We start from the raw sequence: 236,391 nt of genomic DNA, 5'->3' as shown, positions 1-236,391 counted from the left end.
TCACACAGTTAATATGTGGCTAAGCTAGAATTTGAATCAAGAGCACCCAATGCCTCTGCTTTTTAAATTGCCATCTTGGTTGGCCCTACTATACCATCTTGCCTCTCAAAGCCAGGCTTCACTTTAAGGATACCAGATAGTTGTTTCCTGTTGGTTGAAAGGACAGGGATTGTTTGCAACATGTATCTTTTCAGTTCAAAATAAAATTAATTCACAGATTCCTTCAAATACGAAAGGACTTTGAATGAAATCCATCTTTCTATAGCATGAAGGGTTTCTTTCTATAGCGATGATTTCATTCTCTAGCCAGAGATTTTTTTACATGCAGTGCTGGTTTGCAGCTTTTCCACTTCAAATGTGGTCTTTGTGCAGATATTTGGGAGATGAAACATGTTTTGGGAAATTTTCCATGGTCTCTTAATGGACACACCAGGCCTAATTTGAGGCCTGCTGAAGAGATGAGCAAGAGCAGGCAGAGCTGCTTTTAGCACTGTTTGTAGTGGGACTTACACTTATTTGTTTTCAAAAATAGAGGCCTGAATAGATAGGATGGTGAAGACCATGAATATTCATTCACCACATAACTGGGCACCAGGTGGGGAAGAGAAATAGAGAGCAGAGAAAGAAGAAGCACGGAACTGTAGGATCAGCCAAGATGGCAAACTAGTTAGGGCTGCTGGCTCCCTCCCCAAATATCAACCCTGCAGAAGCTATAGAAACAGAGAGGACACATGCATTTCACGAATTAGCATTTAATGAAAAAAAGGAAAAAAATAAACAAAAATGGGAAACTCTAGGCTTCTTGAACCAGTGTGTATTTTGAGGAAGGGAGGAGGGGGCCTAGAGAACAGCTAGAGGCCACAGGCAATAAAGAATAGGATGGAGGAAAGAGCGTTATTGTGTTCTGCTCTTCACCTTCTCCACTGCTCTTGGACATCCACTGCAGCAACGGGCCTTCTTGCTGGTCCCAGGGTCCACAGGACACTCTCAGGGCAGCACAGAAGCCCTAAGGAGTAAGGAGCTCATGAAAACAAATAAGTATGCACTAAGCGGCCACCTGGGCATTCATTCCTCCCCTTCTTTCTTCTCCAATTCCATAAGACTGGTGGGTTATAACCAGGGAGTTGGCCTCATCCCAATGCTTTTACTCCGCAAGTTTATAAGCGGCCAAGTTTAACGTTTCTTGGTATAGTAGCAGCATAGGGAGAGATCTAGGGTCCTCCTATGGGGACTATGTCTTTACCCTGGGACTCACTCTCTCCATTCCCCATAAATTCACCAGGATCTGCAGAGCCAAGGCTTGGTCTTTGGCCTTTCCACAGTAGACGTTAGAGACCAATTACTCCAGGAACAGGAGCTCATATGCCAAGATAATTAGACATATCAGGAATACAACTATTCCAAAAGAGAGCTGACAAACTAAATAAAGTATACAATCCACCAGAGTGATTGGGAAATACTGATGAGGATTTCCAAATAAGCTTGAAAATATATAGTGAAGGGCATAAATAAAGACATTAGCAATATAGAAAGGAGCAAGAAATGATACAAAAGAACCCAGTGGGAATACAGGTTATGAAAAATGCAATAGTTGAAATAAATAACTCCATATGCAATAATTGAAAGGAATAATAGTTAATTAGTAAGATGGTCACAGCTTAAAAATAAATTATGAGTTAGAAAATCTGATTAGAAATCTCTCCTGGAAAAAGCAGGAAAGAATAAAGAGATAGAAAACAGAAACGAAAAACTAAGAGATACAGACGTGGAAGTGCCAGTATCTGGACAATAGAAGTCTCAGAAGGAGACAAAAAAATGTAAGTGGAGAAGGGGAAATATTTGAAGAAAGACTTTTAAAATTCTCCAGAATTAAAGAAATATAAAAGACCTCAAAAAAAAAAACTCAAATATTGACAAATAAATACTCCAAATTAAAATCCTTGTTAATATTGATAAGATTGGGGCAAGATCAGCATGACAACAGGGCAGGCTACAGCATTTCTCTTTGAGGGGAGAAGATAGAGATTAGGATAATTAAGAAAGCAATATGGGTAAATAAACATGAGTATGGGTCTTAAGATGTGTGAACTAAGTCTTAATACAAGATTAATTATAATAAAGTGGTCATGGTTACCAATTAAAAACAGAGACTCTCATATTGGGCTAAAAAATTAAAGCCCCACCACGTACAGGCAACAAGAGACACACCAAAGAAAAAAGGAAAGTGAAAGATTGAAAAGGATGGGAAAAGCTATGCTAGGGAAATACGAACCAAAAGAAATGTGAGGTCCTCTCTTAGTATCTGCTCAATAGAATTTAAGACAAAAAAATCATAAACAACAGAAATGAAATGATGTACTAGTAAAAGGAATAGTTGAATATTAAGATTATAATCATAATAAACTCATATACACCTTAAAATACAGCTTCAAAATACATCAAGCAATACTGAGAGAGCTTCAGGAAAAAATAGATGATTTATCAATTGTAGTTGAAGATTTTAACACACTTGTATCAGAATCTGAGAGGACATGCAAATAAAATATTAGAAGAGTTGTAAAATATCTGGAAAACACAACTACCAAACTCAAGCTATTAAAAATATTTCAAAGTCTATGCTCAACAGCCGCGTTCTTTTTGAGTACACACAGAATGTTGACAAAAACCACCATATTTAAGACCATAAGGGAAACCTCCATTAATTCCAAAGGATTAATACCATTCAGAAGATTTCTGACCATAATGCAGCAAAATTAGACATTAATAACAAAATTGTAGCTTAAACAATCCGATCTTGGAAACAATAAACATTTCTACATAATCCTTACTTGTAAAAGGATATTAAAAATTATAGAATGGTGACTGTCTTATATCAGTGTTATTTGTTTTTAACTGTTAATACTACTTAGAAAAAGAAAGTGCCACATCTTTAAATTTATGGGACATACCTAAAACTGGTCCTTGAAGGACACTTAAACGTTAGATATAGTCATCAAAGAAGAAACAAGAAGGCAAGCAACAGAGTAAAAGTTAAAAAACACAAGAAGGGAAAATGCTATGTGAGAACTTACCTTGATGCAACGTATCTTCCAAGTATACTATCAGGTAAGCTATCTCAGAGGTCATGGCCCAGAAGGGCTCATAGACCAAATTCAGATGTCGAATCATACAGTTTATTTAATCAATTGAAAACACTCAGTGAGAAGCTTGGGGAAGGGGATGGAGTAGGTTAGGGCACTTAGGACACAGTACTAGCAGGGTGGACTAACCACACTACCTGAATCCTTAGGTACAGTGTTCACAGATCCTCTCTGGGCTATATATTCCTTGCTGAAGATGTGGATGTGAGGACCAGAGTTGAGGTTTGAGCAATGGGACACAGAAGATGGAAGATGCCTAGAGCCAATATATGGTACTTGCTCTATTAGAGAGACGCAGGGCTAAGTACTTGTGGCTACAATTGTAGCTTGCCAATGCTCATAATTAAAAGCTATGGCTTTTATCTGCATTTCTTGGACAGAGGACACAGGAGCTAGAATAGATGTCACCATGGGTGGCATATTTAAGATCCCATGACTATTGAGTGTCTTAGAAGCCTCATGTATATGTAGAGTATCTTGACTATTAGGGGTTCTTACGCCTTGGTATCTTAGTGTATCATAAATACTTGGTCTCTCATGGTTCCTCCATATCTTATAGTCTATGTTAAACACACATATGCTCTATTCAATTTATTCTATGTCTAATATATCTCACAGGTTACTAACCTACTTATTATTTATACCTCTCATTTACTTTTCTTGTCTTCTATAGCAGAATTGAATATTTTAAGTAACTCATCAAACACATATTGCAGAGGGACGTGAGTTTCAGAGCAGAAGTCAATGAAATAAAGAACAAAAAAAAAAGAGAAGACCAACAAAACCAAATATTTAGTTCTTTGAAAAATATTATTAAAGAGAAAGGCCTCTAGTGAGACTGATCCAGGAAAAGAGACAAGATGCTTTATCTTTAAAATATATAATAAAATTGTGAATAATTAAGACACCACAGAGATTATAAAAACAATAAGATCATTATGATGTCCGTATGTAAATGTTCAATTGTACACCCATACACAAATAAATTTGAAAACTTAAATGAAACAACTAAATTTCTAGAAAAATGTATATAAATGGACAAATTGGACACAAAACATAGAGAACTTGAATAAACTAATTAGTTAAAAACCACACTCTTAAATGGTTTCATAAATAAGTTCTATCACATTTATTGAGGAATAGTTCATTCCTATGTTAAAATATTTTCCAGATATACAAAATTTTCCAGAATACGTTAACGAAGGTGGTACCACAAATCAGAGGAAAACAATGAGTTATTTAATAGATGGTGTTGGAAAAACTGGCTCACAATATGGATAAAAATAAAATTGGATCTCTTACTAATACCACATAAAAAGATAGATTCCAGGGAGAGTAGGATCTAATTATAAAAGATAAATATATGCATTTACAAAAAGAATATGTAAGCAAATAGCTTGAGGTCAGAGAAAGATTTGTTAAACAAATAGCATAAAGCAAAAGGCAAAAAAAAAAAAGATGAATTTGTTTACATTACAATAAAGATATCTGGTCAACAGGAATAGTGTCCCTTGTTAAATAGAGATCTTTAATGGACAAATGATAGAAAGGAAGATAAAACTGACAGTGAATTAATATCTGAAACACGAAAAGAACTCTAGCAAATCAACAAGAAAAACATTGGCATGGGATATGCACGAGCAGGTTAACTTTCCAAAAAGTCAAAAAGCCTATGAAGATATACACAAATTATTAGTTTGCAGAGAAGTACTTACGAGAACAACAATGCCACAATTAGACATGAGACACCACCAGGGTCTGTACCTCATCTTGTGAGAGAGGAGAACCTGCAAAGTGGACATTAGGTTTGTCTGATTCAAAAGTTTCTCAGATGATACGTGTTTTAGGAGCAAGCAAGTATCCCTATTTGCGGAAAAACAACCCTCCTCCAGTTTATTGGAAGACTAGAAAAAATAGAAGAAAATAATTCTGAAAGGTCAGAAAGGAAGCAAAAGCAAATTTGGAACTTAATGACTAGAAAAACACATGTAGGAAAAATAACTCTTGATCTGATTTTGTGTGACAGCTATGTGGTCAAGGAGGGTGAAACTGAAGCATTTAGTCAACAACAATGAAACAATCCAAAACCCATCAATCTAAAAGTCAATTAATAAGAAGAAATAACCTGCCTACCCCTGCAGTTAGTATATGCCTTGAAATAATTAAATCAAAGAAGGCACTTCACACATTTTAAAAGTCTCTCTCTGTTCTAGGACAGTGAGCATGTTGATGTACTGATAAACCAATCGCTACCTCTCCATCCACTCCACCATCTAAGAGAATCTGTCTCCTATGTTCAGACCAGATGACCTCACTGTCTTTGCCACAGCACGTTGGACCATGGCAGACACCTAATCTAAGCTGAGCTAATCGAAATCTCTTTCTCTCAGGAATTTTAACTAAAAGACGTAGAAACTATTTATTATATGGTGATGGATTTTGGAGATATGAGTCCATAAAGATTTTGATTTGGCAGCCATTTTTAGCCATATATACACTGATAAATAAGAAAGAGAATCAGTACAAAATAGACACACTAAGAATAGAGACAAGGGACCATGATGAAAGAGAGAGAGAGAGAGAAATGGAAAAAATAGCTGCCTGAGTACTTTCTGTCTCTCAGGAGACCTGGCTGTATTTCCAACAATTGGATTCTATAATATGGGCATGTAGTCTTACAAATAATCCCTCTTTTCCTTGAAACAGTTTCAGTAGATTTCTGTTCTAATATCATAATATGCCCTAAGATAATTGGCTTCTTAGAGCATATGTCTAAGCCCTGAAGAAAAGCTTGCCAAGGCTCATTAAATGCACCAGACATGTTCTTTTTACTCCCATAAGAATGAATAGTAATATCATAAAAAATGTTTCCTGTCAGAGAGATTTAGGTAAGAATCCGAGGGTCATGGAAGAACAGATGGTTTTCATCTCCTCTTTCAAATGAAGGTAGTAGTTTTGTCAGAGAAGGAAGATAGAATGAGAAGAGTTCAATCTGAGCATATAAGTGAAAAATAGAATTTGGTTTTCTGAATCTTATTACAACAGTACACTGAGTCCCTGCCGAGGGCCTGCCTGCCCTTCCTAAAGGCTGAGAGGACTTTATTGGGCAGAAAACCTACTGGTAAAAATCAAGAAATCTTTGAACTGTAAAATGAGGAAGAGAGGGATAACAGTGCCCAAATACAGCTCCAAAACCTTCCCTGGAGGACCCAGCGTGACAGATAAAGTAGAACAAGAGGAGAAGAATAGGGTATGTTTCATGGAAAATTATGTGGGAAGAAAGTCATAAATAATTCTTACATCCTATAACGATTATATTACAATGCGAAGTGTAGGAGTATCAAAGTGAATCAGAAATATTAACACAAATAAAGAAGTGTCGTCATATGGATGTTACAGAAAGTTGGTGAAACTACAGCAATAGAAAGATGTGATCCTTATATTTTACAAAACAACAACAACAACTCAACTATTGAAGGAGTGGAAGGCAAGAATAGTATATTGAGAATGTATGGAAAAAGTATTGATCTGTCTATAAAACCAAGAGTGGATCTGAAGAGGAAAGTGAAATGAGCATCTAAAAAAATCAGCAGGTTATCCTTGAAGTTCTCTGAGCAAGACACAGTGTATTATGAAGAAATATGCACAGCTGGAATCCTATTTCTATTAGTGGTTGATTAGGTAATTCAGATTAATTCTCTCTCAGAAAACAACTAAAAACCTTGATAAAATATTAAAATCATCTTTTTAAAAACATAAAAGTGAAAATAAGAAAGAAACAAAGCACAAAATCAAAAGCGAAGGGAAAATAATAACCCAGAAAGATAAGTGCTCTCAGAAGCCACTCGCACACTGAGGGCATTTGCCAATGTGAACCTTAATTGTGACAAAAAAAGAAGACAGACAACTAACAAACAAAAAAAAAATCCTTCCCCACAATGAGCTGGCATCCCCAAAAGGCTACCCCGTCAAGATTCAGGATGAGGGTGAATTAAAGTGAAATAACTCTAATGGAATTATATCCCATTCCACTCTTCAGGAAAACAAGGGAATTTCAACTCCTGAACTTATTTTAAGTACTCCAGAAATACTTGTGCTCCCTACTTGTGCTAAAGCACATGTATCTGCCAAAAGCAAACTCAAATGCTTGATTTAAAAAAAAAAAGTGTAAGATTTGTTAATAGTCAAAAAAATTCAAGTATGCTGTAAAGCACACAGTCAAAGGTGACTAGGTACACAGGAACTAGGATTCATGAGGAGAACTGGAAAAGAATAGACTTGCAAAGACATCAGCTATTGAAATTGCTGTATGGAGACTATAAAACAACTTTGCTGACTATGTTTAGACACACAAAAAAGGTTGAAGATATCTGCAAAGGATAAAAAATTACAAAAAGTGTATTAACATAGTAAAAAATCAAATATAATTTCTATACTGAAAAATATAATAATATTTGAGAGACAATAGATGATTGTAATGAAAAATTAGGCAGAGATATAGAGGATTCATGGACTGGAAGAAGAGTGAGAAGAAAACATCCAGAGTTCACAAATGGATAGACAGAAGAAATAGGTAGAAGAGAAGCTAAAGGATGTGAGAAGGTCTAACATATATTTAACCAGAGCTCCAAACAAAATGGAGAAAGAGAATGGGTTGCAAGTAATATTTGAAGAGATAATGGCTTAGAATTTTCCATAACACTTGGAACACATCAATCTACAGACACAAGAAGCCCAACAAAAACCAAGAAGAGTAACTAACAAGAGATTCACAGACTAAGACTACAGACTAAGCCCACAGAAATCCAAAAGTAGGAACTCTTAAAAAGCAACCAATTCTGAAAAACAGACAAACTTCTAATGATGGAATTAGACAGTTGATTCTCAACATTCATAATGGAAACTAGAAGATAGTAGAATGATAGAATCAATAAGATAAAATGAATATCAACCTAGATTGTGCACTAACTGAAAGTATCTTTTTTTTTTTTTTTTTTTGTGAGGAGATCAGCCCTGAGCTAACATCTGCCAATCCTCCTCTTTTTTTTTTTTTGCTGAGGAAGACGGCCCTGGGCTAACATCTGTGCCTATCTTCCTCCACTTTATATGGGACGCCGCCACAGCATGGCTTACCAAGCAGTGCGTCGGTGCGCGCCCGGGATCCGAACCAGCAAACCCCGGGCCGCCGCAGCGGAGCGCGCGCACTTAACCGCTTGCGCCACCGGGCCGGCCCCTGAAAGTATCTTTTAAGAATGAAGGCAAAATAGAGGAAAGGCACAACCAGAACGGCAGAGTAAGGACTTCCAAAAATCTGCTCCTCCGTAAAAGCAATAAGAACACTGGCAAAAGTTGTCAAAAATCAACATTTTCAGAACTCTGAAAATTAACCAAAAGCAGAATTAGTCCAGGAAAGTCATTAAACAGCTCTCAGCTATGGCTCGGGGAAGAAAAAAGTTGGAGCATACCTCCAATGTTGTAGCTTTGGGGCGGGGCGCTGCCTGAGAGACTTATTTCTGTCTCACCCACTAGGAGCACTGATGAGACCCTAAATACCCTATAAGCCTGGGGGCTGCTGAGAACAAAAAAAAAGCTGAGAGGCTTGCAGAAGCTCCAGAGAACCTGCAGTACTGCAGACACCCAAAGGAATAAGAGATTACAAGCTTCTGAAAAAAGAAATGCAAATCCCTCTAATTGAGAATTTATGCACAAAAATCCAGAAAAGGTGCATCAACAGAAATGGTTTGAGAGGCCCCCAGAATCTCTAGCCAGACCAACTGGTGAAGGTCTTTCCTTGTACAAAGCCAATTCGTAAAGACTGGGAGAGGTGGCTGTTTTTTCAAATACATGGATGTCAACACAACATTACAAGGCACAGGAAGAAGCAGGGAAAAATGGCTCAATCAAAGGAAAAAAATAAATCTTATTTATTTCCATACCCTACTTTCGCTAACAGGTGGAACATCCAGACAGAAGATCAATAAGGAAACAGAAGAATTTAACAACACTATAGACCAAATAGACCTCATAGACATATACAGAACATTCCAACCAACAGCAGCAGCATACACATTCTTCTCACGTGCACACAGAACATTCTTCAGGATAGATCCCATGTTAGGTCACAAAACAAGTCTTAACAAATTTAAGAAGATTGAAATCATATCAAGTATCTTTTCCAACCACAATGGAATGAAACTAGAAATCAATAGCAGAAAGAAAACTGGAAAATCCACAAATATGTGGAAACTAAACAACACACTCTTATACAACCAATGGAATAAAGAATAAATCAAAAGAAAATTTTAAAAGTATCTTGAAACAATTAAAATGAAACACATACTAAAACTATTGGGATGCAGAAAAGTAGTACTAAGAGGCAAATTGATAGTGGTAAACACCTACATGAAGAAAGAAAAAATATGTCAAACAAAAAACTTAAATTTATATCTCAGGGAACTATAAAAAGAAGAGCAAAGTCCAAAGTTAGCAGAAGGAAGGAAATAAAGATTAAAGTAGAAACAAGTGAAATAGAGAATAGAAAATAGAAAAAAATCAACGAAACTTAGAGATGTTTTTGAGGAGGTCAACAAAATTGACAAACCTTTGGATATACCAAGAAAAAAAGACAGAAGACTAAAATAAATAAAATCAGAAATGAAAGAGTAGACATTACAACTGATGCCACAGAAATAAAAAGGATCATAAGAGACTAGAACAATTAAATGCCAACAAACTGAGTAACCTAGAAGAAATGGATAAATTCCTAGAGACATACAACCTACCAAGAACAAACATTTAAAGAAGGATTAACACCAATCCTTCTCAAATTCTTTCAAAAAATTGAAGAGGAGGGAACATTCCAAACTCATTTTATGAGGCTGACATTACCCTGAAACCAAAGGCAGACAAAGAGATTATAAGGAAAGAAAACTATAGGCCAATATATCTGATGAACAGAGATGAAAAATCCTCAATAAAATACTGGCAAACTGAATTCAACAGCACAACAGCACATCGTCTGGGATGCAAGGATCGTTCAACATATTGAAATCAATCAATGTGACATGGCACATTAACAGAAAGAAGGATAAAAAAATTACACAATCGTCACAATAGAAGCAGAAAAAGCATCAAAATTCAATACCTTTTATAATAAAAATACTCAAAAAACTAGGAATAGAAAGAATGTATCTCGACATAATAAAAGCCATATATGACAAGCCGACAGCTACCATTATACTCAATGGTAAAAGACTGCAAGCTTTTCCTCTGAGATCAGGAACAAGGCAAGGGCGCCCGCTCTCACCATTTCTATTCAACATAGAATTGGAAGTCCTAGCTGGAGCAATTAAACAAGAAATGGAAATTAAAGGCATCCAAATCAGGAGGAAGAAGTCAAGTTATCTCTGTTCACACGACATGATGTACAAAACCCTAAATATTCTACACACACACTGTTAGAACTAATAAATGAATTCAGCAAAGTTGCAGGATACAACATCAATATACAAAAATCAGTTGCACTTCTATACACTAATAACAAAGTATCAGAAAGAAAAAATTAAGAAAATAATCACATTTGTTACAATTACACCAAAAAGACTAAAATATCTAAGAATAGATTTAAACAATTCTAACAGTTTTTTGGTGGAGTCTTCAGGGATTTCTATATATAACCTTATGTCATCTGTAAATAGTGACAGTTTTAATTCTTTCTTTGCAATGTGGATTCCCTTTATTTCTTCTTCTTGCCTAATTGCTCTGGCTGAGACTTTCAATACTATGTTGAATGAAGTAATAGCAAGAGTGGGCATCTTTGTCTTGCTCCTGATCTTGGAAGAAAAGCTTTCAGCTTTTCACTGTTGAGTATGATGCAAGCTGTGGGCTTGTCATATATGGCCTATATATGTTGAGGTACATTCCCTCTATACTCACTTTGTTGAGAGTTTTTATCATAAATGGATGTTGTAGTTTGTCAAATGCTTTTTCTGCATTTATTGAGATGATCATGTGACTTTTATCCTTCATTTTGTTAACATGGTGTATCATACTGGTGGATTTGTGGATGGTGAACCATCTCTGCATTCCTGGAATAAATCCCACTTAATCATGGTACATGATCCTTTTAGCATATTGTTGAATTTGATTTGCTAATATTTTGTTGAGGATTTTTGCATCTATGTTCATCAGAGATATTGGCCTGTAACTTACTTTTCTTATGTTGCCCTTGTCTGGTTTTTGTATCAGGGTAGTGCTGGCTTCATAAAATGAGTTTGGAAGTGCTCCTTTCTCTTCAATTTTTTAGGAGAGTTTGAAAAGGATTGGTATTAATTCTTCTTTAAATGTTTGGTAGAATTCACCAGTGAAGCCATATGGTGCTGGGTTTTGTTTGTTGGGAAGATTTTGATTACTGATTCAATCTCCTTACTAGTAATTGGTCTGTTCAGATTTTCAATTTCTTCATGATTCAGTCTTGGTAGGTTGTATGTGTCTAAGAATTTGTCCATTTCCTCTAGGTTGTCCAATGTGTTGGTGCATTGTTCATAGTAGTCTCTTACGATCCTTTATATTTCTGTGGTATCAGTTGTAATGTCTCCTCTTTCATTTCTGATTTTGTTTATAGTTAAGTGGCACATAGTGAGGTTTTAGTCAATGATGGACTGGATATACAGTGGTTCCATAAAACTATAATGGAGCTGAAAAACTCCTATCACCAAGTGACGTCATGTGACATTGTAGCACAATGCATTACTCACATTTGTGGTGACACCTGTGTAAACAAACCTACTGTGCTGCCAGTTATGTAAAAGAATAGCACATACAATTATGTACTGTACATAATACTTGATAATGATAATAAACAACAATGTTACTGGTTTATGTATTTCAATACTATACTTTTTATTGTTATTTTAGAGTGTACTCTTTCTACTCATAAAAAAAGTTTACTATAAAACAGTACGCTGTGTTATGCTGGCAGCAGCCTCATACATCTTGTATTTACCGTGTCTCTTGATTGCCTCACTTTCTCTTGTGCTTGATTTAATCTCATGTTGTTTTGTTCATCATGGCCCCCATGCATACAGAATCCACTGATAATGTTGTCAGTAAGAGGCCATGTCAAATGATTGACCTGGAAATGAAATTAAAAGTGATTAAGGACTACAAAGACAGAAAATCAGTGATGGCTATTGCTCGCCAGTCAGGCATGTCCTATTCCACCATAGCTCTGATCTTGAAGAACAAGAACAAAGTGACAGAGTTGTTAAATGATCTGCTTCATTGAAGGCAATGAGATTAACAAAAACTTGAGAGGGGCCTATATCAGACGTGGAGAAACTTCCAATGACCAGGATTGAAGACCAGACACAGAATTGTATCCTTCTCAGCACCATGATGATCACATCCAAAGCAAAAATTTTGTTCGCAATGTTGAAAGAAAAGGCTGGACCCGACTACGATGTTGAATTTACTGCTAGCTTTGGGTAGTTTCAAAGATTCAAGAATCGTTATTCATTTCATAATGTAAAAGTGAGTGGTGAGTCTGTGAGTGTTGATGTGAAGGCAGCTGAAGAATTTTTGGAAACTCTAAATAAGCTGACTGTGGAGGAAAATTACTTGCCAGAGGAAATAGTCAATATGGATGAAACCTCTCAATTCTAGAAGCAGATGCCTAAAAGGATTTTCATTCATAAGGAGGCCAAGTCAATGCCAGGTTTCAAGGTTTTTAAGGACAGGACAACAGTCTTGCTTAGGGGCAATGTTGCAGGCTAGAAATTGAAACCCTTTGTGATCTGGCATGATAAGCACCCCAGGGCTTTCAAGCATATCAATAAGCACACACTGCTAGTGTACTACAGGAGCAATAAGAAGTCATGGATGACCCAGTTCCTCTTCCAGGATGCCTTCCTGAATTGCTATGCCAGTGAAATGGAGAATTACTGTTTGGAGAATAACATACCTTTCAAAATTTTCTTATTGTTGATAATTCTCCCAGATATCATCCTTTTATTGGTGATCTTCATCCCAATATCAAAGTAGTGTTTCTCCCTCCACACACCAGCTCTTTGATCCAGCCAATGGATCAGAGAGTTACAGCAGCTTTTAAAACCTACTACATTTAAAATCTATTACCTGAGAAGGACCTTTGCCCAGACTATTGTTGCAACTGAGGAAGACACTGAGAAGACATTGATGCAATTCTGGAAGGATTACAACATCTATGACTGCATCAAGAACTTTGCTTGGGCTTGTGGTGATGTCACCAAGGAGTGTATGACTGACATCTGGAAGAAAACACTCAAGAGGTTCATGACCAAAGGATTTGCCAAGGATAAGGAAGTTGCAAAAGTCAACAAGGCTGTGGTTGAGATGGCAAACAACTTTAACCTGGGTGTGAATGAGGATGACATTGAGGAGCTCCTAGAGATGGTGCCTGAGGAATTGACTAATGAGAAGTTGTTGGAATTGGAACAGAACACATAGTTGAAGAAGAGGCAAGAGAAAAGGAAACTGCAGGAGTAGAAAAAGAAGGAAAACCTCCAAGAAAATTCACAGTGAAGGGTTTAACAGAAGCTTTGCAGACCTCAAAAAGCTCCTTAAAAAGTTTGAAAACATAGACCCCAACACTAAAAGGTTTTCATTAATAGAGAGAAATGTTTATGCTGCATTATCTGTTTACAAACAAATAAATCTATGATGAAAAAAACAAACCCAGTAAGCTACCATGGACATATATCTGAAAAGAGTGACATCTTCTCAAAAAAAAGCCTCAGGCAGGTCCTTCAGGAGGTGTTCCAGAAGATGACATTGATATCATAAGAGATGACAGCTCCATGTGTGTTATTGCCCCTGAAGACCTTCCAGTGAAACAAGACGTGGAGGTGGAAGACGGTGATATTGATGCTCCTGACCCTGTGTAGGCCTAGGCTAATGTGTGTGCTTGTGTCTCAGTTTTTAACAAAAAAAAGTTTAAAAATTAAAAAATTTAAAAATAGAAAAAACATTATAGAATAAGGATATAAAGAAAATATTTTTATACAGCTGTACAATGTGTCTTAAGCTAAATGTTATTACAAAAGAGTCAAAAGTTTAAAAAAAATTTTAAAGTTTATAAAGTAAAATAGTGCAGAGCATCATGGTGGAGTGATCTCTTCCCTTAGACTCTCACCACCAAGATAAAATTAAAAGGACATTCATATACCAACAGAGGACATTCACACAACACAAAAGATGTCCGAGAGACCCACACAGCCATACATCTGAAGGTGGAGGTGCTGGACCCCCTGGAGGAAGTGGAAGGAGGTAAGGGGATCTCCTCTCCCTCTCCCAATGGCAGTGCCCCAAGGTGTGGGACCACGTGTGGCTCTGAGAGGAGAGGGGGGAGAGGTAGCACTCTGCTGGAACACCTTCACTCTCCAAGGTCCCTCACAGCCTGTGGGAAAGCCCCACACAGAGGTGACTAAGCTATTGATAGAGTATCTTCATCAAGCCAGCGCCCCTGGAGAGCAGATAGTGAGGGTAGAGCGAGAACACCCCTGGGATTATGCAGGTGAAAGAAAGCAATCCTCCCCCTGCCCAGTGCTCCAGCTCAGCTGGTTGGCCAGAGCACCCGTTCATACGATAGAAAAGCAGCAGCTGTGTGCAAGCAAGCCAGGGTCATGGCAGGTTCAGAATATACAGCTCTTGACCCCCACCAAGCGGCAGCAGGTGGAACCTGTGACCAGATCCTATCACTGTGCAGAGGAACTAATCCATGCCATCAAACAGCATGAAAAAATATATTAATACTCCAGACGAGAAGGAAAATGACAAGCACCCAGAAATCAATCCCGAAGGCACAGAAATTTATAATCTAAATGACAAAGAATTCAAAATAGGTATAATAAAAAAACTCAATGAGTTATAACAAAATACAGATAGATAGTTCAATGAAATCAGGAGCTTCTTCACAAAAGAGATTGAAACTATAAACAAAAACCAATCAGAAATGTTGGAGATGAAAAAGAAAATGGATGAGATAAAGAAAAATCTGGACTCCCTGAATAACAGAGCTGACATTATGGAGGAATCAGCAGTCTGGAAGACAGAAATATAGAAATGCTTCAGATGGAGGAGGAGAGAGAAATAAGACTAAAAAGAAATGAAGCAATTCTCTGAGAAATATCAGACTCAATTAGGGAATGCAACGTAAAGATTATAGGTATTCCAGAGTGAGAAGAGAAGGAGAATGGAACAGAAAGTTTGCTCAAAGAAATAATAGCTGAGAACTTCCCAAACCTGGGGAAGGAGCTAGAAATACAAGTGAAAGAAACTAATAGAATTCCTAACTACATCAATGTGAAAAGATCTTCTCCAAGGCATACAGTAGTAAAGCTGACAAAATTCAATGACAAAGAAAAAATATTATGGCAGCAAGGCAGAAGAAAATAACTTAAAAAGGAACCCGTATCAGGCTTGCAGTGGATTTCTCAGCAGAACCCTTACAGGCTAGGAGAGAGTGGAATGATATAGTCAAAATTCTGAAAGACAAAAACTTTCAGCCAAGAATACTCTATCCAGCAAAAATATCCTTCAGATATGATGGAGAAATAAAAACTTTCCCAGATAAACAAAAGCTAAGGGAGTTCATTGCCACAAGTACCCCCCACCCCCCACCCCAGCCCACAAGAAATGCTCAAAAAGGCCATCATACTTTAAAAAAAAAAGAAAGAGGTTAAAAAGCCTTGAGCAAGGAGATAAATAGGTAGACAAAATCAGAAAATTGAAGCTCTCTATCAGAAGAGTTTAGCAAACACTTAATTATAACATTAAAGATAAAGGGAAGGAAAACATCAAAAATAAATATAATCTCATCATTTTAACCACAAACTCACAACACAAAATGGAATAAGTTGTGACAATAATAACTTAGAAGGAGAAGAGGAAAGGGATGGAACTGGCTTAGTCTAAGGAAATAACAGTCTTTCAGAAAATGGACTATTTCATCTATGAGATTTTTTTATACAAACCTCATAGTAACCACTAACAAATAATCAGAACAGAGACACAAATGATAAATCAAGAGAAAACTAAGAAAACCATCAAAGAGAACTACCAAACTGAATTGGTAGTCTGAAATACACAGGACGAGAAACAAGGGAAATTCAGGAGAACCAGAAAATGAGCAATAAAATGGCAGCATTAAGCCTTCAGTTATCAATAATCACTCTAAATGTAAATGGATTGAATTCTCCAATCAAAAGACACCAAGTGGTGGGATGGATTAAAAAAACAAGACCCAGGGCCGGTCCAGTGGTGTAGCAATTAAGTTCGTGCATTCCACTTTGGTGGCCTGGGGTTCACCGGTTCGGATCCTGGGCGCGGACCTATTCACCACTCATCAAGTCATGCTGAGGCAGCATCACACACAGAAGAGCTACAACTCTACAACTATGATATACAACTACGTACTGGAGTTTTGGGGAGAAAAAAAGAAAAAAAGGAAGATTGGCAATAGATGTTAGCACAAGGCCAATCTTCCTCAAAAAAAAAAAAAAACAAGACCCAACAATCCCAACAATTCGCTGCCTCCAGGAAACACATCTCAGCTCTAAAGACAAACAAAGGCTTAGAGTGAAGGGAGAGAAGATGATACTCCTAGCTAAGGGCAAACAAAAGAAAGCAGGTGTTGCCATACTTATATCAGACAAAGTAGACTTCAAGACAAAACAGGTAATGGGAGACAAAGAGGGGCAGTATGTAATGATAAAAAGGACACTCCACCAAGAAGACATATCACTTATAAATATATATGCACCCAACACAGGATCACCAAAGTACATAAAGCAACTATTAACAAACCTAAAAGGAGACATTAAGGACAACACAATAATAGTACGGGACCTTAACACCCCACATACATCAATGGATAGATCATCCAGACAGAAAGTCAACAAGGAAATAGTAGATCTAAAGGAAAAACTAGACCAGATGGACTTAATAGATGCATATATAGAACACTCCATCCAAAAACAGCAGAACACACATTCTTCTCAAGTGCACATGGAATATTCTCAAGGATAGACCATATGTTGGGAAACAAAGGAAGCCTCAATAAATTTAATAAGATTGAAATCATATCAAGCACCTTTTCTAACCATAATGCTATGACACTAGAAATCAACTACAAGAGAAAAGCTGGGAAAGCGACAAAGATGTGGAGGCTAAACAACGTGCTACTGAACAACAAACGGATCATTGAAGAAATTAAATCAGAAATCAAAAAATATCTGGAGACAAATGAGTATGAAAATACACCATACCAACTCATATAGGATGCAGCAAAAGTAGTCCTAAGAGGGAAACTCATAGCAATACAGCCCACATTAACAAACAAGAAAAATCTCAAATAAGCAACCTAAAACTACACCTAACAGAATTGGAAAAAGAAGAACAAAGCCCAAAGTCAGCAGAAGGAGGGAAATAATAAAAATTAGAGCAGAAAAAAATGAAATTGAAACCAAAGAAAAACAGTAGAAACGATCAGTGAAACAAAGAGCTGATTCTTTTAGAAAATAAACAAAATTAACAAACCCTTCATTAAACTCACAAAGAAAAAAGAGAGAAGGCTCAAATAAATAAAATTAGAAATGAAAGAGGAGAAATTACAACAGATACCACAGAAATACAAGGGATTATAAGAAATGAAAAACTGTGTGCCAACAAATTTGACAATGTAGAAGAAATGGGTAATTCTTAGACTCATACAACCTCCCAAAACTGAACCAAGAAGAAATAGAGAACCTGAATAGACCAATCACAAGTAAAGAGATTGAAACAGTAATCAAAAACCTCCCAAAAAATAAAAGTCCAGGGCCAGATGGCTTCTCTGGAGAATTCTGCCAAACATTCAACGAAGATTTAATATCTATCCTTCTCAAACTATTCCAAAAAATTGAGGAAGATGGAACACTTCCTAATACATTTCACAGGGCCAACATCACCCTGATACCAAAGCCAGACAAGGAAAACACAAAGAAGGAAAATTACAGGGCAATATAGCTGATGAACATAGATGCAAAAATCCTCAACAAAATATTGGCAAACCGAATACAGCAATACATTAAAAAGGTCATACACTATGATCAAGTGGGATTTATACCAGGGACACAAGGATGGTTCAACATCCACAAATGAATCAATGTGATACACCACATTAACAAAATGGGGTATAAAAACCAGATAACCATCTCAATAGATGCAGAGAAAGCATTTGACAGATCCAATATCCATTTATGATTAAAAAAAACTCTCAATAAAATGGGTATAGAAGGAAAGTAGCTCAACATAATAAAGGCCATATATGACAAACCCACAGCCAACGTCATACTCAATGGGGAAAAACTGAAAGCCATCCCTCTGAGAATAGGAATAAGACAAGGTTACCTACTCTCACCACTCTTATTCAACATAGTAATAATGAACTAACAGAAAGAGAACTCAAGAATACAATCCCATTTATAATCACAACAAAAAGAATAAAATATCTAGGAATAAATTTAACCAAGGAGATGAAAGACCTATACAATGAAAACTATAAGACATTATTGAAAGAAATTGATGATGAGATAAAGAAATGGAAAGATAGTCCATGCACATGGATTGGAAGAATAAATATGTTAAAATGTCCATACTACCTAAAGCAATCTACAAATTCAATGCAATCTCAATCAGAATCCCAATGACATTCTTCATGGAAATACAATGAAGAATCATAAAATTCATATGGGGCAACAAAAGACCCTGAATAGCAAAAGCAATACTGAGAAAAAAAGAACAAAGCTGGAGCATCACAATCCCTGACTTCAAAATATACTACAAAGCTATAGTAATCAAAACAGCATGGTATGGTACAAAAACAGACACATAGATCAACGGAACAGAATTGAAAGCCCAGAAATAAAACCACACATCTATGGACAACTAATCTTCAACAAAGGAGCTAAGAACATACAATGGAGAAAGGAAAGTCTCTTCGATAAATAGATTTGGGAAAACTGGACAGCCACGTGCAAAAGAATGAAAGTAGACCATTATGTTTTGCTATACAAAAAAATTAACTCAAAGCGATCAAAGACTTGAAAGTAAGACCTGAAACCAGAAAACTGTTAAAAGAAAATATAGGCAGTACACTCTTTGACATCAGTCTTAGAAGGATCTTCTTGAATACCATATCTACTTGTACAGGGGAAACAAACAAAAAAAATAAACAAGTGGTACTCCATCAGACTAAAGTGCTTCTGCAAGGCAAAGGAAACCAGGAACAAAACAAAAAGACAACTCATTAACTGGGAGAAAATATTAGCAAATCATAAATCCGACAAGGGGATAATCTCCAAAATATATAAAGAACTCACACAACTGAACAACAAAAAAAAACAAACAACCCAATCAAAAAATGGGCAGAGGAAATGAACAGACATTTTTCCAAAGAAGATATACAGAAGGCCAATAGGCACAAGAAAAGATGTTCAACATCACTAATCATCAGGGAACTGTAAGTCAAAACTACACTAAGATATTACCTTACACCTGTTAGAATGGCTATAATCACCAAGACAAAGAATAACAAATGTTGGAGAGGATGTGGAGAAAAGGGAACCCTCATACACTGCTGGTGGGAATGCAAAGTGGTGCAGCCACTATGGAAAACAGCATGGAGATTTCTCAAAAAATTAAAAATAGAAATACCCTCTGACCCAGCTATCCCACTACTGGGTATTTATCCAAAGAACTTGAAATCAACTATTCAAAGAGACTTATCCACCCCTACATTCACTGCAGCATTATTCACATGCAGCCAAGAAGTGGAAGCAACCCAAGTGCCCATTTACTGATGATTGGATAAAGAAAATGTGGTGTGTGTGTGTATATATATATATATGTGTGTGTGTGTGTGTGTGTGTGTGTGTATGTGTGTGTGTGTATGTGTGTGTATATATATATATATACACACAATGGAATACTACTCAACCATTAAAAAGACAAAATTGTCCCATTTGCAACAACACAGATGGACCTTGAGGGTATTATGTTAAGCAAAATAAGCCAGATAGAGAAAGACAAACACCGTATGATTTCACTCATATGTGGAAAATAAACTAAGACACAGACAAAGAGAACAGTTTAGTTTTACCAGAGGGAAAGGGGGTTAGGGGCTGTGCACAAGAGGTGAAGGGGCAAATAGCAACGTACAACTGAAATTTCACGATGTTGTAGACTATTATGTTCTCAATAAAAAAAAGTTACAGTAAGCTAAGGTTCATTTATTATTGAAGAAAGAAAAATATTTTTTTATAAATTTAGTGTAGCCTAAGTATACAGTGTTTATAAAGTCTACAGTAGTGTACAGTAATGTCCTAGGCCTTCACATTTACTCATCAGTCACTCACTGACTCACCCAGAGAAACTTCCGGTCCTGCAAGCTCCATTCATGATAAGTGCCCTATAGTGGTATACCATTTTTTATCTATTATATTGTATTTCATTTTATCTTTTATACCATATACATATAGCATATACTATACCTTTTCTATGTTTAGATACACAAATATCATCACGTTACAACTGCCTACAGTATTCAGTACAGTAACATTCTGTACAGGTTTGTAGCCTAGGAGCAATAGGCTATACCACACAGCCTAGGTGTGTAGTAGACTATATCATCTAGGCTTGTGTAAGTACACTCTGATATTTGCACAATGATGAAATCTCCTAACGATGCATTTCTCAGAACACATCCCCATTGTTAAGTGACATATAACAGTATTTGAGTCCTCTCTCTTTTTTTCTTAGTGAGTCTAGCTAAAGATTTGTCAATTTTGTTTATCTTTTCAAAAAACCAACTCTTAGTTTTATTGATCTTTTCTACTGTCTTTTTATTCTCTATTTCACTTATTTCTGCTCTGATCTTTATTTCCTTCCTTCTACTAACTTTGGGCTTCATTTGTTCTTCTTTTTCTAGTTCCATGAGGTGTAAAGTTAGGTTGTTTATTTGAAATCTTTCTTGTTTCTTGATGTAGGCATTTATCACTATGATCCTCATTTTTAGAACTGCTTTTGCTGCATCCTATAAGTTTTGGTATGTTGTATTTCCATTTTCATTTGTCTTAAGGTATTTTTTTAATTTCTCTTTTGATTTCGTCTTTGACCCATTGGTTGTTCAGTAGGATGCTTTTAATCTTCACATATTGTGAATTTTCCAGTTTTCTTGTAATTGATTTCTAGTTTCATTGTGTTCAGAACAGATGCTTGATATGATTTCAATCTTCTAAAATTTATTAAGACTTGGTTTGTGGCCAAACATATGATATATCCTGAAGAACACTCCATGTTCACTTGAGGAGAATGTGTGTTCTGTTGCTTTTGGATGGAATGTTCTGTGTATGTCTGTTAAGTCCAGCTGATCTAACATGTCTTTTAAGTCCAGTGCTTCCTTATTGATTTTCTGTCTGAATGATCTATCCTTTGGTGTAAGTGGGGTATTAAAGTCCCCTACTATTATTCTATTTGTCTCTGTCTATTTCACTCTTGAAGTGTGTTAATATTTGCTTTACATATTTAGGTGTTCTTATTGATAAGTTTCTATTGTTCACTTTATCTCAGATATTTACAAGCATCAAAAGATGCTGTTGGTGACAAAAGTATTGAGCTGTCTTTAAAATTCAAAGAGACTGCAGGAGAAAAACCCATCCTCATTCCCATTTTATCCACATCACATTTCCATTCAGCCCCTAATTTCTTATCTCATGTCTCTCTATGACACTTTCAAACAACAGTATTTTGCCATTGTAACTGAAGCCATTGGAGGTTGTTTCACAGGAAAAGTTTCTTCCTTAGAAAAATGAATACAGTCCACATTTTGAAATTTTTGAGATGAAGCCATTCCTTGTGAGGATATATTATTTGTTAAAATAAGATTGATCTTCCTGCTGGGAGGGAATTTGATTATCAGAATACTGGGCCTATTTTTTGCTGGAAAACCCTCATACCAAATAAGATATAACACCTGTCAACAAAACATATTATCACAGAACTTTCTTTTAACAGATCAGCACAGATTGCTCTAACAAATTGCTCTAATATTGGCTTCAATGTGTCTTTTGTAGCAATTCCTTAAACAGGTATGAGCTTTTAGATGGCACACAGAAAGCTTCTAAAGAGATATTTTGATTTGACCATCCAGCAACCATGCTCCTATGTGGCCTTGCAATTGACAGAGACCAATTCTGAGTTTTGGTGTTTAGATAGGAGAACAAAAGTTAAAGTGAGTTTTCGTTTCTGGATATGGTAACAATTACCAAATCATTATATCCATTTCTTTTCTCTGTCACGGGTACATTGGAAGATTTACCAGCTCCCTTGCAGAAAGTTGGGACCAGGTGTTAATTCTGGCCAATGCTTCAGAGTGGAAAATGATGTGTGTCACTTTCACTTCAAGAGAGTTAAACGACAGTGTGCCTTCTCCATTGCTCTCTTCCTCTGCTGCAACAACACTAGAAGTCACATGTTGAGATGGCAGCAACATAAGATGGTGGAACCTCTGACAACCTGGCTTCCCTGTAGCAGAACCCCAACCCAGTCCATGCCATCCCTGTAGCACGTGCAAGAAATAAATTTTGTTGAGTTAAATCCAGATTTTGAAGTTAATTACCTACCAGGATTTATAACTGAGTTTTTTGAAGCAGTTTACCCCAGACTGGATAAGTAACACAAGGGCCATGGTCTGATAGAAGGTCTCTGCTCCCGACTAGTTATCTGACCTATCAAGCCACCTCACCTCTCTGAACATCACTTTCTGAATCTGTAAAATGAGGATCTTGGACTACATTCCATTCAACAAATGTTTATTGAATGTTTGATATTTGTAAGATGCCAGGCACTGTGCTAGGGGCTAGACATTGGGTTATCATAAAGATTCCTTCAAGGTCTCTAATTCTACACCAATTCTACACCAGAAAATCTCAATCAGCTGGCCTTTATCATCACCCACAACCTGCTGAATATGAATGAGGACCAGCACCAAGTCCACTTTTATTTAGACCACTATTATTAGAGGGTGGTCTACATTATATAGTCCATTATTATTTAGATGATAATAATAAAGCTTGTATGTGAATGAACCGACCTCTGTAGGGAGAAATCACAGCATTTTCATTCTTTTTCGTCATTTCCTTTAAACTCATTCTGTAAAATGGTTCTTCTGCACTGCTGGATGATGTTTTGGGAAGGCACTTCTTCATTCAGAGGAATAATCTCATTTCAGGAATTAAAATGTTCAGGACAGTGTAATAGTCTCATTAACTGCAAACTTCTTTCAACTTAAAATGTCTTTACTCTCTAGGTCCCTCAGTTCTGGATTCTGGCAGAGTCAATTGCAGCATGGGCAGGGCAGAAGTTGTTGATCAGTATTTCTCCCCACCACCACACTCCAGGGCTGGGCCCAGGGAGGGCAGGATTAGGAGGGAGAAGAGAGTTTTACATGGTAGGCATGTCTGTGATCTGTCTTTATTCCCTCTAGATGTGTAGGACCTACAATTTTCTGGCTATTTCTAGTGCAGTTTCCTCAGAAGTCCTCCCCTCTGATGGAGGCTCCCTTTATGTGTGCCTCCATATGCGGGGGGGAGGGTGAGATGCTACTCTCTTACCAGCTGATATTCTCTCAGCCTGTGGACATTCTCCCACCATCCACTCCCTCTGGTAGGGTCACCTCTTCACTCCAGGCTGGTTCCCTTCCATCTAGGACCACATTTGGTCCCTGGAGATCATGCATCTCTACCCCACTAGAGGTGCCCCCTCTCTATGCTGGCATTAGGCAGGGCAGCTTCAACCAGTTTCACAATGATAGGCCTCTTGGTGAAGGTCAGACACCAATCTTTCTCTTTTCTTTATCTTCTTTAAGCATATCAAGTTTTATTCTCTGAGTGGTTCTCCTTTCAGCATTTCTAATTTGGTTTTAATAGGGAGGAAACAACTACCTTCATTCTGCCATTGATGGGGAAGGGGGTAAGTTGGGCATCTTGAATATTTACAACTCTCCTAAGAAATCTCTTCTTCCAAGGCCACTTTACTGCAACTCTTTTATACTCTCAAGATGCATTATAGGACAATGTTGGGAAACTAATTTACAACTCTTGGGACCTCCAATGTGGGCTAATCTCTTGCTTTAGGATATTCTATAGGGATATTGGACAACTATCATATTGTTCTTGGCCATTGTAGCCTCAGTCAAAACTGAGGCATTGTGCTATTTTGACATTCTATTTATAATAATAACTAACATATATGTACATGAATTTCACAAACTTCTTATTTGGAGACAGGCTGGTATAAAGAAAAGAACACAACTTCTAGTATTGTATAGAAATTGGTTCAAATTTGATCTCTGCCACTTAGTAACTGTGTAGTCATATTCCTCATCTATTAAATATAGATATCTAATTTCACAGCATCTTGAGAATTAAACTACATAATAAGTAAATATAATTACTGACTCATTGCAGGGAGTCAACAAATCCACTTCCTTATTCCCTTTCAGGCTTCTGTGAGATAGACATTGTGATCACCAATTTCCTAATGACATTAAATCAGGAACTAAATGACAGAGGCCATTCTCAAACACAGGCCTTCTCACTCCAGGGGTCACTCTTTTTACCACATCACCTTGCCTTTATGTGAGAAAGCTTGAGATTGTGATAGAAGTTTCACATAAACATCCTTCTCCATTGGCTACTCTTAATCTGTAAAACTTAGCAGAGATGGTGCAAGACAGATTCCTAAATTGCTCAGATATTTCCTTGGTGGTTTAGATATGCATCATGCATCCTGAATGAGCCCATCTGTGTTCAGAATTTTGACTAGTTAGAAAATTCACAATAATTTGAAAATCAGTTAAGATTCAATTCACAGCTCTGGGGATGGCTGTTGATGACTATATTTATAGAGACTGGTACACAGAGAGCATGATTGAGTGTTTGTAATTAAAATGTATAAATTATTTTTGCGCTCAGGATGTTCAGTCTTCACATTTGTAGGAGTCTTCATCCAACAAAGTAAATAAGACATTGGTCTCATAGGCTTATTTATTTACACCACGCATGTATCCATAGGTTTGCAGATTAAAAAAAAAAACAAAACAGATTGGGATTGTGGCAGACATTGCAAGTTCTCCCTTTAGGAAAGGACTGGCTGCCCAGATGTGTAGTTAGCTGGCCAGTGCCAGCTGTTAACTTCAGGTCCCCTTCATCTTTTGAGCTGAGCACCCCCTCTTTCAGAGCGGCCCCAGCCAATGACTAAGTGATATTAAATTTCTTTAAAGTGAAGTCTAGAAGCTAAAACATGCAAGAGTAGAACTCAAGGCTCAAAATCCTATAGATTTTTACCATTTTTCCAATCTTTACAGTTGCCTCACCCACACGTACTTCAACAGCAATTTTATAATTCATTCATCATTATTGTTCCAAAGCATTTAACTTAATTTTCTTAAACACAACTTTCTCTTCTCATCTCTTTTCACACTCTTATTTAGCCTTATTTGGTACTTAGTTAAATTACGGAATTACAAAAGCAAGAGCAACTGATATCAAATGATTTGGGAGCAGACATTTGTTAAGCAGGTGTACTTGTCATAGTGCTTCTTAAACTTGAACGTGTTTACGAATCACCTGAGGATAGTCAAAACGCAGAATCCTATTCAGCAGCTCTGGGTTTGAGACCCAAAAATCCACATTTCTAACAAGATTGATGATGCTGGGTGATTACCCAGGTGATGCCAATGCTGTTGGTTCTCGACTACACCTTCTTGAATAGCTTTTGGGCCTCAGCATTCAGCATGCCATGGGCATCCACAAGAATGCTTGACAGAGGGAAGGAAGAACATGGCTTCATGTGGAAAATCAGGAGAGTTTCTTTTATAATGATAAATGAGGTTTTACTTTGGTCACATGCTATGCTAAGTGCTTTACATGCATGATTTCATTTTATCCCCTGAAACACCATATCAAAGAAGATATTATTCCCGTTTTATGCATCACAAAAGTAAGGCTCTGTCAGCTAACTTGCTCAATGCCACACAACCCGTAGGTGGCAGGAGACAATCTGACTAGGAGAAAACAGCTATTCTTATTTCCAGTTGAGACTTTGAAAATCAACTAAATGGAAGAAAACATAACCTGGAGAGAAGACTAGCGCACCGCTCACTTTCTTTAGATTACAGTTCAAAGAATTTTTGCAAAAGGAAAGGTAAAGCGAAAGAGAGAATGAATAGTATTCAAATTCTGAGACTTCTGAACAGATTCTGGGGGAGGTAAGCCCATGTCATACTTCATTTACCAAAGCCAAAATTCATATCTTTATTGATAGAAACAGTTTTCATGCTTGAAATTGTCTTATTTATTAATTTATAGTGTTTGTAGATTTTTGAGTGCTCATGAATCGAACATACACATCACATTAGCACTAAAAGGGTGTAGTGTCAAAAATTACAAATATAAGTATGAAATCAAACCCAAATTGAGTTTTACTGAATCCTAAATATTTACGAAGTTGCTGAATAACCCAGTCATTTGAAAATCTGGAAGAGATTTCCTTCTCTATTAGTAAGGACTTAAGAGAGAGTCACATTTATATTTTATCCTATTCTTCGAATCACTATCTTATCACCTACAAGAGGAAAAAGCAACATAAACCAGGATCACAAGCCAAGAAAGTAGAATCCAGATGTTTTTAAATTATTCTTCCTGAACAATAGTACAACTAAAAGCAATTTTCAATTCCACAGAAATTTTCTACTTTAGCTACATGAATTACTGGTTGACAGAATTTTAAAGAATAGATTTAACTTCATAATGCACTCTAACAGAAAAACATTTTGCAGATGGTAATTTCAGTCTGTTAGGTATCTGTGGCAAGGCTTCCTCAGCTTGGAAAATATCTCAGTGCACACTAGCAGTTAAAGAATGGCACTGCACCACGCAGCCTCATATTTGTCGGAGAAATTGAGGGACCTGCACGCTTGATTCAGAATCTACAAAAGCCGACCAACACTCTCACTCTCTTTCTTCAAAAAACTGAGTCGCTTGGAGAAAACAGACAGGAAAAATGGAATTGAGTATCTATTATTTTTAAAAATACAGTTTACAAATAACATTTTCATGTTCTTGAAAATGAAGGTTTCTTTAAGCAAAAAACAATGACAGGTAAACCCCACGTGAAATGGAGCCTGAAAGGATCATGGAATTGGAATCCAAATACTGGTGTTCTCATCCTAGCTCTACGACATACTATGTCTTGGCTTCCACATCTGAAATGAAGCTCTTTCTGGCTCTATAGTTCTATGACTATGTGAAGAATTTCCTTAGCAATGATAAAACTTCAAAAAATATAAATACAGTGATTGCATTGCACCTAAGCTTGAAGAGGTTAGGTTATGAGTCAAAGAAGAAATATCCACAATTATCCAAAAGAGCTATTAAAATACTCTTTTTTTTCTAGTACATATCTGTGTGAGGCTAGATTTTCTTCGTATACTTCAACCAAAAACAATATATTTCAACAGATTGAATGCAGAAGCAGATATAAGAATCCAGTTGTCTTCAAGACAGTCGCTAAAGAGACATGCAAAAATGTAAAATAATGCCACTCTTCTCACTAAATGTTTTGTCTTCGAAAAATTTGTTTGGAAAATATAGTTATTTTATAATGTGTTATTATGTAATGGGTTCATTTTAAATAGATATTTAATAAATAAATACAGCAATTTTTTCCATTTTAGAGTATACCATACTGAAATGATAGTTATCAAAAGTTAACAGGTTACTTCTGGTTGATGGACTGGACTATTCGGGGATTTATATTTCCTTCTTTAAATGCTTCTATTTTTTCCTGAACTTTCATAGTAAGCACATATTACTCTTACATTCATAAAATGCCATTTCAAATTTGAAAAAAAGTGAACCACAGTTCTTTCAATAGTATATATTACACAGCATCCATGAAAAATTTCCTCCCTATTCAGTCTTAGCAATAAAGCACATATTCTATGAATAGTCATTTGTGCCACCATGGAAATATGCTGCATTTTTCATGTGCTTGACTGATATTTCCTTTAATAAAAACAGATTAAAAGCAGAACACTTTCTTCATTTAGAAGCAGCTTGACATCATGAAAAGAGAATAGTTTCTTCCATCTCTATGTACTCACCCAAGAATCCCAACCCTTCGACTTCCCAGCTGTGACTTTGGGCAAGTTAGCCAATGTTTTTGATGATGGGGTAGGGCTACTGTATGAGGTACTGGCTAACCGTCTCTCAGTGCCAACACTCTTCTGCATTTGCTCTGGGATGATGAGTCTCTGGAAATTCCACATCCCAGATTCCCTTGCCTGCTGGATTCTAGTTACGATTTGTCAGTGGAAGTCACTGGTTGGTGACTGGAAGGTTTCTAGATTCTCTCAGCATCCTTCCCCACCCCCAACCCCATCCCCCACTGCGGATGACCCTCCAGCTCCAGCTCCAGCTTCCAGCTTCTCCCAGCCCTAGCTATTCTAAGCCCCTTCAGCACATCAGCCATCTGCTCTGCATCAGTGATCCAAGCACTAGGCAGTGTGCGCCCCAGAGGCATCAGCACCAGCCACACTGCACACCTCCTGCCACGTGCTCCACTCGAAGATCCAAGCACCAGTGGCTTGTGCCCTCATCTCAGAGGTCCAAGTGCCAGCTCTCGAGGGGAGGGGGAGGGATCTCTCCTTTGGGCCCCTGGGTTCTAATAACTTAACTCTGCCTTTCTTTTCCCCAACCTGCATGTATACTAATCCACCTATATAGATAAGGAATACGCTTCCTCACTCATCCTTCCAGTGGAAAATCACTCAAATTCATGCCTCAGCAAACCACACATTTTTGATCTTTTGGGTTGCCTGTGAGTGGTCCAAATGGTATGTTTTAAAGTCTACCATGTCAAGGGTCTACTGTATTTCTAAAAATCGTTCATAAGAGATCAGACAATAAACATGACTGAATCTGCAAGAATGTTCCAAAGACTGCAATTTCCTGCATCGTTTGTAAAGACAATTTACCCCAAGAAGTTCCACTTTCTAAGTGGATAAGTTCCCAGTTAATCAGAGAACTGATTTCCCCCAAATAAAGTGTCACTCCCCCCCCAAACCAGTAACTTTTGACTCCTCACACTTTTATCCCGTTTTTATCTTGGAGGGAGGGAGCAAAGAAACTATAGTAAGACAAACCATGTTACTTAAAAAGACTTCTACTTTAATATTCCCTAGAGAGTTCCTTGAAGATTTTTCAATCAGTGGTAAATCCCTCTAAGATAATGATCAAAGTACTAAGTTTTTTGTCCATATAGTCAACTTTCATCTGGGACATAACATTGTCACTAAAGCGATATATACCAGACAGATACAATTTCTCCCTCTAGGTAAGGAAAAGAAGGCAATATATTTTGAACATTTCCTAACAGATCCAGTAATCAATAAGTAAAATAAATTGCATCAAGCCCAAAGTCTGTTATTAGTTGGTATATACTTCTGATGAATGAAGTTATTTTCTGAAATCTCTTAAATTCCAAGGAGTATAAAAGGGGGATAACTGGGTCTCTATCGTCCTCTGTGTTGCATATTTCTCTGGACCAATTTATAGAAAACTGAGTGTATTAGTGTCTTTCTCCACTTTGATCGCTTTAAATTAGAGACAGTACCTGAGTGAAGTAGAAGTGAACTTTCCCAGCTCCCATGTTGACTGCATGTGCTACGGCAGGTTCCCATGTGGAGCTCCTTTGCCATACAGAAGGTTCAGCATCACCGTGTCACACGCTCATTTGAATGTATGATGGACTGATTCATCTGTTTTCTCTTTCTCTTTTTTCACTTTCAGAAGTTGCTGGGAGGAGTTGTTTGGAGTGAGGGAGAGGAGGATGATCTGAAAGATTCTAGGTCTATCTGGAAAGAATTTTAGGTACATGAATTCTGCAGTTTATTGGCCCTCCTGTCTTTACTACAGAGTTGTATCATGATGCATCCTGAGGGGTCCTGGCTGGCCCTAAAGGAAACGCAGCCCTCTAAGGGCATGTAGGATGAAGCGCTATTGCTGGGACCACACACCGGGGTTTAATTGTAGGAGCTGATTTATTTCCTAAACCAGGGGAGGGCTGAAAGGGAAATATGACACCATCTTGTCTTGTACCAGGTAGTTATTTAGTCTCTACAAGGAGATAGTTTTAGAAAGCAGAAAATCAAATGACTATTTTCACCAGAGACTTTGTGAGACTCAGAACACAAGAAGAAATGCTCCAGGCCAGGTCCAAAGTGAAGCTCAAAGCAGGAAGATGATGAACAACCTCACACAGAGCACAGCATGGCCCAGGGACAGTGAGGATTGAAGGGGCACAGCACTGTTTTGTACCTTAGAGTTTTGTCATTTTAGCAATTGAAGGTGGGGATACTTTGGGATGTTTCAGAAGACAACATCCAGAAGGATCCCCCATGAGGACATGAACAAACACAGGGATGTCCACAAGGCCAGGCTGATGATGAGAAGACAAGGTCGGATTGCTCAGTGGTAAGAGAGAAGCATTACCCTGCAGAGGGTGTGGGTCACTCCTGGGGGACAACTGTGCTGGGAACTGGTGCTTTACAGTTACACACATGAAGGCTATCAGTGAGACTGGGAAATTAATGCTAACTGTCTTCATATACCCACAAAATGATAGAAAATGGATATTTTCCAATTACACACACTTACCATATATTTGACTTCACATTAAATGCATTTGAAGTAAAGTTACCACGTTTGATTTGCAAAACATTTTTCAAACTGAGACCATTGTTCTTGAGGTATCTAGTTAAAATGTCTTCAATTTAGTCTTCTTATCCTTGTGGTTATCCAGTGCCACCAAACTAAGACTCTAGGTCAAAACCATTCTCCTTTGCAGTGACTAAAACATAACACCTTAAAGATTTCCTGTTCAAACCATTACTCTGACTTCTTTACTGTCACACTTCAGTTCTGGATATTTCTGAAATTAAAAATAAAAATGTTTCCTATATCACAAGAACCACATTTGAATAGGAACTTACATAAAGTTCAGCATAAATAGTCTCTATTTCTACAATTATTAAAAGAAATCAGCAAATGTAGGAAGAAAGATCTCTAAGGAAAATTTTAGGTCTCCTTTGGGCACTTTATACTTTGATGGATTCCCCATTTGCTCGCATTGGTACTGGGCTGCTCTACTGGGTTTAGCTGTGTGCATTTTGATAGCAAAATCTGAAAATGTGTCACTGTTGCGTGAACGTGGTATGCTGCCAAGCAGCTGGACCATTATAATGGAAACTCTTTGGGCTTGTGGGATGCAGTCACCTTTTTAAATTCACCTTTAAGATCATATCTTACTTATTTCTCAGCAAAAAGTTATCCTTAGATTTCCCACTGCTTTCAAAGAAAAGCCCGACAAGTAAAATTTTAGCAGTTTTAATTAATTAAGGAAAGCAAATAAGGTTATTGGGTAGTTGGTTCTATTTGGATTTCAGCTGTCCATAGGAAATGGTTAAGTGTTTCGGCAAAGGTACAAAACTCAGCAGAATTTGACAGCCCAACAATAGAAGCCAACTCTTTCTCCATGGAACAGATATTACTGACTCACAGACTAGAAAAGGTGAAGGGGAAATTGTTCACGACAGTGGATTGAGGGCGGATCTCTGCTAGGAGCTAGCAAAGAAAGCACTCAAACTCTCCCATAAGTTCTTGAAGTGCTCAGGTTTCCCTCTTCTTAGGACATAACCCTACCACCCTCCAGAATGACCATCGTTATCTTCTTTATTTCTGTCTCGCTGGGCTTAGCGTTCCACTGACCTCACTCTCCCCGTTGCGTGTGCAGAACTTCTTCAGCATTCAGAAAAGTAGGCATCAGAGCAGTGGGAACATGGCTCTGGGAGAATGTGAGGGTAATGCTGTAGTAAAGTAAGAAACTCAAGCCCAAGAACAGGCCATTTAAATGCAATCCTGTATTAAAAAGACTCTAGGTGAAAAAACGTGTCCTGTGGTCTGTAAGGAAATTCTTCAAACCTCAGGGACAGAAGGACATCTCTGTCCCAAAGAGGAGGACACCTAAGCCACCTCAGTCAGAGAAGAACTAAATCCTTTATTAGAAGACCGTCGGAGAAGGCAAGTGCATGTCCACCCCAAAGACACCCCCAAGGGTGTCTTATCTAGCTCTCAGCTAGATAAGAGCTACCCCAGGCCTCAGTAAGCCCTACCCCAGGTCAGGAAGCAGGGCATGCAGGGGCATTCAGAAGGCATTGAAGCGAAAGAAGCAAAACACTGGATACATGGAAAAGCTGAAGAAGGGAAAAGGAGGAGTATGATACGTTTCTTGTCCTATTACATTCTCCCTTCTCTCTTTACCACATAAACCTTCCCTGCCACTTAGCTCAGAAGGATACACATTACATGGAATTGATTTGGGCCCAAGGGCTGAGACCTATTTTGCCATTTCTATCATAAATCAAGCAGAGATCTAAAAATGGCTGCCTTGGGGAACAGTGGGCTGCTGTGGTTGAACTGCAGGATCAATAAAAGAGACTCAAATGCAATGCAAAGACTTCCACATCATTTAAGGGGAGCAGTGGCATAATGGATGGACAGTGGCAAACATTTGAAACATACACTCAACTTAGAATGAGTATTGTACTAATTCAAGCAAGAGATACTAAGAACCTGGAATCAGCCAATGCTCGTGCTCATGAAAAGGAAATGGCAGGTATGAGAAGAACTCTGTGGGCAGAACAAACTAGAACTTGTATTTCACAGGACGTGGAAGATGAAGGAAAATGAGGAGCTGAAATGGCCTCAAGATTTCCAGCCAGGTGACTAGAAGGATGTTTATGGCATTAACTAAGAGAGAGGATTTCGAGAAAGGAAGAGGTTTGGAGAAAGCATGTAGGTGAAGAAGATCTTGGGTTGGATTCATAATATGTTTCAAATATAAATGAAAGTGTGAATAAACATGATCCAAGTTGGTCAAGAACTTTAAAGACTGACATTTTAATGTTTTTCTTGCTGTAATTTATATAGTCTTACTAAAACCCAGTCATAATTGGGAAATTGGTGACTAAATATATATTAAACCTGCTCTCCTCAAGACACTGTTTCCTCTGAAGGAGATAACAACCAACCAATTATGACTATGAATCAAGACATCTGGAATCAAGACAGACTATATATTCATTCTTCTCTAATAGCTTCTAATTGTAAGAGTCTATTATATTATATTTATATTATAATTATAAGGGAGAATATGAAATTCCCTGTGTTATTAAATGAACTTGTAATGATAAACCATTAGAATAAGCCTGTTCACCGTTTTCACAAGAACAACCAAAAAAGTCCCCCTTTTTGTTCCTAAAATTAGGGTAGACACAGTTGGTGAAAGAGGAATATTACTTATATTACATTCATGTTTAGACTTCCTTTACAAACTTAGCTGATGTATCCAACATATATACGTTTTTACAATATAGTGTAATTTTTTAAAGTATAATCCAAAGTATTATATTGATTTGAGATCATAGTCCATTTCAGACTTCTGCAGCAAGCAAAATTGTTCTGCTTTCTGATAAAGTAGGCAAATATTTTCCTAACACATTGTTCCTCTTTTTAAGCTCTATATTCAAATTCCCATGAAATGTCTATGGATATTTCCTCCCTGTAAAACCAGTTGTGCTATATTTACATTTCAATTGTATAATAAGGCATACTCATTTAATCTTTCATGCAAGATTTCTGCTCTCTAACTTATAGTTTTTCTGCTCCTTCCAAGTGATAATCATTTTTTTTGTAGGTTTAAATGAGAAAGACACAATCCACCCAAAACCAAAAGAGAGAAAGATAGAAGACTTGTAAAAGGCCTTTTTACTTCTTAACCTAGGTCTACCACTCATTCAGTCATGCAACAAATATTTATTGAGTACCTCCATGTACAACTACCATGATGGACACTTGGGATTACAAAGTTGACCAAGATAGGTCTTTTCTTAAAGTTCAGTAAGGGAGATAGACAAGTAAACCAGTAACTACAGTACTGCATGGTAACAGCAATGACTCAGGTGCTATGGAAGCACAAATGATGGGGTACAACTATACCAGAATGGAGGAGTCAGAGAAAGCTTGAGAAAGTTAAGTCTCAAGTGAGTCTTGAAGAATAAATGGGGTCCCTGCCTTTTTAACTACTATGCTTAAACAAAATATACCAATGCCAAGATGTTGTGATTGAGAGGGCCTCCAGGGTCCTTGCTCATAAACATAATCCCTGCCAATAGGAATCCCTACAATACGCCACATTGTTTGAAAATTCCCACCTTGTAAGTCATTTTATATTAAGACTGTACACAAGGAAGACTATTGTCAAATGCAAATTCCTTAACTAGAAAGGTTAACACAATAGTAAACAATCATTCATGTATTTACACATTTAGTTTAACAATTTCTGAGCCACGGGCTAGACCAAGAAATGGGATTCTAAACAGAGAAATTTGGCACAAAGAGCAAGAAGAGCCGAGATCCTGTAAGAATTCTGTGAAGGGCAGGGCCCAGTGGGCTATCACCACAGAGGGTCACCAGACACTAGTTTCTTGGCAAGTTCGTGGCTGCATGTAGAAGAGGAGAAGAGTTGCCTTCAAGAGAAGGAGGAGGAAAAGAGGCCCTAACTCATAATTTCATTTCAGTTAACTCAAGTCTTCCACCTCTCAGGGAGGGAGTGGAAAACTCTCTTGTTATTTTAGACCTCCCCAAATTGTAAGGAAGCCAACTCAGTGAGAAGAACCAAGAGACAAAGCTTGGGCTTCAATTTTTGTTTCCAATGGAGAAGGCACCGATAAAGAGCCACTGAACTGTGAAAAAGAATTTTGAAGTCAGAATCATGTTTAATCACATTAACAAACACAAATCAAATGTACAGAGTTGACTGCAAGCTGGCTGAGAAGACAGAAAATTGAAACTTACTTAGCCCACATACGTTGGAAATCAAGCAGCAGGTCTTGCCTATAACCAAGACATTGTGGAGAATCTGGTATTTGTAAAAAACATGCTGTGAACTTCTACCTCCGGGAAAATGGAGTACATGTAAATTTTCCATGGTGGCTCTAATACCATGGTAAGCAAACCAAAATCTAAGCCTGTAAATGCCTCAAAATTACGAAATAAAAATGCTAAGGACAACTAATCACAACAGCCCACTAGGCTTTAAGCTATAGCCAATTGAATAATTTCCTTTCTTTGCTTCTGCACTTTCTCTATGTATGTCTTTCCCCAGCTCCTTTGGGGAGTGCTCCTAATGACTTCCAGTTTTGGCTGCTGCCAGATTTGAATTGATTTCTCCTCACATAAACTCTTAAAATGTTTAATATGCCTCAGTTTACCTTTTAACAATCCTTAACTTGTGGTCGCGAGTTCATTTATCCAGTTTTAATTGTCTAGTCTTGTCCTTTCGCAATCCCAGTGAGTTCCCATTCTGAGATTGTTAATGAAGCTGGCTCTACTACATGTTTCCTTCATTCTGCTGCTTCTTCCTCTGACCTTGATTATCCACTCAGTGTCTGCTCAAACAGCTTGTCCAGTCTTTCCAGGCAGGCTATCAGCCTTTCGAGTATCCACCTCTGTGGATTAGATTTTCAAGGCCTTTGGTCATGTCTGCTACTTATCTCTGAACTCCTTCCATTTTGCCTACATTTCTCAGGTAATGAGATGGTCAGAACTAAACATAATGCTCACTGAAGTAGGATGGAAGGAACATACTGCCTCCCAAAATTATGATGGAATTCTTTGGGCTATGCTTTTAATAATTTTTTTAAATTCATCTCCCATTTAAGATTTGAATATAGTCTTCTGTCTATTAATAACTTCAGCTGCATCTGTGTTCTCTGGGTTTATCCTTCGTGTTCAAGTTATTTTGAAAGTATTTCTCTGGATAGATTGGCTTCAGTTTTTAGAGAGCACCATATTCTTTGTAGCACTTCAATATTCTTAATTTTTCAACTTTTAATTTTAAAAAAGTATTTTTCAATCTGAACATGACCAAAGTTTTGCATAAGCAAAAATTAAAAAGTACTTTAAAGTAAAATCTTTTAGGAATATCCTACTGGAAATCATCTTGTTTAGAGAGTGCCAAACTAAATCTATTTACATAACAAATTCCTATAGATTGCTTTTTAAAAACAGGATTAAAAGGCATTATAATTAACCTTTTGCCTTGACGCAGCATCAAAATAACAAAGTGCTTTGCAATTTACATAGTCTTCAATTTCTTTGTCACGGGAAAGTTGCTCTTGAGTGTATCAGATCTAAGAGTGATTATTCTATTCCTGACAATTTGAATTATAGAAGTTCATATAATTTTAGAAGCTTTAGGCAATGTGAAGGAGTCAATAAAAATAATTTTTCAAAAAATATTTGAATTCAAAAGGGATATGTTCTTAGTTATTTCCTTAAGAATAAGAAAACACTCTATGTGCAGTAGTAAAAAAAAAAAGAAAAAAATGCCCCACTGATTCTATCAAAAAAAAAAACCCTAGACAAACAAGCAAATAAACAAACACCTTCTTATCCATCCAGGCAGCAGGGGAAGACAGGATAACATCAGTCCACCCAAGAGCAAATGTTTTGCCAAAAATAAGGAAACACACAGTCATTAAGAAAGGTCTTGTAACCACAAAAAAAAAATATCAAAAACAAGAAGCTGTGATGTGACAAGGAAAAATTGTAATTGCTGGGTCTTAAAACATTTGTAAACTGTGTCTTTTGGATAGTGAACATGATATTTATCAAGAGCCAATGAGGACAAAGAAATTAATCATAAAGGAGAGATTATATCAGACAAATGTTTGTCTAAATATACCCAGCAGGGAATGTTTCTCCTCTTTTTTAAAAAAATAAATCACAGGTCAGTCCTTGCCAAAGAGCAACATTGATTCATTTCACTTAACTGAAGCATTGACTCATTTTTCACCTAAAAGATTTCAGAATGTTCTATGTTCACTACCAAATGGTAGATCAAGTATAATAAAAATGGATTAACACCAACCATTCTCCTAGGAAAGACCTGAGTATAAAGTAATGTAACTCTTGTGCCTTTGACACAAAAAACATATATTGTAATTAGTTTATTCTTCCCATGGATGGCGTAAATAGCATGATCTGATTTTAAGTGGCTTATTGGCACTCTTTCTAAGGAAGTTTGAAAGTATTTCTGGGAAAACATCAATCAATAATATTCCATGTTGATAGATTACAATCTGTTTAAATTTGGTTTTCCACCTTTTGGTGACTCATTTTGACTTGATACTGTAACAGAGAAAGAACTATTCCTCTACCCTCTAGGTCCTTCTGGCTGGTCTAAGAATTAAATTGACATGAGACAGAATAACAGGAGAAAATCAAAGTTTAATAACATGTATACACAGGAGAGACCCTGCAAAACTGAGTAACTCGCTAAAATGGCAGAAGCTACTACCTTAAATATCATTTTCAGCTAAGGACAAAGGAGGATGTTGGCGGTAGTGGGGGAAGAGGTCTTCTATCTTAAATTCTTTTAGCCGTTAGGAGAAGGTCAAAGTTTCTTTCAGAGTCTTCCGTTCTTAAAAATAATCAAGCCAAAGTGACACATTTTGGGGTGGCCAATTCTGATCCCCCATAAGACCTAACCAGCATAAGAAATTCCTAAATTTGTATATGAAGTGCTTTGGGGCTTCCCTCTCAAGTAACCTAATACTCCATTAATGTAAGGTCAACTTCAGACATTGTTATTAACCAGGGACCTTAGTTGTAAGTGACAGAAAGCCAACTCAAATCAGTATAAGGGAGAAAAAAGGAATGCATTGGCTCATATAGCTGAAAAAGCCAAGGTTGAACTGGGTTTAGGCATAGCAAGATCCACAAGTTCAAGATAGCATCTAGACTCAGTCTCCCTTTCTCCTGAGTTTCACTCCCTCTGTGTTAGCTTTGTTCACTGGCATGCCCTTTCCAATTTATAATCCCTGGCTTTTCCAGCTTCCCTTTCCCCCTAGTTCCAATTAAAACCCAGAAAATAATCTCTTTAGCCATGCCTGGATCATGTTTTTATGCTTGCAACCAGCCGGGGATGTGAGTAAGGGTCTGTGTGACCCCATCTACAAGGACTGAGAATGAGGAAGGGTGGTTCCTAAAAGGAAAATCAAAGTGCTGTTACCAGAAAAAGGGGAGAAGGATGCTGGGCAGGCCAAATCATCTGTAGGTTTCAAAAGCAGTCAGGACCGGTTGGCTACACGTAACAACTCCAACTCTAACTTAGACAATGAAAGGAGATTTTTTGTTTACAAAATCAAGCCACTGGCAGGGCAGGAGAGCAGCTGGGCTTCAGGGACTTGGACACCTCCAGTATTCTCTGTCTCTCCATCTCTGTGCTTCTCTTTGAGCGCAGGTCTCCTTTTCTCAGATTGGACTCCTCTACACTGGAAACATGATGACCTACTATCTCTTCTCCCAGCTTCACCCAAGAAAGGGTACTGAGCTTGCACCCTCTGAACTCAGGCTTAAAAATCCTAGGAAAGCTCTCTGATTGGTTCAGCTTAAATTAGGTGCCAAACTTAGACCAATCACTGTGGCCAAGGAGGCAACAACTTCAGATAAAACAATGAAAGCTCCCTCATGGGTGAAGTAGTGGAAAGAATGGTTCCCAGAAGATGAGAGATACAATTCCCAAAAGAAGAGAGAAAGAACGCAGGGCAAACTGAACAGTAGATGTCCAGATTTGCATCATGGCACACAATAAGCTTCTATTCTGTCATGGTCCCTATAAATATACCTTCCATATCTCTGAAAGCAGACACAGGAAATAGATAAACATAGATAGATAAATAAAAATAGAAAAATACAGTCACTGTAGTAACTGTATTCTAATAAATTCTTACAGGTTCTCCAGGCCCTCTCCTCTGTCATTTGCCTGCAAAGAGTGCTATCTCCCAATACAAAGCCGCCTTGTAAAAAAAGAAAGTTGCATAAGAGGGTACAAGCATCAGTTTGATTCTGGTACCAATAAAGGCACCTGGAATAGTCTGAAAGTAGACTTGGTATCTATGTAACATAACCTATTTTCCTTTTTTCTTTGGCTGCCAAAAAAATGGCACAAATTCTTATGTATTATTTCAGTAATTCTCTGGTAAGTGAAATTGTACTGCTCTTTTCCGTCCTTATACGATATCTGATTTATTTTTTATATGCATGCATATTTTACTAATAGACTGCTTCAAATTACTTTTGGAACCACGATAGGGCATATTTTAGAACAAAATACAATATTAAGATACTTTAGATATTTATAAATGTCAATTTGGAAAATCTCTTTCTGGACCCTACATCTTATTCCTTATAGGCCCAGTCATTCCAATTATAGCACAAGTTAGAAGACCTTTCAGGAGTTTCTCTATATCAAAGAAGGTTGAGAAACAAATCTACGGTTCAGTAGAAGCTATTTGACCTCGAGAATATGTATGTGTAAAATTTTGATACAAAAAACTCTACAACCAAACTCTCTGTCAAACAAAAGGAAGGAAGAACAAAAGAGCCATTTCTTACCTAATGAGAACCTTAAATTTACATTGCTATTCCATAAACTGCAAAGTAAACTGGTGAGGTGGTGGGTATCAGAGCTACTGCCATTAGTACCCCTGGTTTTCACTTGTGAAAACCAAAGTGTAGAGAGGCCCAGTGATTCATCCAAGGCCACAAACCCTGGTTTTGAACCACGGCCTGTCCGACTCCAGAGCTCCTGCCACTACAAGGCTCAGCCTTCCTCTAACAGGCTTCCAAGGGCTGCTGCAGCTCTCTGGGGAGACTGTGCTCCTTGTCTCAGATTTGTCTTTACTTTAATGAAGAGATTCGGGTAAATCATGACTTCCCAAGGCTAAAAATCCCTGCCAAGTAAACACGTGCTCATTGCAACAGTAAAATCTTCAAAATTTTGGTTCTAAGGCCACAAAACAGGAATCTTTCAACTAAGCCTCTCTCTACTATTTAATAAAATCTGGAAGACAAAAAAGGACTAGAGAGTCACATTTCAACGTGTGAAGTCACCTACCAAAGTGCTTTTCAAAGACTGTTCTCCCAAGATACTCCTTGAACAAAATAGTTCCCTGGTATTATTTTCCTAGGGCTGCTATAACAAATTACCACAAACTGGGGTGACTGCTATGGCCTGAACGTTTGTGTCTCCCCAAAATTCACATGTTGGAATCCTAATGCCCCATGTGATGGTGTAGGAGGTGGGGCCTTTGGGAGGTGATTAGGTGATGGGTGAAGCCCTCATGAACGGGATTATAAATGAGACCCTACAGAGCTCTCTCACCCCCCACCCTCCCACCATGTGAGGATACAAGGAGAAGTATGCAACCTGGAAAAGGGTCCTCACCCAACCATGCTGGCACCCCGATCTCCAACTTTCAGCCTCCAGAACTGTGAGAAGTAAATTTCTGTTGTCTATTAGCTACCCAGTCGGTAGCATTTTGTTATAGCAGCCCAAATGGACTAAAACAGTGACTTAAAACAACAGAAATGTATTCTCTCACAGTTCTGGAGGCCAGAAGTCTAAAATCAAAGTGTTGACAGGATTGGTTTCTTCTGAGGGCTCTGAGTGAGAATCTGTTCCATGGCTCTCCTAGCTTCTGGTGACAGCTGGCAATCCTTGGTGTTCCTTGGCTTCTAGATACATCACTCTAAACTCTGCCTTTTTCTTCATATGGCCTTCTTCTCTCTGTGTGTCTCTTTCTGCTCTTCTTATAAAGACACCACTCATATTGGATTAAGGGCCCATCCTACCCCAGTATGACCTCATCTTAACAATTTACATCTACAATGACCCCATTTCCAAATAAAGTTACGTTCTGAGGTACTAGGGTTGAGGACTTCAACGTATATTTTTGAGAGGACACAATTCAACCCATAACACTGGTCAAATAAGGTGGAGTAATATTGAATATTATATAACCCTCTTTGTAAATCTATATTAGCATATTAAGGATTTTGAAGTAAAGGAATCTGTTTAGTTTTCTTCTAACCTTTCCAAAGTATGTGTGCCCACACTTTATTTTATTCACGTCATATCTAATATCATCCTGAGACTCAGTGTTCCAAGACACACACCATGGGAAATGCTGACTGGGAAACCCTACAGCATCTCCACATGCCAGCAATACTCTCCTACTTCCTAGTTGTCAGTGAGGGCCTCTGCAGCTGGTGTGCTCAGTTAGTTGGACAATGATGACAACAAGCTTAAGGATACAGCAAGACTCTTTCCATGATGCTGCATTACCAGCCCCTGCGCCTCTCCCCATTGACTCACTTAGCAATATGGTGGGTTGGTCCCCAAAAATAAGTGGGTGAGAAGTTGTGCTTAGGTAAACATAAAGCCCACTGCACTGCTTAGGGAAAAAAATGACTGGAAGAACATATCCTATGGCTTTTAGCTAGGAAGCATTATAATATGAAATTTATTTTAATTAGAAAATTCTTTGTATGTGCATGTGTGTGAGCTCATCAAGGGCTAGAGTTATACCTTACTCATGTTCGTGTATTCTAACTGCCTAGCACAGGGCCTGAAATTCATTAAATCATTCAACATTATTTTCGAATGTCCACTCTAATTCATTCAAATTTATTTGCTGCATACTAAGCACTAGGGGTTCAGCAACGAACAAGAGAGACAGAGTCCCTGCTCTCAAAAACCTTGTGTTCAAGTGGAGTAGAACAAATGAAAGTCAAGAATAACAATAAATAAAACTTTTCCAACAGTGACAAATGGCATTAGAGAGCAAAGCTGGACCATGTTTTCTGGAAACAACATCAGGACAATGGTCTACAAGGAATATTTTTTCAGATGTTCACATTTGTTATTATTTAAAAAAACTTACAAGTAGTATGAAAATCAAATCCCATATTGCTGTACATTTTAAATAACCTTTGTAAAAATAATGAAAGAGCATGACCTTGAGCACAACCTGCTCTAGAGAATCCAAGAGGTGGAGCTAGTGTAATAACAGCCTATGGTGGCCTTGGCATAGGTCAGCCTGGAAGACACAGGAATCAACCGCAAACCCCTGCAAAGATTCGCTGCAAGGTCTCCCTTGCTTAGTTTATCATGATAAGGGGCAATTTGCTTTGAAGACTGGAATGTAATCAATCTCTTGCTGAAGATATTATTCTGTGCTAAACATTTTGTGGCTTTCTGGAACTCCTTCTATTTGCATATAATCACCTTGAACAATACTATTGCGTGAAAAAATGGTCAAACGATGCAGGGGAAATAGGCATACCCCACTTAGCAGTGAATGATCTTTAACTCAGATGGGTGCCTCACCTAATGGGGGTAAACTGAACATCAACTGAAATGGAAACTAAGGTGGGGGAAGAAAGCCTCACGCTGGCCTGCCCTGAGAGTTAGTATCATGGAACTTCTCTGTATGCGCTCTTCTGAACACTTGAGTTTTCATGGCAAGAGAGGTACTCACTTCACAATCTGAGAGACACAAAGGAAATCTCAAATAGTCTTTCTGAAAAAGGACATGATATCCTAACTTTAAGTTTTGAATGAACTTCAAAGGATCTACTTTCAGGAACTGCTGTGGTTTCTCTTTTTCCCTCCAATTTCCTTGTTGAGCCCTTTCTCCTCCTCCTCATTCAAGACACTCCTAACCACTAATCTACAAGGGGCCCTCTTAGGATGTTTAGTAAAGGAGAACAGAGCATTCTTCTCCCCAAACTTGCAAACCTGTTTTTGAACACGTCCCACGTCTGCTGTGGCCCAACTGGATCTGGTTTATTTGTCAACCCAGGAGCTTCAAATAATGCTTAAGATCATATTTTTTTTTCACTTATAACCTGATTATTAAAACAATTGCTCATTGCCCCAAACAAATGAATGGTGTTATCAGTTTAAACAGACACACACACATTACTTTACCCGCTCTGGTGTTAGAATAAAGTGCTGTTTTTCAGGTCCACTCATATGATGTTTTTGGTTTTATTCTGAATGGGAACCCTTTCTACAGCTAACACAGGAGGAGAGGCTCTAGTCAAAGCAAGGACTTTCTGAAATCACCAGTCTTTTCCTGATACTGCTTATTTCATATGCTAAAGTTGTTGAGCTCAGTAAGAAAAACGAAACCAGAGAAACTAGCCAATACTCATATTTCTGTAGGGCCCAAGAGGACATATTAAAAAGAGGGAAAACTTACTATATTAGTCAAGGTTCTCCAGAGAAATAGAACCAATAGGAGATATATACATATATATAAAGAGAGTTATTACAAGGAATTGGCTCATGTGATTATGGAAGCTGAAAAGTCTCAAGATCTACAGGGTGGGTCAGCAGGCTAGAGACCCAGGTGGGCTGATGGTGCAGGTCCAGTCCAAACGGCTGCATGCTTGAGAGCCAGGAAGAGCAGAAGTTTCAATCTGAGTCCAAAGACAGGAAAAAGCCAGTGTCCCAGTTTGAAGGCAGTGAGGCGGAAGGAATTCTCTCTTACTTGAGGGAGGGTCAGCATTTTTGTTCTATTTAGGCCTTCAACTGATTGCATGAGGCCCATTGACATTAGGGAGGACAATCGGCTTTACTCAGTCCATTGATTCAAATGTTAATCTAACCCAGAAACACTCTCACAAAAACATCCAGAATAATGTTTGACCAAATATCTGGGCACTCCATGGCCCAGTCAAGTTGACACATAAAATTAACCATTACCCTTATGAATATCACTATACTTGAAGCCATACACCAAATTAATTGTTTGATGGAGGTTATAGAGCCAGAGGCTTGCCTTTCCCATCCAAAGATTAATGCTACTTCACTTAGGACATTTTCAGAGGGTAAACAGTACTAATTAGAAATACCAGAAGTTCTATATTACGGTTTTTTTGTACAATCCAGAATATACCTCATGAAATTTTGGGCAACTGAGACTTATTGAGATCATTTGAAGCTGAGCATTCTTTTTATATTGTCTCTGACATTAAGAAATTTGTGACTTTCTTTCATGAAAGATCAAACAGCCTAGATATCCCCTGACCAGCTTTAGAATAAGTAAAATCTCAAATACCCAGAAGCTTTGATTAGACAGCATTTTCCAATATTTTGTGAGAAACAAAACACAGTTGGAGAAACACAAATCACAAGATTTAGTCAAAACGCTAACCCCTCAAGAGAGGACAGATATAGTTGATCTTTTCTACCTATATTGACATGTTTGAACAATGAGAATTAATTCTGAGAGTGATGACTCTGAGTTACTACAAAGTCTTTGATCATCGTCGAAAAAACAAACAACAACAAAAAACCCTCAATTATCTACCAATGAGTGGGCATTTACTGGACTGAGATATTTAGAAAGATTTTGCCAATAAACATTGAGCCCAAAAGGTCTGGAGATGCAGTTTAAGTTTTAGAGTCAGACAAGCCTCAATGGTATCAAATATGATAATGTATGGGAGTAGAACAAGTTATTTAAAAGGTTCTTTGTGTTTTGTTTGTACTCAAAAGACAAATGCTCACTGGGCTTTTGTTTGGTTTCAAGGCTCATGCAGGGGAATAAAGCTGAATTTCCAAAAGAGGAAAGGTTTCTAAGGGCAGACGAAGACAGAAATGTGCAGGACTCCAGATGGACATATGAAGGCAAGGTGCTTGTGGAGGATGGCTATAGAGCCCTAAGATGCTGTGGAGGTCTCTGGGTCTGAGTCTTTGATTTGTAGAGAAAAATAATGAGTAGGTTGCCTCTGAGGTAAACCCGAGAATGAGGGCCTAAGAACACAGGGAGGACCAGACTGTGTAGCAGCATCTGCAGTGGCAAAGGTCAATTAGCCCTCACCTGTTTTCCAGGAGCCATGGAAGTCCCCATAATTCTTAGATGGCCTCAGTAGGGAGGAAGGCCCCTAAAAACATAATTGAAATTGAACTTCTTAATATCTTGGCAAGTGGAAACATAAATATATTTAATTTTTTTTAACAGCTTTATGGAGCTAGTGGTTAAGTGGTTAAGATTTGGTGCTCTCACCACTGCAGCCCAGGCTTGTTTCCCAGTCAAGGAACCACCAGCAACCATTTGCCAGTTGTCCTACTGTGGCAGCTGCGTGTTGCTGTGATGCTGAAAGCTATGCCACCAGTATTTCACTTACCACTAGGGTCATCCAGGGTGGGCAGGTTTCACTGGAGTTTCCAAAACAAGACAGACAAGACGGACCTGGTCATCCACTTCCAAAAACACTGGCCATGAAAACACTACAAATAGCAGCAGAGCATTGTCTGATATAGCACCGGAAGGTGAGAGAATGGTGCAAAAATACTGAGAGGGGTTTCGCTCTGCTGTACACAGGGTTGCTTAGGAGTCGGAATCAACTCAATGGCACTAATAACAAATTGAGGCAAAATTCACATACAAAATTCACATAGCAATTCCTTGATAGTTAATGAGGTTAAGTATCTTTCCATGTGCTTATTGGCAATCAATATATTTTTTTGGTGAAGAACATGTTCACATACTTTGTTCACTTTTTAATTGGGTTTTTGTTTCCTAATTATTGAGTTTTGAGGGTTTTTTATATATTCTAGATACAATTCCTTAATCAGATATATGATTTGTAAATGTCTTCTCTCAGTCTGTGGCTTGTCTTTTTTTCTCTTAACAATGTCTTTCAAAGAGTAGAAGTTCTTAATTTTTATGCAGTTCAATTTACAAATTTCTTTTACAGATCATGCTTTTGGCATTGAATTTAGGAAATTTTTGCCTGATCCAAAGTCACAAAGAATTTTTCCTGTTTATTTTTGAAGTTTTATGATTTTAGGTTTTATATTTAGATATAAGATCCATATGAGCTCCATATATAATTTTTACATATGATGCAAGCTATGGATCAATTCTTTTTGTTTTGTTTTCCATATGGATATCCAATGGTTCTAGCACCATTTATGGAAAACATTAGCTTTCTACAATAAATTGCCTTTGTGCTTTGTTGAAAATCAATATATAACCACATATATGTGGGGCTATTTCTGGAATTTCCATTACGTTCCATCGGTCTATATTTCTATCTTGACAGCACTACCAAATCATCTTGATTACTGTAGCTTTATAATAACTCTTGAAGTCAAAGTGAATAAGACTGTTGAGAGCTGACATCCCTGCTTTGCTCCCAATCTCAGGGAGAAAGAATTCTGCCAGTCACTATTAACTATAATGTTACTTGAAGTGTTTTTGCGTTGTGTTCTTTCTCTGAGAGTTTTTATCATGAATGGATGATGAATTTTTTCAAATGCTTTTTCTGCATTATCCTTTCTCCACTGAATTGACTCCAATGGAATCAAACTGGAATTAATAGCAGAAACATAATAGGAAAATCTCCAAACACTTGGAAGCTAAGCAACACACTTCTAAATAATCTCTAGGTCAAAGAGAAAGTCTCGAGGAAAATCAAAAGATACACTGAACTGAATGAAAATACATCATATCAAAAGTTGCGGGAAGAAGCTAAATCAGTGCTGAGAGTGCAACTCATAGCACTAAATGCTTACATTAGAAAAGAGGAAAAGTCTCAAGTCAATAATCTAAGTGCCCAACAAAAAAGATCAAAGGAACCCAGAGCTAGCAGAAAGAAGAGACAGAGTCATGTGTCATTTAACGACAAGGATACAACACATTCTGAGAAATGCATCATTAGGCGATTTCATCATTGTGCGAACATCATAGAGCATACTTACACACACCTAGATAGTATAGCCTACTACATATCTAGGCTATATGGTACTAATCTTATGAGACCACCATCATATATGTGGTCCATCATTGACTGAAATATCACTATGCAGCATATGACTGTAATAAACTAAGAGCAGAAATCAATGAAATCGAAAACAGAACAACAATAGAGAAAGTCAGTGAAATAAAGAGCTGGTTCTTTGCAAAGATCAATAAGATAGACAAATCTCTAGCAAGACTTAAAAGTGAAAAAAGAGAAAAGACACAAATTATCAATATCAGGAATGAAACAGCAGGTATCACTACAGACTCTGCAAATGCCAAAGGGCTAAGAAGAGACTATTACAAAGAATTCTATACAAATAAATATGACAGCTTACATGAAATGAAGCAAATGCTCAAAAAACGCAAACTACCACAACTCACTCAACATGAAACAGATCATTTGAATAGCCCTACATCTATTAAGGCAATTGCATTTGTAATTTAACATCTCCCAAAAAAGAAATCTCCAAGCCCAGATTGTTTCACTGAAGAGTTAACACCAATTCTAAACAATCTTTTTCCAGAAAATAGAAGAGGAGGAAAAACTTCCCAATTCATTTCCTGATATCAAAACTTCACAAAGTTAAAAGAAGAAAACCACAGACCAATATTCCTCATTAATATAGACAAAAATCCTCAAAAATATTAACAAATAGAATTCAGTGATATATAAAACAGTAATATACACCATGACCAAGTGGGATTTATTGCAGGGATGCAAGCCTGGTTCAATATTTCAAAAAGTAATCAATGTAATCCACACATCAATAGGCTAAAGAAAAAACGACATGTGGATTACATTTCCCTCACTGGCCAGAGGCACAACTACATTACAAACCTGGACAGGCTCTAGGAGCGTCAACACAAAGCCATTTTAAGGCTGGTTTTGGTCTGCTTTGAAGTCCTAAGATATAAACGGTGACACTATCGAGGCTCGTGCTATCTACTTGCCCTATTGTAGGTTAAAATTATCATCTCATACAATGACTAAGTCCATTTTTCAATTTACTAACATCGAAACCAAGGCAAAGGGAAAATAGAAATACCAACACTCAGTTAAGAGTTGATAATAATAATACCAACTCATTAGCTGATAAAGCTTGCTTTCAAAATAAATCCAAAAGCACTATTTTTATCAAATTGCTCAATGACAGTGGTAGAGCAAATGTGGTGAGTCTTCCTAATCTGTCTCTGAACTGGTGCACTGTAGAGTGTCAAGAACCTTGCCCTAGGTGGAATCTTCCACATTCCCGTGCCAGTGGAAAATATGGAGACTGCCTAAAACAAACAGAAGGCTTAACGCTAAGTGTTTATTATGTGACTCAGAAAAATATAACACATCTTAGAGACCTCATAGCGGTTTACTCATTTTCTGTAAAGATACATTATTTTTAGAGGATTCTAAGAAATTGAAGCAAAACCAGCTAAACTCATTATCCATCTGCAGGACTGTGGAACATGCAGCATCCCATTAGTCTTCAACTGCAAAGCCTGAGTGTGAGAGGTTGAGGTGACCAAGAGTGGGAATTAAGCAGGGAGTAGGCCACTTGCCCAAGGAAGGTGAAGTATTCAAATCCAGTTCTAGGTGCTGTTTATACATACATCAGTCACCACATCCCAGTTCATGCATCATAAACTCTTTCCCTCCCTCAGGGACTCTCCAATTTGGCTTCCACTTCCTCCAACGAGACTAAACTCCTGAAGCGGACCTCAAATCTGAAGACATCTTCTATAAGGCTTATTCTGCTAAAGGCACCTGAGGAATTCCTGCTTTGCCTTGCTGATGGCTTCATCGTTCAGGAAGTAGTGGAAGGAACAAGGGCCAGTGTGCATGCACTGCACAGCTGAAGGAGGCACTATCCCACCACAGTCTGTGTGACTGTTGCCCCCTGCATTTGTGTAGTGCACGACACACAGCCCTGGAGGAAGCCTTTTAAAACTCCATTCAAATAGGGAACAGCTGGTTAATAAGGTGAAGATGATGAGAATGTTGGAAGAATAGAACCAAATTCCTAGAATTCATAGTAGCATCGTCAAAAATGGTCCCTAGACCATAATGATAACTAATATATATTGTCTTGTGTCAGGCACTTTACTAAGAATTATACGTATTTTATCTCATTTAATCCTCCATTATGACATATTATTCTATTATTCTAATTTTACAGAAAAGGAAACAGAGGCACAAGTAAGTTAAGTAACTTGCCCAAGTTCACCTAGCATGTTAGACCCTGGAGCTGAGTCACTTAACCACTATGCTATCTACTGTCTCCCCCAAGAGACAGCAGATTTCAGAAAATGGTCAGGAAAAGATATCACAGTCCTGTGTCCAGAGACTGAAAGGGAATTTAGCTCTAGAAGAACATTAAAGAAAGAAAGAGAAAACTTAACCAAAGAGGTGAAAGATCTGTACACCAAAAACTATAAAACATTGCTGAAAGAAATTGAAGACGACACAAAGAAATGGAAAGATATTCCATGCTCTTGGATTGGAAGAATTAACATAGTTAAGATGTCCATACTTCCTGAAGAAATCTATAGATTCAATGCAATCCCTATCAAAGTTCCAACAACATTTTTCACAGAAATAGAACAAAGAATCCTCAAATTTACATGGAACAACAAAAGACCCCGAATAGCTAAAGGAATCCTGAGAAAAAAGAGCAAAGCTGGAAGTATCACACTCCCTGATTTCAAAATATACTACAAAGCTATAGTAACCAAAATAGCATGGTACTGGTAAAAACAGACACACAGATCAATGGAATAGAATCAAAAGCCCAGAAATAAACCCACCATCTATGGACAGCTAATCTTCGACAAAGGAGCCAAGAACATACAATGGAGAAAAGAAAGTCTCTTTAACAAATGGTGTTGGGAAAACTGGACAGCCACGTGCAAAAAAATGAAAGTAGACCCTTACCTTACACCCTACACAAAAATTAACTCCAAATGGATTAAAGGGGCGGGCCACGTGGCTTAGCGGTTAAGTGCCCGCGCTCCGCTGCTGGCAGCCCAGGTTCGGATTCTGGGCGCGCAGCAACGCATCGCTTCTCCGGTCATGCTGAGGCCGTGTCCCACATACATCAACTAGAAGGATGTGCAGCTATGACATACAACTATCTACTGGGGCTTTGGGGGAAAAAAATAAATAAATAAAATTATTTAAAAAAAAAAACATTTCTTTAAAAAAAAATGGATTAAAGACTTGAATGTAAGACTTGAATCTATGAAACCTCTAGAAGAAAACACAGGCAGTACGGTCTTCGACATCGGTCTTAGCAACATATTTTCAAGCACCATGTCTGACCAGGCAAGAGAAACAATAGAAAAAATAAACAAATGGGACTACATCAAACTAAAAAGCTTCTGCACAGCAAAGGAAACCATCAACAAAACGAAAAAAAAACCTAACAATTGGGAGAAGATATTTGCAAACCATACATCTGATAAGGGCTTAATCTCCAAAATATATAAAGAACTGATGCATCTCAACAACAAAAAAACTACCAACCAAATTAAAAAATGGGCAAAAGACCTGAACAGACATTTCTCCAAAGAAGATATACAGATGGCCAACAGACACATGAAAAGATGTTCAAAATCATTAACTATCAGGGAAATGCAAATCAAAACTACAATGAGATATCACCTCACGCCCGTCAGAATGGCTATAATTAACAAGACAGGAAACAATATGCATGCGAGAGGATGTGGAGAGAAGGGAACTCTCATACACTGCTGGTGGGAGTGCAAACTGGTGCAGCCACTATGGAAAATAGTATGGATATTCCTCAAAAAATTAAGGATAGAATTACCTTATGATCCAACTATTCCACTGCTGGGTATTTACCCAAAGAACTTGAAAACACCAATGCGTAAAGATACATGCACCCCTGTGTTCATTGCAGCGTTATTCACAACAGCCAAGACTTGGAAGCAACCTAAGTGCCCATCAAGGGATGAATGGATAAAGAAGTTGTGGTATATACTATGGAATACTACTTAGTCATAAGAAATGATGAAATCCAGCCATTTGTGACAACATGGATGGACACTGAGGGTATTATGCAAAGTGAAATAAGTCAGAGGGAGAAGGTCAAATACCGTATGATCTCACTCATTTAGTAGTAGATAATAACAACAACAAACAAACACATAGAGACAGAGATTGGATTGGTGGTTACCAGAGGGGAAGTGGGGAGGGAGGAGGGCGAAAGGAATAATTCGGTACATATGTGTGGTGATGGGTTGTAATTAGTATTTGGGTGGTGAACATGATGTAATCTATGCAGAAATAGAAGTATAATGATGTACACCTGAAATTTACACAATGTTATAAACCAATGTTACTGCAACAAAAAATAAATAAATAAAAAAGAAAGAGAGACAGGGCCAGCCCAGTAGTGTAGTGGTTAAGTTCGTGGGCTCCGCTTTGGTGGCCTGGGGTTCACAGGTTCGATGCCAGTCAGGACCTACACACTTCTTGTCAAGCCATGCTGTGGCAGGTGTCCCACATATCAAGTAGAGGAAGATGCACACGGACGTTAGCCTAGGGCCAATCTTCCTCAGCAAAAAGAAGAGGATTGGTGACAGATGTTAGCTCAGGGTTAATCTTCCTCACCAAAAAAAAAAAAGAGAGAGAGAGAAATTCTGACTATGGAGTTCCAACCAATCATCCTGAGAAAGGAGAAAGAGTTATCTGAAGTTGACAGTGTGCCCAAGGAATATTCTGCACGTCTCACTGTAAAAAGTACAAAGAGGTGTGTGCCCAGCCAGAGCCAAATACAAAAGGGTGACAAGGGACCTTTCTGGAGGTTAAAGCATAGTATGACCTGAGATAAAAGAGGCCTCAAGACAACTCTAAGGGATTTTATATATGTATTCCATCTCCAGGAAGAAGGAGGAAAACTCATCACTGCTTGAGGTAGATGGAGCAATATTAATTAGGTTTAAAAAAAAAAGAATGTTCATTACAATTAGAAAGGGAAGAACAAACAGGATTAAGATGAATGAAAGTCAGAGATAGATAATACTCGGGTAAGTAGACAAACACCTAGAAACTTTACATGAGTTCAAGTCTTCCTCTTGTGGTTATACGGGAACTAGAAATGAGAACTAGCAGAAATTTCTGCATAATTATATGAACAGAGGGGAGGTGTCTGAAGTCTGGAATCAGGTGAATAATATTCTAATATATTGAGAGGGATTAGGCTTCCCACACAACCATCTGGTGAGCTTACCATGGAAAACTTGGCAGAATTCAAAAGTAAAATATTAAAAAATAGTTTGTGAGCACTTACAAAAGTAAAAGGTCATCATCAAAAGCCAGCATGGATTCAAGCAAGGACAAGAATACCAAAATACGTCCACTTTCCATTTTGAGAGTGTTGATAGTACTTTATTCCCAGCAAAGAATTTCACAAATTTCACGTTATCTTTGTTGCCAAACTGGAAAAACACGGGGAAAGTGATAAAAAGTGGTGCATTCACGGCTCTAACACACCTGTTCACAGAGTTCTGATTACTGGAGTTGCCTTGTGCCGGGCCTGAGAGCTCTGTCCCTGGTTCTGTCCCACTCACAACTGTATTCACTTGACTGAGGACCTACCAGAAAGACTCCCTTATCACTTGGGCAGCAAAGTAGGACATGCTTCATATTCCGAGTGACAGAACTCGGAACCAAAAAATTCTAGACACGCTACAAGGCCAAAAATAACAAAATAATATTTAGACAAAAATTATGTAAGATCTTAAATTGACTTTTAAAACAATCCCCTGTACATATGCTGAAGAGGATAGATTTTAACAGCACTGAATAAATTTAAGAGCTTTAGTTGACTACAACCTCAAAATGAGTTAGCATTCTGCATATGATCTGGTTATCATCAGTCAATGCAGCTGCAGGTACCATTAATGGAAGGGAGAGAAACACGTTTCTTTTTTCTTCCTGATCAGAGGGCAGAGCACAGGACAACGATTGTAAGTCCCATGGAGTGCAGTCTCAGATCCAGGAAGATCTCTGATGATCAGAGCTTGTCAGGAAGTGAGTTTCCGGTCGCTGGAAATTCTCAGAAGTAGCTAGGATTGACCTGGTGGGAATGCTGTAAAAGATATCCTGCCTTGTGGATACCCAGAGATTAGTGATGTCCATAACTTTCCTAGTGGAAGGTTGCAGTAGGTGACCTCTAAGCTTCCTACTACCTTCAAAACTGTTAGATTTTACTCTGGAAGCTTCTCAGCACCTTGTCCTGTTGTCCTCTGGGACTACGTATTATGAGATTCCCTCCTGCCAGGCCCATATGATGCCTCCCACACAGATTCACTGAATCCTGGATGAATAGGACGTTCCTGGACTTTGGGTTCATAAAACACTCCTGACACTACCTGCCCACTCATCACTCCCTCACCTCCATGTAGATCCACTGTGGACTCCTCAAATCATGGTGAAGAGATAATTGCTTGTCTTTTTTTCTGCATGCTCAATTGTTACCTGTTTTTACTAAAATATTTTTTACCCTCTAACTCTATCTTGCCAGATGGGCAATTCTAAGTGTGATGCTGTCATCACTAAATCTTCCTATTTCAACCGCTACAACTGTGTCATTTATACATTGTCCCTGAAGCTTAGGGAATAGCAACTCAACACCAACTGCTCAATACTTGCCCACCCCAACCCCTGGCACAAAGTCTTCTATGCCACCATCATTTTTATTAAATCTTGATCTCTTCCAAAAATTCCTCTTCATATTCTCCTGAAGATGAAATCTAAGATGGAAAGAGCAAAAGAAGAGTCAAAGAAAAAAAGAAGAGGAGTTTGACCTTTAACAAGAAAAATCCAATATCTATGTTGGCTTAAAATAAAAAAAGAAACCAATGAGATGCCTTAACTTAACAACAGCCAAGTTCCTATTATTATGGTTAAAAACCAGCCAAACAACACTTCAAATTGCCAATATGTTGAACACTCCTCTAATATGCTCGAAGTGATCAATGGAACTTCACTCATGAAGATCATCTTCGCTCTTCTCTACAAGATGCTTAGGACAGCATTTAAACCAGCTTCCAACAAGTGAGCTTTTAACGATGAAGACAAAGTACTTACTGAGAAAAGCACATCAGGCACTGCCAAATCTCAGTCCCCAGGTGTGCACTAATTATAATCTCAAGTAGAATTTTATTATAGACACACTTAAATCTCAGGGACAAAATTGCAGCTAGTTTGCTTGCAACAAGCTTTGTCTCAAATATTAACGACTCAGAAGAGGTAACCAATGGACCTCAGCCTAAATAAATTTTAAAATAACTATTCCATTATCTGAAGAAACAGATACCAGGCAGTACATTTGTTTGTTTAGTCAATAAAGTTGGGGGTGCAGGGAGATGTGTGTTTGTGAACATATAAGCCTGGAGAGGAAAATATCAGGTAGTTGTATCTACAAATTTACAAACTACAAAGAAATCTACTAAAAGAATTCAGAGTACTATCCTGACACTCCTAAGATATTGATAAATGGCAGGGTTATATCTCCATTAATGCTTCTGCTGGTTTTCTGTGTATTTCCTTTCTTTGCTTCTCACTAGCATCCAGGTGCCATTTTTCCTCCTTCAACCCTCAAAGAAGCTGAACTAATGAGTCTAAGAAACTGCTGACCTAACTATGAACAAAAACATGCCCGTATGCAGAACCACTTCTGTTCCTCAAAATTTAATAAGATTGGGGCTACAGAAAGGGGCTGCAGTGAGGTGACTGGGATGAGAGAGGAAGGTCGCAAGAGAGCAAAGCAGAAAAGGGGGAAAGGCCATTCTGCCATGTGGGCAAGAGGGCAGAGAAGGGACTCACGCTGAGAAGCCCCAATTGTGGACATTTCTGTTAGCTGTGGGCCACCCACCACTCACCAGCCCCAGACTTAAGCCTCCTATTTAGAGATTGGGAGGACTGGATATCTTGTTATTGAGAGGAGGAAACAGAGAAAACCTTCCCCAACTCTGAGGTGGAACTGAACATAACACTTGGAATTTCCTTAGAAGCTGATGTGGCAGCAGAAACACTACCACTGTCACATGAATCACACCTGGATTTCTTGACTTAAGAGTCAGAAGACGGTCCCCCTTGGGTGGTTTACCAACAGAATGCATGAAGGGAAAGACTCTTGAGCATTCACCTGTCATAACGGCATACACACTGATTCTCACTTCCCCAAAACGGGGCCCATCCCTCACCCACAATAGGCTCTGCTATTAAATCTGAAGGCACTAAAAATGAGAGGCCCATTGAAAACCACCATGCATTCTGCAGGTGCCAACCCCTTGGGAAGGAGGCAAATGTACAGCCAAGGAATTGATTCTGGATGCAATTCAGGCAGACCAGCATTCTGAAGAAACGTGATGAGGTCCATCTGTGGCCAATACGTGGATCACACGGCTGCCAGAAGCAGTGATGGGAAGAGCTTGGGATTCAAGTTCTGGTTCTACACTTTGCAGTGTGACTTTGGGAAAACTGCTTCAGCCTCCTGGGTCCCAGTCACTGTCTCCACGAAAACAAGATTAATAATAATAACCACCATTTATTAAACTCTTACTATATGCTAGGCACTGTTCCAAGAACTTTTTTCACATTTCCTTTTATTCCTACAATGGCCGTATGAAGTAGGTACTATTATTATTCCCATCTTAGAGAAACAGAAATGCTTTTTAAAACTATGGCACAGAAGGGTAACTAGAGACTAGGCATATCTCAAAATGCCTGTCACTCGTTATTGAATAACATCTGCTGCTTTAGTCATTTGTGTCTCCTGCTTGGCCACACAAGACATCCAAGTTTGCCGCATCTCCTCAGCCTTCTCTGTGTCCCTCTCCCCCTCCAACCATACTGGCCTTTCTGATCCTCAAGCACACTCTTCCCTCAGTCTCTTCACCTAACTCCTAGTCATCCTCAGTCTCCACTTGAACATCTCTTCCTCTGTGGAGTCTTATTGACTCCCACTCCAGAACTTTCCTTTGGAATACTCCCCAGAATGAAATGGGTTTGTCTTATATCTGTTTATCCTGCTAGATTTAAGCTCCCTGAAGGCAGGCGCTATCTATCCAATCCACTAGAGCCCAGCCAGTGCCTGACACAAGACAGACACTGGTACAACCTTGCAGCTCACTCAGGTTGCCTGGACAACGAGCAGGAGGGGCTAGCTGGGGGAAGGGCTGCATCAGAACTCATCTTCCCGAAGGAGATGGCTTCTTCCTGACAGCCAGAGGAACTACAACGTCCACAGGCCTCAGGTCACTGGGCGGCGAGTTGCTCTCATATTTGCTATTAAAAAAAACCTTCCCCCAGTACAGCCTCTCTACTCTCCTAGTCCTGTCTCCCTCTTATGGTGACAATGGCAAAAGGGTGGGGGACAATGCCTTCTCCTTTTTGCTGTCCCAGGCTTGTAAGTTTCTCCAAGGAAGCCTATTCCTTAGTCCATCCCGGTGATATGGAAGTTGTCCTGAGCCCAATTGCAAGGCAGGTGGCAACTCTGAAGGGACTGAACCAAATGACCACTACTCATTAATATTCATGGACCAAGTATGATTCTTCTGCCCCCTCAAGAAAGCTTTGGTTATATACTTTGGTTTGGTCATCTACATTGATGACTCCCACATTTACACCTACAGTCTTCATCTCTTCTCCAGACTCGTGTGTGCAGCTGCCTCTTCCACACCTCCAATGGTGTATCTCAAGGTGTCTCAAATTCACCTGTCCAAAACTGTTCTCTTGATCATCTTCACAAACCTAGTTCTCTCAAAGACTTCCATTTCCTCAAACAAAAGTATTAGAATCATCTTTAATTCTTCTTTTCTCAAACATCACAATAATCAATCAACAAATCCTATTATCTCTACCTTTGAAGTATGCCCAGAATCTGACCACCTCTCACCATACCCACTACCACTACTGCAATCTGAGCCACCATCACGCCTCTCTTGGTTTCCTGTAGTAGCTTCTTACTTCATCTCCTTGCTTCAGTCTTTGTCCCCGTACAGCCTTTTCTCAAATACACGGGTAGAGTGACTTTGCTAAAACGTAAGTCAGAAATCAGGTGTCCGCTCTGTTAACAATCCTCCAAAAGCTTCCCATCTGAAAGTAAAATCCAAAGCCTTTCCATGGTTCACAGGCCTTCACTCTGTGTGACCCCTCCTGCCCCATCGTTTCTGCTCTTATTCTCTCCCACTTACTGTGCCAGCCATGCTGGCCTCCCTACTGTTCTCAGAGCAGCAGCCTTCACCCCACAGACTTTGCACTCACTATTCCCTCAATCTACAATACTCTACCTAGATAATTGCATGGCTAGCCTCCTCACTTCCTTCCAAGTGAGGCCTTCTGCAATCATGCTTGTTAAAATTGTATTTCCACCATGACTACCACCACTCCCTATCGCTTTTTCTCCATAGTACCTACTCCTAAGAAGGATAAGTTTCATGGAAAGGTTTGCAACTTAGTTGGGTTTTTAAAGCTGGAAATGTGATTAGGAAGTAGGGATTACAGAAGTAAGATAAGGTAGATGCCAGGTAGTCAGCAAAAATTGTCTTCCAATGGTTCCCTGAGGGTATAACTACACTCTAGTGTAGACTCCAGAAGTGACCTCCGTTGAAATGGAAACTCGGACTAAAATGTCCCCTCTGTCTAAGGCAAAGATTGGTATGCTATTTGAGGCAGTTGGACAAAAATGCCCACAGTATGGAAATGTCTTTTCTTTACAACATAAATCCTTTTGGTTACTGATAGGCAGAATCAAGAGATCAGAGACTGGAAAGAAACAGAATAAAATACAGGTTATTGATCAAGGAAATCCCTTTTCTGAATTGAAAGGCTCAGCTCTGCATGAAAAACTACTTATAGAGCAAATTTGGAAATCCTCAGCAGGGCAAAAAGTAGGCTCAGTCTTGAGATCAAGAAGTGATTGTTAAGGTAACTTACAAAAATGGTTCTTCATCAAAAACAAAACACAAAACAAAAAATGTTCTAAATAAATCATCTCTTTAAAGTACCAAAATCTCGGAAGGAAACTAGTATCTTTCCCTCTGTTCCAAGTTCCTGCCCCCTCTCCCAACATCCCTACCAAGTAAAGCAGAGGATTTAGCTGTAGTTTTGTTTTCAAATTGAAAAAAGTGATGCAGGTATACTTAGCAATATTCACAAAAGGATGTGCTGATCAAGAAAAGTATTATCAGAGCTAATGAACTACTTTCCTCTGCTCATTTCGAACAAGTTAAGAATTCTCATGTATAAAATCTGACAGCTTTGTCTTTTGGGAGCTGTGCAGCTTAAACTTTTTGGTGGCCTTTAAAAATCTGTGGATAAGAATTGAGCAAATATTTTTCATAATAAAAAAATTTGTGAAAAGCTGCATTGGTCTTAACATTTACACAGATTACACCAGAGTATTAATAATTCTCTTGTCATTAACCATTGTCAAGAATTAAATATCATTTTGTTAACCACTAAGTCTGTTTTAAAATTACTATAAAGAATAAATATAAAACATAAATATTTTCCCCCTGGACTACTTCTTTTTGCTCTGAGCTCAACTTATATTTCATCTTTAGGTCCAATTTTTCATTACAAAAGAAAACTATGCTTTCGAAGTGAATTGAATTACAAGGCTTTCTTATGACTACATTTCAGTGAGTGGGTAAAGAAAAAGCTATTTAATCTAACTTAAACTTTCACTTTAGCACTTAGCTAAAGAGAAATTTTCAAAGGAAATTCTGCTTACAGATATGATTAAATACCACATGGTCCCAGTTTCAAGAGAAATTCTTTTTTCATTTTGTAAGTCGAGCAAATGAGCTTATTAGTCAAAGTGAACTTATAAGACCTCTATAGGTTTTATAAACTGAAGCAAACTAGTTCACTTGAATTGCTATGTATCTCCCTAGCATCTTTTAAATTTTTTTATTTATTTATTTTTTTCCCCCAAAGCCCCAGTAGATAGTTGTATGTCATAGTTGCACAGCCTTCTAGTTGCTGCATGCGGGACGCGGCCTCAGCATGGCTGGAGAAGCAGTGCATCGGTGCATGCCCGGGATCCGAACCCAGGCCGCCAGCAGCAGAGCGCGCGCACTTAACTGCGAAGCCATGGGGCCGGCCCCCTAGCATCTTTTAAATGCAAGACAATGTATTTGTAGAAAGAATCATTCTTTCTTAGGGGATAATTTACAACGCTCTCATACCAACAACTTAAAATCTTGAATTCTACAGGGCACTTTCATATAAAATGTCAAAGTTAAGGAAAACTTAGACACAAAAAGAAATTTTATAACAAAGTTTTTGGAATATGTATAATTCCATTTACATTCTCAAAATTTTCAACTCTATTTATCTTAAAATTAGTTTCACAAAAATGTTATATGGTTATAATTCAATACCACTGCATAATGTATTTGAGAAATGTCTGGTAACTCTTGTTACTAGGTAATTTCATGATTCAAATCTCCCGTTACTATTTTGATGTCAATAAGCACTTATTAAGCTACCTTTTAATGCAAAACAAACAAACAAAACCCTTTTTCAAAAAGCATCAAACAGACTTACCATTTTAATTTTGAAGATGGAAAAAGCAAAGTCTGAGTAAGTTAAAAGGTCTATTTGACTGCGTGGCTGAGTCTCTAACAAGATAAGTAATTTTCTTGTTGTCAATTCCTATCACCTGGAAAACACTCTACCAGGCAGATAATTGCTGTTCATACCATCTAGAGCAAACTAAAGTAGAAATTAAAGGAAGCCAACTACAAAATCCATGTAAAAAAGAAGAAATAAGCAGCTCAATCAACCGAGAAATAAAGGAGATTGATTACCTCTTTATGCGTCCAGCTGAATACGGCATTTAAATACGAGGACCAAGCTTATCTCATGGTTGTTTTCTTCAAGTGGCTGCATAGAAATAAAGCTACCAGCAGAAACTACCTAAGTACACAGTCTAGTTCCACAAGTAGATCATAATGGCACCAAACTCATACCTTTTTTACAAGAGGAAGGATTTACTGTCAATACTAAACAGACAGTAAATGAACTGCAAAGTGCGAGGCGAAAACAAAAAACTCATCACACAGACACCCACACTCACACCCCCCAACAGACATATTCTACAAGTGTTTCACATTATACTGCGCCAGTTATGGATATCTGCAGGGAGAGATGGACACTGAATGGCAATCATCTCCTTATCACCTCCATGGTTGATCACATGTCACCCTTTGCCCTCTACTTCAGCACCTCAGCTCCCAGAAGACTCCCAGGACTCAAGGCCCATTTCTTATAAGATGCTTCAGGATTCTGTGAGCTGTTGATGTTACAGGTCATGTCCCGTAATCTTGGACCAACACCACACAAGCTTAGATGTCTTCTAGTTTCCAGTTAGAAAGAACATGCAAAAAATTCCTTATCAGACAGTTGGCAGGAGTATGTGGGAAATTGATTTTTATGTCATATATGTAGGTAGAAGTTCCCTGGCTTCAAAGCAAAGTTTAGAGGAACAGTACACAGCTACTAAAGACTAACTGAGTTCCAAAGTTTATCATTGGCTAACCTCACATTATTTTACATCTGTGATACAAAGCAGATATTTAAGAAAGGTGAACATATGACCCTAAACTTATGCTTGACTAACAAAGACAGATTTTTCCCTGAGTCAGCTACGCCAGGTTTTGCTGCCCTAAGACAAGTTGAATTCAAAGACAGCAAAGCATATATGAAAAAAATGTCCCATATTTAAAAAAAAAAAAAAAGAAAATCCCAGTCACCATTCTGCGTGCTACTCAGGCAATGAAAAGGTATACCCAATGAAATTTCACCATTGGTTTCAGGATATAAGATCATTAAAATTAGAACATGCTAAAAAAATTCCATTATAGTTTCATGAAATCTGCCTGCTGTGGAAAAATATCAAAATGCAGTTTCACAGAGGCTGATCATGTTAGAGTATAATATTTATTAAATTTCATCATTTATGATCACTGTGTTATAACCAACTTAACCCTGACATAAACTTTGACATTTAAAAACACAGAGAATATACTGATTTTTCAACTGTTTTGCTTACATGTACTTTTCAATTCTCATGCAGTGCTCATAATTAAGAGATACTGTACATTAACCCTCTCATATTATACTCATTAAGAACCAAGTTCAGAGGGTAGAAAAATGCCAACATAAATTCATTTTCCATAAAATGCCCATGGATGCATTGTCACTGTTCCTTCTAATTATATACTTATGGTACATTCTTCTGTAACAGGTATAACTGTAGTCACATAACAATAGTTATGACGAGGCAATAATATCAATTCAGGAAAGGAATACAACGAAAGAGACTAAAAGTTGAAGAGAAGAGATCAGAGCATATAAAAGTCATTTGAGAACACCACACAGACTTCAGTGTTTTCCACTCTCCAGTTGGAAAGAACATGCACAAAGTTTTCCTAGCAGACAGTTGTCAGGAGCGCATGAAAAATTGGCTTTCACGTCACAGATGCTGAGAGAAGATCAATGCCACTGAGGAAAAAGAATTGTGCTCATTATCTTTTGGGTCTGTCTATATCATCGATAGCTGCTAGAAGTTTCTGTCTTGCTTTCTTATTGATGTGGGATCCCAGGCAAACATTTACCAGATTGATCAGCTGCTTCGTTGAATATTCCTGTTCAAAAAAAAGAAGATCCAAATTTAGTACTAAAAGACATGTATTTGATCAATGCAATGAAAGAACAGGCCGATATTAAGGTCTCAGTGGATAGTTACTGAGCACTACTAACCAGTCAAAAGCAGTGGAAACTACAGATGAGACATGAAAGACAAATTGCCTACTGAGCTGTAATAACAGGGAATAAGGATACCATAGTATACATTTGAAACAGGAAGCACTAGAATTTTTTTAATCTAGCAGATAATCTGACATGCCTACACTTTTTGTTACTTTTAAGATCACACATTTTATGCTCATTTCTGTGATAGTCTTTGTTATTAAGTTATCAAAATACACCAACACTTCAATTTTTAAAATGCTACTGAATAAGTATTTCTGGCACTCTCTATTTTGCAAACATTTTAGGTAAAATAAAAAAAATCTCCAACCACAAAACAACTCTTCTGAGATATAATAAATGAATAAGGTAACAAAGATCAGAAAGTTAGTAGTTTTTAAACCCTCATATTGTAATTGGTAGCTAGTAAGTAAAATTAAGACTATAAGTATTTTTTGCTGTACAAATCTATTTGGTTCCTGAATTTCAGATAACAAGTTGCCAGGATGAGAATGAACAGGGACTCATCAGAAAGCTTTACATATTGATTTGGTTCTGGAGGTTGAACAGCAAGAGTTCAGGTAGGGAGGGGGAGTTGTGTACTATTATCTAATAAGAAAAGAATATGTCTTCACTGGAGGTAACCACTGAAGATAGTGCAATTTCAAAATATGAGAAAGAGTTCGTTTTAAAAACTCAGCAAGCTGCTCAGTTCGTGTGTCTGGCCTCTGAGAGCACCTGCAAGCACCTGGTAAATTCTCTCAGGTAATCAGTCAACACCTAGCGAGTACCATCGTCATCAAGCACCAGACTAGACATCACGAGGAGCTCCCTGAGGACAGCACAGTCCCTGCTGCTGGGAAAATGTCACTGAATTACAAATACTACTTAAAGCTCTTTCAAAATACTCAGCTAAAAATTTTAGTCCACTATATTAAAAGAGGAAACCCTAAAATGGGCATTGTTCTTGCATCAAATCATGGATATCTAAGAGCTGTGCTTGCTCCCCTCAGCTACTTGTACTCTATTCCCACACCCCTTCCTCACTCCCAACCCCGAAGTGTTTGCAGCTTCCTTTACTAAATGGATTCCAGTAACATTCAGCAGTCCATCTGCACCTGTCTTAGCCTTTTGGTTCCCAAATGGCAGAGCTCAGTGGGACTAAAAGTGGTGACATTTGTCTCAGTTCTGGTGTATTGATCAAAATCTTTGACAATAACATGTACATTTCTACTTCACTCCCAAAGATCTGAAACTGACCTACAGTGTGCACATTTACACAAAACTCAGGCTAATGTCCATGCTAATATTCATTCCATTTTTCTAGAGTGCTGAAACCAGAAAGAATGAACCTGATAAAGTAAATACAAATAATTCCTTATTTGCTTAGTCAAATGAAATAAAAATTTACTTAGCTTTTACTCATGGTGTTTATAGCACAAATAAATGTGAACACTAGAGTTAGTGAAGGAATAAGATTTGGTGATAATTTTAACACTTCCTATATTTTCATTAAATCCGTCTTCACATACTGCCTATCTAGACAAATGATAAAGCAATCATACAGAAAAGCTCCGGTATTGAGCATGTTCTAGTGATATATGTTGATCTGAACTGTGTCAAAAATTCAGCATCCTAAATAACACTTAATAAATAGTATTTTTCTCTACTTATCTATATATCCATACAAAAGAAATATAATCTCACCTATATTTAAGGTAAAATCTAATGGAAGATGGAAGTTAAATTTAGCCACTTAAATATTTTCAATCATCACTACTACATGTCAGTGTTCAAGATGTCACCAATTCATTGTTGAGGGCCACAAGAAGATTTAAGTTATATCATAAACTTTAGCTTGTGAATCATTTCAATGTTGCTGTATTCAATTTGTCTTGATGTTCACCAACTTCAGCCTTTTCCTACAACACAGCTACAGGATAAACATGGCTAAAGCTGAGACTCTGGCTCTCTTTCTAACTAATTACTGTTATAGTTCAAAGGTCTCAAAAGGATTTGATTAGGCAAAGGGCATTGCACAGACACAGTGTGAATATGGTAAAGCACTGCCCTGAGTAGTTCATGCTAAAAAAGCAAATGTTTCTTTATATCTCATGCTCAAGACTTTGAATTATATAATACACCAGATAAGAAAAGCACAAAGGAAAAGGAATAAAAACTGAATTAACAGGTTTCCAGCTCTCACCCTGTGCTCTTTGATCCAGCGTTCCATGTCATTCTCTGTTAGGTAGTAGGCTTTAATATAGGTTTCCACAAATTCTTTATCAGGAATGGGTCTAATATCTGTTAGTTTTTCAAGTTTCATTAAAAACTGTTGAAAATCCAATTGCATCAAGGCACGACCCTCATTACTACACTTCTTGACGTTGGCATATCTAAGATACACAATAATAAAAAAATATAAATGATGAGATGGTTAGAAAAAGAAACCTTTAGGTACTTAAACTTTTCTTTAACCCGTATTTGGACAGATTCTCAGAAATGAGAGGGTTACAGGGAAAAGAGCACATGAGCCTTGAGGCAGAAGATTGGGTTGTGCTCAGGCCGTGTCACTCAGCAGTCATTTTACCTCTCTGGATCTAGTTTCCTCACTTGCAAAGCAAAGAGATCTAATAAATTCTAAGGTTCTTTGCCATTCTACAAACCACAGTTCTCCATACTCAATTAACATAATCATCTGTAAGAAAGTTAAACTGGTATTCCAGTTAATCGGCTGCCAAGAATTATTTAAAAACTAAGCCATGAATACTCCAAAGTAATACTAGTTTCATAAAAGTGTTCGATATTGTAACTACTCAATGCAAAGGAAACAAATGAAATAATTCTCCTATGAACATTCAGCGAACCTAAGGAAACATGTGAGCATATAAGCATAGAAGTATATACATATTTTTCATAATAAAACATTTTATAGACTTATTCTGACACCCTACACTACTGAAAAACTATGTGTTCTAAGGTGGACTAGGAATAAGAATGAATATACTAACACTAACAGTACAACATTTTATTACTCATAAGTCAGTGTCTCATTCCCTCAATCACACAAAATGTGGAGAATCCAATCCTAGGGAATGAGGTACTTCCCCTAAGGAAATTTGTGAGAAAACTGAAGTTTATATTATTTGAAGTGACAAAACTTTTTTTTAACAAAAAGTATTTTATACAGAAATATAACATTTATTATTCACTTTTCTATTTTATTAAACAAATTTATTAAAAATACTTTTCAGTCCAGATTTTTGACACAGAGCCACTTTGTAACTTATAGCACTGTTGGTTTCAATATAGAGTGCCAAGACTGTTGTCAGCTTGTCACCGTCACCTTTCCACTTCCTAATATAGTACATTCTTTTTTATAGCAAATAAGATCTGAAGAGAAATCAGATAAATGGTAGTGTGAAAATTCAATTGATGTGTAATTCTAGATGACTGTGAATGGTCTTTGAGATAGTAGTTTGCTTTCCAGGGATATTTTAAATGTATCACTGACTCTCATTTGTGTTCTAGATGTTATGGGCAGAATAAGCATGGTCTCTGAGTAAGTGGGAAAATTACTATTGATAGACCTGTAAACTCAACATATGAAAGATGTAAACAGTTTATAATGACATCATAATGATTTAATAAAAGTGATATAGTGGTTATGAGGTTGATTTTGCCATCAGAAAATCAGGAGATCACATGACTTCTTGCATTTGAAAACTGTGAACTTGGACAAGTTATTTAACCTCTTTAAGCCTTAATTTTCTGAAGCTAGATTTTCTCATTGATAAAACACAGAATAATAGTACTATCAAAGAAAGTTTATGTAAGGATTTGGTGATATAATGCTGTGAAGTGCTTGGTTCAGTAAATGACACATAGTACTCAATAAATGTTATGTATAATCATCATCATAATAATTACATTATTAGGTAATGATAATTATTATTAGTTTAACTTCCAGATAACCATTAGATGCTGCATTCCTCACTCTGCTATTAGCTGGTTCTAGGTCACCAGCAAGAAAAGAAAGCACAGACAGAGACGGCACAGTGGGGTTTAAGGTTTTCTCTATATTGCAAAGTCAAACCTGAATGATTATGCTATTTATCACTATCTCTACCTATTCTCTCCATCCATTAGTGATAATACATAATGTCATTCATATATTATGATGTATCATTGAAGAATCAGATCACGCTTTCATGAAAAACTTACCCTTCCACAATAGTTCTATTAGCCAGTCGTATACAATGTTCCCAAAGTATATTAGACACGGGCAAGGGTATCCGAACTCTCTTAGAAACCTCATTTAACCTCCTGTTAAACTGTTCAAATTCCTAAGACGACAAAAATCATGGCCATATGTGAATATAATTATAATGCCACACTGCTTTCCCATCTTAATGGCAAAAAAGATTTAGAAAGACTCAGCATCGAGCCAAGTAAAACAAAAAGAGATAATGCCAAAGATAATTTGGACTTAGTGTGAAGTTTTTTGTTTTTTGTTAAGTATATCAAATTGAATAAATTATGTTTTAATACAGAGTACACTACATTTCATCTCAAAGGAACTAAGTGTCATTAACTGATGAAACAATGCTAACAATGTTCAAATGTTTTTACATCTCAAATTTTTCTATGACTATCAGTATGTATAAAAGAGCTTAATCATCTAATACGTCTTTAAAAATGTCTTCAAGAAGCCCAGTTTAAATAAAATGTGATAATAAGCTTTCAACTCATAGTAAACTATTTCTAATTTGTGGCTATACTCCTCAAACAGAAATCCAATAAATTATTCTGCTTCCTAAACAGTCTTGAAAAGTAAATAAATTATTATGTATGATTCAAAAGTCATGAGCTGCAAATTTATAGTAGAAAGAAAAAATAAAACATAAAATATTTTGTATTACAGAAAAACTGAACATTTTTTATTACTTATTAGTAACTTTTATGATACCACTCTACTAAAACTAAATGTAACCAAGGTAGATAATTCCAACAATTACACATAAACAGCATATGGTTCACCCTTCAATAAATGTATTTCTGGTTTCTTTGAACTATGATCATTAAAATATGTTCATTTACAAAAGGAAAGGCTGTTGATCCTTCCTTGACAAAATGACATTTTTTTCTTTAGTTTCCTCAATAGACAAGCTGTACAATGCTTAACAAGTCAAGACTGACATGTGTTCAAATTTTCTAATAAAACACAGGAGGAAAAAAATCTAATCTGATCATCACCAGTCAAGCTACCATATAATGATTATTGTGCTATCCTTTTCTTTTCTGCTACTCCCTAAATCACTGTTTTTTGATGATTTATTTCTGACAGTTAACTGCTTTTAATTACTTATGAAAAAGAAGTGAATCTTCAATCCACTAAGTTTACTTTTAAAAATCAAAGTTAAAGAAATAATTGCTCTTCATCGTTTTCATCTCATGAATCTAGCAGAGCAGTAGTATTCACTACTGTATTTACACTTCACTACAGTAACTCTGCTTTGGATTTCAAGAGTCATGATTCAATACATTCTATTAATATTTTAAAGATAATGTTATATGCTTACTGTATAAAATGTCATTCTACTCATTGCTAAATTCAATGTTGAGAACGCTTGCTGTTAAATAAATAATAAAACCATTTCATGTTCCCTGTGATTCTTCTGGGGCAGTAAATGCAGACTGTCTTTACCTAAAGGTTTGGACTTGGAAAAGTAATAGACAGAACAAAACTTATAAAAGTTTCTTTATGAAAGAAGGTCTTAAGCTGCTAAAAACTGGGTTCAGATTAATAATCTGAATAACACCAGCTCTCTCTTATAATACTAATGTTTCCTGGAATTTAGAATAACTGAGGCAAGCAGCTTCCTTCTAGTATGTATATTCACTGAGTGCAGAAGTCTCTCTTTTCCTGCATCCCTATGAGTACCACAGTTGGCATGTCATAAAAAACAGAATCAACTTTTCAAAAACAGACTTGTTCAAACAAGAGGAGTGTGATTATTTATAAATTACATTTATCCTTACATTCCAAATTAAAATTCCCAATTGAAATATCCTGGGTACTCTAGAAATCAAAGTTTCTCCAAGGTGGCAATTATAGAGCATGCTTATTGTCACTCACCCCGTAGATCTCAGGCTAACTCCTAGACACTGCTAACTAGTCTTGACACCCTTAGTTCCTTGATGGGAACAGTCTCACAGTCTTCAACCAGCCCTCCAGAAGGCTACCATATGTTGCTGGGAGCTGGCATGCTAGATGAATTCTGCTGCTATCTCTGTTTTGATCTTTGGCTTTGTTTACTGATTGTCAAGCGTCCCAGGCTATTATTTATTGCCTTGGACTAAGCAGGTAAGAATGTTTCTGTAAGTGAGATAACAGTCAGAAGCTTAAGAAGGGCCAGTTTTCTTTTCACTGACAAATATGAAAACCAAAATTTTTCTAAAAGCTGTTTTCATTTTCTCAGATGCTCTTTGCTCACCTCAGATATCCACATGGCTCATTTCCTCACTTCCTTCAGGCCCCCCCTCAATTCTCACTTTATCAGAGTCCTTCTTTGACCACAAGTAAATAAATGGTATTCTTCCCCCACCCACACCCTGCCACTCTCTATCCCTCTTTGGTTTGTTATCTATTTTTTCACAAGACTATTCATCACCTGACATTATATCTTAATTTATCTCTTTACTGCTGTCCCCACAATGGCACATACATTCCTTGAGGGCACATAAGTTCTTAATTCACAACTATATTGCCAGCACCTAGATCAGTGTGTGGCACATGTAGGGTGATCTATAAATATTTCTTGATGCATAAATGAAAAAAATGACTACAGTTCTTTCCAGAACACTTATAAATTGTAAGTCATTAAATGTAAAGGTGTTTACATGACATATTGCAAAAGTAATGTGATTTCTGGAAAAAAACACTTAGAATAATCAGGGGCATGGTCTCTTACTAATGAATATATACAACTATAGAAATATCTTCTAATTAAATAGAAATACCTTCTTGTCACTACGGTCATGGCTATTGAGTTTTCATACTATGAAAGTCAGCCAAGACATGCCAATCAAACTCTAACTCTAAACGGGAAATTAGCGAGCAAAAACAAAAAATCTACAAAGTATTCTTGGGTCTAAAAGAACACAAAATTTTGAAGGTAAGCCTATTCCAATTCAGGGACGAATTGGATTATAATGGACGAATCACTGGACAAATTAATAAATCACAATGCTAGAAATGTGGTAATAACTATAATCTCACATACAGCTCTACTTTAGAGCTATTGCAATTATAGGAATACTTCTCTTAGTAGAATCATCTTTGACAAAGATGCTTCCCAGAGTACTTGCCTTTAACAATGCATCTACATATATGTTGTGCTGTGACATAATTTCTTTTACATCCCATTTCACATTAGCCATTAGGAGCAGCATCTGTTCATAATCAATGGCTTTACCAGCTACAATCCAGTAAATTGGCTTGCGTAGTTCACTGGCAGTTGAGACTGTCTGAAATAAATTTTACAGAAATGAAAACAAATATTTTCTAAAAGTATCAAATTTATAAAGAATATTTTGTTTCTATTTCCAGTATACATCATATCTAAAAATGAAACATTTGGAGACTTAAATTATGAAAATAGTTTAACTCACGGGCAAAGGTCTTACTCAAAACATAATTTTGAAACATTCAATAAATTTGAGACCATTGATGCTACAACTATAAAAGAACTACCTATTTTCATGGAGCAAATATTTCTCAAATTCTTTCACTTCTCTCCATGTCCACTCCCACTACCCTACCTCAAGATTCCATCATCTCTCAACTGTATTTCTGGAACAGCCTTCAAGCTGGTCTCCCTGCCTCTAGGCTAGCCGTCTAAAGTCCATTCTTCATACTGCCCCCAAAATACTTTTTCTAAAACACACCTGACCATGCTACTCATCTGTTTCAAATTTTCCAGTAGCTTCTCAGTACCCTCAAAGTAAAGTCCAATTCCTGGCTGAGAGTGTCGTGCATCACATGGCTCCTGCTTATCCCTCCAGTCATCTTTCTCATCACTAGCCCTCTTCCCTGCTCTGACAATCTGAGTTTTCCTCAGCTGCTCACATGCACCATGCTCTTTCTCACTTGTTGGTCTTCATATAAGCCATTCCCTTAGTTTGGAATATACTCCCAACTCACCCGGCTGGTCCAGTTTAAACATCACTTCCTCCAGACAGCCTTTCTAGACAACCTTCTCCCAACCACACCCCCTTTCCTCCTCCAGTCAAGGTTAACTACCCTGCCACTGTTTCTTTCCCTTATCATACTTTATTGTATGGCTCTCTCTCTCATTAGACTAAAAGTTATATGAGGTGCTCAATAATTATTTATTTAACACAGGAATTCATGAGTGAATAAACGAATATTCTAATCCAGCTCTCCTGGGATTTGGTGATCAACTACTAGTAAAAAAAAAAACCCTAAATAACATATGACAGTCTTATCCGGCTCACAGTTGAAATGATATACAGATCCATCTCTGACCTGAGAATAAAACTGCTGAAGGAAGGGCTTTTTGACTGCAGGCATCACAGCATCCAGATGTGGCTGAAGGAACTCGAACTGTTCAGCCAAGAATACCCTAAAGGGAATAAATAACCCACTGTGTAAACAAAGTGTAGGATTTAGATTCTGCCAATATTTTTGTATAAGTAATCTTTAAGATCTCTAAGCAAAACTTTAACAACTAAAATGATTGTCCACTTTAGTGAACTGCCTTGTACTACTACTTGACACGCTCATTTACAATCTACACAAAAATTAATGCTGAGCTGATGACTGGATGTGAGCTGAGGCAGAAGGAGAGTGACTTCAAAGGAGCTAATGTGGATACCACAAGGTGTAGAGTTATGCTGCTTTGCATGTAAGAGATGAGCACAGATAACACAAAAGATTGAAGAAAAAAGACAATGGCATTTTTTGAAAGGTTATCTTTTAAAGACCCCATTTAACTATACACAACAGATCTTTGCATTCACAGATTTAACATCTGACACTTTTCAGAAGTAACACAAACATTCCTAACATGCAACAAACTGTAACTTGGATGAGACGTACACGTGAACTTCAGGTCAGGAGGCTGGCGTGCAGGAGTGGGAGTCACTCGGCTGGAAGACGGCGGGCAGCCGCACTGTTTTTCTCTTTTTGTTATGTACACAAAACTCTTAAGTTATATTAGACTTCATCTTATGGAAGAAGTTATATGCTTTAATTGTATTAAAAATTGGATTTATAGAGGTCAGGAAGCATTCTTGCTGATGTCGAGGGTCGACTAAATTTAACACTAAACTGACAACGTAACTACAGTTTCTCTAGAATCACAATTGGATAGGAAAATATAAAAGTACACTGTAACATGCTTTTTTAAAGTTTTCCTTAAAGCAAGGATCATGTTGCTAAAGACTGAAACTTAAAAGATTTCCTCCTTCCACTTATATAACCGAAAACCAACCATACAGTTTTAAAAATCAATTGGTAATCTATTTTAGGATATACTTCTCAGGAATACATGTAATATTTAGAAGTAGGAGACGTATACAGCTAGAAGTCTGACTAAGTTAAACAATGTTTACTTTTATAACCCTTCTTAAATATTTAATGGCAAAGTAACTATTTTTAACAACTTACAAGGATTCTGTGGCTACCACTCTTTCCGCCAACCCATACAATGTATCCCCAGATGTCAAAACCACTAGGTGACTGAGGTGTGGGCTTGGAACCTTCTCCTTTCTCTCTTCTGCTGCTGTGAGTGTGGCAGTAGGATCAGCTGAAACTTCCTGAAAATACAACACACATACACACACAGCCTGAAATAGCAAATCTAGTAGCAACAGACCACGTGATTTTACAAAACTAGAACTAGAATTAAAATACTCTTAGGCACACATTAATTACATTTAGTTTCAGTTCTTTTTTTTCCCCTCCTTTTATATTTTTTAACCACTGGAACTTTCCTTTTCATACTAAGTGAAAATGATCCAACTCTATATGCTATTATCTGTGCATGACCCAAGTTGGCTAACACAAGGAATCTTTATGAATTGACACGTGTTGCATAGAGACAATAGTGAGATGCCCTTCAAGAACGTGTAAATGATGGAAAAGAGATTGTCCCTCAAGGACCAAGTTGGTAAAACCCCAAATCATGGTGTAATTAACCATTTTACACCCAAACCTTAATCAAAGTAACTCTGGTATAATCTCAAGAAGGCAGGACTAGAACGTAGTTATAAACTGAAACAAAACCAGCTGAGTTGTATTTGTCTGGGAACAGATTATTAATGAGAAGGAAGATGGTTCATGGGAATAAAAGAAAAGGATGCAAAGAGCAGGGTGTGTTGAGCTTTAAAAGATCCTCAAAGAGGGGCTGGCCCCGTGGCGTAGCGGTTAAGTGCGCGTGTTCTGCTGCTGCCGGCCTGGGTTTGGATCCTGGGCACGCACCGAGGCACCGCTTGTCAGGCCATGCTGTGGCAGCGTCCCATATAAAGTGGAGGAAGATAGGCACAGATGTTAGCCCAGGGCCAGTCTTCCTCAGCAAAAAGAGGAGGATTGGCATGGATGTTAGCTCAGGGCTGATTTTCCTCACAAAAAAAAAAAAAAGATCCTCAAAGAAAATTATAGCACACAAATTAGATACAAACAAACCTAAAAGTGTACAAAGTGTAAATGTAGTTTAGTTTTGAAATCAATGACACAGTCACAAATCTCCAACATTTTCCATATGAATAAAAGAGACATCCAATGTATAGGATTCTGGGAGTATAACTTAGGTTTATAAACTTAGTAAAATGGAAATAAAACATCATAAAAACTTTCAAGTTAGAAAATGGTTTTCTTCTTTAGTTCTTTTTTTTTTTTTTTTGTGAGGAGATCAGCCCTGAGCTAACATCCGCCAATCCTCCTCTTTTTTTTGCTGAGGAAGACAGCCCTGGGCTAACATCGGTGCCCATCTTCCTCCACTTTATATGGGACGCCGCCACAGCATGGCTTACTAAGCAGTGCGTCGGTGCGCGCGCACCCAACCGCTTGCGCCACCGGGCCGGCCCCTTTAGTTCTTTTTTATATCCTATCTTCTACTAAAGAGACTGTCTCTCTTCAATCTCTAATTAGTCAATTAGCATTTAAAGGTTATTTGGGGAACAACTGTGCTTTCTCTAGGAGAATCAGGATAAGGGAACTATGCAAGTTAATCAATGTCACAGCTCCATTATTAAAAAGGAGAATAATCACCCCACTCCTGCCCCCCCAAAAAAACAATCACAAAATTATATACTGTTTGGCACCAATCAGTTGCCTGTGCTATTTAATTTAATCACCACCTACCAGACTGTCCGAGTGAGGAAGCTTGGAATCCTTCATGACTCCCCTTCTTCCTCACCTCCATCATGCCTAAACAGGCACCTTCCTCACATCACTACTACATCAAGACCAAGAACCCACAGCATTCTTGACTGGACCATTGTAAAAGTCCCCTAACAGAGACCTCTCCCTCTAGCTCCCCCTGTTTCTACTCTACTTTCCATACAGTTCACTGGCTTATTTCCAATAATATTCAAGTGATCTTTCTAAAATGGAGACGCGATCACACCACTTCCTAGTTTAAAATGTCTCAATTGACTATCCATTCCTTACAGGAAAAAGCCTAAACTTGTTACCATGATACTACTCCTTTACAGCTGACACCAGCTACCTTGCCAGCCTCATTTCGAGGTAATCTATGCCCCTCAGGTCCAGCCACACGAGACTACTTGCTCTGCTGTCCTACTGACACTCCTGTCTTACTAGCTCTCTTGCCCTTGTCTGCCTAGCTCTCTTCTCTTCATTTTTTAAGTCTGAGCTCATATTTACCTCCTTTCTATAACTTTCTCAGTCTTTCAAAAAGAATTAGTACCTTACTTGTGTTAACGTTATCTATGCATGTACTTATGTCTGTATGTGGCACAAAGTGCACTTTATCAGTTGTTGCTTCCTGACTCCTCTACCTCATTGTGAGTTCTTGGAGGTTAGGGACCAATTTCACCATCTTTGTATCTCAAGACCTTGGCATGCCTCCTGGCACTAGCAGGCCATCAATCAGTTTAATTGATGGAGATGATGATAACAACGATGATGGTAAGAGTTTTTACTTCCTCTCATTCTCTTTCAAGCCCATTCCAATCAGGCTTTTGTCTGCCCTACTCCAAAGAAACAGTTATCCAGGTCTCCAATGGCCCCCTTATGGCCAAATTCAATAGTCAATTCTGAATACTCATTTTATTTAACAGATCTGTAGCATCCTACATGGCTGATCCTGGAAAACTTTCTCCACTTAGTTCCCAGAACGCCATACTCTCCTGGTCTTTCTCCTTTGCCACTGGCCACTTCTCAGACTCCTTTGCTAGTCTGTCCTCCTCTCCCTGACCTTTAAACACTGGAGCGCCCTAGAGTTTGGTCCTCACACTTACTTACATTCTACTCCCTAGATGATTTCATCCAGTCCCAATTTTAAATGCCATCCACATGCCAACAGCTCAGAATTTACATACTAGCCCTGACCTCTCTCTCACCTTTAGTGCATTTAACATTTCTGAAACTGAACTCTTGATGTCCTCCTCAAATGTGTCCCTCCTAAAAGTCTCATCCATCTCCAGTAAGGGCACCTCCATTCTCTAGACGTTAGATGTCATCCTTGGCTCCTCCCAGTGTCATACCACACTTACAATCCATCAACAAATCTTGATGTGTCTACCTTCCAAACAGATCCAGAATCTAACTATGTCTCACTACTTCTTCCACTAATATTTCGGTACAAGCCACCTCATCCCTCTCCTTAACTGCTACACACTGGAGCCAAAATAATTCTCTTTTAAATAATTAAGTCAGATCATGTCAATTCTTCTGCTTAAAGCTCCTCAATGGCTTCCTGTCTTCATTAGAGTAAAATCCAAAGGCCCTACATGATCTAGGCTCTGGCTACCTTTCTGGTCTCATCTATCACTGACCCTCTCTTGCTTACTTCATTCCAATTATACTGGCCTCTTTGCCGTTTCTAAATAGGTCAAGCATGGTCCCATCTCAGGGCCTTTGCACTCCTTATTCCCTCAACCTGAAACACTTTTCCCCAAAATAACCTCTCTCTACTAGAAAATAAGCTGCATCTGGGTAGAGAGTTTTCTCTGGTTCTCCTCTCCCTACCAAAATTGTATCCCAAACTCTCAGAACAGTGCCTGTCAACATATATAAAGTGTTCAATAAACAGGTACTAAATAAATGTTTGCTGAATAAATGAATTCTCATCCAGGTGACTCACTCCCCTATATTTCCTTCAAGGATCTGCTTCAATGTTACCTTCTCAGAGGAGGTAAACAATATCACCTAAACAATATCACGCTCTTTTCCTCCTCTTTGTATCCTTCTTTCCTAGTTCTTGGTAACTCTCAACACAATCCGACATTAAATTAGATATTCATTTATTCCTCATCTGCCTCCTCCACTAGAGGGACCATCACTCTTCCACAAAGGACATAGGAACTCAAGATATATTTGTTGAACGAACTAATAATAAAAATACCTATCCAACTGCTGTGTATCCCCTGAGTCTTGTACCCTCATCACAGAGCTCCTCGCCTTCTGTCTACTTCCAACGCCTCCTATAGCACTCCGTATTTTCTTCTTAGTTCAGAGGTGTGAATATCCATCTCAGAACAAGTCAAAGAATAGTGAGAAGCCCGAAACCTCAAAACAAGAAAAACTAATAAAAGAATTCAGGGGTGAGATAACTCACCTGGGCAAGATGGCTACGCTAGCCAAAGTGGCCCCAATGGGATAGAAAAAGAATAACAGAAAATAATTCCAGAGAGGTAGATTTGGCTGCATGAAAACAAAGCACATTCTATCAGGCAGAAGGGTAGGGAGGAAGAGTTGCTTTGGGTGGTTATGAGTTTTCTATGGAAGGAGAGGTTCAATGAGAAGCTGACAGCTACTCGGTATGTATGAACACTGTACAGGTTAAATGAGCACAGATAAGCTTCCTTCTATGATTTTATGATTAGAAACCTGGAGTATTATACTCCACAAGAAGAACAAAATCTCCTTCTAAGCATCAAACATGCCCTCTTTTAAAATACTTTGCAATTAAACTAACAAAACCTGGCATGAATTTTCTGCCAATATTGTACAATTTCAAACTCAAAATAGCTCCAAAATAACCAGGAATACCACACATTTATAATACCAGAGTCACTTTCAAATTTCATTCTTTTATGATTAGATATCACCATATATACAAAATATTTATAAAACTAAAAGTTTTTTTGAATTTAGATACTAACTGGTTAATTTAGGGCAGAAGAGGGAGGTGGTGCTAGAAGGTGATGGAAGGCAAGGAGAGGGTGTATCTGTAGCCGGAGGAAAATGCGGTTAATCTCTGGGTATGACAGGAGAGGCCCAAAGCACTTCCCAACAACCTCCTTACCTACCTCCAGTTCAAATATGCTGAGTTTCCCCTTTGCTCACAGAGCTCTCTTACAAAAACATTCTTACAGAGATCACTGGAATTGTTGCCCCCACTTCAAAAGTTTTCATTTGGATGCCTTCCTTTCTCCCCAGTTAACACTGGTATTTTAGGCATAAAAATTATGGTAATTATCTGCTTAACGACTAAAGTTCTGTGTTTACATTTAGGGAAATATGCTTGAAGAGAGCAGGAGAGTCACAAAAATGTCAAGCTGATATAAATAAGTAGTATGTGCTTATTGTGCACTTAAACGGCAAAGCTCCTACACTGGATCAGTGTTTCAGCTTACACCAGTTCAATAAGGAAAGGATACAGAACTCTGAAGACTTTGAGAAATGGAACCTAATCAATCTTTATTCTCACAGTCAAAGTCACATTTTTTTTAGCCTTTTCTGCCACTAATTTACTACTACAAAGAGAAGTCATATTTATAGACTTTTCTGGACCAATTTAAAATACATTTTTATTATCAAAGATTGAAAGTTGGCCAAAGGTCTTAAAGCAAACAATTTAGCATCACCAAGTGGATAACTAAAAACTCATATTTCTGGTGCCATTATCACCCACACCAGCTTCCTCTTCTACTCTTCCCTTATCAGACTCCTTTTCTTAGACTTTTATTTGAGGTGTCAAACAAATTTTCTTAGTTTACAATGAATTTATATGATAAATGATTTCAGGTGGCATATTTAAGACCATGATGATTCCATTTTGCCTTTTAGAGCTTAAAGAGAAGCAAAACTTAGAAGATACATATGGAGAAAATAAAATTACCAAAAAAGTACTTATTAAAATTTTAACTAACAGGAGAAATATAAAGAAAAATACTATTTCCATCGAGTGGTTCCATATTGATAGACTATAAATTATTTTAATAGTCAAAGAACATATTGAAGAGCAAGAAACCAATTAATGTTCTCTGTCAATGTAGATGTAAATTAATGAAGTGAAGAAAATTAATACACCAGCTTATAAAAACCTGAGATCAAGGTCTAGTAAACGACAAATACATTTTTTAAAATAATAAACCAATACTTATCAGGATGAGTAACAATTTAACATGTAAAACACTGGATGGAAACTAATGAAAAATTTCAGAAAAACTTCTAGCATTTGCTGTAGAGTCCTATCCTCCAGAGTAGTAGGGACCCTGGAGGGCCCCTGTCAAAGGTCAGCCCTCCTTACAAACTGAAGGAGAAAGGACCGCTCGCACGGTCTTCTGATCCAAGGGGTAGTCTTTGATTTAAGAGATGATAAAGACAAGGACTTAAAGAAAAGATATTTTTAAAAGACAAGGTACCAAAATAAAAAATAGGCATATCTATCTATTTATTTATTGGCGGGGGATATAGTCGGTTTTTAAAAACACTTTTCTAAGTCTGACTACTACACCAGTTTACAGAGAACTGGTCACACAGATGCTACAGATTCATTGTTATCAGGGTGGCAGCTTGTCTCAAAGAGCAGCTAGTTTGGTCCCATTGTTTACTGAGTCATGCTATTTCATTATACACTGTATGGCAAAATCTGAAGCATTAAATCCAGCCTTAGGGGTCAAATCTGGAACAGTGGTTTGACAATCATAAGCTAGTAACTAGGAGAGATGACAGAAAAAGGTCAGAGTGAATGACTCTAGTCGTAAATTTCAGCCCATCCATCTTGAGCTGTTCAGCCAGAAGCAAGAAAAACTGCAGCAGTGGACTAAGATCTGGAAAACAAGATCTGATGGTCAAGGTTACACTAAGTATCAAACAAGGAAAAGCAAAGTCGAAACACAGGTAACTGCCAATGGGGCTGAAAGCCAATGGATTTTAAAAAACAAAGAACAACAACAAAAAAAGAGACGGCTCGGTCAAACAAGGAGCTTTGACTCTGAAAATGAAGATTAGGACTAAATGGATAGCAAAGCCAAGAAAACAAGCCAGGTTAAGCCAAGAGACATGATTGGAGTTTATTCATTTACTCTACAGACATTTACTGAAGAATGGCTATGTGCCAAGTGCTATGAATATATATATACATGCTGGGCAAAAAGATCTCCAAATAGTAAGGGAGATGGATGAGATGGATACAGATTATTCCCTATGCTGACCTGAGATAGCAGCACACGCCTCTCTCACTTTATTCACATCTCTGCTCAAAGAGTTGTCCTGTCACTCTGTCCACATCACTGTCCTCTCACTCTGCTTCATTGTCTTCTTAGCACATATAAGTACCTGACATTATTATGTACTTGTATTATGTATTATGTATTTGTTTATCTCTCTGCACCAATAAAATACAAGTCCCAAAAAGAGAGGAATTACCTGCTTTGTGCACTGATGCATTTTCAGCACTACAACCAAGCCAGCATATTAATAATTATTTCAATAAGTATCTCTTAAAAGAATGAATGATTGCATTGCTTTATAAAAACTTCAGTAACAGCAGAATGCACATAATATAGAGTTTATGGAAAAAAAGAGGAAAATTATTGCTTGTTTGAGTAGCTGAAGGAATAAAGGAAAATTTGGAGAATCCTGGGGTTAATGTAGATACAGAGAAGCATACTGAACAACAAAAATCTTTGGCGACAGTGATCAACCACAAGAAAAAAATTTTCTTATTTTAAATGCTATGTTAGCTTAAACACTATAGAAGGTCAGCCTTGTTTTGCTAACTAACCTATCTTCTTAAAACGTGCATTTCATTGTATGATACAGTCAAGAATCCAGACTCCCTCCTGCATGGCCAACTGAACCTAAACTTGAATTTCAAGGCCATTTATAAAAGTGGTCCTAAAAACTCTCTGTAACAACACAACTCTTCAGCATAACCAGTGCCCCAACACAAAGATCTGCCAAACTTTGGGCCAGCCTTGCTCCCACCTTAAGGCCCTTGCTCAGCCTTGAACTTTAATCTGAATGCCATTCTTTCTTCTTTTTCCCACTAATCTCATGCCTTTTCTTCAAAGGCTAGTACAAGTCTCACTTCCTCCTTTAGTCATTCTCTGCCATCAATATTGCACAAAAACTTTTCCTCTCTTTGAACTTGTACTGGATGTATAGCCAATATTATATTCTTTCACGTATACTAGTTTTCTCTCTACAATTAGACTAAAAGAAACGTCCATTTTACTTCCCACAAGCACTTAGTGTAATACTAAGGACTCAGGCACTCAATACGCATATAGACATACATTTATATGTAGTTGATTAGTTGGCTAATTTCTGTTTTATATAAATCAAAAGAACTGATTCAACTGATTCTTACCAGATCAATAAGGCTTTCTTGTATTCTGTTTAGAGTTGTTCTTAGTCTACTACTACTAAGGCCTAGTCCTGTTGATTCCAACTGAAAAGAAAAAAGAAAGGCATGTTAAATCACTCTGGAGATAATCTTGCAAATAAATGTTATAACTTCAGACTAACCAAAGTTAAGTATCTGATGAATTTTCATTCAGATACTTAGCCTTCAGAGGGTTTCTAAACTGCATTTAAAACTTCCAAAACATCAAGCAAAGACGTCAAACCTCAGCACTTAAGGCAACAAGAGAACTATTTACACGTGTGCATTTACAGGTCACGCCAACATCTTTCAATCTAATGCATTTATCAGGAGAGAGTTTACCAGAATTTCTTATCCACAAGTTATTATTTTTAGTTATAAAACGTAAGATTTTAGATACTTAAAGATAGTACACTGTGTTATAGTCATGTAGAAGCATAATAATGTAGTGTTGCTAATATATTTTTCTGACACAAATTAGAGATAGCCTAAATCCTCATTCAAAAATTAATGAAAATTTTGTTTGGTTCAGTAAACATTTCACAGTATAGAATTGTCTTCAGTACAACACAGCCAAAGCATTTATAAAAATCTTCACACAAGAACATAAATAAGAAGGGAGACTTGACTGTTAAGACATGAAAAGGCAGTTAGTTGGCTCCATGAGTGATGATTCGATTGATGAATATAAATTTAATTTAGAGGTCATCATAGATACATATAGACATCTGAAAAAATGTTAAAATATCCTGTATGAGCCAATAAATGTAAAACTTCAGAGATAGTGTCAAGATGGTGGCATAGGCAGACTCTCAACTCACCTCCTCCCATGAAGACAGTGAATTTACAACTACTCTTGGAACAGTTACCCCTAAGAGAGAATTGAAAATTAGATAAAAAGAACCCCCACAAAAAGGGACAGTGCTGACTCAGATGGAAGAGGCAGAAATTCCTTTCTGGAGAGAAAAAAAAGCTACCTTCTAACGATGACGCTTCACAGCCAGCTGGGAGCAACCTTAAGGTACGCAGCCTTCCCTGGAGAAGTGGGAGATCAGAGTGGGGGAGCGTTACCACAATAAGCAGCTTTTGGACTCAGAACAACCAAGACAAGTGTCATAATACCTGGCTTTGCTGGCTATTAACTACAACAGGGAATACCCCCAGAAAAGCCTTTGGACATAAGGGGAAAGAAGCCAACTCTTAAAGGGCCCACACACAAATTCACCTGTTTCAGAAAGCAACCTAAAATGACCAGGAAGAAAGGTGCACAGTCCTTTGGTGAAAAGAGACTCACCTGACAGGCTCTGGGTGCATCCTGGTGAGAAATGAGACCTCTCCAGGGATTGAGACATTGGCAGCAGCCATTATTGTGACCTAGCACAGGCATACTGACACAGACGCTGGCTGACACCACTGGAGTTCTCCCTGGGGCCTGCTAGTCCAGGGGTCTGCCCCATCCACTAGAGCACAGATTTAATCCAGCTCAGCCAGGGCAGGCAACCCACACTGGGACTGGTCCCACCCAACAGAAAGTCCTCAGGCAACCTGTGGGCCTGCAAAGACAGGGTGCCTGGAACCTCTGCAACCAGGTGAGTGAGTCCACCTCTGTGGGGCAGGGCATGCGCAAGGGGCGGGCATGCGCAAGGGGCAGGCCTGCACTGGTGGAGTGTGTGGGGCCTCTGCAGTGGGGCGACTAAGTCCACTTCAGTGGGTCAGGGCACACGCATGGGGCAGGACTGTGTTGACGGGGTATGTGGCCCAGTGGGCAGTGGGGCCTGTCAGCTGCAGCAGACTTCTGCTTGTCAAACAGCCAGATAGTCACCCTCACCTTCCAAAACCTGAAACAACTGTGTGGTCCCATGCCTGGGGCCAGCCCCACTCAGCTGCAACCCTGAGAGAGCTGATAAGAGCTTGCAGGCCAGCCACACTAGGGACCTATCCACTTCACAGAAAAACTGCAACAGGAATGTGCTATTAGACCTTGTAGCCAACTGTGCTGGGGGTCGCCACACCTGATAAAGTGACTGAAAGGACTACAGCAGCCACACACAGCTGAGCATTACAACCAGCCACCCAGGGGGACAGCCTAGCCTCCCCAGGCACCAGCAGTAAGAGCAACCCTGCCATGACAGAAGGACACATACAGTCCACACAGGGGGCACTCCTGGAACATTTGGAACTGGTGTTGAGAGGGAAACAAATCATACATCTGATAAGGGGGTAATCTCCAAAATATATAAAATATAAAGAACTCATACATCTCCACAACAAAAAAAACTAACAACCCAATTAAAAAATGGGCTAAAGACCTGAAAGACATTTCTCCAAAGAAGATATATAGATGGCCAACAGGCACATGAAAAGATGTTCAACATCATTAACTATCAGAGAAATGTAAATCAAAACTACAATGAGATATCACCTCACGCCCCCCCGTCAGAATGGCTATAATTAACGAGACAGGAAACAACAAGTGTTGGAGAGGATGTGGAGAGAAAGGAACTCTCATACACTGCTGGTGGGAGTGCAAACTGTGCAGCTGCTATAGAAAACAGTATGGAGATTCCTCAAAAAATTAAGAATAGAACTACCATACGATCCAGCTGTTCCACTGCTAGGTATTTATCCAAAGAACATGAAAACACCAATGCATAAAGATATATGCACTCCTGTGTTCACTGATGCACTATTTACAATAGCCAAGATTTGGAAACAACCTGAGTGCCCATCAAGGGACGAATGGATAAAGAAGATGAGGTATATATACACAATGGAATACTACTCAGCCATATGAAATGATGAAATTCAGCCATTTATGACAACATAGATGGACGTTGAGGGTATTAGGCTAAGCGAAATAAGTCAGAGGGAGAAGGTCAAATACCATATGATCTCACTCATAAGTAGAAGATAAAAACAACAACGAACAAACACATAGAGACAGAGATTGGATTGGTGGTTACCAGAGGGGAAGGGGGGAGGGAGGAGGGCAAAAGGGATGATTAGGTACACTGTGTGGCGATGGATTGTAATTAGTCTTTGGGTGGTGAACGTGATGTACTCTACGCAGAAATAGAAGCATAATGATGGGAGCCGGGCCTGTGGTATAGTGGTTAAGTGCATGTGCTCCGCTGCTGGTGGCCCGGGATTCGGATCCTGGGCGTGCACTGAGGCAGTGCTTGTCAAGTCATGCTGTGGTGGCATCTCATATAAAGTGGAGGAAGATGGGCACAGATGTTAGCCCAGAGCCAGTCTTCCTCAGGGGAAAAAAAAAAAAAAGAGGAGGATTGGCATGGATATTAGCTCAGGGCTGATCTTTCTCACACACACAAAAAAAGAAGTATAATGATGTACACCTGAAACTTATACAATGTTATAAACCAATGTTACTCCAATAAAAAAATAAAAAATAAAATACCTTCATAAATAAAATTAAAAAAATAAAAAAATAAATTCCTTCAGTTTTGCAGAATCAAAAATAGTACAGTCTGAATTATAAGTTGTTCTATTTGAAGATGTGCATATTTTCAATATTCACCTGGTACCTAAAAGCTAGTATTACTAAGCATAATCTAATAATTGGAAAAGTCTTTCTTAAAAGGTGCAACTAAGAGGCAGGGTAAATGCTACATTTACTCATACACACTCACTCATATGCACACTTTGCTTTGGTTCATATAACACAAACTGTCTCTAATACCATGTATGGGTAGACAGCGGGTTAAGGATAGCACCCCTTATAACTGACAGCTAATTGTTTAAATATAATAAAATAGCTTTTCCTGAGTCTTACAGGATTGAAAATGCTTTTAATATAAGAGACAATGTGTTCTTTAAAACATAAATTTTAAATAAAATATGCAGCACATTTTACAATAAGCACCTATCTATACTTTGCTAAATTTCTCAGGTTCTAGTGAACCCCATTTTAAACAAATCTGTGCCAGTATATAAGTAGCTAAAAAGTCATGTCCAAAAGCATTTAGTTCCCAAAAGTTTCTGAAGGACCTTCTATTAATATATCTTATCAATAACATGGTCCAGAACTGTTCTACCCAATATGATAGTCACCAGCCATGTGTGACTATTTATATTTAAAGATTAATTTTAGTTACCACTAAAAATTCAGTTCCTCAGTCACACTAGTCACATTCCAAGTGCTCAATAGCCACATGTGGCTAGTGGCCACCATACTGGGCAGTGCAAATACGGAACATTTCCATTACTGCAAAATTTCTCTTGGACAGCACTGGTCTAGCAGCATTGCCCAGAAGACAGAGTAAGGTTCATCTAGAAGACTGAAAGATTCTGACAATTAGCTAAAACTCTAGAATGTCTTTCTTCTTTAATATTTATTTATTGAGTTTCCAAATTCAGAATGATGAATTAGTACATATTTTATAGTACCACAAATTCTGCAGCAACACTTAGTCTCTGATTAGCTTAGCCTTCTTTCTAAGGAACATTTTGCAGAATTAAGAACACGGGAAATTCAGATCCCATATTAAAGGATCATGTCTTTCATATACTTGTAATCACAGCAAGGATATGAACATTTATATGATGAATATAATTATCCATTAAAATTCACATTTTTTAAAAAATATATAGTATATAAAAAGTTAGTATTATGATATATTCACAGGACCCAGCAGTATGCTTTTACACAGAAAACTGTCAAATATCTAGGTGACCCACATAATAATTCACAAATACAGGATCAGTTACCCGCCTAATATTGTGTTGCTCTCCTTAGCAGTAGAAAAAGATAAATTCAATAAGAGCTTTGGAAACACAAAAAGGAGGTGCAGGAAACATTAATTCTGTGGCAGGCAGATGGTTTAGTTCAAAGATTTTCTATTATTTTAATAAATATTTGCCATTATTTTCTGAATAGTAGTGCCTGCTAAGGTTGTTAGCCAATATTTAAAATGTCTCATTTACTGTGTAGTAATTAACACATTGGGCCAGATTTAAACAAGGCAACCTGCACATTTTTCATTGCCAAAATATGTCAAGGTTAGAAACAGATGACGTACTGTTTCTGCCAATAATTTGAATAAGGTACAATATGTTTACCACAACAAAGCTTATAATTAATATATAAATAAGGCAATTAGGTAGAGAGAAAGCTGATATCAATAATTTTGTTGGATTTCTGATGGATAATTTTCAAAATAATGTTTTTTGTGTATTTTATACAGAGAGAATAAACATTACATTAAAAAAAAATTTTTTTAAAGAAACACTTTCCCCTCAATGGTTGACTTACTGAATCATTCCGACCAAAAAAGGTATATATTGCATACAAGTAATAATCAAATAGCTGAGACATGAAATGGATAACATCAAAGGCAATTGGCTTAAGAATGTTCATCATCTGCATATATTTACCTGAAAGGAAAAAAAATAAAAAATTAAGTAGAACAAAATTAAAATCTGTTAGTCTCTTATTACAGAGACAATAAAAATATCAAAATATTTTTAAAAAATGAAATATTACATTCCTTAGTCACACCAGCCACATTTCAAGTGCTCAACAGTCACTGTGGCTAGTGGCTCCTGTATTTGACAGCACAGACACAAAACAGTTATATCACCTTGGAAAGTACTATTGGACAGCACTGATATAAATAATACCTACAAAGATGTTTTTATATCATTATATTTTACTGTTTGTCAAATATTCACAGAACTCCTATATGCTTCTAGAAATGACACTGTACACACAACACAGTTCCTCATTCTTGGAGATTCTATTAAAAATAATTTCTTCAAAAATGTTTAGGTGTAATAAAACAAAAAGTGTACTTGAGAAAAAGTAGGGTGTTTTTAATAAGCTTATACACATATAGCAAAAATAAAAAAGCGAGAAGAAAAAGGACACACAGAAGGCACTTCCCATTGCCCTGAATCCCAGCCCTGAGAAATCTTGTGTCAGAGGCAAAGAACATTTCTTCATCACATCACTCAAGAGCTCAACACTCTCCAAGTGCCAAGAAAATATCCTTCTCATTCCTTCCTTTGGGAGATGACAACAGTCCATTCTCTTTCCTTTAAACATATGATACAGTTACAGAAAAAAACTTAAAACCAAAATTTCTGCACTTATAAACTTGTTAATGTATTTGAAGGGTGCACGGGAGATGGGCTGAATCAAATAAGAAATAATAAGTCCCTAATTGTGTTTCTTTTTTATGAGAAATAATAGCGAAAAAAGTATATCTATAAAAAAATGTTTTTCTGCAGAAGATGTTAAAACAGGCCATTCGCTTAATTTCCACATGAGCAAATAATTCAGGTGCTGGCTCTATTTAACATAACTGCTATAAATTTTAAATTGGTACTATTGAAGACCCCGTGACTCAAGAGAAAACGCATTAACTGCAGGAGAAAAAAATGACAAATTTACTCTAATGGAAATGTCTACTGTCTACTTTGGAAACCATTTCTTTATTATCTAAGAACTCAGTACATCTGTCTTAATTTAAATGAGAGATGATTCTAAATAGTCAGATGGTCAGGAATGGAAACACACACACACATATCAGAAAACTAAAACCATTCGACTCAGATTCTATTCTTACTCCTATTTACAAGTCTTTTGTTTCAAAATCATGTTGTCTAATTATTTCACGCAATCAGACTTTTTTTTTAAAAAATCACAATTGAAAAATATTTGAAAAATATGCTCCTAGAACATTCTAGACCACTATGCAGATATTTCATCAACTACAGTTATTTAAACTGCAACTATTTACATACAAAATGTGACACTGTGAAGAAAAAAACTGAAAAATATATATGTTACATTACTTTAACCTGTAAAAGAAAAAAGAGAAATGAATATGTAGAATAAGGTAGAATGCAAATATCTGGATTGACACTCATTCAGAACACAAAGCTCCTCCCCATTCCTAATAATAAGATTAACCATTGTTCATATAATTAATCTTAAGGAAAAATATAAAAATGAATTATTAATAGGTAAAAGCTATTTTAAATGTGCATTCAGAAGGATAGAAAAACTAGATGTTTCCCCACCACTCTGAAAAAATCATTTTAAACATAATTATATTCATTCATTCAATACACTCGACAAACACTTTTTGAAGGCTTACTATGTACTTGGCCTTGTGTTAAGACAAAGAATTACCGAGTCCCTGCTCTCACACTTTAAATGATTAAGGCAGCCATCAATAAGGCTGCCGGTGTATTAAAGTGTCTAAGAGGGAGAACTCTGTCTTTCCAGTTCAAGAGGACAGAGTAGGCCTTTAGAGGAGGCTTATGTATTTCCTCAGACTTACTGAATTAAAAGAGAATTTTACAACATTATTAAGCCTGTACCTACGAAGAGAAGAGGGTGAGGAGGTAAAGGCAGGTAGGTATGATCACCAGAAAATGAGAAATCTGAAAAAATTTCTAGACCAGGAGTTGGCAAACCTTTCCTGTAAAGGACCAAAGAGTAGAAAGTTCAGGCTTTGCACTCCACGCAGTCTCTGTGGCAACTACTCAACTCTGCCTTTGTAGCACAAAAGCAGCCATTGACAATGTGTAAACAAAGGAGCGTGGCTGTATTCCAATAAAACTTTATTTACAGAAACAGGTAGCCCGATTATTTGGCCTGCAGGCTATAATTTCTTAACGGCTGTACTAGATGACAGTAAATGGGAGCAGGTTGACGGAAAAATGCAAAGTCAATAAATCATAAGAGGACCACAAAGGAGGTGGAAGCTATTCTGTAGATGGTGACTGCCTAGAATCAGCAGGTACAGCAAGAGAGAAGGAGCGAGAAATGGGGCTGAAAAATAATGGATTCATTGAAGGTCCACATATGGGACAAATTGTACCAATCCACGTGCCCCCTCTATCACTATCCCTTGCCAGCAGTTAGAGTACTGGCTACTAGAATGTTCCCAAAGAAAAAAACAAAAGAAAATAAAAACCCTTAGGACTCCTCCCTAAAAAAAAGGAAACAAAGACCAGGCCAGTGGCATAGTGGTTAAGTTCACACGCTCTGATTTGGTGCCCCGGGGTTCGCAGGTTTGGATCCCAGATGCAGACCTACACATCACTCAAGCCATGCTGTGGCAGACGACCCACATATAAAGTAGAGGAAGATGGGCACAGATGTTAGCTCAGGGCCAATCTTCTTCAGCAAAAAAAAAAAAAAAGTAAACAAACTGAACAAAAAAAATTGAGCAAACAAAAAAAACAATAAATAAGAAAAGCTAACGCTTCTAGTGTGGATGTCAGCACTATAGATTAAAATCTACCTCATTCTGGGAATCTGGGGGTCAGTACCCATAAAGTAAAGGCTGCCAGTAAATCCACTCAGCCCTGCACTACTCTATACAAAGTTCCCAGTCAGGATTCCTATTGAGGAGAAAGAGCTAGCTTGAACACAGTTCTAATTAAGCAGCAGGGGACACCTACAACAGCTACATAAGCTTTCTATTTTAGATATGAATAGATAACAAAAAATCACCAGGCCCATAAGGAAAACTGAGACAGTGAAAGTAAAAGAAAAGCAGATCCAGAGGAAACAGAATAATTCAAGCTAATGAAGAGAAATATAATAATTACATAAAACCCTACAACAGGAGAAGATGGGGAAAAAAACAGAGAATATGGAAGGGCTTGTAAGATTAAAAATACGATTTTTAAAATAAAAAATTAAATATAAGAAATGAGAAAAAGGAAGTCTTCCAGAAGGTACTGCAAAAAGACAAGAATATGGAAAACATAGAGAAAATATGAAAGACATAAAGGGCCAATCTAAGAAACTAAGCATTTGAGTAATGGGAAATCAAAGAAAAAGAGAACAGAGAAAATGGGGAGTTGGAAATCATCAAAGAAATAGTAGCATCAGTCACAGCTGCACATGAACCTTCAGACTGAAAGGGTCATGAATTACCCAACAACTGTAATGAAAAAGAACTCACACCTAGACACATCAATAGAGTTTTGAAACATGAAGGAAAAATATACTAAAAGCTTTCAGAGACAGAGAAAAGAAATTCACCTACAATAAAATGAATAGAACATTAGAGGTTTCCACCTTCCAAGGGAAAATAATTTTTAATCTACAATTCCATGCACAGCTAAATTGTCGTTCAGTGAAAGGGGAGAATAAAGACCTATCCAGACTGACAAGAATTCAAAACATTTATCTCCCATCACCCTTTTCTGGGAAATTACAACTAGAAGAAAGACAGACAGAAACAGACCAAGAAACTGCCTCCATGCTGGTGGCAGGGAACAGTGGGGAGGGAGACTGTTGCTTTTCATCACAAGCTCTTCTTTACTATTTAATGTGTTACTGTAAGATGTTACTACCTTGGTAAAAATATAAAAGCATAGCTCTGAAGTTAGCCTGCCTAGTTTAAAACATGTGGTCCAGATGCACTCTGCCCTCCCCTTCTCCCCTTCTCGAGTTCCCTACACGGGGCAAAGTGAGAGGAGTGGACACAGCATGCTTTGTGAACATTGAGGAAGGTGATCTAATATATAGCCCAGATGACCAAAAAGAGGTGTCTCTTCCCGAATTATCAACTGTGAGAAGTTCCTATTCCTGCATCCAGCTTATACTATATAACCTATATTACACACTCTCTCTGAACTTTGCCCGGGAATAAGAATTAATGTTCCTCCACAGCAATTAGGCAAGAAAAAGAAATACAAAGCATCCAAATTGGAAAGAAAGAAGTAAAACTGTCACTATTTGCAGATAACATGATATTATATACAGAAAATCCTAAAGATTCCACCAAAAAACCATTAGAACTAATAAATTAATTCAGTAAAGTTGCTGGATACAAAATTAATATACAGAAATCGGTTTGTTTCTATACACTAATAACGAGCTAACAGAAAGAGAAATTAAGAAAACAATTCCATTTACCAGTGCATCAAAAAGAATACAAGACCTAGGAATAAATTTAACCCAGGAGGTGAAAGATCTGTACTCTGAAAACCATAAAACATTGATGGGAAAAACTGAAGACAACAGAAATAAAAGGAAAGATATACCATGCTTATGGATTGGAAGAATTAACACTTTTAAAATGTCCATACTACTCAAAGCAATCTATGGATTCAATGCAATCCCCATCAAAATACCAATGGTGTTTTTCACAGAACTAGAATAAACAACTTAAAATTTGTGTGGAACCAAAAAAGACCCTGAAAAGCCAAAGCAATCTTGAGAAAGAAGAACAAAGCTGAAGGTGTCACGATCTCTGATTTAAAACCATACTACAAAGCTATAGTAATCAAAACAGTATGGCACGGGCACAAAAACAGACACATAGCTCCATGGAATAAAATAGAGAGCCCAGAAATAAACCCACACATATATGGTCAATTAGTCTATCATGAAGGAGGCAAGACAAGAATATACAATGCAGAAAGAACAGTCTCTTCAATAAATGGTGCTGGGAAAACTGGATAGCTACATGCAAAAGAATGAAACTGGACCACTAACACCATACACAAAAATAAATTCAAAATGGATATAAGAATTGAACGTAAGACCTAAAACTATAAAAATCCTAGAAGAGGGGGCCGGCCCAATGGCGTAGTGGTTAAGTTTACACGCTCCGCCTCAGCAGCCTGGGATTCACAGGTTCGGATCCCGGGCATGGACCAACGCACCACTTATCAAGCCATGCTGTAGAGGCATCCCATATACAAAACAGAGGAAGAAGGGCACAGATGTTAGCTCAGGGCCAATCTTCCTCAGGAAAAAATAAAATCCTAGAAGAAAACATAGGCAGTATGCTCTTTGATATCGGTTTTAGCAATATTTTTTGGGCCAGTGTCCTCAGGCAAAGTTAACAAAAGCAAAAATAAATAAACAGGATTATATCAAACTACAAATAAAAAGGTTTTGCACAGCTAAGGAAATCATCAACAAAATGAAAAAGCAACCTACAGAATGGGAGAAGACATTTGCAAATCATACATCCAATAAGGGGTTAATATCCAAAATACATAAAGAACTTACACAACTTAATATCAAAAAAAACACCCAATTAAAAAATGGACAGAAGGGGCCGGCCCGGTGGCGCAAGCGGTTAAGTGCGCGCGCTCCGCTGCGGCGGCCCGGGGTTCGCTGGTTCGGATCCCGGGCGCGCACCGACGCACTGCTTGGTAAGCCATGCTGTGGCGGCGTCCCATATAAAGTGGAGGAAGATGGGCACAGATGTTAGCCCAGGGCCGTCTTCCTCAGCAAAAAAAAAAGAGGAGGATTGGCGGATGTTAGCTCAGGGCTGATCTCCTCACAAAAAAAAAAAAAAAAAAAAATGGACAGAAGACTTGGATAGACATTTTTCCAAAGAGGCCCTACAGATAGCCAACAGGCAACATGAAAAGATACTCAACATCATTATTAATCATCAGAGAAATGCAAATCAAAAACACAATGAGATACCACCTCACACTTCTCAGAACGGCTATTACCAAAAAGACAAAAAATAACAAGTGTTGGCAAAGATGTGGAGAAAAGGGAACCCTCATACACTGTTGGTGGGAACGTAAACTAGTGCAGCCGCTATGGAAAACAGTATGGAGGTTCCTCAGAAAATTAAAAATAGAACTACTATACAATCCAGCAATTCCACTTCTGGGTATTTATTCAAAGAAAACAAAAACACTAATTCAGTGAGACAGATGTATCCCTTTGTTCACTGCAGCATTATTTACAATAGCCAAGACATGGAAGCAACCTAAGTGTCCACCAATAGATGAATGGATAAAGAAGAGGCGGTATACATATACAACGGAATATTACTCAGCCATAAAAAAGAATGAAATCTTGCCATTTGCGGCAACATGGAGGGACCTAGAGAGGATTATGCTAAGTGAAATAAGTCAGACAGAGAAAGACAAATACCATATGATTTAATTTATACGTGGAATCTAAAAAACAAAACAAATGAACAAACAAAATAGAAACAGACTCATAAAACAGAGAAAACAAACTGGTGGTTATCAGAGCAGGGAGTAGTTGGGGGTGGGTGAAATAGGTGAAGAGGATTAAGAGGTACAAACTTCCAGTTATAAAATTAATAATTCATGGGGATGTAATGTACAGCATAGGGAATACAGTCAATAATAATATCATAACTTTGTATGGTGACAGATGGTAACTACACTTATTGTGGTGATCATTTCATAATGTAATATAAATATCAAAACACTATGATGTACACTTGAAACTAATAGGATATTGTATGTCAATTATACTTTAATTTAGAAAAAAGAACTGATGTCCCTGATTTCCTCCACTGGCTGTGAAGCATGAAAGTTAAGAGCTTACGGGCAATCAGAAAACCGGGGTTCCAGCACTTACCAGCTATGTGATATAAGGCAATTTATTTATCTCTGGGTTTCAATTATTTGGTGTGTAAAAAGGGTACTGTGAAGCATTCATGAGAAAATGCACGTGAACTGTTTACACAGCATATAATAAGGGAGCAAGAAATCTTAGCTATTGCTATTACTTTAAAATAATTATAGTTAGGATGACTGCAGTGAGGGAGAAGTACAGGGTGTTATGTAAAAGGAACCTAACCTAATCTGGAGTTGAGGAAAAGCTTCACAGCAGAAGCACTGCTGAAACTCTCTCAACCTAAATCTAGACCATGAGTCCTGCACACTCGTGGAGAAGAGACACACAGAGTGACTGGCAAAGAAACCAACCAAGTAGCAGCAGGACAAGGACTACAACCAAGAGGAAGAACAGTGGGCCTGCCTTACCCAGCTCATCAGCAGGAGACACAGAGGGAGGAGTGTGACTACCACGAGAAAGGTGGCCTAGGGGAATTCAGTGAGCCACAACTCGCAGAGGAGGGAATACAAGGGTAAAGAGAAGGTGCTGGAAGTGTGTATGGGGGGGACTTCTTCCATTGTGGATTATGACAACAGAGAAGGAAAAAGTGTTTCTCCAATATTCAAAAATTTCCCTGTTATTTAAATGGGCAATTCAAATGGTAGTTTGTTTTTATTTTTATTTTTTTGAGGTCACATTGGTTTATAACATTATGTAAATTTCAGGTGTACATCATTATATTTCAGCTTCTGTATAGACTGTATTGTGTTCACCACCAAAGTCTAGTTTCCATCCGTCACAATACATACGTGCCCCCTTACCCCTTTTGCCCTCTTCCCACCCTCTTCCTCTCTGGTAACCACCAATCTGTTCTCTGTATCTATGTGTTTATCTGTTTTAAACACACACAGTGTACATTTCAGTTACAACAACATAGAAAGGAACAAATGGTTCTCAATGTTTGGCCCCTGGATCAGCAGCATAAACATCACCTAGAAACATGTTCGAGTTGCACATTCTCAGGTTACATCCCAGATCTACTGAATTAGGTACTCTGGTGGTGTAGTCCAACAATCTGTGTTTGAACAAGCCTGGTGTGATTCTGATGCACGCTAAAATTTAAGAATCATTGGCTTAGATCACCATAAAAGACCAATAAAGCATGAACTTGTTCCTTCTTGAGAGGCTTTTATCCCTTGGTTTTCAAGATCTCCTCTTCACCTCCTAATTTTTCTCCTGCCTCTCTACCATTCATTCATCATCTCCTTCTCTGGCTTCTCTTGCTGTCCTCTCTCCAATGTATCCACATGTCCCCCCAATGTATCCAATGGATGTGGACACATTTGGATTCTCTATGAACCCAAAAGGTTAAGGGCCTCTGTTAAGACCAACCCATCTACTACCAGGGGTTTAACTACATTCTATACGAAAAACTCCAAGTATGTATCCTGACCATGTTTATTCTCCTGATCTCCAAATCCATTTATCCAAATGTCTATAGACTACTTCCATTTAAATGTGTCACAGGTACATCCACATGTCCAAAACCAAACCTATCATCAGCTCCCCAAACTTGGTCTTCCTCTCATCTTTCCTATTTCAGTTGTGGCATTATAACTGGTCATTCACACAAATCTAAAATTTAAGAAGTATCTCTCATAACTAATTCACCAATCTTGTCCGTTATTTCCAAAATCTCTCAAATATGCCTTCACTTCTCTATTACAATGGCCAGTTTTAAGCAGACCCAAGTCCTCATCGTCTCTAGCCTGGGAGACTTCAACAGCCTCTCATCTAGCCTTTGACCTCCTCCAGCTTCCCCTTTACCCCAAGTCTATCCATCATTCACACTGTAGCCAGAGTAATCTTTTTTTTGTGTGTGTGAGGAAGATCAGTCCTGAGCTAACATCCATGCCAGTCCTCCTCTTTTTTGTTTGCTGAGGAAGACCAGCCCTCAGCTAACATCTATCACCAATCCTCCCCCTTTTTTCCCCCAATGCCCCAGTAGATAGTTGTATGTCATAGCTGCACATCCCTCCAGTTGCTGTATGTGGGACGCTGCCTCAGCATGGCTGGATAAGCGGTGCATTGGTGCGCGCCCGGGATCCGAACCCGGGCTGCCAGTAGCGGAGCGCGCACTTAACCGCTAAGCCACGGGGCCGGCCCTCACAGAGTAATCTTTCTTAAAAAACAAATCTGCTTGTGTCTCTCCCATTTAAAACCCTTGACAAGTTCATGTCCAAGCTCCACAGGACATTACAGTCATGTGCCGCATAACAACATTTTGGTCAACGACGGACCGCGTATAGGATGGTGGTCCCATAAGATTAATACCATATAACTTAGGTGTGTAGTAGGCTATACCATCTAGATTTGTGTAAGTGCACTCTACAGTGTTCACACAACAACGAAATAGCCTAACATCACATTTCTCAGAACATATCCCCGTTGTTAAGCAATGTGTGACTGCATATAAGGCCCTTTGAAATCCAGTTCTTGCCCCCTTTTCTTGCCACATCTCCCCTGCTTCTACTTCCCATTACCCTTTTCATATACAGCAAACTAAACTGCTGTGTTCTCTGAATATACCATGTCTTGCGCATGTTGTTCTTTGCACTCTGGTTAGAATGCCTTTACCAACTTCTTCATCTATGAGAATCTATTCATCTTTCAAAGTCAGTTAGGGTGTCAGCCCTCTGGTGAGTCAGCCCTTTTATTTGCCACCCAAAAAAGAAAGTTAATCATTCTTTCTTTCTGCCTCTTTTCTGTTTTTTGTACTTACAACACTACAATATAAGTTTTTTTCTTTTGTATGTTATTTCCCATGTTGTGTTCCTTAACTACATAGACTATGTCCTCTGCAGGACTATATTTCCAACAGATAGCGGAATGCCTGGAACAAAGTAGTAGCTCAAAAAAAAATCTGTTGGATTGAAAATGAATGAATACAATACACATGGCAGAAAAAGACTAATTTCCTTAATGTAGAAATTAAAACATATAATCTCCTTATTAGAAAAAAAACGGGCAATGAATAAGGAGTTCACAAATAAGTAGAAATATCTTTTTATATTTAAAGATGCTTAAACTCACTATTAAGTACATTTTGAATGAGATGCCATTTTTATTTTATTTTTTTATATTTTATTTTTTTTTGAGGAAGATCAGCCTTGAGCTAACATCGGATGCCAATCCTGCTCTTTTTTGCTGAGGAAGATTGGCCCTGGGCTGACATCCATGCCCATCTTCCTCTACTTTATATGGGATGCCGCCACAGCATGGCTTGACGAGCGGTATGCGCCCAGGATCCAAACCCGTGATCCCTCAGGCTGCCAAGGCGGAGTGTGTGCACTTAACCACTATGCCACCGGGCTGGCCCCTGAGATGCCATTTTTAACCCATCAGATGGCAGCATCTGAAGTTGGATGATACAGTGTTGCTGAGAGACAGGGAGAAGAGATGCTCTCATACATTGTTAGGTAAATTAACAGAACCTCTTTAGTAACTTCTTTAGTAACTTCTTTGGTAAATTGAGAATGTCCATCAAAACTGAAAATGTATACACACTCTGATCCAGCATGAGGAAATATTTGTAGGAATTTGTTCTACAGCTGTATTTGTATATGGACAAAGATATTTCTTCAAGGATATTTGCTGTGGCATTGTTTGCAGCATCAAATGACTTCAAACAACCTAAATGTTAAAAAATAGAGGACTTATAAAATAAATTGTGGTACCCCTATCTAATAGGATCATTAAAAAGAATGAGATCTAAACACACTAAGATATGTAATACTTTGATATTTTACGTGTAACTTTAAGATAGTTGAAGTCAAAAAATCCAGAAGAATAACAGCATATATAGTGTGATCCAATTTTTGAAACAAACAAAAACAACAAAAAACAGAAGAGATTCACACATTAAATATACTTGTAAAAGCACATTAATATTTCTAAAAGAAAAGAGGAGAAACAGTAGTTTTCTCTGAGGAAGGAGACTTGGAGGTCAGGGGCTCTGCTTATACCCTGGGGTATTTTAATTTTTAACCACTTTCTTGCATTACTTTTTCAATTTAAAACACTCCATGATAATAATATTAATGTCCCACCTAAAAGAACGTACCAGTGAAGGAGTGGATCTCTTCCCTCCTATTTCTGTGTTTTCTCCACCATATGCACTGCATCTCAGACACATGATGCCTAAATATCCCTTATGCGCACACTTCCTAGTTTCACGTTAAATCCTGATGCATGTGCTGGTATGTATTTTTTCCAGCTGCTTAAGTAATAATTTTGTTGTAAGGTCTGCAGTTTTTACAAGCATGGGTTTTGGCAACCTATCTTCTGTGCCTCAGACCTATCATACCTGCTCAAAGGAGAGCTGCCTCCAGGACAGAGAAACTTGAATACCAAGGCTACTTCAGTGATGAGACACATTCCCTAAAATTTCTCTGCCTCTGTCTACAAGAAATTGTCAGGCTGACAGGATTTTCTCTTTATACAAGCGAGCGTTCCCATTAGTGCTCTGCATTCGTGAAAGGCTCCCTGAGCCTTTCTAACAGATTTAGGTACCACTTGGGGCCGGGAAGCCCCATTAACATTTCTTTTGTTTAATCTCTCCTAATTATCTGCCAAATAAATACTACTTGAAAAGGACATTTTGAACATGCCTTTAATGTTCTAAAATCTATCTCCCAACTACTGAATAATTAGTTCCTTCATCTTCCCAGGCACCAAAAATTAATCTTATTTACATGACTGTACTTCTGGCTTTTTAAGAAGAGGCATTACCTTTGCCAGTTTATAATCTTCAAGCACCTCTATGCAATAACAACAGGGGATGGAATATTACATTTAAGAGTGGGAGACCCCTTAGTGAGTGGTTCCTTTAAAATTCTATTTTATGAATATTTACAAACTGAAGATGAAGACATCGTAGGGAGAGAGAAAGTGGTAGGCATGAAAATCTACTGGGGGGAGTAATGGCAGCACCTAATCCCACCCCAAACGAAGAAAGTTAAATTACCATACTAGGCATTGTTCCTAATTGCAACTCTAGTAAAGATCTGGTGGGGAAGAAGGCTGAAATTACAACGGTCAGATTCTCTTCACTGAGTAAGGTTTTATGCAGGACTGCTCTGCGTTATAGGGCTGATATACCAAAGGCCCGCAAGAATGTAGTTTTTCTCAGTTTCTATAAATCCACTGTTAGAAAACAATGTCTACTATGTCGATCAGTAATCCTTATATGATTTTGTTGTTACTGTCTTCTGAACTTGGCACCAGTAGCACATTTCTATCATTATATCCCTTTCTTAGATAATGAGAGTAGCAGAATGAATTGTTTCTTCATTTCCTTATACCTACCAAGAAGTGAAAACTTGTACTTGTTATTTGCATTTAACTGAATGAAACATGATTTAACTGAATGAAAATATACCCTCTCCTCAATTTTATTTTAGCCTTATATTTTATTTGATTCTACTGAATACACGTCTTTTAGAGGGAAAAACAACATGATGACCTCTAGTCCTTTTTGAACTAGGTAAGGTTAAAAATAGACACCACCACCTAAATGTGGTTAATTGTATTGTTTTCCCCAATTATGCACCCACATTTCTTGCAAGAGGATTATGCATCCTTGTCCACTGCCCTGGACTTGTAGTGCCTTCCTGGAGCAGAGGTATACTCTCCCATGGTCAAGCCTGACTTGCTTTGGCCAGTGACATATCAGAGGAAGTCAGGGTGCCACATCAGAGCAGAAGCTTTAGGAGTAATAACATGGTTTGGCTCTTACTCTTCTCCCAATGTTCCAGGTTGGTGCTATTCTTTCCACCTGCATCTCAGAATGAAAACACACACGGAGCATAACTAAGATGATCAGGAGCCAATACGCATCACAGTAAACCTTTGTGGCTGAAAGCCACTGATATGTTAGTGTGGTCTGTTACCTCAACATAACCAGGCAAAAGCTGACTTCATTAAACTACATCTCAAGCAGAGTATTCAGCCACCAAACACCACAGTGAGTTCAGAAGGCTGAGGAGGGTGACAAGGATTTTAGAGTATATATCAGTGAGGACCACATAAGGGAACTGAGCTTGAAGAATGGATTGGGGGGAGGAGTATAAGGAAAGGAAGGACAGTATAACTACCACAACATATCTGAAAAGCGACCACATGGAAGAATAGGAGAAAAAAGTACATACTTAACTCTATTTGCTTTCAAGGGCAGAACTAAGACCAACAGATAGAATTACAGAGAGAGAGAGATTTTGGTTTACCATAAGGAAGAGATTCCTACCAATTAAATCAGTCTAATAGTAGAATGAGTAGTCTTGCAAAATAATATGCTTCCAGTGACATGAGACATGAAACAAAGGCTAGATGGCCACCAAGTATTAGAAAGAAATCCTTATTTGATGGGAATTTATATCAGATGACCTCTCAAAACCTTCCAATTCTGATTCTATAAATTCTAGAGAATAATTAAGGTTGCTATGTTCAGCTAGCTCTCTTGGATAAAGAAGCAAAGCTCATTTCCCTGGCCATAATCAGACACAGGATAGCTTTTTAGAATCTGTCATTTTTCTCTGTGTCATGAAAATATATACCTTTTCTTTTCCTCTCAATTCATTATTGCTTTTCCACTATTTTCCCTAGAGTAGGACTTCTAAAAAACATTTTGTCCACTTTATCTTATTCATTAACGAAATTTACAAATTATCTTCACAAATACAGAACATTTTATTGGAGCTACTAGTAATCAAATTAGGCAATAGGAAATTATCATCTCCATAAACAGAATATAGAGATTTTTATAGAAAACCACTAAAATTCCTGACTGGTATAGATGACAATTAATGTGAGAAGATAGCTCTATAACTTATTTGTCAAATATATAGACCTATTTGTGAGATATAAAGGCTGGGAAAGCACATAAAATGCTGAAATACTGACATTAAGAAATTCACATCATCTCCAAATCTAAATATTTCAATGGCATTTCTTCATGTTGTTTGCCTTCTAAAAAATCATCAATAAAGGTCTTATCTGTAATAACACCACCACTTCCTACAGTGTGAACATTTAGCTTGTAGACCTCTTGTGTCTGAAGGTGCCGGAGAATCACTATTCACTCTGCCTATCTGACAGGAAGATTGTGAAGATCAATGAAACAATTAAGCATAAAATATTGTGTAAATGTAAAACTGGTACTCTCACCATCCTACACATACCTCTAACTCACACAGAGAATTTTTCACTACATTTCAATTAATTGGAATATTTAGAAAAAGTGGAAGACACAAATACTAAGTAGCTAATTGAAAAAGAAAAACTGACATTAATATTAGTATTATACTATTTGGAACAATCAAGATGAGAAAGCATTGACATATGACAATCTTAAACCTTCACTGTGGGAGGCACTGGAGTATACAATGAAAACCCCAAATACAAACCATTTGGTAACAAAAGCAGACTAACTTAACTGGTATAATAATGTTTTTTTAAAAAGGTGCAGCTACTTACCAACAAGTCTTATTACATTCAATGTTGTATTTGTTAAGATGGGTGCATTCACTTTATTTAGACTGTAATCTGATTTCTTCCTGCTTTTTAGAGTTTCTCGAGAAACGCTTAATATGGAAAAACAAAACAAAGTTGCAATTAGGGTTGTTAAGTAGTAAATCAATAAGTTACTCGGCTTAGGATCTATTCTTCATTCACTAATTAGTTACTGAAAATCTTACTATGTATCAGGTGGGGATATAGAGATTATCCTCCTGTCCTTACAAAGCTTAAAGTTCAGAAGAGAAGAGAAATTAGTAAGAAATAAAGTACTATAATGTATTTCTTTGATTCTAAGACATTAATTATCAATCATTAAAATACGTGTGTCACTTTAAAAAAACAGATGTTCTAGGGAAATTATACATCAAATGTACCAACAATCCTGACTTAAGACTTACAAATATGAAAAAATATCCTCCTTAGAATCTGAATTAAGTCTAAGGTATGATGGTAGAGTCTGGTGTTGAGGGGCGGGTGCTAGATTCAAAGGAAAAGTAGAAGTTATACGGTAAGTGCAGGGAAGAAAGGGGACAACATGTGATAAGGTCAGAGGTAAGAGGGAACAGTGTGTGCTCAGAGAAGTACAAGGAGTTCCAGTGCTAGCACTGAGAATGAGTGGGTAGAGGGAAAAGTGACAGGAAAGAAGGTAAATCAAGGCCAGATCATCGAAAGCGATCAAAGCTAAGGAGTATGAATCTTATCTTGAATGCAGTGGTGAACCATTAAAAATTTTAACCAGGAAAATGACATGATCAAATTTGTATATAAGAAAAAATCTAAATCTGTATCCAAGAACGGATTAGAAAAGAGCAAGACTGGAGACAGGAAGCCAAGGTAAGGGAGCTGATTTAATAATCTGGCACAGAGATGATTTTTGCATGAACTAGGATGGGAGCAGGGAAATACAAGGAATTTTGATAAATTCAAGAGACACTTAGAAGTTGGAATTGATAGTAACTATTAACTGATTGGCTGCAGTTAGTAATTCACATTATTCATACTTCTTAGGGGCAATTTAAGACAGTTTAGGAGGCTGCATAACCCTACCAAAAATGCAAGTATATACACATATACTGGCAGACACTATCTTACCTGTTCATTGCAATTTAATTAGAGCTTTCCTTTTAGCCAAAATATACCCAAAACATCTAATGAAGAAGTCTAACAAAATAGTTCTACTCAATTCGCAATGAATCATAGATGTAAATATTTAAATCTGATACATATGTGAAAACTACTGAAAACAAATTTTCCCAATTAAAATATCCAAAATTACATGAGTTGCTCACTTTTTAGGAGAGAGATTATATTAATCAGGGTTATAAATCAATCAAATATTAACTAGGTACTTTGGGGGTAAAGGGTAGGGAAGAGTATACTTAAATCTATCATTAAAAATTAGGTATATCTGTGGGGCCGGCCCCATGGCGTAGTAGTTAAGTCCGGCGTGCTCCACTTCGGCGGCCCAGGTTTGTGGGCCAGGTTCAGACCCCAGGCGCCAACCTACACCACTCGTCAAGCCATGCTGTGGCAGCAACCCACATACAAAATAGAGGAAGACTTGCAACAGATGTTAGCTCAGAGTGAATCTTCCTCACCCAAAAATAAATAAATAAAGTACATTTGTGGTCATTAAATGTCTGATAGTCATGAAATTAACACACACATTGAATGAGGCCCATTTAACTGAGAGAAGATGACAAAAAATTCTTATATTTCATAGTCTTTGCAGAGGACAGTTTATCATAAAACAAAACTCAAGTATGAAAAAAGGAACCTTAATGGAAGGCTCAGATAGTGCACATAAATGACATTGGGAAGATAGGCAGAGACTTTCTTTCCTACTAGATTGAGACAGGAACTCCTCATACAAAACAAATGACTACTCTCCTCCTTGAGGTTTTCCGATCTATGTGAAACATAAATTGCCTCCAAAGGCAGCACTGATTTTATAAATCAAAAGTTAGTTTTTCTGCAAAAATCACTGATCTCTAAATTAAGAGCTTTTTTTTTTTATAATTTTATTTATTTATTTTTCTCCCCCAAAGCCCCAGTAGATAGTTGTATGTTGTAGTTGCACATCCTTCTAGTTGCTGTATGTGGGACGCGGCCTCAGCATGGCCAGAGAAGCAGTGCATCGGTGCGCGCCCGGGATCCGAACCTGGGCCGGGAGTGTGCGCACTTAACCGCTAAGCCACGGGGCTGGCCCTAAATTAAGAGCTCTTTGATTGTGCCCAATATGAAAAAAAAAAGACATTTTTACTCTTTCTGGAATCATTTTTAAAAATATATTAACTTCTGTCACATGCTGTTCTAACCAACAGAAAAATTTAATCTTGATTTCTGTTTCTTCTTAACCTTTAAAGGAAATCCTATACGTTAAGTGCGCAACATAAAATGCAAAATATCATACAATCTAAGAACAATTACCTTTTCACAGGAGCGTCACCTGTCTGCTCATCGACATAATCTCGTTTCAGTTCCTCGGGAACATCACTGTCACTGTCATACTCCTGATAGGCACTTTTTTCTTGTTCATCAGATTCATACTGAAGAGAACACAGTATATTAAACAATCAGTATGAAGAGCCAACCTTTCACGGAGTCTTTCAACACAATACAAGTATCCAATTTTATAAGAAGTAGCTTATAGAAGAAAGTTCTTAATAGCTTCAATTTTGCCATCAAGAATGGTATTATCCTTCCGTTTTCTTCTTTGCCCATCCTACCTTAACCAGCTCAAAAGAAAAAGAGTAAAATACAAACATTATATCTACAAAAGCTTATAAATGTCCAAAAAAAATAAAATGTCCATATAAAGAAAATAAAAACAAACACACACCCTGCTAGGCCTTAAGAGAGGAGAATAGTGTATATTTGATTTAAAAAAAGAGTCTCTTCCTCCAAGTGGTTTCATCACACTTATTTCTAATTTGCTAATTCATTACAAAGAGATTGAATATAGAATTCCGGCTCTCTGGAAGTGTTAATTCAGCTTAATAAACACACACAACACATACTAATGTTCTATTCTAATTCATTACAATGAGATTTAATTCCAAGGACAGCTTAGAAAATTAGGCTTAGCACATAGGGACTACTTAGAGCAAGGATAAAAATGGTGGATTTACTCTTGAGAAAAAGGGGGCCTTCTTAACATTTTCATCATCTTCATGGCACCGTGGCCCAGTGTCAGCATGTGAGAGGACAATGGAGTCCACACACAGCAAAGGAAACTGGCAGTATCATCATCATCAACATCACCATCATTTATTAATATTTTAAATTAACCTGATTAAATAATGGCTAACACTTACTGACTTTTAACCAAGTACTGGGCTAAGTGCTTTCATGAATTATCTCACCGAATCTTCAAAACAATTTTATGAGTAAGTTTTATCCCCATACGCTAGTTGAAGAGACCAATATAATGACAACATGGAAAGAAATTAGTTCCCTAATTCAACAAGCATTTTTTGAGAATCTAAAGCATTATGACAGGCCATATTAAGATGTGGACCCTGACTCTCATGAACTTACGCTGTACCTGGAAAGATTAGCTCACATGTTAATAACTGCAAATGAGAATTATAGGCATTCTCCCTCACTTGTACACAGTGTGATCCTGATGACATTCAGAAAGGTGTTCCACACAAACTAGGGTTTCCTGGTTATAACAACAGAGCTTTATGATTCCACAGTACAAAGGATCCTCATCTTCTAGGATTCTGCATTTGCAAATTTCCCTACTCACTAAAATTTATTTGTAACCCTATTATCAATACTTCATGACACTTTCATGGTCACTCATGGATACGTGTGGTGTGGCAAAACTTTTGAGTCACCCAACATGCAGGTTCCCAGCTGAGGGCAGACAAGGTGACGCTCTACCTTCTTGTTTCAGCTCTCTTACTGAAAACAAGTGTCCTTTTCACAGCCTATTTAGTGCCACATGTTTTAAATTTTTGTGCTTTTTGCTGGTGGTTTCACTGTTTAGAACAGCCCCTTGTATAGTACTCAAGTGCTGTCTAGTGTTCCTAAACTCAAGACAACTGTAACGTGCCTTATGGCAAAAATACACGTTAGATAAGCTTCATTCAGGCATGAGTACAGTGTTGTCACCTGTGAGTTCAATGTTAATGAATCAACACTATACTCTATTAATTTAGGTATCTTTAAGCAAAAATACATAAAACAAGGTTATGTATTGATCAGTTGATGAAAATGTTGTGACCAGAGGCTCACAGGAACCTAATCCCATATTTTGTCTAGGAACAATGGTTCTGTTATTTGCCAACTCAGTGTTCATGGTGACTTTATAGAATACAACCAACACAAATAATGAGAATCGAATGCTACGTGAGATTTAAATTAATGAATCACCAGTACAGAGGGATATATTACTTAAAATATTGGAATGTTTTTTTTTTTTTTGTGAGGGAGATCAGCCCTGAGCTAACATCAGCGCTAATTCTCCTCTTTTTGCTGAGGAAGACCGGCTCTGAGCTAACATCTATTGCCAATCCTCCTCCTTTTTTTTCCTTCCCCAAAGTCCCCAGTAGATAGTTGTATGTCATAGTTGCACATCCCTCTAGTTGCTGTATGTGGGACGCGGCCTCAGCATGGCCGGAGAAGCAGTGCGTCGGTGCGCACCCAGGATCCAAACCCAGGCCGCCAGTAGCAGAGCGCGCACACTTAACCGCTAAGCCACCGGGCCAGCCATGGAATGACTTTTAATTCCCTTCAGTTTAGTCCACTTTATAGAGGCAAAATGTCACAGAGAATCACTAAATTATAATTTTAAATATGGTTTACTATAAAATAATTCCTACTTCATGATAAAACATGATAATGGTATATTTTCATGGCAATATTTTTTAAATTATATCCTCACTAGACAAAAAAGAAAATGCCAAAACTAAAATACAGAGACAAATTCAACAGATTTTTATCAAATCTGAACAGTTTTCAACTTCAGCTTCATCAAATATAAAATAAAAATGATTCTGCATCCCTCTGGAAATTATGAGGATCAGAAGGACCCATCCAAGTTAAATGTTGTGAAAACACCCTATAGGTAACTGTGGAGTAAGCATTCCCTCATTGTAAATATGGGGAAACCAAGGATCATAAAGTTAAAATAATTTGGCAAGGGCCACACAGGTAATAAATAATAAAGGTGATATTCATTCACCTGCTTTCAAATCCTTTCCATTAACTCATACAACCTCTAATTTATATTGTTTTTTGAGCTGCTCAAAGTGTTGTTAAAATATCATACTTCTAAATCCTAACAACATCCTGCCAGGTAACTAAGCAAGACATTACCCTCTCTCCGATAAAGGGACATGGAACAAAATGACTCACTTAGTTGCCTAAGAGTTGAGTTGAGAGAAAAGGGCAGATGATCTATTCCCTCATCCATCTGTCTATCCAAGAAATCATATAAATATGCAGTGAAGAAACTATACTCCCACTCAATTAGTAATCTGGTAAGAACATAAAGTAATCTAATAAGAACACAAAGTAATCATAAATCAAAATTTATCGTTCAAAAGGACAATGTCAACAGAGCATACTGTAAAGCCATTATCTGCACAAGTAGTATTGCAGGTATGTAAGCATATAGGTAGGAAGGCAGGTGGTGAACAGATAAATAAATCTAGCCAATTACCTTGCTCAGTGGGTAGAACACTTTTCACTAAGAAAATCTCACTCATGTTCCACAATATGTTTTAAAAACACCACATACCCCATTAGAAGCCAGGACATCTTCTGTTTCTTCATCTTTGTGGTTGGCCTGAATTTCAAATGGATTCCCACCACTACAGTACTGCTCAAACAAGGCCACTGTTTCTGAGGAAGTTGACGCCGGCTGCTTACTAGGTGAAACTGATGGGGAACGAGACTGTTCCATGAATTTAAATTCCTAGACATTAAAAAAAGGAGCCAGATGCCTTTTAGCAACAACAATAAAATTCAAGTGCATAAACATATCCTAGCACTGTAAACGTAGAGTTAGTGAAAAATAAATTAATCCTGATTCTTCAGGTTATTTACTTTAAAATCTTTCAAGTTGTCTGAAAGCACAAACTTGGAAATACATGTTCAAAGGTTTTCCTAAAGACAACTCAGTTGCTGATATCAATAAAACAGTGTTGTCTACATCAAGCTACTTTTGGCTTACTTTATGGAAATGCACAACAAATTTTTGAAAATAACTTTAATTTGAATGATAATTCTTAAAATTTTAACATAGCAACACAAGTCCTAGTAGGATATGGTTTTAATCAATAAAGTAATTTATAAAAACTAATTGTTGTTAGGTCAAACACCTTTCATACTTATATGCTTGCACCATTTAAGATAGTCTATATGAATACATCAAAAACAAGGCATGAAGGATATATCTTTGTTATATTAATGTCTAAAAACTTTCATTTATTTTTCTCCATATACGAAGAATCAGACAACACAAACACACATGCTGAGGTCAGATGATACGTCTTCTAGTCCTAGCTTGCCAGTAATCCATTATATTCCACTAACTTCCCATAAAATGTAGGGAATGTCACCTGGCTTCTCTGTGCCTCAATTTCCTTATCTGTAAAGCGAGAGAGTCAATCTAGAATGAAAGAATCATAAATGCTAAAGCTAAAGAGCTGTAGCATCCAGTCCAAATCATGCATTTCCCAGAGGAGGAGACTGAAGCAGTCCAGAGGGATTCAGTGCCAAGTTCAAGATCATGCTGCTAATCAGAGGAAGAGATGGGATAACCTCTAAAGTTCCTTTGAATTACAAAACTCTTGATTTGATGATTTTTCACAAAAAAAGTAGTACATATTTTTCTTGTATCTTTTAATCTTTTTAATATTAATCCCCAATTTAAAATTTTTCATATTCAATTATAATCTTAAAAATTACATTGGTTTGTTAAGTTTCAAATGATGTGTTTATTTTCTTTTTAAATTGCAACTAAACATTAAATCAGATCCATCATAGTGCTTAAAAATCATGCCATTATTTTTATAATACTAAACAAGAGGTGACTATAAATGAGACAAATTTTTTTAAAAACCAAATCTACAGGAATACATGTGTCAAGTGAACACTATCTCAATTATGAATAGTTTTCAAGGTAACTACTTACTTTGGTTGTTGTGGTTAGAACACTTAACATGAGGTCTATCCTTTAAAATTTTTTTTAAGTGCACGATACAGTACTGTTAAGTATAGGCAAAATCTTATATGGTAGATCTCTAGAACTTACTCATCTTCAATAACTGAAACTTCAAGGTAACTACTTTAAAGGAGATAATGCTCACTTGGATGGAAATGTTCCAGCATACTTGTAAAAACAAAGTTGCGCTATAATTACACCAAGTATATGTACACACACACGTGCGCATACATACAATTTGATGGTTAGATACAAATTCAATAAAATTATTTAATTAGGGATTCTAAAATCAATGTTAGAATTTTAAATAATGTTAAGGAATCATCTTAATTTAAGAATTCTAAAATAATGATAAATTAATGTTAATTTTGCTGTCTTTAAGGCATTTATTAATCAACATGTTTCAGTGTATTTAATATTTCCACACTAGAAAAGCAATATGAAAGAACTGGATAAGAAGTAAGCTATTACACAGTATGAGCATAAAGACTATTCCTATAAAAAACTTTTTAATCACGTATTCCTTACATCTATCCAGAATAAGAAAAATGCTTCTAGAAAGCCATTCCTTCCAAAGGCAAAAACTAAACACACTGGACCTTCTAAACAGGGATCTAAGTTTATACATTGTATTTTGACATTTGGTATTTGTAGGACACGATCTATCACACAAGGAATATTTACCTTCAATGTGTTTCAAACAAAGGAAAAAGCAAATCAATTAAAGATACTTTCACAGATTACATATTCTATAAGGATTCAAGAAATCAATTAATTAATAAAAGTTAGTTAAGAGTATTTTTTGTAAGTGCCTCTTTTATTTCTGAGGTATTTTCTCATTACAGGCAAATTTTTGAGTTGCAGCATAAATTAAGAACCTATTAGTCCCTTTAAGAACTGACAAATATTCTGAAAATACAAGCATTTTCATTCAAGACCATTAAAATATAACTGATTAATTTTCTGCAAAATTTAAATAAAGTGCTTCTGAAATCAAAAGAAAAAAATTATTTTAATTGTGACTCTTTCTAGGCAAAAGAGATTTCCTGATATGTATAAATTGAATACATAAAAAAGAGAGAGATTTTGACATCCATAAAAGGATCACTCTTGTAAAAGAGGCTTGCTATTAATCATTCTTAAGGAAGGAAGGAAAGGCACTATTCCTTAATTTAATTATTTTTTAAATGTTTTCATTTATCTGTTTTTTTTTAAGATGACTAAACAAAAGACAGATTTATTTGTTCTTAAGAAACACTTACATGAAGTTGCAAGATGCTGAAATTTGACTTAACAGGACAAAGTTCCCAGGTCTCATTCTCTAGAAACATTCTCAGTTCATCAAGTCGTGTTCTTAAAGAAAGAAAATGAACACTCCAAAAGTAAGAAGAAAAATACACTGAACACAAGAATTAAGAAAATAAAATACAATACAAACAATTACAAGATTATCATCATCATTGCATTATTCTGAAAGTATACTAACATAAAATCGACTATAATAGCTAAGATCGACTATAACAGAACAGGAATACATATTGAAATGTTGTTGATGGTAACCACTAGAAGAATATATTTTTTAAAAGCTAACTGAGAAAAATAATGGTATAATAATTAAAAATATACATTATCACTCCAAAAGAAAGGAAGAGAAAAAATAAATGAGAAAAGAATAGATAACACTTAATAGAAATCAAACAGCAATATGGTAAGTTTAAACCCCACTATGCCAATAAAAACATTAAATGGAAACGGAAAAAACAGTTCAATCAAAATATGAAAATCATCAGACTGGATTTAAAAACAATAACAAAACAAAACAAGACCAAACTATATGCTGTTTACAAGAGATGCATTTAAATATAAGGCCATAATTAGACTGACAGTAAAAATTACACACAAACGTGATTTCTTATAATCACGAACTAGGCTGGAATTTTTTTTTTTTTTTTTTGTGAGGAAGATCAGCCCTGAGCTAACATCCACTGCCAATCCTCCTCTTTTTGCTTAGGAAGACTGGCCCTGAGTCAACATCCGTGCCCATCCTTCTCTACTTTATGTGGGACGCCGCCACAGAATGGCCTGACAAGAGGGGTGCAGGCCCGGGATCCGAACCCATGCCGCCAGCAGCAGAGCGCGCACATTTAACCACTACACCACGGGGCCAGCCCCTAGGCTGGAATTTTTTAATCAAAATTTCTTCTTCACCTATTAAGATGATCATTATGGTATTTTTCATACATTCTCTTAATTGGTAAATTAAATTTACTAATTTGAACTGTTTAGCCAACCTTGTTTTCTTGCAATAAACCATACCTGTTCATGATGTACGTATTATCCTTTTTTAGACATCACTGGATGGATTTTGCCAATACTCATTTAGGATTTTTGCATCTATGTTCTTATGAGACACTAGCCTATAATTTTTCTTTTTTGTAACGTCCTTGTTATGTTTTGGTATCAGTACTACGCTGGCCTCATAAAATAAGTTATGAAGCATTCCCTCTTTCTCTACTCTCTGAAAGAGCTGGTGTTGCTATTTTCTCCTTAAATGTTCAGTAGAATTTACTAGTGAGGAGAGCAAGCCTGGAGATTCTCTTTATGGAAACATTTTGAAGTACAGATTCAATTTCTTTAAAAGACACAGAACTATTCAGATTTTCTATATTTTGTCAGCTTATTAAGTTCGGTTTTACAAGAAATTTGTTCATTTTATCTAAATTGTCAATTTTATTAGCATAAAGTTGTTCTACCATTTTACTATATTTTTAGTATCTGTAGGACCTACAGATACCTTCTTTTTAACTGCTGATATTGATAGTTTGTGTTTTCTTTCTTTTTCTTGCTCAATCTTGCTATTAGTTTTGTAGATTTCTCTCTACTGTACATTTGCTATTTCATTGATTTCTGCTCTTATAATTTTCTTCCCTCCATTTCTTTTGGTTTAATTTGCTGTCATTTTTGTAACTTTCCAGTTTAGTGCACTGATTTTCAAACTCTTCTTTTCCAAAAGATGCATTTAAAGCTAGAAATTCTCCCCTCTGCTTTAGCTGTACCCCACAATTTTGATGCTATAGTTTTATTATTTTTTATTTAAAAATATTTTCTTATTTCCAATATGATTTCTTCTTTGACCACTGGAAGTACATTGTCTAATTTCCAAAAACTGGTAGATTTTTCTAGTTATCTCTCCATTATTTATTTCTAATTTAATTCCACTGTGGTCACAGAATATACTTTCTATGATTTCAATCCTTTGACATTTTTTAAGAACTTGTTTTAATGGCCCAGCAGATGATTAACTTTGATAAACTTCCAAGTGCTCTTAAAAAAATTATGTATTCTGCAGTTGTCAAGTGTTGAGTCATACACACACACACATATATACATATATCTCAGTGAGGCAAATTTTATTAAATATAATGGTCAAATATATATCCTTACTGATTTTTTTTGTCAGCTTACATTATCGATTACTAAAAGTGGTATACAAAACTTTCCGACTATAATTATGAAATCATCTATTTCTCCTTTTAGTCTGAATATTTTTGCTTTACATATTTCGAAGTTATGTTAGTAGAGGTATACAAATTTAGGACTGTTAGTCTTCCTAATGAATAATCTCTTATCATTATGAAGTATCTTCTTTATTTTTAGTAATACTTCTTGCCTTAAACTCTAGCTTGTCTCTTACAAATTTCTTTAACCTGATATACAGTATCTAAAACAACCTACCACAAATATCACACTTAATGACAAAGCATTCAACAATCACCACTGCTATTCAATATTTTACCAGAGGTCACAACCAGCACAAAAATTAGAAAGGAATACATAAAACCATCATTATTCACAAATGACATAATTATATATATAGAAAATTCAAAAGAATCTCCAAACTACTAGATTTAATACAATGCTAATTTAACCACAAGATCACAGGAATCTAAGGTCAATATAGTAAATCAATTCATATATGTGCATGTGTGTGTGCGCGCACGTGCGCAACCACTGGAAATTTAAAATAAAAAGCAATACAATTCAGAATAGCATAAAAAAATCAGTATTTACATAATGTTCAAAAACAGGCATGACTAATCAATGGTGATAAAAGTCAGAATGTGGTAATCTGAGGAGGGTAATGACTGAGAAAAGACACAGGGATCCTTCTGGGATTTTGGAAAAATTCTAGATCTTAATCCGGGTGGTTTATGTGGTGTACATATATGTAAAAATTCATGGAGTTGTACACTAAGATATGTGTACTTTTATGTATGTCACTTCAATAAGTTTTTTTCAAAAGAAAAAATATTAATAATCCTCTCACTTCCCTCCCTAAATTGTCTGCAATAACGGGCAGGCCCATCTTACAGATAAGGCCACATGGGGCCCTAGGAAATGTCAACCCACTGTGAAGGGTCACAGGTCACAACTAGCAGACAGCAGAGACAGAGAACCTGATTTCCAAACCTTGTTCTTCTCACTGCAACATAGTTGGAAAGAATAGTAAAAGGCAAAAATCTACTTATTTCTTGGCTGTGAATGACAATACTAGCCAAATTGATTCATTTAGAGCCACAGAAAATTTCCTTTGCATATCTTTCCCCAAGAACATTTTACACAAATCGAAAGATTTGCATTTTACTTCCTTTCTTCTGTTTTACTATACTAATATACAAAAAAGATAGCAGTTATGACGAAAAAGCAATGAGTATGTAAAGTACAAACTGTAATCAGATGCTGAATAACATAATTGACCCAATCATAAAATTATATGGAAAGCAATCCCGATTATTACTCTTTAAGCACTCTGGGTACCACCTATGTCTTTAAGAAACAAGATACAAAGAACCTTCTTTGGTACAAAAGAATAGATACAATTAAAATAAAATTAAAGAGATGTCAAAGGCCAAATACAGTGAAGATAATAACCTATCTGTAAGGTATCTCAAATATGTTGACCTACAAGTTAAAGGAAAAATATCAGTGAATAAGAACTGAGTGAAAGCCAGATCTTTTACTGAACCTCATAAAAGACTTGAAGCAATAAAAGATAGGTTCTAAAAACAAACTATAAAGTCACAGAGTTTAAAGATGGTAGAGTTTGCAGTATAAGCCTTTCACATTTTTAAAAGAGGAATTTGATGCTCAGAGAAGTAAAAAATTTGGTTAAAATCACACAGGTAGTGAAGCCAGTGAGCAGCACAACAGAGGTAGGAACTCAAGGCCACTGATAACACCACGCTGCCCCAAACTCTTTACCAGCAGGAAGAAAACTGTAAATTAATAACAGTACAAACTAAGAGGAGTTTAATATTGGTCTACCCACTATTAGTGTGCATGTGTGTATGTATGTATGTATATATATACCATATACCATATACATATGGTAGAGATTATAGTCTAAAATATACACAACGAAGACATTGTTTCTTTTGTTCTCATTTTAACTCCAAAATTTAAGCCCCCTTATAGTTTAGAGATAAAAAGTATTTTCATTTTTATATATAACCTAATTTTCAGTAAAATACTTTACATATTAAAAATAAATTAAATAAATTTATTGGTACCATTATCACCAAGTCCGAAAAAAATTGTTTCCTAAAAACATTTCTCCATATTTCCTCAAAGAATATAGCAAAACGGGCTACAGCAATATCTCCTATCCCAGACACATGCTCCTCTACAACATGACCTTACCACTCCATCAAAAGATAAAGTCTCATTTCCCTCCTCTTGAATCTAGGCCAGCCTTATGACATGCTTGTATTCAACGGAATGTAGTGAAAGGATTGTATGACTTCTGAGCCTATATCAGATAAGCCATGCAGCCTCTGCTGGTTCTCTTGGAAAGCTAGTTCTATGGGAAGCCAGCTGCCATATAAGAAAAGTCCAACTACCCTAAGAGCCTCTCCATACTGGAGAGGCCACATGCAGGCACTCTGGCTAACGAACCCAGCTGTGTACATTCTCCTAGCCACTTCCACTAAGATGCAAGTAAAGGCAACTGGGACGCTCTAGACTAACCTCTCCACCAGCTGAGTATTGCTTAGTAACCTCAGACAACGCTATGAGGAGCAGACAAATCACTCAGTTGATCCCTGCCTAAATTCCTGACTCACAGAATACGTGAAAATGATAAAATGGTGGTTAACCTCATAAGTTTCACGATAGTTTGTTACACAACAATAGTAGTTAAAACATATGCTTCGACACTTGTAAACTGAAGCTATTATATGTGTTAGCTTTTTTCCTTAAGAAAAAAATCTCTTTCTGGGGCCAGCCCAGTGGCATAGTGGTTAAGTTTGCATGCTCCGCTTCAGTGGCCTAGGGTTCACTGGTTTGCATCCCAGGTACGGACCTACACGCTGCTCATCAAGCCATGCTGTGGCGGCATCCCACAGATAAAACAGAGGAAGACTGGCGCAGATGTTAGCTCAGGGCCAATCTCCCAGACACACACACAAAAAAACATCTCTTTCTGAAATCTACTATAAAACAACTAAAACTATTGATAACTTATTTACCACTTGCTCTGAAGCCTCAACCAAAACAGCTTATTTGACAGAGATTATACTGGGGTGAGGAGGGAGGTTGTGGAATATTGTGGAATAAGTAAGTCAATTCTAGAGGATATCAGACTCAATATTCAAAAAAGAAGAGATGATTAAATCATTTGGTCTACACAGAAAACAAAGATAAGTATATGGATGATAAACTTGATCCTAGAAACACACATTTTAAAGATACTTAAAGAACAAACCTTTATGACTCAAGCAAGGGGAAAGTTCTTCTCCCTAAAAGGACAGGTGACCCCTCCCCTCTTCTAACATCAGTCAATCCACCTTTAGGATCCCTGACAACATTTTATAAGCTCTGATTATTAACGTAGAGTCATGCGTCACTTAATGATAGGGATAACGTTCTGAGAAACAAGTTGTTAGGCAATTTCGTCATTATGCGAACATCATAGAGTGTAATTACACAAACCTAGATGGTACAGCCTACTACATATCTAGGCTATATAGTACTAATCTTATGGGACCACCGTTGTTTATGCAGTCTGTTGTTGGTCAAAACATCATTATGCGGCACATGACTGTAATTAAAAATAAAATGTGCTTGTTAAATAGACTGTTTTGGCAATTATACATTGCTACATAATTTCTATGTCATTACTGTTTAGATTATTTGTGCTTTTGGGAATTCTGCAACATCTGGCAGAAGAACAATAGCTTTGGGTGTATACAAACTTAGAACTTGAACATAAAGAAATTTAGGGGAATAAAACTTATATAATTGAAAGATAAGAATTCATATTGATAGAGACTGTGTTACCTCACATGCTCATACAATTTTTCCCTGGAAAAAGACAATGGCATACATACTTTAATACAGCTACCACAAGCAACATGAGTACAGTTTATAAACAGATGTTCCACTAAAGAGTAAAATGCTTCTATTTTCACCTTTTTATTATGCCTGTATCTTCAAACCAATAGCCTAAATAGACTCCAAGTCAGAATAACTTGGTTCAAGAATTTCTTCATTGTCAAGAGCTCTATTTGACAGCAGACAACCATGAAACAAACTGTAGGCATATTTAAACACTTTTATTAACAAAATTAAAACACACGATCTATATTTCACTATGTTTCATACTGTTTTTCGTATTTACATGGTAGGGTTTCGTGAGATAGTAAATTGTAATTTAGCAGATTTAGATTTATCACTGGCCAATGTAATGACTTTTGTCAGTTCAATACATGTACATTGGCATCATTTCTAAACCGTCTGTCAAGTTTATCTTGCTTTACAAAGAAACAGATGTACTTCAGAACACGTTGATGGTTGGCACCAACTTTACCAAGTGACTTTCATTATAATTTTCCAAATGGCAGCTGTTGGTGAGTTAAAGTATATTAGCCAGACTGGTTTAAACACTGGGGAAAGAGAAGAATACTAAAAAAATTTAAACCTTTACTTTTTAACCTATTCCAATTTTTACAATATACAATACAGCAAGAAAAAAGGGCAAGATCTGCAGGCAACACTTAGAGAGACCTTTTAGTCTAGCCACCTTATTTTACAGTTGATAGAACCATAGCCCAGAGGGGTTAAATGATTTGTTCAATGTCAGAGAGCTGGCAAGCAGCAAAAAATGGGACAAAAACCCAAGTCTACTATCTCCCAGTCCAGCTCTCCTTCTAACAATACAACACAGCCTCTTCAATGGGAAACATATTCCATAAATGTTTGTAAGAGAAGTCCATTAAAATGTTGAGTGTTTTGGAAACATTTAATAATTCTTTTCTACATTCTCTAATTTCACCACGGTGTCCTTTTGTGAGGAATCTCCATCATGGTCAAAGTTTAGAAATGCCCATGCCTGACTGCCACAGACGACAGACACATGTTAACAATAAGTAAAGGAGAATGCAGAATGGAGACCATTAAATAAATCAGCGTTTTTGCATTGCACACATCTTGCAAATCACTAGAACACCAAGAGGTCTCCCATTCATCTTGTTGGATATAAACAATCTTTGGAAAATGGGCCTCTGGCACGTCTTTCTGACAGTGTAAGGGAGGCTTCTGGTTCCTTTTCATAGTTCCTTATCCTTTCCCATTTGTGATTAAAAGGCCCCTCTCCCTTTGTAAGCAATGTGTATAGGCCAGGCCTTCTGTCTTAGCAGGACTTAAGTTTCAATAGAAAAGGAAGTCATAAATAAAGACAGTGTTAGGGTTTCATGTGACATTTTCCTAAGGTTTAAGCAATTAAAACTTTTTTAAAAATTTTTTTAAACATTCTCTTCATTCAATTATAAAACTCAAAGGCTCTGCTTGGGTACAGGATCAATTTAAATCTTTCAAAACAAATATTTAATAGTTTACAATTAAGACAGAAAACTTGTGCTTAAATATATTTAATAACTCATTAATCAATGGTTTGATGTCCAGTAATCTCTCTTGTGACACAGCACATATCACTGTGACCAGGTGTTGACTCCAAACAAGGAGAGAAAGCAGAATTTCAAATCCTGACTCTCCCTGGCATCAAATAAGAACAACAAAATCCAAACTTAATTTTTAAAAGTAAAATTCAAACTAAAAAGTAAGATATAACCCATTTCAAATGATCAAACGTATATAAGGGATATAGCACAGGGTCCAGCTTATATCAAGAAAGGTCTAATAAATGTTAGTTCCCTCAACTTAATGCTGCTTAAAGCATATAATCACATGGCTATATGAACATCTCTTCCACCTTCTTCCATTGCCAAAACCATTACTAGTCACCCTTTCTAAAGTTAGTAGTGATTATTTTGCAAAGCAATGTAGTACCTAATCTTGGCTTTATAGCTAGATGCCAAATACCATGCCCTCTTCTCTAGCAGACTTTTAATTCCTAAAAGGCAGATGCTTTCAAGCACCCTTCACTGAGTGCTGCCTCTACTGACTTAACTTCCTTACTAGCTCATACCATATATGCAGGCATTGAATAGTGGCCCAATTCTTTTGGTGAACCCTGATGTAATAATCATCTTTCACTCATAAAGAAATCAGTTCAATATTTAATTTAATATTTTGAGCCCCTTAAGACACAGAATATATTAAAATTTACAATAAATACTTAATGAGAATATTTGATGATATTTTTGGTAAAAAATCCTTCACCATCCTAAAAAGAGCTATAAAGATATTCTTTCAAATTCAAAAATAATTATTTTAAATCAGTTAATACTATAAGGTTAAGCATTAGAAATAAGTCTATTATTTTATTAGAGTTCTTACCTATGGTAGTTTTTAAAATAATTGACACTTTGCTTTCTAATAGACTCTTGCAAAACTTCAGATTTGCTACCACAAAATTCTTCTCCAACTTGCATCAACCTAATTGGATAAAAAGATTTATATAAATTTCAGCAATATCTTTATTATAGAAAAAGAGAAGTCCAAGTCACCTCTTCAAAGATAAAACAAAAATTTGGATGTTTGAAGATTCTAAAGATCAAAAATCCATTATGGTTTACAAACATATGAAGGGCAGAAATATTTAAACACACTAACATACAAACCCATCAGAAATTAGATTATGAATGTTCAATTATCTTCAAATCCATGAAGAAGTTATACATGGTAACTCACTGATTCATGATTTCTTTCATTATAATGGTTGAATGAATCAAAGTAAAGAATAAGACAAGCTCTCAAACACTACCTGCTGATTATATCCAAAACAAAGATGAAATCATCATATTTGAATATAGACAAATCAGTTCCAAGCAAGTAGGTTTTTACTTTTAGCTGAACATCCTGTAAAACAACAACAAAAAATATTTTAAGTAAACACAAAATATAGAAAATAAGTTCTCAGACCTATTTATTCTATAGTTACACATTAAAATGAGACAGGAATATATACCTTCTTAACTTGATAAAGAATATCTATGTAGGCCAATAGCCAACATCCTTAGGGTGACATCATAGAGAAAATTCCATGAACATCAGATACAAAAATAGTAATGGACATATCATCACTATTAATACACACACACACACACACACACACAAGATAAGTGCAAGATAAGAATTGTATCCTCATACTGGATATGAAGATAAAAATCATCATTATTTATGCTTGGCTTGGTAGGCTAGAAACTCCAAAATAATTCAAAAATAATTAGAATTAACAAGGTAACTATGTGAAGTGATTATGTATAATATATAAAAATTAATAGTTTTCATGTATACCTGCTGTAGCACCTTAAAATGGAGAGATTCCATTTAAAATAAATGTTAAAAATACAATATACTTAGGAATAATTTTAATAAGAAATATCAGACCTATAAGAAAATACAAACGACTCTAATGGGATACAAAATGAATTTCAATACATTGAGTCAAGGTACTAGATGGGTGAGTAAATAGTATAAAGATATCAATTTTTCCAAATTAATGTAGAGGTTCAATAAAATTCTAACCAAAATCACACAAAAAAAACTTTTCTTCTGAACAATTATTCTAAAATTCACCAGAAATAATAAATAAGTAATGCACCTCTTTTTAAAAAATAAAGCTTTGAAAAGATGGAATAAAAGTTATGAGTCATGTTGGAGGACTTCTCCTACCTGTATTACACATATTAAAAACTATTAAAAAAATGCTAACAATATACAATCAATGAGAAAGGATAAGTAACAGAAAAATAGTGCTAACATACATACGAGAGCTTAATAAACAGCAGTAAAAATTACTGTTTTCTGATTATTTACTTTTTGTCAAGCATTATGTTAAGAACTTTACATATTATCTTTAATCCTAAAACAACTCTGTTGAACAGGCATTTATTATCTCCCTAACAGAAGAAAAACTGAAAAGAGATCAAGTAATTGCATAAGTTCACATGCCCAGTGAATGACAAAGCTCAGACTTGAATCCAGGTCTATCTGCCTTCAAAGTCTCCTCTTTTCCCCGTATCTTGCTACAAGGAGGCGTCACACATAAAGAGGGAAGAAAAAAATTTATCCGGAAAGTAGTGAAGGGAAAAATGACTAGATTTGGGGGGAAAAAATCCTCTCTTTACATCATATATCAAAAGAAATACAAAACAAATTAAATAAACCTGTTTTTGTATGTTTTCAAGCGATTAAAAACCAATTCAATAAGGCAAAAATATTTTCTGAGTACCTATTAAGTGTTCGAGGCAGTACACTAGGTATTAGGGACATAGCAATTAATATAGAGTTAGATAAATATTTACAATTACTACATGAATATTGATCTGAGCTTTACATAGGAAAGAACATTTTAAGAATAAGTGGAACATAAGTCACAAAAGTCAATAGTTTGACCTCATAAAAATGTTAACCATCGGCATATAGAAAATACAAAATAAGTGAAAATAGACAAACAATATGCAAAGGATTGCTCATTATCATATAAAGCATTTAGAACCTCTGAGCATAAAACATGAGCAATTAATTCACAAATCAATAATTAATAGATTTTTAAATATTCTACTTCTCTAACAATTAAAGAAGTATGAATTAAAACACTAATAAAAATATGAACAGATTCAATTGCCTTATTAAAAGATAAAGTCTCCCTCGGAAAAAAAATTTTTTCTTACATTTATAGGAAATATAACTAAAATATGACACAAAAACATTTAAAATAATGGGATGCTCAAAGATTTATCAGGAAGGGTCAGCCTGGTGGCATAGCAGTTGAGTTCACACGCTCCGCTTCAGCAGCCTGGGGCTCATGGGTTTGGATCCCAGCACAGACCTACACACCACTCATCAAGCCATGCTGTGCTGGCCTCCCATATACCAAATAGAGGAAGACTGGTACAGATGTTAGCTCAGAGACAATCTTCCTTACAAAAAAAAAAAAAGATTTATCAGGAAAATACAAACAAACTAAATACAGCAATGGTAATAATAAAGCAAACTAGAATTCATGGCAAAATGCCTCAAGACAAAGAGCTATTTTTTAAAAATTAATGAAGGGAATTACAAACAAAGAAGCTAAGTAAAATGGTTATTAGCAGTGCATCAATAAACATAGCATCCAAGTACAGAAAGCAAAAGCTGTTACAAACAAAAGAAAAACCTGACAAAACTACAATCGTCTGGAAGATTAAACCTCTTCCCTCAGAACTGCACAGACCAAGAAAACAAAAGACAAATAAGGATATAGATTAGAATAATACAATTAATAATAAGCTTGTTTTAATATAGATATAGAACCTAATTCCCAACACAAAAAAAGAAAATACATGGTCATTTTTCAAATGCCCAAGGAAGAATTTTAAAAGTGGGTGGGCATACTAGGATGTAAAAAAAGTCTCAAATTCACAATAAGTAGAAATACTGCAACCGTAATTCTCTACAATAAAAAGAAATTAATATAAGCATTTTTTAAATGTATTTTCTCACATATCAAATATTTAAAGAGGAAAATCTTGGAAGACCAAGACTGTCATATGGTTGGATGTGTAAGCTCCATGAAGTCAAGGACCATGGGTTCCCCACCGTGTTCTCAAATCCACGAACAGTGTCTGCCACACAGTATGATTGATACAGCCTTTTTCCTTTAAGATTCTGGTTGAGTCAAAATACATGGAAAATTTGCCACAATATTCTAAAAACTTTTCATCTCAATAATCAAGGTGATTATGATTTTAGTTTTATGTCAGAGAGGTTAAATATCTTCTTATGCTTTTCAATCATCATTTATCACTATCTCTACAACTAACAAATTTATGATAAATGTCTATAAATTGTCACATGCTCACTTGTGCTTCGGAATTTGGGATTTCAGATGTTGGAAATGTATTATGGTACGGATAGCATACATTATATAACACTCCCAGTGGGGTCTAGGGCAGTATCCCAAAATAAAACACATTAATATTCCTGCAACATATGAATGTTCACTTTAGGATAAATAATTAATATAACAAGCCTAATGACAACACTGGTCAGGTTCTGCTACCAAATGAATTCAATTCATGTCAGGTTTTAGCAGCTAAATGTGTTACCAAAAACCATTTGTTTTTTTAGAGCTCTTGCTTTTTTCAGTTTAGGAGCCTGGTAATTTCAATTTAACAAACACTCAATGAGTTCCTAAAGTATGCACAGTCCTGTTTTAGAACTGGTTGAGAACTGATATTGGGGGTACAAAAGAGACTTGGAAGTGGTGAAGATGAAGATATTCTAAGGCTTGAAACCTAAAACAAAATAATCTATACTCAAAAGCATGATGACTTTCATTAAACTGGCCAAATGCTTAAAGGAGAATAGTTTTACCACACCTTATATTTAATAGATTTTCTTATATCAGGAATGACAGCAGGTTGCCAGACTGAATGGAAACTAGCTATATAAAACGCTGGTCAAAATTTCAAAAGACATTGAATTACCAGAAATTCTACCATGGATTCTACAATTTCAACTAAGTACAATTAGAGTCTATTAGGAGACTAAATCAGAAACAACTCATATCCAATCAACAAGTATGAGATTTCCCTTTACATTATACATAATATTCAGAAAAAAGTCAGCCCAAACTCACAATTAATGGAAAACTAAAAATTAGTTTAATATGGTCATATCAGAAAATATAGAAGCCAAACCTCTTATAACTATCACATAAATATATTTTAAATATTAAAGTATAAATCCAAATAGCATATTAAATATAAAATTATCAAAAGTTAGAAGACCACTAAATTATAACTGCTAAGTCATTCTTGAGGAAATTTGCAGTTATGTTTTCATTATATATATTCCTAAACAATTTTTTTCAAAAGAAATTCTGAAAAAGATTGTCAAATTAAAAATCAGCCTCATTAGAAAAATCAAAAATACATTTTAAAAGACCAAAAATGGTCAAAGGGTCTATAGTCTTCTAAGCTTGGAAGAAGTCCCAAAAAAGCAAAAAAGAGTTATCTTAAAAGAAATTACACTTGTATGTAGAAAGTAACAAATTTTAACAAATTAGCAAATTTAATTATCTGATAACAATTGAGCTATTAAACCGCAAAAGAAAAGAAGATACATTCAGGGCCGGCCCCATGGCTTAGGAGTTAAGTGCGTGCGCTCCACTACTGGTGGCCCGGGTTCGGATCCGCGCACGGATCCGGGCGCGCACCGATGCACCGCTTTTCCGGCCATGCTGAGGCCGCGTCCCACATACACCAACTAGAAGGACGTGCAACTATGACATACAACTATCTGCTGGGGCTTAGGGGAAAAAAATGGAGGAAGATTGGCAATAGATGTTAGCTCAGAGCCAGTCTTCCTCAGCAAAGAGAAGGATTAGCATGGATGTTAGCTCAGGGCTGATCTTCCTCAAAAAAAAAAAAAAAAAAGAAGATACATTCAGTCAATCAACACGTAAGCTTCCTTCAAGGCACAAAAATCATTGGCTTAGAAAAAATTCTTCATTCTATACTAGATTCCAACCTAAGTATGTCATCTATTTAGTTATCCTCTTCCTAAAATTAATAGAAAAAGAAAAGAAGATACAAATAAATGAAATAAAAATAAAGAGCATCTCAATAAGAAAACAATTTCTTTAGAAAAGCATAAATTTGCTAGGACACTAAAAGCAAAAATGTAATCAAGGAATATATGAGTATTTCCACTGGAGATTTTCAAATTAAGAGATTTCTTCTACTGCCACTTGTAGACAAATATAACTGTCAACTAAATTATATAAATTAAATGATAGACTTATTCCAAAGAAAAACTAACATATGATTAAATCTTCAAGGAATACAAATAAATACAGAAAATTTAAATATAATTTCTAAAACAACTTTGACATGGTTTCTATTCTTTTGTAAAAAAATAATTTTAAAAAACCAAACCTGCCATATTCGTGTAAGTCCATGTTCTAATTTCTTTTTTATGTAGCCACGATCAAAATTAGTTTCTTCGGTACTAATCATATTATTCCCTTCTGAAAATGAAAAATGGTATACGTTTTTAGATTTGCTGCTTCAGAATGTTTTTGCTTTCCAAAAAATTACATTTGGACTTGCATATATTGTAAACCCATGTAAAATATAGAAAATATGTTCAATATTTATACAACCAAAACAATGTCAAAAAATAGGTATTAGGATTAAACCCATTTGATAAGATATATAAACTCAGACCTGAAATGTTAAGGACTTTACACCTAAGACCACTCAGCTCATGTGTGACTGGAGCTGGAATTCCAACTTGGGTAGTGTGATCCCAGAGACCCAGTGCTCAATGACCTATATACTGCCTGCCTACTGCCAGGGCATTACAAGACCAATTAACCAATTATCAATTAATATGCATGTTAATAAAAGTACAGATGGCAGAACTGCTCATGCAGTGAAGTAATGATGCATATATTATATTTTTAAAGATCCAGAACAGTTGTATCTATTCCAGATAAATAATTTAACAACGTCCAGGTCAACAGGTAAGATCAATGACCTGCCTCAAAACAAGTCTCCCACAAAAGCAACTGAATACACACATACATTTATATTTAAAAGAGTATGCCTTTGTGCGAATAAACTATGTGGAACAGCTAAGGATATTATCTCATCTTAGGCTGGCAGGGTGTCCACTGGTAACCAGCAAAAGGCCCTTGCATAGGCCAGGCCCCAGATATATGCCTAACGTACCTCTGACCACTCCTACAACATAAGCCTTATTATCTCTCTGGTCTGGCTATTAGGGACCCAGCAGCTCAGGGCAGTGCACCTGAATTATAGCTTTGGAATTTTGTTCTGGAATGATGAAGTATTAGGATACCAGTAGTATTACTTTAGAGCCACAGGAGATGAACTCTAGAGACCCTTTCAACTTTATGAAGTTCTGTGAAGAATAAGTTTCAAATTACTGATTCCTACAATTTTATTCCTTAATGTGAAGATGAAAGGAATAATTTCAGGTGAACAAATGACTTTTTAGAGTCCTAGATATTATCAGCTGATTGCTAGACTAATCAGAGTCCAGAATATTCTTAAAATATACAGATTAGGGTCAAGGGATTTTAGCAAAGAGGACTAAGTATATAAGGCTCAAAGCAAGTTTTAAGTATGACTCTATACCCCAATGAAAATATATACATGTAAATATATGTACGTACACATATAACACATGTAAACTATTAGCCTGAAACAAAAAGCAAGCTTCACCACGATGAACAGGTATTTATAAATATATAGTATATAAATTTATAGCTCAGTTTTTAAAATCAAATCAAAGTAATTTCTTACCAGAAGCAGAAGTAGTGTCCTCGTTGTCATGCTTCTCGTGCCATTCCATAGTCCTGTAATAGCTGAGCATAACTTCCCACAGAGCTTTGCACAGATCAGCAAGGCATGGAATATAGCTGTCTGGTGTAACATGCTGAAGAAAATGGGAAGAGCCAATTTTCAAATTATCATGTTTACTTTAACACTTAAAGTTAACCAAAATAAAATGTTATGTTATTAATCAAATTCATTCAAGAATTAGAGATAATTAAGAAAATTTCTTCCACTGATGTATCTAAAGAGAAAGTTCAATGGCAAGAAAATTTTGTTCAAGTAATTCCCATTTCAATATGGCTTTTTAGTATTCATCAGGAATATCGGTCCATATACTACGAATCAAATGATACTACGAATCCATATACTACTAAATTGGCAAGTGTTCTCATAAACAGCAGTGCAAACTTCCCCAAAAGATGTGCTTCTTAGCATGCAAACGCAGCTTTGTATTCATCCTTGGACCTAAGTCACACGAGCGAAAAGGAGGTCATATTTAGAATTCAATCATTTCATTTGCGTAAATTAAGTACCTTTGACAATCTCTAAATTCTTTAAATCACATGGAATTACACAACCCATATTTGACAATAATACTTGAAAACAATGTTTTACATAACACGGCTATGAAACAATATGTGGTACCAAATCTCCTCCCTAAAGGAAATGCATGGATTTTTCCCCCTCTATCTTTTGTAAAAACTATCATTTTGTCATTCTCCCCTTTTTTTCTGCAGGTAGAGTGACGGCTCCATTCTATTTTACAGGCTTTCTATCTGTCATAACGGAGCAATGGCTCCATCATTTGACATTTCCCAGCATTTCTTCAGCCTGTAATCAATCCACCACAACTGATCATGCTGATAAAACACTGAAAGGCTACTATGACTCTGGTGTAAGCCCTCCAAGCTAAACAGCTGGTAGAAATAAGAAATATACAGCAAGTATAGCTATGGTGTGATTGATGCTCAGGATATCATAGTTGGTAGTAATCCTCTCTCCCTCAAAAAGTTTTTTTTCTCCATGATAATCTCTCCCTTCTCTACACTCCTCATTTACTAAACATTTATCAAGCAATTAATAAAAACACTAACTTGTATTTTTATTTATTTATTTTTGTGTGTGTGTGTGAGGAGGACCAGCCCTGAGGTAACATCCAATGCCAATCCGCCTCTTTTTTTTTTTCGCTGAGGAAGACTGGCCCTGGGCTAACACCTGTGCCCATCTTCCTCTACTTTATACGGGATGCCGCCACAGCATGGTTTACCAAGCAGTGCATCGGTGCGCGCCCGAGATCCAAACCGGAGAACCCTGGGCCGCTGCAGCAGAGCGCGTGCACTTAACCCCTTGCGCCACCGGGCCAGCCCCTAACTTGTATTTTTATTTATTACACTTTTGTAATTAACTCAGTACACTTTTGTGTAAGCATGTCAAATCTCTGAAAGTCAACTAGGAAGTAGTAAAATAAAGGAGTTGTTAAGCTCTGGAATCAGATTGCCCAAGTGGGGTTTATGCCAAGAATGGTAGGATGGTTAAATCTTATCAAATCTATTAATATAATCAGCCATATTAATAGGTCTAAGGAGACAAACTAAATGATTATCCCCACAGATGCTGAAAAAAAACCCTTTGACAAAATTCAACAGCTATTCCTAATATAACTCATGAGAAAATAAAATGGATGGATATTTCCTCAAGATGACGAAACTTTAAGGCATACCCACTGTGGCCAGGAACAAGACAAGGATGCCCACTATCTCCACTATTATTTAACAATGTTCTGGAGGTACTCGCCAATGCAATTAGACTAGAGAAAACAATAAGAAGCAAAAGAATAGAAAAAGAAGAAAAAAACCTACTTCTATCTGCAAATGACATAATAATATACCTAGAATATAATTCCTAGAGAATCAATGATAAAACTAACTCAAAACAATAAAAGAATTGAGCAAGGTCGCAGGTTATGAAGGTAACATGCAAAGAATAATAGTATTCATATACATAAATAACAATCATTTAGAAGATATACTGAATGAGAAACCTCCATTTATAATAACAACAAAAAGAGTAAATTTTTAGGAATAAACTTAACAAAAAATGATCCAAAACTCTAAGAAGAAAACTGAAAGACACAAAAGTAGACTTGAACAAATGGAAAGATACGCCTTATTCTCAGGATGTCTCAATATCATCAAGATGTCAGTTCTCCCTAAGTTAATTTATGAATTTACTGAGATAGCAATAAAAAAGTCCAGAAATAGATCACACCTCAGATAAAAATATGGTGAATGATAAAGATGGCAGCTCAGATCACTTAGGTGAAGATAGTCTTTTTCATAAATTGTGCGGGGACAACTAGATAGTCAGTTGGAAAAAGACAAAATTAGACCCACTCCTCACACCATACACAAGCATAAACTCCAAATGGATAAGAGATCTAAACGTAAAAAATAAAGGTATACTAGCACTAGAAGAAAACATGACTTAATTCATTTCTCACCTTGATATAGGGAAAGGCTTTCTAATTATGACTCAAAATTCGAAGTAATAAAAGTAAAATTTGATCAATTTTACTACATAAAAATAAAAAAAAGAATTTGCATGGCAAAAAAACACACAACACCATAAGCAAAGTCAAAAGACAAATGACAAACTTGAAAAAATATTCAAACATACGTCACAATAAAGAGTTTAAATCCTATATTTATTAAGAACTCTTAAAAGTTTGGGGGAAAAAGACCAAAAAATCCTATAGAAAGAGAGGAAGAAAACATAAACACACTTCACAAATAAAGATATAAAAATGGCCTCTGAACATATGAAAACACATCCAATTTCACTCATAATAGGGCAAATGTAAATTAAAACTACAATAAGATACAAATTCTCACCCATCAGATCAGTGAAAATTTAAAGCTGACCATTAACAAAGATTCTTTCCTTGACCAAACTCGAGCCAGGCTCCTCTGAGCCCTCTTCTTCACTAGGCCTCAATCTTGGCCTATAAAGACTTGAACAAAACACTAATGTAGTTTCTAACAGCTCAAGGCCACATCCCTGGGATGACCCTATCTTGCCTTAGAGTGCCTGCCTGAGAAAACTCAAGGCTGCCAAGAGAATTTACTGTTTGTTCCAGCCAAGGCCTGAAGGTAGGGCACCTGTCTGTCGGCCTCTGAGGGAGAAGGTGGGAGGAGCCTAACATCAGTAAGCTCCAGTTAGCAAACCCAGATGGGTTTCACGTGGACCAATCTCCACCCCTCTTCCTGCTTTTTGTAATTTTTCACTTCCCTGAATCTACTGAGAACCTGCTCCTCCCCCTCCTTATTCCCTTATTCTCCCTTTAAAATGGCCCATCACCTCTGTACAAATAGACGTTGAGTTCAGCTCAGGCTGGATTCTTTTCCCTAATGCAACAGTATATTACTGATTAAAATCTGTCCGTAACACTTTAATTAGTGTCCAGCTTTGTTTATCTCTTATACCATATATATACTCTGTTGGCAAGACTGTGGAAAAAACAGGCACTCTCATACATTGCTAGTGAGAACGCAAAATGATACAACCCTGTGGAGGGGAATTTGGCATTGTTTAACAAAACTACATGTATATTTTCCCTTTGAGCCAGCAATCCGACTTCTAGGAATTTATCCTGAAGATATATCTCAAACAATGTGAAAATACATATGCACAAGGTTATTCACTGAAGGATTATTTGTAATTGTGAAATACTGGAATCTATCTAAATGTCCAAACACAGGAGATTGGTTGAACAAATCATTGTTCATACACACAACAGAGCAGTATGCAACTGTGAAAAATAATAAGCAGACATATGCATTTTGTAAATTTTTAAATTAAAAAAAATTTTCCCTTTCATATGATATATCTATGAGAAAAATTTTCTGTTTTAAATTATATATATGTCATAAGAAATAGAAAAAAATAATGAATATATCTGCTTATCATCAAAAAATAAAGACAGGGAAGATAAACAAGAAAACACTAAAGTTAGTTATCTATAAGAGGTGAGTGGGGGATGAAATGGAAGGAATGCAGGAGGGAGATAAACTTCTCTGGGTGTACCAAATTGGCTTTAGGTACCTATTTATAGAAGAATTAGAATGGCTATCCAGATTTACACATGTCTTGCAGAGATCAATATAAAATATTTTTGCATGGTTATGCCATGATTTAAGGTAATTTTTTAGGTTTACTTTTGTAATTACTACCTCTACAATGAACTAGCCTTGATTTTTTTCCTTGGTTTATTTTTACCACATCATTACACCTGACAGATCTCTTATACCACACACATGTAACGAAAACCGATAGTGATGTGCAAGGTCAGGAAAAAGCTAAAAGTAGAGGGCAAAGAAAAGCAAAAATCACAGAAACGTTCTAGGCTGCAACTCAGCAGTCATTCACTGAAGAAAGGTACTCTTCTACAAGTCAATTTTTTTAATTTTCATAAACTCAACTTTGCATAAATTTATATTTACATTACGCAAATAAATTTAACCTAATTATGGCCCAACATTCTTTCTGATAGATAAAACAGACTGTTAATCATATTTTTTCCCAAAGAAAAATTATGAATATACAAATAATTGTGTATAGTCCACCAATTAATTTTTATTATACTTGTCACAGTTTAACAAACCAGAAAATTGAAACTTAGAACTACTTCCTTCTATTCTCCACCCAACCACTGTCTAGCCAAATTATTCGCCTATTTATTTGAGGAAAAGGAGGTTCTTTACTATGATACCTCTTGATAATTGGCCAAAATTTAATAAGTTTGGATAAGATATAAACACAGGGATGTATATGTGAAACTTTTTTCAAAAAAAGTTGAAATTATTTAGTGAAGTTATAGCAAGCTTTTTCTCACCAAACTGATTCAAGTTTGTAAATAATTCACAGATCTAGCTAAATCACCGCACATTCCTAAAAGTCTCCCAAAAGAATCCAAATTTCATTATCTTTAAATATGTTCATATGTGCAAACGTAAGACTATGATATACGGAGCACCAGATAACAAGATGGGTTTTGCCTAAATTTATATTCTAAAATAGAAACAAATGTAGAGATTCATTGTACTAAATACATATACTGTAAATAGTTTAATAAAAAAAGGCAAGGTGGGATAGATAAAAAATACTGTTTTCAATACATTTAAGCCCAGTTGTGTTAATCTCCGTACTTGAAGACTACACTGGCAATAGGTTAAAAGAATCATTTCATTTTAAAACTGGACTCCAGAAACCACTTTCCACTATACCATGCAACCAACTGGTGTCAACTCTCATAACAACAAATGTTTCTCACGCTTTTAACAAAGAGTATTACTAAAATCATTTGCAACTAGTGTTCTCTCATTAACTTATAAAAATCACCTCCAAATTTCAAATAGAGAATCTTATTAGATAGACATGGATGAACCCCGAATATAACAAAAGACATTCAAAGAAACCAACAAATAAAGCAAATAACTGCGTAAGTAACCAAAAAATAAAAGGCAGGCCAAGAAGAGAATCTGAGTTTCTGAATTAATGGCACATGTAACCTCCCCTCAGACACCAATTCTTCTTCACACGGCAGAGCATAATAGAAAGAGGCCTAGATGAGGAATTAGAAGCTGTGTGTCCCAGCAGCACCAGTTTCACAACTTACCAGTCACACGTCCTTAGACAGTAAACCACTCCGGATTTCAGTTTCACCTTTCATAAAACAGTGTTAGAGATTCCTGCCTACCTCATCATTGGTTTAATCCATTCACTGATTACTAAATACTTAACACTGCAACTCAGTTCAAGTCCCAATTAAGGGGGGCTTCATTTCCTGTAAGACCAGGAATACCAAGGCAGAGAAGCATCATATTGTAATTCCAGTTCTATGCTCTTATCACATACCAATAATAGCAATGAAAATCTTGAATTAATCAATTTAGAAAATACTCACACAGTGAGACACCCCAAAGAACTAAATAACGTCTTCAAGTTTTCTGTTAAAGACTATATGCGAAATACAAATTTAATTATCAACTACTTCTCTGCATTCTAGAGCTATTTTCCACTGCCATTCTTTGACTGAAAGCTAGTAGCATCAATTTATTCAGCGAAAGTTGTGAGGTGAGGGAAGAAGAGAAAAAAAGCATAGTATTTTAGAAATGTCTAAAAAAAATGCAGGAAAGGAATATTTTAAGTAAACTAAAATATTTTTTAAAAATCCACCACCTCTGTAGAGATAACATACATGTATAGTAACTCTGGTGATTCTTAAAGGTAACAAATATCCTAGGGAGAAGAATTTAGAGAAGATTCACAAATCCGGATGTTATAATACAAAAAGCTCAACACAGCATTTCCACTTGCTTCACAATTCAAACATCAAAATAGGGTCCTTAACCAAACCTCGATTAACACTTTCACAAAATCCACAGATCTGATTTCCCATCTCATCACTACCAGCTAAGAGTAACACTTGGTACCTTCCATTTCTACTATTAACCATCTCAACCAACCTACCTGGTCAAAATAAAAATGATGAAATTAGCTTATTGAAACCAGCAACATCTAAGCCTTAATTATAAACAATAAGTTTAATAAGAATCTAGAGGCCATTTTCAAAGAACAGTGTAAATCCAGAAATGAATATAAGCAGCCTTTCCAAATTTGAAGCACACAATGAAAAAAGTCATCTTTTCAAAGTTGCTTAAGTGCAAAGTTAAGTAGTAAGGAAGCTGACAGATTTAGTCTTTTAATTCTTATTAATTTACTTCTATATCCATCAGAAATTTCTATTACCAAATACCTACAAAAATTTCAGGAAGATGATTTTTATATTAAAACATCAAAATACAAATTCTTAGGAGTATCCTTAAAGCATTATTTTGTTCTTGTTTCACTTTGATTTAGCCCTGTAATCACATCCTGACAAACATCAAAGGAACAGATGTTTTGGTTCCTCACAGAGATCCAAACTTCCAGCGCTGCCATCCCCCTCGCCCCAACCACATACACACACTGACAGACGGATTTCAAAAAATAACAAATGGTTATCAGTATCTTTAGATAAATGCTGTCAGCACTGTGAGCTCACATCACTAGAAGCTCAGGGGAGGACCACTGTTATATTCTGGAAATATGCTGCAGGTCAAAACAGCACCAAGCCCAGGAAACTAAAAACATCTCTGGGGAGACTGAACTTTGGACCTAAATAAGTGGCTGGGCCAAGCAATTACAAGATCTCTCCAACCTCTAATTATTTCTGTAAGGGCCAAGCTGTACAAAATATGAATATCTTAAGTACTTACTAACCACTGGAAACCAGAGAGGTGCACGGTATAGCAGACTGGATAGCACACGTTTGGGCTTGGGGCCCAACTTATCACTTACTTGGTCACAACTCCAGCATATCACTTCAGGTATCTAAACCACAAGGGATAAAGCAAATAACCTAGAGTCTCCCTGAAGCTTTAAAAACTATGACTCTCCATAGATAAAAATGTGCATATGCTATAGCAAAACTTACCTTGTACCAAAATGGATTCATTATTTAAAAATATATCATGTGAAAAAAATCATTTTCATCTCCTAGGCATTTTATCCTTAATACTAAATATGTATGCACACACAAAGACATACGTAATATGTAAGATATAAACGATGCCAACTTGGAACTAAGTAACTAGCACCCTCTAAATTGTGAAATAGACAAAAGGGTCTCCTTTAATACCATTCTCAAGTTTTTCTAATTGCTATTAAATGGCCTTAATCAAATAGCTTAATACTATAAAACAAGCAAAACATGTGTAATCAGAATATATAATTTATCTTTGAAAGTTTCAAGTGATAAAATGCTGTGAACCCCTATGCTGAGATTATCACCAAAAAAGGGCAGTATTTAAATGTAAAAGCACTACCACATTAAGAACAGGGTCTCTTGGCAGGTTTCAAGAATGGCTTTCTACCAGTAACTTATTTTTTGTTTCTCCTGGCAGCTGTGTGTCACACTCTAAAAATAGGTTGACTGTTTAACATTTACCCCCAATCCCCACACACACAAAAAATCACCCAGCAGTTTAAATTACAGTGATAGTTTTAAGGGTTCTTAGACATGGCAGCAAAGAGGACTCCCCACTCCTGAGCCGGTTTAAGTAACTAAAAAACCCCTCCGCTGCCAGCCAAGAGAGAGAAGGCTGGTTACCCAGATAACTACAGCCCAAAGCAGGCACTCCACAGGCACTCATTAGTCCAGGATACATTAGAAACAACCAAATCACCATATTGAACTCCAGTTAAACCAAGCCGGGCAACTTACTGTTCCTTTCACCTGCCCTATGCTCTCTTCCTCTCATGCCATTGTTCATGATGTTTCCCTATATCCCTGGACCCAGCCATATACATTGTGCCTGTTGAAATCCAAGACCCAACTCAAAAGTTGCAGCCTCCTCTTAACAAGATCGAGTTTTGTCTTCCTTAGATCCCTTAAAGAACTGTGTTGACCTCACTGATACTTTATGTTGTTTAAACATTTCTTACTCTACCTCTGATCATAATTAATGTGACCTTACTAGGTTATAAACTCTTGAAAGTCATATTTATCCTTGCTGAGCTGAACTTCAAGTAATCAAGCTGATTACTTGATTAACAAAAGCTGACTAGTGACAAGGGAATGGGTTTACACTTAGCAAGTCCGAGTGCTAAGGAAATGGAGTCTTGTGTCTTCTACCAGCATCCACGAAACAGTAACAGGCTAGCTTGTTAGTTTACAAGTAAAATAAAATTTCAGACCCTTCACAGTTCTTGACAATCCAAGAGTAAAGGGCAGGGAAAATGGAAGAGATGGATAAACTTTTCTTACCTATCTTCTGATCATTAAGTTTTGAATTTTAAAAATTACCAAAACCTCTTTATCTTAAATATTTAGAAATCAATATACAATTCATATATACGAAAATTAACTGGGTGCTACATATATGTGCTAAGAATAAATCTGACAGCTAAATTCTTAAATATGCTAAAACAGACCTCATAAAGCACTCAAGTAAATAATATTATTCCTCCAGCAGAAAAGGTTTCTCTCTCTGACAAAATGTTTAAATTTGTAGCTTCCAGTAAGAAAGGAAAGGTCCCTATCCAACCAAATCAACCAAATTAACCTCAACAATCAATGAAATGTCCCAGTTTAATTTCTTTCACATCCTAAATATGCCTGAGTGATAAACAACATAAATTATTCTTGATATGCTACCTTCTGGTATCCAACAATCAAGCTATTAAATACAAATCAGCATTAATATGTACAGGAAAAGGGATAAAAGCAGACACTGCTGATGAGGACTGTAAATTGAAACACACTTTCTACAGGGCAATTTCGGAAATATGAACCAAAAGGCTTAAAAATGCAAAGCCTTTGACAATGGAATTTCATTTCTCATCATTTATCCTAAAGAAATAATTAAAGACGTGTGCAAAGATTTAGCTTTAAGAATATCTACTACAGTGTTGTCCATAATGACAAAAGCTGGAAATAACAAGTATCTAAGAGTACAAAACTGGTTAATTAATCCACAGGATCTCTTACAGTGAAATACTGTTAAGCCATTAAAAGTTTTATGGGTAGCATATTTACTGAAATAGAAAACTGTTTATAACATAGCAAATGGAAAAAAATGTTATAAAACTGTGTGTACAGCATAACCCTACTTTTAAAGGTTATTTGCTTATACACACATTAAAAGAACCAGCTTTGCATGCAGAAAATATTAATTTTTATTTTCTTCTTTTTGCTTATCTGTATTTTCCTACAATTAATGTTTTAGTTGTATAATTTAAAATATGAGTATTTTTAAGAGTAAATAGCATAATAACAATTGCTTAATTTGAGCAACTACTTATATAATCTATATTCTAAGTTTATAAAGATAGTAAGTGATGTAATAACATATAAGTAACAGACTAATTTAAGAAGTCAGAGACAGAAAAAGGATAAAGAGGCAGTTAATTCCATAGAGAACCCAAAAAGATGGTTACTACACATGAACATTAAATTTAGCTCTGAACTTCCTGGCAGCTTATCATCTATGGTAAAGACAGTCTGTATATTCTCACACTATTTGATAAGAGAAAATACATTAATTCTTCACAACAGAAAGCACCCTGAGAATTTAGCAACAGAAACATGTTTTTGACTCAAAAAAGGAATTTGTCTTTCGGTTTTTATATGAACATCAAAATAAACTATATCTTCAACAGAGATCTTACTAAAGATATTTATTGACACTCAAAAAAACTGACATTGAACTACAATTTAATATCAAGAGATATTATTTATAAGAATGAAAATTTAAAAGCCTAGAAGAATGGAACATTAGCCTTTAGTTTGTCTGTCTAGGATGTATGCTTACAAAGCACCTGTTACAGTTCATGGCACGGAGAAGATGCTCAGTGTTGGTTTTCTCTCCTCCTTAACTTGACGAAATTTGAAAAGTCAAGATCACACCAATTAGAGACAAAAGGGCAATCCAACTCACTCAACAAACATCTACTAAACATCTCTGATGTGTCAACTTCTGAGAAAACAAATATTGAAATGATTTAAAAAAGTTTTTTCTAAAAGAAACACTACACTTTTTCCCAAAGTATTACTACATTATCAAGTTCATTTCAAAAACAGAACTCAAAACTCATTAAGATCATTTGGAAATGAACAACTGCAAAAAATGGTTGGGAAAACTTCAGCCAGCTTAGCCAGCTCTATTATCATAAAATTAATCAATAACATCCTAATTAACATCTTGAAATAAGCTCCCCAGGGAAACCCATCAGCCTGCCAAAGAAATGTTGTAAAAAAAGATTTTCTTTTTAAACTGATGCATACTTCACAAACTTTCAAATAACCTACAAAGAGTTTCTACAAGGTCACTAAATAAAAAGCTTCCACTTGGTGTCTTTAAATCTCTCTACAAACTGGTGTAAACATGCAGGGTACATCAAAATGTAAATGCAATCGCAAACAAGTTTAATTTTTTAAGTAAATAAAGCAACCACTACGCCCCTTTACATTGGTCCTTTCCAGAAACGAATGACGTTTAATTCTTTTTTTTTTTTAATTTTATTTCTTTCTTTCTTTTCCCCCAAAGCTCCAGCAGACAGCTGCATGCCGCAGCTGCAAATCCCTCTAGTTGCTGTACGTGGGACGTGGTCTCAGCATGGCCGGAGAAGCAGTGCGCTGGTGCGCGCCCGGGATCCAAACCCGGGCCGCCAGCAGGGGAGCGCGCACACTTAACTGCTAAGCCACGGGGCCGGCCCTGAGGTTTAATTCTTATTTGAAAATTTTGCTGCTAAGTATGTCATTTATTTGCACTTCAAAATAATGTACACTTTTTTTGTGTGTGTGTGTGTGAGGAAGATCAGCCCTGAGATAACATCTGCCAATCCTCCTCTTTTTGCTGAGGAAATCTGGCCCTGGGCTAACACCCACGCCCAGCTTCCCCCACTTTATATGGGATGCCACCACAGCATGGCTTGACAAGCGGTGCATTGGTGCGCACCCAGGATCTGAACCTGGGGCCACCACAGCAGCGCGCATGCACTTAACCGCTACGCCACCGGGCCTGCCCTGTACACATTTTTGAAAAGAACCTAAATTACTGATCTAAAAACTGTAAGCCAATACATTCAAGAAAAACAAGGAAACCAGACTGAAAGATAAACTATAAAAATAAAAACTGGAGGCTGGCCCGGTGGTATAGTGGTTAAGTTCAGTTCACTCTGCTTTGGTGGCCCACGTCTGCGGGTTTGGATCCTGGGCGTGGACCTACACCACTCATCAAGCCATGCTGTGGAGGCGTCCCACATACAAAATAGAGGAAGATACGCAGAGATGTTAGCTCAGGGCCAATCTTCCTCAGCAAAATAAAAAAAAAAACTGTGCTTCTAATCAAATCATTTAGAAAACATAGTTTAGTAAAGAAAGAAAAATAAGTACATTCAATTGCAAAATGATTTCAAAAAGCTGAAAGCCAACTAAACTTTTAAACTTAGAGCAATGGTGACAGGACACAAATGGCAAAAATTTCACAACAGGACAGGATGCTGCTGGCCTTAAGAACTTTGAAGTTCTCTGTTTACCAGAGTAAATAAGAACAGAACGCTAATTTTGCCACAGATTTCTTTGTAAAGGGATATAAAAAAATTAGTTCAATTTCATTCTATCCCATTCAGTAACAGACTGATATCTGCAAGTGGTTTAAAAAAATACTATGAGTAAGCGTAAGCAGATGATTCTCTCTTTTCATTTCCAATCTCTTTCCATTTAAAGGAAACATACTTATGGGGCCAGCACGGTGGCGCAGCGGTTACACGTTCTGGCAGCCCAGGGTTAGCTGGTTCGGATCCTGGGCGCAGACCTACTCACCACTCATCAAGCCATGCTGAGACGGTGTCCCACACAGAAGAGCTACAACTCTACAACTATGATACACAACTATGTACTGGGGCTTTGGGGAGAAAACAGAAAAAGAGGAAGACTGGCAACAGATGTTAGCACAGGGCCAATCTTCCTCAAAAAAAAAAAAAAAAGGAAACACAGTTGTGCCCTGTTTATAAGAACTTTATCCCTCTCTCAATTCTGATCAGTGTACCATTTCATTTATTTCATTTTTTAATTTTGTATTTAAACTTTATCTAAGATTAAGGAATTCCTTCAAAATATTGCTACTGTACAGAGAAAACCAACAGCCCAAGTCCCTGGCTCTTTCTTCTCACTTTCAAAATCTGCCATCAACATCCTCGATATACCTCCTGAGGGCTCTGTTGCCTCTTTCTTACCTGACACTCCATTGTTACACAAGCTCTCGCACTAGTGCTTCCTCCATAATTATTATCAGTTACTCTTTTTTTTTTTTTCTGAGTAAGATTGGCCCTGAGCTAACATCTATTGCCAATCTTCTCTTTTTGCTTAAGGAAGATTGTTGCTGAGCTAACATCTGTGCCAATCTTCCTCTATTTTGTACATGGGACGCCGCCAGAGCATGGCTTGATGAGCAGTGTGTAGGTCCATGCCAAGGATCCGAACCCACAAACCCCAGGCCTCCAAAGTGGAGCACACAAACTTAACCACTATGCCACCAGGTCAGCCCTATCATTTACTTTTAATCAGGGCTAAAATGATTCCTAATTGCCACATACTGAAAAATTAAGAACCTTACATTCTAACACAAGGCTCCTTCAAAAATTATCTCCTTTGCCTGAGTTGTGCCATTCCAGAAACTTGATATTCCTTCCTCACCAGAACACATCTAAATTTCCTTTCATCAGCTTATTTATTAAACTTCTAAAGGTTCCCTCCATTTTTCCTCTCCTGAGCTAACCACCTTCATTTATAGAAATCAGTTACTAAAAGTTCACATCTTTTCATCAAACTAACTAAACAAATAAATCTGATGAGAAATAATTTCTTCCTAATCTTACCTGGTTTAAACATGTCAAATATGACTCAATATTATAAAAGTTAGTTAGGTTTCAAAGAGACGTCCAGATCCCTACCTACCTGGAGCAGCACTGACTTAAATACTTCTAAGAGGTCTAGGGTAATTTCTGAACTTCCTTAATTTTTTTTTGTGTGTGTGTGAGGAAGATTGGCCCTAAGCTAATATCTGTTGCCAATCTTCCTCTTTTTGCTTGAGGAAGGTTGTCCCAGAGCTAACATCTGTGCCAGTCTGCTAACATCTGTGTAGGTCCGCACCCGAATCCAAATCCACGAACCCCAGGCCACTGAAGGGGAGTGCGTGAACTTAACCACTATGCCACCAGGCTGGTCCCTTAACTTCCTTAATTTTTTATCAAGAATAGTGCCAAAGAAAATGAGCCACCTTAAAATGCATCACATTCTTCACCTCATTATTCTGCTCCTCTAAGTTTGTTCTTTCAACACAAAGAAGCTACATACCTAATTCTGTTAAATCCTTTCCTCAAAAGAAACTCCTCCATGAAGCCATCATTAGCATTTGCTCCAGTTTTCTCCACTTCAAACCAAAATGTTTTAGCACAGCTTGAATACAAACCAGAACTGTACAACTGTGTTAGATGAATAACAATATATGTGCCTGCTGTGCTGTGGGGCCGGGAGGTATTTGGGGATATTTTCTATGGCTAAGCTCTAGTATACCAATGAATCACTTGTTTCCTTAATTTAATTATATATACCTCACCTACTATCACACATATACAGATAATTTTATAAAGAAGTACCAGATGTTTCTTGGGAGTAATTTTAATAAGCATTTACTCAAGATGAAATCAAGAAGGTAAGCCCTTTGTTATCTAATAATTGAAATATACATAGCTACTTCACAAATAATGCTATGGTAAAACCTTAAGCATAAATTTTTGTTTACAAAAATTTATAAGCTAAATACAACTTTCAGCTTTGTATTACGTAACTGCACAGAGGACTTCCTCAAGAAGCATAAGCACAAACATGTCTGACTTTTAAAAGCATATGAAAGTGTAATGGTCAAAATACACTACACACATACACGTACACATACACCAGATCTAACCAAAGTAAAGAAGACTGAAATACAAAAGCCTAATTTGTTTAAAATGTTTGTTTTAATTATTAAAAGCTATTTTCTGCTTTAACAGAAAAAATCAATAACTTGTAATAAATTTCTTTACCATTTACATCATCTGTTAGTGACTGCATCATCTATTAGTGATGGTAACACTAATAGAATCAAAAAATAAAATTAATTGTTTGGATATTTAATTTAAAAATATATACTCTCAACCTGAGAAAATATATGAATAAAAAAATAAAACCAACACATATCAAAATCATTGAAACTTATCAAAGGATGGCCGTACTTAAAACTGGATATTTAAAAATATAACTATGCAACCATATCACACAATACTTGTAAAATTTGTGAAACAGTCCTCATGATTTATGAAGCGATTTTAAAAAGACATTTTTAGCTATACTAACAATCATCTATTGTCATTACTAACTTAATTCTTAACCTGTCATATACAGTCACATCCTTCTGGAATATTTGTTGTAGCTCAAGTAAGAATACTTCTCTAGTTTCCAATGAACATATAACCTGCATTTTTGACAATAAACTCACTGAAGAATGAAGATTACCTTAATTTCACACTAATTCCTGGACATAATTACAGTAGAGAATAGATATCTACTTCCTAGAATGGTTATTTTCTGAGATGACATTAGAGAAAACTCAAGAAAATCTCTAGTGAGAGACAGAAGATTCTTGGGCTAGAATTAAAGAGACCAAGGTCAACAAGGACTTCCATATTGTCAAATCAAGTGGTCAATTTTGTGATATCACCTTATTCAGACTCTCAGAAGCATCTGAGATAGGTTTACAGTGAATTCTTCTTGAAACACTTTCTTCTGTGGGCTGTTGTGACACCACTAGCTCCTAGTCTTCCTCCTACCCAGCCAGCTACTCTTTCTCAGACTCTTCTCCTGGTCTCTCCTCCTCACAATCCCTGAATGTCAGAAGGCCCAGGGCCCTTGTGTCTTCTTTATCTATACTCTTTTCCCCAATCTTCTTGTCCAGTATCATGGCTTTAAACACAATTAGATGCTGATGACTCCCAAATCTATAACTTCAGCTCTGATCTCCTTGGGTTCTTTTATCCAACTACCTCCTCAACAAGTCTACTTGATTGTTAATACGTATCAAACAAAATTCATGACTTTCCACTGCAGACCAGTCATCCCTGTAAAAGCAAATGACACCACCATTCTCCCAGTTGTACATCATTCTCTTTTCCTCACACTCTACATTAATTCATCAGCAGGACCAACTCTAAAACAGAGCCCACACAAGTTCACTTCTCACCAGTGGATTATATTATCTACAGACTTATGTTTCTCTAAGAATGAAAAAGAGGGGCCGGCCCCGTGGCATAGTGGTTAAGTGCGTGCACTCCGCTGCTGGCGGCCCGGGTTTGGATCCCGGGCACGCACCGAGGTACCACTTGTCAAGCCATGCTGTGGCGGCGTCCCATATAAAGTGGAGGAAGATAGGCACTGATGTTTGCCCAGGGCCAGTCTTCCTCAGCAAAAAGAGGAGGATTGACATAGATGTTAGCTCAGGGCTGATCTTCCTCACAAAAAAAAAAAAAGAATGAAGAAGAAAAATTAGCTATAAATGCTGACAGAACAGCACTTATAAACACAAAAAGACTGCAAGTGTACACGGAAAACTAGCAAAGACGATTGCTTAGAAGCACCTTGGATGCAATCATAGAAGAGCATTAAGAGCCTGAGAGAGAAGGTAAAAGAAGCTATGAGAGGGTAGAGAGTCCATTTAGAAGCAACCGCACTCCACAACTCTGCACCATCTCATCAACCTTTACCATTTGCGCGACTGAATCTTCCAGTTTCTCTGAGGAAAAGAATAATATGGAACGAAAAAAAACTTTTGGCAAACATATTTGTTTTTATTTCTTCAAAGAGTAGGCGCTAAGAAAGATGGAATATGAATTTAAAAACTAAAAAAGAGACATAGCAACAGTAATTAAGTTACTACATACTGTACAGAGATCCTTATATTGCAGCTTTTGGAATTTTGTATCTGTGTTTCCTGCACATAGTTCCACATAACCAAGAACAACTTGAAACACGGTATTGTGAATGGCTTGGGTGAAGTGCATATGAAGTTGATCCATTGCTGTCTATGGAAAGAAAAAAATATATAACATAATTTCATGTTATTAAAGTAAATGTCAACAGATTTGCAAAACATAGGAAAAAATCTTTACCAATTATAGCTATGGCACAAAGATCACTATTATTCACAGAATTATAATTGCAGTGTTGATTATTTGCAAATAACCCTTCAAATAACCAGAACATCATACCACTAAAGACAAATCTGAATCATGAATACTGCTCTGTTACTCTGTATTTATGACTGGTACCCATCCTGATCTTTCTCAAACATGTCATGCATAATCACACCTTTGGATCCCCTCTGCCATCATTCTCTTACATTGTTCAGGATGCTTCTCAACAGTCACCTTCTCAGAGAAGCCTTTCCTGACTATCCTATATAAATCAGTACTTTCCATCACTCCATCCACTGACCCTGATATATATTTCTTTATAGCACTTGTGACCACCGGACATTATGTTCATTTACTTCTTTAATGTTTGTCTCCCTCGTTAGAAGGTAAGAGACATGAGGGCCTATATCCAGCTGCCTGGAGCAATACACATAGTAGGTACCAAGAAATATTTAACGAGTGAAAGAATTCATCTCATGGGGGAAATCAGAAGTTACAATCATATTTTCAAAGGTCTTTACGTGTCACTCAAAATTACCAAGTGTATTCCTTCTTGTATTTTTCCCTAGTTATAGCTTAAGACATGAAAATTAATAACGTACAATAAACAATCAGATTTCTTTATTCAGATTTTAAAATGTGAATAGAATTTCAATGCTTTGGTAAAGGAAATATAATTTCCTTCTAAGACAGGAGACATTTAAGGGAAGAAAATATTTACATCTATCATGTTCAGCTGTTCTACAGATAAATGTATAATCCTGTACATGCACACGGTACAATTAACTTTCAAACCATGGCCCCTGTTGCAAGTTTTTCAAGGAAGCCCTTGAGTAGTAAGAGTATGGAAAGCCATGTATCGTGGGAGTAGTGAGGATATTCTAGGGATAAAAGAATCTTTTAAAAAATCTGATGAATGCAATGGACCTGTTTTACAGACAAATGTACACAATGCACAAAAGTTTACATACCACTTTGAGGGAGCGATGCTCGCCCATCTAGGAACCATGAAGCTCTAAATTAAGAAGTTCTCATTCAAGACCAAGAGCTGAAGTAAATAAAAGAGGCTACACATCCTCTCCCACTGAATTATCCTATACTTTTTTAAAAACCTACATAAAATTGTGACAATATTAAACCTAACACTTCACAGTTCAAAACAAATTTCTGTAATGTTTTAATAATACTACACACACTCTGAGCCTATGTGAACAACCATGTTACTAACTCTTATTACAGCATAAAAATTTACTTTGTTAAATGAAACAGGACACTACATTAATAATATTCAGATTCAATCAATCATGAAGATCAACAAATTCTTGACTAAGCAAAAAGCAAGCATCCTTTCAAAACGAACCTGTGTTTTTCCAAGAAGTCGATAAGCTTGTTGAACCTTGGTGTAATGGTTAATGTCAAAATTCTTACAGATTTTGGAAAGAGCTACATCCAACTGTTCCTATGTAGTTAAAAGAGGAGGCAAGAGATGGTTAAGGAGTTATGTTTTTAAGGCAATGAAAAGAAAATATTAAGACTAATTTCTTGCATTTAATTAATATCTAAACACATTTACTATCACACTGGATTTAATAGTCAAAAACAAATTTAAATAAAAATATAAATTATAATTCTCATTTAGTACCAACTATAATCAAGTTTACTGAGATGTTATTAACATGTGAGTTTCTAAAAACACATGTCTAGTGTTTCAAGGGACACAAAGTAAGTATAATAGTTACTAAAGAAATTTTATATTTTATTTTTACTTAATTCTATGTTTCTTCAAGCATCTGCTAAAATCTTACAATTATATGTACTGAATTTGTAGGACTATTGAAAAATAATAAAACAATCCTCCTGTAATCACTGAAAACTAATTCTCAACAAAACTACATTGATCTTAAAAGTACATACCTTCAGGTATGTACTTCTATCTAAATGCACTCACTTTGTTTATGGGTTTATATTTCAATGATTTCATTTTAAAATAATGATTTTCTGTATAAGTACAGAATAATATTGTATATTAACAGTGAAGAGATATTGGGCTTTCTAAAGAAAGTCCTCCTTAAAATATTCAAGTGAGTTTTTACATAAGGGATTTTCAAAGCAGTTATCTTTATGGTTTTCAAATAAATTGTCATTCTTACAATTAGTAAATAATTGCGTTTATGATCCAAAACTACTTTCACAAAAGGTCACTTGAAAGTCCAGCTTCAACTTTTATAAGTACTCTTATCAGGAAAACAATAAAATAAAATACCAGAAGAAATAAAATAATTCTTATTAAATTTACTAAAATGACTGCCCTGCTTTGCAAAGACTGCTAAGAGATGAACTCCGAATAAATGTAGAAGGAAAAGCAAGACATCATGCTCACAATGACATATCTTTTCCTTTCCAGTTTCTACATTTTTTATGAATTATATGAAATATTATTATGAAGTCTAGGGATTTAGGAGGGTTTTCATCAGCCAATAATTATTCTTAAATAAATTAACTCACTAAAAAGAAGTAGTTGATATTAAAAAATAATTAATACATGGTAAATATTTTGGCTATAATTTACATGAGAACATACCTATGACTAACAGTTTTGGGATCTTTCTGGATATGGTGATATTTTCACATAGCGTTTTCAGATCCCATAATTCCAAAACTATTATTGAGTTTACAAGTAGATTAAAACTAACTTGACTACATACAGTTATTCCAAATGAAAAGTAACAATAAAGCATGACCTAGAAACACTGGTAATAACAGAAAAGTCAAAACATAAGATTCATCTATGCTATTCAAAAACCTCTGAAAAGAAAAAGCCTTTTAACTTATGATATAATCCTTCTTACCTCGATTTGTTCTAAAGTATCTTGCAGCTTTGAATTCAGTTCACTATTAAATAAAACAGAGAGTTAGATATGTCTATCTTTAAAAGAGACAAACTAAGCGCTAAATAAATGCATGTTAGCTGACTAAATAATCAATAAATTCACAGATCAATAGTCTGAGCAGTAAGTGTGCTGCTGATTCCACAGACAGTGCAGTAAGGCAAGAAAAATAAATAAAAGGAAAAGAATTTTAGAAAGGAAGAAATAAAAGAGTCATTACTAGCAGCAACAGGATTGTGTAGGTAGAAAATTCTAAAGGATCTACAGATAAAACTAAGAATTTAATAACTAAAAATTGATAGCAAAATTGATATAAAACTAATTTCTATATACTAGGAACAAAGAATTAGACAATGGAATTTTTTTAAATACCATTTCAAAAAACCAAATACCTGGGAAGGAATCTAATAAAAAATATACAACACAAGGGGCTGGTCTGGTAGCATAGCGGTTAAGTGCGCACGCTCTGCTCCGGCGGCCGGGGTTCGCAGGTTCGGATCCCAGGCACGCACCAACGCACCACCTGTCAAGCCATGCTGTGGCAGCATCCCATATAAAGGGGAGGAAGATGGGCATAGACGTTAGCCCAAGGCCAGTCTTCCTCAGCAAAAAGAGGAGGATTGGCAGATGTTAGCTCAGGGCTAATCTTCCTCACAAAAGAAAATATACATATATACAATACAAAACTGAGCTAAAATAAAGACAACTTAAATACATGGAGGTATATACCATGTAAACAGACTACAACATAGTTAAGATACCAGTTCTCACCAAAACAATCTCCTAGCATAACGAATTCTAATCAAAATCCCAGCAGGCTTTTTATTTATTTGTGGCAACTGACAAGCTGCTTCTGAAATTTATGTGGAAACTCAAAGGGCTAAGAATAGTCACGAATATCTTGAAGAACAATGTTGGAGGACATATACTAAAATAGGTAAAAGCTTATTATAAAGTTACAGCAATAAGACAGTGTGGTACCAACATAAGGATACATAAACAGATCAACAGAACAGAATAAAAATAAAGGGCAAAAGGCTTGAACAGATAATTGACAAAGGAGATATCCAATTGGCCAATAAACATGAACAGGCACTCCAATTAGGCATTCAGGAAATGCAGATTAAAACTACAATAAGACACCGTAACAACCAGAATGGCTAAAAATATTTTTAAAAAATTAACAGCAACTAGAAGGATGTGCAGCTATGACATACAACTATCTACTGGGACTTTGGGGGGAAAAAATAAATAAATAAAATCTTTGAAAAAAAAATTAATAACATCAACAAATGTTGGCAAGTATGCACAGCAAATGGAACACTCAATTTAATGCTGGAGAAAAGGGAAACTGATATCACCTCTTCAGAAAACTGTAACATAGACTGAAACTCAACATACACTCTATATCCTAGCAGTCCTAAATATCTAACTAACAGAAATGCATATACAATCCTTGCAGCGTTATTTGCAATAGGCAAAAACTTAAAGCAACACAATTGTCTATGAATAATTAAATGGACAATTAAAGTGTGATATATTTATACGATGAAATACTATAGCAATGAAAATGTATCACCTGAATCTCAAAAACATAATATTGGACAAAAGAAGTCAGTTTAAAAAGTACATACTGTCTGATTCCATTTATATAAAATTCAAAACAGGCAAAACTAACATTAGTGACAGAAGCCAGAACCCTTGGGAGAATAATGATTGAGACGGGGCATGAAAGAAGTTTCTGGGGTACTAGAAATATTCTATTTCTATTTCTGGGAGGTAATTACATAACTATATTCACTTTGTAAAAGTTTACTGAGTTATTCACTTAGGATATGTGATTGAATCTGATTTTGTTCCCTTTAATTCTCCCTAAGTCAGTTAAAAAAACAAACAGAACCGATATTATTTGAATTATAATATCTCATTATTAAAAAAGATCTGTGATATCTAACAAAATAAATACAATCATAGCAAAAACATTTTAACAAAAAAGAGTAAGGCAAAAGTAAAATAAAATATTAAGAACAAGTGAAAGATGTAGTTTGGTACACCAAAATTGTACAAAGTTTTTTACGGTTGTTATTTGATTATAAATTTGAATCCCCAAGTACAAAGCAAATAGGGAGGGCCACAGAACACAATTCAGTGTCCATAATATCAAAACACACTAGTAACTCAAGGGGAAAAAAGAACAAAAAACAAAAGAAAGAGACAAAAATCACTTTTTCTGGCATTAAATTCTGAGAGAAAATTTCGCCAGAGTCTTGATAAAGGGGCCAACATCCTTGGCAAAAGCCTTACAGAATATACAATAATGGATTCATGGACTCCTTGCATTTACTTCTTATAGAGCCTTTTAATACAAGCTGAGCAGATAACACCAGAGTGATGTGATATATATAGATATAGATGCACAGAAATAGATAGATGAAAAGCAATTTGGCAGAAAAGTAAAACCAATAATAATACAAGTACCCAGCTTTTGATGGTCTCAAAGATAAATGTCCAAACATCTAGAGGAATTAGGCCATTTTCTACAAACACTATTCATATAAGCACGCTTTTGATTCAAGTTGAGAATTGGAGATTATATTCGCTAGTAAAAACTGAGAGTGAGCAAAACTATACCCTTTGAGAATCACCAGTGTAGGATTGATACCTTATTAGAAAAATTAAGGTCTCTAACCAGGATTTATGCCTGAAAAATAGCCACAGCCACAGATATAGGTTGCAGGCAGGACTGAGATTTTCCTTACAAAATTGATTCTGGGATAATTTCTGTCCAAAAAATAATAAATGAATGAAAATAAGAATGAGAGCTGAAGGCCCCAAAATAAGACCCCAGAAAAGATAGCCATGATGATGATTTAGCACTTAGAAAGAATTAAATAACTCATCCCACTCCCTTACCCCAAAAAATCAGGATCTTCTCTCAGAGTTGTTCCTTCTCCCATGCTCTCTCTCTTTTGATTCATATCATCACCACCCACTCAATCTAAGCTGGAAATCTCAAAATCATCTTTAATTCTTCCCTCTTTTCATATGTAACTACTAATCAGATCCTGATGATTCTGCCATTTCAGTATTTCTCACATCCACCTATGCTTCTCTTTTCTCCATTTTGTGTCCTAACTCAAGCGTTATCACCTTTTGCTTGAATTATCTTAATAGCCTCCTAATGAATCTCTGTAGACAACACACACACCCCCACCCTTTAATCCATCCATCCATTTATTTGACAAACACTATCAACCTACTGTACACCAAACATTGTGCAACATCCTCCAAAAAGCTTTCAGGGATAGCTCTGAGCAGGGGTCTAACTTCAGATTGGATTTGGTCAATATTCTGTTTGATTTGGCAGACAGTCTTTTCAAATAGCTTGTATGTAAAAGGCTTTAGGCAAGGTCTGACCAGTCCTGAGGGCCTCACCACCTCCCACTGTCTTACATCTGGCAACTTCACATACGTGTTACCTGCCTGGTCCCTAAAGACATCTGTGTTTGCAGCTCCTAAGTAAAGCAGAAATAAAATCACATTAATCCACTGCTTTAAAACCTTTGGTGGCTCCCCATTAAACCAAGGATAAAGCCCCAAATTAGTATGGCATGTAAGACTCTTAATAACTGACATGAAAAATTAACTTTCCATTCACTTTTCAGTGACTATATTTTAGTCATGTGGATTCTGTGCAATTCCCCAAACAAACCCCAGACTTTCACACCCTCTGTTATTGCAAATAATGTTCACAATAACTAGAACATACCTTCTCCTTTTCTCACTCGCAAATGTCCATCTATCTTTCCAGGCCCAATCCAAATGTCATCTTTTCCAGGAAGTCTTCCCCTCCTAACTGACTGTTCCCTTAAGTTTCACAACAGTCTGTTTACAGCACCTTGTATTATAGTAAGGAATATCTGTGACTGTCTCTCTGAGCAGAGACTGTGGCTTATTCTTCAGTGACTCCCCAGGGCTAACTGACTCCCTAGGGCTAAATGAACTCACTGCCTGACTCAGAGCAGGTAATAAATATCTGCTGAATCAAATTTGCAATTAAAACAAAAATGGTAAAATTTTACCATTATTCCTTTTAGCCCCTATTTTCTGCCTCAATAAATATAGAGATAGAAAAAAAAGAAAGGAGAATGTTTTAGAAAAAAAAAAAGAACCACAATAGACTCTGAGTCTACAGGTGCCTTAGCAAAAAGAAAAGAGAGCTAAGTAGAGCTAAAGCTACTTACACTCCTCTATCATATGGGGCTCAGAAGCTCACCTAAGGCTAAAGATAGAGACACAGATACGGAGAGGCAAGAATACCTGGAATAATAGCTAGGTCACAACTGGTAAACATATCCTTTCAGGGAATATTTTGTGTTTGGAGGAAAAAGAAATATATCTAAACTCATTCATAGGAAAGAGTAATGATTTCTTCAGCTTCAGGACTTTAGTGTTTATTTATAAAATTATCATAAATCTAGACATTTTTATTGCTTTTATTATTTAATGGTTAAAATGATTCTATAGCCTATGTATTAAGAGTTAATACAAACATGGTAATGTAAATAGTATGCAGAAGATTTTAAATATAAAATCTTTAAATCAAATATTTTTGTTTTATTAAAAATGCTTTCAAAATCTACAACTGTAGTTAGACAGCAATTTACTACTAATTAAAAACACATATATAAAAATTATGTGATTAAGGAGTGGACATATTAACTGTACAGCTTTTAAAGAAATTCTTAGCCATCATTAAGAAACATGAATTCAACTCATTTCAGTCAATTAATAAAAGTATGTTAAAAGGATCTAGTCATAAACATTTGAATAAATAAAAGCTATATTATGGTCAAGAAAATTATTGGTTCTAAGATGGAAAGCTAAAAGCTATTAAAGGCTATTTGCAAGCTGAATGGAATGAATCAAACAATTTGGGTGGCATTTTTACCATCACCACATAAAATATTAAAGATAACATATGTATAAATAACTAATTAATAGTCTTCTTTTAAATAGCTGATCTAGGACATACAGCTCTGCAAAATGAGTCCTATGGCATATAAATCAAAATTTTGTACAGATTTGACTATATAGAAAGACAAGATGGTAGACAGGTAATCAGCATCTTAATGATCCTTCCTTGGTCTGTTATTAATGAGCCATGTGATTTAAGTCAAATCTCTTAATCTCTCTGGGCATCAGTTTCCTATAAAAAAGTGGAGTAGATCCAAAGTGTCGCTTCCAGCTCTAAAGTTTCAAAATTCTATTATATGCTGAACACCAGTTACCCAATTACCACATCTTTGTATATGATTCAGTAGAGTCCTAAACTTCTGGAATAACAAACTTAAGTAAAATTTATACTTCCAGTATATGTCCACAGCCCCTGGAAATTCCAGTCTGCTTAGATCAGAGGTCTCTTCCAGTGGTTTCAATCTACTCACAGCTGGCAAAGAGTTTATCAACAGATCCCAAAGAAAACCTGATTTTCAAACACTTTGAAGCTAAACCAACAACCCTGAGGTACCATGAGGTGTCCACATAATCCTTCAAACCATGAGCAGACTGTAAAAGAACTCCTAAGATCAGTCTGGATCTATCCAGATCTCTGTCCTCACTCTGTTCAGAAATCCCTGACCTAACCCAGAACACAATCATTTACCACAGGAAAAACTCAGAGTCCATCACTAAGGATACGAATGATGTTCAAAACATCTCCAAACTTTATGAATTGTAATTCTAGAGCAGAGATCAGGCCCAGGAGACAAATGCAGCCAACAGCTTATGTTTCTAAATAAAGTTTTATTGGAACACAGCCACATGAATTTGTTTACATATTGTCTATGACTGCTTTTGAGCTACAAGGGCAGAGCTGAATAGTTGCAACTGAGACCTTATGGCCCAAAAAGCTTAAAATATTTATTTTCTGGCCCTTTAAAGACAAAGTTTGCTAAGTCTGTGTTACAGTTCAGCAGAAAACCCTTTAGTTGGTCAGTTGATCAAAGTTAAAATAGGAATATTTATGTGTGTGTGCGCGTGTTTACACGTGTATTGAATATTTTAACTACAACTGTATAAATGTACTTCATTCATTCATTTCTGATTTACAGCCAGCGTCTTTTCATTTGATTGCAGTTTTAACTTCTCATATGGGCCAAATCACAAATAAATTGCCTATAATTTCAAGTTTCAGTTTCTCTAAGGCAAAGTAGGAACTTAAAGACAAATGCAAAACAATCCAAATGCCAAATCACCTTATATCCCCCAATTTTTATGAGTTGTCTCATCTACCAACAAATTAAAAAGGAAATTTATTTTTAACAGTATGTTTTGTTTTTCCAGTGTATTCAACTTACTTTCAAAAACTTGTTTAATTTCATTAGTTTATTTACTTAAACTATATAAATATAGTAACAAACACAACTGGCAGAAACAACAGATTTAGGAAAAAAATATAATTAACTCTAGTAAGTATACAACCCAGCAACTGGAGCAGAATAATAAACATTGGCCTACTGACCATGAGCTTTCACTGTATATCATAGCTATTACACTAGTAGATAGCATAGTGTAGTAGTGGTTAAGAGCAACAAGCTCTGCATTCCAACAGACCTAAGTTTAAATCCTAGGTCTGCCACTTATTTTACAAAGCATCAATTTCCTCATCTATAAAATAGAGACAATAACAATACCTCCGAGGAATATTCTGTAAATTCCAAATAAGAAAAGGTAAGGAAAATGATTAGTATAGTGCTTGACACATAATAAAGGCCACAGAAATTTCAAATATTATTATCATAATCATCATCACTATCACCATGATCATGATACAATTTTTAAAAGCTAAAAAAAAAAGCTTTAGTGAGAAAATCTTATTAAAATCTAATTCAGAACTACTGTATAGTCAGTGCTACCTTAGCCAATGGTGCCTAGCTTCTACTCCCACTCCTATAAATGTCAATATTTCCCATTCCTGCAGGAGTATAAAAAGTGAGCCATTCACAGCATGAACATCTCTGATGGTCTTTTGTTTGTGTACTCTGTGCTCTTAACTGGCATATTACCCCACAGTCCTGCCTGTTAACTGCCTATTATATAAATTCCCGGAGAAAAAATAAATTTCCAAAAGCTCTTGGTATAACAAGTAACATAGCATTTCATGCAGATAAGCATTAAATAATACTTCATTCTTGTCTTGTCATCTAGGAGTAAAGAGTCTGACACAGATGACTTTTCTAGATGACTGGTGAAATTTTAGAACATCAAGTAAAAAGAGAAAAATCCTAAAAATCTCTAAAGGAAAGACACCATTTATGGTGGAATGAGAACGAGAATAGCATCTGACTCTGTCCTATAAAATAGGAGGCTAGAACACAAGTGAACAATGCCTTCTATTGTCTAAGAAAAAATAATTTTTCTTTCAATCATGTGTATGGACTAAATGAAGATCATTTCAAAATCTGAAAATTTACCTCCCATGTTGCCCCATATTAAAAAAAAAATTCTCGGGGCCAGCCCCGTGGTGCAAGCGGTTAAGTGCGTGCGCTCCACTGCGGTGGCCCAGAGTTCGCCAGTTTGGATCCCAGGCGTGCACCGGGCGCACACCGACGCACCGCATGTCAAGTCATGCTGTGGCGGCGTCCCATATAAAGTAGAGGAAGATGGGCATGGATGTTAGCCCAGGGCCAGTCTTCCTCAGCAAAAAAAAAAAAAAAAAAGACAAAAAAAGAGGAGGACTGGCAGATGTTAGCTCAGGGCTGATCTTCCTCACAAAAAAAAAAAAAAAATTCTCAAGCCAGCTCTGGTGGTCTAGTAGTTAAGATTCAATGCTCTCACCACCACGGCCTGGGTTTGTTTCCCAGTTGTGGAACCAAACCACCCGTCTGTCAGTTGTCATACTGTGGTGGCACCTCACATAAAGAACTAAACTAACAACTAGGATACACAACCATGCACTGTAGGATACATAATGATGCACTGAAGCTTTAAATAAATAAATAAATTGTCAAAGAGGTAACAAAACAAGACAAAGGAATATACAAAAAAGGAATATTATAAAGAAATGATAGCAACTGAGGAGGACCTAAAAAAAGTGAAAAATGTTCAACAGAAATAGAAAAAACACTAATGGATTTTGATTTTCATTTAGAGACAAAGGATTACTTTTCCTTTTTTTATAAGTTCAATCATTCTGTTACTGCAAAAAGGGTACAATCTGCTTGCCGCAAGACAAAAGCCAATAGTCAAGAGGCGAGATGGTGGCAGAGAAAGGGCATTTATTAAGCAATAAGCTAGCAAATCGGGAGATGGGGGGACTACTGTCCTAAAGAACCATCTTAAGTGGGGCACAGAATCTTGAGGCAGTTATATAGCCAGGGGGTTATAGCAGAGGGGGTTAGGAATGTTGACCCTCTGGTGTTACAGACCCTCTGGAGTTGCCACACCAGATCTTTCAGTTTTCACTGATGGCTATCAGCACAGACTCTCTGTCCAGGGGTCATCACGTTCCTAAGGAACTCAAAAGAACAAAGTTACTGTCTTTTTCTCAGCTGGAAGGTATATACACAAGCAGAGGTCATAAAATCTACAGAGCAGGTAGATCTCCTAGAGGGTGCATATCCAGCGGGGTTAGTTAGTCAGAGGTCATTCAAAGTTACGCTATGGTTTCTTTTCTACAACATTGCTTCCCTTATGTCAACCTTGCGTCGAGCCAGTATCAACTCTACTCAGTTCTACAGAAAATAAAATTTAGATAATCATAATACAGCAAATATGATTTCTATTAGGTTAATTTTTTTAGAAGTAACCTACTGAAAGAGCACAGAAGATTTAAGTATAGCTACAAATAGAAAATAAATGTTATAAACTTGACAAAGTAAAAAATAACAAGTTCCGCTAACAAAACATGGAAGACAGAGAAGGAAAAGGAAATAAAAGGAAGTATGACAAATTCCTACCTCTTATTGATATTTTATTACAGGGAGTAAACAGTCAACAGTATCAACAACATCTACAGTGATAAATTAGGAAAAAGATATTTTAACGTAGTATTTTAAATTACAATGAAATCTACTAGGAAAAAAATTTAAAAGCTGTAAAAGTGGTCTACTCCAAGGAGTAGGAAAGGGAATGGTGGGTGGGGCAGAAAGAAAAGCCTTTTACCTTTTGTTTAAGACCTTTTTTGTTTAAATATTATGTTTTTGCCACATGTAGATTTTACTTCACATATTTTTAAAAGGTACTGCATGGGGTAGGGAGGCAAAGAAAAACAAGTTAAAATAAAAGATAAGAAGTGCATGCAGTGTCCAAACAGCATGGTATCAATAACTTGGCCCAAGCCAACCCAGCGACAAGGACTTTAGATCTACACATGTGCATGGGTCTAACTAAGCAGGCCTGGTGACTGGCAGAAACACTCACTGCTCAAACACTACTCCAGGCAGGATTCCTGGGTTCCTTCCCCTTGCCTGAGCCTAGAGAAAGAGAGAGCAGGCACATCCTGCTAGAAAGAAATCAAAGGCAAGAGGGGAGGAACAATCCCTAGTACTGCTGTATTTGTACCTAAAAGCTATGTTCATTACTGTATGATATAAAGTTCTACAACCTATAATTTTCATTCAACTGTCAAAATCATATTCTGAGAAAAAAATAAAATAATATTTTAAAGACTATGAGACATTAAATACATCTGTCTGTGCTAAAGTACAGTACTCCACACACTGCTTCTGACAGTTTGCAAACTTTTCAGTGCATGTTATCACGGGCGCTCCAGGACCAGTTCAACTAACACCACCTCTTATCAACAGAGTGATTAAGAATTGCGTTTCAGAAAATCTGCAAACTCATGTGGCCAAGGCATGGGCAAAAGAAGAAATTGTGACCTGAAACGACCTCGGAACCAAAGATCCTCCTTCCTACGGAACTCAAGGACCAGGACACAACTGAACTTGAACCCAAGGACTGGGACATGACTGGAACTCGAAAGTCGGACTCTTATCAGAAGCGACGGGTCCCTCTTTCAGGAAGATCCAGTGTTAAAATTCCTTCCCCACCTTGTGAAAAATGTTTAGAACCCTGTCATAAATGTTTAGAACCCTGTCATAAATGTTTAAAACCTCACCATGAATGCTTGAGCCCACCAATCAAAACCTGTCCCACCAGCATGTCCACATGCTAGTCTGTTCTCCCTAACCTCTTAAATTTTACCCCAAATCCTGAATCAGGAAGACAGATCTGAGGGCACATGCTACCTGTTCTCCCTGCAGATCGATCTCGTAGAATAAAGCTGACCTCTTTTCCTAAAGGCTGATGCCGTAATTAATTGGCTTGTTTTATGCACATTGGGCAGAGAACCCCAATTTTGTGTGGTAACATGCATAATCCAGAATGCTCTGAGGTTCACTCAAGTAGTTTCTTTCAAACAAAATAAAAAATAATAAAGCAGTTTTGATTTTTAAAAATAACTTTTCTTGAAACTAATTTAGATAACTTTCAAGTGAAAAAGAAATTAAATGCTTCATTCAGATATACTTTAACATAAACGTACTCTGATTCTTATTCCCAGTAAATCCCAACTATATGACTCTGTCAATCAACTCAAGAAATGTCAAATAATGTAAAAACATTCCCTGTCAGTTATAAAAGTGAACAAAACTGGTGGTACAGTCTCTTTTATTAAACATGCTGAAAAACAGCACATCTCAAGGAAGACACAAGGTACTGAAGAGGTACCTTTTCTTTCATTGTTTTCTTTCTTTGTTCAATTGTGAGGGATCAGAATTGGCCACCTCAAAATGTCTCTTTGGCTTGATTATTTTTAAGAATAAAAGACTCTGAAAGAAACTTTTACCTTCTCCCTAACTGCCTAAAAGAATTTAAGATAGAAGGCCTGTTCCAGGAAGGAGCTAATACCATAAGATAACTGTAATGTAATATAATGTGTGTCTCCTGGTTCACATTGTCTACAGAGGGCCCAGCAAATACTTCTTTAACAAACATTTGCATTCCCATCTCCATGTGAATTGCCTTTCTCCCCTCTGATGCCCCAAACCACTACCCACAACATCGTCCTTCGTCTTTAGCTGAAGACAGTGTTTAAGGTGGTGGGCTTTGGCCATTCTGGCGAGTTACTCAGTTTTCCTGGGTTTCTCCCGTGTATACACGTTATAAAACTTTGTTTGATTTTCTCCTATTATTCTGTCTCATGTCAATTTAATTCTTAGACCAGGTAGAAGGACCTAGAGGGTGGAGGAATTGTCTTCCTCCCCTACATAACCAACTGGATGCATGATATTACTTGGTACTTCATGTATTAAACTACATAGTCATAAAACCTGAGACTTACTAGGTATGCAGTCAGTGCCTCCTTATGCAGAGGCAAATATGTAAATTCTGTTTTACCTACTTTCAGAATCATTAAGAATCAGCCCTCAGTTGTTCCATGTAATCTACTCCTAAGACCTCTCTGCCCTCTACCAAAAACTTTATTTCCAACAAATGAGCAATGTGACTAGGAAAGAAAAGAGGAACATATTAATCTACCAAGGAAAAATTAGCAAGTAGATGAGCAGATACATTATACATATGAACTTGCCTTCAATGTAAAAAAAAAAAATTTATATATATTATAATATATATACTATATTCTGTATATATATATTATATATTGTGCATGTGTGTGTACGTGTGCGTGTGTGTGTGTGTGTGTGTGTGTATATACATATATACAAAATCCAGAAATGCTCTGAATCGTGGAGTGGTTCTCTTAAAGGAGATTTCTAAAGGGAATATATTTCATGATTGTCTAGTCATCAACAGGAATAAGAATAAATTTAAATGTTAAAGAAAATGAAAGTAAAGTCAGTTGGACATTAATTACTATTCCTATGATTACCAGAATGTCAAATGATTTTTCACTCTGATTCACTCAGGTCCAAGCAAAAATTAAATCTTGGCTTTGGCTAAATTCCACAACTCCAGGTAAATTAAATGAATTTTTTTTTAAAGTGCTAATGAATCATGTCTGAACAGGCCCAACTAGAGAGCTCAAGAACAGGTACAGTATTGTTTTTAGAAGATCAGAGGAAAAAGAGCCAAGGAAAGAAAAATAAATGCATAAAATAAAAAAGGTGCATCTAATTAATGAAGATAAAAACAAAAGGAAGTTAGAATAAAATTCTTTTCATTTTTGTGGACTCAACCTGTCCCACATATCAACTAACTCTATCACTATATCACATATCACATTAACTTCTCATGCTCTCCCAACTAGGAGCAAAAGAGTAAAATAAGAGGTGAAGGGAAAAGGGGACCCTTTAGGGTTAGGCAGGATGAATGGTGGCTAGCAAAGGAAACAGTGCAGGGATGAGGCGAGAAGAACTGCTGGTAGAGGGGCTATCATCACCACCAAACAATTCCAACTAATAGCTCCGCTCTCTGAGTCACTCTGACGTTGTCACTAAATCACCAAGTTAAAAACACCACTCTAACGGTTTTCCCAGGAAACCTAAGGTAAAATCCCATTACAATGAATTCCTTGGGGCATTTTAATGTATTTGCACATGTATTTTTACCTATTTTCAGAGAATAAGACAAACAAGTTTCTTATTACTACATGCATGACTCACATATGTAAACACAGCATACTTCTTATATACTGTGTTATCCAAAATAAAACCATTACTAATTCAAATCATCATTACAGATTTTTCAATTTCAAAACTTTTCACCAGGTCAGATAACTGTAGTTACACCTCCTCCATGTATCACTACATATATTAATGAAAAAGTACTTAGACACCACTTCATAATTTTAAAAAGCCCAAGGCAGAATTTCTTTCAAAAACATTTTTTACAATTAATTCTTGTCAAGTAAAATATTTACCTTAGCATAGCTAAAATAAAGTTTTTAATTAATGGAAAAAATAAAGTGTCAACATGTCACCTGCTCCCTCAGTTTCCTGCCACCAAATTTCCATACCCATTCTCTCCTATTAGAATAGACAGTGACCTTTTCAAAGTCAAGCTCTGCCATAATCCCTGCAAAGTCTGAATGTATTATTATGTTCTCTATTTTATTTTCAACCTCTCCATCTTTCCCATCAATTTTCAAATATTCAGGTTTCTCCCTCTCAATTCCACATCTCTCCTCTTTATAAAATATCCTCATCCTACACTTGTATTTCAATGAAACCTGTCCCCAACAACTCGGATTTCTTTGTCGCTATAAATCCAATAGATAGATATTTTCAGTCCTCATTTTGCTTGATATCTCTGCAACAAAGACCTCATGATACCCGTAATCTCACATCCACAACCCCTCATATCTTGGCCTTGCTATCTTCTTCTGTTCCTCCTCACGTCCTCCTTATCTTGACCCACTAAGGAGCTTGAGATCCCAATGCTTCCACTGTATGCTCAACTTCCTTCTAAGGCCCATCGCACTTGTGCCTAAGTCAATCCAAGTCCTTCTTGATAGATTACATACTCTAGAAAACCAGGATTATATTGATTACATTATCTACGGTTCATCATGATACAGCCAATTCCAAAACAAAGTACTTTGCATATAATAAACACTCAGTAAATATATAACAGCCTGAATTATTTTTAGCCAATCATAAATAAGCTTTTCTCACTCTAACAGATGTATCACCACAAAATGAACTAAACTGGTGTTATATTTTTTCAGGACCTAGGCCTTGTTAGAAATTTGCAAATAGAGTCAACATACTAAAGCTATTTCTCTATTCATTTAATCTAAACAGTATAAAGGACATAATGAAGTTTTTAATAGTGACAGTTCATCACTGTCAAAATGGATAAAACCAGAATATCACTGGTACTACCCAACTATGTATTTCCTAATCAAATAAAAAGTATGTTGCTTCAATACACATGATCCTAAAGAAAAAAATACCAGAAATATTTAAATAGCATCTCCAGGGGGGATATGTCTAGCCCTTATTCTATACCCAGCAGAGACTCATTATGTAAAAGTATATTAAAAGAAAAAATTTAATGTTTTGCTCTCATAATCCTTTTATTTTTCAGATACTAGCAACCAACATCTACAACATCAGTGCGACATGCTCACTGACTGCCAGAATTTCCATACGAGGGGCTATATTCTAGAATAAGTATGAATTTAATTCGAAACTAGTTTTGCTTGTCAAGCACACTATTTTACTTAGATTGTATGTTTATTTGCGATGGTTTTAGAGGAATGATGGAAATCACACCTGGGGATTACAGCCTCCCCAAGGTACCGTCGCCAGTAACACAAAACTTTCATTTTACGCAGACCAAAAATCCATTAATAAAGTTAGAACTAATAGCAAAGAATGCAGCAGCCATTTTTACATTGGAAATTTTACAAATAATTAAACAAAAGGTCTAACACATGAAATACATAATCACTTAAATATTACAAAGGTCACTACTACACATAAAGGGAAGTCACACTTAAATTTTCCAAAAGAATTCTTATCATGATGAGCCAAACACATGAACCACCTGGATATGACAAACACACTGCAATAACATTCTCAATATTTATAAGCTGGGCAAAGTTAAGGAGGAAGAATTCCCAAGAGATGCAATGGAGATGTTAATAGATGAATTTATTCTTCTCTACTACTCTATAAAAATGAAATCAATCAGATTGGAAAGAACATGAAAAAAAAGAGTTTCAATGAGGTGACACAAAGGGGCAAGATTAAAAAGTATCTAATCTTTCACACATTAAGAATTACTATTTACGATTTTATTGTACTACCTATTTATAAACAAGAATGCTAAACTAGAACATAGCACTTAATATTAATTCTCAATGTTTATTAACATTGTATGTTACACAACTCCTACATAAAAACTGACAATAGAGTCAGCTTTAAAAATTTTATATTACCTTACCTTATACAACTGTAATGTTTAAAAGTGCTGGCAGCTTTCTGACACTCCAGGCACAACTGAATAGCTCCTGGATAGTCTTCCTCCTTAAGATAACAACAACAGAAGTCACTAGACTGGAAACATTTTTCTTAAAGCCCTTGAAAAAAACAAACCTCTGTTCATATTCTATCCAAAAGTTACAGAACTAGAAAATTTTAATTCCTCTTAAATAAGGATTGGAATACCAATGATAGACAAACAATAAAATACAAAGAGGCATCTAGCTCCAGGCCTAAAATATGTGCATATAAAAAATATCCTGTTCCCTCAAACACACAGTAATAGCCCTTTGAGACCATGATATGTGGATAACGCTTATATAGAATTATAAGTTGCTTCACAGGGAAGGTGTTCTTTAACTGTAAATATATCTTCTTTCAGTAATGTTTATATAAAATGTTCCAAAATAATATGCATTCTGCTTGTAATCAACATTCAACAGTTCTACCACCAAGAAATCAATAAATATTTTTAAATAAGTAAATCCGGAAAAAAGTGGAATATTAATTAATAGTCTCGGAATATTTTTATCACCTAAACAGTAACTTAATGCCAAATGAATTTTTCATATGGATTTCTCAAACCCTAGTTTAGTGGTAATAGTTTGGAAGTAATACAGTGATTATACAGAAAACCATAAAAAATTTTTCCTTAACCTCGTATCTAAATTCAACAAATGCAATTCAAACCACTGGGGATGCTGAGATGACAAAGTACCTATCCGAAGGAGCTTGAGTACTATGGGGAAACATGCATATTACATTACGCTTTGGTGAACCGTATAACAGAAGTATATAGAGAATGCTAAGAAGCATCAAAGAGAAAACAGATGGCTCACTCAGAAAATCAATTAATATATGAGATACCAAAATAACTAACATATGACATTTCCTTAAATCACTACTATATGTTAGATGCAAAAGTTAATTTTATTGCTATTTGAGTGCAAATACAATCAAAAGATAAAGTTAACATTCTCACGTTGCTATAAAGTAAACATTTCCCTAAATAAGTTTTTCTAAATGGAGTATATTACGTCAATAGAAAAATGCTTTAGAGCAAGTAGGTTTACATGTCTAAAAATGCTCTTTATACCATAAACCAATTTGAGGAAAATGCACAGCTGAAATTTTTTCACTATAATTTTTCTAGTTAATATTATTAGGATCACCAAATTTCCAAGCCTTGTTAACTTACCTCCAGCATTTCACTTAAGCGCACATCTGTTCTTTGCTGAAAAAACAAAAATCAAAGGTAAAATCTGTTTCAACCATAAAATTAAGCTTTAATTTTTAAAAAGTAACCTGTGTATACCAATGTTTTTATAGTTCTCAGAGATTTCAGAAGTCCAATCAGCAACTGACGTTTCCTTTGATTTGCAAGAAGGCCTAAACTAGCTTGAGTGAAACCTTCCTTTGCAATATTCAAGTGTCTGCAAAAGTGAACAATAAATGGTTAAATTTTTCTAGTATAATAATACTATTCACACAGAACAATTAGGCAACTAATGAGGTAGTATCCTGGATTACTCTTATAATTGGGAATTGTGACTACTAATTGACAAATTTATTCAATGGCTCAGTCTAAATCAGCATTACTCAAAGCACGGTGGGTGGACTAGTGCCAATCCTCAGACTGTTCCTGGTCCACCACCAGAAAAGGACAGAAATGGAAAACACCATTTAAAAACACTTAGAGCAAAAGCTGACAGAATAATTTTATGCTTGATGAATCTAATAATAAAAAATTGGGACTGTATTTTGTATGTGTTTGGTTGGCTTTTTTTTTATTTCATTTTCCTAGTAATTTGTTTTTATTGCATTTTACAAAAATAATAGTCTGTAACGAGTTGGAAGTTAAAAAAGAAAAGAAAAAAACACTGGTCCTTCACCATAGACAGTTTGAGAAGCACTGATCTAATAAGCAATACAAAAACAGTAATATTTTTAAGCCATAACCAGATTTACAGACATTTCCCACATACCTTCTTCGTGTACTTTTTAGATCATAATATATGTTGTTAATGAATGATATTCTAGAAACCACAGCCATAATAAAAAATCAATTATCAATGATAGCTTCACAGCTTTTCTTGAAATGTTTTCCAGCTTAAAGACAAAATATCATCAAATGCAATACCTCCTCCCATTTGTGCAGATAACGGCAGCTAACTGAAGACCTGTCTGCAAAGACGTGACTCTTTCAAGTTCCTGTGGAAAGATTAGGTGTAGGTTACTGTTTGAGGCATGTAATTTTTCTCTCTTATTTGTATGGTACTCTAAACAAAATCTTGAGTGGGTTTCAAAGAAAAGCCTGCTTGGAAAACAAAGTAGCAACAAAAATACCTGAACTTGAAAATTGTTGGTATTCTTTTCACAAAATTATTTTAAATAACTACTTTCAACTAATTTTCACAACGGCATGTGACAAAATATTTAGTCAGCATTGCTTGTAAGGAAATCTAGACCCAACCTGTTTTAGACAGATATAAACAAATACTAATAATATACCCGTTTAAATGTTTCTACCCAACAGAACTTCACAAGGTAATCAAGGATATGACAAACATGATTTGTTGGCTAAGAAGCTTTGACAATGAATGTCTTCTTTTGAACAGTTAGATATTTCAATGGATTTTGAAGTCTCTGATTTTCTGATGAAAAGGCAGATTCAACTAGACAGTACCAATTTTATCACATTTTAAAGGCAGCCTGTTATATCACCATTGAGTGATCATTATTAATGATCTACAAGTTACCAAGAACATAGAAGCAATTTTCACTGGCCCTGCTAAAGTTTGGAAAACCAAATAGATTACTTCAAAATCAATATAAAAACTCCTTCACTTCTTCAGTTTGGTAAATTCCCCTAAAAGAGAGAAAAACACACCCCCCCCCCCCAAATAGAGTCAATATGAAGCTACAGAACTAAAGACAAAAGAATAAATTAAAATATTTCAAGTTTCAAACATAAGTCACTCAAACATTTTCAATATTTTACTATTAAAAATAACAAATATTATCCTACCTTTACATAAGCAGGCTGTTTTTCAAGGATTAAATCGGCTACTTTTTTAGAGACCTATAAGAACATGCAAGCAAACAAAGGAAATAAAAGAAAAAGTCTTATGCTTCCTACTACATTTTACTTATAAAATTTTTGCAAAAATATTCCATAGGTCTTCCCAACAACTTCTACAGCAGAAATTGGCATGCTATGGCCACACACATTTCTCTGGCTATGAAATCAGTAAGGGAGTTAGGACACATAGCACAGTTCTTGGTCCTTAACAGAAACTCAATAAATGGTCATTATTACCGCTAATAATATGAGTATCACTATCTGATTTAACTAACGTGCACAGAAGTGTAACCACTTTTAAGGGTAGAGGATTTGATTTAAAAAGATGAACTTGTTAAGATAAAGAAATGTTTAATCAAGTAAATTTATGGAAACAATATCTGGGAAACAGAGAACGTCCCTGCACCCTTTAGATCCTTTGTACCACTTAAGAAGACAAACAGTAATTTGGTCCTCTAATTCCGAAAAACTGAAAACAAGTGCTTTTTGGAGTGCTATGAAGATAGCTAAGGTTTTCTTGGTCAATACTGGTCAATACAATAACAATATTTGGTCAACACTGGTCAATACAATAAGTGTTTTTTTTTTAATGATTTATTGCAATTGCCTGTTTTCTTGTCTGTATTCTTTTTTTTTTTTTTTTTGGTAAGGAAGATCAGCCCTGAGCTAACATCCATGCCAATCCTCCTCTTCTTGCTGAGGAAGACTGTCCCTGAACTAACATCTATTGCCAATCTTCCTCCTTTTTTTTTTCCCCAAAGCCCCAGTAGATAGTTGTATGTTATAGTTGCACATCCTTCTAGTTGCTGTATGTGGGACGCGGCCTCAGCATGGCCGGAGAAGCGGTGCGTCGTGTGCGCCCGGGATCCAAACTCAGGCAGCCAGTAGCGGAGCGCACGCACTTAACCGCTAAGCCACGGGGCTGGGCCCCTACAATGAGTATTGTTAAAGTATGCAAGTTAGAATTATAATGATTTTGAACACAAGGCTCCTATTTCACAATTTCAGCGGCCCCTGCCGGACTACACTACATAGGCACCACTTCTAGCATGAAGCCTGGCACACTGAAGCTGTTCAGTGAATATCTGCTCAAGAAACACAACTGGCTCCCCTTCCTCAGGCCTACTGAAAACAAAACATTACATGCACATTCAACTAGGCATTAATCCTTTCATGTTTTCTTAATCTGCTTTGAATTTGTACAGATATGTATAGATGTGTACAGTTATGAACTTGTATAGATGTACACAGACAGAAACCCACCTAATTTTACCAAATTGGGTATTTTTTAAAAAATAGACGATGTAGTTACTGTTAGTCTGCACTGTGCCAGGCAGTGTACTAAGTGCTTTTCCTACATTACCTCAATTAGTACTCAGAACCATCTATTAAAATGGGTAACATGCTTCTTCATTTTCCAGATGAGTAATCTGAAACAAAGTAGTAACTCACCCACAATCCCACAGTTAGTAAATTGCAAGGCCAGGATTCAAGACCAGGATTATCAAATTCCCAAGGTCACTATGCTACATGGCCCTTGTGATGGGGCTCACTTCCAAAAGAATACTACCACATAAAGCACACAGATGGAGGAGTACATATTTAAACATGCTGAAACCAAGGGAAGGCAAAAGACGCCACCATTCACTGAAATCTCTCCAAAAGCACGACGTATTTTTACTTCACAACCCTCTAGTGCTCAACTCCCTTCCCCACACCACTGCTGCTACTCCCAGGGAGATCCCAGCACACGCTGAGACCTCCAGGTACAATACAAGAGAAAGAGAAGTGTATCTTCCTTTATTTATCAGATGTGTTATTAAAAATCATATCTTAAATTCAAATAGATAAATTTATTATTATTGCTTCTTTAGTAGTAAAAAAAATTAACAGGACAACATACCACGATTATTTAATCTTAATATAGTCTGAGTTTTATAAAAGGAGTTCAGCCTAACACGAGGAAAATAAAGAATCACAGAATTTTACAGCATTAGAGAAAATGCAGGCTTAACCTACCACTTCACGGATAAAATAAAAGAGATTTAGCAAAGCTAACTGACTTGCCCAGTGTCGCACAATTAAAAATTGTGTGTGTAAATGTCACACAATTCAGACTTTCTGAATCTTAGCCCTGTATTCTCTTTGGACCTATTTCAACGACAAGTAGGGGCCTTTTTTCTGAGATAAGAAAACTCCATCACAAAACTATGGGTAGAGAAGCAAATCTATCAAGGTAATGTGAGGGCAACTGAATAGGCATTAAATTTTAATATAAATGTATCATTTGAGTCAAAGTCATGTTAAATAATAAGATTTGTTTAATATGCTAATATATTAATTAAACCATAAAGATCTACAAAGATTACACCTCTGTGCTGTGTTTCATTTACAGTTTCGTCAGAAAGAAATGTATTTTTTACTTACTGCAGCTTGCTGTTGTTTCAACTTGTCTCTGTACTCCTCTAATTCTTGCAGATTGAGAACAGGAGGGAGCTTCTAAAAAAATTGATAAATGAAGAGTAAAAAATAAATTGTTTCATTTGGTTTCATTTATCTGCACACCTCTGATTTATGAACTACAATCTGTGCATACAAAACAGCATCACATCCCATTCCTGTCCATTCCTCCTGTCCTCCCCAGTTTCCCTACTAGACTCCAGACACAAGAGCCTACACATCTCTGTTACCCAATCCTCTCGTGCTCAAGTTCCATCCTTCACTCACCCCTACTCTCTCCACTCTTGCTGCCTCCAACCTCTAGGAAACTCCATGGCCCCCAGGCTGGGAGACACTGCTTCCAAGACCTTAAGAGAAGAATGTGAGCAAGTCTCTAACCCTAATCCTCTACTCTACCAGCAACAGGTACATCTCTACTTGTCTACGACAGAACCCAAAACATATTTCCCCTCTGAAATACTATGAATAGTAACTAAGCACTACAGTGTGATAGTGGCAGGTATTGGAGTACATTCTAGATTACACACTGGCTTTCAGAGGATAGTATGGGGAACTAACAAACACGCATGCCATTGTGTAGACGGGAAACTCCAAGTTAAACTCCAAGTCTCAGTAAATTAATTGATGAAACTTCAGAATGAGTTGGGGACTGACTGACTTTGTATGTACTGCATATAAAATGCATATGCATACAGCATTTGGTTTTATCTAAAACCAAATTTTACTATTCTTACTTTTTTTGCAGTTCCTATAAATTTAAAATGCCAATGTTGTAAATATTATGGCATAGGGGTATTTACCATGACTAAACAAGTATGTAAATATACATTCATGATTAAAAGTCTCAGAGCTTTTCTAAACATATTTAGCCAATATAAAATAAGATAGAGGTAGCATACTCACATACTGTATGCTAACAGTTAAAAACCAAAAATACAGAAATGTTTCCTGGACTCATATTCTACAGGTGCACTTAATTTTACATTTTTAAAAATAATTTCATCTTTAAACAATGCTGACAGTTCATTTAATCACAATATGGTCATCACAGACCAGTCTTGGTATCAAAATAATATAACACCGCTATAAAGCATTCAAATCTCACTTACAAATTCAATCACTGAACAAAATAGACTTTAGATAGGTTTCTAATGAAATTTTTTTTTTACCTCCAGCTCATATTTAACAATATCAAATGAGTCCGTAGAAAAATATACTTGTTCAATACTATTAATTAGTTCTTGTTCAGCTAGAGGGTCAGTAGGCTGTTCTCGAAGTTCTCGGAATTCCTCCTTTAAGAAAAAAATATCACAATTATAGTACTTGTAGTTGTTAGAATTCTATCTGCGTGGAAATAAACAATCACAGTCACAAATCTCCTGGGAACCATTCTGACCAAGGAGACAAACCGATAGAAAACAGGAAAGTTCATGGAAAATTAGGAAATAGTCAAACACTAAAAACTACTCATCTGTTGAGGAAAAAACTAGCCAGTTTGAAGATTCAGATTTTATTTTCAATTCCTTGTGTTTCAATGAGGAGTTGAGAGAACTTGGATGTTTAACAAAGGGAAAAAAAGTGACTACCTAATATATCTATCATACACACAATATTACATATGTACACATTTTTCATCATTTAACAACATTCTAAAATCTGTCTCACCACAGACAACCAGGGAACAATATCTCAATGACTTTGGAGTCACAATAAGCATCGGAACCCTGAGCAGCAGACATCCTTCCTTCTGCTGAAAATCTCACTGCTTGGCTAAGAAATATTGGGTCCAGGAAAGGTTTACAAGTTTAGCTCTGTAATTCTATGAGGCTTCCTTCAAAGTGTACTGATACTTCAATTAATGACCTGATTATGAACCTAAAGCTCTGTATGTGATAAAAAGCCTTCTTTCTAATGATAGAGAACGGGGCTTCAATGGATTTATACAACTAAAAAGAGCTTGACAGACAAACCTCTACCCCTAACGTCAGCATCCTTATTCTATGCAATTTCACTGCATAATTGGATAAACCTTCAGTTAACTGGAAATTTCACTAATTCAGACACCCACTCTCTACCACACTAATTAATCAAGACATTATTATAGACATATAACAATTTCGTCATTCAATTTTTTTATTCAAATTAATCTCAAATACATTTAAGTAAAAAGAAACTAGTATTAAACCCATTTTACTGTCATTAAAATAATACTTAAAAATTTTTAATGAATCATCACTAATTAAATACACAAAAATTATATGGTCAATTAGAGGTCATTATTTTCCAAATAGAGATACTCTAGATTATTTTATTGCAGGGCATAGTTTTCATTTATTAAAAAAAGAGCCTAGCTTATATATCTTTTAGACTTTATAGTTTAAATTTATAAAATTATTAACTATAAAATTATCTTCTCTTAGTAGATTCAAGCTAAAAGAAAATATTAGAGCAATAAATCTGAAACTCCAGAGAATAGTTAACGGTTTAAAATTCCAATAAATTTAAAAGAGACGGTAAAGTCATATAAAAATCAAACCTGCATAATTAGAAGTGCACAGAAAAGAAAATGCCTCTTCTGTACAAACTCAACTTACAAAATACACTAACAAAAAGAGGTCAAAGATACAGCCATCACCAACTTAGCATGCAATCAGATACTCTGAGTACAGTTAAGAAATCCAGCATCCTAACAGTGGGAGCTGTATTCCTGTGGGGGTTTATTTACAACACACTAATCTGTGCAGCACCCTGGACAATGGCGCTGAGGAACAGACTTGGGTTCACCCTACACCACTTGAGGAAGGGTTCTCAACTAGCCTATCCACAGGCAACCTCCCTGCATCCCATGGAAATGTGAAATGACAGCGAGACATAAAACGGAAAAAGAGATCAGAAATTCCTAACAATCCCCTCCCTAAAAGTCCACAGGCATTTGAAATACCAGCTGAAGATGCTGCAAACTGAGGCGGGTAATAAGGCCCAAGTGAGGATACGGCAATATTGCCTCTGCAGGATTTCCATAGCACCACTAGCAAATGCATGTAGTTGGTACCATTCAGAAAAAAAAAGTAAAGATTATAAAAATTGCTAAGATAGAAAATCATAGATATGGAGCCAAGCCAAAAATTCAAACAGACTGCAATGACAAGCACTTTCATCTTACATGTATAAATGCCTATGGCATATAACTCTATGCTGAGGTTCTCCATACACTATCTAATTGATAGATCTAAAGGTAAGGGCACTTAGGTTTTAGCTGCAACCTTGCCATTAACCTTGGGCAACTTAGTTTCTCCATGCCTTGTTGTTTTTCACCTATAAAGGACATACACACACACACTCAATATGACAGTGAAACAAATATCCAAAGCTATTAAGACTGTCAAAAGGGAAAACTTGATTTCATTTATAAATATCTCACAAGTGTACGTTTCACAAATGTGAGGAATCTGTAAAAACAGTACAATCTGTATAGGTATTTAAAAGATCAAATGCCACTCCTTCCTAGAGAACTAAGCAATTATATCACAGACAGCAGACAAACCCATATAAATGCAAAGAACTATCATGTAACATTTGACGTTCTAAGTAGTCAGGACTAAGGAGAGGGATAAAGCCAAGAAAGGCAGAAAAAGAAACAGAGCACACAAAGTAGAATTCAATCCAAAACAAATACCCAGCACTATATCCCTATAAAATATCCTCTCCCTTCAGATAACTTAGCGGCTCCTGTGTGAAAACATACATCTGAACTCATTCAGACAAACCCCCCTTCTGCCTAGAATCTCGATCACCGTGTTCCTTTTGACCTTACTGCATCTGTTGGCAGTAAGACTCTGCTTCTACCTAAATCATTCTCTAAATGTTTCATTGCTGTCAGTGCTGCCTGTTTAATCAGATTACATACTGTTTGAGAACCGAGATTTCTCCTTATTCTCCATCATTATGCTCCGCAGCACCAACATACATTGTAGATAATAATCACTGATCAAACTAAAATTTACACAGTGAATTGTATTTAAAAAAGGAATATAAGAATAAAAAAAGGAAAAGTCAAAATTTTCCACAAACTCTTAATGAAAGGTTTCTTTCTTCTAACTAGAAATAACAATAAACGTTAAATGATTTTAGGGATATTTTATGCACGTAAATTAGAAAAATAAACAGAAACTGCCAGATTGCATATTCTTAACATAATTATGCGATAGTTTTGCCATTCTATAAACTGATTTCCTGGGATTGGAGATATACAAAAATACATAATTCTTCACCTAAAACAGAACCAATTTTGCAAGCCAATGAATATGTATGAGGCAAAATTTTACATAAACAAAATGAACAAAAGATTTCCTACAAAAAAATTTAAAAGGCAAAATTAGGGACTACAATAACAAATGAAACTCCTTATACCATGTTAAAATATGTGATTTTTTTTAAAAGTTACAATAATATTAGATACTTTAAGTTTGGGAATAAAATATTTCAGTCTTACAGACTATTATATTATTATTAAAATTTTTTAAAGAATTTTATTTTTATAGTAAATTTTAGGTCACAAAGCAACTAATAAATATATATTATCATTAATAGTGGTATAAATGCTCTGTAAAACTTGAAAATCCAAAAATAATTTGTCAACAACTACAGACCATCAAATGTGCTACAACTTGCCTGCTGCTGGTAATCAACTACACCTAAAATAAAGAAAAAGTATATCAATGTCATCCCAGAATTAAAGCTGGAGAAAAACTACAATTAAAGTAACGATTAACTGTAAAGGGGATAAAAGCAAAGGTACAAATGGCAGAAAAGGACAAATCAACTCTCTCTCCCACACTCTCACTGGGAAATAACCTGCCTACTTTCAAAGGTCTATTACCTTACCGTTCCTGGTCAAATCATATATTTCAATTTAACAACTTTTTTTAGTTCCCACTATGTAAAAATTCTCCATAGTAGGTCATACAGAAACAAAGAGAACTAAAACGCAGCTCTTCCCTCAAATAGTTGCTAAAGTAAGAGGAGAGGTCAGATGAATAAACAATGGCAATGTGAGGCAGAACAAAAAGGACATAAAGACAAAACGAAGGGCATCAAAGGATAGTGAGTTCACATCTGATGGAACAGGTGGCATTTAGAGAACAGGAGAAGAGGGAAAATTTCAAATTTGAGAAATTGGGGGAATACAGTTACAAATCTAAAGCAAACCATAAGTAAAAACAGTGTAGTGGGAAAGCATACAGCAGATTAAGCAATAGAAGGTGGCTTTCCACAGGGTAGAAAAACATCATGGGGGAGAGTCTGCATGTACGCCAAGGGGCAATAAAATGCAACAATTTGAGATTTTTTTTAAATCCAATATATTTTTGTATATTCTAGAACCATATTTTGCCTTTACTAAAAATAAAATATGCCAGATGCTATATGAAAAAAGTAAGCATAAATATTCAATATCTTCTTAACATAATAAACCAAGCAGGATTACTTTAGGGAAGTGGTAGACGACAAAGAAGTTATTCAATATTTTACAGGCTGTCTTTTCCAGCAGTCACAATCCTCTATAAGACTGCATATAACACTACCTAGCCTACTTTTCTATTTTGATCATCTCTGAGATAAAGCTACATGAACACACACATAAAAATGCACATCATAAATGTAACTTTATGAAAAATGAAAGAAAAAAACAATCATAACAGAAATTTAAGTCAACATCTTTGATTTTAGCCAAGCCACTTTTCCTCTCAACATAACAACAAAAGGTTTTATGAGAACTAGGGATTCAAGTCTATAAATAGACATATATAAACAATATAGACAATTGGAACCCACAAGTGTAAGGTGTTATAAAACATTTCCAGTATACTTATGGTTTCTAAGGAACTAGGCTATAACTTTACAAAGCAGTTTCCCACTTAAGAGTTCATCTCTGAAAGGACTGTATTCAAGTTTAGGAGAGAAAAAAAAGACTACAGATTTTACATTTAATCCCTATTTTCAAATTATACAAAATAGCACACTAATTAAAAATACCAAACTAAGTTCAAGATTTTCAATTCTATTCACTTTTGTAAGTATAAAAAGTTAGTTATGGGCCGGCCCCATGTCTTAGCGGTTAGGTGCGCGTGCTCCGCTACTGGCGGCCCAGGTTCGGATCCCGGGCGCGCACAACACACCGTTTCTCCGGCCATGCTGAGGCCGCGTCCCACATACAGCAACTAGAAGGATGTGCAACTATGACATACAATTATCTACTGGGGCTTTGGGGGAAAAAAAGGAGGAGGATTGGCAATAGATGTTAGCTCAGAGCTGGTCTTCCTCAGCAAAAAGAGGAGGATTAGCATGGATGTTAGCTCAGGGCTGATCTTACTCACCAAAAAAAAAAAAAAGTTAGTTATGACAACTTAGCAGTTCTCCTTACCATTATTAAACTCAATATTCTCTTTAATTTTGAAAATAAATTTAACCTAATTTTTAAACCCACAGAACAGCTCGGAAACTTATCATCTTCATCAGTAGATTTTTATTCAAACAAAAAGATGAATGCACAATCTTCATTTCACAGGTTTCAAAACCCCACAGAAAATTTATAAAATAAAAAATAAAATGCAAACCAACTTCCATTTCTGTACTTAGCTTATTAGACCACAGTTCACGTTACATACTTGAATGGCAGAATGCACTGTGATGGGAAGGAGTGGGGAGAAAAGGAAGAAATTTTACTCTTGTAAAGCATGAATTTGGGTTCAGCAAGACAAATCTTATCAAAGCCTTCTTCTTTTTAACTGTTTCATTTCTTCATCAGTCAACATAAAAAAGCTATTCTGTTATAATAAATTCTAAAAACAGAAATAATCTTATGAGAGTTAACAACACATTAGAGCTCTCATTGAAAGCAAAAAATGTTTAGCTACCAAAATCTATACAGAGCTAAAAGGAAGAACAAAAACATGAAGTTTTCAATATTCAATCAGTATTATAAAAATCATAAATCACTGAACAAAAATAGGTTTTCTGCTTCCAAATGAAATAGGATTCAAGATCACAGATACCCTAAAACCAAACATACATCATATAAGTTTGTAATGAATTGCCAGATGTCTGATTACGTGAGGAAATGACACATTTTGTTAAAATCCCACTAGACCAACAATAATAATCCATCAAAGCAGCTGGTTCATCAGGTTGTTTGTGTGTTTTAAATAAAACATAGCTTTTAAAGCCCACCCAGTTTTTCTTCAGACTTTCACTGCCATCTAGTGGAATAACGCTGAGGTTATAATTTAAAAAGGTTTCAGCTAAGGGGTAGCAGTACTCATATCAGACAAAATAGACTTTAAAACAAAAACTGCAAAAAGAGACAAAGAAGGGCATTACATAATGATCAACGGAACAATCCAACAAGAGGATGTAACACTTGTAAATATCTACGCACCCAATGTAGGTGCACCCAAATATATAAAGCAATTATTAACAGACATAAAAACAGAAATAGACAGTAACACAATAATAGTAGGGGACTTGAACACTCCACTTACACCAACGGATAGATCATCCAAACAGAAGATCAATAAGGAAACATTGGCCTTAAACGACACACTAGAACAGATGGACCTAGTAGATATATACAGAGCATTCCATCCAAAAACGGAAGAATACACGTTCTTTTCAAATGCACATGGAACATTCTCCAGGATTGATCACATATTAGGCCACAAAACAAGTCTCCATAAATTTAAGAAGACTGAAATAATACCAAGCATCTTTTCTGACCACAACGGTATGAAACTAGAAATCAACTATAGGAAGAAAATCAGAAAAGCCACAAATGCGTGGAGATTAAACAAAATGCTACTGAACAACGACTGGGTTAACGAAGAAATCAAAGAAGAAATCAAAAAATACCTGGAGACAAATGAAAATGAAAATACGACATGCCAGAATTTATGGGATACAGCAAAAGCGGTTCTAAGAGGGAAGTTTATAGCGATACAGGCCTATCTCAACAAACAAGAAAAATCTCAAATAAACAATCTAACAATGCACCTAAAGGAACTGGAAAAAGAAGAACAAACCAAGCCCAAAATCAGTAGAAGAAGGGAAATAATAAAAATCAGAGCAGAAATAAATGAAATAGAGACCAAAAAAACAATAGAAAAAATTAATAAAACCAAGAGCTGGTTCTTTGAAAAGATCAACAAAATTAACAAACCTTTAGCTAGACTCACCAAGAAAAAAAGAGAGAAGGCACAAATAAGTAAAATCAGAAATGAAAGAGGAGAGGTTACAACAGACACCTCAGAAATACAAAAGATTATAAGAGAATACTATGAAAAGCTATATGCCAACAAATGGAAGAAATGGATAAATTCTTAGAATCATACAACCTTCCAAAACTGGATCAAGAAGAAGTAGAGAATTTGAATAGACCAATCACCAGTAAGGAGATCGAAACAGTAATCACAAACCTCCCCAAAAATAAAAGTCCAGGACCAGACGGCTTCCCTGGTGAATTCTACCAAACATTCAGAGAAGACTTAATACCTATCCTTCTCAAACTCTTCCAAAAAATTGAGGAGGGGGGGAAGCTCCCTAACTCATTCTACGAAGCTGACATTACCCTGATACCAAAACCAGACAAGGACAACACAAAAAAAGAAAATTACAGGCCAATTTCACTGATGAACATCGATGCAAAACTCCTCAACAAAATACTAGCAAATCGCATACAACAATACGTCAAGAAGATTATACACCATGATCAAGTGGGATTTATTCCAGGGATGCAGGGATGGTTTAACATTCGCAAATCAATCAACGTAATACACCACATTAATAAAATGAAGAACAAAAATCACATGATCATCTCAATAGATGCAGAGAAAGCATTTGACAAGATACAGCATCCATTTATGATAAAAACTCTGAATAAAATGGGTATAGAAGGAAAGTACCTCAACATAATAAAGACCATATATGAGAAACCCACAGCTAATATCATCCTCAATGGTGAAAAACTGAACAGTATCCCTCTAAGAACAGGAACCAGACAAGGATGCCCACTGTCACCACTCCTATTTAACATAGTATTGGAAGTCCTAGCCAGAGCAATCAGGCAAGAGAAAGAAATAAAAGGGATCCAAATTGGAAAGGAAGAAGTGAAACTGTCACTATTTGCAAATGACATGATTTTATATATAGAAAACCCTAAAGAATCCACCAGAAAACTTTTAGAAGTAATAAACGAATATGGTAAAGTTGCAGGATACAAAATCAACATACAAAAATCAGTTGCATTTCTGCACACTAACAACGAAGTAGCAGAAAGAGAAATTAAGAATACCATCCCATTTACAATTGCAACAAAAAGAATAAAATACCTAGGAATAAACTTAACCAAAGAGGTGAAAGAGCTGTACACCGAAAACTATAAAACATTTCTGAAAGAAATTGAAGAAGACACAAAGAAATGGAAAGATATTCCGTGCTCTTGGATTGGAAGAATTAACATAGTTAAGATGTCCATACTTCCTAAAGCCATCTATAGATTCAATGCAATCCCTATCAAAGTTCCAACAACATTTTTCACAGAAATAGAACAAAGAATCCTAAAATTTATATGGAACAACAAAAGACCCCGAATAGCTAAAGGAATCCTGAGAAAAAAGAACAAAGCTGGAGGTATCACACTCCCTGATTTCAAAATATACTACAAAGCTATAGTAACCAAAACAGCATGGTACTGGCACAAAAACAGACACACAGATCAATGGAATAGAATCGAAAGCCCAGAAATAAACCCACACGTCTATGGACAGCTAATCTTTGACAAAAAAGCCAAGAACATACAATGGGGAAAAGAAAGTCTCTTCAACAAATGGTGTTGGGAAAACTGGATAGCCACACGCAAAAAAATGAAAGTAGACCCTTACCTTACACCACACACAAAAATTAACTCCAAACGGATTAAAGACTTGAATGTAAGACCTGAAACTATGAAACTTCTAGAAGAAAACATAGGCAGTACGCTCTTCGACATCGGTCTTAGCAACATCTTTTCAAACACCACGTCTGACCGGGCAAGAGAAACAATAGAAAAAATAAACAAATGGGACTACATCAAACTAAAAAGCTTCTGCACAGCAAAGGAAACCATCAACAAAACGAAAAGACAACCTAACAATTGGGAGAAGATATTTGCAAACCATACATCTGATAAGGGCTTAATCTCCAAAATATATAAAGAACTCATGCATCTCAACAACAAAACAACTAACAACCCAATTAAAAAATGGGCAAAAGACCTGAACAGACATTTCTCCAAAGAAGATATACAGATGGCCAACAGACACATGAAAAGATGTTCAAAATCACTAACTATCAGGGAAATGCAAATCAAAACTACAATGAGATATCACCTCACGCCCGTCAGAATGGCTATAACTAACAAGACAGGAAACAACATATGTTGGAGAGGATGTGGAGAGAAGGGAACTCTCACACACTGCTGGTGGGAGTGCAAACTGGTCCAGCCACTATGGAAAACAGTATGGAGATTCCTCAAAAAATCAAGGATAGAACTACCATATGATCCAGCTATTCCACTGTTGGGTATTTATCCAAAGAACTTGAAAACACCAATTTGCAAAGGTACATGCACCCCTGTGTTCACTGCAGCGTTATTCACAATAGCCAAGATTTGGAAGCAACCTAAGTGCCCATCAAGGGACGAATGGATAAAGAAGCTGTGGTATATATACACAATGGAATACTACTCAGCCATAAGAAACGATGAAATCCAGCCATTTGTGACAACATGGATGGACATTGAGGGTATAATGCAAAGTGAAATAAGTCAGAGGGAGAAGGTCAAATACCGTATGATTTCCTTCATTAAGTAGTAGATAATAACAACAGTAAACAAACACATAGGGACAGAGATTGGATTGGTGGTTACCAGAGGGGAAGGGGGAAGGCAGGAGGGTGAAAGGGATAATTTGGTGCATGTGTGTGATGATGGGTTGTAATTAGTATTTTGGTGGTGAACATGATGTAATCTATGCAGAAATAGAAGGACAATGATGTACACCTGAAACTTTTACAATGTTATAAACCAATGTTACTGCAATAAATAAATAGAGAGATATTCCATGTTCATGGAAAACAAAAAAAAAAAAGGTTTCAGCTAAATGATTTATAGATTTTTTATAAAAGGTTATTAAAATGGCATTATTTTAATCCAGCTTTATAACACACTTAAGTGATAAAAATAATGTATTTAACCACTCTCTACACAATAACAGCATTCCAAATATACACATATTTGTTTTTAAAGAAATAGATCATGAATAAAACCTGATTTTATTCACAGAAATGTACTGAGTTATTAATGTGTACTAAAAACACAAAATTAGAAAGCAAAACTTTTATATTTGATACTCTTCCAAATACTTTTATTTACTTCTCTTACTCAATCATTATATTTTTAACAAGTATTTTCCTAAATTTATTTCAATGAAAATGAAATTATTAAATATAACAGCTTTAGAGACACCAAATATCAAAAAAAAAACTATCTTTAAAAATCTCTCAACTTCAGTAAACAACATCAAGCTGTTTGCCACATGCCTGTCCACTTGGGGGCTAATGCTGAAAAAAAGACATCACAAATTGAAGTACAGAGAGAAAACTCCAGTGTATATGTCTTAATTTTGCTTTTCTTTTAGTTTTCAAACGTCTCATCAGACCCTCTCTCTAAAAGAAGAAATACTGTCTAGTCTGAGAAGAGACATCACAGCGCCTTCCATCCCAGTGTCTAAAAACCCCCGTCTTTCCAATCCCTTCGCCTTCCACATCCAATAAAATCCTCATTCCTAAATTCTGCTTTTAAAATGTCTCTCAAATTTAACCCTTCTCCATTTCCTAAGCCTCATGTTCTTATCTTCCTCTTAATCAGTATCCTAGTGTCCAGGATTTCCACTCAAAAATCCACCTGTACACTGGTTATCCTTCTAAAACAAATTAATCACCAATTCTAAAAGACCCTGCACTCACTTCTACCCACTGCTAATCCTCTCTCAGCTGTGCTAACACTGTGCATACCTTACTGTAAACCTCTACTGTACTTACACTACTCTGTGATTATCTATTTTCGCTTGTCTCTCCCACGTAGGCTGAAGTAGGAACAGAGTCTTATGCCTCTCTGCATCTTCAAAACTTAGTAAGTGCCTGGCTCGAAAAATGATTGTCAAATGCACTGCATGAATGACCTTTTATGATTTGCTATGGAAGAAGGGTTAAAAATCTCAAAGCATCTGAAGCCAAGAGAAGCATAATTTCATTAATGGTTAAAAGAACACAGTTAAATATTGTTAGCCTTGAGTGCCTAAGAAAAACTCTAAATGATTTTGCAGATCCATGGTTAGAGTCTCTTTTGGTACCACCTGCAGAAGATACCTGTCTTAAACGATACATAATCCTAAACTGGAAGTTTTTACCCCAATCACTAAAGCTAAAAAAAGTCTCCTAGTCACAAACATCAATACTAATCCTAATACAGATACTACTATGGTCATCTTTTAAAAAACTACTTAGTACATTCTTTTGAATGTGTATTTCTTCCATCATTTCTCTCCTACAAATATTACAATATAGAAAGTATAAAATAGAGCAAAAAGGGCTCTTAAATAGCATCTAGTCTAATCAAATCTCTTCAAAGATGAGGAAACTGAGGCAACAAAGCAATTAAAATGACTTTCCTTTAATAAGTTGAATGTTTTAAGTCAATATTTGAACCTAGCTCTCTTCACTCTTATCCTAGCACATTTTCCTTATATCTGGGTAAAGTTCTGAAAACAAAGCTCTGTAGTTAGTGTGTAGTTTTAGGATTCCTTTCACGGATGATAAGAAGCCAAGTCAAATCCACTTATCTTACTTCACAGAAGTATTTTAAATGCTAGAAAACATTCTGCCCAAACTCTCAGAATGTTATAAAACAGAAATGCTGCAGGGTAGGCAGGTGCTCAACAAATATTTGTGGAATGGATTCAGCATAAAAACAACAATACTTTCTTATATTTAGACAGATATATTCTCAAGTTTTAACCTCAACAGATACCTCTTTTGTCCCATCACCCTATATTCTTCTTTAATGAAAAAACTCAAAAGCATAGCTAAACCAAGCATGTACTAGAAAACATAGCTGAGTCCTCTTTGTATTTATGAATTAGTGAAATCAAGGCCTTAAAAAAAACACTTATCTTTAAAGAATAATATCAGGAGGCAGTATTTCAGTAAAAATTCATAAAACAGTATCAATATTTACTACTCTTTTTCAGGATTATGATAGGTAATCATTATGGCAGCATTATAGAAAGTGTTTATTTAAAGTCTAAATGTAGATTCATAAGGTTCCGAATACTGATATTTTTATTTTTTAATCAGGATTCAACAAATACTCTCAAACACAGTCCTAACAAGTTCTGTAACCATTAATCATGTGGCTATTGCAATTATTATATATTAAAATAAATTTTAGTCTTAATTCTTCATAATCCTTGTAACAAATTAAAGTAAGTAAAAATCTTTAATATAATTCAAAAAAGTATAAATTTCATTAAACAGATAACAAATTTAGTCAGTAAATACTATATAGATTATATAGTATTTATAATACTGAATATAGCATTCTTATATCCTTACCTCTGCATGAAAATCCCATTCATTTGAGATATAACAGAATCCATTTCCCGGGAATGAAATTTTAGGTCATCACTAATTCTTTATTCTGCTTTTCCCTACAAAAATTGTCACTAAAACTTCCAAAATTTTTTCTAAAAAAATTCCTGTATTTTCCCTTTCTGCATTCTTGTTATCAGATCCTCAACTTGGTCAATGGTTCCCAAACTTGACTCCATACTGGAATCACCTGGGGACCTTTAACACTCCTGACACTTGACCCCACCTCACACACTGCAATTTAACTGGAATGGGGTATGGCCTGGGTACCAATAACTCTAAAGTGCAGCAAAGTTTGAGCACCACTGACCTTGACTCCGAACCATTTAAGCTAAGATTTTTGAAATCTTTCTCAAAGTTTCCTTTCCTATAGCAAGTTCTGAAAATGATCCTAATTTTTTTAGTTTTCCATACTATTTACTCCACCAAAATTCCAAATTTCCAGTATGTGGATTATTATTTGACTCACATCTCCTCTTAAAATGGGATACAGTGTCATCTTGTCTATAAAATGCAGAAAGTGTACCACATTATTTCTAAGCTTTCTTCTCACTCAGAATTTATATAGTTCTCAAAAAAAAAAAAAAATCAACAATCCTTTCTGGATTATCAAGCACACCCAATGCCCCTCTTCAGTTCTCCTTCACTACCCTCCTTTTTCTAGTGAGTTGAACCATATGAAATTTGCCAATATTAGACCATTTTTAGCCTAAACAAACAGCCATTTCATATGATTCACCCTAATATTTTCCTACTTACTCTTTATACTAGAACCTTCTAATGTAACACAGCCCAAGCTAAACTATTTCTTTCTTTTTTTTTTTTTTGTGAGGAAGATCAGCCCTGAGCTAACATCTGTGCTAATCCTCCTCTTTTTGCTGAGGAAGACCAGCTCTGAGCTAACATCTATTGCCAATCCTCCTCCTCTTTTTCTCCCCAAAGCCCCAGTAGATAGTTGTATGTCATAGCTGCACATCCTTCTAGTTGCTGTATGTGGGACTCGGCCTCAGCATGGCCAGAGAAGCGGTGTGTCGGTGCACGCCTGGGCTCCAAACCTGGGCCGCCAGTAACTGAGCGTGCGCACTTAACCGCTAAGCCATGGGGCCGGGCCCCATAAACTATTTCTTTCTTGAAAACCCCACTGGAACCTCAATTCCTTGTTACAATTTAGAAAGACATTACAACAAGAAAAGGAAAAAGAAATGGGTCCATTCCTGAAGACCAAGAGCGCCTTTTTTTATGTTCTACCAATACCTGAGTGAGGTAAAGCTAATAAACGAAATTAATGTTTAAAAGTTTCTCTATATAAGTATTTACACTATTTAAATAGCACAGATTGGGTTTTTTTTATTTTTATTATTTTTATTTTATTTATTTTTTTTTTTTGAGGAAGATCAGCCCTGAGCTAACATCCATGCTAATCCTCCTCTTTTTGCTGAGGGAGACCGGCTCTGAGCTAACATCCATTGCCAATCCTCCTTTTTTTTCCCCAAAGCCCCACTAGATAGTTGTATGTCATAGTTGCACATCCTTCTAGTTGCTGTATGTGGGACGCGGCCTCAGCATGGCCGGAGAAGCCGTGCGTCGGTGCATGCCTAGGATCCGAACCCGGGCTGCCAGTAGCGGAGCGCGCGCACTTAACCGCTAAGCCACGGGGCCAGCCTTGGGTTTTTTTAATTTGTTTTTTACTTCTTACACTAGAATATCAGGGGAACCCAGACTAAGATAGTGTTCTATTTTTTTTATTGAGGTATAAGTGACATACAACATTAGTTCCCAGTGTACAACATAATGATCAATATTTGTAAATATTGCAAATGATCACCACAGTAAGTCTAGTTAACATTTGTCACCATACATAGTTACAGAATTTTTTTTGTCATGAGAATTTTTAAAATCTACTCTGTTAGCAACTTTCAAATACGCAATAGAGTATTATTAACTATAGTCGCCATGCTGTACCTCACATCCCCATGACTTATTTATTTTATAACTGGAAGTTTGTACCTTTTGACTCTCTTCACCCATTTCCCATTTCACCCTCCCCCACCTCCCTGCCTCTGCAACCACCAAACTGTTCTCTCTATCTATGAGCTTCGGGTATGTTTTTGGTTGGGGGGGTTGGCGGGTGTGGTTTAGATTCCACCTGTAAGTGAGGTCATACAGTATTTGTCTTTCTCTGACTTATTTCCCTTAGCATAATGCCCTAAAGGTCCATCCATTTTGTCACAAATGGCAAGATTTCATTCTTTTTTATGGCTGAATAATATTCCATATGTATACCACATTTTTTTAATCCATTCATTCATCAATGGATACTTAGGTTGTTTCCATTCTTGGATGTTATAAACAATGCTGCAATGAACATGGTGATGCATATATCTTTTCAAGTTAATATTTTCATTTTCTTTGGATAAATACCCAGAAGTGGAATTGCTGGATCATATGGTAGTTCTATTTTTAATCTTTTGAAGAACCTCTATACTGTTTTCCATTGTGGCTACATTGATTTACAATCCCACCAACAGTGCACAAGGGTTCCCTTTTCTCCACATTGTCACCAACACTTGTTATTTTTTGTCTTTTTGATAATAGCCATTCTGACAAGCATAAACTGTTATTAAGTTCAAAAAATATCGACCTGCTCCAGACTACTGGGCAGCTTGCTTTTTAAACCTAGTAATATACTGTGTTTTCTACGCAACACATTTTACTACGTTTAAAACCCAAGCTTCAGAATAATTTATAGAGTATAATACCATTTTTGTAAAAGTAAAAAAGGAGGGAGGAACCTACACGGACTAGCTCATGTGAAATAACGCCCAGCTTCACAGAGTTTATTGTATCACCCTACTTCCTTCATAGTATTTGTCATAATTTGCAATCACCTTGTTTACTTTCTGTCTTCCCTCTCCTTGAACCTAAGTAAGCTCTCTGACAATAGAGTTTTGTCTTTTGGAAGATCTTGGTCTTTTCCACTGCTGTATTGCCAGACCCTAGAGAATGCTAGCACATAGCAGATGCTCAATAAATTTGTTGAATATCCATAGGGAAAAGACCAGAAGGCAATGTTAACCCTGACTATGTTAGTGATTTTTGCGATATTTTTTTTTAGGTACCTTTTTCTGTTTACCATGTATTCTGTTCAGAGTATATATTACTTTTTTATTAAAGGAAAAGGTTATTTTTAAATGATCATTTCAAATTAATATTTTATATTTTGTTGAAATGCTTTTAATAATTTGAAAAACTAAAGATCGTTTTTTGAAACCATCAAAGCTCAGGTCATCAAGAACTAGCTGCAACATTAATTTTAAAGCAATTGTATATAAATAAATCATGTAAAAATATATATCATCACTAATTACCAGGGAAATGCAAATCAAAACCACAATGAGGTATCACCTCACATCTGTCAGAATGGCTAGAAATAGACCAGAAATAACAAGTGTTGGTGAGGATGTGGAGAAAAGGGAACCCTTGTGCACTGTTGGTTGGAATGTAAATCGGTGCAGCCACCATGGAAAACAGTATGGAGGTTCCTCAAAAATTTAAAAACAGAACTACCATATGATCCAGCAATCCTACTTCAGGGTATATATCCAAAGGAAATGAAAACAGGATCTCCAAGAGATATCTGCACCCCCATGTTCACTGCAGCATTATTCACAATAGCCAAGATATGGAAACAACCTAAATGTCAGTGAACAGATGAATGCATAAGGGAGATGTAGTATATATGTATATATACAATGGAATATTATTCAGCCATAAGAAGGAAATCCTGCCATTTGTGACAACATGGATGGACAGTGAGGGCATTATGCTAAGTGAGATAAGTCAGACAGAGAAAGACAAATACTGTATGATCTCACTTGTACATAAAATCTAAAAGCGCCACGCTCATAGAAACAGAGCCTTTATAAAAGGGTAGTTGCCAGGGGCTAGAGGAAATGAGGATATTTGTCAGAGTACACACTTCCAGTTATAAGATGAATAAGTTCTGGGGATCTAATAAAAAAATTTAAAAATAGAAAAAATATATGTATGACCTAACTATAAAGGAACATCTAAGTTGTGAAACATATGCTCAGCATTAAAGTTATACCAAGCCATGCTGTGTAGGGAATTTCTTAACATGAGTCTTCTTGTACTGCCTGCGAACTTCATCCATATCAAACTTGGTCTACTGACTGGAACTTTGCCACTCTCTGGACCTAGCAACTCTTAAATTCTCAAAACCACCCAGAGTAGAAGGCAGCAGTTCTGCTCACACTGCAGCACCTGTGATGTTTCAAGACAACGCACAGAGAGAATAGGCACAAGACGCTTATAAGGCTTTCTAAGTGTAAGGCTAAATTTAAGCTGACAGCGTAGACACTAATTAGCGTAGACACTAATTTCACTATTAACTATTTTACAATTTAACTAACTTAGCTTCTTAGTGTGTGTCAATCAGACCAAGGCCCCAGACTTAATCATCACCTGAACTATTTACATTTGCTGACCTTGTGATCCAAGACTGGCCTCTCTACCCAGAGCCAGTCATCTCAAAAGTACACACCGCTGGTCACTGTTGGGCTAAGGTGGGGAGTCAGTAAGAAGACTGTGTAATGAGACCATTATAAATTCACTACCTACCAGTACTGGAAAAACATCACGGCTCACAGTTTAAAGACAACAGAAAGTTCTTATGCAATACATTCATGTATTTTTTAAAGAGGCTCACTTATCAATTTTACATTGGTTCCAAAACATCTAATGAAATCTAATTCAAGGCATGTTCATAATGCATGATAATCTTTTCTCCTTAAGTCAAAGAAAAAAAGAGAATTATTTGTCAATTAGGATTTATGGTTATCTCTTAGTTCTCAGTTTTATCACATTCAATAATCTTTTATAACATTATATAAAACTATTCAAAATGCTTCTTTAAGGTTTTTGTCTAAGCAATTTCATGTAAAAGAGTTGGTTAGAATTTTATCATATTTGGAGAATATGTTTGGGTCTGATCTAAAATAAAGGCTAAGCAGTAAATACAAAGTTCACTTTAAGGCACCTCATAGAAGTGAGACATCATCCTCCTAAGCAGCTGACACTGAGGTGTGACGAGAGGCCTCATAATTGCTGATCAAGAGAAACAAGCCCTATGTATTAAGATGCCAGACACAGAAAACAAACAGTAGTTTCAAATATGATCCTCAAATTGAAAATCACAAGAGCAGACCTTCAGAAGAACAGGCTTTGATCTGTGATGGAGCTGCTATTTACAGACACAGCTCTAAGTGGCAACACTCCAGAGTGAGAAACAGCAGGGATTTATTTATTTAACAATGGTTAATAATTCTCCTGAGGTGAAGCCAGCTAGCTATCAAATAACACCTATTAAATTTGTAAACGGAGAAGTTCACATGAATATCAGAGGATTAAAATCTAAGATATCTACAATTTGGTATAAGTTATGTTTTAGCTACTTATTCAAAAATCTCTGCTTCATAACAAAAACATAATTAACTGTGATTTTTGGCTCAGAGCGTTACAACATAAAAAGTAAATTATTTCATTTTATTTCTCCAAATTACAGCAGATAAATCAATAAGTTTCTCATATATATATAACTGCTTTCAGGCTAAGAATTTAATATAATAATAAACTCTAAACTTATCAATTTTGCATTTTCTGTTACACTATAATGAATCATACGTATCCCAATGAATAATGAAAGCAAAAACAAGCCCCAAGCCTACTGTGCTATAAAAATTTACCTAGCTCATCATAACAACCATCTGCCTATGGGAAGGCAAAGCTTCTGTGAATCAATTATTATCCAAAGGCAATAATCTTTTCTTAAAGAAGTGAAAAGTCATGCTCACGCATGTAGATCAATACCTTTCCAGGGACCCGGAGACTCTCGATGGCACCGAGATCACTGAGGCTCTCCGGAGGGCTTTTAAGACCCTTAAAAAAAAAACAAGATAAAAGAATTTTAATTGTGCTGCAGAACCATAAAATGATAGAACATACCTATTAGAATAGAAATCACCATTTTAAAAAATATAAATTATCCTGCTTTAAAACATATAGAACATATGTTCTAAAAACAATTGTCAATACATATAGTACTATTATTATATCAAGTAAAGATGTACTTTTGGTGGTTTAAAATAAAAGTATTATATGGCACCTTCATAACTAACGTTTGAAGCCTAACTTAACCTTATGATTCAAAAACAAACAAAAGAAAAGAAACTTGGATGACAAACGGCATTCTATAAAAGCACTTATCTATTAATCATTACCAAATTCACCTGGTAAAAAGGTCCAAGTATTATGATTCACAGAGACAATACACCAACCAAAGGAGCTAATCAAAGATTTTTAAATAATGCTAATTGCTTAATTAATACATAAGTAATCCCTTGATTTTACCTGATGATTTCTCACCAATGCACCGAATTTATACTGCATACTTGAGACTTAAACCTCATGTCTCACCGCTTTCTACCTGTACTTTAGCTCTTTGGTACCCAGGACTTTCTATATTCACATCAACTGAGGGATTCTGAAAGTCTCATTTGCACCAGGGAAAGTTATCAAGCCAGAAAGAAGTTAGCAATTTAAATTTTCTTTCAAGGCCTCTTTTTAAAAATAGGCTATTCAAAGCAGACACCTAAAATCCCTGTAATATTAGTCTGTAAGCTAAATTAGCTGGTACATGAATCTGAGGAGAGATTTTTGCTACAGTCAAGTTTTCATCGTTTAGGTGCCCTATATTGGCCCTGCAATATCCTTAGTAACCAAAATATATGGTACATTTAGGTTGATTATTTGAGACTTAGAGCAGAACCTGCATATTTTTAAATTATGGAGGTGTGTATTTTATCTTCCCTATTCTAAAATGCCACCAGTCATATCTACAATGTTTTATGACAAGGTTCTCTGCCTCACCCCCAAATCTTCCATTACTCCCAGAATACCCCACCCAGCCTTCTCTCTCTTACACACCCACATAGCCACCCTCTAAAGAAACCAAAACCCTACCTTAAGAATTAACTCCTCTATGAAGTCTTCCTAAATCCCTATGCTTCAAAGAACACACTATTTTTCAGTATTGTCCCTGGATCATCTCCATCAACATCACTCGGGGAGTTTTTAAACATGAGATTCCTGGGTCCCACTACAGATCTAATGAATAGGTATTTCTGGATTAGGACCAGGAATTGCATTTTAACAAGCAACGCTGGTGATTCATATAATCACTAATGTTTTAGAAACCCAGATAGACATTTTCCAACATAATACCTCTACCAAAGTAATGAAGTTTTAAATACTAAATATATCTCTTTTTCGCTCCCAGACCAAAGTCCCAAGAGAAGGGAGAGACCAAATCTTATTTGCCTCTATAGCCCATTGGCTAGCAAAGTTCCAGGAACAGAGTAAACACCAAAGAAATGAATAAATTATCCAGTAGAAAAGTTTGGTCAAGCTCCAATCTCCAGCTAATTAGAAGATTGTTCCCATGGGAACATACAATTGACTTTAAAATGAAGTTTCCAGGGAAGTTTGCTGGAATAAAAAAAGCATAGGTACTGAGTTTTACTGTCTTATAATGAGTGAGGAAATAAACGTATGTAACTACTCTTGTGCCCTTGTTCTTCCTTGTCCCAATTTCTCACCAATAGTCACCATGAGGGCAAAGCATCAAGTGGTAAAGAAGGCAAGGCTGAGTTACAGAACTAACCTTCTATATACATTATACACACCGTACATTCATACATACACACATATGTGAGAGTAAATCATCGTAATTTGATTCAAAATCATGACCACCTCTAAAATACCCTGTAAAAAATGCAATTGCCATGCCTTTTAAACAAACACTTTAAAAAGTATAGATTTGTTTAACCAACCTAACAGAAATCCTTGGAGGAATATATCACATGTAATTTTTCTCTTTCCCCAGAGCTACTCAGTAAAGAAACCAATGGCTGAAACGTAAACAGTGATATATACCAACATCTAGAAAAAGACATAACCTCCAAATTAGTCACTGAACACAATAATTTGCTACTGATACATGGCAACTTTCCATGAAATGTACAAAATAAAAGTAATAACAATTGGAAACCCTATATACATATTAGGAAGCAGGGGAATGCAGTGATTCAAGGAATGGGCTCTGTGGCCTTGAACAACTTGCTTAACCTGCCTATCATTATATTCCAATGATGATGACAGTCATTAGATGGTGACAACTCAGAGGCTGCTATAAGGAGGAAAGGAGATAATGTTATGTGAAGGCCAAAAACAGTGTCTGGTACATGGCAAGCATTCTTTAAGTGTTAACCATTATTCTGAATATTATTGTGATCACAGAGAAATGCTTTTCTTTTCTCTTATCAAAACAGAAATGAAGAATTACATAAATGTCTCAAAGCACAACATCTGACACTCACCTGTATTTTAGGATTATAGATCTTGAACCTTTTAATTAGCAATTTCATAAATTTTTACTAACAGAAATTAAGTCATCATTTTTACTTTATCTTTACCTCTCTAAAGCAGGAAATCATGGTTATAACTATAGTACTCCGCCTTGATGAAACTGAAACTTTCACTGTAATCACTAAGCATTATTTCCTTTTCTTCTGTATTTGGTTTTGTTTTAATAATTCCCCCAGTTTAAATTTATACAAAATTCAGCATAAATAACACCTGCCACTGCACTTTATTTCTTTGTCCAAATCAGATTAACACTACAGACTACTTCTCTTATGTCTACATGAACCCTCAGTTTCCAGTTATGACACCAGCAACTTACGTCCCAATGGTCAAAAGGAGCACGTGAGATGACCGTGTTTCCTTCTCTTTTCAGCAAAACTCCACAGAGTGTTTATACTCAATCCTCAATTTCCCTCAAACCCACCCTAATCAGCCTTTCCTCCCCGCCACTTCACAAAAAGTGCTGTTGTTGGGTCACCGATGACCTCCATGCTGCTCAGTCCAAAGGCTCATTCTCAGGACCAGCCCAGTGGTGTAGCGGTTTAGTGCGCGCGCTCCGCTTTGGCGGCCCGGGGTTGGCAGGTTGGGACCCTGGGCGCGCACGGACACACTGCTTGTCAAGCCATGCTGTGGCGGTGTCCCATATAAAGTAGAGGAAGATGGGCATGCGTGTTAGCCCAGGGCCAATCTTTCTCAGCAAAAAGAGGAGGATTGGCAACGGATGTTAGCTCAGGGCTGATCTTCCTCACAAAAAAAAAGGCACATTCTCATTCTCACCTTACATGGCCCATCTGCAGCATTTAACATAGCTGATCACGCCCTCTTTTAAATTCTGTACTTGGCTTCCAGTACCCACTCTACTTGGTTGTTCTCTTTATCCAACATTCACCTAACAAATATTTATTGAGCAGCTGTTATGGGACAGGTGCTCTTCAAGATGCTGTAGACTTCTTACCTCACTGGCTGCTCCTTCTCAATCTGCCTAACTAGATCCACGGCTTCTCTCTGACCTTTTAACACTGAACTCTCAAGAGCTCCAACTTTGGACTCTCACATCTCACTCACTTCACTGGTGAGCTTAGCCAGTTTATATACCTCTTATATGCTGGTAACTCCCAAATTTTTATCTATACCCCAGATTTCTCCTCAGAAATTCAGAGTCTTTTAGCCAACTGACTACTTTATCTCTCCATTTAAATATCTGAGAGGCTTTCAAATTAACAAGTCTAAAAACATTCTCCCTTCCTTCAATCTGTTCCTCCCTCAGTCTTACCCACCTCGGTAAACGGCAATTCCATTCTTCCAATTGCTGAGGCCAAACCATTTGGAGTCAACTTTGATGCTTCTCTTTCTCTCACAGCCCAAATCCAATATGTCAAGAAATCCTGTCAACTCTACGTTTACAATATATCCACAATCCCACTTCTTCTCAACACTTCCAAAGCCAGCACCCTGGTTAAGGCCCACACCCTCTCTCACTTGGATTGCCGCAATAGCATCCTTATTAGTCTACATGGTTTTGCTTTTTCCCTCTTCAATCTATTCTTAAAACAGAGGCCAGAAAGATCTTTCTGAAGTATATGTCAAATTACATCTCTCCTCTGCTTGCTATTTCAATCAAAATAGAAGCATGGCCTTGCGACGAGTGAGGAGAAAAGCAGCAGGAGACGAGGTCAGGATGGAGTTGTGCGTGACCCGGCTTCCTGACCTCATCTCCTACACTCTTCTCCTCACACACTTCACTCCACCCACACTGGCCTCTTGCTATTCCTTAAACATGCTCCTGCCTCAGGCACCTCTGCATTTGCTTTTCCTTCCACCTAGAATGCTCCTTCCCACATATCCACATGGTTCACTCCCTCATCTCCTTCCGGTTTTTACTCAAATGATATACCTTCTCAGTGAGGCCTTCCACAGCCACCCTATCTAAAATCATGAACGACTCCAAATTCCCAATGACTCCCAGTACTCCCTATCCTGTTTTCCTCCAAATCATTTCTCACCATGTCTGCCTGAGCACTTGTCTGTTTTGTTCCCTGCTGCATCCTCCAAACTTAGAATGGCGCCTGGCACATAGCGCTCAATAAACATGTGTTGAATGAAGTGAAAGAACAGAGATCAGTATAATGGAGAAAGCAAAACAACCGATCTCAACTGAATAAAGATAGCTAACAAAGCCCACTCTCCCCCTCTACTCCAAACCAAGATCCTGGGAGAGCTGAACTGCCAAAAACCCTTAATTTCATATCTCATATTATTACATTTTCTGTAGCCTCACAAAGAAACATCTTTGTGTATATTTATTTGTAATACTACTACATTTAACCCAATAATAAAGAGCGCTAAATAAAATCCCCAATGTAACTCTAGGTAGCACCCTACTTTCATACTTCATAGATTCATGAACTGTGTATTAACGATGATCAAATACGTGGAAGCCAAGCCTTAAACATATGTAATTAGGATGACTTTAAAAATTTGTGTAAAACTCCTAATTTTACCTCACTTTTTACATAGTATAGTTCTAACTTTTTATACGCATTCTTTAGTTGTTTTTTTTTTCCATCCAATAAGCACAGATTTCACCCACTCAAGTCCAATAAGCAACTTGACTGAGGCTAAAGAGTTATGATTTTCAGCACAACTTCACCACATTCAGGAGACGTAAATTTATTATCACTGATATCTGGACTTTTGTCTTTTTCTGTCCCACTTATTATTACAAAATATGGTTAAAAAACAATAAGCCAACCAAAGTTGCTGTGTAATGATGACAATGTTGACTACACTGAACTGCATGGTAAGCAACATGAAAGAGCACAAACTGATGCACAATCCAAATTCAGCATTCCAAAGGCAGTTTAAGAGTATTAGTGGTATAACGTACAAAAGTGTATCTTGTTTTAAAAATCAGATATCATAGTCAGCCCAAAATCATCTATTGTTTGAATTACTGCAACAGGCTGCTTTCAGTTTTCCTGCTTTCCTACCATCAATGCAGCCACTGAGATGATCTCTATGATCAAGCACTTCTTTGATAAGGCCCAGGAACTTCATTAGCTCTTTTATTTACCTCTTTACCTCCACTGTATCATATAAATATCACCACCAGCCTAACTCCATAAGGTACATGTTATTATTCTTATTTTAAAGATGAGGAAACAGATGCTCAAAAAAGTTAGGTGACTTGCTCAAGGTCACACAGTTAACTACAGGATGGAGCAGGACCCAAACTCCTTCTCAAATAAGAAATAATATGAAGCATAACACTAGTACTCAACAAATGTGAGGGATTGCCAAAGGTTACTACCCCCTTACTTAAATCTTTTCTTATTCACATAACTTTTTAATTCTATGTTCATGACATTAACAATATTATTTGACAGGAGTAAAATAATCATGTAGGACTCATGTATTGTTCACCAGAAACCTCAAATTTGTAACCTGTTCAGATAGCTCCCAAATTCTAAATTCTCAAATAAGAATTTAATTTGGAATTTCTATTTTTTTAATCAACAACAAAAAAACTCATAAATGAACTTTTCATTAAATGATTATCCTACACATTCTCCAAAGTTCTCAAAACCACGTTGATTTAAAACTCTAATCTAAATTACCTTCCTCTCATATTAAAATAATAAAGATGGCTAGTTCTAGTGAAATATTAGACTTTAAATAAACAAAGGTATCTAAAACCAAGTCGTGCTCGGTAAGTACATAAAGGGAAATTTCTTTCACTTCTTGCTTGAAGGAAGTTGAGGCATTATTAGGAAGTCCCTAACATTTACAAGACGGCACAGAAAATAGCCAAAGTTTTATTTATGAATCACCATTCTGGGCAAAAATAAAAGACTATTATTTTGCCATGACAATGATTTTAAAAGACAGCATTTCACAAACAATTTTCACATACATTCGCTTAGTGATGACCCTCATAACAGATCTGTGAGAGAAGATGAACAAAAATAATTATTCTTCTCATTTTTACAACCAGAAACAAACTACAAGGTTTGGGAACTTGCCCAAAGTCATATAGCTACAAATTCTGTCTTCAAATTAGCTGTTTTCACTCTTTCCAGGTCATCTCTAGGGCACAGACCTCAACTCCCTACTCAGGCCATCTGCTCAAAGACGACAGACAGCATGGATATGAGGAACCCTGCAAGGCAGCTGGGGCTGTCACTGGAAAGATGGCAAAAGGGGGAGGAGGGGAGACAGAGATTACCTCTGACTCCTTCATTCACCTCCTCCAAACCAACGTTTCTGGGACGCCGCTACCCGCTAGAGCAAGGGTCTGATCCGGGCGGTTCAGGTGAATTTTCCAGGGTGTGTCCCGGCTTCCCCGTGCCACTGGCACCTGCCACCACCTATAACTTAGGTCTCCTCCCACAGCGGCCCAGACAGAACATCACGGCTCTTCTCCCAGCGGAAATGAAGGAGGCCTTTGCTTCAGCTGCCGCTACTTACCTGTCGGGTCATAAGAGATTTGATTTTTTGCATTGTCGAAATCGTGAGGAGGGTTCTCTGCCACAAAGAACTAACAAATCACACAGAACCACCAGACAGCTGGCCCCGACACAGGGAAGCCATAGTGAATGGTCACGTGGACCAGCCGACCCGGGTCATTCTTTCTTGCCCTGGGCATGCTGGGAATTGTAGTCTTCCAGCTGCCTCCGGCACTTGCAATGGAGGAGAGAGAACAGCCAAGGTACTACATTTCCCAGCAAGCAAAATAGGGGGCGCTCCAGTTAAGCCTGCAAAGCTTGTTGCTCTGAGTGACCACGGCGATTGCCGGTCATTGCTCTCGGTAGGTGTGCTTCGGCGAGGCAAAAACCTAACTCATAGGTGACTAGCCATTCAGCGAAAGGAACAAAGACTAAGACAGTATAGAAACCAGACTGGCATGATGCCCCCTAGGAGTGTGACGAAGGAAACCCCACCTGGTCTAGAGGGGCGGGATGGGAGAACGTGAGACTGCCGGGAAGGAGCAGGAACTCAAGGGAAGGCACTCTACGAGAGGTGATCTGAGCACTTGGGACTCCCCTGGTAGCACTGGGCTTGTCTTGAGGAAAGGTGTGGTTCAGGTTGTCCAATAGGCGGCTGGCTAGGGTTAGGGCTGTTCTTCCTCAGTCTTGGCATCCACTGCCAAAAAGCCCTAAAACTCAAGGGTTCAACTCCCACCTATCATTTTATTACCTGCGCTATCTGAGGCAAGTCAAGAAGGAAAATAAAACGTAATAATAAGCACACATGTCACTTTAAAGTCCTCTTTTCAATTTTAGCAGTTTAGTTAAATTGGACAAATTAATAGGGGAGTCGTTTGGGCCTCGATTTAAGAAAGAACTTTCCAATTATGAGAATACCAAAAAAAAAAAAAGCCACCCAGAGCTAACAATTAATAATAGCTATCATTCATTATAAGCTTACTGCATTGTCAAGAACTCTGCTAGTAGGTTTACATGTATTATCTCATTTACCCACACAAACATCCTATGGGGGTACTATTATCTCCATTTTAAAGATGAGGAAACTGAGGTATGGAGAAATTAAGTTAAGAAATGCAATTAAATTAAGAAATCTTGCCTAAGATTACTGCTGATGTGCATACAGAAACTGAAGGACTTATTATCCAGATGTTTAAGTAAAGGTTTTCTGTATAGTGTTGAAGAGCAAGTCCTGAAATGTGGTACCAATGATTCTTTTAAATTTACATTTATTTTTAATTAATATTTATTAGAAAAAAAATAAAATTCAGATCCATGATTCCAAAAATATTTCTTAAGACAACCGAAAAAAAATGTTAGGGCCGGCCCATGGCTTAGTGGTTAAGTGCACGCGCTCCGCTACTGGCGGCCGGGATTTGGATCCTGGGCGCGCACCTACGTACCGCTTCTCCGGCCATGCTGAGGCCGCGTCCCACATACAGCAACTAGAAGGATGTGCAACTATGACATACAACTATCTACTGGGGCTTTGGGGGAAAAAAGGAGGAAGATTGGCAATAGATGTTAGCTCAGAGCTGGTCTTCCTCATCGAAAAGAGGAGGATTAGCATGATGTTAGCTCAGGGCTGATCTTCCTCAAAAAAAAAAACAACGGAAAAAAAAATGTTAAAGTGTGCCACAATAATGAAAAATGTTAGGTAAACAATAGTAGGACTGGTAGTCAGATGTGGCAAAAATAGTAAAAGCGGTTTGCAGTGACTGAAATTTAGGGGACACTAATATAGAGGTTATTTACAACTCTGAAATTCTGTTATTTAACCTCTCAGAGTCTTGTCTTATTAATTTTTGTAAATGAGGTAGTAATATTTGACCTTGGGTTTTGTAAGGATAAATGAGATGAGGCAAGTGAATGCAATTTATAAATTGTAAAGCACCTTACAATTATGAGGTCTTTTAGTCATAATTCTGCCCAGTTCTCTGCTCTGACAGAACCACTCTGTGCATACTTCCATCATTGCACTTAACAATTCCTCTTGAAATTATATGTTCACGTATATGCTTCTCTGACTCTATTTCTAACCCTATAAAGAAAATACTGTCACTTTAGGGCAATCCTGGTTTAGTTCATTCTTTACCTGCTCTAATCTTGTCAGACAGGGCTTAGTGTGTGAAAATCTTTATGAAATGAGAAACTTTATCCACCTGTGGTTTTGAGGCCACACAATTTATTAGAGGTTGATTCAGGACTAGAACCCAGATCCAAATCCAAAAAAAAATGGTTTTTTTTGTTCAGCGTATTTGTTTTTTTCTATCAGCCAAATTTGGAGAAATGAGTATTTTCTTTATCTATTTGACCCTGAAAAGGCAAGAAAGCATTAAAACTATGTTTTACTCTAACACTCTACATTTTACTTTATTTCTTATAAACTAAAAAGAAATGGACAACCCAGGCTTCTAAAAGTTCAAAGGCTACAACTATAATATTGAAAACATGTAAAGTAAATCAGTGCTGTGGTCTAAATAAACTATATTTTCTAATTCAACCTACCCTAGCACTATAGAAAATAATTGAGCTATACATGATGCATTTTTAACTCCCTAAGCTTAAAAAAAAAAAAACCTAGAGCCCTAAAGAGCACTTTTTAAAAAGGTGAAGCATGTTATTTCATTTCCATTTTTCCAAAAATACATATATTAGACTTATTTAGGACTTTCACACTTGCCCGAGAACCTTGAGTGGTTGGCCAGAGCAAACTAGTGGCTTGGATGGCCTGCCAACAAGTCTTGAGGAAAGCTTGCTGGATGATAGTCCTTTGGTAAAGGAGTGTGGCCCCATTTTTGCAGTTTGGAACATCAGGGCTGAGAGTTAGTAAGCTGATCTGATTTGGAGCAGTAGCATTAGCAGTACAGTAGGATAAGGGCATATTTCTGATGGCCCGAACAGGAGGAGCCTCTGGAATCTTAAACAAAAGCTGAGATCCTGTTTGGATTAGGAAGATAAGTTTCTAATCATCCTATAAATAACAAAACAGAGGAAAGATGTGGCCCCTCCAGGATAATGTAACTACACTTCTTAAGCAAGCAGTGGCAGAAAACAGAACACTTGCTGAAGGGAAGGTGGTGACCTGGATTGGGGCCCAGGAAGAAAGACATTGCTGCATAGTCATTTAGCAGCCATAATGGTAGATCTCGGCTTCTGGCAGGCAGCCTTGTAGACTTAGCTATATAGGAGTGAACATCAGCACAGGCATAGACGGTTGTGATGGCCTCCTCTAGCAGCCAGCTCTTCCCTGTAAACTAATCTTTCCAAGAATCTAATTACAGCATAAGACAGTGCTTTCTTTCCCCAGTTCTTCTTAGTCACCACTGTTTTATGTCGACCTTGGCATTGGCGTTTCACCACCTCTCCTTTCCCATTGCTCTCACCATTGCAAAGCACTCACATGCTACTAGTAAATAAAGAATGTGGATGTTTGAAATGCATGTAACAGACTGCGTGCTTTATAAAGCAAGACCAACCTTACTTACGATTTATAAAAACTAGACAATTAACTATAATGTGACTTGAGAGGTGACAAAAATGCCCTGCACCACCTCCCACCATACACGCACACACACACACACACACACACACACACACACACACGGTACCTTCAGTGGCTCTTTGCATTGCTTGAAATTTAATCACTATGGATATAGATTGCTTTAGATTAATCAACTTTTTCATTGTAAATGCAAATATAACTAAGATCAATAAAAAGCCTTCTGAACAATATGATAGAGTAGAGCTCTCCAGTGAGTTACAGGTGAGATGTGAGATATTGATGGTGAGAAATTTCTTATAATGGTAAAACACTTTAAATCATTTTTAACAATCATGTAAAAATTGACAACAGTTGAAGTTATGTTTCAACATTACCTATTTGGCTTCCTATGTAAACATCCTGAATTCAGAAATTACTCTGGCAGGTAAGATTTTATGCCTACCACTTGACGCTAGAGGGCGCTTTGTCACGGTTATGCCACATAGCACATTCCCAAGATGCGTCATACAGGTATTGTCATTTTTTAATGTGTGCCACGACATGAAAAGATCACAGCTGTGATTCATTTTGGCATTTAATTTGTTTATGTAGCATCTGTTATCGACTATATCATAAAAGAAAGGATATGTTAAAATATAACGAAAAACAAAAACAAAAAATCTCAGAATAAAAAAACAGTCCTTTAACTTGAGTAAATTTAACATTAGGAAAAACTCACTACATTGTCTTTATTTCTCTCATTTTTCCTAGGACTCAACAAACTTTATCATGAGCCAGCACTGGGTTTTAAAAACAGTGGAAAGAGCTTATTTAATAAAGGCAATTGGAAATTAATATTGATTTAAAAGATGTGAGGGGTAGCCTATGTAATATCTGTAGAACTTCCTTATTACTTTCCAAATTGTATTTTCTGCAATCCAATATTAAAATTTATGTGCAGTTCTTAAGCATCAATTGAGAATCAGAAGACATGGGCCGAGGAGCATTTGGGGATTATTTCTGGGGGAACAACTTAAGAAAAATACTAGATAAGCACTATGCTAGATGCTCAGGATAAATGAACAGGACTGGTCTCTGTATTCAAGAAGCCCAGAGGGACCATACACATGCAGTAAAATTAATTGAGGTTAATGAGATAAGTGCTCCAATAGACTTAGAGATAGCACAGAGAAAGTTGGGGTATAGCAATTACCTGGGGTGGGGGAGCCCTTGCCATTTTTTCTGAGCATGGAGAAATCATAAAGTAACTTCTGAAGAGACCTCAGGTTTTCCAACACTCACTCATTTTCTTTGCCTATAGAAGCACTTCCGGAAGAGTTGAGGGCTTAATGCAAAAACTGTTTCCAAACTTGGATTCCAAAATAACTATCATTCCTTTTTTTACCTTTAATTATGCTTGAGGAATATTCTTCTTTTCCCGGTCATTGAACTTCCTCAGTGAGCCTTTACTGTTAAAAATGATTTATGCAAGGAGTTTGCTTGATTTGATGCAGATTTGGTTACATACTTTTTATTTTATGTAGTGGAAGACTTGGGCTAGAGCCTTCTTGCAACAGATGAAATGAAATGAGATGGGAGTTAACTTATAACCTAGCAAATTAAGCAGCAGTACTCAGACTACCTGCTGCCATGACAGTGAAGGGGCCAGGCTGAAAAGTGGTAGCCCAGACACCACAGTAGAGTTGAGATCTCTGGGCCATCGGTTCACTTCCTTTATCCTTCAGCTGTGAAAATGTGGCCTCAGATATTATTTGTTGGCATAGACTTTTCTTTATAATTACGCACAGTCCATGATTCAGTGTCACTTGGAAACACACCTGTGGTTTGCTTTTAAAAATAACATGAATTCATGGATTCAATAAAACCATGACAGACATTTGTAATAGGAAATACTACATAGAAAAATACATTTTTAAAGATATTCAGGGGCTCTGTTTTGATTCTTTGGTATAACTTTTACATATTAATTAGTGACTTCATGATGATTTAAAACTGTTTAGCAGATATATGAAGTACTTCAATTTTCATAGAAAAAAATTTTAACTTCAAATTAATGGCGTAGTTTTGCATGATAGGAAGCCAGCTTTTGTTTTTCAGGCAATTTCATGATATAGTCTCATTATGAAAGCATACTGTTTTTCAATAAAGTCCCCCAAAAGGATGTTTTCCTTCATGTGATTATTAATAACTAAGAATAATTCATGAAATAGACTGACAATTACTGATAATCGCTAAGAAGCTGTTCTGAAAGTCATAAGCCTGTATTCTTGCAGAGCGTATAACAGGTGTTCCCATTCCCTGTGTCCTTTGTATACACATTCACTCTGTATTCAAATCACAGAAGCAAGAGGCAGGATAGGGTCTGTTACCTCACTGCTAATTTCCCTAGCAAATAAACCAGCAGCTGCTGGTCCATGAACCAAGTTGCCACCAGGAACAGGGTGCTGTATGCATGGGACAGGATGCTTTCATGGAGCCCTTCAGCAGCACATTTGGGGTCTTTCAGTGCAAAATATACCTCCTTCTCTTAGGTAAGGCACTGCATGAATTGTGTTTTAGCTGTTGTTTTTTTTAAATTGTGGGCATAAGGTAAATATTTGCTGTAGGCTGTAGATTCACTCAGTTGAAGAACAGCTCAGAATCTTTTAAACAATAACACACTGTTCCACCAAAGAAGCAGGAACATTTAGGAGAAATGAGGTTCAGTAAATAGATGGTTATTGTTTTCTTAGAACAACAATTATTGTCAATAGCACTAGTTAAGAAAGTTAAAACATTCTACAAACCTAATGAATGTCTTCTTTTTACAGAGTTTACGTGTAGGTTCAATAGTCCTCAATGCATTTTATTTTCCAAAAATTCTTATAGGCTGTGAATTTGTGACCGCTTATAGTGAAACTCAAAACGATTTATGAGAATGGTTTTCTGTTTTTTACGTTAAAGATATTGTGGCAAGCTGTGAGCTCTCCTTCACTTTAAATTACCTATCTTATGAAATATGGAAAAAGGTGAGGTTCCAAACTGACAAAAAATATTTTATACACAATAGGGAGACGTGTGTAAAAAGTTTTTTCTTTAAAATGCCTTTTGCCTTTCTCTTTGCCCAATGGCTAGTCCTATTAAAAAAATTTTTCTCTACCTTACTGTTTTTCCCTCATTCTCCTCCTGATCCTTAGAGTTTAGAGGAGTCTTTCTCCAATATTCCCACTGTTTTTATGTCATCGTTATTTTCACCAGATATTCTCCTTTCTATTCTTTCCTGTTTATCAATTTTAAAAGTTATTAGCTTCTCGTTTTGTTTATATTCAACAGAAAGGAATTCAAAAAAGACTTTATTCCTTAAATTGTAACAACTTAGCTAAATAAGCAATTTAAGTTTTAGCCTTCTTCTGTAGTTTAGAGCCTTGCTTTCAGTGGTATATTTTGTTATAGTTTTCATGTAAATCTGATTGTTATTCAAATTTATACCTAATGTTATATGTATCCCACATATTTGAAATGTACAGTTTGCAAATTTTTTTAAAAGTGTTTGAGTTTCCCATAGTTGTGATTGTCCTAGTGTTTTTGTTGTCAAATTCAAGCCTATATAGATTTTTAGTTTTTGAAATTTTTAGAAAAATTAAACAATTACCATAACTAGCTTTTTATCTTTTCTTTTTTGCATTTTTCTGGGCTTTGAAAGTATTCTATGTGTCAGTGCCCCACTTAATTTTATAACTGGACTGCTGTCATTTCATAAGTAATGTTTTTATAATTGGCTTTAAGAAGAACTTAGAGACAATTCATTTGAGGAATTCAGCTAAAATAAAATTAAAATGTACTTGAGAGAAATAGATAGCATGTTCATAAGTAGTTAAAACAGTTATTATCCCTTAAGACTTTCTTTCTTAGGCAAATTTACTTTTCTCCATTGGTAATGTGTTGTAAAGACCAGAGATAGTGTGGAAATCTTTTTGTTTTTTGGAATGAATATCTGTTTGTCTTTTCTTTTAAAAAAATCTTCAAAATGTAATTTGTAGTCTATTCAAAGTACAATTTCATAATTTCTATTTTCTCTAAAGATGCAAGAGTTTATTTACAGTCAACAATAGTTTTGTTATGCTTGCTAATATCATAATACATGATAATGGGGAACTAAATGCCAACTATTTTGAACTGCATCTAGAGGTCACTTTGTGAAGTCTGATGTTTATATTCAATACAGTGAAACTGGGCTAGGGAGTCTTTTGTTGCCGGAATATAGATAAACTTTACAATATGACTTCAAGCGTTTCTTAACACTGGGCATTCCTTTATAATGCTATTGTTGTACAGTTTAAGAGAGTCTCTAAAAGGGAGATTATTGCTATAATTTTGTATGTCAGATTATTAATGGTATTATCAATGTTTCTCCAGATTAGTATAATGGCTGATATGCAAAAATTCTATTTTCCTTTTTTATACTCAAAAAATTAGTAGTAGTGAAACTAATAATGAAGTTGAATTTTTATTTAAGTCCAAATATTTGGAATATCAAAAGGAAATTAAGATTTCATCAATTTTTATATCATTTATTTTCTGGAAGTTTATTTGTCCATACAGAGGTTGACTTTCTAAAATCAATAGTTTTAGTCCTTTAGGTTTTCTCATACAACTAGAAAAGAGCACTTGAAAAATTTTCAAAATGAAGCTAATTTTTTTAAGTTAGTAAACTGCTGCTTTGGCGGCATGGTTTCATCACATTTGTAGCAGGGAATACAGCAATGGCAGGAGACTATGTGTTCCTGAAATGTAGAGGAAGCATCCAATTATCTGTTTATTCCCCAAAATTCACTATAACTAAGGATTGCATCATGCCAATGTTTAAAGATTCAACATTGTGATTCAAGATCCAAAAGTCACCAACATTTCTATTCTAGTGATGCTAGCACTCCATAGTAGTAAAGTGCCTCCCAACCATTTTCAGAATATTACAATCTCAGTTTATCTTTTTCAACTACAAAAAAAAAAGTAGATAAAAAAGGATTCTTCTCCTTACCACCCTCCCACCAACAAAAAATAAAGTAAACAAGGACTTCTGCGATGACTTCCTCAAACGACAAGAACAGATTGGCCAGAGTCGCATTCAGGCCGTCTATTCTACATCTCAGTCTAGCAGTGGTTTCTAGGTTGAGCTGTAAAACGTATTAAATGGAGTCGGTGACCAACTACTCACGTCAGAGGCGACTACTGAGTTTTATGTCAGCAGCCATGCAGCTTTGTCCAATGCATTCTCAAAGCAATGATGTGGATTCCCACCATCCCTCTTGATTCCTTGGCAATAAACATAGAATTGCCACTTTATTAAAGGATATCCGGGGGTTGACAACTTAATAAGTAGACTAAAACCTGAGACTCGATACTTCAGAATTCTTCGGGCCCTCTCTCAATTAAATACGGGCCCTTCACCTTCAAATGTAGGGTAGCTGCTACCCTGAGAAAAGCATCTCAGAATGTCAAGAACATAAATGTAAAGAATAGAGAGAGTCCTTAGACCTCATCTAATATTACTTTTTTCTCACACATGAGAAAACTGAGGTCCAGAAAACTAAAATGACTTGTCTAAGGTCACTTAACTGACCAATCACCATTTTATCCCAAGTATGTGTCCTTTACTAAGACCTTGCGTTTCAGTGGATTTCTAACTTTATCAAAGTATCAAATACAGAAATCTCTCTGCAAGTTTAGAGACTACGTTCCTGAAATCCCTTATTTCAAGGTAATTTGCAAGTGATAAATTTAAGAATATGTGGTGGAAATAGGATAAGGGAGTCCAAGATTAAGAGTGAACCAGGAAACCGTCATAAATATATTCATATTCACTGAAGTAAAAAAGGAGACAGCAGGGCTGTCCCGGTGGCGTAGTGGTTAAGTTTGCCCTCTCCTCTTCAGCGGCCCAGGATTCGCGGGTTCGGATCCCAGGTGTGGACCTACACACCTCTCACCAAGCCATGCTGTGGCGGCATCCCACATACAATATAGAGGAGGATGGGCACAGATGTTAGCTCAGGGGGCCAATCTTCCCCAGCAAAAAGAGGAAAGATCAGCAACAGACGTTAGCTCAGGGCCAATCTTCCTCACCAAAAAAAAAAAAAAGGAGACAGCAATATGCTTAATAAATACAGTGATAATTACATTTTACCTATCTTAAGTTAATAACAATGGGTACTCAAAAAACTAATTTTTGTTTATTGCTTACCAGGAACTTGGCAGGAGCTTCTTATCACCAATTTTAATGAAAGGAATATAGATGCATGTTGTTTTGCAAAGATAACATATACTAAGAGGACTCTTTTCCTGTACTGGTCCCCCATCCAAATGCCCAATGTCCCTCTAAATCTATGACTTCAAGAGCTTCACTCCCTTCTGTCAGCCTCTGCTGCACATATCTCAGACATCACTAGTTTAAAGTCCTAGATTTACTCTCTCATCTTCTTTTCTCTCTCTTATGATTTCCTTGCAGAAACCACTACTCCTTTTCTGCAGTCCACTTTATCTCGTCTTTAGAATTCCCAGCAATGAGTTTCTTCTTTTTCTAATGATTCTAATTAGGAACAACTACAAATTTAACATTTTTGCTTAACAAGAATGTTAACTTAAACATTCTTGCACAAAAGAAAACAGAAGAAAATCCTCATACCTTTACAACTTCTTCGTTATGGACCAAACCACTAAAATGAATGTGTGTGTTCAGCCCATTATCAGAAAAAATATATATATGTCAATCACAAATACACAGCCCAAGGAGACTGTTAAGACACGTTTCTTTTTCCCATATATTCACCTAATTTTCAGTCCGGATAGTCAATTTCAGTTGAGCATCTAGGAGTCCCTTCTCCTCTAACCTCCTCTAATCTTCCTCTTTGTGCACTCTCCTCCTGAGTTCTTTGCTCTAACTTCCCTGCCAGCCTCAGGGTCTCACTGTCTACTGACACCTAGCCAAAGACCAAAACCATGGAAATCTTTGCTCCCACCTCTACCCTGGGGAGGAAAGAGAGAAATTTACTGCTGATCGAACTTGATTCCTCATAGGAGCAGTCCTACATCTTTCAATTTCTCCAAAGAAATCATCGCAAAAGACGAACAAATCTTTTTACCTTTCCCTTCCTAATTATCCAAGTCACAACATGATTTGGATAAAGCTTGAAGATCCCCTTCCTTGTAGGGATGAAAAGGAGAGGGAATCAAAGAGGATAAATATTTTATATACTAGAAAATTGAAATTGTAAGAGATCCCTTTTTGTGCCTGAATTTCTATCTCTTCTCACCTACTTGAAGATTTTGTTCTACCTTTATCCATCTCTATTCTGCTTCATCAACATTTCACTTTCTAGTGTTTCATTTCCAGTAGCTGCAAACATGCTGTTCAGCATCCATGTAAAGAAAACAAGAAGAAAGAAAAAAACATTTTTCTGCTCTCCTTCACAGCAAAACTCCCAGAAGTGCTGTCTATACTTATTGTCTCCAATTTCCTTTCCATTCTTTCTTGTTTCCCTCACTGTTCAAAATGCTTCACATTTAAATTCCTCCCATTCTCTCCCCCACCATTTCAAATGTTCATATGATGAAGGTACCATATTGCTCCCTTGTAAAATGAGGATTTTGAAACAGAGAGTTTTTCATTAGGATTCCAGTAACATGGTAGCCTGAGCTAAGGAGGAGTTTCTTCGCGCTGCAAACACATAGAAATGCTAGATAAAGTAAAACAATATATCATGGCTCGAGGTAAAGATGGCGAAGTCTCTGGGTACCAGAAACTAGGAAGAAACCTGCAAGCATAGCAGCGAGTGCATGGGCCCAAACAGCCCAGGCACACAGGAAGTTAGGAGCCAGGGCTATGCAGTGGGCAGAGCTCCGAACTCCAAGGCCCTCCAGGCCCCTCATTCTCTCCTAAACCTACTTTAGTCAGGCTTTCGTGCCCAGTATATCCTTTCAACATTGCCTCTTGGATGTCTAATGGGCATCTAAAATGAACATATCCAAATCTGACTCCTGATCTTCTCCCAAAAAACCTATTCTCTCCACAGTCTTCTCCATGATTAACTCAGTTGCCGATTAATAAATGACAACTCCATTCTTCCAGTTGATCAAGTCAACAACCTTGGAAATATTCTTGACTCCCTTTGTTTCTTGTGTCCCATCCCCAATGTGTCAACAAATCCCATTAGCACCACCAGTCTTTTCTCACAATATCTTTTACTACCACCCTGGTCTACAGCACAGTCATCTCTTGCCTACCCTGCTCCTGCTCCTGCCCATGTTTCAGTCTATTCTCACAGCAGCTAGAGTGCACCTTAAAAAATAAATAGTAATATCCCTCCTCTGCTCGTAAAACTCCAATTACATCCCTATCTCACTCAAAGTAAAATTGCCAAAGTGTTTGCTGTAACTCTAAGACGCTGTCTGATCTGGCACCGGCCACCTTGCTGACCTCTTGTCTCACCACGCTCCTCCTCCGCTCTGCTCCATCTGCTCCTGCCTCGTGCTCTTCCTCAAACACACCAACCAGATTCCTGCTTCTGGGCAGGAATGACTGATCATGACTGATAACGGTTTAATGCCACTCTCCTTGGGATATTTGCACTGGGCAAGGCTTTAGCTAAAGGGGAAAACTTCCAATAATCGACTATTAAGCCATTTCAGAAGACTTTGGAGGAAGATTCTGAGGAGGAAGTATCCCCTCAGTGTTTCTCAAATCGCATAGTTTGATTAGGATGTGATATGACTCAGACATTAATGCTGTCACAATTTCAAATGCTTTTAAAGGTTTCATTGGACTTTAGAACTAATAATCTTTCCCAGTTCTCTTTTTCTTTAACAGTCATAGATAATAACTTCTGCTTTTCCTTTTCATCTTGGCTTTAAAGAAGTCACGCAATCAGCATAGTCTTTGGGTGGAGTTTTAAAATGCAGAAAGTTTCAGAGACAAATATTTACCTCTACAGGTAACCGATACTAGAATGGTTAGTACCAGAAGCGTCTCTTTGAAAAGGCTTATCACCCGATCAGGATCTCTCTGCATTGCCACTTTAGATTGTGAAATGTGGCTCAGGGTCTTGATGGCTCTCCTTTCCTTTGTGGCAGGTGCTTGCTCGGGGCTGAAGGTGGCAGTGCCATCGCACACCATCCATGGCATCAGGGGTCAAGCCCTCTACCTCCCTGTGCACTATGGATTCCACACACAGGCATCAGACATCCAGATCATATGGCTGTTTGAGAGACCCCACACGATGCCCAAATACTTACTGGGCTCTGTGAACAAGTCTGTGGTTCCTGACTTGGAATACCAACACAAGTTCACCATGATGCCACCCAATGCATCTCTGCTCATCAACCCGCTGCAGTTCACTGACGAAGGCAATTACATCGTGAAGGTCAACATTCAGGGAAATGGAACTCTATCAGCTAGTCAGAAGATACGAGTCACCGTTGATGGTGAGTCCACTATAAGTGCCATGGGCAGCTGGGTAGCATGGTAGTTAGCAAAGGCTCAGGAGATTAGACTACCTGGGCTTTAGGTCCTGGCTCTGCAACTTTGGGAAAACTAATTAACCCTCAGAGCCTCAGTGTCTCATGGCCTCATGGCACGAAAGACATTATCTACCTCATGAGGCTTTCTGAAGATTACATAAGACATGCATGTAAAGGATATGCACAGTGCCCCGCTAAAGGTAATCAAGCAACAAGTAGAATTTATTATTTGTTTGCTTGGGAACTATCAGTATAAAGTTGCTGATATAATGAGATGCAGAAAATCTTATTTTCTTAGAATGCACCCTGGGAAGAGCCCTATTTTTGTCATTTGGAGACTTTTATTTTGGTACACTGTTTGGGGAAGGTTGAGACTTGCTCAAGCACCATACTTAAGGAACAATAGAAGTTGCTGGAAATGTTCTCTGAGAGAGAGTGGGGTCAGCTAACTTTCAGACGTTTATTTTCCTTATTGAGGTATGTAACTGGCGTACCTTAAATATACTATGTCCTAAAGCCAACTTCTGATTTTTCCCTCTAAACCTGTTTGTTTAACAATATTCCTCCATTTTAGTAAATACCAACTCCATTCCATCAATTGCTCAGGCCCAAGCTTTTCAGTCATCATTGACCGCCTCTTTCTGTCATGTGCTACATCCAGCCCACAAGTTGACCCTGTCAGCTTGACCTTCAAAATATAGACAGAGTTCAGTCACTTCCCACCAACCCCACTACTCCCCGATCCACCCCATGTCAGCTTGGCCTGGGCTAGCCTAACAGCCTGTCACCTAGCCCCCTGCTTCCCCTCCTGCCTCCTCAGCTTAAAAGCCTCCCATAGCTTTCTGTTACTCAGAATAAAGGTCAAAGTACTCACAGTGGCCTACAAGGCCCAACATGATCTCCCCAACACACCCAGCACCTCTCTGACCCCATTTCCTACCTCTCTTTCTCTCACTCACTCTGTGCTGACCACACTGGCCTCCTCGCTCTTCCTTGAACAGGCCAAACGCACTCACACCTCAGGGCCTTTGTACTTGCTATTCACTCTACCTAGACTGTTCTTCTCCTAGGTAATAGCATGGATCTCTCCCTTATTTCCTTTAGGTCTCAGCAGAAATGTCACTTTATCTGTGAAGCCTTTCCTGACCACCTTATATAAAGTATAACCTCACTCCCCAAATACAGAGAGAGTGAGAGTGAGAGAGAGCAAGAGCGAGAGAGAGAGTTACTCTCTATCTTGAGTTCTGCTGTATTCTCTTCATAGCACTTAATTCCACCTGGGCGTATTATATATTTTTATTTATTTATTGTTTCTCTTCCCTACCTGGAATATGAGGTCCATGGGAACCGGGACTTTGTGTTGTTTCCTGCTTCGTCCTCAGTGCCTGAAACCTGTCGCTGGCTGTTAGTGGGTGCTCAGTGAATATCTGTGGAGGAAATGAGTGGAGATGAGAGAGACTGCAGCAGAGCAAAGACACAGGATGTGGAAGCAGATGCCTAGAGAGCAAATTTAGGAAACGAAAAGGAGAAAATTCTAAAGGAAATATTCATGAAATTCTCCTGTGTAATATCCTAACTCTCCCCAAAACTTTTAATAGAACATCCATTTCTTGTTAATGTGTAGTGAAATTGGATCTGTCTAAGGAAGTGCAACCCAAAAGCCTTACTATGGGTTTAGGGCCTGCCCACAAAGTCTTCTTAGGAAACTTCCACATTGGAGTTACACTGTTTTAGGCAAGTATATGCTCACAATACCAATGTCTATTCTAATGATTGGTTCTCCCCATGCAGAACCATCGACATGTTACCCTTGTGACTTATCCCATACCACATATATTTCCACACATAGACATATTTTAAACATAAGATTTTCTACATAATAAATATACATAACACATTTTTCTTTTTAAATCATAAAAATGTAACCAAAAGCTCTTCTAAATCCTTTGTTCTTGCCAGGGAAGATATAGGATTACACTGAGTGGACAGGTTGATTGCACCCATCTTGAGAAAGACTGGAGGCTTCAGAACTGCTCAGCTCCCCTGCAAGTTGCCTTTCAACTCCCTTTCTCCTTATCTTTCATTTTCTCCTATCTTCTCTGGGCTGAAGGATTGGGTCTGTTTGTGCCCTAATGAACATTTTCCAGTGTAGGAAAATGAAAGTATGAGTCAAGACAGATTTACCTGAGGAGATGCATCAACCCCAATTAAAGGCTTTGTAGAAAATTAAAATCTAAATATTGGAGCCTATCACCTGTCACTTATATATCATCCCACACTCTCTGTGTCCTGTAATCATACACGGAAGGAGATTATTAAATGCATATGTCTCCAAAAAGCAGGAAAGAAACGTTGCCAGAGTTAAAGCCATCTTCATTTTGTCACTAACTGCTCTGTAACTCTGGGCAAGTCACTGTCCTTTATCAGAGTCAAGAACCTCAAAGATTCATGAAGCTTGCTGAAAATGGTTGTGAGTACTTATATAATTCCCATCCTTATCCAACAATTTTAGAGTTAAAACTCAGGGAGAAAATATTTACCCATTCTTGGAAATTTATTCATTTGACAAATATGTATCTACTGTGTACCAGACCCATGAAATAAAACTATTTTCTTATGACTTGAGGTTGCAACAGAAATTTCTATTGGATTTGTCTTTTATATCTCTAAAGTGGTGTAATCCCAATAACACATTTTATCCTATTTTCAGATTGAATTGCTGTTGAAATGTAGGCTTTGGTTTGTCAAAGTGATTGACATAATGTTGCAACACAAATGCAAAGCAATTAGAACATATAATTACTTTGCTTACATAGAAGGAAAAGTAAATGGTACATATGTGATTCTCTCAAACTTTCCCTCAGTCTCCCAAAAGCATAATATATATGAGCTTTATATTTTACAGGTGATTGATAGAAATTTGGGTTCACCATATCTACCCCAACCAGCTGCTCTTGGGACACTAGGACAAATCAGGAGAGAGGAATAACCATGTGAATTTTCCCTCTGAGAGTCTACCTTTGTGGTATTGGGGAAAGCACAATGAACAGGAAAGAATGAAGTGGGCATTTAACTTCAGTTTACCACTAACTGTATTATCTATAAAGTAAAGGTTCTCATTAGAAAATCCTTGCAGTATAAGTTCTAGAATTTAGTAATCTCTGCTATAAATGATACTTTTATGTTTTATCATTTTGCATTTTCTGTAACTTTTTTATTCTCTTCTTTAATTATTGCCTGAACTGTCCACATTTACAAGGTATAAAACTGTAGAATCATTTCCCCAGGATGTAACATTTGAAAGTCCTCACAGACTTTTTTACAATTCCCTGGTGGCAAAAATCATTTCTATCTCTCTTGATATTGCAGACCCTGTCACGAAACCGGTGGTGCAGACTCAGCCTTCCTCTGGGGCTGTGGAGTACGTGGAGAACATGACCCTGACGTGCATTGTGGAAGGGGGCACCCGACTGGTTTACCAGTGGCTAAAAAATGGGAGGCCTGTACACACCACCTCCACCAACTCCTTTTCTCCCCAAAACAACACCCTTCATATTGCTCCAGTGACCAAAGAAGACATTGGGAATTACAGTTGCCTGGTGAAGAACCCTGTCAGTGAGATGGAAAGTGACATCATTATGCCCATCATATATTGTGAGTTTTTTAAAAAAATATTCATGAGTTTTCTTCTGGGAATTTCTCACAAGGATAATCACAGAGAATATCAACACAAGATGTCATTTGGTTTTTATCATTATCTTAGTGCAATACTAGTTGTAATCACACTTCCTAGGCACTGTCTTGTCATGAAATATATTTATTTGCATAACCCTATTTCTTGAAGATCAAGTTGAGATACTGGTCAGGGGCCTTTCAGGATACATTTTGTGACTTAGTTCATTGTGTGACCTTATTTCCAGTGGAAAGTAGAAACCTCAATTTCAAGAACCCAAAACCATGCAGAAGGCCCTAATTTATCCATCCCCAAGGAGGAAGAGTTGGTGATTGTAAACTGGGAGAGAGATGTGCTCTGTAGCTGACCACAGGGAGAAAGAATGCTCCCAGGTCATGGGAAATGAATGGGTAGTGCATTCCAGAGCATGGCTGTTCTCTCTGCCCATTTTCTCAGTTCCATTTTTAGAGGCAGGGTACAGGGAGCATCATAGTGTAATTATTCTGCACTAAGGTATTCAGGTCCCCAGGGAACAGTAATTATTTCGGATTTGCATTTTCTTTGATTCTTTTTTTCTGTTCTTGTTGCTATTGTTTAGCCTCATGTACAGAGTTAAGTTCATAAACTCTTCAGTTTCTGTCATAACGTTATCACCAACCCAAACAAGATCCCTTTCTTTATTGTATTTTTCCCCAGTCCCCTCTACTCCATAGCACCACAATATGTTTAATACTGCCTTCTAACTTCAGCTTTGCACTGGGCTTCTCATCCTCCACACTAGTGACATTTGGGGCTGAACAGCTCCTTGTAGTGGGGGCTGTCCTATGCCTTATAGGATGTTTTAATAGCATCCCTGGCCTCTTCCCACTACATACCAGTAACAATCCCCCTCCAGCTGTGACAACTAAAAATGTCTCTGGACATTGCTCTATGTTCCCTAGGAGGGAATGGGCAGAATTACCCCTAGTTGAGACCCAATGGCCTATCACACTGGGAAGTCTTCCTATCAGTTACCATGTAGCTTAGAGCTTAGCCACAACAGCAGATTCACAAGAAAAGTGAGGCATAGTGAAGGAAAACTTCTCACCCCTGTGGCGTGAGGGTGGAGGTTTCAGCTGGTTGGACCATAAGGATAGAATTAAGACTGGTAAATTCAGAATTCAATGTCTCGGGCCGGCCCCGTGGCTTAGCGGTTAAGTGCGTGCGCTCCTGGCGCCCTGGGGTTCAGATCCCGGGCGTGCACCAACGCACCGCTTCTCCGGCCATGCTGAGGCCGTGTCCCACATACAGCAGCTAGAAGGATGTGCAGCTATGATATACAACTATCTACTGGAGCTTTGGGGGAAAAAAATAAATAAATAAAATTATAAAAAAAAAAATTCAATGTCTCAAAGATGAACCAGTCCCTTCACTCAGAAACAGAAAAAATTTTATTAAAGAGTGCCAAAGAAGAAGGAAAGTATCATTTTTCACGGAGAACTACCAAAACACCGCACACTGCAAGCAAATTATATAAAATTTGTTACAATCGTTAGTTATATTGTGTTTAGCAATGGCATTATTTTCATAGCTGAACTTTTGGCTGTATTATTACAGTAGTTTTACATAATCTTATACTTAGATAACATTGTGAAAAATATTCTGTCTGCCTTAAAACTTGGGCTGAGGAATAGATTCACAAAGAAATTATAAACTGACTGTCTGTATGACTAGCATTGAATTAGAGTAAAAAATTAAGATTTAGTGCAATCTATTTATTGTGTAGTCATATTCTTGATTGAATAAGGTTATTCTGACATGAATTAAAACTTCCATTCAACTCCAAGTAGCACAGACCTAAACATTCATCTTATTTAAGCACAGTGAAAAAAAACGTGAGCAGAGCGAATCAAATCTAGGCCTGTGGAGGCACATCCTTACATTATATTTTATTGTTTGGTCTAAATGGTTTACATTCACATAGAAAAGCTACAAAATGCAAAACAAGATAGTAAACCAGCCAGATATCATCTAATGAAAATTAATCCCAAGGAACCATCACTCCATGTGGTGAGAGACAACAGGAAGTGAGACTGTGTTGGAGCATCCTTGTTAACTGAAGAAACCCTTGTCGTGGTTTGTTTTGATCATGTGCTCTAGTTAATATCACGTCATTGGGGGAATGCATTGAATACTGCACTGGTTATGAGCCTGAGCTGTAAACTCAGACTGTCTGGGTTAAAGCCCTGGCTCTGCCATTACCAGTGTGTGCAAGTGACTCCCCCATTCTGTGTGTCAGTTCTCTCATCTCTTTATCTACACTGTCCCCAGTGTAAGAAGGATGGGGAGGATTAAGTGAAATTTTATGTGTAGAGAAGTCAGTGAGTGGCACATAGGAAGAACTCAATAATGTTAGCTCTTTTTCTTTTCCTTTCTTTTCTTTTTTTTTTCCTTTGAGCCAAAACTATGCTGACATAATTGACAACATGACAGCAAGAAGTTTGGAGAGCCTGGATAATTTAGAAGATACCTTCAAAGAAAAAATTGAAAGAATACCTTGAGAAGAACTCTTTTCTTCCCCAAACATGACCATTCTTTAATTTAACATACTTTTTCTGTAGGAAAATATTTTCTTTACATCAGTTCTTTCTTATATCTATCTATTTATCTCTGCATCTATCTACCTATCTTTAAACTCTAGCCATAGATTTAAATTTAAAATTCCTAAGGAAATTGTATAAGCAATTACAGGCACATAAAAATATCATTTGCATCTTTAATTATGCTTCCATTTTGCAATACAGTTTATTTTTGTCTGGCAAAGTGAAAATAAGATCTTTCTTTCAACATGTGCAAGTTCATGCTCCAATCTCATTATTATCACAGAATATGCTGACATACAGTGTGGAAAGTATAAAAATGGGGAAAAAATCCATAATCACACCTGTAAATGCTAAATATTATGCTTCAAACTCTAAACCTTCTTTCCTTTCCTGTGTTGTTTGAAAGAATTAAAATATCCCAATTTGAATAAATTCAGATTTCACGGAATGTATCTTCTATTTACAGACTGAACTTTCTTCTTTACATTCTTTTAGACATAGTCTATGGAAATCTCACAGAGAAACGTCTGTCACGAGTATAGGCTAATGACAAATAGCAAGATGAACGCTGAGAAAATTTACAAATTGTTCCATTTACACATTGTAGAGATGATTTAAAAAAGATTTTTACTTTCATTAAAAGGTAATTGTGAAAATAGTATTGTTAATTTATTTTCTTGATTATTTTTACATTCAAATGCAAAAGGCTTCGCTTGGTCAACATCTCACCTTACTGATATTCATTCATTCACTCATTCATTCATTCATTTATTCACTAAGTTTAATTTGATTCAAAAATCAAACATCACAGTCTTATTTTTGCTAAGCAATTATTACCTATAGAAACATATGTGTATAAAACACATATAACATATAGAAACACAACCAGACTCGTTAATTTATTAATTTTTCTTGCTATCACTATTTTATTGTTTGTTTTTGTTTTGTTTTCTTGGTTTGGGGTTATATGACTTAAGTAAAATATATAATCTGAGGATTTGTCATTTATGCTTTCTGTTGATGTGGCATCAATGTGTTTGCAATCTTTATCATTCCATGCAAACTGGGAATATGTGCCTTGGTTGATGTTATTCCCACTTTTCTTTCTTTGCCTGGTTACATCCTTCCCTTCCTTCACAACTTCTTCTCCCAAAAGGCTCACCTGCCCCCACTTTGTCTCACCTCTTCAGTGTCACTAAGACGTTTGCTGTGCTTCTGCAGCACCTCATGCACATCTCTCCCTGGGTACTCAGTGCGTTATGAGTCTTTTCTACTCGTAAGTGCCCCACCCCAAATAGGAGCTCTGCCTTATTCATCTTTGTATCCTTAGGGCAATACTTGACACAGATTAAGAACTCAATAGAGATTTCTTGAACTTGACTAAAATGGAATGTATTATCTTTCTTCATATCCCTTTCAGATTCCAGTGTTGCTTGATGATGCTATAGAAAGGCTAAATTCCCATTATAAGACAACAGCTTCTTAGTTATAGTGCTTTGGCCCTTCGTGGGTTTTTTTTCCTGACCTTTGGCAAAGTTCCTCAATAATCTAGTAAATGTCATATTCCAATATTCCCCAATAGATATCCACAACATAATTTAGAATTTCACCATGAGTCATCTATTCTGTTTTCTTAAGGCACTGTTTCCATAACAGTTGTTTTCATGAAAGCAAGAATTACTTTTTATTTTGGCAGAAAAAAAGTATAACAAAATCTATCAAGATTGACCATATATTTATGAGGTTATGATGTCATAATCTGGCATTGGCCTTGGTGGACTATAATGTCAAGCCTGTAATTCAGACAAATATCCACTTGCAGTTCATGTAATGTATATGCCTTCCAGCTCCTGTTGTAAATAATAACCCGATAACCACTGCATTTTGTGTGCAACATATGGCACTGCTGTGGGGAAGTACTCTAAGTGATAAAAATTAAAGGAAAAAAAAGTCATTCACAGTAAATACTTGCCATCTGCTCCCTAGCAGGGTGGCAAGCAGCATCATGATGGAAATTTAGGTACTGTTCCCACCCAGCCATAAATTGTTAAAGAGAACAGATGATATGTGATTTTACAAGTCATTTAGTAAACAGCCATTGCTAAAGCAGAGGGTTCGTTTCTATTGGGAGTTCTCCGCCAAAGGCAAGAAACTGAACCATAATCCAAAGTCAAATAGAATCATCCTTTTGCTTTCATCTTCAATGTCAGAGGCCACACTGGTTGAATCACTCCAATGTCTCAACTGGATTGCCCATTCCCATGAATAATGTACAAGGCTGTGCCTCAAAGTAAAGCGATGGTCAGCCTGAAGTGCTAATGAAAAAGGAAATAACATCATAGTGTAGTCAGAAGAAAATAGATTGTAAGCAGTGTATAGAGTGTGAAAGATAGATTGATAGATCTGTGTGTGTGTGTGTGTGTGTGTGTGTGTGCGTGTGTGTGTGCTTGAGAGAGAGAGAGAGAAGAAATACTTGAACGTCGTACACTGAAATATGGATATTCGTTCTCTGAGTGGTGAAATTACAAATGAGTTTTCTTTTCATTGTGCTTCTCTGAATTTTAGGATTTTCTGCAATGAACATGTATTTCTTATATAATCAGATAAAATATGTTACATTTTAAGAAATCATATCAGAAGCAAGCAACTTAAATGCTTCAAGGTTTTAGGTTCCAAGAACTGAAAGAGATGCTTGTGTGGGGAGTAGGGGAGTTTGAGGGATTTGAGGCTAACTCTGAAGAGCCAGATATAGCATATAATCAAGACACACACACACACACACAAAAAAAAAAGACAGACAGAAGAGAAACGATTATGCCAATCACAAAACCCAACAAATGGGGAAGTAGCAAAATCAAAATAAACATGACGGTAGGGAAGAAACGCTAAGATAATCAGATTCCTTTCTTTAGAAGCATATTTTATTTTAAACTAGTGATGTTATTAAATTAGAGAATCAACCTTATTTACCAGCCTTGGCTCTAAATAACTGTGGACTTCCTCTACATAATGAACCCACGCTCCAAAATGGAAGAATTACCACTTTTGAGAATACTACATTACATTGCAAGGTCCTAAGGTAATTCCAAATGAGGAGTTCCCAAAAAAGTTTTGAGTAATGTCAGCACTCTTTGAAAGAAATGTCACCCATTTTTATGTGTGTTAAATTATCAGGCTATTTGCTTTTATAGTCACAGTCTATAAACCCTGAATACCAGTGGGAAGACAGAGACTTAAACTGAATGGCTGTATTTTTATGACCACACTTCTCTTCTTTATCAAACCTGCCTTGCTCTGCTCTCAGAAAGGCTCTGAGACTTTAGTTTTTGTGCATAGATTCGAGTCTGTTGCTGTTCCAAAGCTTGGTTGATTCCTCCCATTGGTTCCCTACTATGTGAACCATAACCAGTGCCCATTGGTTGGTGGCCTTTGCTTCCCTAATGTTCTGTCAGTGCTGACAACTTGAAGGGACCTGGCTGCTGCACTGGGCCTGAGATAACAGCCGCAAGAACCATGTTTACGACACCTCAGATTCCCTCACAGTGCCTAGAAGAGTATCATGCACACAGTCACATCCCCACATTGATTTTAGTTGAGTGAGTGAAAACAACTTTTCATTCCCCTTACACAACTTACTATTTAGTGGAATTCAGAATAAGAGTGTTCCATTTTATAGCACACAGTTCTAAACCAGTGGTTTCCCCCTGAGACCGTATCACAGTCCGAAATGAGAGAACAAACAACAGGGTTCTAGTACAGTCACAAGAAAGGGATGTTCATTTCTCTTCACTTTAATCCTCCACCTCCAGTTCCTGATTACTTCAGATTTGAAGGTACTAACTTTAATGTTTGCTTTCTGAAAGCAGGATCATTTCATAGACATATTAATATAAATCTATACGTTTCCTTCAGACTCCTCTGTGTCTTTAGGAAGCAAAGGCACAGAGTGTAAAGTGTATATTCTCTTGTTGTTAGTGCCATCAAGTCGATTCTGTCTCCTAGCGACCATGTGTACCACAGAGCTGAACCCTGCCTGGTCTTTTTGCGCCATCTTCTCACCCTCCATCGCTATATCAGACAATGCTCCACTGCTATTCATAGGGTTTTCCTGACCACTTTTTTCAGAAGTGGGTGGCCAGGTCCTTCTTCCTAGTCTGTCTTAGTCTGGAAGCTCCACTGAAACCTGACCACCATGGGCGATCCTGCTGGTATTGGAAATCCCGGTGACATAGCTTTCAGCATCATAGCAACACACAGCCACCACAGTATGACAACCGACAGACGAGTGGTGTGGTTCCCTGACCAGGAAATGACCCCAGGTCACGGTGGTGAGAGAGCTGAGCCTGAACCACCAGACCACCAAGGCTGGCTATATGCTCCCTAGCTAAATATAATTTATTGTTTTGCATCTTCAGTTTCTTTTATATCTTAAGAAATTTGTTTCCCCAATGGTAGATTGGTCAGAAAATGCTGACACAATAGAGAACCACTCGGAATCAGCAAATTTGAGGTTGGCTAGCTAGTATCCAAAATTGCTTTAGCATAGCATGAATCATGGTTGTCAAAGGTAAAAAGAACTTTGGCAATCAGTCAAACATTTATATTGTAAAGGTAAAGAAAGTGAGACCCAAAAAGTTTACATGACTTCTGAAGGACACTTAACTAATAATTGACAAAATCAAGATTTAACCTAGTTATCCTACTGTCTGGTCATGAAATTATATTTATCCACATAATGAAAGATGAATAGTTGGTCCTTTTTTGAAATCAAAACGTTTGAGATCAGGTTATTACTGAGCAAGCCATCCATGGCCTTATCCAGTTTATAAATTCCTTGAGAGTAGGAACTGTCTTAACACATTTTTTATTTCTCATATATCAAATATATCATCTAACAGTATCTCTCAAACAAGTATCTGTTGATTGATTACTTGATTGACTGAGTACAGAATTAATATATAATTAGACAATGATTTGTTGTAAAATTAGTAATATAGTTAGACGACAAGAAGCTATTCTGATATGTAAAGTTATACCACTTCCTTTTTTTTAGAGAGGTTATATGAATGATTAAATGTATATATTTTACAGTTTCAGCTCTGCTATTTAATAGCTATGTGACCATGGGAAAATTAACTTTTTAAATATCTCTTGTTTCGTATTGTGTTGGGAATAATAATATCTACCTCATGTGGTTACTTTAAAGATTAAATGTGATTGTGTGAGTACTTAAAGTGCCTTCAGATGGCAAATATCTGATAAAAGTTGGGTATAATCAGCTGGAAAATGAGCACAATCATGCCTAAACCTTAAAGTTTTTAGAATATTTAGACTGGATTTAGACAGGATTTAGACTGAATGAGAAAAACTTATCTAGCTAGGAAATATTTTTTTAATTTATTTATTTATTCTCGGAAGAAAGCAATGAGAAATGTGTCTTCATCTGCAGGCAATCTGATGCCATAGAAATAGCAAAATGCTGCAAGAATGTTGCAGTATGAGGAAAAACAACATGGCATATCCATGATTAAGTAGTTTATTGATGAGTAATGAATATTTGTTAATGATAATGAAGATGTATTTTTTCCAAATGGAATTCTAAGCTTAGCTTGCAGGGAGGATTTTTAAAATTCTTTAATTGTTAAAATGTCATGAAAATATGGAATACTCCTATATCTATTTGTACAGATTTGTGTTCCATGTGAAACTATGTATTTTATAAACATTTGCATGACCTATCCTAGCACTGAGGAAAAAAAAAACCAGATAAAACTCAAAGTATGGTTGTCAAAGAGAAAATAGTGGCCATAATCTATTTTAAAAATGATTTCAAGTGCAATTACAATTTCAGAAAGATGGAATTTGTCTAATAATATTGCAGATTTATCAATACATACTCAAAAGCTTAGCATCACAATTATGATGACAGTGTCTGTAAAGTTATACACTAAGTTTAAAGGCTTTCACTATTTCAAATAAGTTCAATCACACCTCAAATAATTTCTATTTCCATGGATGTCAGAATAAAACATTTTAGGTCCTTATCATTTATTGAGAGTCTAAATGAGGACCTGTTTGCCCAAGCGTAACACGAAGATTTTCATAGCAAGTAAAATGCTGCTACGCTCTCCTAAACTCAAAAACTATGTTGTGATCATTTATGTTACCCCTTTATTTCTTTTTTCAATTAACACAGATGGACCTTATGGACTTCGAGTTAATTCTGATAAAGGGCTAAAAGTAGGGGAAGTGTTTACTGTTGACATTGGAGAAGCCATCTTGTTTGATTGTTCTGCTGATTCTTATCCTCCCAACACCTACTCCTGGATCAGGAGGACTGACAATACCACATATGTCATTAAGCACGGGCCTCGCTTAGAAGTTACATCTGAGAAAGTAGCCCAGAAGACAACTGACTATGTATGCTGTGCTTACAACAACGTAACTGGAAGGCAAGATGAAACTCGTTTTACAGTCATCATCACTTCTGTAGGTAAGTGTGACATAAAAGGCAGGGATCCCAATGAAACACATATGCATGCTGGCCTTGCTCTTCCCTTATTTTATACCTATGTGAAAGAGAAAATCATTATGAAATTGTTGATACACTCTAAGAAACTCCATTTCCTGAGTTAACTAAGCCATGGCTTCTATGAATCAAAGAAATAAAACCCAAAATGGAATGGAGGGGGAATTCAATCGAAGAAAAAGATAATTCAATAAATTACTTCTAAATATGCATTCTTGCTTTCCCAATTTTACAAACAGAAATATAAGAGAAGTAGGATACTCATTTAAAAGGTTTATATCTACTGTTGTATTAGGTCAGATGAATAAATCTCCATGAGTTGGAAATCTGGTTTTCCTACTATCTGTTTGACTCCCCTTCTCACTGTCCTTCATGGGCTTCCCGTCCTCTTTCATCATTTGAAGACCTGAAATCTGTGGAAGTTCTCAACAGGGGTCTCAACACCTTGGAAACTACAAAATTTTATAAGTTTGCAAAATCTGACATTCTCTAGAAATCATCTGATTTTTCAGAAAGGTCATCGATCCACAAAAGGTTAAGAATCACACTGCCTAAAATATTTATGTCCACCAAATTCCCAACCTTCTAGCCTTCTCTTCTCTCTCTACAGTATAATTTCATTCTCCTGTATGATTTCATTCACTCGCATGGTTTCATGCAACACTGGTGCATCCCAAATCTGTATTTTTAAAGCTCTCAACTGTATACCCAGTTTCCCTATGGATGTCTCCACTTTGAAGTACAGTTACCAGAGGCAGCATACAGTCCAACCTATCAGAACTGAACCATCTTCTTTCCCCCAAAATTGCTATTCTTTCTGTAGTCCCTGTTTCAGTGAATGGCCCTGCTGTCTACCAACCTGAGCCATAAAGCTAAATGCCATCCCAGACTCTTTTCTCTTACTTATTGCCTGCCCCACATCCAGTCACTGAATATGTCCATTCTCTTTCCTTCCTATCTCTCAGGCCCATTCTCTTCTCTCCTTCCTTCTTCTTTCTTTTCTTCTCCCTCCTTCTCTCTCTCTCTCTCTCCTTCCTCCTCTCCTCCTCCTCTTCTACCTCCTCCTCCTCCTCCACTTCTTTCTTCTTCTGCTTCTTCCTCTACTACTACTACTACTTCTACTGTTACTATCGAGTCCTTTTTGGACTCACTTTTGCAAACAGAAAAAGACAAGCCAGATTCCACTTGGGGAAAACCTGGGTGCAGGTTTGGACAGGAAGTGGTTTTTAGGGTACCTATGATTGGTGGAGGAACAAGTTTGCAAAAGGTACTATCCATTAATACCTTCTCCATTGATGTCTTCTCTTTTTCTGTGCTTATAGCCCTGATGCATAGAATAGAGTTCATAACGTAGAGAGAGTCAATACATTTGATTGAATAAATAAAGCAAGAATATAATTCTTGCAATTCTTAGGCTAGATTTTTCATTATATGGTCCTTGGACCTTGCATCAAAACCACCTAGAGAAGCCTAATAATATATTTTTCATTAAGACACCACAGACCTATTGGATCAGGATCTCACAGGTAGGATCTGGGAGTCTGAATATTTAGCAAGCACAGGTATGACAACCACTTGTTTAAGGTGTTTTTTTTTCTTCCATAGCCTTTTGAATATATTAAAAAGCTCTTAAAGAGCCATCAGGAATTATAAGACTGTCACAAACTAGATTGATGAAGAAATATGTACTGAATAGATTCCTCCCAGGATTCCTTAAAATTGAGGGTATTTGTATTTACAAAATCATCTGAATATGTTGGAATGTATATGGTGGGGTTTTGGTTTTTTTATGTGAAGAAAATACCACCCTCTTGAGAAGAGCACTATCAAATAGAACTTTCTGCAATGAAAGAAATGTTAGATATCCACAGTATCCAATATGGTAGCCACTAGCCTCATTTGGCTTTTGAACACTTAAAATATAGCTATGCAACTGAAGTTTTGACTTTATTTCATCTTTATTAATTTTAATTTAAGTGTAAATAGCCACCTGTATCTAGACTACCATATTGGACGATGCAGCTCTAGAATTTTCACCTGAATTATACTTCATTTGGGCAGTAGATAATATGTTTCTCTTGGAGATCCCAACAACATGTATGTGTTTAGGGTGATTTAAATCAGGCACCCATTCATTCGTTATCTAGCACTAATCATGGGCCAAATACTGGGGAAGGCACTAAGAATGCCATTTGAAATATATAATTCCTGCTAACAGGAGGCTCACAACCTAATATGAATGGCAGGCATGTAAACAGCTAAAGTATATCCTTTGCTTTTTATTTCACTAAATTTTTAATAGGCTTAACCAGCTTTTCACCTCAGTGGCTAATCAAAACATAACTTTAAAGCAAACCATAATTAAGCATACAAAATAGTTCACTAGCAATCTGGATATCATCTTGGACTTGTTCCTAATGCTCATTGCAAGTGAAAACATGGCTATAATATGTAGATATATACTGCAGTGAAGCCTTTCTCACTGCCTAAGCTTTCTCCATTAATATTTAGCCAAGGTATTTTCATATCAGAAGCCCCTAATATTTGATTAAGATCTTATTACCAAGGTCCAAAGACAGCTACAGTCTTAATGTCAAATAATTGCCTTTTGCAAAATCTAAAAAACCTGTTTGACCTGTACAAAGACCAGGCATTTGTTATTACAGTAAATAAGAAGAGCAGGTGCTTATTTTTCAGAAGGATGCAGGGTTGTCAACATTAGTGACCCCTGTGGTTTTTAGAGCTATTTTCCAACCCCTAAATGTCCATAGAATTTGAACTCAAACAGCAGCAAAATGGGAAAGAAAATGAGTAGTATTGATGTGTTTTGTTAAGCATTTGATTTTTTTTGTTTTCCAAATGAGTGAATCTTTGAAATGCAGATTAAGTACACACCAACCTACAGTGAACAAATGAACATCACTTTGTAACTATCAATTGAACACTTACTGGCCGTCCACACCAATGAGCAATCTATATTGAGATCTGTGGAGAATTTGAAATAATTTAGAGGGATTAGGTACTTGCCTTTGAAATATTTTGAGAACCAAGGTGTGTTTGGTGTAACCAGAGTCAAGTTGTAAGAAATAGATGAATCTCTTTGTTTTTAACGAGGCAAAGAATGTGACCAACCAAAATGTCTCAAGAATAAGATGTGGAGGGCAAAGGAAAAAGGAGTCAAAGATGACTCTAAGGTCACAAATATGGAAAGAAAGTAAGAAAATCAGGAAATACTCTAAAGATTTATTAGGAACTTTCAGTCAGAGAGAGGAAGGCTGGAGAATGTGACAATTAGCTCTGTTTTCCTGCCTGTGTAAGACTAGACCAGATGGTGCCTTTCACCTCTGTGGGCTATGATTCACATCTAATTTGAGGTATTAATTGACATTTCTGTGTCTCAGTGGAGATATCCTGAAGAGAACAGGGTAATGGGCAAGGTCATACAGCTAGATAAAATAATATCTGAATTCAAAGCACTTGTTTTTAACCACTACATAAACTGTCTCTCTAGACACTCTTGACTGAGAATATCAGTAAGACTATGTTCTTTCTAAAAGACATGTCACATATACAGGATAGTGTGCGTTTTCTCATCCCCTTAGCTAATTTTATGCTTATACAAAAAGATACTCTGGTTTGTTCATGATACGTGTATACTTGCATATTAATGAGAAATTATGAAATATCTGTAACTAAAGATAATATCTATAATATAACTTTCAAGGAAAGAATAGTAATTAAAATAATAAATTAGCATTTGTATTTTGAAAAATCGATAATTTTACTACCTTAATTAAGGACTTCCTTGAATGCAGGTGTCCCTACTTTAAAATTTTAGCAGGGTCTAAATCGCTATTGTGCCATGCACATGAAAATATTTATGCTCAGAATTCAAGTATTCACATTTAATGAAGACATTCAAATATATAAATTATTAGAGTTCCCAAGGGCCACATAGCCATAATTTTAGATTTAGCCATAATAGAAATGCTTTTAATTTGTATGTAATCCTGAGAAATCTATCGTTTGTTATATTTATTTCTATTTCACATCTTTTCATAAAGCTAGAGAATAGGAAAATGACCCAAGGCAGGAAAATGAATTTACTAATATCTTCTCCCTACCTAGAGATTTCTCAGCTTAAGATGTCCAGGAGATGTGGTTCATTTTGGGCCACTGGAGAAAACGACTAAGATAGAACTACAGCCCTGACATCCAGACCCTGAGACCTTAGGTGACATCCCCATGAGCACCTAGCACAGAATAACTGTGCTGTCAGGTGGGGCCATGATGGAGTGTGGAAATAACACTCCCCTCAATATAGCACCTTCATCTCCATACGTGAATCAGCTGCCATAATCAGCAAACGGATTGGATGAGAGAGATGTCAGAACTCCATTCTGATCTACAAATAGACACGCTGAGTGGTAGCATATGGCTGTCCTGTTTGGGGTGCAGTTTCTCAAACATCAGGGTTGCGATACCATGGATACCACACCTCTTGCCCTTATTTGCACTTAATATGTTATTTCTTTTTATTTGTTTGCCTAAGGAGGGGGCAAATAGCATTTGCACTAGGGCTTTGGTAAATGAGTCAATCATGTTTAAATAATGGGGTGAATGGCATGCTATGTACGAGAAAACTCTCTGAAAGGAGAAAGATTGGGGCTTCTGCAAGTGTCCAGAACTGCATTTGGGATTCCTGTCTATTCTCTGTGGCAATTGGGTCTGAATTTTCCTGTTGTCTTATTTACAAGTTGTGGTTCTGGAAGTCCATCTTCCTAAACACAATGCCTAGAGCTGAGACTACAGTGACTATGCCCCTTGATTTGATCCTTGACATATTTGGCACTTTTTATTTTGAGAAAGGGAGCAAATTTCAGATGCTGGACCTGGTAAATCTTGTGTGTTCTGGGATAGGGAAGCAGTGTTGAGAGCAGAGAGCCAGGATGCTCTAGAGAAGAGAGCCTAACAAGAAAGATCATTTGTTCTGAGGAAAGGACTACCCCTATTGCCCATCTTCAGGGAAAGAGACCTGGCCTTTGCCATAGCCAAGGTTTCGGGCTGACATGCTGGTCACTACAGAGTGGTTCTCTGATGTAGGGCAAACAGAGGCCAAGGGGAAGAGAGGCAAGAGGGCGATAAGGAAGGAGTCTAAAGAAATAAGGAAGTAATGGTAAAAGGAATGATGGGATTCTCTGTAGGACAGAATGTGCAAATTTGGTCATTTTAGGAAATACACATCAAAGGAGACAAAAAGTTAGAAATGAAGGCGAGGGGAGGATATGTGTCTTATCTAGTGTACGACATCCATTCATTGCATGTTAAACCTACTACCAGGCTTCAGAATCGTGGAAGTACACAGAGCTGATGTATGCCGGAGTGTAATTTCACCATTAGAATAAGTACTCTGAAATAATAATTATTAGCATATTTTCAAGTTTAAGAGAGAAAATAAAAGCTGAGACTATACTAAAATGTTTTTCTGCAGTTTTTCTCATGATAAAGTGTATTACAGAAACTCGACTAGAATAAATTAGCATTGAATACTTTTTTGAGAGATCAGGAGTTACTGAATTTTGGTGAAGGCAGTCTGGCTATCAAGAAATGAGAGAGTTGAAGCACATCAAGTCTGGTGTTAGAAAAGGTTAGAGAAAAAACTGAATGTATAGGAGCCTACCTGCCAATTGCAAAAACCATTCTTCATCCACGGATTAACAGGAAAAAATTGAACTTGCAGTCAGAAAAAAACCTATGTTCCAGTCTCAGTTCTAGAACTTACTGACTGTGGCAAATAATTTAGTTTCTCCGAGACATTTCTTTATCTGTACCTGTAAATGGTGCTTTACTTTTTTTTATTCATTATTACTGATATGATACCTCTATATCAAATAAATGGGAAACACATTTACATTTGGTTTTATATACACATAATGCTCATACATTATGCTCAACAAAAGCATCTCATGAGAATCAACTAATTTTTTACGGAATTAACAATAAATAATGTTGCAGATTTATTATTATTTCAGAATTATGTGCTACATATCCTTTATATCAGTAAAATTTGTAACTTTTGTATGTATGTATGTGCATACAATTTTTTTGAGATTCAGTTACTAGCATACCACTGGATATAGTGTCCTATTTACATAATAAACTTCATGTAAAACTCTCTGGCTGCCCCAAATCATATCATATCAGAGCAACAAGAGAATTTAAAGGCCAATCACTCAAACTCATTTTACTAATGTGAAAATCCAGACCCACAGAGCCAAGCGGCTCACCCAGAGTTGCCCAGCTCTCTAGAGAGAACAAACCTGTGAAATAGGAGCATAATATCTGAAGAAAGGCTAAGACCTCACCACGAGATCACCCAAGTGCTAAAGTAGTTCCAAACTAAAAGGTCAGCTTTCTAACAGGAGGAGGATGTAAATCATTCTACAAATTAACAGAGAGCAAAAGAGGAAAAATAATCTTTGTAGTCAGTTTTTTAATGTTCTAGTCTGGATATAGAACCAATAAATTGCCACTCTAGTTCATTTCATAGCACTTTGAATTTATTTCTTCCATCCAAATTTTACGTGAGTTTAATTTAAAATCTATTTAAAGACAATAAATATTACACAGGTATTGTAATCTCATAGAATGAACATTTTAAGAGCACAGTTCTCTGAATGCACATCAGAAATTTCTAAACTTCTCATCACAAATGGTAAAGATTTTTGACAATGAAAGACAACCTTGCTTAACTCTTGAGGACTTAAGGGGAATATGTGAACAGCGTTATAGGGGAAAATTAGAAGAGATAACATGATTTCCATAACTTTTTAACTGGGGTGGGCATATATGATCTGCATTGCATTAAGAAAAGACTGTGGGAAGATTAAAAAAATCTAAGCGTTCTAGACAGAAAAGCCAAGAGAAGGTACTGTAGGTCTATGGTGAAAGCAGAGAAAGATTAAGGTTTCCCTTATCTTGGCTGCTGGAGATCTCAGCAGAGGCTTTATGGCAGAAGCTTTACAACATGGTGCAGGCTGGGTATTTACTGCAGAGCTGGGTGGCCACCATGTCCTTCACCGCGCCCAGGTTCTCCAGGTTGTCCTCCACCGCTGCGGAACAGAAGTGACATCCCTGGGCTTTCACTCCCACGCTAAGCTGGGCGAAGACAGGCAACTGCCATGATGCATTTCCGCATCGATATCTGATTCACATGATATATGGAAGACATCTGTTACTCACGTTTGGTGGAAGTCACAACTACTTCCCACTTTATAGATTAACTCTCTGACTAAACATATTATAGGCTGGAACTGGTATTAACATGCCGTGGTTAATAAGTGGTGTTAAAATAACATTCAAGGGAGGCAGCACAAAGTGTCAGGAGCCTGGGGTCCCGTCTGGACTCTGCCACTTATTACCTGAGTCTCCTATGGCAAACCTCAGCTTCCTCATCTATAACAGAGGATAATAATAATAATAATAATAATAATAATAATAATAATACTTCCCTAATAAAATTGTTGTTAACATTCAGTGGGTTTATATGTATCATGCAGTCTTAGAACAGAGCCTGACATATTGTAAGCGCTCAGCAGATGTTAGCACGATATTTTATATAGTAATACCAATAAAGGGAATGACTTGCAAAACAAAGTGAATTTTAGTCACAAGGTGGGACTTGAAATATTTTACTGAAAATCACACACACATTCTATTTTAAGGATTAAAATTTCTTTAGGGTCCAAAATTAGCTAAGTGTATTTGAAATAAACACCTTTAGCACCTTTAATCACATACCAACTCCCCAGAAAATTCACATACCTGAATTATGCTAAAAGAGTGAGATGGAAGGAAAGAACAACCTAGCATCTGGGGATGTTTTATACAATGAGATCAAACAGATCTAAGTTAAATGGTGGTGAACACTATTGAAAGGTATGACACAAATTATTTGCTACCTCTGGTACAACATATCGGTGTTATCCTGGACAGCTCACCACATTTCCAATCACAATATCCTCAGAGAGTTTAGTGTATGTTCTACAATAAGTACATTCCTTCCATTTGATCTTTCTCATTCATTATCTCTCTCTGTTTCTCTCTATATATGTACATATACATAAACACACATATATTTATGTTTGTGTATTTATGTATATGTATTTATATATATTTATGTATATATACCTATGTATATTTATGTAGGTATATATTTATGCAGATATACATATGTATATTTATGCGGATATACATATTTATATATATGTTTGTGTATATGTATATTTGCAATAGTGTCTCATTTAAGATAACGTGTAAACAAGTCAAACTACACAGTAATTCATTATTGATCTTTAATAAAAATATTAAAAATATATTTGTCTTTTTATTTAGGATTGGAGAAGCTTTCACAAAAAGGGAAATCATTGTCTCCTTTAGCAAGTATAACTGGAATATCACTCTTCTTGATTATTTCCATGTGTCTTCTCCTCCTATGGAAAAAATATCAACCCTACAAAGGTAGATTAAAATTTGAAAAAAAAAATTTTAATGGTTTTATGTATGTACTACAAAGTATCTTACTATGTTTTTTCTCTCTTGGTTTTAGTTATAAGACAGAAGCTAGAAGGCAGGTAATGCATATGTTTCTATGAAAATGATTTTTTTCTTGAATGCTTTTTCCTTAATTATTAAGACTCACAGAAACGCTAATTTGTCTTTTCAGGCCAGAAATGGAATACAGGAAAGCTCGAACATTCTCAGGTAGTGGCCAGGCTAAAAGGGGCTATTATCAATCTTAATGTATATTAACTAATATAGTTGATGTTAATTATCATATTGAATGTACTGTTGATATAATAGACCACATAAGCTAATATTGATGTAATGCTAACAATCTCTTACGTTTTAATAGTCCTTCCCTTTACAAAGTGCCACCCCTTGTATTGCTTTTATTTAAGTCACACAAGTCTGTAAGATAAGCCTGAAAGGCACTTTTAACTCCCTTTTACAGGAAAGAGAACTAAGGTTCAGAGAGATTAAGTCACTTGCCCACTGTCACTGGGTTCTGCTGAATTCTATTCCATTGACCCTATTATTATTTTGAAAATGCCCAGGGTTCTCCCACTTTGTGAATTTCTAAGGCAGACACAGTGCTGGCAGCTCCATCCCAGGGCGAAGAGGAAAGGGAGGTTTGACAGGTTTGCCACTTCTTTGTCCCCAGCATGCCCCTCATTGCCATCACTACTGACTCCTACTGAGTTGTTATAAGTTAACTGTGGGGTTTTGCTCAGGCCTCAGAGTCACACAGAGCTGGGTTTCAGCCCCATATATGCCACTTTCCCCAAGTGTCACCTCGGGAAAATTCATTATTTTTCCTGACCTCAATTTCCTCATCTATATAATAGAAATAATAACTCCCCCCCAGGGTTGCTATGAGAATTAAATACAATGATGTAGGTGGAGTGCCTAGTAGGATGCCTGGATGCTTCCCCTTATCTAGTCTTTTCTCGCCAATAACAGAATGACGGAGTCCAGCCCCAGAGACCATTTGGTTCCTCCTAACCACCCCACTCCCATCATTTTACAGATGACAGTTTAGGTGATATTGCCATTGTATTGTTTTATATTTTGTATGTATGGGCAGCTATAGTTATTTATTTATTCTTATTAGTAGTGGTGGTCTCTGTTAGATCAAGCAGGGTGCAGTAGATATTATGGGTGGATTTAGAGCTGCTATGACCACCAGGCTGAAGCCTTGATGTCCATAATCCTCTGGTAAATGAGAGTTACAAAGGACAAGCCTACCCACATGTGTTTATTTGATGTGTTTATTTAACACACTGTTCCCACATCAGGCTTTGATAATAATTGGTCCAAATCAGTTTCAATTCTCAGCTTCAGAAAGAGTGATTTCCAACACTGCTTAGTGACAATATGACTATAGGGGATTAGGAAATGTTAAATTAGTTTTATACACATACCACTTGAAGCAAACAAAAAACATAAGTTTTACAAAGGTTTAAAAAAAAAAACAATGGCAATTCCAGGCATTTGGTTTGTAAGTAATATTTGTTTTCCATTTCAGGCCATGAAGATGCTCTGGATGACTTCGGAATATATGAATTTGTTGCTTTTCCAGATGCTTCTGGTGTTCCCAGGGTTGGTTTTCCTAGTGGCTGATTAGCCAAGAAGTAGAATTCTGGTTCACCAGAGGTGTAAGCAGCATTCTCTTAAGCACTTGGGCTTAAGAGCACTATTTGTGGTCAAATGGCTGCATCACCCTCAGCAGTGTTTACTCACTCTATAGTGAAGGACGTTGCCGGATCTGAGGAGCTAAAGCACATTTCTCAGCCTTTATAAATAAGGCTAACACAAATAAGGAAGTTACACTAATGCATAAACATTCTTTACCTGGTAAGCTCAGTGAAGAAAGAACTAACTAGGTTGAAGGTCAAGAGAACTGAATAAATCAGGATACCCTGGTTTAAATCATTCTGTATCACTTCCATGACTGCAGCATGTCGCTTCATTGAACTCTCTCTGTTCCTCAGTTTCCCCTCCATTTTCCCCTCCTATTTCTTAAGGACATTGCAAAGACAACTGAGCATACCCTTGAAGGTACCATATAAACCCAAAGTATGCAGGTACACTCTAAAGGTGCGTGAGATGTGAGAGGGGGAGCTTTTCACTGTTGAGGCCATTTTTTCCGTCTGCAAAGACAAGGTCTTTTAAAGCAGTCAGTTTTGTCTAACAGACATGCAGAATGTTTCTCTGAGCTAATCAGCTCATTAACATTTTTATAGATTTGTGTAGGACCAATCTTTCCTGCACTTCCTTATTCCCCTGTGATAGTTCACCTAAGGAAGGGGCCATAAATGGACTACTTCCTTCCGGGCATTTTCACTTCCTCTTTTTGGAGAACTATTTGTCGTTAGGGATTGGTTACCTCACTTGTTCAGAGGACTCTATCAATGTGTAAGGTTCATCCAGTAAGTTCCTGGCCACAGACCTTATTTCACAGATGCCATGTGAGTAATGGAGGGGGGTTGATTGGATTTCATCCTCCTGAGGGTGGGTAAGTGGCACCAGCGCCCACATTGTCACAGAGGGAGGGCAGAACTTTACTGCAGAAGCTTTGCAGTGCCCTATTCAGTCTCAGACAAGATTGGCTCACCCTTCACTTCTACGACCAAAAAGACAAAAATAAATATTTGGTGGATCACTTATTTCAAACAGCTTCTCACCATGGCAGAAAGCACCCCTCTCCGGTGTGGCTTTTAAATAAATGGAAGAGCAGGAAACTGAAGAGCTGATAAGCATTGAATTGCATTTTTGAAGTCAGGAGTTCATTTAAAACAACGCACGGTTTCTATTCCTAAGAATTCATTAGAAAGGGGTGAGATCTATGTAAGACCCTTTAAATGTAGCCTTGTGATTAATCAGTATTTAGTAGTAAGATTTTATTGGGAGGACCTCTATTTGCTCAAAATACTCAAATCCTCAACACTTGAGGCAGAGACATGAGTGCTTTGATTACATATCAGATGCCACACTTATTTTTGTCATAATTAGAATAACTTGATTTGGAGCCGTGCCCATCTTCAAAGCTGAGAACTCCTGATGAATCAGCTGAGGTTCTTCATTGGTGGTGCCAGGTGCTTTGAAGAAGTGAGAAATCAACAGCAACCACCGAAGGAGGAGGATGAAGACCAGAACATGAGTAGGAGGATCTGTGTGAGAAGAAGCCAGAATGGCAGTTATGTGTGAAGATTAGCACCTAAAGGCAACCGTTTTGAGAAGAAAAGGAAAAATAATAATAAAACCAAGATCTCAAAATGGAAGTTAAGAAGGGAAATAAATTGTTACTAATTTTTTGAGTTTTTTAAAATCAGATTCATCTCTTAGCTTGTTGTGGTATGTGTACAGGTGGAATACTCCTCTCTCTACTTGCCGCACATTTCCCTGTCCATTTTGCATCTCTTTGGGGGGTTGGACAAAACGCAATGGCATGAAATGAACAAATTTATTACTTTTTAACAGCTCTAACATTAGGTTAGGTAAGTTAGTTATTGCCTCTAGATTGCTTTTATCATAGCTCCTGAACACCTCCATACCAAAGAAAATCAAGAGTTGATCTCAGGTACAAAGTGTAAACCAAAATCTCCTTGACACAAAAATGATAGGATGAATCTCATGTCCTAGGACTGCCCATAAGAGCTTTAGCAAGTGGAATGGAAACAGGCAGTTTCCAGAAAAACATAAAGCTAAGATGTTCCAGTATAACCCAGCAGGTCAAACTGGGATGAGAGAGAGAACTCCTCAGATGATTTATCAAGGGCAGAGTCCTCTAGGTGGAGCTGTATAAATATAAAGAACTGAAAGTGGTCAGAGTCTGATGAAAATAGAAGAGTTTGGGATGAGGAGGGGAACCAGAGTTGAGCTAAATAATTGGAAGGCAGTGTTTACAGGAAGAAGAAAAGTATCAAATACAAGGAATGGGAGTTAATCAAATATGAATGCCAGTTTCAATAAAATATATGTTGGTTTTTATCAGACAGAAATACACGACAATACTTTCCACATTCATTCAAGCCTTTAGTTTTTAGAGCCCATGACTGCATTTAAACAAAAACATCTCCTTTTGTGTGTTCTACATTTCTCAGTACTGTCTTTACTAACTCTCGATGTAATGAGGGCTTTTGGCTGTACATTATTCTTTCTTTTCAACAATCCTTGTGCACATCATTGGCAAATAGAATCAAAAAAGGTAATCAAGATGTAATATGAGAGATAATAATATATGCTCTCTGATTCTAAGCTTTCCTGATATCTTCTCTTTTGCTACTTTCTCTATTATATTTCCTTTACAGTACCGCCAGCTTTTTTCTTAAATGAAGAAAAAAAGTGATGGCTTAGTCAAGCTATTCCTCTTCTGACCTCATAGCTTTGCTGCTGCACAGACTATAGGGTAAGTGCAGGGAACTGTAGCAAGGAGGAAATGAACATTGTAGGGAAGATAAACAGTTCCAGTTCTCTAATCATCGCTACTTCCAGTTGTTTTCAACTATGCAGCATAGTGGAAATACTATTTACCAGTCTGCTAATTTCTTTTACTGTGCCACATTTTCTAGATGCCAAGGTCTATTCCAGCCTCCGATGGTGTATCAGGGCAAGATTTGCACAGTACAATTTACGAAGTTATTCAACACATCCCTGCCCAACAGCAGGACCACCCAGAGTAAGTATGAATTTGCGTTTGGTGATGCTACTTTGCAGAGGCTCGGCATTCAGCCCCTGCTTTCCCCAGAATTTATTGAAAGGCTCAGAAGAAAAATATTAAAACAGGAAATTATAGCTTCTGTACATTTGAACACACTTCCCCACCTGAAAATAATGTTAAGAAGTAAAACAGGCAAACACACAAGTGTCTTCCGGGGCTGTACACTTGGGCCAGTGGACTAGATGCAGAGCTCTAGAATCCAGCATTTCCCTCAATGAATCCACGTCTGGGTATGAAAGGGGTCTTCAATCCAGTTCTCAAGCCATCTTAGTTATCTGGGTGATTTTCCAGTGGCTATGGTGGTTTTAGAACCAACGATCTCTCACTACAAATAGGACCAGAAAAAAAAGACCCTGCAAAATGTGCACAACACTGTCACCATCAAATGCCCAACCTCTTACAGATTCAAAGCAGTCTCCTCCCCAGTGAAGAGAACCACAGTGAGGACTGGCCTCTCACATCCAGAGAGGATAAAACCTGAGCTGAGGCCAAAGCCAGGGAACTACTTATCCAGTTAACCTCAGGGCTGACACTCAGGAGTCGCCCTCCCTGCCCAGTCGTAGAGAAACTAAGCCTACAGCCTTTTGAAATAATGAAATGAACTTCCCTTTTTTGTGGGCTGTAGCTGCCTGCAGGCATAACTGCCACAAATCATCTTCCATCATTTCTTTATTTGTCATTTATTGACTTTGAAAAGAACATCAGTAACCACACACAGGAACTTCCCCTCTGGCAAAAGAAACAGTTCCAGCAAAGTAATACATGCACACCTCTGGGTAAATACCAAAAATAACAGCTAGCAGTGGCTGAATGCATGGGAAATCATCTTAGGGGAAGAGAGCCAGTCCTGGGGGCACTGTGCAGTCATTTAAGGGCCCAATAAGTGGCAAGAGCACCTCAGAGGATCCCATCAGTGCATTCCTCCTTGTCCCAGGGACCCTGGAGAAAAGAGTCAGGAAAATTAGAAGCAGGCCTGTCGGAGCTAGGAACTTCTGGTTTGAAAAGAAAAGAAAATTCTTTTAAAGCATTATATCATTAATCTAGTAGAACACAAGAATAGAATATTATTCCGTAACAATTAAAAAAAAAAAAACTTCTAAAATAATACCTAACCCTCTTTACTTTCTGGAATAGAAAATTAAGGGATATTTTTCTTTGTTAAATATAGGGAATAGAAAGGATTTTGAGAGTGTGTCTGCTTCTTAATTTTAGGATTGTATCCCATTAAAAATTTTATCCTGTTTAAATTCATGTGTTTTTCTATATGCCTTTTATTCTACGTATCATTTTTTTCCAGTTAGAATGCAAAAAAAAAAAATGAAAACTTGAGGTTTACCTTTTAAGGCTCCCAATAATTAAATAAATGCTGATTATAAATTGTGGAATATGGCAGCTACAATTTCAGAACACAAAATGTAAAGTGATTAGGTTGGTTTTGCATGTGAAAAAGACAATTCTCTAAATTAAAAAAAATCACCCTCTGAAACTAGACTGCTTTCAGATATGAGCAATATCTTTAGAATTTCTTGGGAATAAACTTTATTTCAGAAAGAAACTTTGCAGGTTGAAAAGAAAGCAGAAATGCTCTTTTTCAGGCACATAAACGACTATTTGAAACATGCTCCTTCGAGGGGCAGTCCACCCAAGAACACCAACTCACCTCCCAGCCCAGTGACCCTCCCCATCCCCTGGCCTCTCTCTTCTCACCTCCTTCTTCCCGGTCTTCTGGGTCTTTCTTTGCTTCCCTTTGTGTGTCTATGTCTTCCAATGACTCTCTCTGCCTTTACCTCCATCCTTTGATGTCTTCCCTCTCTGAATCTGCCCTTCCTCTTTTCTTCTCTTTGTAATCTGTCCCCCCTCCCTCTAATATCTCTATTAAAATTTTCCTCCTCTGTTTCTCTTCCAACTCATCCTAAAGGGGAGCCAACATTTTTTTGTGTGTGTGTGTGAGAAGATCAGCCCTGTGCTAACATCTGCCAGTCCTCCTCATTTTTTGCTGAGGAAGACTGGCCCTGGGCTAACATCTGCGCCCATCTTCCTCCACTTTATATGGGAGGGCGCCACAGCATGGCTTGCCAAGCGGTGCGTCGGTGCGCGCCAAGGATCCGAACCAGCAAACCTCGGGCCGCCGCAGCGGAGCGCGCGCACTTAACCGCTTGCGCCACCGGGCCGGCCCCAAGCCAACATTTTTAAAAGTGTTTTTTTCCTTGAAAACAGGTTTGTGTTACCTATTCTAAATTTTAAAAGCAAACAAGTAGAATGTTTTCTTTTTATTTCATCAGAAACTGTTTTGCACTTATTTTATTTACAGTCAATCCACAAACATTTCCAGGACATTAACTATGTGCTAGGGTAGAGATTAAATAAGACTCAGTCTTTTAAGGATTTCATAGTTTAGTGGGCTCCTGTTTGCTTATTTTAACTAAAGACTAGTGAGCCTTAGTAGAATAAATATTCCTCAATAGAATAAATATTGCCTAAACAGGCAAAGACCATTTTTCTCTCCTGATTGTCTATGGTTTTATTCTCTAGGTCCAATTAAATTCAAAGATCAATTTCATAAATAATGCAGGTATTACAGGTGGTTAGTGAATCTCTCTCATCCCCCATTCCCAAAGTGAATGCCAGCTCTGGGTAAAGAATAGTAATTTATTGATTTCTTTTACCTCTATTTGACGATTGCTTCTGAGATGGGAAAGACAGCCAAAAAATTTCTTCTGTAGCTCTTAGACTAATCTAGCAGTGCTATTTTCGTTACGTGTGTCTACTACCTAATTGAACTGATGTTTAACAAATTGGTAAGTTGGCCTGCGTTCATACTCTAGCACTCAGCCCAGTTATTTGTTTATTGAACTTATGACTGCATTTATTTAAATGCTGTCTGTTGACCTCATTAAATGCTCTTGGCACAGTTTGTTTTGAACCCAAGACTGGTTGTTAGTATCTTAAAAACAGGACGTTCAAGTAAGTAAACCTTTAGTTTCAGAAGGAAATTATCTACAGAATTTAGTGATTGCTTGCTCTTTATACTTATTGGTTTATAAATGTAATTTTCTTGAACTAGTTCAAAACAATCATATTATTCGTAGCTATGGAAAGGAATAAGAGAATTTGAAGTACTTCTACCTGTAGAACTGGAAAATCTATAAAACATTTTTCATATCTTATAACATCTCTTTCCCAGGTGAGCATTCATGGGCAAAGCAATGCATTGGAGTGAAATAATGAAGGAATATTTTGAGGAAACACAGTGAAAATGTATATTCATCCGGAATCAGTACAGAAATCAAGCCCAATACCTCTTACTCATTACTCCTTTGAAATGCAGGATAAAGTCATGTATAAAAACTGGACTGCAGTTTTTCCAATACACACGATGCATTGTGCTACAAAGGAGGGAGTTTGGTGGGGAAATAGTCCTCAGTGAACAGTCTTGTCATGCTGACTGGGAGGAAGAAAAGGACGGGACTTTCCACTTACTCTTTTTGTATCAAGTTTCTCTAAAAAGCTCAGTTAGTTCTAATCTATACTCTCACTTTCATCAACATTGACACTATCCTATCTAACCTACAAATGTGGAAACTTCATATTTGTAAAATTTTCAGCAAGCTTTGTTTTATTAAATTCTCATTACTGTTAAGATTGCCATACTTATTTGTTTATTTCATTCCCAAATTTCCTTCTTGCTATTTGTACCATAGAATAATAAGGATGGTTGTCACAAAAGCGAGACTGTGCCTTCTCCTAGCTTGTCAATCATCAATGGCGTTTTTGAAAAGGCTTGTAAAACACCGAAGGAAAAGACTTATTAAAGTCTTATTTTTATTTTTGTTCAAGGAAAGATGGATTCAAATAAATTATTCTGTTTTTGCTTTTATATGGCCTTGATTCTTTGTCTTGTAGAGTAAAAATGTTACATCAACGTCAGATTGTAGAATTAGATTTTTTTAATCCTTATTGCCCAATGTGCAATAAAGTGTAGATTATAGAGAAGTACTGAAATAAGAATCATGCTCTCTCATGACTATTTTTTTTCAGGCTTGGAATTTTTACTTTATTGAATTGTCAATTCCAGGAAAGGTCTTCTTCCTTGTATATTTGCTGTATTGAATTGTCAATTCCAGGAAAGGTCTTCTTCCTTGTATATTTGCTGTATTAAAAATAATCAGTTAGAGACCAAGTGGTAGAATTAGAAAACACCATTTTACAACCCCCAAATGAAATAACTGATTCAGATAACAATCATCGTTAGGCAAGACTGCTAGATAAAACGTATCAGATAAAACTACTAGATGGCCAATGGTCAGATTGCAGAAACTCTGAGGGGAAGGTGGTCTGAGGCCTAGAGAGAAGCAGGTATACAAAGTGGCCCAAAGCACTGCTCACGGTGCTGTGAGGCCCAGGGAGTGGGGACAGAATGGTCATCTGAGTCTTATAGATCTTGAAGATGAAAGACAAATATTTATGTTTAATAACATTGACTGAAAACACTCTGACCTGGCAATGCCACCCTTTAGGATTTCATTCTAGCCAAATAAAGGTAGAAACAACCCAAATATCCAACAGTAGGGGATTTTAAAATGACATTAATGACATTAGACCCATACAATGGTTCACCTTGCAACTATTAAAAAAGAAGATATATGACTATATTTACTGACTTTAGACTATATCTCATGGCCTATTATTTTATGCAGAAGAAAGAAATCAAAATAACATTTCTTTTTTAAAGTGTCTCAAGTGAACAACTATATTTACACTGTACCTCCCATATTTTCGTAGAAGCACATGGTAATAAGAAAATTAAGACTAAATCCACAATGCCTTTCTGGTTTTCTTTCTCTACCACCACTGTATATCTTTCTGCTGGAAAAGTCCATCAGACCTACCACAAATATTTTCTCCTGCATTTGCTAAAAAATATTTTATCTAATTAGAAAAGGAATTCATGCCCATTGTAGAAAATATGTATATACTTGGAAATTCAGAAGACTAACCATAAGACGATGAAAATCACCTGAAGAGAGTAGATCTTAAATGTTCTCACAACAAAAAAAAAAAAAAGTAATTATGTGAGGTGATGGATGTGTTAACTAACTTTACTGTGGTAATTATTTTACAATACATAAGTGCACTAAATCATCACACCTAAAACTTACACAATGTTATATGTCAATTATATCTCAGTAAAGCTGGGAAAATAATATAAAAATCACTTGTAATCTCACTTTTCAGATATAGTCTGTTAGCATTTCCTAGATTAGTTATGCATTTGTTTATTCATACTCCTTCCACTTCCAGAAAGGATTTATGGTAGGTATGTAAGTGCATACTATAACAAGATAAAATACAGCCCAAAAAAATAAAGTTGGTGAAGAAAACAGAAAGGCAAAGGTGAAAGCAGAAATGAGGTTAATAACCAGTATGATGAATTCCCTTTCATCTGTGAGCATGGTTTCATACCACTGAGATCACGGCATATACAGGTAGACGTCTAAGGAAGGGCTTCTAAGCTGAATGCAATTTGTAATTGTCAGAGCTGAAGAAAGCTTGCAATCCCTTTGCAGGGCTAGGAGAAAGCAGGTCAGCTTTGTCAGTCACCCAGTCACCTAGGTCCATTCACCTCTCCCCTCCTTTCTCAACCTTGAATCCCCTCTCTCCCTGAGGCCATTGCAACTCTTACTTGGAGAGCAGATAGTAACTACCATAAGCTACAGCTGCATCGCGTTGTTCCCCCTCCTAGACCCAATCCTGGAAGACTTTAAACCACAGACAATCTTAGACTTTTCTTGAATAGGTAATAATACAGTCACATGACTCACAAAGCAAAATCCTATAAAAAGTATGCTCCAAGATAACTGTTTTATTTAGTTTTTGGTTTCAGTTTGGGGTTTGGCTATTTTTGTGTATCCCTCCAGAGTTTCTTAACCACAAGCCAAAGGAAATACAAACACGTATTCTTATTTTTCCAATTCACTTTTCAATCACTTGTAATTCCTCTCATTTCTGTATCTCTCTCACACACACAAAAACATACAGACTCTCTTAGAGCATGGTTCCGCTCAAAGCGGCAAGGAATTGCTGAGGGGAGAACTGTGAAAGGATCTAGAATCCAATTAACTTTTGCTGTCATTGGAGTGTAACACCGGCTAACTCACTGCTTTTTTAGTAAATGGGGATGAAAATCTCATAAATTAATCAAGGTTTCCAAGGGAAGTGATGAACCAAACCCAGATGTTCACCTAATTAACAAATTAATCTTTAAAAACCAGCCTAAAGTGCTTTCCTTATACTAAACATAATCTTAGCTGTTGTTAAGATATTTAACTTTATGTTACTGCTTCTAACTTGGACTAGAATTGTACTCCTAGTGCTTATTATTTTTAAAGAGTATATCCTACTGATAGACTTTTAAGCAAAAAATTAAAATACTTATGAATAAAACACAGTTTTCCCTGTTTTTCTGACATCTGTGCACTTACATGTTAATAAGACAGTTGCAGTTAAAATAAACCGCACACGTATATTAAAAGAAGGTCCATGTGATCCCTAAGGTTCCCAAGATCATGCACCTTATAAAGTTTTGTTAAAATAATAAAATTGAGTGATAACACAGTACATTGCATATAGGTAGCTATTTTACTATTATTAAAGATTTATTTTTAGAAAGTTTTTATTTTCTGCTCCTATATTGCTATGTGTCCTTGTGAATTCCTGTCATTGTCATATATTTGTCTAATGTTCATGTTCAAATATATATGAATGAGTTTGTTTTCATTTCACAAGGCAGTAAGAAAGCAAAGGTTTCTTGCGCATAAGCGGACACGGAAATCAGAGATGGCACTTGGACTTAACACTGTTACTCTCCCTTCTCATCTCCCAG

At 36.7% G+C, this 236,391-nt stretch overlaps 2 protein-coding genes across 6 annotated transcripts; one reads left to right on the top strand and one right to left on the bottom strand.

The window, feature by feature from the left end:
- Window positions 1-59,361: 59,361 nt before the first annotated feature.
- Window positions 59,362-190,554, bottom strand: VPS50 (VPS50 subunit of EARP/GARPII complex). 2 transcript variants are annotated; one of them, XM_058525622.1, is made up of 28 exons: window positions 190,432-190,554; window positions 183,352-183,420; window positions 164,895-165,017; window positions 163,693-163,764; window positions 161,212-161,265; window positions 160,324-160,394; window positions 159,499-159,616; window positions 159,382-159,417; window positions 158,146-158,228; window positions 143,191-143,233; window positions 141,702-141,800; window positions 140,090-140,230; window positions 123,479-123,611; window positions 122,084-122,175; window positions 116,923-117,017; window positions 116,496-116,594; window positions 107,963-108,053; window positions 105,273-105,449; window positions 101,951-102,069; window positions 99,479-99,585; window positions 84,884-85,005; window positions 79,597-79,677; window positions 71,478-71,626; window positions 70,335-70,431; window positions 69,155-69,313; window positions 66,008-66,129; window positions 63,990-64,179; window positions 59,362-61,680 (listed from the first exon to the last, which is right to left on the bottom strand). In XM_058525622.1, the coding sequence occupies exons 1-28, from the start codon at window positions 190,462-190,464 to the stop codon at window positions 61,561-61,563; spliced, it is 2,895 nt and encodes a 964-aa protein (XP_058381605.1). In that variant the 5' UTR covers window positions 190,465-190,554; the 3' UTR covers window positions 59,362-61,560. The 2 variants fall into 2 exon arrangements, with proteins under 2 accessions (XP_058381605.1, XP_058381612.1); XM_058525629.1 differs by lacking the exon at window positions 190,432-190,554 and adding an exon at window positions 187,831-187,915 and having other exon boundaries at window positions 183,352-183,422.
- A 5,851-nt stretch (window positions 190,555-196,405) lies between these two features.
- HEPACAM2 (HEPACAM family member 2) lies at window positions 196,406-233,299 on the top strand. Of its 4 annotated transcripts, XM_058525643.1 has the most exons (11): window positions 196,406-196,484; window positions 196,897-196,961; window position 199,393; window positions 203,056-203,406; window positions 206,812-207,096; window positions 215,894-216,190; window positions 224,621-224,746; window positions 224,835-224,859; window positions 224,952-224,989; window positions 226,314-226,387; window positions 229,360-229,470. In XM_058525643.1, exons 1-11 carry the CDS (start codon window positions 196,406-196,408, stop codon window positions 229,468-229,470), a joined length of 1,452 nt encoding a protein of 483 aa, XP_058381626.1. The 4 variants fall into 4 exon arrangements, 3 of the variants coding, with proteins under 3 accessions (XP_058381626.1, XP_058381635.1, XP_058381644.1); XM_058525652.1 differs by lacking the exons at window positions 196,897-196,961; window position 199,393; XM_058525661.1 differs by lacking the exons at window positions 196,406-196,484; window positions 196,897-196,961; window position 199,393; window positions 224,835-224,859 and adding an exon at window positions 232,693-233,299 and having other exon boundaries at window positions 203,013-203,406; window positions 229,360-229,466.
- The last annotated feature ends 3,092 nt before the right edge of the window (window positions 233,300-236,391 follow it).

The sequence above is a fragment of the Diceros bicornis genome, chromosome 3 (genome assembly GCF_020826845.1).
Source record: "Diceros bicornis minor isolate mBicDic1 chromosome 3, mDicBic1.mat.cur, whole genome shotgun sequence".
NCBI lineage: Eukaryota > Metazoa > Chordata > Mammalia > Perissodactyla > Rhinocerotidae > Diceros > Diceros bicornis.
The sequence above is the reverse complement of the archived record's forward strand: the minus strand, read 5'-3'. Positions and strand labels throughout refer to the sequence as shown.

Excerpts from the sequence above, each read along its gene's own strand:
- HEPACAM2 (XM_058525643.1), top strand. The coding sequence starts at position 196,406 with ATGGGACAGGATGCTTTCATGGAGCCCTTCAGCAGCACATTTGGGGTC. Across the intron at positions 216,191-224,620 it reads AGTCATCATCACTTCTGTAG|GATTGGAGAAGCTTTCACAA; the intron begins GTAAGTGTGACA and ends CTTTTTATTTAG. Across the intron at positions 226,388-229,359 it reads ATGCTTCTGGTGTTCCCAGG|ATGCCAAGGTCTATTCCAGC; the intron begins GTTGGTTTTCCT and ends CACATTTTCTAG.
- VPS50 (XM_058525629.1), bottom strand. The coding sequence starts at position 187,900 with ATGATTTTAGATAGGGTGGCTGTGGAAGGCCTCACTGAGAAGGTATAT. Across the intron at positions 163,765-164,894 it reads TTGTTAAATATGAGCTGGAG|AAGCTCCCTCCTGTTCTCAA; the intron begins GTAAAAAAAAAA and ends CAATTTTTTTAG. Across the intron at positions 159,617-160,323 it reads ATCTGCACAAATGGGAGGAG|ACACTTGAATATTGCAAAGG; the intron begins GTATTGCATTTG and ends TCACTTTTGCAG.